Here is a 288,358-nt window from a genome sequence, read left to right as displayed (position 1 = left end):
TAACTTGACCTTTCTCCCTCTATGTAGCAAAAAAGGAGGGATATGCCCTTGGAGTTCTAGGCCACCACCTAGGACCTTCCTTTGCACCTGTAGCATATTTGTCAAAAAAACTAGACTTAACTGCCCAAGGATGGGCACCCTGCATACATCATTTAGCAGCTGCTGAGCTCCTCATTCATGAGTCAAAGAAACTAACCTTTGGATCACCCATCATTGTCTTCTCCCACCATAACCTGTGCCATCTCTTAACTTATAGAGGCTTACAAACTCTACCTTCTTCCCAAGTTCTTTCCCTCCAGGTGGAACTAATAGAAGATGCCACATGTACTTTCCAATCCTGCCCACCTTTTAATATCTCAAATCTCCTACCTCAACCTAATGCTAACTATTCCCCATCTCATTCCTGCATTGAAATCCTAGAGGTATTATTGCCCCATCCTTCACACATATGGGAGGGCACACTACCTCAGACCACCTATACCTGGTACACAGATGGCAGTTCCTTTTAACATGAGGAGAACCATAGAGCAGGATATGGCATAGTGTCAGATACCAGGATGGTGGGAGCACAGGCACTCCCTGTCCATACTACTAACCAGCAGGCTGAATTAATAGCCCTTACCCATGCCTTCCAACTAGCACAGGGACAAACCCTCAATGTTTACACAGACTCCAAATACGCCTTTCACATTCTTCTGTCCCATGCTGCTATCTGGAAAGAATGGGGGCTGCTTACTACAAAAGGAGAATCCATAACTAACTAAGGTCATATTATGGCCATGTCAAAGGCCTCCCACCTCCCCAAAGCTATAGGGATTATTCACTGCCGGTCTCATCAGACCGACAGCTCCAATATCTCTAAGGAAAACAACCAGGCTGAAGCAGCTAAAGATGCAGCCCTCAGAAACCCACACTGACCACACCCACCACAGGGAGTTCATATACTACAACCCACATCCAAAAAGTCACCTCCTGACACTCAACAAATCCTGTCCTATTTACACCAGCTCTTACATCCTAACAGCAACGGTCTGTCTCGTTTTATCCAGGCTCACCTCTAGACCTCTAGCCCACTCCTGAGAACTTACATTTCTTAAAAAAATATCACTGCCTCTTGTAAAATCTGCCATAGGTCAGACCCTAACTCCAGGTATCATAGCTTCCCTTTTCCTACCCACCAGGCCAGGGGCTCTCTCCCAGGGACTGACTTGCAACTTGACTTTACCCACATGCCCAGAGTCAGAAGGGTAAAATATCTGCTGGTATTGGTTGATACCTTCTCAGTCTGGGTAGAAGCTGTTCCAACTACTGACAAGAAAGCTCAGACAGTCTCTGACACCCTTCTCAGGGAAATCATTCCGTGGTTTGAAATTCCAGCTTCTCTTCAGCCAGACAATGGTCCTGAGTTCAGCTCTCAGATCTCACAAATCTTATCTAAAGCTCTCAACATCCCTTGGTGTTTACATATGCCCTGTCACCCCCAGTCCTTGGGAAGATAGAATGAAATAACTATTCTTTTAAAAATGTTATGGTTAAAATATCACAGGAACTTCGCCTTCACTGGGTAAAGCTCTTGCCTCTGGCTCTATTCAGGCTTAGGGCTCTCCCAAAAAGACCCCTTCTCATCTCACCCTTTGAACTTATGAACGGGCAGTCAGCTCTAACACCCGGTCTCTCAACTGAACTGTCACCTCTCCCTCACCACCTGCTTACACCTAACTTCATCATCTCCATTCCCTCCTATGGAACTTTACTGAGTACTCCCTGCCTCAACCATGCACCAACCACTCTACATCCACAATTAACATCAGGAACCAGGTCCTTCTCTCTCACCAAGAACAATAGGCCTCATTCTTTTCCCCTAAATGGCAGAATCCGGTCAAAGTAATTCTTGTCACTCCAAGCTTGAGGGCCTTTCCTACTGGATTCATTTATCCCACCTCAAACCCTTTACTTCTCCACCAAAAACTCATCCCTCAAATACAGCAACTACAATAGGACCCTATTCCTAAAGGTTCAGAGGACACCGAGATCAACTACACTACCTCCTATTATAAAAGATTAAGGATTCACTCATGTAACCTCTCCCTGCCAGATTGAGAACCTCATGCTTTCCTTCCTGTCCTCGGGATGACCTAAACTCTCCTACTTCAAAATATACCACACTCATCAATCCCCTCAATAACTCATTTAAAACTTATAATCTAATCAATTAGCTGTTACAGGAATGCCAGCCAAAAGCCAAGGATCTAGAGACACAAATCACCAAACACTTGTGCCTCCTAAATAAAGGTAATATTTCTAACATGAACATGCTGCTAATGTGTCTGATATTTATGTTTTCACAAACGTAAAGGATTCTTGTAAGTTCAAGGGAACTGAATTGGAACCACTTAAACAGGTCAGATTCACTCCAAATAATTATTACTCAACTTCTTCCTGGCCTTGGGATTTCCTACCCTTGTCTTGGGACCCCCTCTGTAGCCCCTCACCCATCTAGCAACTCTCCCTTTAAGTAACAGGACCTAAGAAAAAATTTTTTTTGGTAAATTTAACCATGTCCTCTGCTCTCGCCAACATCTTGCCAGGCCTCAAAAAGATACCAGAGTTCCATAGAGTCAGGACTGCAATGAAAAAACCAGCTACCAGGACGTGGCCTCCAATGATGATCTACACCCCCAAGTCGGCAGGAAGCAGTCTTGAGAACTCGACATCCTTATGCCCTATCCTGCCTTGATCAACCACCCACCTTTTTAAAAACAATAAGAGGTGGGAATGTTGGAATACAGCATTCTGCTGACCCCTATCGATGGGTGGGACATGAATGGCCATGTCATCTCTACATCAATTATTATGGTGCTGGGTAGGGGGCTCAGCATGTGCAAGTTTCCCTTTTAAAGTGAGCGCCACACAGCCCCACTCGCTCTCTCTCATACTTTTGAGAGCCACCAGCTACCCCCTTTATCTTCTCTATGCCAATAAACTCCACGTGGGTGGGCTGAGTCTCATGTTTGTTTCATTGGTGATAGCTACAGCAAGAGAACATTGAATCTAACCCTCATTCTAATGAGTCTAACCCTAACCCTGAGTCAAACCTAACCCTTAGTCTAAACTTGAGTCTAACCTTGAGTCTAACCCTGAGTCTAACGCTGAGGCTAAACCTGAGTCTAACCCTAACCCTGAGTCAAACCTAACCCTTAGTCTAAACCTGAGTCTAACTTGAGTCTAACTTGAGGCTAACCCTGAGCTAACCCTGAGGCTAACCCTGAGACTAAACCTGACCCTGAGGCTAACCTTGAATATAACACTGATTGTACCGGAGTCTAACCCTAACCCTGGTTTCTTACCTTGCCATTTTTGACATAATTTCTTCTCTTCAAGGCTGAGATCTTCAAAGACATTGCTGCAGAGGCAAGATTCAGGGAACTGTCCTCGTCTTCCTTGTGTGGTCTTCTGATTAAATACTTACAAGTCAGGTATTTCCCTCCTTCAGTGCCTTGGCATGTGTTCTACAAAGAAATGAAATTACAAAACTGAATGGAAATGATATGCACAGGAGGCAGGCCAAGCCCCTCTTTGACATGCTGAGCATGACTTTATTTGACGTGTCAGGTAGAACAAGTTGTGCATTAGCTGCTGTTGCACTAGCATGCACAGGTTTGGGGAAGACAGCAGAGGTGAAAAACTGAGTTCCATGTTCCCTGATCAAATACACCAGAGCAGAGGACTAGGAAGGGAAGAGCATGAGGAGGGGGAGGAGGCTCGCCATAGACAAGGGGCCAGAGGGAGAAGAGGAGCCAGGGAAAGCCTAGGAGGAAAGCAGACAGACAGCAGAAGGGAGTTGGGGTAAAGAAGGCAGGAGGAGTAAAGAAAGAGTGCCAGGTGGGGGGAGGGCAGGAAGGTGAGAATGGGATAAGACAAATTATCCACAACAGGGCATCAGTACATGTTAGTCCTACATACGAACAACAAATGCCAGTCAGCCAGCCAATTGAGAATTACCTGGCACAGACAACTTCATCTTTCAAATTAACTTAATGTTACAAACATACACTTAAAAGTGATGCTGAACCTCTGAGGAACAAGATCAGCCTGAGGGTGGTTGGAGGACCTCTCAGCACCCTTTACCCCTGGGTACACATGGGGTAAAAGTACACATGGCCTTGGTTCAGCCCAGAGTACCCACCATCCCAGGCAGGGCAAGGGACAGAAAACTGACTATTGTCACTTCTGATTATGGGGACCATGGCTGGTCAGCCTCTGAGGAAATAAATGAAGCCAAGACCTTCCCCACACCCCAAAGAGATGGCAGGCACCAGCACATCTCCTCACTGGCTGCTGAGGCCTTGGTTTCAGTAAAGACTCTCTGTCACACCGTCAGCATTTTAGTGGGGAAAGGTGGAAATATGCCACCAAGTTCCTGTCACATAAGACTTCAGAGGTGAAGTGAAAGCTTGATCCTTAAAGTTCCCAAAGAATAAACTAACAAAATACCAAGAAAAAGGCAGTATAAATGTATATACTATGTTGCTCTTTTCTTCAATGACAATTATAATTAGAATAGAAAATATTATACTAATGTAAAGTTTCTAAGCTTATCTAAGCACTAGTGAGCTGCCTCAAAAGGAAAAATGTCTATGGTATGCAACACTGGCAACCTGACCTTCATCGCCATATGGATAGGGCTAAAAGAAAACCCACAAAGTTTCTGTCCAGAACCAACATATCTGTTACCCATGCAAACCCATAATCACATCACTCACACACACACACCAGACATGTTTTTTAAAAACTAAATTTGTCTTTACATTACCTGGCATGTCTAGATAATTCCTTTGGGAGGCAATGCTTCAAGGTGAGTACAAAATGGATAAAACTGAAACATGAGGGGGGAAAAAAGCAGGATTGTTAATAACATATACATATCCATAATACAACAAAGTATGTTATGAGATACACAGTTCATTAATGATTTTTCTGTTTTATTATATCTCTAGCAGACAGATGTAAATGCTGTTTTGGATAAACACATGAAGTATTTAATGTGTCGTATATTCTCTTCTATTAAGCACTTTAATATTAACATTGTTAAAACAGGCTAACAAAGGAGCACACATCAGGGGTACATCAAATATCCTTGGTCTTGAACTAAGAAGGCTGAAACTTGAGATTTATGAGTTCAAATGTATCCATGAATAATTACTGACATCCAAGACAAGATGGATAACAAACAACATCATCTGAAGGGAATTTGTGACAATATGAAAAACAAAACCAGGACCAAGAACCCACCCACCACTGTTTCCCAGATACTTTTATGTGAAAAGTATGATAACAATCCCTAATATTTAAGTAAATAATGAACCAATTACATAATGGGCAACCCATTCTATACATTTCAGCAGAAAAAAAAAACAAAACTGCCCATCACTAAGTGAAAGCAAACAAAAGATGAACAGAATTCAAAGAAGGAATGTAGCAACCAGCAAATAAACATCAGTAAGTGGATTTGCCACATATACAGGACACCTCAATATCTACCATAAAACTTTCAAAATCAAACAGCACTGTGATCTCAACCATTCATACTTGAATGAATATAGTAAACAATATACTTGCTTCAAGGCAATAATGAAAGAGATAAAATAGATATTTTTCACTGAAACTGAAGTAAACTGTAATATGTAAAATCTTTATCATACTGTATATATGAATAGGATTTTTCTCATTCTCCTCTATTTCCTAATGTCAAGATGACATATACAGGGTTACAATACTATAGGGCTAGAGATATTGACAAGCAGTTAAAACTTCATTCCCAAGACAAAGGTCAGTTTTGAACTTCTTACTACAAAGGATCCAATGGTCTAAAATACTGAGAGGGATAAAGATGGGGCTGATCAGTTAGGACAAGTCCCTGACTAGGATCCAGGTGAGGTTTTTGACAACATTCTGTAATTCCTGTTAGAAATAAATACAGAAAGACTAAAGAGTTTACCTCTCTAAGCACATGACTGACACAACAAAATAAAAATTAACAAAAATCATTAAACATTTTCAATCATGACTTTTTTCCTTTTGTAAGCATTCATTCCTGTAACCCAGGTGTTGAGGCATATAAAGGCTTACCTACATTTTTCCAGAATCATGAACTGCATCTTTTTAACAGAAAGCAAGAGTATAGACTTGAACTCAGAGAAATCAATACTTTACAGTTGGTGATATCATCTAGGACGATGTAGGAAATGAAGCCATGCTGGAGGAAAAGTGTCACTGGGAGTATACTTTCATTATTTACATAGGCACACCATTTCCAGTACCCGCACTCTGGTTCATGCTGCAGGTTGAGGATGTGAGATCTTAGCATCCTCCTATAGCAGCCATGTCTGACACCTGTTGCCATGCCCCTTTCATGATGATCCTCTATCCCTCTGGATAAACTCTTTCATGAGTTGATGTAGACATTATCACAACAGAAAACACACAAATTAACATCCATAAGGGTTTATAAATGATTTATTTCATGTCACTGAAGAAGAAAACAAAAAGGGTTACTTTATGATTAAATTTGGAGGGCTTTGTGCATGAGTTTGCAAGTGCAAACAAAGTAAAGACCGGCATTTGTTGACACTGTCAGATTATTTTGTCTAGAATACTATTGTGCAACTAAAATGTGTTCGCAAAATATCTTATGAAATCCTTTTTAGCCAGACTTTCTTCTGTAGGAGGTTTTTTTTCAGGTACTCAAAGACTATTTGTGATATGAGCGTGCTTTAACAGAATGAGAAAACACTAAAAGTTTTACTCTTGTATAAAGAGTACACCAAAGTGGAAAACCATAACACACCGACTACATTTAGTTTCTCTACAATGAATTTTTTCTCATAATTTAAGACTACAATGATGTCCAGAGATTTTACCACATTACTTTCATAGTTTCTCTCCAATATGTGTTCTCTTATGCATTAAAATATTACTGTGATGTGAAAGGCTTTACCACATTAACTTCATTCACAGCATTTCTTTCTCTTATGCATGTATTGTTTTGGAGGCTGTCCTGTGAAATGGCTTTACCACATTGATTATGTTCATAGGGCTTCTTTCGAGTATGGGTTCTTTTAAGATTTTGGAGGACTCTTGTGAAAAGGTTTTCCCACATAGATTTCATTCATAGAGTTTCTCTCCAGTATGGGTTATTTTATGCACTAGAAGACTTACATTATATGCATAGGCTTTATCACATTGATTACATTCATAAGGTTTCTGTATAGTGTGGGTTGTTTTATGCATTAGAAGACTTATATACATAGGTTTTACTACGTTGATTATATTCATAGGGCTTCTCTCTAGTATAGGTTCAATTATGAAATTGGAGGATTCTTGTGAAAAGGCTTTACCGCATTGATTACATTCATAAGGTTTCTCTCTAGTATGGGTTATTTTATGCATTAGAAGATTTACATTATATACACAACATTTACTAACCCTGAAATGCCTATTAACAAACATAGAGAAGCAAACAGATCAATAGTACTCAGTGCACATCAGAGACATTGCATGAACAATTACTAACTGTAATAAAGATGGGTAAACTGGATATACTAGCTCATGCCTTTAACTGGTTCAAAAAAACAGCGAAAACTCTAGTACCTGATGAATCAAAAATTTGCAGTTGGCATCATATTTTTGGAAGCCTCATTCAAGTTGTTCTGAGCATATGGTAATCAACTCATTAAACTGTACATATTGAGAACAACAAAATACCAAGGGCATAGAGAAAGCATTTCAGTCCAATGAGGCTGGAGACACCTGCAGCTGTGAAAGGCTAAATTCATTATTAAAAGTGTATCTGAGTCTTTTTTACACAGACCCATGTGAACTCACACCCTAGCATAAACATCCACAAAAGACTACAATGACACCATGTGGAATAAACCAACTATGCATGATCTTAAAGACACATCTGTGCAAACTCTGAAAGAAGAAACTTCAGGAATTGTTTCATCTCCATGACGACACCTCAGGTCAGGAATATTGTATTCCTGATCCTTGGTTTGGCCCCATTTGATTACCATTTTAGCCATAACAGAGGGTGTTATGTGTGCTCCTCATAAACCAGACATGGATGTCTCTAGAGATTCAACAGAGTCCCTGTTGCTTTATATTTCTCATTTGTCTGTTAATAATGTTAACATTAAAAAAAAAAAAAAACCTAAGAAAAATATCTGATGCTAATTATTAAGATTACTGGACTCTCAGTTCTTTTCACTAAATAAAAAAATCAACACAAAAAAACAACACCTCTAACATGGCCCAGAACCACAGAACCACATTCTCCTACTTGATGCTGACCAGGTTAGGATGATGCTTTACAATGATTGTCCTAGCTTATAGTACTACAGATACAAACCTAATATGACCCTCTTTAAATATTTTTATTTGAAAGTGATAACATTTCCTTTTATTTGTAAATGTATTTTCAACTCAGTGCATACAAAACCTGGAGAAAATATAAATATCCTGTGATCTATATTGTTAGAACCATTTTGATTAATAATTATATGTTTTAATTCCTGCGATTTATTTTCCTGCTTTCTCCTTTTCTTGTTGTTGAAATTGCTGTTAAATTGTTAATTCTTATATGTGGTCCTCATTGGCACTATGTATGACTCAAGGACTAGGGAACCTTCCCACAATAATACTTCCCCTAAGCACTGTATGTATGCATGGAGTGTTTGTCCCTCACCTGCCATGGTTTGGGCCCACTTGCCGAGGTACCTCTCTCACAGTATTATAACTTAGGTGCATTTGTAGTTTGTTCTTTAATTTTCATTAAATCGATTCATTTATTTTACATGCTGACCAGTTTCCCCTACCTCCTCTCCTCCTGTTCCCCCCCCCTTCACCTCCCATGTAGCTACCATCCACTCTTTCTCCATCTCCTTAAAGAAAGGGGCAGGGCTCCCATGGGAGTCAGCAAATCATGGCATCAAGTTGAGGCAGGTTGAAACTCCTACCCCTGCATCAAAGCTGGAGGAGCCAAACCAGCATGGTTCCTGATCCCACTGCATAGAGCCCCCACAAACAGACCAAGCTACACAATTATCACACACATGAAGGCTCCCTAGCTCTCAGTCCCGAGTCCAGGAGCTTCCATGACCTTAGGGCAGCTGTCTCTGTGGGTTCCCCAGTTGGGACCTTGATTCCTCTGACTCCTGCATGCCTTCAACTGGACTCACAGAGCTCAAACCAGAGCTTGGCTGTGGATCTCAGCATCTGCTTTCATCAGTTATTGAATAAAAGCTCTCTGATGACAAGCAGGGTAGTCACCAATCTGATTATAGGAGATGGAAGTCTTAGCTGGAGTAATCCTTATGGATACCTGGGAATTTTCCTGGCACCAGGTTCCTCCCTAACCCCAAAATGGCCCCCACTAAGATATTTTTATTATTCTGCCCTTCCTTCCATCTCCAATCCAGCCAACCAGATCTCCGTTGTTCTAATCTTCCACAACCAGCCTAATTCCAATTTACCCAGAAAATCTCTTCTACTACACCCAGCCCTAAAGAAAGTACTAGAAGAACTTCCAAACCAAAGAAGTTAGCTGTACCAACAAAACCACAGGCAATATATAATCTCACACCAACAAAACACAAAGGAAACACAAAGAAACACACACACTACCACCACACACACTATGTCACCTTCACCACCAAAACCAAAAACAGCAAGAATTAAAACAGTAGCTTATGATCAATCTCTTAATATCAATTCACCAATAAAAACACACAGGTGAGAAGAATGGATATGAAAACAAGATCCATCCAGCATACAATAAACTCACATGAACTTGAAAGACAGACATTAACTCAAAATAAAGTCAGAAAGAGATTTTCCAAACAAATAGACCTGAGAAGCAAGCCAGTGTAGCTATCTTAATATCTAACAAAATATGCTTCAAACACAAACTAAGCAAAAGAGATGGAAGAAATTTCATATTCAAATGAAAAATCCATCAATATGAAGTCTCAATTCTTAACATTTATGCCCCAAATACAAGGGCACCCACATTTTTAAAAGAAAAATTAATAAATATTAAATTACAAATCAAAACCCACACATTAATAGTGGGAAACTTCAACATCTAACTCTCACCAGTGGACAGGTCTGCTAGACAGAAAATTAACCGAGAAATAAGAGAAATAATAGATGCTATGACTCAGACTTAACAAATATCTACAGAACATTTCACCAAAAAAATGAAAGAGCATATGTTCTTCTCAGTACATCATGGAACCTTCTTTAAACTGACCACATACTAGGTCACAAAACAATTCTCAACAGATACAAAAAAATTAGAATTGCACCATTAACCTTACAATATCAACATGGGTAAAAGTTAGGGTTCAAAATAGACACAAAGTACAGAAAGCCTACAATCTCATGGAAAATGGACAACTATCAATTAAATTACCACTGGATTGAAGAAGAAATAAAGATAGAAATTAAAGACTTACTAAAATTCAATGAAATGCATCCACAGCATATCCAAACATAAGGGACACTATGAAAGCAATGCTAAGTGGAAAGTTCATAGCACTAAGTGCTTAGTCTCACACTAACAACCTAACAGCATAACAGCATACCTAAGAGCTCTAGGGAAAAAAAGAAGCAAACTCACCCAGGAGTAGACAACAGGAAATAATCAAACTCAAGGCTGAAATCAGTAAAATATAAACAAAGAACAATAATAAGAATCAGTGATATCAACAAGCTATCCAAATTATCAAAGTCAGAAATAAAAAGGGGGACCTAATTAGACACTGTGGAAATTCAGCCAATCTTTAGGTCATACTTAAAAAACCTGTAATCAACAAAATTGGAAAATCTAGAAGAAACGGACAATTATCTTGGTAGGTAACTCATATCAAAATTAAATCAAGACCAGATTTTAAAAAACAAAAGAAAGAAAGAAAATTGGCAAACCAAATCTAAAAACACATGCCAAAAAAAAAAAATTAAATAAAATTAATTAAATTTAAAAAAAAAAAAAGTATCCACAAAGTAGGCTTCATCCCAAAGACACAGGAATGGTTCAACATAGGAAAATCTGTTATTGTATGATTTTGTCCCATGTGCAATGTTAGCTTCTGAGTGCTGTAAGCTGTCACATGGAGTTACAGCCAATGGCCTGTGTCTCAAACCTCTGAGCTGACCTAACTGTGTCAACCAAAATTGGACATATCAGCATAGGAGAGTTGGCTAATTGGAAAATGAATTTTTACTAGTTCAAGCTATCCTCCCTAAATTGTCCACCCACCAATTCTGTCTGTCTTCATAAACATGGAAGGAATTAATACATGAAGGAAAATTACAGTCACTCAACCTGCTCTATCAGGCAATTCTTTATGGAAACCCCTCTGCAGCTCACTGCCTTAGACTTCAGTCTGAGATCTACCCATTTCCACCTGCAGTGTACACAGGACACTGTATTGTCTACTCTGTTTCCCCTGCAGTGTACCAAGCACACTGTTCCTCCTCTTATGGTCTGAAAGAAGAAGCCAGGCTCCACACACAAATTCTTTTGCTGTTATTGCAATGGACTATTTGACTCCAAAATGGAAGTTGTAGAACTCTGTGGTTCTCCAGACCTGTAATGCAAGAACTTAGGGTGTTTAGTAAGGAGGATAACAAGGACAATGCACTGTGGGACTAAAGACAGGGTTCAAGTCCACCTCAATATGAGACATTTTCTCAAAACCATGTTTTAAAAAGATTGGAGAAGCCACTGTTCTAGAATTAATATATCTTTATGGCACACCAGGACTTAATGTTGGTTGTGAACCTGCAATGTCCCATTGAACAACATGTTAGAGGCCTTTGATGGGGAGGTGGACTTTATGGGTGTTTTTAAGTCAGTGTTGTCTCTTGTTATGGGAATATAAAGGCAGATTAATCCTGGTGAACAAACATTTACATCTTATCACACTAATCTCTAGCAGGTGTGGTAACCATGCTTATCACTGGGTTATTTGAGATACAACCCTCTCACCTAAATTCTACTTTGTGTGACTTAATGTCTCCTAAGAAGTGGTAAATCCTTACTTATACCATCAATTCTACTCCTCTACATTACAGGTTAGCTATGGCACAATACTCTACACAGGAGATTGTTGTGCTAATTCTAATTGGTCTTAATAATAAAAACCTGGAGTAAGATATAGGAGTTAATAGTGAAAGATCAGAGAAGCTGAGCAGCCAGCCCCTAGTTCTAACCTCTACTGAACCCTCAAATCAAAGAGGTGATCCTTTCCCTGTGAATCTTCAGAATGAACACAATGAGCTTCTGTCTCCTCACACCTTTAATTTTCTCTCTGCCCAGCAATATTACTACTGTCTCCACTACCAAGGTACTGGGATAAAGGTTTGAGCCACCACCATCTGTCTTAGTCTCTCTTTTAGACTGGATCAATCTAGTGTAGCTCAGAGTGGCCTTGAACTCACAAATATCCACCTGCTTCTGCCTCCCAAGAGTTGGGATTAAAGGTGTGCACCACCACAGCTTTATCTTCAGATAACTACTCCCTAGCTCCACACTCTGACCTTCAGGCAACTTTTCGTTTGTTTTTGTTTTGTTTTGTTCTTGGTATTTTGATTTTTTGAGGGTTTCTCTGTGTAGCTTTGGAGCCTGACCTAGAACTGGATCAAAGTCACAGATATCCACCTGCCTCTGCCTCTCAAGTGAAGACATATGCCACCTTTAAAGCACAAACAAAATGCCACGCTTGGATACTTCTAAAAAACAGTTACGCTGCCAAACCTCTGTATACACACAGCCCCGGGGGTGAAGTTACTCAGACGCTTCCATCCAGGCAACACTGAGCTACACAGAACCATGCTGGACAAGGCAGGGCCAGAAAGGAATGTGGTGAGCGGCTCCCACCCAGCCAAGGGAGAACCAAACACACTGGCTTATGAGCCTCAGCCGGACACTCCAACAATTCTGGGGACAGCGCCCACACTCACCATGAGCAGCCACTCAATCCCCACATGGGGACAGCAGCCCCGCAGTCACTGTGACTGGACACGCCGCCAAGCATGGAGACAGCAGTCCTCACTATAGCCAGCCATCCTCCCCACATGGGGGCAGCGGCCACTCTGTCACCTCAGTCCACCGCTCCTCCTCTGTGAAGGGCAGAATCTCACTGACCTAAGACCACCGCTCCTCCTCTGTGAAGAGAATCCCCTCACTCAGCTTGGTGAGGCTGCTGAGCTGACCAGGGATCTCCACAGAAGCAAAGGCACAAGTTCACCTGACTTCCTCAGGTGAAGCACTGAGGTGAAATCCTGGCTACCGGAAGAACCCTCCCATCTGACTGGCGGGTCAGATAGGGGAGCTGATTGGCTAGTGAAGCCTGAGAGACAGGACCAGGTGAGAAGGAGCTACAGGCCCTACCCTGGATTCACCTCAATCCAGGCTCCACCCTTAAAAAGCCCGCCATTTGAGGCTCCACCTCCAGAGGCGCTTAAAGCACCCACTTCTGAATACACCTGATTCCTAGTTTCCTGTTCTCATTGGGTCACACAGGAATACTTTGCTCAGATTAAACATGGATTCATTAATTCAGTCTAATTAAATTGCTGCATCACAAACCATGGGTTTCCTACACTATTCCACTAACCGGGATTTTTAAACATAATAGGGAGACTGTAGTCACTTTAAGTACCTGCTCATCATCTCTGCAGCTGTGGTATGGGGAGGACAGGAAGGCAGGGCCAGGACAAGCAAGGAGCTGGGCAGGCAGGAAAGGGGAAAGGGCGTGTGGTGCCTGACTGCTCTCAGGACCCACCTCCCCCCACCACACTGACCTCTGCTGCACAGGCGCAAAAGGCACTGCAAGCCACAGCCCTGGTCGTGCACACAGGCAGGGAGGCTCTGAACTACAGGTCCCAGCATTCACCCCTGTAAAGCCTGGTTGCACTGCAAGGTGGTGCTGGGAATTCAGCTGTGAGAACATGAGTTCACCTAAGGTTCCCATGCACAGCTGAAGATCAGTAGACATAGGCAATAAATCCCAAATGCCTCCAGTTGCACCTGCCCCCAAACAATTCTTTATTTCCCCTCACCCCTACCCAGAGCCATCTCTCCTGCTGGATTGAAATGAGATGATGAAATGAGTGGGGATACACACACACACACACACACACACACACACACACACACACACACACACACAGCACATAATTCCTGTTGCTCCCTGGACTCCTTGACCTCTCCATTTCATTCCATTCAAAAGAGACCAGCCCTTCAGCTCTGGGAAATGTATTCCCCTTGTGTTGTGGTTTCTGATGATTTTCCCACTTCCCTCTACAGCCACCCAACCTCTCCTGCCCTAAAAAGCAAACCACTCTGATGGTGCCTCCTCTCTCCAATTCTTTTCCACCAGTTCTTTCTGGAGCACACTCCCAGCCACTGCTGATGCACTTTATCAAAGTCCTCCTTGATCTTGGAGTGAGCAGCTGGATCCAATGATGGTTTCAGTGCTCATATCTCTCAGTTAGCAATAGGAGACCCAGCTGATTGCCTCTTGAGTAACACAGTGTATGCAGCCTCTTCTGCCACAGCAGTGACTGCTGTCACCTATTTTGAATGCACTTTAGCCTTTGACTTGGGATTATTTACACCTTGGAAAGATTAATCCCTAATTTTCTTTATTATAGATGCAATAGCTTAGTAGCCAATAACCGAATAGACATCACTGAATTTAAGCATTGGAAGAAAGCTGTAAAATGGATTTATGAAGTTCACATGTCTGTAGTGGAACATATTTCTCTTATTTATCAGCCTCTGTCAAAATGTAATTGCGAGTAAAAGAAGGGTGTGGGGGTTGGGCTCTTTGCCTGACTGACATCTAAACTGCTTACCAAAAGTATTAATTTTTTTTTAGTTCTTGTGATGATACCATGGCTGGTCTGGGAACTCCTGTTTATAAGGTAGCATGCTTTACTGTCTCAACCTTTGTGGTAGCTGAAGTTGCTGGATCATGGTTACAGGTACCCCACTACCCAATTTTAAAATGAACTTGTAAAGAAAGGATGATACTTGTTATATAATTATTAAGGTTAGCGATTGATTTTTTTCCAAACATTTTAGAGATTTATCTTACATCTGCTTTCGATGCTGTTTAAAGTTGCCTTTGCAACTTTTTTGACAGTCCGAAAATATTTCCAAAATTGAAATATTTAAAATCTTTTAGGTTATTACTTGCTAAGCTTTGTTGACTAAGTGTAGATATCAAAGATGATAAGGTTTTGATTTGTTATATTTTGGTGTGTAGTTTTTGTGTATGTCTGTCGGCTCCTTCCTTCCTTCCACAAGATTTCATGTAGTGCATGCTCATCTTGAGATCCCTATGTAGCACAAGAGGACCTTGCCTGTGTTTGGTTTTTTTTTTTATTGTTTATATTTTTTAAGGAAGAGTCATAGTATTTTGCCTAGACTGCCCTCAAACTCTGGCGATCTCCTTACATTAGCCTCCTGAGTCCTGGAGTTACAAGCTGTTAAATCTTGAGCTCCCAGCCCCACAGATGGCCAAGTTTTTAAACTAGGTGTCACAGAGGAAGTGTGGCAGTGACCTGCAGTCTAGCCAAAGACACTTAACCATTGCACTCTGGAGCTTTACTGAAGTTACTCAATTTGGGGATTTCTTTTTTATCAACAGGAAAGCAGATGCACTTAAAAAAAAGAATTTAGCCTGGCTGTGGTGGTTTAAGCCTTTAATCCCAGCACTCAGGAGACAGAGGCATGTGGATCTCTGAGTTGGAAGACAGCCACAGTTACAAAGACCCTGTTTCAAAAATTAGATATAGATGTAGATATACATAGATATATGTGTGTGTTTATTTATTTTAAATTATGTGTGTATATGTACATGAATATGCAAGTGACCTTGGATATCATGAGAAATTGTCATCTTTAGAAGCTGTAGAAAGCCAGCAGGTTTGGGAGCTAGAAATAGAACTATAGTCCTCTAGAAGAATAGGAAGTGCTTTTAACATGAGCTATCATGCTAGCCCAACAGATGCAGTATTATCAGTTATTCTGCAGATTATTTTTATAATTATTATTAGGCACTACTACCTTTCCTGTATGCTATTATTTCCTTTGTTACTTACAAAATATTTGAGCTATTAAAAGTTATAAAGAACACTAACTAACTGTGGAGGGGATGGCACAAGCCTTTAGTTCCAGCACTTGGGAGGCAGAGGCAGTTATTTGATTTTTGAGACCAGCTTGGTCTATAAAATGATCTCCAGGACAGTTTGGGAATCACAGAGAAACCCTGTCTTGAAAAGCAAACAAAAGACCCCTGTAACAAACATGTTTTTATTTATCCCCCTAAATGATAAATAAAACACTAAAGTGTCCTTATTGTCCTCCTACACTTCAAGCCTTGCATTAAGAGATTTCTTTCACAGACAGGGGTTGGTGGCACACACCTTTACTCCCAGCATTTGGGAGGCAGAGGCAGGTGGATCTCTGTGAGTTCGAGGCCAGCCTGGTCTACAGAGCTACTAGCTGTTCCAGGACATATCCAAAAACAATACAGAGAAACCCTGTCTGGAAAAACCAAAAGAAAAAAATAAATTCCTTTTAGATTTTTTACCAGTGAAAATTGTTTACATTGTGTCTGTCATGTCATAGCTACTTCACTCATACAGGGGCTAAATACGGGACTCAGTTATGCATGCGCAAGTTTCCCTTTGAAAGCAAGTGCTGCACACCCCCACTAACTCTCTCTCCTGCTTTCAGGTGGCCACCACCACCCCTTTCTCTTTTCTCCACCAATAAACTCCACCACGTGGGTGAACTGAGTCTCATGTTTGTGTTTCATTGGTGATAGCTGCAGCAAGAGAACAACATATTCGTGCCACAGAACTTGGTCAGGCACTCCTCGATGACTCAGTGGCCATCTGCTAGCAGATAGCCAGCCAGAGGCACTCGGGGACCCTGATTCTGAAGCAGCAGTCCACTTGCATTCACCCATTTGCTGGAAAGACCATCTCACACCGGCTACAATTCACTAAGGTACCCTTTATCATTGTAACTTGTTTCCTTAGGGTTTGGTGTACTTCCCACTAGTGAGTTAAAGTACTGGTACTGCCCTCCCTGGGCAGTATATCAGATTCTGGCTTCAAGCCTTTCTGCCTTCAGACTGCTGAGTCCTCAACTGCCTCAGATGCACCAGCAAAGTTTTTGAGCTGACAAGGATTGAATAATGCTCTGCAATACTAGCTCATCAGGCACCTTGCCCTTGGCAGAATTCTTGACCTGAGGATTTCCAAGACTTACCGGCCAGTTTTGCTTAACCCATGGGAAGTAAACCAACCAAGGAAATACTCCCATCCACTCCACTGGGATGCCTAGTAGAAAATTTAAAACCTTTTCGTTTAATACCAATTGTTAAGGCACCCAGACTCATTTACCTTTGTACTGAGAAATGGCCTAGATATCACCTAGAAAATAAGTCAAATTGGCTGCCTAATGGCCAATTGCAAAAAAATCCAAATATCTTATAAGATATTTCAAATTACTGCCAGCAAACTGGTAGATGGAAGCAGTTACCATATATCCAAGGTTTCCTCTATCTCTATGCTAAACACTCTCTTTCCTCTTCCTCCTCTCAACTTCATGCCCTTCTAGCCATGAGCGCTGAACCTGAAGAAACTGCCACTAACTTAGACCCTGCTGACAAACCTCCACAGCTCCATTCTCAACATCCAATTACCTCTTCTGCTTCTTCTCCCTCTTCAACAACTTCCTCTCCAATGCCAGGCCGCTCTAAAGGGCCAACTCTCACACCTACTTTCACACCCCCTGTTACCCGCTCTCACACCCTCATGTTCTCAACCCACCAAAACCAACCCAGCTTCAGTTCTCCCCTTCTGAGAAGTAGCCGGAGTGGATGGTCTGTTTAAAGTACATGTCCCCTTCTCCCTATCAGAACTTTCTCAAGTATAACATAGACTGGGTTCCTATACCTCTGACCCTACTACCTTTATAAAAATTTCAATATATCACACAATCCTACAGTATATATATATATATATATATATATATATATATATATATATATGATCTTAACCAACAACCTACTACGTGAGGAAGACAGAGGAGTTTGGGAGCAGGCCAAAGCCTACGCAGATGAAGTTCACCAGACTCTTTCAGCTCACCATGCTGGTTCAGAGGCTGTTCTAGATCAGGAGCATAATTGGGACTATAATACCCCAGGGGTAAATCTGGCTAGAGACCAGTTTATGACCTGCCTCATGGTTGGTCACAATAAGGATGCTCTAAAGCCAATACACTATCAAAAGATTCTAGAGGAAGTTCAGGACAAAACAGAAAATCCCTCAGTTCCAAGAACACCTTACACAGGCATTCTTACAGTATTGTAACCTAGACCTTGAGACGTCAGAGGGAAGGCAACTCCATATGACTTTTTTTTTTCATACCTACCCTGACATTAGGACTAAACTTAAAAGTTTGGAGCTGGGACCCCTAACCTCATAGGCAGAAGCTTTAAAAGTGGCCTTTAAGGTATACCATGGGAGAGATGACAAAGCCCTTAATACAAGTACTATATGATGGCCAAGGCCTTCACACTGGCCTCAGAGTCTTCCCGGGACCCTTGCCCTCAGGGGCTCGAGGACCACGGTGTCCATGTTTTAAGTGTGGACAAGAAGAACATTGGGCACGAACTTGCCCTATTACCCGTGTGCCACTCAAACCATGTCCAAAATGCCAGGAAGAGGGTCATTGAGCAACAGACTGCCCACATGCCCCTTTTGGGAAGAGGACATCAGATATGGACTGGTCTCTAACTGACTTCCTAACCCTGGCCATGGATGATTATGAATGAAGGGGCTGGGCACTGTTGACCCAACCACTGTCAAATCTGACAGGGAGCCACATATAAAAATTTAAGTATCAGGGTGATCATTCTCCTTCCTTTTGGACACTGGTGCCACGTACTGAGTCCTGAGGAAATTTTGGGAACCCACTTCTCATTCTCGTCTAACTATAATCGGGGTAGGGGGAGTCTTACCTACCTAATCATACCCCACCACTCAATTGTATTTTCAGGGGAATTCATATCACTCATTCATTTCTGGTTATACCTACCTGTCCTGTACCCTTACTGGGAAGGGATCTTTTAGCCAAGGTAGGAGCTTCTATTTCTTTTACTCCCACCATTCACCTAAACCTACACTCATCAGTGGCTCCTCTCCTCCTCCTAGCCACTCACCCTACTGGTTTAATATGTCATTTCCTCTGCCAGCCTCTGAGGGAGACACCCAAGTATGAGACACCAAAAACCATTCTGTGGATAGACATCATTCTCCCATTGTCATTCAGTTACAGAACTCCTCCCAGTACATCACTCAAACCCAGGACCCACTCCCACTCAAGAGCCTTAGGGGACTTAAACCTATCATCTCTGACCCCCTAAGCAAAAAGTTACTTTGTCCTACATTCTCTCCCTTTTACACACCTATACTGGCAGTTCAAAAACTTAATGGGACTTATCGCCTGGTTGAAGACCTCCGACTCATTAATTCTGCAGTGGTTACTTTCCATTCTGTGGTCCCTAATCCTTACACACTTCTTTCTACTATCCCCTTGGGGACTTGTCATTTCTCAGTTTTGGATCTTACACATGCCTTTTTCTCTATCACTCTTGATATTAAGTCTCAAAATATCTTTGCTTTCACTTGGACTGACACAGATACCCATGCCTCCTCACAGCTCACCTGGACTGTTATACCTCAGGCATTCCTGAACAACCCACACCTCTTTGGCCAAGCTCTGACTTCTGACCTGCTCTCTCTGTCTCTACCCAAATCCAAACTCATACAGTATATAGGTGATATCCTACTTTGCAGCCCATCCTTATAAGTTAGCCAGAATAACACTTCTGCTCTTCTAAATTTCCTGTCCAACAGGGGTTATAGAGTCTCACCTTCCAAGGGCCAACTGTCTACTCCTCAGGTCACCTACTGGGTACTATCCATAACTACAACTCACAAAACTATTAACTTAGACAGAAAAAACCTAATCCAGTCTCTTGCAGTTCCTTCTACTAAAGAAGAAACTTTATCTTTTCTAGGAATAGCTGGCTTCTTATGCTCCTGGATCTCCTCTCACTTGCTTGCCATCTATATGAGGCAACTCTTGGCTCTCTTTACAAACTTCTCCTTAACCCTGTTACTAAGCCCTTCCAGAAACTCAAACAGACTCTTCTCCAGGACCCAGCTCTTCATCTTCCAGACATAAATTGTCCTTTATCCCTCTATGTAGCAGAAAAGGAGGGATATGCCCTTGAAGTTCTAGGGCCACCAACTGGGACCATCCTTTGTATCGTAGCATATTTGTCAAAGAAACTAGACTTAACTACCCAAGGATGGGCAACCTGCATACGTGATTTAGCGGCTGCTGAGCTCCTCATTCGTGAGTCAAAGAAACTAACCTTTGGGTCACCCATCATTGTCTTCTACCACCATAACCTGTGCCATCTCTTAACTTATAGAGGCTTACAAACTCTACCTCCTTCCAAAGGTCTTTCCCTCCAGGTGGAACTAATAGAAGATGCCATACTTACTTTTCAATCCTGCACACCACTCAATATCTCAAATCTAACTCAAAATAATACTAACTATTCCTCAACTCATTCCTGCATTGAAACAATAGAGGAACTATTGCCCCAACCTTCACACATATGGGAGGGCACCTATACCTGGTACACAGATGGCAGTTCCTTTTAACATGAGGAGAACCATAGAGCAGGATATGGCATAGTGTCAGATACCAGGGTGGTGGAGCACAGGCACGCCCTGTCCATACTACTAACCAGAAGGCTGAATCAATAGCCCTCATCCATCCGTGCCTTCCAATTATCAAAGGGACAAACCCTCAATGTTTACACAGGCTCCAAATATGTCTTTCACATCCTTCTATCCCATGCTGCTATCTGGATAGAGTGGGGGCCTACTTACTACAAAAGGAGGATCCATAACTAACTGAGGTCACATTATCACCATGTTAAAGGCCTCCCAACTTCCCAAGGCTGTAGGGATTTTTCACTGCCAGTCTCATCAGACTGTCAATGCCATTATCTCTAAGTGAAACAACCAGGCTGATAAAGCAGCTAAAGGTGCAACCCTCAGAAACCCACCTCCTGACACTCGACACATTCTGTCTTATTTAACCAAGTTCTTTCATCTTAAGAGCAAGGATCTTTCTCATTTTATCGAGGCTCACCTCTAGCCCACTCCTGAGAACTTACATTTCTTAAAAAATATCACTGCCTCTTGGATAAGCTGTCAGATGTCAGACCCTAACTCCAGGTATAGTAGCTTCCCTTTTCCTACCCACCTGGCCAGGGGCTCTCCCCCAGGGTCTGATTGACAACTTGACTTTACCCATATGCCTACAGTAAGATGTGTCAAATATCTGCTGGTATTGGTTGATACCTTCTCAGGGTGGGTAGAAGCTGTTCCAACTACTAACAAGAAAGCCCAAACAGTCTCTGACACCCTTCTCAGTCATTCTGAGGTTTGGAATTCCAGCTTCTCTTCAGTCAGACAATGGTCCTGAGTTCACCTCTCACATCTAACAGGTCTTATCTAAAAGCTCTCACCATCCTTTGGTGTTTCTATATCCCCTATAACCCCCAGTCCTCAGGGAAATTAGTGCAAACAATTCTTTAAAAAATGTTCTTGTTAAAATGTCAAAGGAACTTCACCTTCACTGGGTAAAGCTCTTGCCTCTGGCTCTATTCAGGCTTAGGGCTCTTACCAAATGACCCCTTCTCATCTCACCCTTTGAACTTATGAACAGGAGGCCAGTTCTAACACCTGGTCTCTCAACCAAATTGGCACCTCTCCCTGACCTGTTTACACCCTTACTTCATCATCTCTGTTCCTTCCTATGGAACTTTACTGACTACACCCTGCCTCAACCATGCACCAACCCCCTGTATATCCACAATTAACATCAGGGACCAGGTCCTTCTCTCCCCCCAGACCAATGCCCCTCACCCCTTTCACCTAAATGGCAGGGCCCCTTCAAGGTAATTATGGTCACTCCAACAACTGCTAAGCTTGAGGGCCTTTCACACTGGATTCATTTATCCCACCTCAAACCCTTTACTTCTCCATCCAAAACTCATCCCTCATATACAACAACTACAATAGAAAACAGTTCCCTTAAGCTTCAAATGACATCAAGATCAACTGCACTGCCTCCTATTCTCGAAGATTAAAGATTCACTCCTGTAAACTTACCCTGCCTGTCCTCAGGCTGACATAAACTCTGCTACTTCTCAATATACCCCACTCATAAATCCCCTCTCTCTATATCCCTCAAAAACACATTCAAACTTCTAATCAAACCATTTAGCTGTTGTTACAGGAACGCCAGCAAAAAACCACAGATTTAGAGACACAAATAATCAAACACTTGTGCCTCCTAAGTAAAGGTAACATTTCTAACATGAGTATGCAGCTAATGTGCCTAATATTTGCTAATGTTTTCAGAAACCCAAAGGATTATTGTAACTTCCAGGGAGTCGAATTGAACCCACTTAAACAGGTCAGATTCACTCCAAATAAATATTACTCAACTTCTTCCTGGCCTTGGGACTTCCTTCCCTTGTCCTGGGACCCCCTTGGGAGCCCCTACCCCACCTTACAATTCTTTCATTATAAATACCAAGACCTAAGGAAGAAAAATTACCCCTGTCCCCTGCTCTGCTAACATCTTGCCAGGTCTCAAAGAGATGCCAAAGCTCCATACTGTCAGTACTAATATGAAACAACCAGCTACCAGGACAAGGCATCACCCCAGCTTTCTTGGATCACCCAAAGAAGATCAAAGCCAAGTCAGCAGGAAGCAGTCTTGAGAACTTGATGTTGTTTTTCCCTAACCTGCCGCACCCAACCCCCATTTTTTAAATAACAATAAGAGGTGGGAATGTTGGAAACCAGAAGTCTGCTGACCCTGCCCCCATAGATGGGCCAATGCTCCTGGCCACATCATCCCTATGTCTGGTGTGGGTTCTTGCATGAATTTGGCGATGACTGTTTTGAAAACACTTTACCATACTGATTACATTCATAGGGTTCTTTTCTAGTATGTGTTTGGAGAGCCCTGCTCTGTATAAAGACTTTACCACATTGACTACATTCATAGGGCTTCTCTCTGCTAGGGGTTCTTTTATGGAACAGGAGGACTCTAGTAAAAAGGTTTTCCAACGTAGATTTTATTCATAGGATTTCTCTCCAGTATGGTTAATTTTTAGCACTGGAAGATTTATATGCATAGGTTTTACATCATGGATTCTATTCATACAGTTTTTTTTTTTTCAATATGGGTTATTTTATGCACTGGGAAAGTAAGTTCCATGCATAGGCTATACCATATTGATTATATGCATAGAGTTTCTCTACAGTGAGGGTTTTTATATGTATTAGATGACATGCAATATATGCATAGGCTTTATTACAATAATAAAATTCACAAGACTTCTCTCTATTATGGGTTCTTTTACAAAATAGGTTGATTCTTGTGAAAAGGCTTTCCCCCACAGATTATATTCATAGGTTTTCTCTCCAGTGTGGGCTATTTTATGAATTGGAGGCCAGTGTGTGGAAATGGCATTCTGACACTGATTACATTCATAGGGTTTCTCTAAAGGGTGGGTTATTTTATAACTTAAAAAGATTACTATGATATGCAAAGGCTTTGCAACATTCATAAGGCTTCTCTCAGTGCTCTATCATGATTTGGAGACTACAGTCCTGGGAAAAGGTTTGCCACATTGATTACATTTTTAGGGTTTGTCTTTGGGGTGGGTTGTTGTATGAATTTGGAGATGACTGTTGAGAAAACACTTTACCACACTGATTACATTCATAGGATTTCTTACTAGTATGTATTTGGAGAGCACTGCTATGTATAAAGTCTTTACTACAATGAGTTTACAGTCATAGGAGTTGGAGCAGTCTTGTAAAAACATTTACCCATGTAGATTTAATTCATAGGGTTTTTCTCCAGCATATATTATTTTTTGTACTAAAGACTTATATTCATAGGCATTACCACATGGATTACATTCATAGGGGTTGTCTTCAGTATGCATATTTATGAACTGAAACACTTGTATGCCTAGGCTACACCACAATGATTATACTCACATGGCTTCTCTCCAGTGTGGGTTATTTTTTGCACTGGAAGAAATACCTTATATGCATAGGCTTTTTTAAAATGATAAATTTCAAACGAATTCGCTCTAGTATGGATTCCTCTACGAAATATGTTGATTCCTATGAAAAGGCTTTCAACACTGATTATATTAATAGGGTTTCCCTCCAGTGTGGGATAGTTATGAATTTGGAGATCAGTGTGTTGGATAATGGCTTTTTCACACTGATTACATTCATACAGTTTCCCTCCAGTGTGGGTTATTTTATACCTTAAAAAATTACCACGATATGCAAAGTCTTTCCCACATTGACTACATTCATAGGGTTTCTCTACAGAATGGGTTATTTTATAACTTAAAAAGATTACCATGATATGCAAAGGTTTTCTCACATTGAATACATTCATAAGGTTTTTAACAGTGTGGGTTATTTTATAACTTAAAAAGATGATTATGAAACACAAAAGATTTACCACATTGATTACATTCATACGTCTACTACTTAGATTTTTTTTTCCTATTATGGGTTTGGAGACTACTGTCCGATGAAAAGGTTTTACCACATTGATTGTATCTGTAGGGTTCCTCCCTGGGTGGGTTCTTTTATGAATTTGGGGATGAGTGTTGTAAAAACACTTTACCACACTGAATACATTCTTAGTGTTTCTTGCTAGTATGCGTTTGGCGAGCACTGCTATGTAAAGTCATTACACCAATGACTACTTTCATAGGGGTTCTGCCTAGTATGGGTTCTTTTTGAATTTGGAGGAATCTTGTGAAATGGTTTTACCATGTAGATTTCATGCATAAGGTTTCTCTCCAGCATGGGATATTTTGCACTGGAAGATGTATATGCATAGGCTTTACCACAAAGATTTCATGCCTAGGGTTTGTCTTCAGTATGGGCTATTTTATGCACTGGGATACTTCTATGCATAGGCTACACTACAATGATTATACTCAGAGTTTCTCTCCACTGTGCATTATGTTTTACATTACGAGAAATAAATTCTATGCATAGGCTTTATTACAAGGATACAGTTCACAAGACTTCTGTCTATTATGTGTTCTTAGTTGATTCTTATCAAAAGGCTTTCAGACACTAATTATATTAATGGGATTTCTCTCCAGTGTGGGCTATTTTATGAATATGGAGATCAGTGTGTTGGGTAATGGGTTTCTAAAACTGATTGCATTCATAGGGTTTCTCTCCAGTGTGGGAAATTTTATACATTAGAAGATTACTATGATATGCAAAGGCATTCCCACATTGACTATATTCATAGAATTTCTCTACAGTGTGGGATATTATATAACTTAAAAATGATTAAAAGATTATAATGATATGCAAAGGTTTTACCACATTATTTACATTTATATGGCTTCTCTCTGATGTAAGTTCTAAAATAGGTTTGGAAATGAGTGTTGTGAAAACACGTTACCACACTGATTACATTCATAGGATTTCTTTTTAGTATGTGTTTGGACAGCACTGCTATGTATAAAGTCTTTACCACAATGACTACATTAATAGGAGTTCTGCCTAGAATGGGTTCTTTAATGATTTTGGAGGACTCTAGTAAAAAAGGTTTTGCCACGTAGATTTCATTCATAGGGTTTCTGTCCATTATGGGTTATTTTATGTATTAGAAGATTAAATTATGTGCATAGGCTTTACTATATTGATTAAATTCTTTGGAATTCTCTCTAGTATGTGTTCTTTCATGAAATTGCTTGATTCTTATGAAAACTTAACAACACTGATTACATTCATAGGATTTCTCTCCAGCATGGGTTATTTTATGCACGGGGAGACTTAAATGCATAGGCTTTATCACAATGAATAAACTCATAGGGTTTTTTCTCTATTGTGGGTCATTTTATGCATTAGAAAACTTACAGTGTATGCATAGGCTTTATTACAATACATAAGACTGTTCTACAGTATGGGTTCTTTTATGTATTTAGTTGAATCTTCTGAAAAGGCTTTCCCACACTGATTATATTCATAGGAATTATCTTCAGTGTGGGCTGTTCTATAAATTTTGGGATCAGTGTGTTGGGAAATGGCTGTCTCACACTAAAAGCATTCATAGTGTTTCTCCACAGTGTGGGTCATATCATACTACTATATGCAAAGGCTTCCTCACATTGATTACATTATTAGGGTTTCTCTCCAGTATGAGTAATTTTTTGCACTGGAAGACTTATATGCATAGGCTTTACCACATTGATTACATTCGTAGAGTTTGTCTTAAGTATGGGTTATTTTATCCACTGGGAGACTTGTATGCATAGGCTACACTTCAATGATTATACTCAGGGTTTGTCTCCACTGTGGGTTATGTTTGACATTAGAAGAAATATATTTTATGCATAAGCTTTATTAGAATGATAAAATTCACAAGACTTCTCTCTGCTATGTGTTCTTTTACAACACACATTGATTCATATGAAAAGGCTTTCAGACACTGATTATATTAATGGGTTTTCTCTCCAGTGTGGGCTATTTCATGAATTTGGAGCTCAAAGTATTGGGTAATGGCTTTCTCACATTGATGACATTTATAAGGCTTCTCTCTGCTATGTGTTCTATTATGGGTTATGAGACTTCTGTCCAGTGATAAGGTTTTACCATATTGATTACAATAAGTGGGTTTCTTTTCAGCATGGGGTATTCTTTGCACTGGAAGACATATGCACAGCCTTTACTACATTGATTACATTCATAGGTTTTGTCTCCAGTATGGGTTATTTTATGCATGGGGAGACTTAAAGGCATAGGTGTTACCACAATGATTATACTCATAGAGTTTATCTTCACTGTAGGTTATATTATGCATAATAAGTAATACATTAAATACATAGGCTCTACTACAATGACAAAATACACAAGACTTCTGTCTACTGTGGGTTCTTTTGCAAAATGAGTTTTTTCTTGTGAAAAGGATTTCTCACATTGATTATATTCAGAGGATTTCTCTCCAGTGTGGGCTACTTTATGTATGAATTTGGAGATCAGTGACTTGGTTGATGGCTTTCTCACACTGAGTATATTCATACGGGTTTCTCTCCAGTGTGGGTTCTTTTATATCATACAAGAATACTACTTTAGGCAAAGAATTTCTCACATTGGTAATATTCATAGGGATTCTCTAAAGGATGGGTTATTACATAACTTAAAAGGATTATTATTATATGCAAAGGTTTTACCACATTATTTACATTTATAGGGTTTCTCTCTGATGTAAGTTCTAAAATAGAGTTGGAAATGAGTGTTGTAAAAACGTGTTACCAGGCTGATTACATTCATAGGTTTTCTTTCTAGTATGTGCTTGGAGAGCACTGCTATGTATTTGGAGAGCAGTGTGTTGGGAAATGGCTTTCCCACACTGACTACATTCATAGTGTTTTTCTGCAGTGCAGGTTATTTCATACCTTAGAAGATTACTATGATATGCAAAGGCTTTCTATAATTGATAGTAGTCATTGGGGTTCTCTAAAGGGTGGGTAGTTATATAACTTAAAAAGATTATTATGATACGCTAAAAGTTTCACGTTGATGTGACTTCTAAAATAGATTTGGAAATGAGTATTATGAAAACACGTTACCAAGCTTATTACATTCATAGGGTTTCTTTATAGTATATGTTTGGACAGTCCTTACCACAATGACTACATTAATAGATGTTCTGCATGGATGGGTTCTTTAATGATTTTGGAGGACTCTATTAAAAAAGGTTTTCCCACGTAAATGTCATTCATAGGGTTTCTGTCCATTATGGGTTATTTTATGAATTATAAGACTATATTATGTGCACAGGCTTTACTACATTGACTAAATTAGGACTTCCCTCTAGTATGTGTTCTTTTATAGAATTGGTTGATTCTTGTGAAAAGGCTTTCCCACATTGATTACATTCATAGTGATTCTCTGCAATGCAGGTTATTTTATCCCTTAGAGGATTACTATGATATGAAAAGGCTTTCTCACATTGGTTACATTCATAGAGTTTCTCTACATGGTGGGGTATTTTATAACTGAAAAAGATTACTATGATATGCAAAGGCTTTACCACATTGAGTACATTCATAAGGCTTCTCCTTAGAATGTGGTCTATTATGGGTTAGGAGACTACTGTACTTTGAAAAGGATATACAACATTGATTATATTGACAGGGTGTCTCTCTTGTGTGGGTTCTTGTATGAATTTGGAGATGACTGTTCTGAAAACACATAACCACACTGATTACAGTCACAGGGTTTTGCTCCAGCATGGGTTATTTTATGCACAGGGAGTCTTATATGCATAGGATTTACCACATTGGTTATACTCAAAGGATTTTTCTCTAGTGTGGGTTATTTTATGCTTTAGAAGACAGACAGTATATGCATAGGCTTTTACAGTGTTTAAATTCATAAGACTTCTCTCTAGAACAGGTTCTTTTATGAAATTGGTTGAGTTTTGTGAAAAGTCTTTCACAAATGAGTTATGTTCAAGGGATTTGTATCCAGTGAGGGCTATTTTAAGAATTTGGAGGGCAGTGTGTTAGGAAATACCTTTCCCACAATGAATACATTCATAGTGTTTTTCTGCAGTATGAGTTATTTTATACCTTAGAAGATTATTATGATATGCAAAGGCTTTCTCACATTGATTACATTCATAGGGTTACTCTACAGGGTGTTTTATTTAAAACTGAAAAAGATTCCTATGATATTTAAATGCTTTAACACATTCATTAAATTCTTAATGCTTCTCTCTACTATGTGTTATATTACAGGTTAGGAGACTACTGTCCTGTGATAAGGTATTACCATGTTGATTACACTGATAGGGTTTTTCTTCAGCATGGGATAGTTTTTGCACTGGAAGACTTATATGCTTACTACATTCATTGCATTCATAGGGTTTATCTCCAGTATGGGTTATTTTATACACGGTGAGACTTAAATGCATAGACTTTACCACACTGAATATACTCATAGGGGTTTTCCCTATTGTGGGTCATTTTATGCATTAGAAGACTTACATTGTATGCATAGACTTTATTATAATTCATAAGACCACTCTCCAGTATGGGTTCTTTTATGTATTAAGTTGATTTTGGTAAAAAGGCTTTCCCACATGTATTACATTCGTAGTGATTCTCTACAGTGCGGTTTATTTTATACTTTACAAGATTAGTGTTTCACTCTATTGTAGCTTATTTGGTGCATTAGAAGAAATACATTTTATGCATAGGCATTATAAAAATGATAAAATTCATAGAATGGGCTCTATTATCCAATAGGTTGACACTTGTGAAAAGGCTTTCCCACACTGATTTTATTCATAGGATTACTCTCCAGTGTGGGCTATTTTATGAATTTGGTGATCAGTGTGTTGGGTAATGGCTTTCTCACAATGATTACATACATAGGGTTTCTATCCAGTGTGGGTTATTTTATAACATAAAAAGATTACTATGATATGCAAAGGCTCTACCACATTGATTACATACTCTCTACTGTGTGTCCTATTATGTTTTAGGAGAGGACTGTACTGTGAAAAGGTTTTACTACATTGATTAGATTCTTAGGGTTGTTCCCTGGGGTGGGTACATGTTTGAATTTGGAGATGAGTGTTGTGAAAACACTTTACCACATGATTACATTCATGGGGTTTCTTGCTACTATGTATTTGCAGAGTACTGCTATGTATGAAGTTGTTACTGCAATCACTACATACATAGGGGTTCTGCCTAGTATGGGTTCTTTTATGAATTTACAGGAGTCTTGTAAAAACAGTTTTCTCACGAAGATTTCATTCATAGCTTTTCTCACCACACTGACCTATTTTAGAAATTAGGAGATCAGTGTGTTCGAAATAGCTGTCTCACATTGACTACATTGAATGTGTTTCTCTCCAGTGTGGTTTATTTTATTCCTTAGGAGAGTACTACGATATGCAAAGGCTTTCTCACATTGAAAACATTCATAGGGTTTCTCTAAAGGGTGAGTTATTATATAACTTAAAAAGATTATTATGATATGCAAAGGTTTTACACATTATTTACATGTATACAGGTTCTATCTGATGTGAGTTCTAAAATGAATTTGGAAATGAGAGTTGTGAAAACACTTCACAACACCGATTACATTCATCGGGCTTCTTTGTAGTATGTGTTTGGAGAACAGTGCTATGTATAAACTGTTTAACACAATGACTACATGAATAGGAGTTATGCCTAGAATGGCTTCTTTAATGATTTTGGAGGACTCTGTTAAATAGATTTCATTCATAGGGTTTCTGTCCCTTATGGGTTATTTTATGTATTGAGAGACTAAATTATCTGCATAGGTTTACTACATTGATTAAGTTCTTAGGACTTCGCTCTAGTATGTGTCCTTTTATGAAATTGGTTGTTTCTTGTGAAAAGGCTTTCCCACAATGATTACATTCATAGTGATACTCTGCAATGCGGGTCATTTTCTAACGCAGAAGATTACTATCATACGCAAAGGCTTTCTCACATTGATTACATACATACATTTTCTCTACAGGGTGGGTTCTTTTATAACTTAAAAAGATTACAATGATATGCAAAGGCTTTACCACATTGATTACATTTATACGGCTTCACTCTATTATGTGTTCTATTATAGGTTAGGAGACTACTTTGCTTTAATAAGGTTTTACCATGTTGATTACATTGATACGGTACCTTTTCAGCATGGGATATTTTTTGCACTGGAAGAAATACCTTATATGCATAGAATTTTTTACAAAGATAAATTTCAAACAAATTTGCTCTAGAAAGGGTTCCTCTATGAAATATGTTGATTCTTGTGAAAAGGCTTTTCACACTGATTATATGAATAGGGTTTCTCTCCAGTGTAGGCTATATTATGAATTTGGAGCTCAGTGGGTAGGGTAATGGCTTTTTCACCCTGAGTATATTAATAAAGTTTCCCACCAGTATAGGTTATATTATACCTTAGAAAATTACTACGATATGCAAAGGCTTTCCTACATTGACTACATTCATAGGGTTTCTCTACAGGATGGATTATTTTATAACTTAAATATTTACTATGATATGGAAAGGCTTTCTTACGTTGAATACATTCATAGGGTTTTAAACAGGGTGAGTTATTTTACAACATGCAAAGATTATTATTATATGCCAAGGCTTTACCACATAGATTACTTTCATAAGGCTTCACTCTAGTATTTGTTCTATTATGTTTTAGGAGACTACTGTCCTGTGAAAAGGTTTTACCACATTGATTAAATATTTAGGGTTTGTCCCTGGAGTGGGTTCTTGTATGAATTTGGAGATGATTGTACTAGAAACATTTTACCACTCTGATTACATTCATAGGGTTTTTCTCTCTAATATGAGTTTGGATAACACTGGTCACATTGATTACATTCATGGGCTTCAATCTACTATCGTTCTAGTATGAATGTGGAGAACACTTGATAAATTGTTTTACAAGGTAGATTTCGTTCATAGGGTTTCTCTCCAGCATGGGTTAGTTTTGCACTGAAGAGTTGTATGCATAGGCTTTACCACACTGATTCCATTCATAGGATTTGCATTCAGTATGGGTTATTTTATGAACTGGTAGACTTGAATGCATAGGCAATACCACAATGATTATAATCATATGGTTTCGCTCCGAGGGTTTTTTTTTTTTTTTTGGCATTATAAAAATTACATTATATGCATAAGTTTTTTACAATAACAAAGTTCACAAGACGTCACTCTAGTATGGGTTCTTTTAGGAAATAGGTGATTGTTGTGAAAAGGCTTTCCCACACTGATTATACTCAGGGGATTTCTCTCCTGTGTGGTCTATTTTATGAATTTGGAGATCAGTGTGTTGGGTAATGGCTTTCTCACAATGATTACACACATAGGGTTTCTATCCAGTGTGAGTTATTTTACAACATAAAAAGAATACTATGAGATGCAAAGGCTCTACTACATTGATTACATACATAAGGCTGCTTTCTACTGTGTGTTCTATTATGTTTATGTCTTGTGAAAAGGTTTTACCACATTGATTAGATTCTTATGGTTTTTCTCTGGGGTAGGTTCTTGTTTGAATTTGGAGATGAGTGTTTCTTGCTAGTATGTGTTTGCAGAACACTGCTATGTATGAAGTCGTTACTGCAATCACTACATTCATAGGGGTTCTGCCTAGTATGGGTTCTTTTATGAATTTAGAGGAATCTTGTAAAACGGTTTCCTCGTGAATATTTCATTCATAGGTTTTTCTCACCACTGTGAGATATTTAAGAAATTGGAAGATCAGTGTGTCCGAAATAGCTGTCTCGCATTGACTACATTGACTGTGTTTCTCTGCAGTGTGGGTTATTTTATACATTACATGATTACTAGGATATGCAAAGGCTTTCTCATATTAACAACATCCATAGGGTTTCTCTAAAGGGAGGGTTATTTTATAACTTAAAAAGATTACTATGATATGCAATGGCTTAACAGCATTGATTACATTCATATGACTTCTCTCTAGTATTTGTTCTACTATGTTTTAGGAGACTACTATCCTGTGAAAAGGTTTTCACCACATTGAGTCATTTTATAACTTTTCTCTGGTGTGGGTTCTAAAATGAATTTTCAAAAGTCTATTCTGAAAATGATTACATTCATTGGATTTCTTTCTATTATGTATTTGTTCACCACTGCTCTGTATAAAGACTTTACCATATTGACTATATTCCTATGGCTTTTCTCTATGATGAGTTCTTTTAGGAATTAGGAGAACTCTTGTAAAAAGATTTTCCCACTTAGATTTCATCCCTAGGTTTTCTCTCCACCATGGGTTATTTTTGCACTGGAAGACTTATATGCCTAGGCATTACCACATTGATTACATTCATAGGGTTCTCTTCAGTATGGCTTATTTTATGCACTGGTAGACTTGTATGCATAGGCTATACCTAATTGATTATATTCATAGGGTTTATCTACAGTGTGAGTTATTTTAGGGATTAGAAGACTTGCATTAAATGCATAAGCTTCATTCCAATGACAAAATTCATTAAACTTTTCCGTATTTTGGGTTCTTTTATGAAACTGGTTGAGTCTTTTGAAAAAGCTTTGGAACAATGATTATATTCATAGGGTTTCTCTCCAGTGTTGGCTATTTAAATGAGCTTGGAGAACAGCATGTTGGTACATGGCTTTAAAACTGATTACATTTATTGGGCTTCTCTCCTATATGGGTTATTTTATACCTTAGGAGATTACTACGATGTGCAAAGGTTTTCTCAAGTTAGTTACATTGATAGGGTTTCTCTAAAGGAGGGGTTATTTTACAACTTATAAAGATTACTATGATATGCTAAGGCTTTCCCTCTTTACATTCATAATGCTTACCTCTCCTATGTGTTCTATTATGTTTTGCAAGACTACTGTCCTGTGGAAAGGTTTTACCACATTGATTACATTTTTAGGTGTTTGTCCTGTATGATTTTGGAGGTGACTGTTGTGAAAACACTTTATCACACTGATTACATTCACAGCATTTCTTGCTAGTATGTGCTTGGAGAGCACTGCTATGTATACAGTCTTTTTTGCAATGACTCCATTCATAAGGATTCTACCTACAGTGGGTTCTATTATAAATTTAGAAGACTCATGTAAAACAATATTCCCACATAGACTTCTTTCATAGGGTTTTTCTCCACCATGGGTTATGGTTTTCACTGAGGACTTATATGCATAGGCTTTACCACATTGATTACATTCATAGGATTAGTCTTCAGTATGTTTATTTTATGCAATAGGAGACTTTTATGCATAGGCGTTACCACTATGATTATAGTCATATGTTTTCCCTCCCGTGTGGGTTATTTTATGCATAAGAGGTAATATATTACATGCATAGGCTTTATTATTATAAAATTCGTGAGATTTCTCACCACTATGGGTTCTTTTGTGAAATAGGTTGATTCTTGTGAAAAGGCTTTCTCACACTGATTATATTCATAGGATTTCCCTCCAGTGTGGGCTACTTTATGAATTTGGAGATCAATGTCTTGGGGAATGGCTTTCTCACGCTGATTACATTCATAGGTTTTCTCTGCAGTGTGGGTTATTTTATTCCAAGGAGAGTACTATGATGTGCAAAGGCTTTCTCACATTGATAACATTCATAGGTGTTCTCTAAAGGGTAAGTTATTATATAACGTTAAAAGATTATTATTATATGCAAGGTTTTACCACATTATTTACTTATACAGGTTCTCTGTGATTTGAGTTCTAAAATGAATTTGGAAATGAGAGTTGTGAAAACACTCTACCACACTGATTACATTCATAGGGCTTCTTTGTAGTATGTGTTTGGAGGGCAGTGCTATGTCTAAATTGTTTAACACAATGACTACATGAATAGGAGTTTTACCTAGAATGGGTTCTTTAATGATTTTGGAAGACTCTGTTAAAAAAGGTTTCCCCACATATATTTCATTCATAGGGTTTCTGTCCATTATGGGTTATTTTATGTATTAGAATAAATTATGTGCATAGGTTTACTACATTGATTAAATTCTTAGGACTTCTCTATAGTATGTGTTCTTTTAGGAAATTGGTCGTTTGTTCTGAAAAGGCATTCCCACATTATTACATCCATAGTGTTTCTCTGCAGTGTGGGTTATTTTATACCTTAGAAGAAGGTATCTATGATGTGCAAAGGCTTTCTCAATTGAGCACAACATAGGGTTTCTCTACAGGGTGAGTTATTTTACAACTTAAGATTACTAGGCTATGAAATGGATTTACCACATTGATTACATTCATAACTCTTCTCCTTAGAATGTATTCTATTAGGTTATGTATTCTATTGGGTTAGGAGACTACTGTCCTGTGAAAAGGATATACAACATTGATTATATTGATAGGATGCCTCTGTTGTGTGCATTCTTATGAATTTGGAGATGCCTAGTCTGAAAACACTTAACCACACTGATTATATTCATAGCATTTGTCTCAAGCATGGGTTATTTTAAACTCGACCAGGGAACATAAAAGATGGAGTCATTATTGGTTTGAAGAGAAAACTGAACCTAAAGAAATGTCTAGAGACCTACAAGACTGACTCCAACTAACAATTTGAGCAACAGTGGAAAGGCTACCATAAATGCCCTTCCCTGATAATGAGATCAACAACTAACTTATCCACCATCATGGAGCCCTCACCTAGTACTTATTGGAAACAGAAGCAAACACTCATAACTAAACACTGAGTCAAACTAGAACCCAGATGCAGAGAGAGGATGAGACCAGGTTGCAGAAACACATAGAGACAGCTGACCCGAACAAGGAGGACCTAACGGGACCCCAGACTGATAGCTGAGACTCCAGCATGGGACTGACTCAGACACTCTGAACATGGGTCTCAGCTAAAAGGACTCAGCTTACTAAGGGACCTCAGATAGTGGAACCAGCATGTATTCCTGGTGCACAAAAAGGACCTTGCGAACACATCCACCATGGAGGGATACTCCCTTTACATAGAGACAGAAGACAAGTCCTACTCCCTACTTCAAATGACTTGACAGATTTACATGACCCCACCTGGATGGCATAGCCCTACATGTGGAGTGCGGGGAATAGGGAGGTGGTTAGGGTACATGAGAGAAGGGACAGAGGGTGAGAAGGGCAGAAGGAGGAAGGGAAGAAAGGAAAGGGAACAGGGATTAACATGTAAAATAAAAAAGTTAATTAATTAATTAAAAAAATTTTAACGCATCCACAACGCCATTGAATATATCTGTATGAATTAATTTTACAATTTGGTCTAATCATAAAGAAGAATCAGATCTTAAGATTCTTATCACTGTTTACTCTCATATTGTTTCCCTTCACTATGGGTGGTTTTGGATCTTTGAATACAACTGTGATGATTAACATTTATAGCATCTGTTTCTCTATATGAGATTTTTCTCACATTTGAAGAGAACTAGAAAAACTCATGAATTTTTCTATAGTCTGAGTCATAATACGTTTATAAAATGAACCAGGACAAACAGAAGTACATATACATTTCAAGTATGCATAAGACTTTTCTGAAGTGTGACTTGGTTGCTGGAAAAGCAATTACTGGTAAACTTGCATCACATTCAACAAATCTATTCAAAGTGGGTGCTGTTTCACATATTCTAATTGTTCTGAGAGATGGAGGGGTATGTTGCTTCTTTTGATACCCTTATGTTCATATGGCTTATATCAAGAGTGACATATGATATACCTAATAAAGGAAGAATAACAGATAAAAGGTATCCACATTGCATAACCATGATTTAACTTTCTGTTCCTCGTAGACATATGACATAGAGAATAAAGTTTCTTGACAACAGTTGCCCTTTGCTCTTGACGCTAACTACCCCTCCTCTTACTTAACTTAGCAAAGGCACAAGTATATGAATAGCACAAGCTTTACTATAAATTATATGCTTACTAGAAAGTTTTGAACAGGTATTTAGCACTTATTCAAGGCGCATACCTTATGTAATATAAGTGGTATAAACTAAATGGATTACCAGATCTGCAGCAGAGCTATCATGGTGCTGTGATTGAAATGGTGATATCTCCTAAGGCATTGTTTCCTTGTCTACTCTCTTAAAATAATGCCTTACAAACAAAATTCACCTAATTGACACTGAGGTATATGGTTTTGTGAGAATTTATTAATCATCAATGCCCTTTAAGCACTTTAATTACATCGTGGCTGCCTTTAAAACTTACAGACACCTTAAAATTTATTGAGGCATATTTGGATTAGCATGCACATCAAAATTACCTTCTGTGTGGCTTAAAACATAGTACCAGAAAATGTCTGATACATGATTGGAAATTGTGCACAATTTAAGTTATTATCTTCAGTGAACCTTAGAACCATGCCTGATTTAGTCTCATCATCCTTCCTCAGTTTCAGATGTAATTACAGAGGAGCATTAATAACCAAGAAACAGTTGCCCCCTTATTTTAAATTGTGAAGAAAAATTCAGTCTTACCTTTAGCAGTGAGACTCGTAGTCTCCATCATCACACCTTTATAGAGATTCTCCTGGGAAGGATCCAGCAGAGCCTACTCTTACACAGTTAAGTCAACATAGACCATTACATTCTAAAATGTAACATAAATATATGAAAATAGAAGTGATACTAACAACACTGTAAATGTATATACTTCCTTAAAAATGTAATTATCATGCTTCCCACATTAAATGACACAAAAGTTCTAATGGAAGCGCCAAGTCACTTAAGAAGAAACTTGAATAGGAGGGTCACCTCTGTCATTTCTGAAATGACTATTAACAAACATACAAAGAGAAGCAAACAGATCAATGGTACTCAGTGCATATCAGAGACATCACATGAACAATTATTAACTACAAGAAAGATGAGCAAACTGGGTATAGTAGCTTATGTCTTTAACTGGTTCAGAAAACAGGGAAAAATCTGGTACCTGATGATTCAAGAATTTGCAGTTGGCAACAGGAAATAATCAAACTCCAGGCTGAAATCAGTAAAATGCAAATGAAGAACAGTAACAAGAATCAGTGATATCAACAAGCTATCCAAGCCAAATAAAAGGCAGAGAGAATTTCTAAGTTATCAAAATCAGAAATAAAAAGGGGAACCTAACAATAGACACTGAGGAAATTCAGGCAATCTTTAGGTCATACTTCAAAAACCTATACTCTACAAAATTAAAGAATATAGAAGAAATGGACAATTATCTTGGTCGGTAACATACACCAAAATTAAATCAAGACCAGATAAACAATTTAAATAGACCTATAATCCCTAAGGAAATAGAAGTCATTAAAAGTCTCCCAAACAAGAAAAGCCTAGAACCAAATGGTTTCAGTGTGGATTCTACCAGAATTTCAAAGAAGAGCTAGTACCAATGATCCTCAGATTGTCACACAGAATAGGAACAGAAGGAACATTGCCAAATTCTTCTTTTGGGGCTGAAGTTACCTCGATGCCCAAACCACACAAAGACTCAATTGAGAAAGAGAATTACAAACCAATCTCCCTATGAACATTGATGAAAAAATACTCAATAAAAAATCTAGCAAGCCAGCTAGGCAGTGGTGTCGTGTGCCTTTAATCCCAGCACTCGAGAGGCACAGGCAGGAGGATCTCTGAGTTTGAGACCACCCTGGTTCCAGGACAGTCTCCAAAACCATAGAGAAAACCTGTCTCAAAAAATAAAAAAAGAAAAAAAAAATTGGCAATCCAAATCCAAAAACACATGAAAAATAAAAATTATCCAACAAGCAGGCTTCATCCCAGAGACACAGAGACACAGGAATGGTACAACAAAGGCAAATCCATCAATGCAATCCACCATATAAACAAACTGAAAGAGAAAAAACATGGTCATCTCATTAGATGCTAAAAAACAGCTTTTAGACATGTAAAAACAGCTCTGTCATGAACCCTACTAAACCCAAAGCTGTATCTAATAACCAGAACTCAGTGATACCACTCAAGACATATAACCAGAGATGGTCCTAGAACAGTATCACATCCACTGGATAGTACATAAACAGAGACCAAAAACAATGTTCTACTCTTGACATATGAAGAGACATGACCTTGATCAGCCCTGGGTATAGATTATCTCCCCCAGGATCATGATCCCAGAATCAGAAACTTCTGTTAGAGAATGGACCTGATCATCAGCTAAGATACATTGCACAGTTGAGCAGCCCTGATAGGACTACAATTGGGAATTCAGAGTTTGAATGTTCTGTGATGACCCTTGGCATACTAAAATGCTTTACAATGAATATCTACCTTCTTGCTCACAAAGGTTAGGATCACTTTCCTATACCTGATTATTGCCTTAAATCTACATCAGTATAAGGAAAGGAAAACTTTTCCAAACCAGGTGCAAAGAACAGATTTTTAAAGAAATAATGTTTGATTTCTATTATACACCTAACACAACTTGTTTTGCTATGATTGATTTATGAGTCAAAAAAAATTGAAAATAAGTTTATCCCTGTTTTGTTTGGTTTCTTTTGTTTTGTTTTGTTTTTGGTTTTGTGTGTGTGTGTGTGTGTGTGTGTGTGTGTGTGTGTGTGTGTGTGTGTATTTATGTGTACATATAAGAGAATGTCTTCCATTTGTGTATAAGTGACACACCAGAAAAGAGCCGATCAGATCCACTGAAACTGGAGAGGCAGGTAGTTCTGAGCCTCCTAATTTGGATGCTGGGATCTCTAATCAAGTCATCACAAAGAAGAATATGTGCTGAGCGACCTGCCAAGCCCAATAATACTTTTTATTAAATAATCTAAATGTCTAGCACAGATTAAAAAAATTCACACGTGAACAAATAATAAGTATAAATGATCCCAGGGAACATGATACATCCATCAATAGGCAAAGACAATGCCCAACAATTTAATTTATAAGAAAAAACTTGATTGCAAAATTTCATGCAAAGTGGAAGCACTCAGAATGAACAATGCAATTATGAAAGAAAAAAGTATACTCATTGATACAATATGATTTCTATATTTACCATGAAAGCTACAATAATGAAGAATGTGCACAATATTTGTAAAATAGAGGATGGAAAGAAAAAGCCAAGAACAAAAGCAGGAAAATAAACCTTTAACCAAAAGCCCAAAGGAAACTCAGCCAAACACAGCTACCTATGAGTCTATGTGTACTGAAAGGAAAGAAACACAGATTTTTCAAAACTCAAAATAATAATAATAATAACTAAAAGTGACTTTAAACTGTTAATTTTCTGACCCTCCAGCAACAGATGTTTCTTGCAGAGAGGTACCATACTCTAGAACCTGCCCAGCAAATGTAAGTCATCTCCTGCAGAGCCTACTATGGCTCTAAAGTCCCTCGTGCCCCCTTGTAGTTTCAGGCAAACCCAGCCAATGTCCAACCTAAAAACAATGTGAAGAACAATATAATGTCTGCTTCCTGCCACAATGATTATGTCACAAGATGTGGCATCTTCCATATTCACCTGCAAAATACTTTGCTAACCTGAAATACCTCTACAGCTCAGAAACTCCTTTTGTGGCCTGGAACTGAACTCCACTGAATCACCTGATGGTGGCTGTCAGAAGCAGAAAGTTGAAAGCTTTCTAATAATGTATTGCTGAAGCATGATGCCCATCAGCTCCTTTCTATGTAAAGTATCTGTAACATTTGAAAGAAAAAGCTCAAAGTGGAATGTAATGTTCTGAACTTCTGGAACAAGACCTTCAGTTTTCCAATCTGTCTTCTCATTGCACAACAAAAGCAATGCAAGCAATGCCTGTGTGTGCACACTGGACAGTGATAGTACAAGCCCATAGACTCACATGCCAGGATGGCAGAGCCTCCCCTACCCCAGGGAATCCACACTCAACAAAGCTCGGAGGCCAAGGGCCACTGCCCAGGTCAACACGGGAGCCAACAGAACCTCAATCTGGCTCACGGTCCATCCCAGCCCAAGCAGTTCAGATTCTGAGAGCTCAGCCAACATGTTCTTTCTGGTCTGGGGACATTGGCCCCAAACTCAACATGGCACGGCTTATGGTCTTTCTTATAGCTTCCCACAGCAGAACAGGAGGAGACTCTGGAACGAATCTGTAAGGTACCTCCCACTGGTGCTCCTAATGACTTATCTTTCCCAAAGCCATCATTGCTGGTCTTCGGGACATCAGCAATTACCCTACTGGGTGAGCAGAGATCAAATGACTCAGCCCACACAGGCCCTCCCAGCTTTGTCCATCTACACTAAAGCCAGACAGGGTCCTAATCTGGGAAATTCACAGTTTAGTAAAATCCTCCAATCTCCCAGAACATTTCCTGTTTCTCTTCCAAGGCACAGGGTCCTATGTGTGCACATTCAATTACACACTAAATGTACAGCACAGCCTTCCCTTTGCTTCACACCTGGAAGGTCCTGTAACCAAACAGAAGGTCAAATCCAAACAGTCTCTGTTGTTAAACGAAGAGAACACAAGGAAGGGCCTATGGGAGACCTTAGGGCCTGAAAGAGACAATGGAAATAATGTAATTATAATTATAAACATTATGTTAAAAAGTTGAAACAGGCTTTATGGTCATGTGCTCCAGAGACTAGGAATTTGTATTAGAGCATAAGAAATGCTACTCACACCATGTCTCTCAGGGCTACCATCTTAAACCTGGAAAAAACAGTCATGTAGGCATAGCAACACCATTTCATCCAGTTCTCCTATTTATGTAGAAATGGTGTAACTACAGTAATTTTGTTTCATGGTAAGGTCTCTTCTTTATCTAGATTCTTGATTGCCTGATCCGCTCATCTAAGAAATAGCCAGTCAGGACATTTATGGAACATCTAAAATTGATTACCTGACTCCACATGGCTAATGTGAAGCAGTGTCACGGCAGCAAAGCTTTCTTACTTCTTCTTGCCCCTCACTTTCTGTGCTGTGTCTACACCTGCTTTACAGTTGGTGAATGAAATTCTTACAGGTTCCCACTTCACTTGAAAATTCACAATAAAAATCTAGAAAACTTGGAGGATATTTGTTTACTGGTTAGTTTTTCCTTCCCAGAGACTAGTCAAGGCCCAGCCTGGACAGGAGAAGCAGAATTAGGTATTAAAAGCAATTCTCAATTACATAGTTCTTAAACCAGGAAGCAATGGAAAACAGAGACAAAGGGATTATGGCAGTGATGCATTTAAAGAAAATGAAATTTTAAAAATGTTATCAATAACTGATTTTTTAAAGGAGATAAAAAATAACTGAAAGAACACTTAGCTACACTGACATTGAAATAGAGTAGACACTTCCTGGTAGGAAGAATACCAATAATAAAAAACTGTGAGGAATGTTAGCTTCTGAGTGCTGTAAGCTGACACATGGAGTTGTGTTACAGCCAATGGCCTGTGTCTCAAACCTCTGCACTGACTTAACTGTATAAACCAAGATTGCACATATCAGCATAGGACAGTTGGCAAATTGGAAAATTAATATTTAGTAGTTTAAGCTATCCTCCCTAAACTGTCCACCCACCAATTCTGTCTGTCTTCATACACATGGAAGGAATTAATTCATGCAGGAAAATTACAGTCACCAACCCTGCCCCTCTGCAGCTCACTGCCTTAGACTTCTTCACTCTGTGATCTACCCATTGTCTACTTTTTCCTCCTGCAGTGTACACAGGACACTGTATTGTCTACTCTGTTTCCTCTGAAGTGTGCCCAGCACACTGTTCCTCCTCGTATGGTCTGAAGACACACAAATCCTTTTCCAGTTAGTGCAATAGACAGCCCACTATGTGACTCCAAACTGGAGGTTGTAGAACCCTGTGGGGCTGCAGACCTGTAATGCAAGAATTTAGGGTGTTTAGTCAGGAGGAAAACAAAGGCAATGCACTGTGGGACTACAGACAGGGTTCAAGTCCTCTTCAATTAATATAGGAGACTTTTCTCAAAACCACATTTCAAAGATGGGAGAAGCCACTGTTCTAGAATTAATATAACTTTAGGGCACACCGGGACTTAATGTTGGTTGTCACCCTGCAATGTTCCCTTGAGCAGCACATTAGAGGCCTTTGATGGGGAGGTAGAACTTATGGGTGTTTGTAAATCAGGGTTGTCTCTTTTGTTATGGGAATGTAAAGGCAGATTAATCCTGGTGAACAAACATTTACATCCTGTCACAGTTATCATTGCTTATCATTGGGGAATTGGCCTCGAACTCACAGAGATCCACGTGCTTCTGCCTCCCAAGGGTTGGGATTGAAGGTGTGCAACACCACACCTTTATCTTCAGATAATCTACTTCCTAGCTCCACACTCTGATCTTCAGACAACTTTTATTTTTGTTTTTGCTTTGTTCTTGGTAGTTTGAATTTTTTGTGACAAGGGTTTCTCTGTGTAGCTTTGGAGCCTGACCTAGATCTGGATCCAAGTCACAGAGATCCACCTGCCTCTGCCTCTCAAGTGCTGTGATTAAAGGCATGTGCCACCTTTAAAGCACAAAATACCACCACACTTGGATATTTCTAAACACAGTCCTGGGGAGTGAAGTTGTTCAGAGGCTACGAACCTGGCCTATAGAATTGCTCTCATCACACATAACCAAGCTGGACAAGGCAGGACGAGGCAGGTGAACTCTATCTGGCCATTGGCTCCCACTCAGCCAAGGGAGAACTAAACACACTGGCTTCTGAGCCTCAGCCGGACACTCCACCTAGTCGGGGGACAGCGCCCTCCCTCACCATGAGCAGCCACTCGCCCCCAAATGGGGAGTGCAGGCCCATGGTCAGTGTGACGGGACACACCGCCAAGCATGGCGACAGCAGTCCCCACCCATCGCCAGCCACACTCCCCGCATGGGGGCAGCGCCACTCAGGCACCCAGGCCCACCGCTCCTTTGCTGTGAAGAGAGGCCTCGGCCCACAGCTCCTCCTCCTCTGAGAAGAGCAGAGGCCTCCTACTCTCCTTTCCCACAGCTCCTCCTCCTCTGAGAAGAGCAGAGGCCTCCTACTCTCCTTTCCCACAGCTCCTCCTCCTCTGTGAAGAGCAGCCTCAGCCCACCGCACCTCTGCCTCTGTGTGGAGAGGCCTCGGGCCACCGCTCCTTCTCCCCTGTGAAGAGAGGCCACAGCTCACCGCTGCTCCTCCTCCTCTGTGAAGAGCCCTCCGCTGCTCTCCAGTAAAGAGTGGCCCTTCGCTCACCTTGTCCCACCACTCCTCCCGCTCTGTGAAGGGCAGGCCCTCGCTCAGCATGGTGAGAGCACTGGAAGCAAAGGCACAACTGACTTCCTCAGGTGAAGAGTTGAGGTGAAAGCCTGGCTCCAGGAAGAACCCTCCCATCTGACTGGCAGGTCAGAGAGGGGCTCTGATTGGCTAGTGAAGCCTGAGAGACAGGACCAGGTGAAAAGAAGGGGCGGGCCCTCCCCTGGATTCCCCTCAATCCAGACTCCACCCTTAAAAAGCCCGCCACTTAAGGCTCCGCCCCCAGGGGCACTAAATCCCCGCTTCTGGACACGCCTTCTGTTTCCTAATTTCCTGTTCTCATTGGGACACCCCGGAATGCTTTACTCAGATTAAATATGGATTTGTTAATTCAGTCTAATTAAATTGCTGCATCACCAACCATGGGTTTCCATTATCCTTTCCACTAACTGGTATTTTTAAACATAATAAGGAGACTTTGCTGTAGGTTTTCCACAGCCACTTTCGCCACCTGCTCATCATCTCCGTGGCTATGGTACCGGGAGGACATGAAGACAGGGCCAGGACGAGCAAGGACCTGGGCAGGCGGGAAAAGGAAAAGGGCATGTGGCACCTCGCGGCTCTCAGGAACCCACACACACCCGCACTGGCTGCGGCTGCACAGGCGCACAAGGTGCTGCAACCCCCAGCCCTGGTCCTGCACACGGGGAGGGAGTACCATCTGGCAAATGTAAAGCCAGATTTATCTTTATAGTTGAAAAACCCAAAATAAATAAATTCATAAAATAAATGGAAGACAGACCATGGTTTTACAAAGAACTGAATACTAGGTAGTCCAATACAATAAGTGCTGAAACAAGGAAACCAGTACAGAAACCCTCCATTATTCAAGGCCTGAAATGAAGCATGTTTTGAGCTACTTGGAGGGGAGTGTCTATACGCAAACCTAATGATACAAGATTTGTGTTGAGAGTTCTCATTTATCACTTGTTGATCTCACTATTTAGCTGAATTCCTCATCCTTCTGCCTCCACTTCCCAAGTTTTGGAACTACAATTGTGTACCAGCTATCCCAGCATATAATCAAATTCAAATTTCGTTTCTTAGTACAAATAAAATTTGAAAGGTTTTATAGCACAATTTCATGCTCAAACTGAGTCTTTCACCATTATAAAAACACGACAATCATGTTACCTATTGACACAAACACACTTTAAAGGACCTTGTCTCAAAACAACACAAATAAAACACATACTTTAAAAAAAAAAAAAAAAAAACACACCAGTTTGAAGAAGATTTTAATGGACATGTTAATAATGCCTAATCCATTTTTCTCTTCTTAGATACTCTGAACTTACCTGAAAGAACCAGTTGGGTAAAGTTCAATATGGAATCACATGGCTACTACCTTGTTAATTACTCAGGATAAGGATGGGGCCAGTCGATAGGACAGCTAAACCAGAACCACTTATAATACCTAAGACAGAATAGCTCTGATTCATGAAACCTTCCAGCTGACATTGCAAAATGTCATCTGTTGTCATAAGAAACACCTATCTCATAATATGCTAGACTCCAAAATCAAATTTTCTACTTGGATCTTTCTTGTAAAGGCAAATCCTACTTACTTAACCATGAGATATTTTTAGGAAACATAGTGTTTATATAGACTTAACATTTTCAAATTTGTAGCACAATATATAAACTATAAGTTCTGGAGTATATCTAAACAACTACATTGGACAACTCTTGGTGTTTGTTCTCACCGCCCAACACAGACAAACATGTACTAGGCTAGCAGCCCTTCAGGCCAGGCCTGCAGCCTCCTAGTCACCGAAGTCACAATGCACAATGACCTGTCTTGCTCTCCTTGTAGTCATCTGACTTTGACCGAAAATTGAAGAAAAATAAAAAATAAAATCATGCTAGCAAGCTTTGTATCAAATAACCACCTAATCTAAGAGGAAAATATACAGTATTGTCATTTCTGAGTTTAAATAAGGTGTTAGCCTAGAGCATAAACCATTTGTTACTTTACTTAAAGTGGTAGAAAGTGGAGCAAAAACTGGTTGCTCATATTTATTACTCTTCATATTTTCTGGGAAAGAAAATGTTTTCTTCCAATTTTGCTTGGAATCATGAATAGAATAATATATAGAATAAATCAGGTTTCAAGATTTCTTAATGGGGGAAAATTGAAGCTGTAGTTGCACATCAAACACTATAAACTATTTCCATCTGAGAAGTACTGTAATGTACTCATTTTATTCAGAGTATTGTTTTGTTTCCTTTTAATGCTTATTTAGATCAAACAGAAAGAAGCTGGTAGGACATCTTTCAACTGACGTTACTCAGTGCAATAAGATTTCTTAGACAGAAATGAGAGAGGAGTGAATCTTCAGTTCCACAGATCCCAAAACTTTATGGTGTCACATGGAGCCTGAGATAAGGAACAAACACCATCTTACTTAACAGCAAATGGCTTGGTGGGCTGAGTGGGAAATTGGCTTGGTAGATTTAAATATTAAAACTTGGAAAAAAGGGAATATTGATAACTGTCAATGGAATCCAATTCTTCAAACAGTAGGAACGTTCCTCCTGTATTTTTATTTTAAAAGTATGTACAGTCTAAAATTATCAGAAAGATTATAGTTTTGAATGTTTTGTGAACAAATAGTCTATCCTTTATGAGGCAAATAGATTAAAATAATAAAAGTTTGGGATTAAAACAGAGGTGAATGCACTACCTTTTCTCTTATTGACTGAGCTTGGGAAAGTTATTGAACTATTTCATCTAAAAATCCAGTAATAATAATGCCTATCTGATAAAGTTGCTTGAAAGACAGCAAAGTGTTAGATAAAAGGGAACTTTTCTCTAACCTGTCCCATAAACATCAGATGATATTCTTATATGCATTAACTAATACAGAGTGTTGGAAGCATCATGTGCTGAAGAGAGTGGTAACAACATAGGAAAGGTCATTGTAGGTATTCAACTCCAATTAAATACTATTGTTTGATACAGAAATAGATCGCAGACTACACAATGTCATGCCATTCCTACTTTGAACTTGTAAAATCTTAAGGTGTTGTTAAAAAGAGAGAATGGAAGCCAGAAAGAAGTCAAAGAAAAAATGCTAAGTTGTATTGTGAACTTACTGTTAAGATAAAGCATGAGGGGAACCTTGGCAGTTTCCATGGCGAGCAAGGATGACTGAGGAGGGAGGGACAAACATGCCAGACAGACAGAGCTTAAGTGAGTTTGTAGAGGGAAGGGGATAGAAAGAGAAAAGAGGTAAAAACACAGAGACACACAGAGAGGACAGAAGAAGGACACATGGAAAGTCCTGTCTGCCCCAGGGGAACAGCCTGGTGGGGGTGGAGGAGAGGAAAATCTGGAAAGAGCATAAAGGGAGAGCAGAAAGTGAGAGGAGAAAAAAGTGTGTAAGTGAGCGGGGTCTTTCTTTTAAAGGGGTCCTTTGTACCTGGGCTGGCCAGGGTACTGCCTGAGTGCATTCTGCCAGGTGACATGGGCAGGCCCAGCATAATGCCTGAATCCTTACACTTACTGTTCTAAATCACAAGGACATACTGCTTTACAACAGACAGGGAAAGCTTCCCAAAATTTTTACCTGAAGACAGAGGGCTCAGCTGTATGTTCTGTGAGTTTGTGGTCAGCAATAGTTTTAAAGAAACAAATCCAAAATGTTATTTGAGAACCACTTCATAAGGAGACAATGCTTTATTTCCTCCACAAAGAGACACCACAGCATTCTTCTTATTAGAAGGAAATGTAAGGAGTACGGGTTTTTCCGCCCACAGCCACTAGTTTGGTCCCACAGCCGTGCCAGCCCCAAGTAATGCACAGAGACTCTGTATTTGATATTATACTGTTGACCAGGTCCTAGTTTCTTATCGGCTAGCTCTGCCTTAATTATTAACCCATTTCTATGTATTTCCACGTGGTCTCCTTACCGAGGAGTGAGGCAGGCGTCTGGTCACCCCAGTCTCTCCATGCTGACTCCTCCTTCCTACTTCCTATTTCCTCCTTGTCTCCTAGTCCCTCCTATCTTCCTTTCCTATTGGCCAACAGTGCTTTATTATTAACCAGTATGAGAAACATACAGAATGACATCTCCCATCATCTCCTCTTTTCTGTCTAAAATAAAAAGGGTTTTAACCTTAGCATAGCAAAATATATAACACAACAGTTATCAAATAAGAATCACAGTTAACACTATTTAGTCCATTAACATTTAGCAAGATTAAAAGAAACTATTCTATCATCTATCCTATATTTGTGAGTCTAAAGTCATATATGTAACTTACCTTTAAGCTTAACTAAGGAAAACTATAACCATAACTATCTGTCTTCAACTCCATCAAAGACCACAGAAGGATAATATATAAACTCTAGAAATGACAGAGACAACTCACTGCCTGGTCAACCGAAGTTCTTTTGTAATCTTCCATCTTCAGCCCATAGGCCATAGTGTGTCTGGCAGACTCTTCAGCAAAGCAGGAGACTTTAAACTGTCTTCTTGTATTGGCAGTTTGTCCGTCACTTTTTTCTGTGTCCTGCAGACTGTCTGGCAGACTCTTCCATGAAGCAGGATCTCTGTAGCAATGTCCATCTTGAATCAGAAGTCACTTTTCTGTGGGCCCTGCATGTCCAGTTTATACAGCATAAAGTCAAACAGTCCAGACAAGAGCAGTATCTTGTCTAAATGGCTAGTCTTGCCATATTGGAGGCAAACTCCATACGTGTTTCTTCAATGTCCATCTTCCTTTCTGACGCAGGTGGTGTTGCCAGGAACAATTATGTCTCATTGTCAAGAAAAACCCTAAACCATGTTAAATGCCATATTCTGTAGGTCTTCGAAAGGTTTGAAGAATGCCTATTCATCTCAAATACATCTCTGTATATCTAGAAAACCTAACTAACTTAACTATAAGTTTTGACTATCATAGGTAATTATCTATAATCTGTACTACATTATACATTTCTGAATGAACTATATAAACACAATACCTAAACAAAAGGAGAAATATACATATCACAAAATTGACCTTAAATTGTATCAATAAATGAAAATCCATTCCAAAACAAAGTATTCATATCTATACCATAATCCCCTTTTTACCTTTAAAAAGATATTGGTTGTGGACATTAACCATTTATAACCAAGTCCATTTAAATGAAAACAAACATTTATAAACAATATTTGGGAATTTGGGCGTCATTCTTTCCAAACTGCTTCCTGCTGATAGGGGGCGCTGTCATGGGGGATTCGAAGAAGACCCAGAAATCTTGGCTGTAGTCTGCAAGGCTGCCTTGTTCAAGCTGTTTTGAATGTTGGATCACCAGGAACTCTGTTTCAGGTGGTCTGGCTTGATCAAACCACATTAGTCTGAAAGGAATCCACAGCTTTTCATTTTCTGTGGAAACAAAAATAGAAATCTTTTTCCCCAGTAACTTGTCCTTAGACTTAAATTTTTGAGTCAAAGCATTTTTAATATATATATAAATTGAATTAATCCAGCAACATTTCCTTTATCAATTGTTATTTTCTCAGCAGTCAAACAATGCAGAGACAACACAATAGCATACAGTAACCAGATTCTCTCTGAGCTTTTCATCTTTACGTGGCTTTATTATTACTCTGTTTATTTTACTTTTATTTTTTCATTTCTTGAAACAGGGTTTCTCTGTGTAACTTTTATCTGTCCTGGAATTCATTCTGCATACCAGGTTTACTTTGCAAATCACAGAGATCTGCTTGCCTCTGTCTCTTGAGTGCTGGGATTAAAGGCATGTGCCACCACACGCAGCTCACCTCTGTCTTTTTAAAACCATTTTTTTCTCCAAGCCTATGTATATTTTTTTAAAACACACTGTAAACTTTTAGCGCTTTTTCTTCATGTGAATCTGTCTTTACTGTAAATCTTTATCTTTTTCTGGCCACAAGTCTTTTATCTGGTAAACAACAACATTGCTAAAATGAATGTCATAGTTGTTTTTGCTGCAGATTACCAAAGATGGCGGCGGATACTTTTACTGCCAGCAATGAAAGCTGTGGTTACTGCCATGGTCAACGCTGCCATCCAGCCACATGATGCCGGCTTGGAGATGTGGTCGCTGCCATTGCCATCTCTCATACACACCAATAAATTGTTTAGCAGTGCTTTTTTAAAGCCGTGCAGTTTTTTGCCGCTTATGCTGAGTCAGCAATCTTCCCTTAAAGGAGCCACGCGAATATCTGCTTGTCTCTCGCAAAGCAGATTCCAACTGAGAAAAATGACCAAGAAACCTTGCTTGTCTATGTTTTTTTGTTTGTAAAACCCTTTTTAAAGCTTTTGTTAAATTTTAAGTGTAAGTTCTTAGCCACGTGGGCGCCATCTGTAAGGCGTACGGTTTTTCCGCCTGCCGCTGCTGGTCTTGTCCTGCCGCCACGCCGCCAGCCCCAAATAATGCACAGAGACTCTGTATTAGATATTATACTGTTGGCCAGTTACTACTTTCTTATCGGCTAGCTCTGTCTTAAGTATTAACCCATTTGTGTTAATCTATGTATTTCCACGTGGTCTTCTTACCCGGAGCCGGCTGCCACATACTGCTCTCTCCAGACTCTCCATCTTGACTCCTCCTTACTACTTCCTATTTCCTCCTTGTCTCCTAGTCCCTCCTATCTTCCTTTCCTATTGGCCAACAGTGCTTTATTTATTAACCAGTATGAGAAACATATACAGAATGACATCTCCCATCAATGTAGAGACATTATAACTTTAGAATCTAAGTACTATGGGAAACTGTCTGTTTTGTCCTCAGTGATGATCACAGCTTTTTTAATAGATTTAAGTGTTTTGAGACAGAGATATATATTGAGCCAGTTTGAACCGGTCTAAACCAGTTTGAACCTGTTTGAACCAGTTTAAACCGGGTTAATTGGGCAAAAACTGGTTTGAACCAGATCCATCCAGTTTGAATCGGATTCAACCAGTTTGAGCAAGTTTGAACCGGTTTAATCGGGCAAAAACCGGTTTAATCCGGGCTACACCGGTTTGAACCGGAATCAACCGGTTTGAGCCAGTTTGAACCGGCATAAGCCGGTTTGAACCAGTCTAAACCGATTTGAACTGGTATAATTGGGCAAAAACCGGTTTGAGCTGGTCTAAGGTGGTTTGAACCGGATTCAAACGGTTCAAGCCAGTTTGAACCTGTCTAAACCGGTTTGAACTGGATTAATCGGGCAAAAACCGGTTTGAACCGGTCTACACCGGTTTGAACCAGATTCAACCGGTTTGAGCCAGTTTGAACCGGTTTAATCGGGCAAAACCAGATTTGAACCAGTGTAAGCTGGTTTGAACCGGATACAAACGGTTCAAGCCAGTTTGAACCTGTCTAAGCCGGTTTTTACTGGTTTGAACCAATCCAAACCGGTTTAATTGGGCAAAAACCGGTTTGAACCAGATCCATCCATTTTGAACTGGATTCAACCAGTTTGAGCCAGTTTGAACCAGTTTAATCGGGCAAAAACAGGTTTGAACCAGTGTAAGCTGGTTTGAACTGGATTCAACTGGTTTGAGCCAGTTGGAACCGGTGTAAGCCGGTTTGAGCCAGTTTGATCTGGTCTAAGCCGGTTTGAACTAGTTTGAACCAGTCTAAACCAGTTTAATCGGGCAAAAACCGGTTTGAAACAGATCCATCCATTTTGAACTGGATTCAACCAGTTTGAGTCAGTTTGAACTGGTTTAATCAGGCAAAAACCGGTTTGAACTGGTCTAAACCGGTTTGAACCGGATTCAACCGGTTTGAGCCAGTTTGAACCAGTTTAATCGGGCAAAAACAGGTTTGAACCAGTATAAGCCGGTTTGAACCGGATTCAACTGGTTCAAGCCAGTTTTAACCTGTCTAAACCGGTTTGAACCAATTTGAACCAGTTTAAACCGGTTTAATTGGGCAAAAACTGGTTTGAACTGGATCCTACCTGTTTGAACCGGATTCAACCGGTTTGAGCCAGTTGGAACCGGTTTAATCGGGCAAAAACTGGTTTGAACCGGTGTAAGCCGGTTTGAGTCGGATTCAACCGGTTTGAGCCAGTTGGAACCGGTGTAAGCCAGTTTGAGCCATATACAACCGGCTTGAGCCAGTTTGAACCTGTCTAAGCTGGTTTGAACTGGTTTTAACCAGTCTAAACCAGTTTAATCAGGCAAAAACCGGTTTGAACCAGATCCATCCAGATTGAATCGGATTCAACCAGTTTGAGCAAGTTTGAACCGGTTTAATAGGGCAAAAACTGGTTTAATCCGGGCTACACCGGTTTGAACCGGAATCAACCGGTTTGAGCCAGTTTGAACCGGCATAAGCCGGTTTGAACCAGTCTAAACCGGTTTGAACTGGTTTAATTGGGCAAAAACCGGTTTGAGCTGGTCTAAGGCGGTTTGAACCGGATTCAACTGGTTCAAGCCAGTTTGAACCTGTCTAAACCGGTTTGAGCACGTTTGAACCAGTCTAAACCGGTTTAGTCAGGCAAAAACCGGTTTGAACCGGATCCATCCAGTTTGAACCGGATTCAACCGGTTTGAGCCAGTTGGAACCAGTTTAATTGGGCAAAAACTGGTTTGAACCGGTGTAAGCCGATTTGAGCCAGTTGGAACCGGTGTAAGCCAGTTTGAACTGGATTCAACTGGTTTGAGCCAGTCTGAACCGATCTAAGCCGGTTTCAACTGGTTTGAACCAGTCTAAACCAGTTTAGTCGGGCAAAAACCGGTTTGAACCAGATCCATCCAGTTTGAACCGGATTCAACCGGTTTGAGCCAGTTGGAACCGGTTTAATTGGGCAAAAACTGGTTTGAACTGGTGTAAGCCGGTTTGAGTCGGATTCAACCAGTTTGAGCAAGTTTGAACCAGTCTAAACCGGTTTAGTCAGGCAAAAACCGGTTTGAACCGGATCCATCCAGTTTGAACCGGATTCAACTGGTTTGAGCCAGTTTCAACCGTTTAATCAGGCAAAAACCGGTTTGAACCGGTCTACATCGGTTTGAACCGGATCCAACCGGTTTGAGCCAGTTGGAACCGGTGTAAGCCAGTTTGAGCCGGATTCAACCGCTTGAGCCAGTTTGAACCGGTCTAAGCCGGTTTGAACTGGTTTGAACCAGTCTAAACCAGTTTAATCGGGCAAAAACCTGTTTGAACCAGATCCATCCAGTTTGAACCGGATGCAACCAGTTTGAGCAAGTTTGACCCGGTTTAATCGGGCAAAAACCGGTTTGATCCGGGCTAAACCGGTTTGAACTGGATTCAACCAATTTGAGCCAGTTTCAACCGGTTCAATCAGGCAAAAACCGGTTTGAACCGGTCTACATCGGTTTGAACCGGATTCAACTGGTTTGAGCCAGTTTGAACCAGTTTAATCGGGCAAAAACAGGTTTGAACCAGTATAAGCCGGTTTGAACCGGATTCAACAGGTTCAAGCCAGTTTTAACCTGTCTAAACCGGTTTGAACCAATTTGAACCAGTTTAAACCGGTTTAATTGGGCAAAAACTGGTTTGAACTGGATCCTACCTGTTTGAACGGGATTCAACCGGTTTGAGCCAGTTGGAACCGGTGTAAGCCAGTTTGAGCCGTATTCAACCGGCTTGAGCCAGTTTGAACCTGTCTAAGCCGGTTTGAACTGGTTTGAACCAGTCTAAACCAGTTTAATCAGGCAAAAACCGGTTTAATCCGGGCTACACCGGTTTGAACCGGAATCAACCGGTTTGAGCCAGTTTGAACCGGCATAAGCCGGTTTGAACCAGTCTAAACCGGTTTGAACTGGTTTAATTGGGCAAAAACCGGTTTGAGCTGGTCTAAGGCGGTTTGAACCGGATTCAACTGGTTCAAGCCAGTTTGAACCTGTCTAAACCGGTTTGAGCACGTTTGAACCAGTCTAAACCGGTTTAGTCAGGCAAAAAACGGTTTGAACCGGATCCATCCAGTTTGAACCGGATGCAACCAGTTTGAGCAAGTTTGACCCGGTTTAATCGGGCAAAAACCGGTTTGATCCGGGCTAAACCGGTTTGAACTGGATTCAACCAATTTGAGGCAGTTTCAACCGGTTTAATCAGGCAAAAACCGGTTTGAACCGGTCTACGTCGGTTTGAACCGGATTCAACTGGTTTGAGCCAGTTTGAACCAGTTTAATCGGGCAAAAACAGGTTTGAACCAGTATAAGCCGGTTTGAACCGGATTCAACCGGTTCAAGCCAGTTTTAACCTGTCTAAACCGGTTTGAACCAATTTGAACCAGTTTAAATCGGTTTAATTGGGCAAAAACTGGTTTGAACTGGATCCTACCTGTTTGAACGGGATTCAACCGGTTTGAGCCAGTTGGAACCGGTGTAAGCCAGTTTGAGCCGTATTCAACCGGCTTGAGCCAGTTTGAACCTGTCTAAGCCGGTTTGAACTGGTTTGAACCAGTCTAAACCAGTTTAATCAGGCAAAAACCGGTTTGAACCAGATCCATCCAGATTGAATCGGATTCAACCAGTTTGAGCAAGTTTGAACCGGTTTAATCGGGCAAAAACCGGTTTAATCCGGGCTACACCGGTTTGAACCGGAATCAACCGGTTTGAGCCAGTTTGAACCGGCATAAGCCAGTTTGAACCAGTCTAAACCGGTTTGAACTGGTTTAATTGGGCAAAAACCGGTTTGAGCTGGTCTAAGGCGGTTTGAACCGGATTCAACTGGTTCAAGCCAGTTTGAACCTGTCTAAACCGGTTTGAGCACGTTTGAACCAGTCTAAACCGGTTTAGTCAGGCAAAAACCGGTTTGAACCGGATCCATCCAGTTTGAACCGGATTCAACCGGTTTGAGCCAGTTGGAACCGGTTTAATTGGGCAATAACTGGTTTGAACTGGTGTAAGCCGGTTTGAGTCGGATTCAACCAGTTTGAGCAAGTTTGAACCAGTCTAAACCGGTTTAGTCAGGCAAAAACTGGTTTGAACCGGATCCATCCAGTTTGAACCGGATTCAACCGGTTTGAGCCAGTTTCAACCGTTTAATCAGGCAAAAACCGGTTTGAACCGGTCTACATCGGTTTGAACCGGATCCAACCGGTTTGAGCCAGTTGGAACCGGTGTAAGCCAGTTTGAGCCGGATTCAACCGGTTTGAGCCAGTTTGAACCGGTCTAAGCCGGTTTGAACTGGTTTGAACCAGTCTAAACCAGTTTAATCGGGCAAAAACCTGTTTGAACCAGATCCATCCAGTTTGAACCGGATGCAACCAGTTTGAGCAAGTTTGACCCGGTTTAATCGGGCAAAAACCGGTTTGATCCGGGCTAAACCGGTTTGAACTGGATTCAACCAATTTGAGCCAGTTTCAACCGGTTCAATCAGGCAAAAACCGGTTTGAACCGGTCTACATCGGTTTGAACCGGATTCAACTGGTTTGAGCCAGTTTGAACCAGTTTAATCGGGCAAAAACAGGTTTGAACCAGTATAAGCCGGTTTGAACCGGATTCAACCGGTTCAAGCCAGTTTTAACCTGTCTAAACTGGTTTGAACCAATTTGAACCAGTTTAAACCGGTTTAATTGGGCAAAAACTGGTTTGAACTGGATCCTACCTGTTTGAACCGGATTCAACCGGTTTGAGCCAGTTGGAACCGGTGTAAGCCAGTTTGAGCCGTATTCAACCGGCTTGAGCCAGTTTGAACCTGTCTAAGCCGGTTTGAACTGGTTTGAACCAGTCTAAACCAGTTTAATCAGGCAAAAACCGGTTTGAACCAGATCCATCCAGATTGAATCGGATTCAACCAGTTTGAGCAAGTTTGAACCGGTTTAATCGGGCAAAAACCGGTTTAATCCGGGCTACACCGGTTTGAACCGGAATCAACCGGTTTGAGCCAGTTTGAACCTGTCTAAACCGGTTTGAGCACGTTTGAACCAGTCTAAACCGGTTTAGTCAGGCAAAAACCGGTTTGAACCGGATCCATCCAGTTTGAACCGGATTCAACCGGTTTGAGCCAGTTGGAACCGGTTTAATTGGGCAAAAACTGGTTTGAACCGGTGTAAGCCGGTTTGAGCCAGTTGGAACCGGTGTAAGCCAGTTTGAACTGGATTCAACTGGTTTGAGCCAGTCTGAACCGATCTAAGCCGGTTTCAACTGGTTTGAACCAGTCTAAACCAGTTTAATCGGGCAAAAACCGGTTTGAACCAGATCCATCCATTTTGAACTGAATTCAACCGGTTTGAGCCAGTTTGAACCGGTTTAATCGGGCAAAAACTGGTTTGAACTGGTGTAAGCCGGTTTGAGTCGGATTCAACCAGTTTGAGCAAGTTTGAACCAGTCTAAACCGGTTTAGTCAGGCAAAAACCGGTTTGAACCGGATCCATCCAGTTTGAACCGGATTCAACCGGTTTGAGCCAGTTTCAACCGTTTAATCAGGCAAAAACCGGTTTGAACCGGTCTACATCGGTTTGAACCGGATCCAACCGGTTTGAGCCAGTTGGAACCGGTGTAAGCCAGTTTGAGCCGGATTCAACCGGTTTGAGCCAGTTTGAACCGGTCTAAGCCGGTTTGAACTGGTTTGAACCAGTCTAAACCAGTTTAATCGGGCAAAAACCTGTTTGAACCAGATCCATCCAGTTTGAACCGGATGCAACCAGTTTGAGCAAGTTTGACCCGGTTTAATCGGGCAAAAACCGGTTTGATCCGGGCTAAACCGGTTTGAACTGGATTCAACCAATTTGAGCCAGTTTCAACCGGTTTAATCAGGCAAAAACCGGTTTGAACCGGTCTACATCGGTTTGAACCGGATTCAACTGGTTTGAGCCAGTTTGAACCAGTTTAATCGGGCAAAAACAGGTTTGAACCAGTATAAGCCGGTTTGAACCGGATTCAACCGGTTCAAGCCAGTTTTAACCTGTCTAAACTGGTTTGAACCAATTTGAACCAGTTGGAACCGGTTTAATCGGGCAAAAACTGGTTTGAACTGGTGTAAGCCGGTTTGAGTCGGATTCAACCGGTTTGAGCCGTATTCAACCGGCTTGAGCCAGTTTGAACCTGTCTAAGCCGGTTTGAACTGGTTTGAACCAGTCTAAACCAGTTTAATCAGGCAAAAACCGGTTTGAACCAGATCCATCCAGATTGAATCGGATTCAACCAGTTTAGCAAGTTTGAACCGGTTTAATCGGGCAAAACCGGTTTAATCCGGGCTACACCGGTTTGAACCGGAATCAACCGGTTTGAGCAAGTTTTAACCTGTCTAAACCGGTTTGAACCAGTTTAAACCGGTTTAATTGGGCAAAAACTGGTTTGAACTGGATCCTACCTGTTTGAACCAGATTCAACCGGTTTGAGCCACTTGGAACCGGTTTAATCGGGCAAAAACTGTATCCTAGCACCCTAATCTCTAACAGGCCTGATTATCATACACTTATCTTTGTGGTGTTTTAGAGGCAGTCCTCCCTCAGCTAAATTCTACTTTGTGAGACTTACTATTTCCTAAGAATTGGTAAATCCTTTATTTCGCCAATTGTACTCTTCTACATCACGGAGTACTAGTGAACTGCTGCACAACACATGAGATGCCTTTTTCAACCTCAACAAAATTGACTATAAATGAAACTAACAAGTTAAATGCAAAGTGCTGACCATCTAGAAGATACTGAAGAAACTAGGCCTCTCAAGAGTTTGGCGACCTGCTTTCCATGAATGGACCAAAAGCATGTTGAAGTTGACTAGAAAGATGTTTCTACACACAGCTCCTTGCTCCCAATGCTCTGAGTAGATTCAGCCCACAAAGCAGTTATTCAAGGTCTGACCCCGGGTCCAATGAGTTTCAAGGACCAGATGGGACATCACAGAACAGGGAATCTGGCTGCAGGTTCCTACCCAGATCCAGCACCTCGACATCTGCTCCTCCCCATCTGGGGACATCAGCCCCTTGCTCACCATATAGTGGCTTCCCAGTTCCCTGCAGCACAACACACACACACACACACACACACACACACACACAAAGCAACAGCTCCAGCTACTCTTCAAAGCCAGTCCTGAAGCTGGTGGCCAGAAAGACCCTGCACCACTTCTGACTGGCAGGTCATCTGATGCCTGAGTAACAAGAGCACCTCCCTTAGGGTTACCCAGCACAATGTTTCCTAGCCATGCCTTCCCCCAGACACAGATCTTTTCCAGATCTGCAGAGATATTCATTTAAATATCACCTGGCCATGGATGCAATAGCTGACCCTGCTATTTTACTGCACTCCATAGGCCCCTCCCATTTTTCCTCCTGAACACAATGCAGTTAACTTACACAACCCAATACTCAATGTGGAGTGGAGTGCTTTTCCTGTCTAATGGGTGGATGGAGGACCAGAATATTAAAAATTAAAGAGAGCTTTTAAAATACAAAAGATATTTTTATGTAACTTCATGGTGAGGACAGGTAAACTGCTTGTCATTTTTAATCTGGTAGCTGCAGGGTCTTCAGACAACCATGAAAAAAGCAGGAACCAGATTACTAACAAGGTAATAGGTATTTCGACCCCCAGAAGGCTAGGTGATAGTTCCAGTGCTTTCGACTTTTTATTCCTGATGTTTAGATGAAATTCTTTTTTTCAAGGCAAACTAATAGCTTAATTATTTTATTTGTTTGCAACTAAACTTATTAACACTATATAATTAAAATGTACAAAGATGAACGTTGAAGTTTTTTTGTTAGATTTAAGTCAGAGACATGCATTAATAAGAAATCTTAAAATGTTAAATCAGATATCAACAACTGTCTTTTAATATATCCTTACGTTGGAAGGCAAACTTTTGAATTAAAACTAAGATTTTTTTTCCAAAATAAAGCTGTAATTAATAAAACTATTCTATATTCAAAATTTTAATAAAACTTTCCTTTCAAAAATTATAGTAAAGGAAACATGGCATTTGTAAAATGTGGTAATGAACAAGTCACAGTAAAAATAAATGTATACATAACTCCCACCCCCTTAAAACAGAGGCTGCTTTCTGCTCACAGCCTCAGGACTAAAGAAAGCAGCAAACAGCCAATAAGCAACTCAGGCTAGGGGTTGCCAAAACCAAAATCTAACAGTTGAACGTGGACACCTTACCAGAGCTTGGGGGAACCTGGACAAAAGATCCAGATTCTTTGTTGAAACTGATGAGAAGGTGAAGTGGCTGCTTCCAAGTAGCAGTGCTACAAGGCCTGGCCCTGCCCTGCACTAACCTGAGTTGCACTGAGCATATTCTGATGTCTGCTCCAGTGAAGATTTTGTTCCCCCATAGAAGTCCAGTGTCCAGGGAGCTCCTTGACTGCATGAATGAGGTGAGCTCAAACTCCACAGGGTATTTTAAGGCTTTTAAGATGTGGAGGTGGATAACACTAAATTGGAGTCAAAGTATTTTTCCAGCACAGCTAGGCAGAGTTCATGTGTCTCCAGTTTGTTCTAATTTCTCACCATGTGTTTACACTACTCAAATTCTGTGCCTGGAAACAGTTCCTGTATTTTATGATAATACTTACACATAAAACAATCCACTGTTACAACTTATATGGTCACCAAACAGTAATGATCTTCTGTAGACCAAAACAAACAAACATAAAACAAAACAAAAACAAAGAGAACTAGAGAAAGGATGGTTTAAAAATTGGTTCTCCATATCAACATGGTTAACTACATTGTTGCCTTCCCTTCTGGGACCCTTTATTGTGCTAATATTACTTCTCAGCTTTGGACCATGGGCATTTACCCGGCTTACAGCCTTTATTCGTCAGCAGGTCAACTCCCTGGCAGCTAAACCCATTAAGGTACATTATCACCTCCATGACCTTGAGGGCCGTGCGGTATAGAAGAGCCCACAAATTATCAGTGACAGTTAGGGACCTTCTGTATCAAGAGGAAGACCTGTAGGCTATGATCTGCCAATTGGAACATTTGATCCGCGAAAGGGAACTTTCTGCGATTTGGTAACCAGGCAGCGGGCTCCACTTGCTGAATCCCTGCCCTGCCTTAACCACTATATAAAGCCTATGAGAAAAATAAAAATTTGCAGCTTGATCAGAAATACTGTCTTGCTGTCTGTTTCTTGTGTATCTTGTCCTTTCATTCGAGGTCCTTTGGGGTTCGGGCCCTCATTGCTGCCCTGCTGGACAGAGCATGAATTAGTTGTAGACACAGATGGCACCGCCACCGCCCCCAGACTTTTGGGTCTTTTTTACTTTCTCACGGAGGCATTAGGAGCCGTAAATCTCCCTTATAATGTTTTCATTAGAGGTTTTGTTGGGCTGTTTTCATTTTAATTTAGTTCTAGGAATTTTTTTAAATTTCTTACTTTGGCCCAATTAAACAGCAATGAACTGTTTAATTTCAGTAAGTTTTTGTATTTAGACATCTGATTGCTGTCAATCTTAAGTTTTATTTTATTGTGTTCAAATGTGATTCAAGGAGGGATTTCAATCTTTTTTCAAATTTGTAAAAATTTGGTTTGTGTCCCAGCATGTGGTCTATTTAAGAATAATTTTCTTGAGGATCTGGTCTACAGAGTGAGTTCTAGGAAGGCTCCAAGGCTACACAGAGAAACCCTGTTCAAAACCCCACCCACTAAAAAAGAATAACTTTCATGCCCTGCTGAGTAGAATATGTACTTTGCTGTTTGGGTAGAATATTCTGACAATATTCTGATTCCCAGAGCAGCTGGTTTACTATCACTTATCGTACCCAGTAAAAGTGACCTCCCTTGTTTGATGACTGAGCTCTTTCCCAAGTAAAAGAAAAGAGGATTACCTCCAAATAAGAAAGCTTCATTATTCTTTCATTAAAACAGAAATACATTTCTACTTGAATTCAGCTAAGTGCATCTTCCTGCCAAGATACCCTTTAAGGAAATATTATGAGTAGAAAAAAGGGGGAAATACAGTTAATACACATCACTTAACAGGATTATGCAGAAATCTTAAGGCAAACCATTCTTTTTTTGTTTGTTTGTTTGTTTAAATAAGGTCTTATAGTGGATAAAAATATATATCATATAGAGGTTCCTATACTTTTTATTTGTTGTAAGTGTAAATGAAAATGGCATACAGAAAAATTTTTAAATAATAATTTAGCATTGATGAAATGAACAAAAGATAATCAGTTTATTTACTGTAAAAAGTTTTGCATTACAATATGGTCAGTTGTTAAGATAAACCAAGATTATTAGTATCCAGTTATTTCCTTAGCAATGGAATGCCTTCCACAACTACTGAGTGCATTATCAGATCACAGAAACAAGTATATGCCATATGGAGTCTCCTTTGTGAATTAACTTGGGTTATAAACAATAAAAAAGTAAAAAGAACATGAAACAAATTCATAAGAACTTTCTAAACTTGACACAAATGTATGTGTCTTTGGTAATGTCTCTGATTTTTGGATTTTTAAATAATTAGCAAGAAGGGCATTTCTTAAATTACTCTTTTAGTCATGTTTTCACATGTTATTATTATTATTAGATAGAAACATTTCACGTCATTTAAGCCCCAAAGGCATAATAATAAAGGTAGGAATAACTGAATCATCAGAAGAATAATTATACAGTATAGAAATTAGGTTTGACCACACACAACACAAATTTTAACATGGGAAAGAAATACATCAGAACCATGTCTTCATATATGCATAGCCATGCAAATAAAAACACTGAATATAATATGAAAATGTCATAAAATATTTTCAAAAAATTGTTTTGATTGACTCTAACAATCAAACCTTTGAGCTTAAAAATGCTGTGGCAATAACATTAAAAAGTATGTTCTCTTATTTGATGCACAATAATAGCTATGAATCCACAATGATTCCTTCTGTAGACTGGACTGGCCTCAGACTCAGAGATCTGTCTGCCTCTGCTTCCCAAGTGCTGCCATTAAAGGTGTGTGCCACCACTGTCCCAATAATTCTTTCTGTTTCTCCATTACAGAAATTTGTCAACAACATAGTGGTGTCATTGCCCTTAACTCGTAGCTTTCTGATATTTAAAATTACTTTTCATTTTACATAGCAACTCCAGTTCCCCCTCCCTCTTAAAATGAATTTTTAAATAAAAAACATACATTCACACTTAGAAGTATCAAATTTGCTTCTCAGTGGTCTTAGAGTTATGAGCAGTGACTGATAATGAAAGGTAGTTTAAATAAACATGAAATCCCAGCAAGCATTGCAGAGCAATTAAACTCCAATCTCAGAAATCATCTGTTTCAGCAAGTCATTAAACTTTAGTTCATATGTGGCAGATTATTGAACAACTACAGCTGAGGGATGTAAAAATACACTTGAAGGATAAAGCCATGCATTTCAGTATGGAAAGGAGACCCAATGCATGTAACAGCCTCCTTGCATTCCTAATGAAGCGATCACAATAGGAATAAGGTTCCTATGTAAAATCCATGTTATGGGTATGGTAAAGCTTACATGATGTGAAATATTTCATGCAAACATCTTATACTCTTGCCTTCCAATAACAGAGGTTAATTGCTTGTCCCTCCTCATAAACAGACTGTCAGTTCTGAAAATGTCCCAAATCAAAGAACATATTTTAATACAAATTATTTCTTTAATTTAAACCTTGAGTAACAAGATGAAAGAGGTGTCTAAGTTGAAGTCATTCAGGTATTTAAATAAAAGAACCAGGCTAAAATATATCAGGGTCAATGGTAGCTTAATGGCATTTACATAAAGATGAATTTAATTTCAGACAACTCATCTTGGGTTATTATTACAGAAAATGGAAACGTCACTTAGGAGCTAGGACACTGATTTTGAAGTACGTACTTATTTCTCAACATTGGCACTGGCCATACTGACTTGCATGACTTCAGTTCGGGCAGCTTTTTGCTTTATTTGAAAACAAATTCTGAAGCCTTCATGCAAACTATTATTTTAAATCAATCTGATTTATTAAAGAACAAAATTTTAAACACTGTAGACTTTAAAAATTTTACTGATATGTACAGTATCAATTCATTTGTGGCATCCTTGGGTTGAATGAACAGGATTCCATGTGGGGAAATCCATCAGTATTTTGTTGTGGGTTTTTTAGGGTTTGTTTGTTTTGCAGTACAGTGGATGCTACCAAGGGTCTCATACAGGTCCAGCAAACACTCCATTGCTGAACCACACTCTATTACTGTCCACTGATTTCTTCGTAAGAAATATTAAATATTTTTATTGACTAATACAATAAAAGTTAACATTTATCACAGTAGAAAATATATTTGATTTACTCATACCATTACTTGTAATCTGTGCTTGGTTACTGGAGAGGGTTTTATTCAATATTGTGTATGAGGAAATATCCACATTTTTAGCTAGTTTAATAGACCAATCGTTCATGCTTATTTAATAGAGAAGGACTTATCTGTACAATCACATGTTCTACAACATAGATAAAGTAAATGTTAAAGACAGAAAATCTTTGTAAGTAAATAAAATTTAAGAAGTATCTGTCTCCTTTAAGAGATTGCATACCTTCTACTTATGAAGCTTTCTTAAGGATATTTGCTTTTTAGACTGTGACATTGAAGTACTCTAAAGTGAAGTTGCTACAATCCAGACAACTTTGAAGAACTCCTACAAAATAATAAAACCTTAGAAAATTAAGGTTGTTATCCTAGTTCAAACATAAAAATATTTCATGACCAGTCAGTAAAAATTAAATATATTTTAGATTTTAAAACAAAAAATAAATAATAGAATTGTGGGCTACTAGAATAACATATTATTGCAAATTGTCTATACTTACAAGACTACCATTTTTAAACACAAATCCTTATAATCCAATGATTAATTTTCCACTATCAAAAATCTCTTTCCTACAAGTTATACTAACTCTTCACATTTAGTCTCATGGGATCTGCAGTTGCTCTCTGTCATTTGTTAAGTTCTCTTCATTGGACCTCATTACTGTACTTCCTATACTTTAAGCATATATAAAGTATAATTTCCAAATAAGTCTTTTATTCATACCTTAATAAATTTATATTTTCTGAAGTTTTGAAAATTCCTTTTACCTCCTTTCTTTTTCATCCAGAATTACATTTGCAAAAGATTTATGCATCCAAACTTTTTTTATGCTCCTAAACACAATGGCCAAACACAGTTTATTGCTTCTTTTATTTTACTATTATATGTTAATGAAAATCTCATATAGGAAACAATTTCTGCACTTATTATTCATTTTTGTAGTTGTGCTTACATTTTAAAAAATGTGGAGACCAGTAAGATGGCTCAGTAGATGAAGATGCCTTCCACTAGGCCTGATAATCTGACTTCAATCCTTGGGATGCAAATGGTTGTGGTAGAGAAGCAACTCCTGCAGGTTTTCCTCTGACTTTCCCACGCATGCTGTGGACATACATGTGTGTACATGCATGCATGTGCACACACACACACACACACACATTAAAATGTAATGAAAAATTTTACAATAGTTGGTTATTTTGCTAACCAATCTTGAATATAACCTCTCACCTTTGTTCAAAATGTTTGCAACAATTAGCATCTGTAGTGTTTCTATAGTTGATTTTTTAATATCAAATGCACCTTCAATTATTCTTACTAAGATTCATGGCTTTTGTTTCATTAGTTTTTCACTTTTTCAATTTCTTTTTACAACCCAATTTTATCTTTATGGGTACTCATTTTTACCAGCACTATGCATTTACTCATTGAAAAGGTCTGCAAATAAATATAGATATGGCTCAGTTTAAACTATACTAAATGATGTGGTACAACATAAATACATCTCCTACTGCTTAGAGATTACCACCTGCTTTTGAGTTGAAAATGAGAAATTGATTTCAAAGTTTATATATCTTCTGGGCAATGTTCTTTTAAAATGAATATTTTATAGAATATTTCAAAACAAACATTTCCTACTTTATTAAAATAAGCAACTAAAATAAAACTACTTATAACAGACTTATTGATAAATTTTATATTGGAAGTAATCAACTTCATACACAATCTCAATGCAGCTGTGTCAACAGTGGTTACACAGGGAAGCGATCCATTGTTGAGTTCACGATCCAAAGACACAACTCATTCTGTGGTATTTATTTAAAAGGCATGTTATCCCTTAGGTCAAAGTCAACTTAGCAACTATGACACATCTTCAGTTTTAACTTATGCTTAGGAAAAGGTAAAAGAAAAAAAAACAGAGTAAGTTTACTTTAACTGAACTCTAATGAAAATCTATGCTATGCAGATTTAACACCAATAAATGAGGAGAAATGTACAGGAACAACAAAGCAATACAGGCAGAAGCAACGACGTGGGTATTCTGATTGACTAGGACTCCCATCAGGGTCTGTTTTGTGTGTTGCTGCACTTTACCTGCATCCCTAGTTTGGCAACTATTTCAACTTTTACTCCAAATTGCGTAAGAAATGACACAAAAACATCATTCAGATAAGGAACACAAAAGTTTGGGGTTGCTTTGGTAACCTTGACTGTTATTCAACAGGAAAATAACATAAAAACAAAGTTCCTGCAATGTGCTTTGTGACTGACTGCTGGCTGACCTTTGATGGAGTGCTTCTTAAATGTGCCTCCCCTTCTGCTCCACAAGCTGGGCAGCTCCAAAATTTCTTCCTACAGTGCTAGTCATCTTTTTTTGCTAACAGTGAGGGCCAGTTTTGTTTGGAAGAGAATTTAAAGATACTGTTACATGAAAAAATAAAACCTTTATGGTTTTATGTAAGTTAAGGCTACCTGACAAAGACAAGGAGTCAGGGTTAGGCGCAATTATGTGGGCAGCACTTGAAAACTGAGGAATCCAAGTTAGACCTTACAGCTCAATTAGCTGTTGTCCTTGTTTTCTCAATAATGCAAAAACTAAATTTTTCTATGAAACTATATTGCCTTAAATAAAGTCATAAAAGTTACCTAGCAGAATCTGTAAATTAAATAAGAATATGTATTATCTCAATATAATATGACTGTAGGCACCTGAGTGTTTGTTGAAAGTACACAATGAGCTAAGGTTTATCTATTTTTTTTTTTTTTTTTTGGCAAGAAAGATTCATTGCGAAAGAAACAAAGGACAAAAACATACACTTTCTGCACAAATTAACACGCCAAGGCTACCTTACTGCTATATATGTATATTTTTGCATTTATTGTGATCCCTTTTAGTGGGAAACACATAGTAAGACCCAAAATTTGGAAAAAGTTTAAAAAATTTGTGGTCATTAAATAAGCACACCATTGCTTTCCTTCAAGTAATTTGCCCTTCTTTAACAAGACCACACATACACACATGCACACAATCACACAGGAGCAGCACCAATATATCTACTGAATTGCAATTTTAAGAAATTAAAGATACCATCAAAACATGATTAAGTCAATGAATCATATCTTTTCCTCTTTCTTAGATTTAATTAATAAATGCCCAGTGACGAACTCTACTTTTAAAAACTAGCAGTTAATGAGTTACTAATTAGAAAATAACTGCATAAAGAATATCCATGTAGCAGCAAAAACAGTTATTTTTAACATTCTGATGCACCTCATTTGTAATTTTCTGCAAGAACAAGGACCATAATCTTGCCAGCTCCAAATATTAAATTAAATTAAACTGAGCAAACTATGATTACTTAAAAATAAATGAATTCTGCTTACAGAAATTATAAACACAAACCATATATAAAATAAAATACAAAATAAATATCAATGAAAAATATTGAAATTACTTTCTATGGCTGACTTTGAAGTACAGGGAAAGATGATTTTATAACGTATCTATTTTACATTGTCTTGGATCTCTTTTATGGTGTGGAGATAAAGCCAGATATCTGAGATACATGTTTCATTTAAATTTCAAGTGAACTGTTATCATTTGATTGCAGGTCTTCTGTGACTCATAAATTGATCACACCAGGTTCAATGCATTTTTTCTATTCTTCTGTACTCTCTCCTCTTCAAAAATGATGGACTGTAATACATATGTACATCTAATCTCCAAGAAGATGACACCTGCTAGATCTCAGGCAGTGTCCTCAGTGTGGCTGCAAAACCTTCAGCCCAGATACTCATCCATGAGAGATGAAGACTAGAGGTAAGGAGGCTTGGTGAGACAATGGAGAGGAGCACACTGTGAGCTGGAATGTGGCTGCTCCTCAGGGAGGGCAATGTTCAGACTGAAAATGAGAAAGAAGGCAGTTAGCAAAAACATAATGGTAAACAATTACATACACTGTGATAATCAGACATTCTTGACTTATAGGTTAATAAATTATTTTAACATAAACATTTGACATGTTATTACTTAGGAAATAACATGAATTCAGTTTCCATTTTGATTGCTAAATATCTTTAGAAGACCAGTTGTTATTCACCCTTTACCATAAATAACTTTTCACTGGAAGAATGAGGTAATGAAAAGCCTAACAATTCATTACTAAGATTTTTAAGGTATTAAGCATATCTTGAGGATGTTTGACATATCTTCAAAAAGGTTATTAATTTTCTTTGTCTTTGTTAAAGTAAATATAACTTAATAGATGTGATAAATATTACATATTTTATATATTTAAATATTATGTCCAAGGCTATCACATCATTTCCCATTGCATCATTACACATAAAAATTTTTAATAACTTAGAATAGAATCAGCATGAAAATACTCCCAAAAATTAAATTATTTTTATTGAAACATGACACACTGTGCTCTTACCTTATATTTAAATATTATTTTGTGATATTTTCTATTTTCATGACTTGTATAGATTGTGGATGATACTCCAAATAAAAACTTTAATACCAAAAACCAAAGTATACAGTTGTTGGGTATGGTGACATAACTCCGCAATTAAAGCTTTTTGGGAAAGCTGGGGCAAGAGGATCGCTTGAAGCCCAGGAGTTCATGGAATTCATGATAAACCTAGGCAACATGGCAAGACTATGTCTTAAAACAAAAGAACAAAACTATGTATGGAAAAAATTCTACATTTTCAGTGTAAGAACACCATTAAGAAATCATATACCTTAAAAGTTATGTGAGTAGTACATGTGTACAGCTCTGAATTTGACTCCCAGAACTTAAAAAAAAAGTTACAGTTACAGTTATATAAATATATACATATAAACTGGAGGGAAATTTAAAAACTGTTTTTTTTTCTTTTTTCTATCTATCTATCTTTCTTTCTTTCTTTCTTTCTTTTTTTTTTTTTTTTTTTTTTTGAAAAACATAGTGATTTCACCTGATGTGAAATCACTCAACTTTCCTAGAAATTTTTCTTCTGTTTCACCGAATATCCACTTTTCAGTTCAAGGAGATTGAGTCAGCATAGGTAACTTAAAATAAGCTTTCTTTGTTCTGCCAACTCTAGGTAAAACGTCTGGCTCCTTATCTGAGGTGCAGCTATGCTCCATGGTGGACAGGGACGGGTGTTAAACCACTTGGTTCAGCTGTTCTGTCTGCCTAACCCTGATTTCTTCATTTAGAAGACTGTAATAGCTGCCTAGCATATAAGGGAATCACAATGGCTAACACACATAAAGAACTTATCTTAATCCGGTACCCAGTATGAGTTCTAATGTTGGTTGTCTATTGCCTTTCCTACCTAGAAGGAGAAAGAGGGCAATGCAGTACTGACTCAGATCTTTCTGTAGCAGAAGCCATTCTGAAGAGGAATCCTTCCAAATCTCTATGCATTAATCATTTCTCTGTGTGTACAATAGTGAGGAAGAGCAGAAACTAGGAATGTCTGTAAATATCACTAAAGTGCTTTTATTTCAGTAAATCACCCCTATGGAGACAGGAAGCACCAAAATTCAGTAACCTCAGAAGAGAAGGAATACATTTGCATTCATGTCCCATGACAATTCTTAAAGCAATACCATTCCAACTCTGCTCAAGCAAACTAGATTGGTCACAAAATATTTTGGTTAGGGATGGTAACACACAGAAGTATGAATTCTAACAGCAGACTGGGCAGACATACCAGATCCTTCATAACTGAATTCCCCCAATGTCTGTTTTCCCCCTTATCTCATAAGAAAAACACAGCCAGCAGAAACAGAATGCAAGAGGTAGGATTACAAGCCAAAAGTTTGACTCCAAAGCATCTGTACTGTGCTGGAACTACCTAAGAGTCCCAAACAAAGGAGGCTACTTTGTAGCATCTAAAGTATAGGTTAAGACCAGGTTTCCAAATCACTATACTATGGAATCCCTCTCAGATAAAACATGAACATTCACACTAATATTCAATTATTTATATAACTGAAATTATTTAGAAGTGACTATTGTTATAAATGCCATCAAAACATCAGTAAAGAACAGTTCTGAAGAGCTGGAGAGATGGTTCAGTAATTAAGACCATATGTTATTCTTGTAGAGGACCTGGGTTCAATTCCTGGCACACACATAGTGCTTCCAGAAAATCTAATGCCCTCTTCTAACCTCTCCAAGCACCAAGTGTACGTTCAGTGCACATACATATCTACATACATACATGCAAGCAAAACATTCACACATAAAATAAAATAATTAAATCTAAAAAAATAGAGAATATTTCTGAGATAAATGTATCATCAGTCTTCTAAGAGACATCAATCAGAAGACACTGTCTAGTGACTACTTAACAATGTACTTTGGGGGCTGTCAATGCAGCTCAGTAGTAGAGCCCTTAACACAGCATATGTGAGGCCCTAGGTTCAATCCACAATACTGGGGCCAATGTTCCACTTACATAGGCCACATCACACACTAGCTTTGGTCATATGGATTCCGTATCAGTGGCTAACCAACTACCTTAAGGCATGGCCACATATGTCTGCTGATAGCTACTTGTCTCAGACACACATATGGACATGTTTGGGCTGGTCCTTGCTTGAATCAAGCCTTCTTCTGGTAGGAGAACAAGGGATACATTACATATATTAATAAGCTGATTCTAAAACCCATAGCTAGACTCCAGAAGTTTAGTTCCAGCAGAAGCCAGATAAGTGAGGATGAATGACACGATGGAGAACAGAAGGTTCTGAAAGGATGCTGCTAGGCTGTGGGGAATCACTCAGGATAGAGGTGACTCATAACTGTCTTGGAGTACTTTAAACTGGAATACAAATTGTCAGCAAACTCTCCAGTTCAGTGTCTAGGGAGTCTACAAACATGCCTTTAAAAACTTCATTTCAGATAAGGAGAACATAATCACTACATTTTTTTTTTTTTTTTTTGAAATTCGGACTTGAATTTTTCTCTATCTCTTTCCCTCCTTTTTTTCTTTTTCTTCTTTATTTCTTTCTTCCTTCCTTTTTTGTTTTGTTTTTTTTTTTGTTGTTGTTGTTGTTTTGTTATTTTCAAGACAGGGTTTCTCTGTAGCCTTGGAGGCTGTCCTGGAACTAGCTCTTGTAGACCAGGCTGGTCTCAAACTCACAGAGACCTGCCACTGCCTCCCAAGTGCTGGGATTAATGGCATGCACCACCACTGCCCAGCCTCCCCTTTCTTTCTTGTAGTGGCTTCTTGCCTTGCCAGTGAACTTGTAGTAGTGGTTACACCTTTTGGGCATGGTTTCAGGTGCAGAAGTGACCCTTTTAAGGTAGGGGAGCTGCAGGCACATGCTCTCGAGTTGTGGAGAACATTGGGAGAGTAGACACTCCATCTTGTGGAGGAAAACCTTTGTGGTTTTTTACTCTTTTCTGTTCTAGTTCTTCCCTAATAAAACACCTATTTATCATTTATCTTGGGTCTGGTGAACTCATTTAAAACCCCATCGTCACTTTCTTTTATGAATTTTGGAGACAGTTTCATTTTTTACCACAAGCTGGCATTGAACTCATTATATAACACATGGTGGTCTCAAACTCAGTCTCTTATCTCAGCCTACAAAGTGTTGGGGTTGCAGATACATACAATATATCACAAATAGCATCCTATATCTTTCCAAATCAATTTTTAAAATGGGACTGAGTAGACAGAAAATGGAAACCCTTTTATAAAGTATCCTAAAATGGAAATTAGACATTTTTCATATCTAATTGCATATATTTTTGCTGTTTGCCCAAGATGTATGTTTGAGGGACCAAAAGATAAAAGTAGGTCAAATAGCTTAACAATTACAGGTTTGAGGACGGAACACTGGAATAACCCAAGTATTTGCTCACAAGGGGGAAATGAAGCAGCCTTTATTCTACCCACTAGTGGTTGATGACATAGCACTAACTCCTGTGCATGCTCATAGGGAATAGGGACTTCAAGTAACAAGGGTATAGTCATGTAGCCAATTCATGAAAAAACATGCAATAACATATAAAGATGCATAGGTAGTTATGGTCTTGGGAAGGGACCTGACATGCAGCTGGTGGGAGGAGGAAGGACCTGTGAATTTACCTGACAGCTGGGTAGTCTTGCCTCCCAGTTAGTTGTGAGCACTGTGGCGGTACGGAGGCAGCAGGCTGCTGACAATCTACAAGAAACTAATAAATTAGACATGTATACACAGAGATGACATAAAGGTGTTAGCAACAGTAATTAAATCAGCTGTCTGAGATTTAGTGAGGAATGTGCATTCAAAAACATCTAGATTAAATGTGTTGTGTGTGTGTTTTTCCTTGACCAATGACAATAGAAAAGAAATATTTTTTTCTTAATTGAATACAATATTAGAAAAACTTATTTTTAAAATACATTATATCCTATGGCCACTCATGCTTGGTGTTTTGATGCCTCTAAACTCAAAGAGTCTATTGGTATAAAAAAAATCTTCAACTTCTGAACTTGAACATGATGCTGATCACCTGATTAGCAGATAGATCTGCTGTTCTAAAATGGAATATATTCAGGTAACATATTTTATTGTAAGAGCACATAGTAATGTCAAACTCACATATATTTTGAGAAAGTTAAACAATACCTTATTAACAAGATATTAAACAAGAAAATTATCTTTACGGTTTTCTGAAACTTGATTGTATGTGTTGAAAATAATTGTTAGCAGAAATCTTAGATGGTTTATTACGTAAGAAAATTTTATGTAATGGATGAAGGAAGCCAATCTTATATGGAACTCATTTTTTAAAATTACTTTAAAGCCACACACCATAACTCATATTAACTAACTATATGTTATAAGTTGTCATTATGTTATTCATAAACCCCAAGAAAATAGGTATCTAAATCATCAAAAATCAGTCTACTCTTGGGCACTTGGTTCATAATATTAGAAATATGCAAAAGGCTAGTTGGAAATGCATATATAATATTTTTGCAAAAACTCTGAAGCAAAAATGGGAGTTCGACTTGAAAATTATTCTTGAAGCATTTTCTTTGGTGAACAGTTTAGACATGTAGAAAATATTAAAGCCAAGTCACCTCACATTCTGGATTTACAAGGATGAGTTAAGACTATTGAAATTTGTGTTTAAAATCTCATATCTAGGTTATTACTATTCTAAAACCACTACATTCTATGGAATAACAAATTGTATCAGCATTTGGTGATTCTAGAAAATAAAAATTCATAAAAATTATTTTATGTAAGACATTAGAAACACACAAACTTTCTAATGCAATGTAGAAAGCAACACAAGGTAAGCTTGATTTGAGTTCTCTATAGCTTAACTATTAAAGAGACTCTTTTACACAGTGATCTTTGTTGTAGCTTAACTATTTCTTATTAATAGGGATGAGGAAATCTGTGTTAACTGGTATTTAGACTGTCATGGTTTGACTTTCCATCCCTGTTTTCTCAGAAATTGAGGAGTCCCCTTTTTTGTTGTTTTCCCATTTTCAGTTTGACCAGCTCCAATGGTTCTCTTTTATAAAAATTCAAGTCTTTAGAAATTAGTTCCTTTTCTATTTGAAATCTCCACCTGCTCCTTTTGTCTCTTCCACAAACTATCTGTGTTACAATATGAACAATTTAGAGAGCTAACTGAATTTTAATTGGATCACCAGATATGTAATTTTTAAGTTAACTACTTAAAGTTAAGTAGTACTTGCTGCCCTCCATTAAGTAAGTACAATGGAAGAAAAAATGACCTGAACATATGTTCTATAAATTTTACACTTTATATTGTCAGCAAGGGATGAACTTCTAAAGCAGAGCCTTAGCTTCTGTTTAATAGCAATCTTAGAATAAACTGAACATCAAAATTCTTACTTTTCAGATCTGCTGTATATTAGAAATAATTGATTTGCAATGCAGTCATGGTTTATCATGCATTGAAAATACCCTTTCTGATACTATTTAGAAACAGATGATTAAGACCATAATGCACACCCTTAATAAGCTGCCTGATTTAGCAACTCTATACATTCATAGTGAACATGTTATCTTTCCTTTTTAAACATTTATGTATTTTTATCTTATGTGCATTAGTGTTAGCCTACAAGTATGTATATGTATCATGTGCATGCCTGGTAGCAACAGAGGTCAGAAGAGGGTGTCAGATACTCTGAAACTGTAATTACAAGCAGTTGTAAACCATGTGGATACAACTGAATTTAGGTAATTTCCAAGAGCAGCAAATTAAGAAACCACTGAGCTATCTCTCCAGCCCTGTATTCTCTTTCAATCATAAATTACTTTTCTGGGCATGGTGGTGTGTTTTTAATCTCAGCACTTGGGAAGCAGAGGAAGGCAGATCTCTGAGTTCAAGGTCATCCTGTTCTACATATTGAGTTCTAGGCCAGCCAAGACTATATAATGAGATTCTGTCTAAATAAGTAAATAAAAATAAGGATAGACCTCACTTCTGGTTATTGTTAATATTTTACACTTTAAGCCTTTAACTAAGTGCTACTCTTAAGAGCAAAAACAGCAGATTCCAAATGCACAAACATAATGTATTGATGTCAATAAAATGTTAAAACATTTATGACTCAACTGTCTCTAAACTCTCCCCTGAGCACCCTGGGTCCACATACCTCTAATTATGTCCACTTTGAGCCAAACTGAAACACAGTATTTTAGCATACATTCTGCAAAGCAAAGCAGGTGTGCTGGGAGATAGAAAAGATACCTCTCAGATTTAGTTCCTGGTCTTTCAGCTCTGACTATGATCTTGTAGCCCAGACAGACTCTTGAGGCAACTGTAACTGAATTTCATTACTTTTAATGCATGAAAGATCACAATTATGTGGCTTGCAGAGCAACCAGAACAGATGTTCTCATTTATTATCCAAGATATTCTTAATTACTCAATAATCAAATTACTAACTTAATGTTGGAGACTGTTGGACAGTGGGGACAAAAACACAAAGAAGATAAAATCTCTGCTTGATTGAGGAAGACAAATACATTCAGTGAGCACTTACAGTAACGTGGCATGGAGATGGTAAGGATGAGGGAGATGCTACATCGTCTGGAATTCATCCATTTCTTACCATGTTCTCTGGCTACTCTTAAATTTCTATCAGCTACCTCCAGAAAGTATTAGGGTTATATAGTGAAAGAATACCATCATACAGTTGAGACGCTGATTTGAAGAGAATAAAATACATCAAAAACAAAGCAAGATGTAGCATCCAAGAAAAGGAATAATGTTTTGTGTTGTTGTTATTCTTGGTTTGGTTTGTTTATTTGTTTGTTTTGGTGGCTGCAAATAGATTTCCCTGGCAGAGAGGAAGAAGTTTTGCTTTACAAGCTTTCCCTCAAGCTTCTATTGGTTTTTATCATTTTTGATATAATTTATAAAATTCATCAATATCCTAAAATCTAGTTCTTTAGGGAGTGCATGGGATAGATGATACTGCCTGAGTGGGACAATTGCAACACTAGGTTTTGGCTCATCCCTCAGACCACATGACAGCAGAGGGTCTCATATGGGATTATATGAGTAAAATCTGTATTGTAGAGTACACAATCTGCCAGAATAAGGTTTTCTTGGTTACCAGATACACTGTGAAAGTACAGAGCAGTTCTCAATGGCTCACAGTATTCTATAGCATGATTTGTTATAGCCTGCTTTCAAAGTGGACGATATAATGCACCCCTGACTCCTAGTGAAAATGTATCTTCAATACATACATATCTCCTTCCTTTGGCATCATGAGCCACATCCAGTGCTGCTCAATTTTCTATTAAAACTATCTATGTCCTAAATACAAAATAATTCAAGCTCTTCCTATGAGATAAGGTGGCAACTTTTCCTACTCTCCTCTCACATACCTTCCTAACTCTACTCTACAGGACATCGTCTAGTATAGAAACATGTTTCTAACCCTGAAATGTTTGAAAATTAAATCATATGTAGTCAGGTATGGCAAGAGAAAAATAGCACACAGACCTGTCTCATCTTAACTATCAAAATTCTACAAAAATAACAAAATTTATATGACATTTAAAGCAACCACATCCCACTGCTAATTCATGCCAATCTCTGTTTATTGATGGTGCTAACTAGTCATGTTTCTTCTATTTCATGCCTATGGATGTATGTTTAAAATGCCAATGAAATTTGGATATATATATTAATAAAATTAAGAGTATATATGTTCATAATTCCAGTGAAAAGTTTGTATAATCTATTGTGTTTTGAGACCTAAACCCAGGGCCATGTGCATGCTAGACTCTGAATTACAACTTCAGCTCCTAATTTTTAATGTTTTGTGTTTATCCCTAATACATTTCACCTTTTTCTACTCAAAGCACCCTTTGTGTTCTACTCTGTCATTTCATATATTAGTTCCTCTTCTATTTTTATGTATCAAGTTAAAAATATGATAATTTAACTTTGATATCTTCATTCCACATGGCAAAATAGGGCTAGGTAGAGACAGATTTCATAATTATTTTTGTTTGTTTTTTGATATAGGGTTTCTCTGTAGCTTTGGAGCCTATTCTGGAACTCCAGTAGACCAGGCTGGCCTCAAACTCACAGAGATCCGACCGTCTCTACTTCCCAAGTGCTGTGATTAAGTGTGTGCTATCACTGTCAGGCTAGATTTCATAAATTCTGATGGATGATTTTGACCCTTTTTAACCATTTATGGATGCAAAAATATTGTATGATTAATTCTCTATTTATTTTAATTTTTTTAAAGAGCTGGTGGTTGTTTGTCAAGATTCAGACATACCTCTTACCCTGGTTTAATGCATGAGAATGAAGCTTAGTCTAGCAGAAGTCATTCATAATGAGTTAGCCTTTAGCAGTAACCACTGTGTATTGAGCAGATGAACCCATCCATTTTCCAAAACTTGCCAAGGACCAGGCTCAAGTTTGTGAATTGAATTTAGAAAAACTTGTTTTCTTTGTATAAAAACTGTATTTCCACATTCTCTCTGACACATTTAGGTGTCTATCCTATTACTTTCGCTTTCTCTTTCTCCCTGGCACCTCTTTATTTATCTTGTATATGCCCAGGACTTTTTAGTGTCTTTCCTTCAGCAATGAAATTTAAACAGAAAAAACACAGATGTCTCTCTTCTTCACTGCTCTTCTCGCATTCATCCCACCGCTCTGTGGCCCATTTAGCCTCCACTCATGATCCATCTGTCTCAGCATCTCGAAGGCTAGAGTTACACATAATTGCCTTTACATCTGGCTTCTCTTTTCATGTTTTGAAAATAGCAATTCATAGTCTCAAAAATAGGAATTATAGAAAAATAAGCAAGAGAAATGGACAAACATGATTCAAATGCCTCCTAGTAAGACATTTGGTTATTATCTTTGTTAAACTGGTTTAATATTTTAAAGACCATTTTAATAATAACTTTAGTAAGTACATCTGAACAATTCCTATCATAGAATGACATTGTTGCAATTTCAAATAAACATAACTTTGCATCAAAATAATAAGAACTTTCAGCAAATGGTCAATATTCAGTAACAGGACTAAATTATAGTATAAAAAGTATAAAAACAAGAATATCTATGAAAGCTTCTTGATAAAAAGTTGATAGAGTTAGGGATTATTTTAATATTCCACAGCCAATAATCAAATCATAAGAGACTTCTTTTTCTTTTCTTTTTTCTGCAAACATGGACCTGATTTTGGCTGACAGACAAGAATAAAACACACAGAATGAAAGTAGAAAAACAAGGAAGATGATACATACTGGTGAGTTGTAATGTTTAGAAAGTGCTCTATAGACACAAACATGAACTAAATACCTTGCACACAAGGATATAGTATGCTTATAAAAAGTCAATCAAATAGTTTTTATTTCTTTTTATTTAACTTTTGAAACAGTTCCATGATGGTGTTAAGCTGGTATTTTCCTGACTCAGCCTCCCAACTAATATGATTACAAGTATGTACCACCACACTCAGATTTAATTTTATTTACAATAAGAAAGGCTTGGAAAGGTAGAAGAGTTTATGCCTGATCACTTTCTGTGTGACTTTTATAAAGAACAAAACATTGATTGTTTTTCTTTTTTCTGTTTGTTTGTTTTGTTTTCTGCTCAGAAAACTGTGAGCATAGGAAAGTTAAGTGACTTTCTTAGTGCCTGTCTCAGTTGGCATGTCTATTCCTGTGATAAAAGACCATGACCAAAAGCATATTTTGGGAGGAAAGTGTTTATTTCAATTTACAGCATGTAATCCATCATCCAAGGCAGTCAGGGCAGGAACCTGTATACAGAAACTGATGCAGAGGCTATGCAACTGCTTACTGACTTGCTCTCCATGGCTTGCTTATTCAGCCTAGTTTCTAATACTAACCCTAACCCTGGCACCACCTACTCAGGAGTGCTATCATACACCATGAGATGAGCCTTCCCATTAATAATTAAGAAAATGTCACAAAGGTTTGCCCACAGGCCAATCTGTTGGAAGCATTTTCTCAATTAAGTTTCCATCTTCCCAAATGACTCTAGTCTGTGTCAAGTTGCTGCTATAAAACTAGTCAGCACTTAAGACTAAGTTTCTGATTGTTTAAACATGTTCTTTCAGTGTAATGTCCATATGATGAATTGTGTCCTCCCAAAGTTAAAGCCTTAATCCAGCAACTCCACATAAGGTAGTACTTGGAGATGAGAGCTTCAGAGGGGTCATTCAGTTAAAATGATGCTATTGAGTTTTGACCTATTCCTATCTGATACATATCTTGTGCTGGGAAAAGATCAAATAGACACAAATATATATATATAACTCAGATGAAGGACCAGATAAGGATGTAGTAGATGCCTGTAGGCACCTTGACCTAGAATTTAAGTATTTTCTGTGGAAAATTGAATAAATACAATTTGGTGTTTAAGTTAGATGCTCGGTCTGTGGTATAACTGCAATCCCCAAAACTAAAACAGAGCTTTGATTATGTGTTCTAATGTAGATACAACAGTAACACCCACTTTCTGCCAAGAGTACTTCAGTCCAATAAAACCCCAAACAGCATGTGTGTGAGTCTGTGTGTGTGCACGTGCGTGCGTGCGTGTGTGTGTGTGTGTGTGTGTGTGTGTGTGTGTGTATTAGAAGCAAAGTCTACCAAACCAGCATTATTGGCAACTGAACTGAAGATAAGTTGTACAAATACAGGAGTTTGCTGAGGACTCTCCATGTCCTCAGTACAGACACTGTTCTGGACACACTCAGGTCCTCAGGGATAGTCATGCAGATCTACCATAACAGGTGATGAGCATTCTACCAGTTATTTCCTGCCTTGGTTCAATGACATCTCTTTATACTGCCTCCTCTCTCTTATGCTGCTCGAGTCTCGTTTTCAGCCTGGTATTCAGAGTCTATCAGAAAGAACTAAGCACTTGTGGTGTGGATGACAATATATCCCATAAGCTTATATATTTAAACTCTTAATCCCACATTTGCGGTGCTGCTTGGGGAATTATGGAAGTTTTTGGAAGTACATTGATGTGGGCAGGTTTTGAAACTTTATAGCTTAACCCTACTTCCTGTTGTCTTTTTCTCTCTCTCTCGCTTCCTGTGTTCTATTGAAAAATGATCAGCAAACTTCACCTCCTGCCATGCCTTTCTTATCATTATGGATGCTCCCTTTGGAATTGTAAACCAAAATAAACTCTTCTGTATGTTGCTTATGGTCATGGAATTGTATCACAGCAACTAATACAGCATGCATTTGTCTCTGGTGGGCCAAGGGTTAAACCTAGCTCTCAAACATGTTAAACCTGGGCTCTACTATGGAGCCACAAACTTACAGAGACATTTTATTTGGCTCCATTCTCTGTGGACCAGTAGCTAAGTGGCAAAAGAAGTAATTTAACTGTTCTGAGCATCAAATTTTAAGCCTTATTTACTAGATAAGTAGAGACATTAAACAAAATCTTGCATGATTTCCATGAAGATCAGGTGAGGGAATGTTTGTGAAAACATGCAACCCACAGCCCACTGATTGGACAACAGAACTGAGGTTTGCCACCTCAAGAAAGGAGAGGCTAAAGATAGTTAAGCAAGAAAGGTTAAAACAATCAATACAACCAATCTATTTTCATTCATCTGAAATGTTTCTTCCCTCTCAGACTGTTCAGAGCCACCCAGTTTGTGACTGCATTCCCAGCATCCCAGAAGGAGATGTCTGACTTCTTTAAGCTACATCAACACTCACCTCCATCAACATTTGTTGGAAACTTTCCTTGCAGAATGTCTAATCCTTTTCCAGCCAAAAGACACTGCCTTAGGTTACTTATTTCCCAAAGTAGTGTACAGAGGAAATTTTTCAATGTGATGCAAAATATTTGCTAATGACTCTACTTCCATTAAAGGATCTGTGAATTTTTCTTATGGGTACTTTGTAAATGTTTGACAGATTCACTTGAGGAAGAAAGAGTATGTGAACCAAGAATTCTTGCCAACAAAATATGTTTCTAACAAAAGGAATAAGGAATATTAACTAATAAAGGTATTAAAGTTAATGTAGTATTATTAATTTTTCTTTTGATAATTAGAAACCTTACATAAGGAAAATAATTTTTAAATTATCATTTCAGATGTATCAATAACAATAATAAATCATTCCTCACTAAATCTACAAGTTATTAATAGTGTATTCATGAACTAACAGAAAGAAACAACAAATACATTGCTTAAGTAGTCTTAAGGACTCCCAATACAACAACTGAAATACAAGGCAAACATGAAAAAACTTGAGATGGAAATATTATAGAAAGAAAAAATAAGAGGACGTGATAGAAACACATGTATACTATTTGTAGTCAGTAAAATAGTTTTTAAAAATCGAGTAATGAGTTCATGAAGCAGGTAGCTGTGACCAGCGTTTGATGTTTTATAATCAAACACATAGAGCTGGCTTTCTCATTCCTTTTTGTCAATTATATACATGTCCTAGAAACACTTCAGTTTCTCTGAAAGTAGCCACTGATAAAATGATTGCATAATTTCCAACTTCTCCGGGGTATAATTTGCTAATTTGTAACATCAGACATTCAATGTTCAACACAGCAAACTCCGTTATATCTTTATATTCTTGATTGTCTAAAACTTATTATGAATTAAAATTCTTCAAAGAAAAAAATTATAGAACTGTTGAAATATCCAAAAATTCTCATATAATTCAGGCAAAAATAACAAACTTTCTAAAAAGCATCTGGTTCTGCCTCACTAAATAACAATGGCATACAAGTTTACTACACTCTGATAAATATCAAAACTGTTTGCTAAATATAAAAGAATGTTTTCTGTTTACAGATTAGACAAAAACTTTCATGCTACTTGCCATATGATAGGATGTCATAGGGCTAGTCCATAAAACAAAACATTGTTTATAGAAAAATCCATTTTATGCAGCTCTTACAAAAGAGATAAATAAATCGTCTGCACCTTTTTGCTTCTGAACAATTTAGGAATAAATCATGAGAATGACAGAAATGGATGATAAATGAAGAGAAAGTAATTATTTACAGTGGCACCAAGAGGTAAAAGTACACTGTGTTGCCAGATTCGCATACCAATTAAGCACTTTTTCAAATATAACCCTTTGTTTAGAAATAACTTTCAAAAGAGCAATGCAAGCTAGCACAGTTAACTCAAGATAATTAGGCACTTAATCATTGGTAAGCAAAGTTAATTATCACGTATTAAATACAGAACATCACTTCATGTACTAATTCATCATTAATGACACAAAGAAAAATAAGTTAAAGAAATTATATCCAGGGATTCACTAAAAAGCTCAGTTATAAAGATAGATCTCAGATAAGAAAAATTCATGAGATACCACTCAATGAAATCTGTTTGATCTTCTTATTTAACAATTTCCTTCACTTTTAAATCATTGTAGAAAAGTCACACTGGAGAATGTTCTGAGAAGTTTGGACATCATCTTCTGCAATTCAGTGTATCTCAGAATTAAAGACTTTCCCAATATCAGCTGTTTCTTGGTTTGGTTTGTTGTGATGTTCTTTTGTTCTGTTTTTCTTTGTCTTATATTAAGAAAGGGATTATTATAATGTGTAATACACATTATCAGGCAAACAATAATCCAAACTAAAGGAAATGTTTCCAAATGTCCTAAGACTTAAACTTAAACTAAATCAAAATTTATAGGAACAGCAATATGCTTAAATAGATTTTATACTTATGTATTTTTAAAAAGATTTACAATGATAAGCTTCTTGGTGTAAAAGTATTGATTTGTGGAAATTTAAGTCAGGCAAAGATAGTCAGGAATAAATCTATTAAGGGAATTACTGTTCACCTACATGTTTATGACCAACTTACCTCTTTTTGCTTTTGATGTCAAGTAGTGCATAAAAAGAGAAAAAAATTATGTTTAACTGATTCTAATGTCATTGTGTATGGCTTATTTCATTAATACCTACCCAGGGTAAAGGACTATACTTTTTCTCAAAGAACCCTATGAATGGAGATAAAGAACAGACTGCTCAAACAGCCAGAAACAGGTATATAAGATGGACTAAACAGTGTACTTATTGGATACCTACACCAACAGCCTGAGGAACACAGGACTATAAGAAAATGGTACCTGTCCCTATTCTTTAGATCTAGTTTCAATCCTCATGACCAACCTGGCCAGGGACTGAATGTATTACTAGTAAGACATAATCTTAAATGAGATTAAACACCAGGGATCAGTTTAAACTTTAAAAATAGAAAAACGATGGGCAATAGAGAGCAAACAAGTCCTTAGAATGAAAAAAGCCCCTTTCAACTAAAAAAGCTAACACAATCTCTTCGATTTTAAACACTAAAAAACGAATTCAGTTAAAATGGCAGCCATTTTCTTGTTCACTATCCTACAAAATATATTTTGTACATATTTTCCATTAATATTTAAATGAAAATGTTTAATTACTGTTTGAGTAACAGAGAATCTAGCCCATTTTAAAAGATACTTGCTAAGTGATGTGATTACATGGGAACAACTCCAGAAGCAACCCATGGCAAGGGGTTCTGATTTATGAACTGGATTACTGAAATGGCATAAATTCAAAAATGAACAGGAAAATTTCTGGACTCCAGTAACAACTAAAGCCAAGACAAACTTGACATTTATGGGCACTTTTCACAAGATCATTACATTAAAAATCTGTGTATCACTGACATTATTTTTAGCTAAAAAAAAAAAAAGGACAATGACTTGATTATATCCCATCTTTATGACTTTGTGTGTTTGTACGGTGGGAGGGGGTAGTTTCCCTCACAGGACCTGAAGCTTAGGATTTGGCTAGGCTGGCTGCACAATTAGTGCCAAGGGTTAAGCTACCTGTCTCTACCCTTCTCCCATCCTGAGGCTGAAATCAAAGGTATATATGCACATGCCCTGCTCCAGAGGTCAAAATTCAGATCCCCATGCTTGCATAACAGATACTTTACCAACAGAGCAATTTCCCAAGACTAATTTTAAACCTTTTAAAGCCACCAAAGAAAGGAATAAAATCTATCAGTTGAAGTGTACTTTTCCTTTCATCTTATACATTTTAGACATAACACATTAAACCACAAAAATCTAAACAAGATCAATAGATGATTAAAGTGTGTGGAAGAGAAGCATATACCTATGCCAGAGGAATCCCACAGTGTTGCAGGGGTGCTACAAAGTTCTATAATTACTATTAACTATAGTACACTATGAATCTTTTCTAGTTGATTAGCTATACAAGTTGAAATCCTAGGTTACTTTAAGTATTCTAGCTAAAAATGTTATATAGCCATATTTTCACTGTATTATTGAAAATCAAAGAACAGAAAGTAGTCAGAACACAATTTGCACCATGTTCATACAAGAGCTAAGACTGTTCCTGTAGCCTCTACCAAACTCATTCTGAACTCAGAAGGGACCGTAAATCTAGAATTAGTATATAGAAAGGTCCATTACTCACTACAATGGTTCAGAAGACTCTGGGTGCATGCTGTGTTGATGAACACTAAAAAGCATTAATTAACTAGATTGTAACCTTGGCATAGTATTTTAAATGTAGTTACATTTTTAAATAAATGTCTTGAGAAAAATAAAAATCTAATACACTGAACGAATTCCTAGTGAATACAGGAGAACTGCTTTTTTTTTTTTTTTTTTTTTGGCCTGGGTATCCAGTTCATAATAAGCTAGTTTTTTGAAACAGAAACTTGCTATAACCTAGGCTTCATTCTAACGTACTATGTAGTCCAGGTTGGCCTTGAACTTGAATCCTCCCCCGTTTTCCCAAGTGCTGTAGTTACAGACACACATCACCATGCCTGGCCTACATCTTAAACTTTCAAAGAAAAAAAAAAAAAATAAAGGAGTTTGTTTTATATACTAGGAAATGGATGTTTTCCCTTTTCTGTTAAAAATATACATTTTCTTGGGAACCATGCTATAAAGTACTAAAATATTGAAGTATTTTACATATATTTTTAGAAACACGATGAGCTTAATTGGCAGAAAACTTGTCTAATATGCACAAAGTCTTGAATCTGATCCCTCGCACAGCATAAATGAGGCCTGGTTGCATACAGCAGTAATTCCATAATTAAGGAGGTGGAGGCAGGAGGATCAGAAGTTCAAGATCATCCTTCTTGTGATTTATAGTGATTTTGAGGTCAGCCTGGGCTATGTAAGACCCTAAAGAAAAGAGGAGAGGGGAAAGAAAATAAAAAAAAATATATAGTTTTTTTAATTATAAAGATCCAATAGTGGAGAAAATAACATAAAGTCACATAATAATAACCTCAACACTGATAGAGAATCTCTTTCATGTATATGGGCCTAGACAGACAGGGGAACATTCAGTTACCCTAGAGACTGACTTCCTTTGGTACCAACTATGGCTTTCTCTTAATGTTTTCTCAGATAGAAAAGGACTCTTTGTAAGGTACATGATAGAAAAATCTCAGTTAAAGGCATATAGCCTAAAGATTTGTTTCAATAAAAAGTGTTACAACATGACGTAAGAACAGACAGCAGACTACAAAGGACAAGTACCATCAGACTAAATTGAATAGTATACTACTAATATAATAGCACGGAAGATATGATGGCTGTTTCCCTATGAAATATAGTAGGGAATGGTACAGCTGGTTACCAGAACTCTTCTTTGCTTTCAGTCATTTGGAATAAAAACAATAACAAGGACAAGCCTTTGTAATGTCAACGCCCCACACCAGCACAAAAGATACCATAAAAACTAAAGGTCAAGAGCAGTTTAGGACAAAGACTGTTCTCGGACTTACAGCTGGTGAGCACAAACAGAAAAAAGGCAGTTGTATAAAATGTTTAATAGTTTCAAACTGTATTTGGGCTAGTTTATTATTATTAGATGGAGGAGGTCACTTTGGTAAATTTAAAACAGAATCTGTGACCTGGAACAAACTCTAGAAGTATCTCTTTGGGACTGGTTGATAGTTTTTTTTTTCTTTTTCAATGCATCAGAAAGTGGAGAAAAGAGTTATTGCCTGAGATTTTCTGAACCTTATATGTGTCACAGGATATCTGTTCTCCTAGATATTGTCCATCTAGACATAGTCTCATTCCAGAGGCCTTGATTTTTAGTATCATGTGGGTAGACTTTGGTGAACATAAGTACACCCTAATCACTCATTTGCTCTCTAATCATGAAGCAATTAAGAATATTTAATAAAATTATTTTATTATTAGTGAATAACTTTTACTTTTTTCTTTAATTATTTAAATAAGGAAAGTTTAGAATTCTCATGGTTTGGTGAAATTTTAGTACAATTTTAAATTGTAAACATTAAGTTTTAAATTGTATGGTAAAACTAAATAGCATAGAATCTTGATATGGAGTTAATTATCATATCAGTCTCTCCAATAACTAAGGAATTACATCCTTCTATCATAGCTCATTTCAATTATAAAGCTCATGTCCTGAATATGGAATATTTAAGAAAGTGCAAGCTCTGGACAGGGATATATTACACAAGTAGTAGTAACCAAAATAAATAAAATAAAATATCAACAGCGATAGAACTTTGGTCATCAGATGTTCCATCATTGCATCATTTGTTAACTGGATCCACTTTCTGGTAAAGAATGGTTTACTCAGTATTGTACCTAACTTTTCTTTCATTCTGGAAAGAAGGAACACACTAAGAACTCACCTTGAAAGAACTTGGTATACTTTCCGTTTATATATAGTGTACTTTGAACGTTTTCAAGTGGATCCCTGCCTAAAATAGGAAATACAGCCTTTCCACAATTTGATTATAACAATTTGATTATAACAATTTTTAAAAATCTATTTTAATATTCTAAAAATCATTAGGGAATACATATTTTTATCATTTATGTAAACATCAGGAATTAAGTTCCTATAATGTGCATGAGATTCAGTAACAAAAAAGGTAGAAAAGAATATGCAAACATTTAATGCACATAGCAGAGCATTACTAAAAACTAGGGAAAAACAATGAATCAATATGTAGCAGCAAATAACTGATTCAATAGTTCAAATTTAAAGAAAAATTATATACTATCTTAATTCTTATTTTAAAAATCAGATATTAAGCCAGGCAGTGATGATGCACACCTTTAATCCCAGCACTCAGAGGGAGAGACAGGCAGATCTCTGTGAGTTTGAGGCCAGCCTAGTCTACAAAGTGAGTTCCTGGACAGCCAGAGCTGTTACACAGAGAAACCATGTCTTGAAAAACCACACACACACACACACACACACACACACACACCAGATAGATATTCATTGCTACAATTAGCCAATCTGACAGCCAGAGCTGTTACACAGAGAAACCATGTCTTGAAAAACCACACACACACACACACACACACACACACACACACACACACACACACACATCAGATAGATATTCATTGCTACAATTAGCCAATCTTGGTGTTTCCAAGAGGTGTATCCAGAGGCATAGGCCTGCTGGATGTCTATGGGTTTGAAGCTAGCCTGGTATACATAGTAAGTTCTAAGCAAGCCAGGAAAACACACTGAAAAACAAAAGTTACATATACATTCAGAAGTTCTATTAATCAAAACTATTGGAAACAAAGTCACAAATTGTACAAAACAATACTAGAGAGTTGGTACATGGCTGGCTCAAACCAGGATATGCTGTAAGCACATAGAAGTCACTAAATGTCAAAGACTAAGAAACAAAAACAGTGAAATCTCCTATTGAGATACTATTATGGAAAATAAAAGAAACTGTTAAAGTGAAGATGAATTACTTTTTTTTTCTAATGTGCCTACTACAGAATTTAAAAGTATATGTGGTGCTAATATTGATAGCTCTTCTCTAAAGGTTACACAGTCTGACAGCTATAATTTTTGTCATTTTGGAAGAAATATTCCAGTATTAATTACACAGGGAAATATTTAAAGCTTTCTTCAAGATTTTTCTTCCCTTTGCTATTTTTCTATGGTTAAAAATAAACAAAAAGATGAGTTGATATGAAAGGAGATATAATATGAAAACAGTATGAATAGCCACGTTTATGGCTGCACCAATGCAGTTAATAGCACATATATAAATACACATTTGTATTTACATATGTAGATATTTATATGTAATTGCTTGCATATATATAGAATGCTTCTAGAAAGACACAAAAGTTGGGTGGGTACATTTATGGCAGCGAACTACTTCCTATATAAAGAAATTAAATTGGAAAATTGACAAATAACTTAATTAATCATCTATAGTTCAATACATCTGAAATACAGTATATTATATACCAGGAGAACTATATGTATAGCTAACAAACAGTAATAAATAATAAACTGATTATCTTGAGATAATGTACACAATTAATCCCCATGTTATTCAACACAGTGGGTACCTACTGAGTGACTCAGGGTACATGTGTAATCCTGAGTTTCAGGTACTTCAGGTATTTCTGGTGCCTGTGTAATCCTGAGATTCAAAGACCAAAGAGATTAGGACCCACAATGAGCAAAGAAGAGAAATCAGGCTGCAACGGGCACAAATGACAAAGCTACTGGTTCTGTCCAGTGATGATATCAGAAAAGACTTCATAATGTTTATTCTCATATATATGATGTAAAACTGAATCATATGATACACCTAGCTTACACCCTTTATGAGAAAATAAAGGTATAGAAATCTTAGATTTCAAAAATATTCTTTATTTATTGTGTGTGTGTGGTATTCATATATGTGCATGGGTACACTTGTAAATATACGGGTACGTGCAGGAGTTATGTTAGGTGTATGTCTTCATCAATCATGTTTCACATTTAAGGGGAAGAGAGGTGGATATATGTTCTCTCATTGAATCTGGAGCTCTCCATTTTTGCTAGGCTGTCTGGAAGCCAGTCCTCAGGATCCACCTGTCTCTGCCCTTCCCCATAACACTGAGGATACAGATGTGCATTACGATGCCTGCTTTTTACATGTGCTCTGCAGAATCCCAACTCAGGTCCTCATTCTTATACTGCAAGCACTTTGCTCACTGAGCCATTTCCCCAGCCCCAAAGTTTGAAAATATTCTTATGAAGTGAATTGTTAAAATCAGTGGGCTAAAGTTCAGGATATCAGATATTCATCTAAATATGAAAAATATAGAAATACCTATAAAAAACAAATTACTGTATTTTGTCAGTATTCAATTAGTTGTCTGCCATTAGAATGAGAAATAGAATCTGTCAGACAGTAATCTTATTTAATATTGTATATTCCAGTTCAAGATCATTCTATGCTAAAAAATTTCCTGTAGAAGCAAAATTCTCAAAGAAATACTAAAGAGACATTTGAAAGTATTATACTTTCCTACAACAAAATTTTCTCATCATTAGTCCTCAAAGTGGAAGAAAATATCATGTGCACCATTCATGATGATTCACTACAATTTAAAATCTGAAATAATATTTAATTGTGTACTATGTTGGGACAAGATGGAAAAAAATATGCTTTTACAAACATTGCTGGTAATTTTGTGGAGATAAAATCTGAAGCCTTGAGAATTCTAGGCAAGTGTTCTACAACTGTGCTATAGCATGAGTGAATTAGTATGTTGAATTAACTTTTGTTGGCAGATGCCAAACCATAGGCATGTGATGCCTAAGCCACCACCTACAAGAACTCTGTGCAAGCCAAAGGAAAACACAACCTAAAAAATCACAAGTTTCAGTTGTAGAGTATGTATTTTACAGGCCCAGAGTTCTCTCCTCCAGAAAGAAGATGAGGGAAAGACCACAAATTTAAATAGAATATTGTTCCCACTATGTCAAGGAAATTCAGACTGTGATATGAGAAGAGGAATAGACATAAATAGGAAATAATAATACATACCAATAGGAAAGGCTCTATAAAAAATGTACGAAGAACAAACTGCTGAGACTGTTAGTGGAGGAAATAGCTTTATGTAATGTTCACCAAGGTCTTTCCACAAGCAAAATAAAAAGGATGAAGGGCAGAGGCAATAAAAACAGGCTGTATGCACAAAGGACTGGCTAAATTTCACTTTTATATATCTCTAACACCTTGACCTCATATTTCATTTGTGACCTAACTTGTTTCTCACACATTCAACCAACCTGTTTGTCACCTAGATGACATCCTGATTGCTTTATATAACAAGTACCCAATCCTATTTTTAAAACTGTTAGCTGTGGTACTGGAGAGATGGCTCAGTGGCTAAGAGAACTGGTTGCTCTTCCAGGGGACCCAGGCTCAATTTCCAACACACACAAGATCACTCACAATTATCTGTAACTTTGCCCTAGGGAAGGCAAAGCCTCTGGCCTCTCTGCCGTGCACATAATTTCAGTTATATATGCAGGCAGAACACCTGCACTTATGAAATAAAACTAAAGGTTAAAAAATACTAAAAAAATAAAAATACGTCTATCAGCTGAAGCCAAGGCATATAGTCTGTTTGTACCCATCAGAACCTCTGTTTTCTGTTCACTACCAGTCTTTTTCCAGGATTTAAACTCCGAGGTTCCAAATGCTCAGGGCTTTGTACAGTTGATCACTATTGGTCCCCTTTCCATTCTCACTGATCCTCCGCACTCATGGCTACTCGCCGCCTACTGTCTCATTACCCACACCTGGACACCTACCTTCTCACTGCCCACATCTGGACCTACAACTTCTTGATATCTACATCTGCACCCCCATTTTCTCACTGCCCACATCTGCATTCTTTCCTTCTTGCTACTGCTTCCCTAGTCTCTCCTTATTAAAGTCTAGATGCTGTATATAGCCATGTAGTGTCTCTTGTGAGAAAATATCCCTAATGTTTCTAATTTTCTTTTTTATCACAAGAATATCTGTTAATATCATTAGTATTTGTTTGCCTGCCTGTCCCTCTTACCATATTTGATTTTCATGAAGAACAACTGTGGTGACTGTTTTAAATGCTACCATATATCAAAAGCCAAGAAAAACGCCTGATACATACCAAATAATTTTGTTACATTTTGAAGAATGAGTGAACAAATGACTAATAAAAGATATATGGTTTTGGCACGGGTTTAATAATATAAAGGTTTGTAACATAACAGAAAAATGGGCTAGCTGTTTGAATATAATGAAATGTAAAAGGCATTTTTTCACTGTAAAATGTGCATATGTTGACTACAGATCTAAAGCAGTGGCTACATGTCTATTGTAAAAAAGCAAACAAACTAAGGAAAAAAGTCTTCTATGGAAGACATGGTATAAGTACAAAACTGTTTAGGAATTATTCAAGAGTGCAGTGAAAATTGCTTTTTAAGTTTGAAATTTGTTATTCGTTTTGTAAAAGTAATGCAAAATCAGGTACTTAATGCAAAATATCTCTTACTTGTGAAATGCGTTAATTCTTCATATATTCTGGCAGGCTCGTTTTATCCAACAATTAAATGGTAAGATAGTTACTATTATTACTATTCATGCCTAATTAGTAGTTAATGCATCAATATGAAATTGAGAGGGCTGGGGGGTGGGCAGACCAGACAGGCTCCCTTAGTAGCCCTGACAGAGACCAGGCCTGAGTTTCCATTTCACCGGAATGGGACAGCTGAGCAAGCAGTTCTCAGGAAGCCACAACTTGGGAGCAAACAATCAGCAGGCACCTCACAGCCTTCTGCTTGCTCAGCAGGTACCCCATAGCCCCTTTGCTGGCTCAGCAGGCGCCCTCCAGCCTTCTGCTAGCTAAAGATAGTTTTCCCTGCCCTGCCACTGTAAAGTCTCTAACCACTAGGGACTCCCATAAATCAGCCCCCAGACAAATCTTTCCTCCACCAATAAGCCCCAGAGTAATCCCTCCTCCCTGGAATTCCCCTAGCTCCACTTAAAAGGAGCTTGTGATCTTCTTTGGGGTCACCATTTGCCACTCCAACATGTTGAAATAAAAATGCTCTTGGGGATTCTCTCAGACACTAATAGAAATAACTGGTAATTTATGGATAGCTACACCTGATGTCTGATTATAAATTCTTTCACAACACAATCCATTTTGATTCAATCTCATCTAAATTGAAACCACTTCTCAGCTTAGCTGGTAACAGAGGATGGGGTGGGGCTTGGGGGCACATGACAGTGTGTGCCAGGAGAGCCATAACACCAAGAACAAGAAGTTAAGGGGCTGGAAAGAAGGGATCAGCAGTCAATACTAGTTGCTGCTCTTGCAAAAGTATCTGGGGCTGTTTCCCAGCAATCATATGACATCTCACAATAGTCTGTAACTCCTATTTCAGAGGATCTGATACCCTATTCTGGCCTCAGGCACTGCATACAAATGGTGCACTTACATACATGCAAGCAAAACAGCTATACACATAAAATTAAAATAATTAAAAAAAAAAAAAAAAAAAAGAACAGAAAGTCAGCTGCCACTATGAGAAGCTATGAGATTTCAGGGGCTGATTCAGTAAAGGCTGAACCAGAATCACAGGCAAGGCCAGAGTTCTTCCCCAAAACTTTGGGGTATGTAGGGGGGGGGATTCCTCTCAAAAGGATGGGACCCAAAACTAAAGTCCAAGTGGGTCAAAGATCTCACCATAAAACCAGATACACTGAACCTGAGGGAAGAGAAAGTGGGGAAGTAGGGAATAACCTTGAACACATTGGCACAGGAGAAAACTTCCTGAATAGAACTCCAGTGGTGCAGGCACTAAGATCAACAAGTAATGAAAGGGACCTCATGAAACTGAAAATCTTCTGTAAGACAAAGGACACCGACAGAAGAACAAAACAGCTGCCTACAGAATGGGAAAACATGTTCATCAATACCACATTTGAGAGAGGACCGATTTCCAAAATATATAAAGAACTCAAGGAAATAGACATCAATAAATCAAATAATCCAAGGCATCTCAAGCAGCCAAGAAGCACTTAAAAGAAATGTTCAATATCCTCAGCCATCAGGGAAATGCAAATCGAAATGACTCTAAGATTCCATCTTATACCTGTCAGAATGGCTAAGATCAAAAGCACAAGTGGTGAGGATGTGAAAGAAGGGAACACTCTTCTATTGCTGGTGGGAGTACAAATTTGTACAGCCACTTTGGAAATCTATAAGGCCATTCCTCAGAAAATAGGGAATCAACCTACCTCAAGGCCCAGATATAATACTCCTGAGCATATACCCACAGCATACTCTACCACACCATCAGGACCTCTGTTCAATTATGTTAACCGCAGCTTTATTAATAGTAGCCAGAAATTGGAAACAACGTAGATGTCCATCAACTGAAGAATGGATAAAGAAAGTGTGGTACATTTACACAATGTCAGCTGTTAAAAACAATGACATGAAATTTGCCAGCAAATGAATGGACCTAGAAAATATCCTGAGTGAGGTAACCCAGGCCCAGAAAGACACACATGGTATGTACTCACTGATGGGTGGATGTTACCTAAAGGAAAGGATAATCATGCTACAATCCAAAGATCCAAAGAAGCTAAATAACAAGGAGGGCTCAAGAGGGGGACACATGAATCCCACTGTGAAGGGTAAACAGAAAAGACATCACAGGTGGATGCAGGGGTGGGCATAGGAACAGGAGGGATCTGTTGAGGGGAGGATGGAGTACCGGGAAAGACAATAGAATCTGGGGAATCTCTGGGATGAGCTATAAACCTAGGACAATGGAAACGCCTCAGAGTTTATGAGGGTGACCCTAGGTAAGACTTCTAGCAGTGAAGGATATGGAGCCTGAACCGGCCATCTCCTGTAACCAGGCAAGACTTCCAGTGTAGGAATTGGGACCCCCAACCCAGTCACTTAACCTTTGACCTACAATTTGCCCTGTCTACAAGATATGCTATGGTAAAGGTGGCACAGAAATTAAGGGGAGTGGACAACCAATGACTGATCCACCTTGAGACCACCCTGACACTGTCTGGGGGCCAGGACCCAGAAGCTGGACAGTCCAGAGACCTAGAATAGAATCAAACAGGACCGGCAAAAAAAAAAAAAAAAAAAAAGTCAATGAAATGATTTCTAGTGATAAGTGATATTCTGCTATACTCAGATGGGTGCCTAGCACAATAGTCATCAGAGAGGTTTCCCCCTGAAACTGATGGAAACAGATGAAGAGACCCACAACCAAACATTAGGTGTACCTCAGGGAATCCTATGGAAGAGGGAAGGAAGAATTGTGAGAGTTAGAGGGACCAAGAACCCCACAAGAACACCTAGTGAATCAATTAATGGGCTCATAGGGGACTCACAGAGACCGAACTGTCAACCAGAAAGCTTGCATGGGGCTGAACTAGGCCCCTCTGCACATATGTTACAGTTGTGCACTTTGGTCTTCTTGTGGGACCCCTAACAGTGGGGAGCAGGGCCTGACTCTTACTATTACCTGCTTTTGGAATTCTTTCTCCTACTGGATTGCCTTGTCCAGCCTTAATAGGAAAAAAGGTGCCTCATCTTAAAGCACAGTGATATTCCCTAACTGGCTGATATACATGGGAAGCCTGCCATTTTCTGAATAGAAAGGAGGAGAAGTAAATTGTGGGTGGGGGAAGAGGAGAGGTTAGAGGAGGGACTTGGAGAAGAGGAAAAAGGGAGAGGAAACTGTGATGGGCTGGAAAAATTAATTAATAATAAAAAAGAGGGTGGGATGGTATGCTGACAATCTCATAAAATGAACCTACTTAAGTGTGTTTTTATTTCTTTATTATAGAAGGCAAAAACATTTCATGTTCTCTATCATAAATTTTTAAGTGAGATATATCTATCAATTTCTCAACCTAAGGATAAAAAAGATTAATTTCACTTTTATTAATATAATTACATGAAGAACCAGCAATGGAAAAATAAATGTCCTTATTTGTTTATTAAAATAAAATGTTATATATGTATTTTACAAAGTAATTATCAAAAAATTCTAAAATAAGGAACTATCCCTTAAGAATAATTAATATATATTGTTATCTCAGAAATTTTTTAAAGTAGCCAATAATTTATATTAAAACTATGAATAAAAACTAAATAAATATGTCTCAATATTTCATGTTAATAAAGTTAATATATATTGTCAAAAAGTAGATATTTTTAGAAAATATTCTTGGTGTATGATTAGTTGATTTCTATAGTAGTTCCACTACTAGAATCCTTTAAAAAATATTTATTTAATAAGAATTTTATCAAGGCTTAAACTGGCTGATTTGGGGGATACGTAGATGGCTGATATAACATAGGATTAAGTTTTAATCCTCTGCATCCACATGGCAGCTCATAATTATCTATAACTCTAGTGACAGGGAATCTGGCCCTCTTTTCTAGCTCCAAAGTCTATATTAGGTATGCATGTAGTTAGTACACAGAAACATATGTAGGTGAAACACACATAAATAGGAATTATTAATAAATAAACAAATAAGATAATTGGTTTTATAATATGTAATACAAATTATTTCTTGGGTTATAACATTTTACTTTTTTTCCTCTATTATTATTTTAACTACAAATAAATGCCTAGATATACAAAGTTGATCAACATTCTAGGTTTTATGAAAGCAACTTTTAGACCTATTGATTCTGAATTCCATAGTAGTTATAGTTTTGATTTTGCATATACATATTACTCATATCTAATGATTTTTTTTCTAGTTTTTCAAACTAAAAAATTTAAGACAATGTAATGGTACGCTCACCCAAGTATGCTAATTATCTTAAAGATGAAGATATTATAGAGTATGTAAAGAATCAGAAATATTTAGAATGTGTGAAAAGTTTCATAGAGAAGTTAGTATAATAATACAACTGTTCTAAAGCAACACCAAAATAGACCAAAAACCATTAAAGACAGTAAACTCTTAACCCATCATTTTCTGAGCCCAAGAACAAAAAGATGAAAAGTTGAAAACATGAAGCTATGCCAAGTAGCTTCCTACTTATATACAAAATAATGGATAAGAATGGAAAGAATGATTGATGTGATGATAGCATATGAAATAAAAATAAAATACAAAGGAATGGAGAGATGGCTCAGCAGTTAAGAGTTCATACTGCTCTTTTGAAGTACCTAAGCTCAGTTCCCAGCATCCTCATTGGGAGACTCACAACCATCAGAAACTCCAGCTCCAGGGGATCCACTGCCCTCTTCTGACCTCCAAGGGCACCTATACCCATGTGCCCACACATATATACACATAATTTTAGAATAATAACAATAAATGTTGAAAGATACAACAATCTTAAAAGTAAACCTAGCAACATGAAAAAGTTTATGATATCAATAGCTTCTATAATGTAATGATAATGATATAAATACATATTCATGGAGATAAGGACCAAACAGACATAAAGTAATGAAAATAGTAACTGATAATATTCATTAACTTTTAATCTTATTAATGTTACCTTATATTTAAATACAAAAGAGTTACTTATGAATTATACAAGTTATTTTCTAAGAAGGCAGTACAACTAAATCCATTTTAAAAGCTAGACATATTTAATGAGTTTTACCTACAATGGGTACCCTGATAAGTCATCACCTCTTTAGTGGCTCACAGAATACTTCAGGTGCTTTCTTTTCTTTTCTTTTTTACTTTCTTAAAGGGTATAAAACAATAGGAAATGGGAAATACCCAGGAGATTAATTACTTATGTGTGTGTATAAATACTTGAGAATATGTGTTTGTGCATATATGTACATATGTGTGTATAATATGTATATATACATAGGTGTGTACATGTATATATGTGTTTATGCATGAATGCATGAATTCTAGCTATTACGCCATTTTAAATTATTAGTATTACTAGTTTCCTCAAAAACTTTTTAGAACAGTAAACATGTGGTGTACATTATAAGATCACTTTTTTTAAAATTTTGTATTAAATTCATTCATTTTATTTTTATGTATGATTTGCCTTCATATATGTATATGAACCATGTGCATGCTTGGTGTTCATGACGGTCAGAAGAGCATGTCTGATCCCATGAATCTCGAGTTACAGATGGTTAAAAACCAACAACTATGTGTGTACTGGGAAATGAACCCAGGTCCTCTGCAAGACTAGCAAGTGCTCTTACCACTAAACCATGTCTGCAGCCTCTTCTAACATATATTTTAATTCCAAACAGTATGCTGATAGCATATGACAGATAAGAAAATAGAGATCCAAAGGCTGGGGTTCCCAAAAAAGGAATTAAGACAAATTTGAAGTTTAAAATGTTTTAAAAATTAAACTGGGCAAAGGTGGCACTCTCAGAGGCTCGGTGAAAGAAAGAAGATGCAGGAACAAGTACAGAAAGCTAGGTACAATCAGTAGGAAGTGGTAGGGACTATGGAAAAGGGTAGAACCTACTCCATCTAACAGCACAGCTGAGTCATGAATACTGACCTAGCCTAGAGCTGCCACATACCCAAAAATCTTTCAAAAGGACAAAAATACAGATGATCTTGTGAAATTCCTGGTCTTGTAACTGCTAACAATACGTTATTTCATTTTAATTCTATATTCCCTGCAATAGACAGGTAAAGGCTGCACTTGTGCTTATTTTGTTTCATGGACTTGTTTTCTACCTCTGAACTATACATGGACTTCACAAGGAATAGTCTGTATTTACTGGATGAGGCATAAACCACATTTTTATTTAGACATTTTTGTAGTGGGTGGAAAGGTACAAAACAATGAAGTTAAAGTAAGCTGTGGAACACTGGTAACCATCAACCAAGTGTCACTGTGAGAACTTGATATGAAAAGCTGAATGATCCTAAGGGGAAGAACTGTCAAGGATTTGGACATTCTGAGTCACTACAAAAAGAAATTATCCTTAAAAGCTTGCCTCCTTTTGCTGAAATTACATTGGCAATGTTAAGAGAAAACAAAAACTAACCAAGATGGGACAGCCATGGAGTACAGAACTGTAGACAGGATGCACACATGTCCCGTGTTGTACCTACTGCTCACTTCTCTTTGCCTATCCTCCTCTCTCCTAGGCTAATGGAAAGAAACATGCCTGGTATCTAGCTGTGGAAAGAGAAAACAGGAAGCTAACTGTAAATGACCTTTCACTTCAGTGATGAAAGTCCCATGTCATCACAGTTCAACTTGCAAGGTGGGCTAAGTAAGAGGAGAGCTGTCTACTTAACTGTCATTTGCATCACATGCACCCAAGGAAAAAGTGTTTACCTGGTGGAGCCACGGTTAACCTTTTTCCCTTGCTGAGCCGATGCCCTTGGATGAGTTCACTCATGGAAGGGGAACCCTTCAGAAGAAATGATTCTGTGGAGGTGGGATCAGGGGGAACTCTTAATAAATTCTGTAGGTAGGAAGCCCCTGAAGTCCTGGGACGGCTCTGATCACAAAGGGAAGGTGAAAATTGTCTTGCAGGAGATCCAAGAAAAATACATATAGGAAACAAAAAAGTTTTACTTTAATTACCTTTCAACACCTCACCAGTGACAACATTATTCATATTGGCATTTAATTATCTTTCAAATATGAAAGTCAAGAATTTTTTTGTCATTTTTTTTTTAGTTTCCATATCAGGATACAACTCTTTTTGAAAACTACTCTGAATACTGGAATAGAAATGTATTATAGTTAGACAGTTTGAACTATAAATAGAAAATATATATATTATTTTTTATTCCTAAAGAAAAGCTCTTCAAACAAAAAAAAAACTTTAACTATATTAACTGAAAGCAGGGCAAATAACTCAACAACCAGAATTTGGTAAAATGTTACAAAATTAAGTCACTAAAATCTTTTAAAGTGGTTTCTCGGCAATATTAACACGACTAATAAAAAAGTCACAAAAACTTGCCTTTAAGAAAAGGATTATACATATTCTATTCCATCTTATCAAATACAGAAATTAGTCATCAGTTGTAGTCTTATGGACAATTGTTTCTCTTGGAGAACAAACTCATGTCTTTGCCCAATAACAGAAAAAAATGACATCATTTCTAGAATCATGACATTTAAAATTATAGCCCATGTTCACAGAGCTTCACTGTTAATATCCACCTTTATATACCCATTTTTAGGTTGTAGACTAAGGAAAGACATATTTATGTGCACAAACAGCAGCAAAAAAATGAACAGACACTTGAAAATCAAGTTATGGTTAATCAGTATGTGTGGATGGGGTCGCAGAAAGACCAGCATTAGCAAGGCCCATTAGTAACTTTCACTTTTTTCTTTTCTTTCCCTTTCTCCATCTTACATGACAAAATGCACATAAATTCTTGCAGTCAACTAAAACCTGTCACTGTACCACACTATGACAATAGCTGCATGCATACCTTTTCCTCTGAGTGCCACTGCTGACCCGAATGGTGGGTATCTGTGGGCCCTGACTATGCAGGAGGTAAGTGTCTATGGTAGGCACAGTGGCTGGCGCCTCCCCACTTACTTTAGGGCTGCCGATCTTGCTCTTCCCAAGTTTGCCTTTGCTTCGTCGGGACTGCTCATGGTCAAACTCTAAGTCCTCTAGCCGCTGTGTCAGGGCGAGCTTTTGCTGGATAGCCATTCGCAATAAAGTGTTTAGAGTCTTCTTCTCATCTTCTGCAGCTGCTAACTGTCTCTGCATCTCATCCAGCTGTGTGACATATTCATCACATCTGGAACCCAAGCAAAAAAGGGTGAGGAAACAATTCTAGTGAAGATAAACTGAAACTTAATTAGAAAGGTATTCCTGTCTTACCCTCAGCCCAAATATTGATGTCCACTGTAGTATCAAACTTTCATTATGCAATACTGTTAGAATGGATATATACCAATATTATATTTAAGAGTATAATCTAAGCTTCATTGGAGGCTACATATAAGGGAAACAAAGTAATCTATAGGGCTTGGTACTAGTGGTTTCAGGCATCCACTGGGGGTTCTGAGCTATATTCCCCCATAGATAAAAGGAACTAATATAATAAATTTAACTGGAATTTAGAGCACTGATCTTCCTATCAATAAAATGGATATATTCTATAATAATATGTTGCAGGATATTTGTTTACACTGTGTGAAGATACATCAATGTTTTGCCACCTGCCAAAGGCACCTGATTGGTTTAATAAAGAGCTGAAAGGCCAATATTGCTACGCAGGAAAATATGCAGGACTTCCAGGCAGAGAGAGGAACCCAGGGTAAAAATCTGATGCAGCCACATACTCCAGCAAGATTCACAGGAAGTCAGACATACAGAATGGTGGAGAGGTAAAAAGTCACATGGTAGAATGTAGATTAATAGAAGCAGGTTAAGTTATGAGTTAGTTGGAAACAAATCTAACTTAGAGGCCAAGCTTTTATAATTGATAGTAAGTTTTGGGGCTGGTGGTCCAAAGAAAGTCTAACAAGAAAGACTAGCTACAATAATAGACAATTGAAAACAGTGGACCATGTTCAGTAATTGGTGGTTCCATAAGGGAACATTCTAAATTAGCAACATAAACAGTTATTATGGAAGCTGCTTTGTGGTGATAATATAATTTCACATAATATCCACCACTACTTTAGGTATATTGCAATTGCTATGTCTAGTGTATAAAACTGTATCCTTTGCAAAAGTTTTTATATGCTATACCTATAGTAGCCAAAAGAATGATAATGTTAAAAAAAAGATCATTTCTTTCTTTATCTGTATTTACATGATTTATTTTAGATTACAGCAGACACTGTTTTCAATATGGCAGATTTCCCCAAATTAAAAAAAAAAAAAAATAAAGTTTCCATGAGTTCTCAGCCAAATAATAAAGTCATGAGTTGTCAAAAAAAGAGAAATATTTTTAAGTTTGATTCTGGTACAGCAGGCCACTGGGAACACCTTCATCCCACTTCATATTTATACTGAAGCAGAAAGACAAGCTCTGTGTTATATACTCAGTCAACCACATACATTTGGAAAAAGTAGGCTGAGAAAAAAAAATCTCACACTAGAGTTTTGCTGAGTTCATGATGGAGAAATCTATAGGGAAGGCTGAACCAAGCTTGTGAAAACTCATGAGGTCTAGACTAACAGCAGTGAAGCCTCTATGGAACTGAACTAGGCCCTCAGTATGTTCAAGACAGTTCTGAAGCTTGGACTATTGAGGGGACCCCAGCAGTAGGACCAGGACCTAACTCTGGTACATGAGCTAACTTGGAGCCCAATCTCTATGGTGGGATGCAATGTTTAGCCTTAATGCAGCAGGGAGGGGCTTGGTACTGCTACAATTTAATGTGTCAGACTTTGTTGACTCTTCATGGGAGTCCTTACTCCTTGGGAGGTGTGGATGAGGGGGTGGGCTGGGGGAGGGGAGACCAAAGGGGTGCAGGAGGAGGGATGTGAGGGAAAACTATGGTTGGAATATAAAATGAAATATAAATAAATAAATTCTTTTTAAAAGGTTAGTAACAGTTATTCTTCATGTACTAGCAGATAGCTAATAAGCTCATAAAATTTTCCAAAATATATTATACAAACTGAAACTATAATAACTCAGTTTGAGTTATTAAAACTCAGTTTGAGTTGTTATACAGGAAAGAAACAAACAAACCAGGAACTATGGCTAAAATATATTAGGTTCAAGGGGGTAGCCTTTAATGCCATGACTCTGGGGCTATGTAGATCATGATGAAAATTGGGGCTTAGTGAAAAACAAAAGGAATTCCAGGACTTTGGGTTAATTTTTAGGTAACTTGAGAATATTTTAAAAATATAAACTAAGGCAATTACTATACCTGAAAGAAACAAATGTCTGTGAAATGAACTGCAAGGGGGCAATAATTAAAATATGAGCCAAATTGAGCATTTGACTCTTTAAATTTTTAAAATTTCTTTCTCAAAGAGGAAATATATGTTCTCTTAATTCTGAATGTTATCCTGATTTCTTTCATCGAGAAATCAACCTTGCCTCCCTTCCCATTCTTTGTCCTGCCACCACAGTTACCAGAAATACACATATTCTAATGTTGTCCTCTCTTTTTTAATTGTTTCTGTCTTTTACACCATGTCTGTCCAAATCAGACTGCAATTCCATCACTATTAGCAGCAGTTAGGCCGCAAGAGCAGCAGCCTGAGGGAATTGTTACCTCAGGCACCAACTCTTTCACAGCTAAAACAGGAATTTATCTAAATCTCTGTCCCTTCAAAGAACTTAACATTCAAAGAGGCTGATTAACAAGCAGCCTCCCTTACTCTCCTCCATTCTCTCTAGAAGCCCTTGAGCTTATAACCCTCTTCCACCTGGCTCCTCCCTACCACTTCCTGTCAGCTAGTTGCTGACCCAGCCTCCTGACCACACACAGGTGAATTTTATTTAATCAAACACATCTTGGCATCATTAAACAAATGTTCCAGACCATAAACAAAAGTAACACACCTTAAAATAATAGTCTACAACAACAACAAAACAAACAAACAAAAAACATTGAATTATGTGAGAAATCCAGAAGCCAGTCCCTGCCAGAGCCTTTCTCTTTGCCATCTCCACAAGATTCAGTCACATGTAACCTTGAGCTCTATAAATATGTCAAATCTTAAATTTGTCAGTGTGGCATCTCATCATTTTCTTCATGAAAACCAAATACTTTCATTCCTAAATATTGACAGTGTTCTTCCCATGTGAAATACTCAAATTTAGGGAGAAAAAAGTTACCTTGTTGCAAACATTGCTCTTAGGGATGAGAAGGTTGCAGCATCTTCTTTCAAAGCCTTTAGTTCATTCCTCAGTTTTGTCATTGTTTCAGTCACCATTGCCTTTTCATTTTCATATTTGTTCTTCAAATTAGCTAGAGCCACTTCAGCTGTCTGAAGCATAAAATCACAGTGCTTACCAACTCACACCAGAAAAACCTGCCCCACACATTTCTTTATGCCAAATCTATTCTTTGCATTTATAAATGGAAACAGAAATTGATTCATTTGGATTTTTACAAAAGGACACACACACATACACACACTCACACACACACACACACACACACATGCTGAACACAGACATGGTTTTCTTTAATGTTAAATCATGCCATGATTCAATAACATTAAATTGTCCTTAAAGCCTGCTATGAGTCAGTCAGTATTAGAAATCAAGGTGATGACATTAGTTTAGTAAATACTTTATGCATGTTGTTGAAGGTGTATGATTTTCAGACATTTAGGCAACCAAAATAAAATCTTAAACTTAAAGGATGTTAAAAAGAAATTAATAATTTATTAATAATAAAGCCACTGATTCCAAATGAAATATGTGAGAAATCAAATACTTTATGTCACTGCTTTTTGTGGTTCTAAAACAGAATAAAAGATGAAAGCCACTGTAACTTATGATATGAATATATAATGAACTATATGTTCAAGTCAAAGAAGTTACAAAATACCAAGCATTTCCTACATTTTTAAATAAAACTTGTTCAAAACAATGAATTATCATCAAATTATTTGTGTATCTCTGTGTGTGAGAGAGACAGAGGGAAATATTGAACAAAATATTGAATGAATTAAAACAGTTTTTATTTGGGTTTGGGAGAATCTTTGAAGTTCTTTGAATGAACAGTGTTTTAACTCAAGAACTAGCCTAGCACAGGAGGAGATAAAAACCACATCAGACAAATGTTTAGAAACTGCCTGTTTGATGCACAGCACAAGATAGGCACACTGAAGTCAAGCAAGAGGCACTCCAGTTTTGTAAACTTTAAATATAGCCTTTCAGTATAAAAAAAAATCTAATACTAATAAAAAATTACTAATGGTATTTCCAGAACACTATAATGGTTTTTAATATGTCCTTTTATGCTTGAAATAAACATCAGTCAACTTAATTATGCAAAGTATTCAAATATTATTTTATATGTATGAGTGTTTTGCCAAGTACATGCAGCTTCCACAGACAGCAGATGAAGGTATCAGATTCCCTGGAACTGGATTTATAGACTGTCGTGAACCACTTATGTAGGTGCTAGGAATCAAATCTAGGAAGAACAGACAGTGCTCTTAACCATGGAGCCATCTCTCCAGTTCCACTTGTTAGTGACTGTTTTGAGTATAAAGTAATTTTCATTAGTTATGACTTCATTTAAATTTATATTAAATGAAAGATCATTCATAAGATATTTTTATTCTCTGCAGCATTAATTCTTAGTAGAATACTCAAGAACATTATAAATTCAGAAAATTATCAATAATGCATAAATTGGAAAATTTTTCAATTATTAAATTTTTTAAAGTTTAGACAAATGTTCGTTTAGAACAGAAAGTATTTTAAATTGTAAAAATTTAGATGTAACAAATTTGTAAGCATAAGGTCAGTATGTAAGAGGAGGATTGAGAAGGAGTAACAAGCACAACTAAATCTCAAAAAGAAGTACAAACTCATTTATTATTTGTGACAAATGTCCAGAACAACTCGAATTTGCTTATAAATTTATTTATCAATAGACTGAACAAAGCTTTTAAAAATATTAAACATCTAAAATCCATTAAGTTTATTGACATCTTTATTCACCACACTCCCCAAACACTCTAGGATTCACTTTCAAAAAAGACAAAAGAGAGCGAGAGACAACAAAAATCCTGCTAACCCTTATTTCCAACTACAGAGACCTTTGTAAGCATTTCCTAAATATAACATCCTGTTTCTACACTTTTGTCCCTCCTTAGATATGGTTCTTTTGTCCAAAATCATTTCTTCTCCCATGGGAGAATAACTTCTTATCCCTTAAGAACAATTTCAATTATATTTGATCTGAAAAGTTTTTGTTAATTCCTAAAGATGTCAGTTGTTTCACTGCAATATTCCCATAGCTTGAATGTAAAATATGCAACATTACACTAAAGTACCTGTGGGTCCCAAAACTTGTGAATCCCCTTCTGAAAGGTAAAGACCATATATTTGTTGAGGAATATTCACATCTGACATAAGTAAGTACATAACTGGTACTTTATAAAAACTATCTTATTCTATCAGAAGACATAATGCTTATGAGGGAAAATTCCAAATTATAGAACAAGATTCATAGAAAATAAATCATATTTATAAATGCTTCCCCTTTTCTCCTAAGCCACAGAATTTTCACATTAGCCTTAATAATTAACATTTCATAATGTCTATGTCTAACTGATACCATCTATTCATACTTGAAACTATTAATGGCACATAAGTACTACAATAATCTACAGCAACTGTTCAACATTATTTAAATGAGTACCAAACACATATCAAGAAATGTTTCCACACAATTTACCATGCCTTTACAAGTCAAGGCTCTAATGTAGTACACTGTTAAAATATAAACTCAGCTAGGAATGCTCTGTTCTCCTTTTAATTCTTATGGCTTTGTGTATAACAGTCTAAAATACTTTATATAGTCTGTGTTATAAGTACTTAAAGGAGTGTATTAAATGCATACTTGATTACTAGTAACTTACTTTTGTGTCCTATTTTGTACCCCACATGAATGCTTATTTACAAGTTAGGCCTTACCTTTTAAATTATGCATCTTTACTTAAAAAAAAAAAACCTATATTTCTATGTTGTTGAATTTTAACCTTCAGAAAGTTATCAAGAAAGCTATCTGAATGTCTTGGCTGAGAATACTCCAAAACATTATGTCCTTGAAAGAAGTTATATGAGTCAGGCTTAACATATAGGTTATCCATGACTATTCTATATTGTAAGGTCTTTGAAATACAGCAGTTACATCAGTAATTTTTTTTTACTAATTTCAAAGTTAAGTCAGATTTCTCTTAATTTCTTCATACATCCAAACATTTTCTACTTCTGTAAATTGATGATGCTAAAGAAAGTCCTATTTTAAGGGGGCAGACCAAACCATCCAGCTTCTGCCACCATTGGAGTCTTGGACCAACTTGCACCCACCAGGAGAGGTGAGTGCTGAACCTTCTCCTACCTACATCCCCACTTCTTTGGAGTCTCCTAACCAGGGCATGTAGTCACATCCTGCACACTGAATCCCGCAGAGACATGGGAGCAGACCAAACCATCTAGATTCTGCTACCATCAGAGCCTTAAACCCATACCCATCTGCACCCAGTAAGAGATGGGAAGACGACAGTATAAGAATACATTCAACAATAGAAAGACTACTATGATACCACCAGAGTCTAGGGACTCTACACAATCAAGACCTGAACATTCTAATGCAGATGAAGCAGAAGAGAATGACCTTAAAAACAACTTTATGAAGATGATAGAGGCCCTCAAAGATGAAATGAGAAAATCCTTTAAATAAATGGAAGAAAAACAAACAAAATGCAAGAAATGGGGGGAAGACAAACAAATGAATGCAAGAAATAAACAAATTTCTTAAAGAAAGCAAGAAAAGCCAAGAAAAAACAACCAAACAGGTGAAGGAAATAATTCAAACAATTCAAGACTTGAAAGTTGAAATAGAGACAATAAAGAAAACAGACTGAGGGAATGCTAGAAATAGAAAATCTGGGTAAATTATCAGGAGATACAGATGCAAGCATAACCAACAGAATACAAGAGATGGAGGAGAGAATTTCATCAACCAAAGTAGATTCATCAACCAAAGAAACCTTAAATCCAGCAAATCCTTAACACAAAATATCAGTCTACCTCAAGATCTAGCAATTCCACTCTTAGGGATAGCCCCAAAGGATGCAAAATCATCTGCAAGCACATCTGTCCAACTATGTTCATAGCAGCATTATTTGTAATAGACAGAACCGAAGCAACGTAGATGCCCCCCAACTGAAGAATGGATAAAGAAAATATGCAATGGAGTACTACTCAGTAGAAACAACAAAACAAAACAATTAAACCTTGAAATTTGCAGGCAAATGGACAGAACTAGAAGAAACCATACTGAGTGAGGTAACACAGACACAGAAATGCAAACATGGTATGTACTCACTCATACATGGATATCAGACATATAGCAAAGGATTATCAGCCTACAACCCACAAGACTAAAGAGGCTAGGAAACAAGGAGGACCCTAAGCGAGACATACAAGGTCCCCTGGTGAAGGGGAAAGGAACAAGATTTACTGAGCAAATTGGGAGCACTAGGGAGGGGGAAGGAGAACATAAGGGATCAGGAAGATCAAGTTGAAGGAAGAATAGAGAAGGAGAGCAAGAGAATAAGATACCTTAATAGAGGGAGCCATTATAGGGTTTTGTTTATTTGTTTTTTGTTTTTGTTTTGTTTTGGTGTTTTAAGACAGGGTTTCTTTGTGTTGCTTTGGAGCCTGTCCTGGAACTTGCTCTATAGACCAGGCTGGCCTCAAACTCACAGATATCCACCTGCCTCTGCCTCCTGAGTGCTGGGATTAAAGGCATAAAGCCATCAATGCCCAATGCCATTATAGCTTTAAAGAGAAATATGGCACTAGGAAAATGTTCAGGGATCCACAAGGATAACCACAACTAAGGATCTAAGCAATAGTGGAGAGGGTACCTTAAATGCCCTTCCCCTATAATAAGATTGATGACTACTTTAAATGCCATCACAGAGCCTTCATCCAGTAGCTGATGGAGGCAGAAGCAGAGATTCACAGCTAAACACAGAACTGAACTCTTGGAATCCAGTTACAGAGAGGTAGAGAGAGGGAGGAATGATGAGCAAAGTGGTAAAGACCAAGCTGGGGAAACCCACAGAAACAGCTGACTTTGAGCAAGTGGGAGCTCAGGTATCTCAGCCTGACAGCTGGGGAACCAATATAGTACTGAACCAGGACTCCTGAACGTGGGTGTCTGTTGGAAGGTCTGGGTAGTCTATGGGGCCTCTGGCAGTGGAACCAATATTCATGTTGAAACACCCTTCTTATTACAGAGGGATATGATCTATATTTAAGAAAAATTCTCTAATGCTTCATTTCTGACACAACTAAACAATTAACTATACATAAAGTTTAAATATGTGATCAGCCATACAACTAAGCTTTTAGGATTTGGGGGTGTTTCTCTCTCTCTCCTTCCTTTCCTCCCACTTCTGAATATGCATATCCCCATAGCTGTATTGTCCATCATCCCTGATGCCATTACCTGATCATTTGTTTATTAAGTCTTATTTGTTTAAGTCTGAAATGAAAGACAAGACGCCAAGTTTCTATCTTGTGATAGCCCTAGAAATTGTCTTGGAGTTGAATCTCCATCTCTAAAGTTGGGTCTAGCTATTGCCTGTCAGACCATTTTCATCATGTCTGTGCCTACCTCCCATTTGCAGACTCCCATTTGCAACCTCCCTCTCTCCCTAATTGGCATAAGCTGCTAGGCAAGTCACTTCCATGATCCTCCATGAGCTGTTTCCATATACTGGCCACCAGGCTTCTGCTTATCACAGCCTGTGTTTCTGGGATTCATCTGCAGCTGGATCGCTGTTACTGCTTTGCCCTCCTCAGCACCTGCACTGCCTAGCTGTGCACAACTGCTCTTCTATCCCATCTACTTCAAACTGTTATTTGTTTTATGTTATTTCATCTATCTGTTTTCTAATAGATTCAACAAAATTAAGGTAATAAATTGGTTAAGAAAACTTTCATTAGTATGCTTTCATCAGCAAAAGTGTATTACCTGCTTATTGGCTTTCAACACCGCCCTCAGTGTGGCAATCTGCTCCCGTTTGGTGCTCAGCAAGGACTTCAGCTTGAGAATCTCTTCCATTAAGGCTTCTTTGTCCTTATCGATCATGGGAGCCAACTCTCGGGCTGCTGCTCTTTGACGAGACAGCTGTAAGGATCTGTCCACTGCTTTCTGCAGATGCTTGATTTGGTCCCGGATTATGGCATTGAGATTGTAGATATTCATTGGCTCTTTGCGGATATCACTTGTATCCAAAACTGGAGATGATGGTGGGGCAGTAATAACAGGAGAGATTGTGGGAGTCTTAGTTGGACTTGGCTCTTTAATAGTCTCTGTGTTTTCTTTTGAAACTGGTTCAGATGATGTCCTTGATTCTACTGGGGATGGCATACCTCTCCTGGATAGTCTTGGAGACAAAAGCCCCCTGGGATCATCAGGCCCCTTGAGGCTGCCACTTCGGGTAACTCTGCTTTGCCTATAGTAGTCCAACATGACCCTGTTTGGAGTTTCATTATTACATAGACACACATGGTGGTAAAGCTGTGCTAGTTCCTCACTAAATGTCACCAATTCATCCTGGGCTGTATTGAGGGTGTTGTGGTTTTCATTGGCTATGTCAGTCATCTTTTGCAACTCCTTCTCCATGTGGGCCATCTTCTCGCCACTCTCCTTAGATGTCTTCTCAAGGTTTGTTACTTGCTCATCATACATTTGGATCTTACTCTCATATTTTGTCTTTTCTTCTGTATAATTTTCTACAGATTTATTATATTTCTCCTTTAAGGCCTTAATTTCTGCTTTCAAATCAATGACCTCAGTGACAGCCACTCTATATTTGCACTCAAGGATCTCTAAGCCATTGATGTCCACCTCATAGTCGTGGGCCTCCTCTGCTGAGTTCCGGCCCTTCTCACAATCTAGCTCAGCCTTGAGCTCCTTGCTGTTCTGCAGGCCCCTCATGGCATTGACATGCTCTGTGAGTCGGTGCACTCGCTCATGCTGCTCAGTCAGTGCCCCCTTGGTGTGTTCTAGCTGGGTTTGTGACTCCTGAAGGTTTGCCAGAAGAATGGCTTTTTCTCGCTCTACCTGAAATAGCAGAAGACAATGTCTGAGTAACTTCAGCACAAAGCCAATAATGAATTCAATGCAGTTAGACAGACATGTATACGTTTTAAATGCCTAGTACTTCAAATCCTAAATGGAATATACATTTTGAGTGTAGCTATTTTAAAGTCTATCTGTGTAGAATTGTGTTCTTCTGTAGTGACTAACAATAGCCATGGATTCTCTTCCTACTGTTTCATCTTTTGTTTGGAGTTTGGGATTTCATTTTTTCTTGAATGTTGCATTTATAAAATGTTTACTAAAAATATATTGTATATGATAACTATCAGTAATGTTGTATGCCATAGAATTTGTTATTTTGCTGATGTATTACTTTTAATGAATACATTTACATTTAAGGAAAACATATAACTCTTGTGTGAAAAAAACAAAGGGAAAATAATCAGAATTCTTATTAGGAGGGAGGCTGTCTCCTCAGCTTCTGGATTGCACACAAGTTCAAGTGTGATACAATGGCACCTACGGAATGATGCAGAGCCAGAATATGGAAGTACAAAGACACAGACACAGACACAACACATAGTGGTCTGGATGCCAAGAACAACCAGGGTGCCAAGGGCAGTTAGGGGGTCTCTGAGAAAGATGAGGGTGTCAGCTGTAGCTGAAAACTAGATGCTCAAATTCCTCTGCATTTCTCTTTGCCCCACCTTCTGCTACTGATGACTTCCCTCCTCTTCAAACCCTAGTTCATAAGCTATTTTTCAGACTATGACTATGCAGTCTTACAACTTGACAACTGATAGATGTACATATATTGAAAGGATAAATATATAACACCCTTTAAATCAGCCCTGATGATTTGGGGGTTCAATTGAAAAGACATGTTTGCAAGAATATTTGGTTGTCCAAATTCTCTCATACCTTTATATAGAAAATGGCTTAGATTAATCGCCCAGGAAAATACGTTCCACTCCTTTTTGCATCATTTAAGTTATACATGATAGGAAAAATTAAGAGCTGTGTAAATTATGTAAAATTTCCAATAAAGGCAGTAGTAAAAGTAATGGAAAATAAAAGAAATGTCTCAATGCCCCAATGGTAATGATGTAAAAAACAGAAACTGAAGTTAATTTGGATAAAGAAAAAAGACATAAGAACAACAACAAAAAATAAAACAAACAAAAACAAAGGAAACAGAAGAAGCATTGAAGATAAGGGATTGTGCATTTCACAGAATTAGCCAAACACTGATAAAAAGAGAGACCTGGGGTATCACAAGCATGATTTTCAGATGAGGACAATAATTTTAAGGAGGGTGAGAGAGAATATGGAGAAGGCAAGCAAAATATTATCATCTGAGCTCAAGAAATTAATGAGTGTCATGCTAATAGACAGATGGAAAACTATGAAGAAACTAAAACTGATTTGCTCAGACCCTACAAACTAAATTCACAAGAGGTTGATTTAAAAAGGACAGTTAAATTCTATGTAAGGTTTTTATGTAAAGTATCATTTTTTAGTTCAGGGTCTAAGAACACTTGGTGCTCTTTCAGAAGACCAGGGTTTGGTTCCCATTACACACATGGTGGTTTACATCTCTAGTTCCAGGACATCCAATGTCCTCTTTTGTTACCACAGACACAGCATGAATATGATGCAAACATACATGCAGGCGTACAAATAATATAAATAAAAAATCTTAAAACAAATAAAGTATTTTTTCTGATACTTTACTAACAGTTAATGCTGTTAAAGTAAAATTATAAGTCATTGCTGTATTCTGCAAGAGACATTATTTTGAGTTTAAAAAAATCTTTTACAAAACTAGCATAGACTAAGCTTCTTTAAAGCTGAACAATAAAAATAATTCATATTAGGATTCATTTTTTGAGATCTTGTTACCATATAGCCCAGGTTGACCTCAAATTAGTGATCCTCCTGCCTCAGCCTCTTGTGTGCTGGAATGAAAGGCATGCCTCAACATATTTTGTTTCATATTAGAACTTTGACTACAAAGAGTCAAGCTATTTTATTAGACATTGATTTCAATGTTAAGTTTAAAGTGCTGAAAGTATGAATTTATTATATGTAAATTATATCTAAATACGTATGTGTATTAATTAATTAATTAATTAAAACCTAAAGTTTCACTAGATTGCCAAGACTGGCCCCAAATTCCTGGGTTCAAATGATCCTCCTGCATCAGACTCCTGTGTTCTGTTAAGTTCAAATAAATCATGTTATTTTAAGAATTGTTAAATCATCTTATATATTTTGAGGGGTATGATGTGATGTTATGGAACATTTACACTAGTCCTTTAGTTTTAAGACTAAAACAAGACATTTAACATACCCATTACCTTATACAGTTATCCTGTCTTATTTGTTTCCCAAAACCCATGTGTTAAAAGCTTTGTCTCCAGCCTAAATAAGTACTGAGAGGGTATAAAATCTTCAAAAAGTAGGGCCTAGTAGGAGGAAGTTAGATCACTGTTAGGCCCTTGAAGAGGTACTGAAACTCTGGCTTTCATTTTCCTTCTTTTACTTCATGGATTTCATGGAGTAAGTAGATCTATTCCCCCATATGTCTCATTCTTTGTTACTTTTAGCACAAAGAATCAAAGCTATTTTATTACCTGTGCATCTCTATGTTTTGTTTTTAAATAAAATGCTTAAAAACCCAAGATGCTCTGCCCCAAATCAAGCCCAAAAGTGATGGAGTCAAGCAATTGTAAGCTTAAACTCTTAAAACAAACCCAAAATATACCTCTCCACCATACAAGTTGACTTATGTATTTGTCACTGCAATTTAAAAATTCACAACACATTTCTATTAATATAGTCACCACATTGCACAAGGTTTCTATATAATTTTTTCCTATATTACAACTGAAATTGTGGTTGCCTTCGCTTTCCCCATTGACCATATCTCACGTATTTTGTCTCTTCCGATATGCCCCTGTCCATAGGACATGTCTCTCTCTTTCTCCATTTTCACAGCATGGTAGTTCCCCTCTGCCTGGGACCATACCATGTGTGGTGGACCCGAGTTTTTTCTTCAGATCCTGGGGCACAGTGCTTCTGGTCCACATGTGGGTCTCTTTGCCCCTCCTAGTTTGTTACAGAAGTGGGCAGGACAATGTTTCCTTATTGCAAGAGATTATAATAGTACCCAACAACTTGGCACCTAACCCTGGTTGGTACAGAGTTGTTGCTGGAGTCCTCTTATGGGCTTGGCCTAGAAAGCCCAGGCTGTGTTTGCTCAAAATGATTTTTATATGTTTGGTTTTAACAACTACATGAAATGGATGGTCTTACTGTCTTCATTTTACTGATGGGGGAACTAAGGCACTGTTATGTCATTTGTCCAAAGTTAAAAATATAGTAAGAGGAATTGCTATATATATAGAGAGACAACTAAATATTATTTCTGGTTAACAAAGGCTAACAAAATATTTATGGGTGAAATTAGAACAAAATCCATCAGCTCACTAACTTTAAAAATTGAGGAGACATGCATTTTCTTTGTACAAAGTGGCAAACTTAAATGCTTGAATCATAAACTTTTACAAAATAAATATAAGCTAATGCATTTCTCACAGCTCTTGCTTTTCTACTACATGTAACTACACACAAGAAGAGTGTCTATAATCTCAAGAACTGGGAAGTAGGTTTTCTAAGAACAAATTAATAAGACATAATATATATCATGTAACCTGTTTATTTCATGTGATTTTAATATTTTCACAGATTTGAGTGCCTATGTCCAAAGTCAATTTGAAAACATTTTTATCATCTGTTAGAACTCCTGCAGCTTAGGGAGTTTCTCCTTCTCTATCTTACCAGTAAAAAATAAGTCCACAGGCTTCATTTCTCATTGTCCTGCAGGACATTATCCACAGGTCATAGCAGCTTGCAGCTGCAACTACAACAGGTAACTGCTTGCTGCTACTACAACACATGGAAGTACATATCCAGTATTGTTTTCTTATTTTTTAAAAAAATTCAATCAACAATGGTTGTGCATGCATATAATTCAATACTCCAATGGCAGAGGCAGGCAGCTCAAACAAATGGAAAACTACTTTCTAAGTGATTTTTAAGAATATAATGAACATGACTGAATAAATGTCCTTGTGGTAGAATGAGTGCCCTTTGGGTATATAGCCAAGATAAGTATAGCTAGGTCTTGCAGTAGATAGATTCCTAATTTCCTGAGGAACCAACACACTTATTTCTGAAGTAGCTATACAAGTTTACAATCCAATAGCAATGAATGATTGTCCCACTTGCTCCTCATGAGGAGTTAGCAATCTTGGCCATTCTGAAAGGTGTCACATGAAATCTGAGTCATTTTGACTTGCATTCCCTAATGGCTAAGGATGTTGAACATTTCTTTAAGTGTTTCTTGGCCATTTTAGATTCCTCTATTGAGAATTTTATGTTAGATTATGTCCCCCATTTTTAATTAGATTTTTTGATACCTAGTTTTTTGAGTTCTTTATGTTTTAGATATTAGTCCTCTATTGCTAAACAAGCCCTCTACTGTTGAGCTATCTCCAACTCATTTCCCAAGTGATGCAAACGAGACACTTCTTTTCAACATTCCTTCTGTCATGTCTTTCTAAAATACCACGCCCCCAAATTTTCTAGTTTAAGAATCAATATGTGAAAAAAATTAATCCAGACAGGGTGATGATGATGCACCCCTTTAATCCCAGCACTTGGGAGGCAGAGGCAGGAAGATCTCTGTGAGTTCAAACCAGCCTGGTGTAAAAGAGCTAGTTCCAGGACACCCTCCAACGCCACAGAGAAACCATGTCTCAAAAACAACAACAACAATAATAATAATAATAATAATAATAATAATAATAATAATAATCACCACCACGATCATCATCTGGAAGAAAAATCTGAGAATCAGAAGTCCCACAGCAAGCCACCAATGTGAAACTCATTCTTGTAGATTCAAATGAAACTCATACCTGCATGAGCTGCTGCTTCAATTTCTGAATTTCTGAAATGTTTAGCTCACTGAATAAGTCAGACACAGGGTGTAGGGATTCTCCTTTCCTTGTTGCAGGAGTACGATAGTCTCCATTCAGTTTCCCAAGAGGCCCATGGATATGTCCATTCATCTTGTCATCGTTGTTTGGCTCACTCCCATCCTCAGCAAACTTGAGCCCATCTACTGAGATGCTGATATGGTTATCACTAAGGTTGATGTACTGGGAGAGTTCCTTCCTCAGATTGTTTTTTTGCTCTCTTTCATTTTTCAGTGTCTCGAGGGCTTCTTCCAGCTGATGCTCAGCAATCTCTTTCAGTCGGATGGCATCTTCCAGTTGGCTGTTCAGTAGCACTGTTTCTTCTTCAAACCGCTTAATTTCATGCTTTAAGCCTTCATATTCAACCTAAATTAGATAAGTTAAAGAAGATTAATAAAAGTAAAATTTTGGCCTTACAAACACTCCCACTAACCACTGTAACGGACTTATTCATTTAAGTAACAGTCTACAAAAAAATGATAAATGTACATACTACATTCTTAAGGTAACACATAATAGTTAAATAGATATAGTCACACATACATATATATAACTATATCTTAAAGAATAAAAATATATAATTTAACACCTAGCAGAGATGAGAAGTTATCTACTACATTAGTACATTTTTAGGATCTAGTGAACAAAAGGATCCATTATTTATTAAGATCCATTGTTTTCCTAATAAACAACAATTAAATATTTTGGTAGTATTTTTTCAAATTTTTGAATATGTAGTAACCAAGAAAAAAATTTTACCACCAGTGTTTTATTTCATTAATAAAAATGCATTTTTAGTATTCATTTTAAAATATCACAAAAAGACCAATTTTTCAATAAAATATTTTTGAGAATAAGATAAAAAAACACAAAATAATGGATATCTATACTGTTAGTAATGTAATATTCTTTTTAATTATAATAAAGAGCCTGTTCAAGCAACTGTTAGTCATAAGAACCATAAATAACAGTCTCTCTGAGCTGGTATGCCTTCCTGGAGAGTCTTCCATGGTACTAACCATATGGCACTTTTTTAAAAAAATGTTACCTGGGGCACACATAGTGCTGTATGCCTTTAATCCCAGAACTCTGGAGACAGAGGCAAGCAGGAATCTGTGAGTTTGAAGCCAGCATAGACTACATAGTAAGTTTCCAGGCCAGTCAGGGTTACATATTGAGATTCCATTTCAATTAAAAAAAAAATTAAGTACCTTTTTATTCTTCTGGGTATCCCTTAGTAAGTCAATGTTCCTCCACAATGTTTAAAACCAAATTATACTCTTCAATAAGAATGTGCTTAATAAATAACTACTCCAAAAAAAAAGACTATAACAAGTAATAAACATTATCCTACCAAATACTAATATAAACTATACATTTAGTTTTATATTTATTTGTATTTTTATTGTTTAAATTGAAACAGGGATTCTAGGCTATTATGATTTTCATATATATTTTACTCTCCATTTTAATAATCTTAATGCAATTGTTTATTTTGAAAATGTTGAGGTACGAGTTTAATTGAGATGTAGATTTGCTTGAAATAAAGAAGACATAGTTGAAAATGCCTTAGTTAAGATAGAAGGACTTTAACCTGTGTAACAGAATGGGAATAGATAGCTAATGCAAAGTTGGAATCTGAGGTCTATGGGGTCCTCTGTGAAACAAACTTCTCTCTTGCTACATAACCTTCTACTACAGTCCACACAATCAAGGATTGTGTCCCCAGAAGAACAAGGAAAGAATACATCCTCTCCCTTTAAGGATAGTTCAAAGCTGCCAGTATTGCTTTTCCTCATATACATGTAACATCTTGCTGTAAGGGAAATGAAAAATGTAATCTCTAGTAGGGTTAGGCTTGTACAGTTGAAAATTGTGAATACAATGGAAGAAAGCAACAATAGCATTCAGTGTCATAGAAGGTCACTAGACCAATGGTACATGTAACACACTATGGAAAATCGTGAATAAAAGTGTTTCCTAAGGATATTAGTTACATATGGGAATGAGGAGAGTATTAATTCTTTACAGAATGTTGACAACCTTACAGCTTGTAATAAATTCTGTAAGCCACACGAATAAAAGATGTTTGTAAGAATGGTATTTATATACATGAATAAGGGGGGGTTAGGGTTAGTTATTTCAATAAAGAAATGTTTTCATTATAACATGAATAATAAAAGCCAAGAGACAGATATTGGGATTCAAGTTGAAGATCAGAGAAGTAAAGCAGCTGACCAGTAGAGATTTCTCACTTCTACCAATGCTCAGGCTGAAGGGGCGATTGTGCCCTCTGACTGCATTTCCAAACTTCACTGCTCTCCACCAAGTCAGAATTCTAGACTGCTCCCAACTTCACTGCTCCTCAGATTCACTCAGACTGCTATGCTCTCCTCAACATGGCTGGAGACTAATTGCCACATAAGACCCTTTGCTTCTTCCTTATATATCTCTCTAGTGCTGGAACTAAAGGCATGAGCTTCATTACTCTTTTAGACTAATTCACTCTTGTGTTGGCCTGGGTGGCCTTGAACTCAGAGAGATCCATCTGCTTCTGTCTCCTGAGTTCTGGGATTAAAGGTGTGTGCCACCACTACCCAGCTTCCACGGCTGTAGTATTGCTGGCTTTGCAATCTGATCTTTCAGGCAAGCTTTGTTAAATCATAAATAATATCTCACCACAGTTCACCACACCATGGTGCAGGGAATACATTATGGGAAAACACAGCATGGACACTTCTAAAGAAAAAAACAAAGGTCATTATAATTTCAACATTTCCAAAACAAAATCACTCAAAAGAGTCAAGTAGGAAGATGCATTGTCTTAGTTACTTTTCTGTTGCTGTGATAAGGTACCATGACCAAGAAAATATATAGAACAAAAGGATTTGTTGAAGGTTTACAATTTCAGAGAGTTAGAGTTCATGACTATTACAGCAGTGAGAATGGCAGGAAATAGGTAGGGATGGCACAGGAGCAGTGTCTGAGAGTTTGCATCTTTATCCACAAGCATGATGGGCAAAGAAAGAGCTACCTGGGAATGGTATGGGCTTTTGAAACCTCAAAGTCCAATCAGATGCCTTAAGCAGGCAAGGTAAAACAACAACACATCTTTATATAAATAAACAAATGAAACTAATCTTTACATAATTAAACAAATGCAATGTATCTTTGCATAGTTAAGCAAATTTTCTGCAACAGGTTTGAGAGAGAATGATTTCAATAAGTTCATATGATTGACTACTTGGTCCCTAGTTGGTAGAACTATTTGGGAAGGACTAGGAGTTATGGTTTTGTTGAAGCAAGCAAGTATACAACCAGAGGTGGACTTTGGATGCAAACTGCTCTGAACAATTTCAAGGAGGCCAGCTGAGATGATCCAGCCTCACAGACTACTCTAGCCAGGACTTCAGACAAGTACTCTGCTTTCCCAATATGCAGACACTGAACAAAAATGATACAGTTTAACAATTAACCCAAATTTTCTTTTCAGAATCCCCTAAAGAGGCTGCCACCCCCAAGATATCAGGAAATAACTTTAAGAACAAAATGCCCACATTCCAAAGAGGTGAGGTGGGTGGCTTGGGGTTATTCAATAGGTTATGGATATTTGTCATTGTTTATGGAGATTGGTTACAAATTGCTATTGGGAATGGTTAAAAAGGGATAAAATAAAAAGGCTAGATTATTGAATCTACTCTGAAAAGAAAAGATGGAGCATATAGATATAAGATGAAAAAAGTTAGATTATTGAATCTACTTTTTTAAAAAAAGCAACTACTAACTTTACATTGGATTGAACTTTTGTATATTGTATACAAACATTATATATTGCTACAAATTTGAAATTAATTGGTTAAAACATATTATGCATACCTTTCTAATAGTGTTCCAAGTATTATACCTATACAACTATTTATCAATGTAATATAATTTTCTGGTCTTTGAAAGTTATTATTACCAACTATATAGGATAAAAAGGAAATGTAGGTTAGTAATTAGTCAACTATTACAATAGAACTTATAGTCATATTAGGCATGTTTTCAAGGTCAAACAGAAACATATTTTAGAAAGACAGGTCATCTTCAAACACTTTAGAGATCTACAGAATATGGCATTTAATGTTTTAATGACATAGTTTTTTTTGTTTTGTTTTGTTTTGTTTTGTTTTTATGACAATGAGACATATATGTTCCTGGCAGCACCCATCTACTTCAGAGAAGATGATGGACATTGAAGAAACCATATGGAGTTTACCTTTTTGTAGCAAGTAGCCTTGCCTTTACTGCTGACAGTATGTTGTACAAATTGGAAAAGCAGGACACCAAAAACAGTGACTGCAAATCCTGCCAAGATAAGGCAGGACAGTCCTTCAGAAAGTCCTGCTTCCCAGAAAAGTCTTTCAGATATACTAGGCCTATAGGCCAAAAATGGATGTCCCAATGTTGCAGAAGAACCCTGAGTGACTGTCCAGGCAGCCAGCTGTTTTGTCATTTCTCACATATTTCTTGGAAGTCACTTGCTTGCACTTTCTGTTTACTCGGTTAATAACATTTACTTCTTGGGTCCTGAGAGAGTTGAAGACTAGATAGTATAGTTATAATTTTCCTTGTTTACCAGACTCAGAAATGAAACTCACTAAAGAAATGTAAAGTACATAAAATTGGGAGACATAAAAAGATAATTTGAAATGCAAATTATAATAGAAATAAGTTAGGTACAAGACTTTGGACTCACCAAGATAGAATACATAATGAAAATATTTTCTCTAAATTTGTTAACTGCAAGTGGACCAGACATTGTTGATGTAATTACTGCCTGTATACTTTGTATATACTTATTGTACTTATATTGTATATAGTTTTCCTTATGCTAGTTGTAGCCCCCTCTTTTTGTATTAAACAAAAAGGGGAAATTGTGGTGATATGTTGTTTATGCCACTGGAGAACAAAATAGCAAAGCAGCCACACTAGTTAGAAATAGAAGCCAAGCAGTGGTGGTACCCACTTTTAATTCCTGGAATTAGGAAACAAAGGCAGATGGCTCTCTCTGAGTTCAAGGCCACCCAGGGCTACATGAGATTGAATTTGTCTAAAACAGTAACAGAGTTCACCCCTATAATCCCAACACTTGGGAACCCACAGTATTAATCCCAACACTAGGGAAGTGGAGACAGGAGTGATATGACTGGGTGGAGAAAGGAATAAAAGGCAGAAGGAGACAGGAACTGAGAGTTTTTGCCTCTGAGAATTCATGGAGACAGGATTGCCATTTAAGCTTTATAGAGGTAAGAGCTACAGGCTTGGCTGCTTTGCTTCTCTGATCTTCAGCTTGAAGCTTGGACCCCAATATCTGTCTCTGGGTCTTTCTTTTATTTGTTGTGTTACAAGAAAATAAAAGCAATGTATAAATTTACCTTACAACTGAATTCCCATGCTTCAGTTAGCATCTGGGCTAATGAACACTCCCAGACATCTTGACAATCTTCCAAGGATACTTAACAGTTGCCTAATTAACCTCCTAGGCAAATCACATGCAGTTATAGACACTCCACACATGTATGTTCACTTATGCCTGTGCAGAAGATCAATAGGACTGCAGAAGTAGTGGAAGAACCACTTGAAACACATAATTTAAGTGAATTTGTCTCAAAGTTCTCTGTGTTTGTCATTACTGAACCTGCACACACACACACACACACACACACACACACACACACACACACACACACACACACAGAGAGAGAGAGAGAGAGAGAGAGAGAGACCTACAAATATATCCTTATATTTTGTAAGCATCTGGGGTCTCTATTTAGAAAGAATATATTTCTCAAATCTAAATTTCTCTACTAGGACTGACTTATTTCAGCCACATCAGATCTAAATGTCTGGGGGTCTGTCAGCCATTGCATAGGAAACTCAGTACATATAGTGGAGGGAATAAACAAATATACATTGGGTATCCTGGTAACACTTTTTCATGAGTTGATTAAACCCCTCCCCCCAACATTCCTATTTGACATCTTGTTCCTGCAACACTCCAAAACTGGAGGCAGGGAGAAAGGGAAAAGGGTAGACACTATGATCAGAAATCAATTTTCAGTTTTGTCAATCTGTGAATTTATTTTCCCTTTTGAGTTTTTCTATCCCCTCCCACCCTTAACCCTTATTTCTGTAAAAGTCAACAACATTTTAGGCTAGATACCAGCCTGAGAACAAGGGAAAAGAATGAGAAAGCATTGTTGGATGTTTCCAAATTTACCAAAGTCAAAAGTAACACCCTATAGATTCCCATATCTCTATAGCTTAATATGGTGTTTGGTACATGATTGATGAACAGGTCTAAGTGATTATAATAGATTTAAACAAGAATAGACCTAGACCTTGTTTTACAGCAAGCCCCTCTGAAGGAATTTGAACTTTTAGTTCACCTTCCTAAATTATTTGGCACAAATAATTGATTCATAAGTGAGTTGTTATATTACAGATTCAAGAATGCAACTAGCAATAATTATGAAAACTCAAAATGCAAACCAGTTAGGAAAACTAAACCATCTATTGTGGTTTGAAAGTGAAATATCCCCAGTAGGCTCACAAGTTTGAACACTTAGTCACCAGGTGGTGATGCTATTTGATAAGGTTATGGAATCTTTGGAAGATGGGGTCTCACTGGAAAAAGAGAGTTATGAAGGACAGACCTTCTTTATAACCTGGCCAGTGTCATATTCCTTCCTCTATGCCTTCTCAATCTGCAACAATGCCTTTCCCAATATGAGGAACTGTTACATAAAAGCATAAAAGGCAAAATGAACCTTTTCTCCATTAAATTGCTCTTTTTCCAGAGTATTTTAATAGCAGAAATAAGAAAGTAGCTAGGAAAGAAATTGGTATCAAGAAGTAATCATTATTCTAATAAACCTGACCATGAGGTTTTTGAGCATTGGGAGTAGAATGTGAAAGAATTTGGAACTTTGGGCTAGAAAAGATCTTGCATGGTGAAAAACAAAGTTTGATGGGTTGTTCTGATAGGATTTTGGAAAGTCAAATGAAGAGATAAATACAAATAGTGGTGGGTTGGCTCACGATAGTTCAGAGGGCAACAAAGAATAAGCAGGAGGCCATTCATATGATATTGTAGCAAAGCATCTAGCAGCATTCTGTCCATCTCTTGAGAATCTGTTTAAAGCTAAATTAAAATGTAATGGACTGGTGTACTTCTTGATGAAATATTCAGTATTCAGACAGGACAGAATTCTACATGTTTCATGGTTGTTACTATTTGTATGTAGGCCTGCAGTGATAAAGAGTAATAATTGGGGCAGAGGGGTGATCAAAATATATTTCTGTCAAACACAGAGAACCTAAAGCTCCAATGCCCATGTGATTTCCACCTCCTGGAAAGCAATTACTTAGGGAAATATTTCCCTAGGTTCAGCACATAAAACTTGATAACAACTATGATATGAGGGAACCAGGCTCCAACACAAGGTGGAAGCAGAACTTACTAGTATCTGCTAGTATGAAGCGGTACTGGTTTGGCAGGCATGAGAGTTGTAATACTGAGAGAATCATGAAGTCTTCTTCCACAGTTTCAAAGACTTTTGACACCAAGCAGCAAGTGACATAGATAAAGTTTCTGAAAGAAGGCCCTGAGAAACCACTGAGTGGTTATTAAAGCTTGCCTGAGGATTCAAAAAGCAAAGTCAGCCACAAGCTATAGAAGCCAGGCATACTCCTTTAATCCCAGGACTCAGGATTAAGAGGTAGGCAGATCTCTGATAGTTCAAGGCCACAATAACTACATGAAATTGATCCAGTGCTAAGAGAAATAGCTCACACAAACCTGACCTCAGTACTTGGTATCACATGCCTTAAATTCCAGCACTAGAGAGGTATAAAAGATAGGAGCAGGCTCTTCAGTAGGCTCAGTCTCAGGATTCTCTCCAGCCACACTGAGGAGAGGCAGCAGTCTGAGGTTTGGGAGAGCCCATGGATCAGCCCTTTCAGCCTGAAATAAAGAGCTACTGGCCAGCTGATTTTCTTTTCTGATCTTCCGCTTGAGGCTTGAACCCCAATATCAGTCTCTGGGTCTTCTATTTTTCATGCTACAATTGAGTGAAGCTGTGAAAGTGAATTCTAAGTTGTAGTAGAGAGTCAAAATACTGGAGATACCAGAATCTTGAGACCTTTGCCAAGGAAAGCTATCGGTATGGTATGAAGCCTACCTAACACAGAGGTTATATATACTGCAGGAGGCAGAGCTAGAGAAACAGAGCTCAGCCACTTTCATCACAAGCCCCAGATGGCAGACATGATGATGTAGGATTTAGACTAAATATATTTTGCACCAAGTAATGGCCCGAGCCTAGAGGGGCCAGAGGCAGAATGTAGTGGTTTGAATGTGAAATGTCCCTATAGGTTCACACATTTGAATACATGACTCCCATCTAGTGGTGATGTTTGGGAAGATTGTGGAATTTTATTTATTTATTTATTTTCTTTTGGTTTTTTGAGTCACGGTTTCTCTGTATTGCTTTGGAGCCTGTCCTGGAACTAGCTCTGTAGACCAGGCTGGACTGGAACTCACAGAGATCCGCCTGTCTCTGCTTCCCGAGTGCTGGGATTAGAGGTGTGTGCCACCAACACCCAGCAGGTTGTGGAAATTTTATGAGGAAATTTTAGAGTCTTGCTGGTGGAAGTTGGTGACTGGAGGTAGACCCATTACAGAGAAGAGATGAAAGAAAGGAAAAAAAATAAAGAACAAGAGGGAAGGAAAGGGAGGAAAGATGAAAAGAGATGGGGAAAAGGGTAGGGACAGAAAAGGACAGATAGGAAAGAAAGGGAAGAGAGGGAAAGGAAAGGGAAAGAAGGAATTGGGTAAAGGAAGGGCATGTGGGTAAGGAGGAGGAAAAGAAAGGAAAGGGAATGGAGGGGAGGGAAGGGAATGGAAGGGGGAGAAGGCAAGGTTTTTTTTTATAGGAAGATCTCAGGGATGCTATATAAAACAAGTTAGTACACATAGCAACAACAAAAACTTATTATAATTTATTATATTTGACGTAGTGCTAAAACAAATCATCTTACTTAATAAAACTGCATTGTAAACTATACTACTTACTTATATATTTTAACTGACATAAGAACAATAAGAAATTCCAGCTTACAAATTAAAGAAGTATAAAAATATCTGACAAGTTCTTTCTTAAGAGATAAAGTATAGGGCTGAAGAGATAATGCAGTACTTAAAGCACATGCACTGCTCATCCAGAGAACCTGGTTTCAATGCCAGCATCCATTTCAGGTGTCTCACAAGTACCTAGGGGGATCTGAGGCCTGTGGCCCCTGCAAGTACCTGCACTTCTGTATGTGCTCTTACACATGCATAAGATAGTAAAAATAAATACTTTTGGAAAAAGAGAAAAGTGAACCTTGTTTATTAGAAAATATAGATCCATCTGTGGTATAACTTTTTAAAAATAGTTTCTGAAGCCTCACCTGGTTCTGTTTTAATGTGGACACTAGTTTCTGCAACGTAATATTTTCTTCTTCCAGTTCCGTATAGTCCTGAAGGAGTCTGGTCTCCCGGAATTTATATTCTCGTATTTCATCTTTCATTCGTATTCTCTGTAGCTCCACCATCTCATTGTTCTGAAACAACAATATAAACAATCAGTTTAAAACTTCCCTAGTTTAGGTTTTAGAAAATGTAGGGGAAAAAAATGGTTGTTAAATAACAGAAAAGATTTCCTGGATGTAAATTGGCACTGCCTTTTTAAATGGCAATTTAATGATATCTATCAAAATTTCTGAAGCACAAATACCTTACCCAGCAATCTGACATTTAAAAATAATTCTGAAAATTATATTTACAAAGAAATAAATAAAAAGCTAAGCAAACTCATATTTATTCGCACACAGAATGGAAAATAGACTAAATTTTTGCTATTTGGAGTCACACATTGGAAAGAATTATTTTACTCTTTGAATTATAAAATTATCTAAAATGATAAGACATGTAATCAGAAGATGCTTTAATGTGTTAAAGTGGAAATATAGCTACAATGTATTATTAAATATAAAAAGCTGTAGACTTGTATGCAAGGTAGAATCTCATATGTGCTGAAATTAAGAGAGTGGGTTAGAGAGATGGCTTACTAGTTAAGAGCACTTGCTGTTCCTGCAGAAGACCTGGAATGGATTCCCAGGACCCACCCAGCAGCTTACAACCAACTATAACTCCAGTTCAACATATCCATTCCTTCTTTCATCTCCACAGGCACCAGGCATGCACTCAGTGCATTTAGAATACATACAGAGAAAATATTCACATAAAATAACTAATTAATATTTTTAAAGTAAAAAGTTCTATATAAATAAATAGTAAGTAAGTAAATAAATAAATAAATAAATAAATAAATAAATAAATAAATGGGACCTGGTGTTGTAATGCACCAGAACTTGGTAATGTTTCCAGAACTTGGAAGGTCGAGAAAGAATGATCAGGGGCTCACGGACAGATTGGGCTATGTAAGACCCTCTCTCAAAAACCAAAACAATAAAATTAAAGAAATACACGCATGTGTACACAGACACACAAACAAACTTCACTTTCATGTCATAAATATATTTGTGAAAATTCTCCCCAAACTGTCAATAGTGATTATTTAGCAGGGTTGGGTTAGGTAGATCATCATGATAAGGAGAGGACCTATTACTTTAATTTTATAACCTATGGGTAACTACAGGCCCTCTATAAAATTCTCCACCTTAAAAACCCATCCATATTGTTGACCTCCACTCCATGTATATTTACACTTTATTCCCTTTCCATCTCTGTAGAGAAAATGCACTAACTACTCGCCCATACTAATTTATGGCTGATATGACATCACTCTGAAGTATGAATGCAGGTGGTAATGATGGAGAAACACATCTTGATGCCCATAATTTGAGAGATAAACAGGAGTCCTCAAATAAAGAGGTTTAGGAAATGTTACGTTAAAGCACAGCATTTCTTTTTTCTTCCAGGCCTCTCAGAACCTTTAAAATGCCAATGTACATTGAGCTGGTTAGAGCAAAATACAGTATGTCCCACTTCCTTCGTGTATTTGACCATAAGACCTTTATCTTTTTCAGTGAATATTTTAAACTATCTATAGATCAAATCATTGGAAATGACAGTATCACATGGGCAGAGAAGCACGACTTCCAGCTAGTGAGCCTCTAAACAGAGGAGGCTGACAAGAACACACAGCTCCCTCCTACAATCCAGGGGTCAGAGGCAGCCAGATTATCATCACATCCCACACAGGTCAATATTAACTAGTTCCACAAATGACACATACCACATTTCACATATTAACTAGGCCTGCTCTTCTGTGAAATTCTCCATCTGAACATTTTTCTAAAAGTATACTCTGGACTTTCCAAGCACCTGTCTCCCAGCCCAAACCACAGGGCAAACAGTCTTTCAAACAAACTTGGTAATGCAAAGGAACCTTTTCTTATTCCATTGTGGTGTAGCACCTTTCTGCCCATCCTCCTAAGTAACCTTAAAAGAATAAAGCCTTGCCTTCTCGGGAAAGGGATGGTAAGGCATTGAGGCTTAACTATGGATTTCTGTCATGTTGGTGCTGTGAAGGAGAATTCCTGGAAAGAAACTGTGTTTGTAAAGACAGTCTGGTTAAAACTGCACTGATGTTGAGGGTTACCTGCTTGGAACCATTGAGTCCAGGCTACTTGGTATTATCTCCTCAGGTGGGCTATGAGTTGTTTCTGTGGCCCTTGGCCCTCTCTTGCTTTGGTCAACAGTGTACCTGTTTGTTTTTAGCTAGTAAATTAGAGATCCTAATGCGACATATACTTTTTTAGTATACTTTCAAAGTTTGTGGTTTAAAGTGTCTAGTTCATTTGTTCGCATTGAAAGCATTTTGCTTGCTTCTTTCAGATCTCTAAAGACATTTTGGATTTTGTTCAAAATTGGATCTTTAAAGGCTGTTTGTTTTCTGTTTTGTTTGTCTTGGTTTTCTTTGTCTTTAAAATATTTTTAATTTATTATCTTTTGGGCTTTGTCTCCTGACACTCCTACTCAACATAAAATTTGGGGTAACCTTTTGAGTGATGTATTATTTATGGTTTCATAAAACTTGCCTGAGGGTTCAGGAAGCAAAGCTAGCCACACTTGTTAGCTATAGAAGCTAGGCAGTGGTGGTACACAACCTTTAATCCCAAAATTTGGGATTAAGAGGCAGATGGATCTCTCTGAGTTCAAGGATACCCAGGGCTACATGAGATTGAATATGTCTAAAAGATTTTTAATCTCAGGATTCATGAGAATTATTTAAGACAAGAACAGAGCTGGCATTCATTCTCCAGCCACATTGAGTATAGGATAGCATTCTGAGATTGAGTCTTCAGCCATGTTGAGGAGAGGAGCAGTCTGGGATTGCACTCTGAGGTTTGGTGGAGGCAGGATCACCATTTTGGTCTGAGGTGGAGTAAGAACTAGTGGCCGGCTGCTTTGCTTTTCTGAACTTCAGCTTGAAATTTGAACCCCAATATCAGTCTTTGGGTCTTTTCTTTATCATGCTACAACCTTTATCTGTGTTACCAGGTCATGGCCACTCAAAATGGCTCCATAATAAATTATCTTTTATTCACTTGAAGGTGAGAGCTGTGGTTTTTTGTTTTTGCTTTTGTTTTGTGTGTTTGTTTGTTTGTCAATGAGGTTAATAAACCTCTTGCCTAAAGTGTCTTAGCAACTTAGCAGCTCTCTCTCCCTCCACACCCTCCTCTCCTTGACCGTCTTAAAAACAGGGTGGATGAAGTTAACCACAAAGCTAGCCATGATTTAAATAATGGCATAAAATTAAAAAGTAAAAGACTAAGTAAAATGTAAAAAGGTTAGACAAGATAATCAGGTCTCCTGTGAAAGAGTTTGAGACATTCAGTGTTGAATCTTACTAATTTTAAGCTGAAAGCACTGGAAAAACAGCAGATACAGGAAGAGCTTCCTGCCTTTCCCTCTGAACCTAAAGCTGGCCAGAAAAGTATTGTCCTTCTATACGGGAGAACAGTCATATCAACAGAGACAGATATCATGCTGAAATAGATTTAGACAAACTTACTAAGGAAAGTCTTATTTCCTATTACTTCCCCCAACAATTTACTAGGTCAGAATCTCTTCACTAGCTATTAATGGAGCCAGGAATACCTTTAGGGGCAAACTTTTGTGTTACTCACATTCAAAATATCCTTCCCTTTACTTAATCTAAAATTTCAAAACCTCAGCATAGGCAGAGGCAAAAGGGGCTCTGGGAGTCTGAGGCCAGCCTGGTCTACACAGCAAGTTCCAGGCCAGCCAGTGATACATAGTATGACCCAAAAAACAAAACCAACAACAACAACAAAAAAGTTAAGACTGGAATGTTTAGGTATTGCTAGCCCTCTATATCTAAAATGATAAATAATCTTTATATTTTTTTATATCTGGCTATAAAAAATATTGGCTTCCATGTTCTATTTTAGAAAATATCTATGAAAAGCCATTAATTTAATGTAGCACACATAAGAAAATTCAGAGACAGATAATGGAGTTCAAGCTGAAGATCAGAAACACAAAACAGCCAACCAGTAGCTCTTCCCTCTACCAAGGCTGAAATGGAGATTCTGTCCTCCCTGTGACTGGAAACTAAATCTCACATGAAACCCTTTACTTCTTCCTAATATACCTCTCTAGTACTGGAATTAAAGGCCTGAGCTCTGTTTCTCTTTTAGACTGATTCAATGTAGTATAGCCTAGGTTAGTCTTGAACTCACAGAGATCCATCTGCCTCTGTTTCCTGAGTCCTGGGTTTAAAGGTGTGCACTACCACTGCCTGGCTTATATGGCCAGATGTATCACAGTAGATACAGAAAACAACAAAACAGGACAGAAAGAGGCACAACAATGGACAAAAAAAAAAAAAAAAAAAAAAAAAAAAAACAAAAAAGACCAGAATATAAAATCATAACAGAATGAAGACAGAATGATGAAGCACTAAAAGTAAAAATTAGAACATAACAATAGATGTGAATTTCTATAATTTGAGAAGTGTCAAGGGAAAAAGACAGGGCAAAAAAGATACTCAACTTAAAACTGTTAAAATTTAGCCAATAGCAAAAAGCCAGTAATTTTTAAAAATCACCAAATCCTCAATGTGTCAAAAGGAAAACAAAGCCAACAAGCAAATGATAGGCAGAATAAAAAATACATACTAAAGGATTAAGAAAAATCCATTAGCATTTAGCATACACTAATAGTAGAACACTAAAACCTAACAACTGTGCAAATTTTAAGATATAAAATTTTTTTCTTGGGACTGGACAGATAATTCAGCAGTTAAGATCACTAGGACCCAGGTTAAATTCCCAGCACCTGCATAGCAGCTCATAACTGCCTATAACTCCAATTTCAGGGGATCAGGAATCTGGGTATTATTATATGCTAAGCTTTGTGCAAGGATGACCCAATAAAGTCTTACCACAATACCATTATTGGGCCAAACATGATGGTGCATGCCTCTAATCCCAGCATTCAGGAGACAGAATCAGGAGGATCAAGGATTCAAGCTACTTAGCCAGTTTAAGGCCAGTCCAAGCTAACATGAGACTTCATCTCCAAAAACAACAGTGCTGCTGTTTACTTACCAAGTAAGTAACCACAAAAATTATAAAGCTTAATACATGCCAGGTACTTTATTTGAACCTTATATGGCCTCTAATAGCTCCTGTATTGAGGGCTTTGGGAAGTGGTAAACTCTTTAGAAGACTCAAGAGGTTAGTTCACTTGGGCAAATCCTTTAGGAAATACTAGATTCTAGTCCCAATTCCTCTATTTTTCTTTGCCTCTCAGCTATCATGTGTCTGTCATAAATCCCTTATATTGGGCCACATAGGGCTTTGTAAAGTGGTAATTTTTTTTTTAAACACAGTCTCATGTACTCAGAATAGCCTCAAACTCACTATATAGTGAAGACAACATTCAGTGTCTTATCTCCTATTTCTACTTCCTAAAAGGTGGGATCACCATGGCCAACTTTCTTTTTATAGATTTTTCTTTTCTTTTTTAAAGATAGGATATCACTATGTAACCCAGGCTGGCCTCAAACTTGTCATCTTGCCTCAGCATCCCAAGTGCTGGGATTATAATCATGAACCATAGGCTGGCTGAAATGGAAAACTTTTCCTCTTACTAATAGGAACAAAGTGGTTTGATTATTTACAAAAAGCAATATAGCTTTCTACAGGTTTTCTTTTAAAAGTCTTTGTTCTGATATAGCAACTCTACTTCTAGAGTGATATCTTAAATAAAATCCTAAATAAATCTAATAAATGTGCATAAACAGCATTGAAATAATAATTATTAGCTCTGTAATAGTTACTATTCCAAGTGCTTCAAATGGAGTTATTTATTCAATACTCACAACAATTCCATAAATTATGTGTTGTCATTAGTCCCATATGCTAAATAGCAATACTGAGGCTCAAGAGGATAAACCATCTGCCTGAGGTCATTTAGCTAATATGTGATTATTAATGTTAATATGGAGGTGAACATACTTGTAAACTCTGCAATAATCTCATTTCAATTATTTGTAAAGTTTTAAGTAGGAAACTTATGAACAAGTTGTACTTAATATATTATTCCTATTTTGTGTGAAATGATATATTTCTAGCTTCAATAAAACTTCCTGATATTGTAGTTTAAGATAAATTATGGGTACCCTAGGCCAAGAATAGAACAAATAAGATTGGTTTTTTTTTTTAAACTGGTGCATGGCACAAGATTCATGGGATTGGCTCAAATATAGATTAATATAATTTTATTCAGCAAGAAATCACTTGCACGTGATGCAGATGACTGCCACAAGTCCCTGCTCCAAGGATCCACACTGGCTGCCCTCCAGGACCCTGTTTGGGCATGGTCAGTGTCACAGCTGCAGATGAGTGGATCTGTCATTACAATTTTTAGCTTGCAACTTAGTAGAATGTATTCAAGAAAATCCAAGTCTAACAGTAATTAAAGCAGAACATCAACACTCTACTTTTATTGCACAGACTCCTAGTTGAATTTAACTTCTATAAGAATTGTCGTCCCCTTTATACTATAACAGAATGCCTGGGAGTAGGTACTTTATAAAGGAAGGAAATGCATGACAAGCATTTGGTGAGGGCCTGTGAATGCATCATCATGTGGTAGATGGAAGGTATTACATGCAAATTTTGGTGTCTCTTACTAATATAAAGCAATTTAATCCATATGGGGGCCTCCACCCTCAAGATATCATCTAACCAATATTATTTCCCCCAAATCCTACTTCCAACAGTATTCAACATACAAATATGAGGATGAAATTTCCAACATATGAACCTTGGGAGAACCCATTCAAACCCTGAACTCTACTCATTTTGGACTGGAATACAATAAAGAATTGATCAATTGGTTATTAATAGAAAATTGATCAACATCAAAGCCACCTAAGATGTGTACTAGCATCAACATAATGAATTAAAGCTAGGATTAATGATAGATACCTATAATAGCAGCAATTAAAAAGCCAAAGCATGAGTATTGTAAGATCCAGAACAACCTGACTATGTATTATCAAAGTATGCTTAGGTTGAATACTGAGGCCCTGTCTCCAAATAACTTATATTCAGCTGGGGAAGTAAATGGTATATGTCTGGTATTTCCAACAGATCCCCCATTATGCTGTGACTTTAGAGTATACAAGCCATGTATTTTCTGCTCTGAATCAGAAACCTACACTGGAAGGAGCAGCCCATGAGGACAGAAGTGCCTTCTAGTATTAAAATTAATCATATACATAATTATGCCCTTTCCACAAACAATATTGTAGTATTTAATTTTGTGACAACTAGGAAAACTTAGGTAGAAATATCCAAAGGATACTTAAAGGGATAGGTTTCAAAACATTTTATTGGAAAGTACTATCAATGAAAGACTGATTCAAATATGATGCAACTGTATTTTATTCCATGAGCAGTATAATAAAGACACTGCCTTACAAATGATGTCTCTAGCACCATCTGGCACAGCATTTTCACAGAGTAGAAAGATCATTGAAAAGGTCACTGAAAGATCATTCTTGAAGGAGACATGCAAAAGTACAGCAGGGTCCCTTTTCCCTTTGCCACAGAGAGACAACTTGTGGTTACGTATGACTCTCTGCACGTACACATCGAAAGCATTTGCCAACTCAATGGTATTTCTCTCAATATGAAGCTTAATAGTGGATTTGCCCATCACAATAAGAGAGTAGTAACTCTGTCTGACCTTGGAGTGACTCATTGCCCTTATATGCTGACTGGTCCAGGCAGAAAACTGGGTAAAAAAACAACATGATGGACATCACTACTCTACTACTTTCATTCTGTCCATTTTAAGCATATCTTTGCTCTTTGTCTAATAGTTATTACAGACTGAGATGTTAAAAAATAATTGGTTAGTAACCAAAGTTATACACTTATTACTTTTTATTCTTTCTATTTCACTTTGTTATTGGTATATAACATGCAGTTATAATGGAAGAGATGGTGGTGACATAACTCTGTGGTAGGCTAAATCACAGCACCCAAATGTACAGGCATCGATCCCCAGAACCTGTGAAGCTGCCTAACATGGTGAGACAAACACTGACAATGGGATTAAGTTCAGGAATTAAGATGGAATGTTACTCTGGATAAGCTGGACAAACCCTAAGTGCAATCACACTGCCATACTAAAAAGAAGGCAGACACAAAGAGGAGATGAAGTGAGACACGGAAAACAGATGTCATGCTACTGCTGGCTCAGAAAGACGTAAGGAGGACCAAGTGCAAAGAAGGCTGCTCTGGTATGAGCATGTGCATGTTCCTATCACCTCCAGAGGCAGTTTCGTCTGTGACAGCTTGACTTTAACCCAGTAAATCATAGACTTCTGTACTCCACAACTGTAAGGAGATTGTTTTTTATTCCTATAAACCACAAAATATTGTGGTTTAAATTAATGCAGCAATACAAAATTAATACAAAAATTTCCAAGGATGGAGTGCAAAAGTTTATCCTTGAAGAAGTGAAAGAATCTTAGAAGCTGGGGAGCAGTAGCTTTAATGCCAGCACTTGGGAGGCAGAAGATGCAATTGGATCTCTGTGAGTTCAAGGCCAGCCTGGTCTACAGAGCTCCAGGACAACCAGTGCTACAAACAGAGAAGCCCTGTCTTGGAAAAAAGAAAAAAACAGAATCTTACATATTGCAATGGCTTATGGTCTTCTCAACCTATATCTCAGTGTTTAATTTAGTGACAATTAGAAAAGTTAGAAGAAAAGCCCAAAAAATGATGTATTACAAAAAATAAAAAAGAAATAGTTGTAAAACATTTCAATGGCAAGCATATTTTTATTACTTTCAGGGCCCAGTTTCATTATCATGAATTTCTAGGGACAAGAGATGAGTTGCTATCCTGATAAGCTCTTTTATAATCTACATTCTAACTACTGAAACAGCTATCCAAAAAAAGTTCTCTGGCTTCCATTTTGTACAGGTAGCAAATCTCCACCTCGTTTTAAACACTCTATTGTGTTTCCATTAAAACAAGAATATTTTGCCTAGAAATATTGTCAATCTATTAATATGTGTGTTTCAAAACAGTTGTGTGTGTGTGTAATTATATATATATGTGTGTGTGTGTGTATATACACACACACACATATATATATAATATCAAAAGAGAGGAAATATACTTAGCATATACTTCTACAATCTGATACTCTTGTTTATATTTTGAAGTGTTTGTGTGCTATGAAGGCCTCAAAAGAAAGCTTAGTTACAATTCTGCTTTTTAAAAAAAATACTGTTTCAGTAAAACTAAAGCTGTATCAGAAAACTATTAATTACTTTCAATAGTACTGTACAAATGATGACAGAAAGCAAAGTAGACAAGTATAATGCCATGCTTATGGAGTCCTCTATATTCTACTTCAATTCAAACTCAAAGTTTGGACCTATTCACACATCAGGTATGAGTCATCTGTGAAATATCTTCACTGGCTAGGTATTAAAAAGCATAGCTTGAGGCTGGGCATGGTGACTAATGATTTCAATCCCAAGACTCGGGAGGCAGATCTCTGTGTGTTCCAGGACAGCCTGGTGTATTTGTGCTTTTCTCCTCTTTGGGGGACCACCACCCAGCTCCCAAATAAAATACAGAGACGTATTCTTACTTACGAATGCCTGAACTTACCTTTGATTGTTTCTAGCAAGGTTTTCTTACTTAAATTATCTTGTTTAATTTATGGAAGGGGGGGTGATGAACGGAGGACAAAGAGCAAAAAGATGGGAGGAAGGGGTGGGAAGACAGGAAGGAAAGACAAGAGGGAGTTCTTACATACTAAGTGCACAGCATACCGGTTCTACATTTTAAATCACAGACTTTCACTCGCCATTTATTACTGTAAACTGAGAATAAATGACAAGGGATTAAAAAAAAATAGAATGACCTCAAGAGAAGTGAACACATGCAAGATTACTTTAAGAACTTATTTTTTTAAGCTTGTATCAATCTGCTCCAACTGCCATTTCTCTTATGTGTCCTGAGCAATGCTTTCTTGACATCTTTTAATTTAATAATGCCATTCCTGCAGTTTCCTACTTACTTTTCCACTTGGCACTGGTTTAACATTTTCTATAACACAGGAAATTGATGTCATTCTTGTATCAGGCCAGAATTTTGTACTCATCATGATCGAAAGCAGAAATAAAAGTCACTAACAATAAATAGCACAATCTTAATGTGTCTAAATAATGTCCAATGTTTGGATGTTAGGAGTACTTAAATATAAATAATTTCCTCCAAAAAAAAACTGTGGTTGTAAATATACAACTCCTTATCGTCTTCCAGTAATAACCTCAAAAATCCTAAAGATATATACACATATACATTATTAAATTATATGTATTACATATTTTGTATAATGACACAGGATCTCACAATGTAACCCTGGTTGGTATGAAACTTTTTTTTTTTTTGGTCAACAAAGAAGGCACAATGGTGTGTGTTTTATTTCTTTATTTGATAATTTCTTTTTAATTTAAATTTGCAACAAGCTTGTTTGACATGTCAACCACAGTTTCCTCATCCTCCTCTTTCCCCCTCCCAACCCCTGTCCCACCCCCTTTCTTCTCCCTAGGGAGGGTGGGCCTGGAACTTTTTATAATAGATCAGGCTGGTCTCCAACTCACACATATCCACCTTCCTCTGCCTCCCAAATGCTGGAATTAAAGGCATCTGCCATCAGAGTGGCCACTTAAAGATCAACTGATATTGAGAATTATTTTAAAGTTGTTATAGTGTTTATAAATGTCAGATATAATAACCCATGTTATTATATAGTTATTATATAGTTATTATATAGTGGAAAACATGCTTAACAATCCTTATCTAGAAAAACCAAATATATATGCTTCTTACAGTTGTATGCACTTTATGATCAATTGATATCCATTGATTCTTTGAGCATTGAAATGAACCCACAAATGTATAACACTTTCACAACTCACTCAACTCTCTCTCGAGGACAGTTTCCTCTGCAATCTGCTGAGGTGCTCTTATATTCCCATAGCCCATGGCTTCGTGGCTGTTCATAGACATTCTCCCTAATAACCTCGGGCTTTACATCTCAGTCATCAGATCATATAGTCCATATCTATACTGTCACTATTATCTACTAAATACCAACTAGTCTCTCCTTGTTTCTCTAAGACCTTTAGTTTATCATTCTTTGTCATCATCTCCAATCAATCATGAATTAAAACTTTGAAAACTGTAAGACAAAAATAAACTATCTCTCTGTTTCTGAAGAACAGGGGTTCAAGACAGAACTTCTTTGTGTTAACAGCCCTCAATATCTGGGAACTCACTCTGTAGACCAGAGTGGACTTGAACTCACAGAAATCTGCCTGCCTCTGCTGCCCGAGTGCTGGTTTTAAAGGTGTGTGTCACCACAACTACCTAGTGAACTTTCTGTCTTTATAAAATGATTACTGAATTCCTGCAATCCTTCTTGATACATTTTCTCCTACCACAGCCACTAGCTTCCTTGTTGATACCTTAGTGACCTACTTTTCTAGGTCACTATCTCCAAATCCCAGTGCCTCCCTCATCTTTTCTATCAGTCCTGAACTGGCTTCCCATTCTGAGGAACCTGAGGTGAAATGAAGATTCACACACATTCGTACTCACATCTACCCGAGGCCTAAGATTGAAATAAACATCATCTTCTTTTCAGGCATTACTATAGATAAAAGCCCATTTTTGACCCAGTTTCCATCCCTTTCTTGTTCATTCAAGGAAATCAATTGCTCATGTATTCTTCCCTTTTCCTCTTATCTCATTCAAATTTCCTTCTCTACTACATCATAGCCATCAGCATCCACAGATGCTGCTGTGTTCTTCCCTGTTTCTGTAGAGTAAGAACAAACTCACATGGGAACCCATTTCATACTCCTATCTACCACCTCATGTCTTGGATGCTCTGCAGAAGCTAACCACATAAAAATAACACCTCAATTCTATTCAATATCCTCTCCTGTATTTTCCCTCAAATCAATTCTTGCCAGGGTTTTGTTGTTGTTGTTATTATAGTTTTTGTTGTCGTTGTTTTCTACCATCCCACAGTAATCCTCCCATTATGGTAACCAATAGCAACATGTTACTAAATGCAATGGTTAATTCATTTTCTTCATCTTTTGTCCCATTAGTATCACTTGTACTACTGATCACTCTCTTCCTAAGAACCACTTTCTTCATTTGGCTCCAAGGAGCCATTCTCCTTTTGTTTTCTTTCTATCCCACTAATACTTTTAGTCCATTTCACTGATTCCCCTTCTCTTATCCAATCTCTCAATACTAAGGTGTTCCAAATCTCAGTGCTTGTGCTTCTGTTTTCTATCTATACCTTTGTCCTAAATGAGACCATCAATACCATGACCTTAAAAACCATCTACTATCCAATAACAGCAAGTATATTTCTCTACCATGGGCTCCTTTCCCTGCTTCTAGCCTCTCATCTCTATCTCACTATCTACTCTGTGTGTATATGGAGATCTAGTGGCAAATTAAATTTAATGTTTTCAAATTGAATTTCTTATGGAATACAACGTCACCACAATTGATGCTTATCCTATTTTCAAAGTTTGGTCAAACTAAAAATACTGAATTACAGATATTTTATTTTTCCCTACTTCTCAGTGGTGATGTAGATTAGTGGTAGAATACTTGTCTAGCATGTGCAGAGCCTTAGATTCAACCCCAGTACCACACACACACACATACACAAACACACAAAGGGGGGGGCAGAGGAAGGGAGGAAGGAAAGTTAGGTAGCTCCAACGTCAATATATATTGAAAATAGTCATTTTCACTACCTTCACTTGTTATCCTGATCTTATCACCATCTTCTCACATCTGAATAAGTTATTTATACCTTTAAACTTGAGTATTCACCACAAGTTTATGTCACTCTTTTGCATCACAGTGACTTTCCAGCTAATGCAAACACCTATACTCTAGCTCCATAGCATACAACATTCTCTTTTAAACTCCACAGGTACCTACACATACATGGTTTATATAATTCATGCAGGAATATAAGTAATTTAATAAAATAAACCTTTAAAAATGTTCTTAAACCTGACATCAAAAGCATTTTCTCTCTATCTCTCTGTCTCTGTCATCTATGTCTCTGTCTCTGTCTCTCTCTTTCCTCCTCTCCCTCTGAATTGAATCTAAGGTACTGTACATGCTAAGCAAGTGTTGCACCACTGAGCTCTACCCCTATACCCCATAATAAATGATTTTTTTATGCATTAGACTTCATCAAAATGAAAAATATTTTACTCTGTGATATAGTTTGGATATGGTTTGTTTCTCGAGGACATGTGTTGGGAGACTGGTCCTCCATGTGAAAGTTTGGGGAAGTGGGACATTTATGAGGTGGGCATAGTGGGATGCCCTTAGGTTAGTCAGAGGTATGACCTCAGAAGGCTCTGGCTTCCTGTTTGATGATGTGACCCCCTCTCTCTTACAGAAATTTGTGTCATTACCACAGGGTCCTTAACAGAACTGAGCTGATATGTCTTTGAGTCTCCATAATTAAATAAATTTCTTTTCTTTACAAAATAACTTATCTAGGGTGCTTCATCATAGTATTGAAAAACACAATATCTCATGCTGGCAAATAATTTATAAGTTACTTCTCCAGCTTGGCAACCTTCTTGCTGTGCTATCTAGACGGAAGGGATGCTGCTTTAATGTGGCTAAGGAGATTTAAAAGGCTTATCAAGTTCCTTTTATCCCATTTTTGAGCTCTTTTTACTTAGGACTTTAACATCTCTTCAACATTGTATCATCCTCTTGATACAATGACACTAATGATTAAGTTTTAATGTGAATTTGAGGGAGACATTCAGATTATAAAGCTATGGTATTATAATGGTTCATCTTGAACGTCAACTTATCAGAATTCTGAGTATCTTAAGAAAAAAGTCATGATGTTATATAGGGAAGATATTTCCAGAGAAGCTAAACTAAGTGGGAAGACCCACCCTGAATGTGGGTAACCGGATTCACAAATGAGTACCACCTCACCTCCACCTTCCTTACTATAGATACAATGTGGCCAGGCATATTGTCATAATGGATTGAACCTTCAAGCTCAAAGCCAAAATAAAGTCTCCCTTCCTTAAATTGATTTTGACAGGTATTTTGTTACAGCAACAAGAAAAGTAACTAATACAGAAAACTAGTACAAAGTAGTGTGGCTGTTGCTGTGCTAAATCTAACCATGTGATCAGAAATTGAAATGGTTTGTGAAAGAAATATGGAAGAGTTAGAAGAGGCAAACTAAAGAAGCCGTGACACTCATGTAAAGGTCAGAGGACAACTTTTCAGTCATTTCTCTTCTTCTAACTTTTACATAGTCCTGGGGATTGAACTCAGATTGTCAGGCATGTGCAGTAAGCACTTTTACACACTGAGACATCTTACCAGCCCAGAAATTTAATTATCTAATTTTATAGTTTAAGCAATGTAGAGTTGGGGTTAATTTAGTACAAAACAACTGCTCCATAATAATCACTAAATGAAATTCAAACTTATTTACTAATGCTCTACTTAGACACTACAGAAATCTACCCACTTTTTTTGTGTTTTTACCAAAGTGTGATGCTAGTCAAAAGAAACTGGCAATTTGCATTATATCACTCATTATGTAGTATTAACTCCAATTTAGTTAAGATTATTATCAAACTGGGCAGTGGCGGTGCACACCTTTAATTCCAGCACTCTGGAAGTAGAAGCAGATGGATCTCTATGAGTTTGAAGCCAGCTTGGTCTACAGCACAGGTTTCAGGACTGTTACACAAAGAAACCCTGTCTCAAAAAAACAAGACAACAAAAAAGATAATCTATTATCTGATTACTGGCTTCTTGATTTAATTGATACTGTTTTTCTTTATGTTCTCTATACTTTCAAAAAGCATTTTAAATAATTTAACATTAAAGATACATATATACTAAAGCTTGAAACTTGAAAACCTAAGTTTGACCCCTAGGTCACACACATGGTAGGAGATAACCTATTCCTGCAAGTTTCCTCTGACCTCCATTGTAGAACAAGTGTGTGCACACAAACACATGCACACACAACACATAAATAAATGTTTAAAACATCAGTAAAAATTAAAACTTATTTAAAATTAAAAGGGAATTATATGAAAATCATTTTTTACAGTTAAGCATAAAACAAAAGCTTCCTAAAGACCAAAGCAGAAATGGAAATATACTGTGATTCCTTCTGTCTACCTGAAATCACAACCAAAGGGTTTTCAAGGCGACAAACTGAAGCTATATACCTAATATTTTTTTCTTATTTTCTTGGTTTTTCATTTATTTGTAGTTTGTTTGTATATTTTGGTTTGCATTTGAGGCAAAGTCTTGCAACATAGCCCAGGCTAGACACAGCTATCACAGATGAACATCATCACACCTAGCAAACTAATATTTTTTAATGTAAGAATACAAACCTCTATAGGGATAATATCTTCAACAATATTTTATGAAGGATGCACAAAGTTATTAATGATAACAGCATTTGTTTATTATGGACCAGGAGTATAGCAATATAACTGTTAAAAAAACTAAAACATACCATGAATATAATACCAAAACTAGTAACATAGTTGAGACCAGAATACTGTTTTCCTAATACATAATTCAACTATTTTCCCACTATGCCACCCTACAATTACCACATATAAATGAAATTTTCAACACACATGTATGTGTACCTAAAGTCATGTAACACCTAAATACATATGCCTTTGCCAGTACCAGTAATGCTAAGAAAATAAGATTAATCATTTTATTGGATAAATATAATAATATTAATTAAATTGCTACATTTACGCAGCATCTATCAAACTAAGGACTTACCAAACTTAGTTTATCCTAACTGTAATGGTTGATTTTGATTGTTAACCTAATTGGATTAAAAACACCTAGTGGAATGTCTCTGCGGGGAAATTTTTAAAGACAATCAGATCCTGAAAGATGAATTGGCTTGTTTACCTCCTTCAGTTCCTGTACAACAGCTGTGAGCCTCTCGTTTTCTGCCTGGACATTTGTGACTACAGCCCGGCTCTGCTTCAGTTCATTCTGCATCTCCAAGATCTTATTTAGATAGTAAGCTTCCTTGGATGCAGACTCCTGCAAAAGTGTTTCCTCCCGAGTCTCTCCATCCTCAGCCACTTTACGGTGGATAGAGAAGGACTGTCCAAATGCCTGCAAAGAATTCAGAAAGAGTGCACAATGAAAAACACCTCAAGATTGTTGAACAGACTTAGGCAGATATTTTATTTGGTTTTGTGTACAAGGAAAGATATTCTGAAATATTTGTGGATGTAAACAAATAAAATAATAAATATACACACACAAATGTGTAACAGTCTGTCACTTCTAGTGCTTGAAATAATTCATACCCTGTCTGGGGAATGCTGGGGATTGAACCCAGGCCCTCACTTACACTAAATGCATGCTAAATCACTGTTACAACTCCAAACTCTTCATGTATAATCATAAGGGTAAAGAAAAAGTTTAAATATCTTGCAAACATATATGAGTCAAAGAAAACTTAAAAACATTGCTAGGTGCTTTATGTTACATTCTTCAGACACATTCTACAGCACAGTGTTAATGAGACCACCAAATTTTATGTTGTTGTTTTTGTCCTAGAAAACATCCACAAATATTTTTTAAGAACGAAAATAATAAGTGCATCAGTTCTTTAGTACATCGGCAATAATGCCAGACCAACTATGGATAATATCCTTAAGAGAAAAGAAAATGCACCAATCAGCATTCAAATTTCCTAGTATCACAGGAAAACATTAAATGTCATCTCTTATAATAAACATTTGCTTATTTTGTGCAAATACAGTTACAGAAATAATAAATCAAGTTAACAAAATTGAAAGCAAAACAGAGGACAGCAGAATGAGATGGAGTGAATGGGAATGAACCCTGATAGAAGAGGAAGGGAAAGTTTTGAGTATGCTGTTTTCATGTCACTCTGACACTTAAAACTACAATAACATTTCATATTCACCCCAAATAAACATTATTGAAAACCAACACATATTTAATAAAACAAGAACAAATGAATCTAGCTCTCTTACAAATGATCAATTCAGCCACTGAGAAAGGGGTGGGAAATAATAATTTTGAAAACAGAATTTTTACTAAACAGCCTCCCATACAATAGAATTCTAATATAAAAATGTAGTAGAAATGAATTACATTATGAAAGCACCAAGAAATAACTATTACAGGGGGAAAAATATCCATAAGCCTAGTCTTCGTGAACAAAAGTATAGGGAGAAATAGGGTATTTACACAATCTTTTGCTGTGGTTGGGGTTTTGTTTTTTGTTTGTTTGCTTTTCTTTTAAGACAGACCAAGTGAGCCTTGAGCTCTGGATCTGCCTCCCAAGTACCAGCTATTTGCATAATCTTAAGGAATCTTCTCTTCTAGTATTCAGTCCCTGGGAAAAATAGTGAAGAAACCTGGGAGATACCACCATATCTAAGTAACCAAAATAGCTTACAAAAATCAGCAGGAATGAGACACAGGTACCATGCGACACAGCCTTACTTCAGTGGCATTCTTGTCAATAGTACAGAAGCCAACTCTTGTAAGACTGGAAGAGCATTTTTAAAAAAATTACCCAGAATCCTAAGTATAAAGTTTATGAAAAAATAAAGATTTCTAAGACTAGATAAGATGAAGAAGATACATCAATTGAGTACTGTGTGGAATCCTGGGCTGGCTCCTAGAGCTATGGGGAAATGGGACCATAGGATATCTCCTTTGGATACATGAAAATCAGTGTAGTACTTTAGCAAGTTTCTCTGTATTTAAATAAATACATACATAAACTAGTAAACAAGTGAATACAGTCTCTTTACTAAAAGGAGTTGACAAATCTGGTAAAGTCCTAGCATACAGTTACTAAAGATGTGGGCATAAACACCAAAGAGATACTATATTCAATAAGAGAACGGCCATGATTGAGGAGTTTCTGTAATCTAATCACAGGGAAGTAATCTGCTGACTGTCTGTACATCTTTAATGTGTGATGTAATTGCTCCATGATGCATTCTATTTACCGACTCACATTTCAAATGCTTTTAATTATTTACCAATGTGAAAACTGAATTTATGCCAAATATCAAAAAGGAAAGTAGTAGTATACTGAATGTGCTCTTTTGATTGTGTGTGTGTGTGTGTGTGTGTGTGTGTGTGTGTGTGTGTGTGTGTGAGTGAGACACTTGATATGGATCCTTTTATAAGATTAAAATTTTATACATCTTACTATGGTGCTCATTTTTCAGCTACACTCTCAGACTCAAGGAATTTTCCTGCCTCAATTTTTGAGTAGGTGGAACTCTAGCTCTATGTTACTGTGTGTAAATTGTGTGGTAGTTTCTATTTATTTTTCTTATATATAAGTTTATATTCTGAGCAGATGATTCTTTTGTAAGGATGAGGCTCTTTGCAAGAAGTCCCCACTGTCTCTCAGTTAGGAGGCCTGGACAGACTATGGGACCTCTGACTGTGTATCCCTGGTGCATGAATGGACTTCAGGAGCCCATACCCCATGGAGGGATACTTCCTTAGCCTAGACACAGGGGTGTGGGGGATGGGGGTTTGGTGGGTGGGTTGTGGGAGGGGGGGTGGGCCTAGGCCCTACTCCAAATGACTTGGCAGATTTTGATGATCCCTCCTGGAAGGCTTCACCCTCCCTGGGGAGTGGATGGGGGATGAGATGGGGTTGGAGGGGGGCATGGGAGGATGGGAGGGAGAGGGAACTGGGATTGATATGTAAAATAAGAAAAAATCCTTTAAAAAAAAAGACAGAGAGTTAGTATTAGGGATATAACAGTGAGTCAAACCAGTATCTACCTTCAAGGAGCTTACAGCCCACATGAGGACACAATAAATGCAGGAAGTCACATAACATTATGGTAATTTGAGTTTGTAGGAATGCACAGGGACTGAATGACTATAGTACTTTCCCAGAACGTTGAGCTCAGGGATACTGATGAATTGAGCAAGCATACTGTTATTGACTAGGAGACATATTAAGGAATAAATGATTGACATTTGTATCTTGAAAAAAAAAATGAGACTCAAGTCTGGGCTTGGACAGTAATTAAGTAAAGCTCTACTGCTTTACCTAGTGTAAGAAGTTCTCCACTTTGAACGCGCCTCAGAACCAGGTGTGGAGGCACATGCCTGTTACCTCAGCAGTCGGGAAGCTGAGGTAGGAAGATAAAGAGTTAAGAGCACAGTGAGACTGTCTCAAAATAAATACTCTCCATCATATTCCAGAGATATTAATTACCTCACCCAATAGTATTGTCATTGTGAAAGTATTTTGCTTATCATCCCAATTTTAATAAAATTAACACACTAGGAAACAAGGAAGCAAAAATGTATTTTATCTAAGTATTCAACCTATCACATCACCAGATTTTAAGCACTAGGTAGAAAGAAAAACAGTTTACCTCAAAATGTACACTATTTTAAGAGGAAATCATTATATTTCTGTCAGCTTCAAATTTAGTTAATACTGAATCATAAATATATCAGTAACTCAAAGCTTCTACTTTGTAATGTGAAATTCATGTAGAAATTGATTTTGTAATTTATTTAAAATATTAGTATGATCTTGGAATTGTTTCTTGTGGAAGCGGCATCCAGGCTTGGTGTAAAGGGTTTCTCCACAGAACTGCTTTCTTGTTTGATACCTAGCCTAATTTCTACAGAGACGGGCAGATGGCTACAGTGGTTCCCTGCAGTCTTTACAGAAGGCAGGGAAAATATTCACAAAGAGACAAGAATGAAACTCAGCTCAGTCCAATTTTATTGGAACCAGCTCTGGGCCAGAATTTCTAGAGTCTGGCCCAGATCATTTTACTTCAGCCATATTTAAGCACAGCACAATTGCGGGGGGGGGGGCATTTATGATTACAATTAACTCAGTCCCAAGTGCACAACAATTTAGGACATGTTTACACTGGAATTCTTTATAAAGAACATGTGGCTTCCTTCACAAAGGTGGGTACTGTTAGCTCCTACATAGTGCCCAAGATTTAGGGTCTAGGGAGACTGAGATAAACATAAAGTCTGTGGATATCAGGATTGGTCTGGCCCTAAGACCACACAGAAGTCACTTAGGCTATTAGAGAAAGTACAAGTGACATCATTCATAAGGATGGGTTTAATGGCCTGGAAGCAATGCTCAAGATTTAGGTGGAAAGGGTCTGGAATAAGTAAAAAACAAATTTTGGGAGATATGGGCAGAGTCTGTCTCATCAGACAGCAGAAGATTATCTGGTTGTAAAACTATACCATTCCTGGCATTCCAGCAAGAACAAGAGAGCTACATGCCTCATTTCGTTAAAGGAATAAGCTGTGTGTTTAACTTCGTTGCTTTCTGCAGTGTTTACTCATGTGCACAAGGCCTTTTTGCTCTCTACAGATGGATTTACACAGAAAACTGCTAAGCAAAGTCTCTTCATTGCAGGGAACAAGGGGTCTAAAGAGAGTATATTCTTAAAGGCATATTTTAATGACCTTTACAAAACTATGGAAATCATGTGTCCTTTTTTGTTAATATTTTACATCTCCCAAATATGTCCTACATTACAAAGAAAAGAAAAAAGAAAAAAAGCTAGGTGTGATGGTACAGACCTTTAATCCCAGCACTCAGGAGACAGAAGCAGTTTGTGAGTTCAATGCCAGCATGGTCTAAGTATCAAGTCCCAGACTAACCAGGGCTACACAGTGAGAAAAGGGGGAGGGGGGAATGGAGGAAAAAAGAAAAGAAGCTACCCTCTATTGAAATAGAGAGTAAGAGAGGGCTAGCTAACACCAGACAAGTTTAAAAGCCATAAGAAACCTGCGATAAAAGAACTTAGAGTTATCTTATAGAGTACAATGCTCCTCCCTGAGCCATAAATTTCCAGATAAAAAGTCCTGTACTGCAGAAAATGAAAAGATGTGGATTCCTTCCAGACTAATGTGGGTTGATCAAGCCAGACCACCTGAAACAGAGTATCAGGTGATCCAACATTCAAAACAGCTGGACAAAGCAGCCTTGCAGACTACAGCCAGGATTTCTGCTTCTTCTTCGAATCCCCCATGACAGCGCCCCTTACCAGCAGGAAGTAGTTTGGAAAGAACAACGCCCAAATTCCCAAATATTGTCTATAAATGTTTGTTTTCATTTCAATGGACTTGGTTATATAAAATGAAAAAAAAAAAAGTCCTGTGCTGAATGTTGACTATCTCCTCCTCTCCTCCTCAAGTAGTTTGGGTGAGACCCGCAAAATAATATAGTCTATTCCTCCCCCTCTCCAAAAAAAAAAAAGAAAAGAAAAGAAAAGAAAAAGAAAAATCTTTAAGGCCCTATTGGGGAAGACACCACATACTTCAGACACAGGACATGGAGAAATCAAGTCAGTATTGACCAAAAAAATCTTCCCTCTGCTGGATAGCTTTCATAGTACCAGAAAATGCTATGCAAGATACTGGGTGAGAAAAATCATCAATATTCCTACCCAGCTATTAACTCTGTGAGATATAATAACAACCAGAGTGGAAAGATATGTGCATGAGTGCAATGGTGGCATAAATGTTTTAGCGTATCCCAAACATTTAGGTTCAAGGCCCACATCTGGTACACATCTGGTACTATAAATCTGCCCAAGAACTTTGACTGGAGTGCCCATTGGCCTATTATTTTACTAAATGAACATAACATCAAACTATCACTTAAATTAGTTTCTCCATAACCATAGATTAGGGTATCTCTCAGACCTCATCCGAGGAGTTTCTTTGTATAGTGGAGAGTGGTTACTGCAGAAACTCACACTAGACTAAGTAAAGAAGAATTCTGTGGAATACTCAGCCACAAATGGTACATGTATAAACACACATACACACACACATACACACACACACAAACAAACAAACAAAGGCTTAGGGACCATTAAAGAAGAAGGGACAGAAAGATTCTAAGAGCCAGAGGTTAGGAATAACTAGAGTGACACAGTAACTCTACACATGACAGAACCACCACACTCCTGAGGTCACAGCAGCTGCTGTGACAAGCACAAGATAAAGTATGGAGGGAATCGGTGCTCACAAGTACCAATTCCTAGCTAAGGAACTATTATTAATAGTTGATAGCTCTAGGGGAGAAAGGGTCAGTTTCCTTGAAGGGTATGGTTTCTAGTCAACCATGCTCCAGTGGATGGCTCAGCAGTCATGAATACATGGGCAATACAAATCAAACTTGGTGAGTATTTTTTAAAAGTACACAAAGCTGGGGGAGGAGGTAGAAGGTAGGTCCAGAAGAAATTAGGGGTAGGAGTGACTGGAAAATATGATCAAAATATATTACACACAAGTATGAAATTTTCAAAAAAATAAAAACATATTTTTTTAAAAAACTGGTCAATCTTGGTAGGAGGAGGATAAGTAAGAATAAAATATGATATATGAAATATAAAAAAAATGAGGGGCTGAGTGTAACAGGCCCTCAGATCCTAGTAGGCCACAGGCATTAGCACAATTGACACCATGATGGCATGAGCTACCACACCTGGCTCTGCTGTCTTAAGACTCCTACATCCTTACTACAAGATGTCTTATCTGATAGATGAACCAAAGATCTCACCCTGAATCAAACAAAGGAAACCAGTCTCAACCAGTCAAAGCCTAAATCAAGCACGTAAATTAGAAACTAATTTTCTGACCTAACAAATAAGTTGGTCCTCTTCAACACAGTTCCTGCCCTCCTTGGCTTTAACCACTTTCCTTGAGACTAGCTTAGACCTTAGCAACAATTGTGGTCATGCCTGCTTAGCTGCCACCAAAGGAGCTGAAGTCCAGCAGAGGAGACTCTGACTAGGGCTTCTCTTTTGGAGCACTCATGCCCTATCTCCTTAATGTTGTGCTGTATCTCTCTTCCGTACCAAGTCTAACGTGATCTCTGGGTATTATGAATCAGTAATAGTCTGTGTTCTAAAAGTAGCACATAGAATCTGAATAAGGAACTGCTATCCTTAATTATCCTTCCATCTAATTAAAAAGATGACCAAAGTTCATAAAATTATAGCTATCCCAAGAAAAATACAGTTTATTTGAAGGGAATGTAACTATGTTGCTTTCTTATACTGGTAGAAATAATTTCTTTTCTTTCCTCAATTAGGTTATAAAAAATAAAACAGCCTATAATCATAAAATCATGTTAATATAAAATAATCAATCTTGAGGTAAAAAGACTTGCTATCAAATTTTCAGTTAAAACACAGTCTAAACACGTATATCATTACCTTTAACAGCTGCAAATACTTCCATTAAACTCATCTTTATGTTGTTTCCAAATATTTCATCATTATAAATTTTTCAATAATTTTTATGCAAATATCTATACTCAGTTAATGTAATTTTTTGTTATATGCATTTCTTTATCCTTGCTTTTGTTTTTAATCTTTACTCTTCTGTATCTCCTTAGCCAGTCCCAAGTCACCAAACAGAGAAATAGTGTTTCAAATGGTCATCTTAGAGATGGGGATATAGCTCAATGGTAGAGATTTTATCCAATTGCATGTAATAAATGCAGTATAATAAAAAGTTAGGAAAAATGTATTTTTCTTATGCTAATAACAAGTAGAAATAAAATGTCTTCAATTTCATTGTCATAGAAACATTAGGAAATATGTATTTCTTATGTGAAAAAAAACATAAAACTCATATTTAAAAACAAGGGGCTGGAGAGATGACTCAGAGGTTAAGAGTACTGACTACTCTTCCAGAGGTCCTGAGTTCAATTCCCAGCAATCACATAGTGGCTCACAATCATCTATAATGAGATCGGGCAGCCTCTTCTGGCATGCAGATATATGTGCAGACAGAACACTGTATACATAATAAATAAACAAATCTTTAAAGGAACAAAAAACAAAACCTAAGAGCCAGCATGGCGGCACATGTCCTTAATCTGACAGAAGCATGTAGATAGATCTCTGTGAGTTCAAGGCCATCCTGATCTATATAGCTCCAGACTGGCCCAGTCTTAAAAAAAAAAAAAAGGAATATATAGAGAATTAGGTATTGAAATTAGATCCCATACTTTTGAATCAGAATATTCTATTCCATTTAGACTTTCAATAACAAATAATTTATAATTTCATATATTAAAAACAGAAATATGGGGGACTAGACAGCTCAATAGTTAAGAGTATTTGCTTTTCTTGCAAAGAACTTGTGTTCCACTGAGCCAAACTCCTGGAATCCAGTTGCAGAGAGGGAGGAGTGATAGGAAAAGGGGTCAAGACCAGGCTGCAGAAACCCACAGAGACAGCTGACCTGAACAAGGAGGAGTTCATGGACCCCAGACTGATAGCTAGGAAACCAGCATTAAACTGACTTAGACCCCCTGATGTGGGTCTCAGTTAGAAGGCCTGGGCAGTCAAAGGGACCTCAGGCAGTGGAACCAGGATGTATCCCTAGTGCATGAAAGGACTTTGGGAGCACATTCCCCATGGAGAAATACTCCCCTAACCTAGAGACAGAGGGGAGGGCCTAGTCCCTACTCCAAATGATTTGACAGATTTTGATGATCCCTCCTGGAAGGCATCACCCTCCCTGTGGAGTGGGGGGGGTTGAATAGGAGGGGCGTTAGGGGACATGGGAGAGAGGGAGGGAGAGGGAACTGGGATTGATATGTAAAATAAGAAAAAATAATTTATTTATATATATATATATATATATATATATATATATATATGAACTTGTGTCCAATTCCCAGAATCCACATGGTAGCTCACAGACCTCTATAACTCTAGTCCCAAGATATGTGACACCCTCTTCTGACCTCAGCAAGCACCAGGCATACATCCAATGCACATACATACATGCATACATACGTGCAAACAAAACACTCATAGAATAATAATTTACAAGTTAAAAAACAAAAATTGAAAATAAGTAGGTAATTAAATTATAGTTAGTATTTTCAAACATAATACTGTACTGTGAATAAATCAGTGGAGCAGAACAGAAAATCTAGGGAAGTGAATATAGACAGACATGGTAAATCATCATCAGATTTTAAAGAGTAGGATACTTAATTATGATACAGTTGGTTATCCAACTAGAAGAAAATAAAGCATAATTTATAATAAATTTAACTAAAAAATATAATTCAAGAGTTAACATTTAGTTTAGTTTTATTCCTGTTATAAAACAGTTATAGACTGGAAAACAAATATATTTGACTATATACACATCACACATTTTTATATGAAAATTTAAAAGTACAGAAGGCAAAGTTATTTTCAAGACAGACAATAGTCTCTTGTTGTGAGACAGGTTGTGAACTAAATAATTCCTGAAGAATTTACATTCATTTATCCAATCAATATTTATTGCAAGTAAATGTAAAACTATGCAAGTTCTCAGGAAATTTTAGGTAACTATATCTTGTGCCTATATACATCTAAATAATTTTTCTGAGAGGAAAATTACAGTGAAGTCCATAACAGACAAAGAACTTCTATGAAGGGATATGGGAAACAATGAACAACCAAAAGAAAAAAATGTGATGATGCATTTTCATTTATACCATAAACAAGATTAAACTATGTTCAGAATGTGAAGGCTCTGTGGGGAGTAGACTGGACTTTTGTTTTCTGTTTTCATATGAGAATATTATCTGGAAGTCTTGGTTAAGAGACCATTTGTAGAATAAATAATTCCTAGAGGATTCACATTCATTTATCCAATCAATATTTATTGCAAGTGAGTATGTAAAACTATGCAAGTTCTTAGGAAAATTTAGATAAATAAACCTGATAACTATATACATTTGAATAATTTTTCCAAGAGGAAAATTACAGTATAGTCCAAGTCTGATACTCCCTAAAAAGAGAAAGAAAACCGAGGTTGGGGTAAAGCTGTGCTATCTTTGGATATGTTTTCATCTGTCTTTGAGCTACTGTATTTATGGGAAAATAAGCAAAATTCAAGAAAAGTCAAACTTTATGTGAGCCAAACTAGCAGGGATTTTTTTCTTTCTTCCCTGTCTTAGTTCGGTTTTTATTGCTGTGAGGAACACCTCGGTCATGGCAACTCTTATAAAGGAAACATTTAATTGAGGTGGCTCACTTATAGTTTCAGAGGTTTAGTCGATTAGCATCATGTTGGGGAGCATGGTGGTGTGCAGGCAGACATGGTGCTGGAGCTGAAAATGCTTATATCTTGACTCAGAGGCAACAGAAAGTCAACTCACTCACTGGGCAGTATCCTGAGTATATGAAACCTCAAAGCCCACTCCCACAGTGACACACTTCCTCCAGTAGGTGTGGCCCAGATTAATGCTGATGAGAAACTGAATAGAAAATGGCTTTGCCTAAGGCACAGTATGGAATAGACATCAATGTAAATTATGTTGAGAATGTACCTCAAGAGCAAAGATGTCTTCTAGCCTATTTATAAGTAAACCCTGGTCCTGGAGCTGTACCTGGCACAGGGTAAGCACAAATTAAAAAAAGAAAGAAGGAAGAAGGAAGAAGGAGAAAAAGAAGAAGAAGAGGAAGAGGAAGAGGAAGAAGAAGAAGAAGAAGAAGAAGAAGAAGAAGAAGAAGAAGAAGAAGAAGAAGAAGAAGAATTGGTGATAACCACATCAGAGTCTTCTTCAAGCACCACCAATCATTAATCAAAGCCTTGGAAGATGAAGCCTGGGAAGATTTCCCAGAAAGAATCAGAGAAATTTGTTACACCAAGGAATAAAACGCTCACCCAACAAACACAAGAACTAGAATTACAATTTTCTCAATCACAGATGCCAAAAGCCAATGTAAAAAATACATTCACATCAATATCACTACAATAAAGCCTAGCAACCACACTACATCAAGCCTTGAATATTCCAACATAGCTGAAGCACAAGAAAAAGAGCTTAAAATAGCCTTTATGGGTATGATAGAGATCCTTAGAGAGGAAACTAGCAAATAGCTTTTAAAATCTATATAAAAACAGTGGAAGGAAATGAATAAAACTATTCAAGACCTGAAACTGGAAATAGAATCAATAAAGAAAACCCAAACTGAGAGAATTCTGGAGAAAAAAGAATATAGGAATTGGAACAGGAACCTCAGAGGCAAGCTTCACAAACAGAATGCAAGAGATGGAAGAGAGAATCTCAGGCATTGAAGACATGATAGAGGAAATGGATACACTGGCCAAAGAAAATGTTAAGCATAAAAAACTTCTGGCACAAGCATCCAGTAAATCTTGGGTACTATGAAAAGACCAATTCTAAGAATAATAGGAATACAAGAAGGAGAAGAAACCCAAGTCAAAGGCACAGGAAATATTTTCAACAAAACTATAGAAGAAAATTCCCATAATCTAAAGAAGAAAATGCCTATCAAAGTACAAGAAAGAATATCAAAAGCTGCAAGGGAAAGAGACCAAGTGACATATAAAGACAAATCTATTAGATAGAATTACACCTAACTTCACAGTGGATATTTTGGATATTATCTCCCTACTGGATGTGAAGTTGATGAAAATCTTTTCCCATTCTGTAGGCTGCCAAAGGGTAATCATACTACAATCCACAGACCCAGAGAAGTAAATAACAAGGAGGGTCCTAGGGGAAACACACAGATCTTCCTAGGAATGGGAAATAGATTTTGTGTGTGGACTTGGGACTTGTGGGTATGGGAATAGAAGGGATAAGTTGGGGGAGAGAGTACAGGAGACAACTGGAATAGACATTTAGGGGACAATATGGAAACCCAGTACAGTGGAATTTCCTGGAGGGAAATTACCTAGGAGGGTAGCAAGGACTCCTAGTAATGGAGTACGGAGCCTGAACCAGCCATCTTCTGTAGCCAGGCGAGGCTCCCAGTGGTGGGACTGGGACAGAAACCCAGCCAAAAAACCTTCCGACAACTGGTATTGCTTTTAAGATATGCTGGGACAATGGTGGCACAAAGCTTATGGGAGTGACCAACCAATGACTGGTCTAATTGAGGCCCAAGCCACAAGAGACAGTCCATACCTAACATTGCTTGGATGGCTCAGAGACCTAGGGTAGAACCAAGCATTGCTGACCAATAAATAAATACATATGCCAATGAAATAATTCCTAATGATAATCTGCTATTCTCATAGATCAGCCTACAGGCCTAGCTTATCTGACAGACTTTTCTGTGAAGCAAGATATTCTAAAGGACAGTTGAAGATAGATGTCCCAGTGTTTCAGAAGAACCTTGGTGACTGTGCAGGCAGCCAGATGTTTTTGTCATTTTTCACATTTTTTGGAAGTCACTTGCTCGCAGTTCCTGTTTACTCAGTTAACATTTACTTCTGGGGTCTCTGAGGGAGTTGAAGACTAGATAGTTATAGTTTTTCTTGTTTACCAGACTCAGAAAGGAAACTCACTAAAAATATGTAAAGTGTAAAAGAGACATTAAAAGATAATTTGATAATGCAAATTAAAATAAAAAGTAAATTAGCTACAAAACTATGGACTCACCAAGATAGGATAGATAATGGAGTATTTTCTCTGAATTTGTCAAATGCAAATGGACTAGACATTGTTGATGTAATTATTACCTGTATATATAGTATATACACTTATTGTACTTATTGTATATAGTTTTTCTTATGATAGTTGTAGCCTTCTTTTTGTCTGAGACAAAAAGGAGGAACTGTGGTGATATATTATTCATGATTTATTAAAGCTTGCCTGATGGTTGAGAATGCAAAACTAGCTACAAGCCATAGAGTCAGGCAGTGGTGATACACACCTTTGATCCCAGCAGCCATATTAGCTAGCAATAGAAGCCAGGGAAGACAGGCAGATGGATCTCTCTGAGTTCAAGACCACCTTGGTCTACACAAGAGTGTAGAGTAACAGAGCTCAAACCTTTGATCCCAGCACTTGGGATTACATGCCTGTAATCTCAGAACTAGGGAAGTATAAAAGGAAGAAGCAAAAGGTTTCATGTGGAGATTTAGTTTCCAGACAGGGACAGCATTTGTCTCTGAAAATTCATGGAGAGCACTGGCTCTTAGGATTCATGGAGCTAGCTGTATTACCCTTTCAGTCTGAGGTAGAGGCAAGAGCTAGTGACTGATTGCTTTGCTTATCTGACCCTCAGCTTGAACCCCAATATCTATCTCTGAATTTTGTGTGTGTTACAGAAATTAAAAAATTAATCATAAATATTCAATTTACTACTATATTTACAAGTCCAATATCTCTTAAATTTCTGACAGCTTTCATTTCACCTTAGTCCATGACCAGAAGAAACTATTCAGAATTTCTAAATTCATTCCTTACTGAATTCTTCGTACAGTGTATTGATTTTCTTCCTCAAACTAAAGTAACTCAGTATCAGAAGTTTAAGACGTCAAATCTTAAATGTACATTAAGACCAGTAATGATGACAATGCAAAATATCAAGATCTCTGGCCAGTTATCAGCCAATAATTACGGTAAGCACAACTATAAAGGAAAAAAATACAATCATGATGTCAGTGTTGAAAATAATTAATCATATTGACATACCACTGGAGCCTGTGTCTCTGGCTGAAACATATTGATTTCACTAATGTTCTTTCTTGTGTCAACTCCCTTTTATTTGTTATTACATTATGTCATATTCTGGCTAAGTGGGGTTAATGCTCAGCATTAATATATGTAAGGATTTGGAAAGGGGTTTTTCAGGTTTAAATCTTTCACATGGGTGAAAGATACATTAAAGATTGTGATTAGGTGAGTCTGCTAGCATAAATGACTTCAATTGCATTTTCTAGATATGAAAAGGCAATTGTGTTCGGTATTTTCTGATATCACAGCTGCCAGATGGAAGATAGCAATAACCTAGACCATAAAAAATATTTTCTAGAGGTGATGTCAGAGTCAATACTAGGCTGTTCTAAGATTTCCTTTGCTAACACAACTAATTCAAGAGTATTCATTTAGTCTCAGGCAGACTTTTGGAATGAAAACAAAACAGCCACATTCTTTGTCAAAATATCACAAGAACAATCTCTAGGCCATATACTAATATTCTTCTCCTCTGAAACCTCTAGCACCAGGCCCCCACAGTTCAGACCACTCTCAGTACTACTGTCTTCCACGATCCTACTAGTATGGCCCATTAAGCCCCACTTGAAGCATTCAGCTGCTTTTCTAAATCAAAGTCCACATTCCAGCAACATAAAAATCATGATCAGGCCCATCACAGAAAATTCCATTCTTGGTACCAACTTCTTTATCCTAGTTAGGATTTCTATTGTTATGAAGAGATACCATGACCATGGCAACTGTTATAAAGGAAAATGCATTCTGTAGATCATGCTGGCCTCAAACTCACAGTGATCTACCTGTTTCTACCTCCCAAGAGCTGGGATTAAAGGGATGAGGATGGCTTAGAGTTTCAGAAGTTTAGTGCATTTTCATCTCCTCGTGGTGGGAAGCATGGCTTCGTGTAAGCAGACATTTTGCTGAGAAGGAGCTAAGAGTTCTATGCCTAGATCCACAAGCAGTAGGGAGAGACTAAGGCTTGAGCATCTGAGACCTTAAAACCCATCCCCCAGTGGCATGCTTCTTCTAACAATGTCACACTACTCCAACAAGGCCATAACTCTTAATAGTGCCAATCCCTATGAGCCTATGGGACCATTTTCATTCAAATACTAAAAGACCTAAATTCAGTCTCTGAGATGGTGGAAGAAGAGAATCAACTCCCACAAGGTGTCCTCTGACCTCCAAAAGCTCACTGTCATACAATGTAAGATGTGGGGACTTGAGAAAAGAGATCTGGACCCACTCTCAGGTAAACCAAGACCACGTGGAAACATTTCAATTAATAGAAATGGGTTAATATTTGAGACAGAGCTAGTAACAGGCCAACAGCGTTATATCTAATACAGCGTCTCTGTGTGTTATATCGAGGGCTGCCGTGGCTCTGGGACCAGGCTGGCAGGAAAACTGCTCGTAACACTGAAATGAAACCAAAATAAAAAAAGAGCCTCCTTTAAGCACAGCACTTGGGAGGCCGAGGTAGGTGGATCTCAGTGAGTTCCAGGCCTGCTTGCTTTACAGACCGAGTTCCAGGACAGCCAGGGCTATTACACAGAGAACCCCTACCTCAAAAAACAAACCAAAAAAAAAAAAAAAAAAAAAAAAAACTGAAATGATCTTAGTGTCCAGTCTAAATTTTACCAAAGGTCTACACAATATCTCTCAGAATGCCTCAACTTAAACCAGTATAAACTGGCTATGTTCTACTCCAACTTCGATTCACACATCCTTGGATCTCAGTAACCTGATAGCTGGGAATCTGAGCCCCAGCTTTGACTGCCTTGGCTGTGTCTTCTTACTAATTTATCCAAGAGGGAGAACTGAACCACACTGAAAGCATGGAATACAACATTATGTTCTCCCCTGCCATTCAAAACGAGCTGCTTGACTATTGTTTCAATACTACATCCAAACCCACTGGAGGGGGTGATCATTTTAAGCACATTTTTGAAAAAGGCTTGAGTATAAGTCTACTATTGTCTTTTTCCAAGGGTCTGATAACCTGCTTCTGTCACAGATGGGAAGGAGCTGATATTTTATTTTTGGCCACTGGGACAGACCTCAAGAAAACAGTTTTCTCTTAAAGAGCAACAGCATAACTATTTCAAGACCTCATTACACTTTAAAAGTGTTATTTGTGCACTTGGACTTATAAATAATTATACATTATCCTTCTGAAGCCTGTGTTGTCTATAGGGCTGCTAGATATTTCTAGATGGGCTAGAATCACTGAGGAGTAACACGTCTTGCTAGGCAGTGTATATAAATGATGCTTCGAGGGTCTATGTCATAATGAAAGTAGAGAAATTTTTTAATGTTCATTTCAGTTAGAAAATAAACTTCACAAATTGAATAAATCTTAATATATCAATACACATTGCTCCCAGTACTGTTCAGTTTGTTCTAACGTAGCTGAGATGTTAAAATAAAACATTATTAAAGTTGGGAATAAAACTCAGTTGTATAATGCTTACTTAGCAAGCTCAAAACCTCTGGACTTGGCCCCAGGCTCTAGAAGAAAAGTTAAAACAAAGTATTACCATTTATCTCAGGGAATTTGAGAACCATGTAAATGTACACATAAACAAAACACACCACTGATTTGTGGTACTACAGCAACAACTATAAATTCCTGGCATTTTAGAATTCGTCTTTCCCTACAGTTTAATTTTTAACATATTATAGATAGTCCTTTAACTTCGAGATATTTTTATATTAATGGAGAAGAGGGCTATGTTTCTGTCTTCAAAATCCCCAAAAAAAAAATGAGTTCTTAAGCTAAATATCATGGTTCTTAAAATGATCTTAAACACTAAGCCTGTGAGGTTTCATTTTAATCTCCATTGCTGGACAGCTGAAATTCTCCTTGTTGCATATCAATTAGACTCAATCTCTCTACCTTATGGTGTTACTATTGCCAGATGGTTACTCTGGGGATGGATGCCTCTCAGTAACAGTTTGAAATGCCCCTGGGTAATGAAGAGTGTAAATGACGGCTGTGCCTTGGAAACAGTGCAGAGAAGCTGTCCTTGGCTGATGAAGCACAGCTGTGAACAAAGTGCACATTTGCTTTCAGGGCCTTATTTGTACTGTGGATTAATGAAAGTTTAAAGCACGCTGATTAACTTAAAAATGTGTCATTCGAGTTAGTGACTTTTTTTTCTTTTTCCTTAACAAATTATACCTTTTAAAATGTAGTAGTGTCAGAGACAGAAAAACAAAAACATTGACCTCACAAATGCTCATTTCTCTGCCTCATTGCAGAAATAATGTAGGGTAGAATATGTAAATAGGAAGAAAACTTGAAGCTGTCCAAAATAGTGTGGTTAAGTTTATTTGAAATATCAGACTATGCCGTAATATGAAGGTCACTCAAGTCTTTCCTACATTTTCATTTTGTTTTGTTTTGCTCTTCGAGATAGCATCTCACATTGATTAAATTGGCCTCAAACTCCCTATCCTGATTCTCCCTCCCCATCTCTCAAGTGCTAAAATTAAAGGTATATGCTACCATGCCCAGGTTTTCTTACACTCAATATACTGAAAAATCTACTCATGAAAAAATATTTAATTCTTATAAGATAATACGTAATCAATACCTTATATATGGCATAAAACCACTATTATGCATAATTAATAATGTTAATCAAAGCATTTTAAATAGTACATAATCAAGTACTAGAATATAACTCAAACAATATTAATAATAAGAGTAAAGAAATGTGAAGCAGAATGAACGTAAGCCACACATGTTGAAAATGTTTGAGAAAGTGGTTCTTGAGAAATGTTAAATAATACCTATTTTAATGAAACCAGCAAAATCACAAAATGAGCAAGAATGGCTGGGTATGTGTTGGGAGCATAGAGGAAGGTCCTTGAGACCACAGATCTCTGGAGAAACAAGGAATGTTTGGCATACAGGATTGTCTTGCCAATGGTAAAGATGAGAAACCTGTTCTTCCATCCAGAAATCTGAGAATTGGAAGTGGTTAAGAGCCTGGTGATCACTGACAGATTAAGATGGTCCCTCCTGGATGGCATCACCCTACATGTAGAGTGTGGGGGGGAGGGAGAGTGGTCAGGGGATATATGAAGGGAGGAGAGAGGGAAAAAGGGATGGAGGGAGGGAGAGGGAACAGGGATCGATATATGTTAAAAAAAAAAAAAAAAAAAAAAAAGCCTGGTGATCTGGTTATCTGTTGGGCCAGGCCACATTGTGGAATATTATTTTAAGGTTACATTTGTTTATGTTGTGGAACATTTGTTGTAATGATGTAAAGGTGGGTTGCTTTTGTTTATGATGCATTTGTTTAACTGTGAAGCTGTGATTCTTTGCTCGTCTGAAACACCTGATTGCCTGACAAAGCGAAAGGCTAGGTGAGACTGGCAGGCAGAGAGGATAAATAGGAGACAAAATCCGAGAAGAGGAAGGAGCAAGATAGAACAAGGAGAAGAGCACATCAGGGGTCAGTCACCCAGTCATACAGTCAGCCACGGGGTAAGAGTGAAAGTGAAAAAGAGAAAGGAAAGCACAGAAGCAAGAGGTAGACAGGGCAATTTAAGAAAAGCTAGCAGGAAACAAGCCAAGCTAAGGCTGGGCACAAATAAGTAAAAATAAACCTCTGTGTGATTTATTTAGGAGCTGGGTGGCAGGCCCCCCAAAGAGCCAAAAAAGCAAAGAGTAAAGGACAAATAACAACACTATATCAAGCTCTTAAAACCAAGGCCAGATGTGGCCAGTAACCTAAATAACCAGAGGCACCAAAGCTCCCACAACCAGGACCAAAAGTGGCTAATAGTCCAAAAACATCTATGCTAGCTGTATGACTGAGACCAGGGAAGACAGTCTTGGGCCCTTAAGCTAGTACAGGTATCATATCTCTAGAACCCATCTTCTTGGGGAAAAAAATGACATGTACCCTAAGTTGAGTTTCAATATAACTGCGCTTCCTTTTGCAACTGGGATTTTATTTACACCAGGAATTTTTTCTCCAAATTATACAGGGTTCAAATACATTGGGAATAAGTGGCCTTGCATTTCATGTGGTTAGCTTCCCTGTATGACACCCGCAGGGAGCCAATGGTGACATGCACCTTTAATCCTGGCACTTGGGAGGCAAATGAATCTCTTTGGGGGAGTTATAGGTAAGCCTGATCTACATAGTGCATTATAAGCCAACCAGGGCTACATAGGGAGAATCTGCCTTTAAAAGGTGTGTGGGGAAGGGAGGGGATGTTAAATAGCATGAATGTGGCACATAAAGGAAATACTGCTGTCAGGTCCCAAAGAAAAGCACTCAGTATCTGTGGCTCCTCTCAGCTCTTCTCGCCCCACCGCCAACCCTAAACCTCTCCAGTTCAGGGGCTTCACTTCCCTTCCCTCAGGTTCTCTCTCCTATATAACCTTGCTGTTTGAGCCATGTGGTCTCTTGCCTCTGCCCTTCACCCTTGGTCCTCTCTCTCACTCTGCTCTCTAGCTCTCTTGCTCTTACCCTGGGACCCCTTCCACCTCTACCAACCCCACCACCCACCCTGCCCCAATGGCCTGGTTCAGTCTGCTAACCATGTTCAGCTCTGGACTCTTCCAGATGCCTCTGGCTGTATTTTTCCTCATATTTATCTACAATAAAAACCTTCTCTTCAACCATACCAAGTCATGTGCTCATTTCATTCAACTGCCTGTCTAGTGTTAAGGGCTCACACAAAGGATCTGCCAATGAGAATGGGGCAGGTCTGCTGTGCAGGACAAGGTTTCTGGAAAACCAAGGATTTAAATACTATTTAAATAACTTACTATGATGGTTTGAATGAAAATGTCCCACATAGGCTCAGATGTTTGAATACCTGGTCCCCAGTTGTGAAACTGTTTGAGTAGATTTATGAGGTATGGCTTGTGAAGAAAGTATGTCACTGGAAATGGGTTCTAAGCTTTCAAAATCATGAAACTTTCCAAGTTCTCTCTCTGCTTTGTGCTTATGGTTCAAGATCTGAGCCCTCAGCTTCCTGCTCCTATCACCTGGCCTTCAACCTATCTACATCATGAACTCTAACTCTGGAACTATGAGCCCAAACAAACTGTTCTATAAATTGCCTTGGCCATGTGGGTTTTTTGTTTGTTTGCTTGCTTGTTTGTTTGTTCGGAAATAGAAAAGTAACTAACACAGAGATCTAATGATGATAAACTATACTAGGAACAATACCAGAGCAGTGATCCTTACATAAAAACATACCTCCTAATTACTAAGATCTGTTCTACAATAGACCTTGTTTTTATTCTTCAAGATTTCACACAATTGTAGAGATTCCAATTTTAATGGAACCTACAGCATTTATAATTATGGTGTGACTCCTGACTGTAAAGCACTGCATCCATGGCTTAAAAAACTACAATAAAACTCTCTGAATAGATTACTGAAGAAGCTATTCCTTTTAGAACCTGATACATATTCATGACAATAGGAAGAGAAAAAAAAATGTTTCTGGAATCTCCACAAAGAAAAACACCTTTCCACTTGGTCAGGGGCTCAGTAAAGAAAAAGTATCCAAGAGAAGCTCATTTTATCAATCTAAGGTACACAAAAAAGACTGCTGACACTACCAGTTTCATGGGAAGGTTACTCACTACAGGATGTTCAGTTATTAAGTTGGTGACTCTGGAAAAAACTATGAAATTAAGTATAAGTAAAAAACAGAGGTCAAGAGCCGGTCCTCAACCCCAGTGTACATCAGGGGGAAACAAGAGCAATCAGGAAATAAGAATAGCAATCAGGAGAATGAAGAAAACAGTATTACTGATTCCAGAGATGAATGAGTAATAATAATAATATATTTAAAGCAATAAGTGGGCCAAGAGGTGGCTCAGAAGACATAGGCATATGCAGCTAAGTCTGGCAAACTGAGTTCAATTCCTAGAACCCCGGTAGTGGATAGAGAGAACAAACTCCCAAAAGTTATACTCTTTCACACACACTGTGGTATGCACGCATGCGCACACGCAGGTGCACACAAAATAGTGCTCTGTAAGTTGGGGTGCCCTTAGTTACTCTCATATCTGACACTTTTCTTTCTGCTGTTTCTGCCACTAACGCTGGCACTTTGGATTTTATATTATCCTCTCCCTGGGTGTCTCACAAACCTGTCTTCACCAAATGTGAATCAACATATGCCCAATAGAAAACCTAGGGATATCTGGAAGCCTAACTTTTAATTCATCTAATCTCGTAATAAATGCTGTGCAATTTATTGTGCTTGGGATGTCATGCAAATACCTTCAAATTAATAAGAATGAAAAAGTAAGGACCTTAGACAAAGCTATGCCCTAATCCAATAGACTTATTCCACAAGTATTGAATGAGCTGCATATTGTGAGCAGCTGGGTACTCAGCTAGAGGCACTGAATAGCCAGAAAGGTTTTCAGGGCATAGATGATCCAAGTGCCTGTCTATTGGTGGCATCTACATGGGCTCCGTCACCAACATGCGGCTCTGTATGAGGGAACTGGAAACCTGAACTTAAGTCTGGGAACATGCATAGTCTCCCGCTTTACACTGTCATATAAATCTCAATACTCTTTGATATCAATGAAGTCCTATATTCAAGAAAATGTCTTCTATCCCCCTTTCCAACAACATTCATTTTGATGCTTACATAGAAGTCATAAAGCAGTAGATTCTATATTTTTTTCTTCTTTCTTTTTTGTTTTGTTTGTTTGTTTGTGTAGCCTTGGCTGTCTTGAAACTATCTCTTGTAGTCTAGGTTGGCCTCGAATTTACAGAGACCATCTGCCTCTGCCTCCTGAGTGCTGGGATTAAAAGCATACACCACCACTGCCCAACAGACCCTATATATTTTTTTTCAATTTTTGGCTAAAATACAAAGATTTGCCAGAATTGCTGAGAAGGGTTGTAAGTTTATATTAGGGTTACAAGGAATAACTGTAATGGAAATAACAATAAAATGCTCAGACAAAAGAATGTATAGGTTTGCCCTGTCTTGTAGGCCCTATGGGATTGGATAGGTTTAGAAGTTAAGAGTACTGGATGCTCTTCCAGAGAACCTAGATTCTATTTGCAGCACCCACGTAGTGGAACTCCAGTTACAGGAAATTCAGTGACCTCTTCTAGCCTTTGTAGGAACTATACACACAAGTGAAATATAGACATACATTTGGGCAAAACACCCACAACACAAAAAATAATAAAAATAAATAAAATAAATAAATTCTAATTTGCTATCCCATAACAAATGGTCAGCCCTAAAAACAAATACATAGAAGTAACACTAAACATACCCAACAGCTTATATTTTTATTCACACACACGGACATGTGTAATAATGAAAGAATAAGAGTCCATCTATTTGAAATAAAGTAGAGGAAGGAGAAGCATGGAGGTGGTTGGAGGGAGAAGGGGGGAAGCGATGTAACTATATTTTAATTTTAAGATAATATATAAATGAATAGATAAGTAGATAAATAAATAAATAAACTTAAGATACCTCACTGCATCCAATTTCTCAGTTCAAAATGCTCCTGTATCTTTACAGTGTACTTTTGCTTTCCCTCATTGCAATAAATCTGATTTTTTTGTGGTGTCTGTCTGTAGCCTCTACCCTCATGAACTAGATTAGTACTCTTACAAAGGAGGCTAGAAGGAAGCTGTCTAAATACTTCTACCATGTGAACATATCAAAAGAAAGCAGCAGCATAGAGTTTGAAAACAAGGCCTCATCAAGCAATGAATCTGGTTGTGCCTTGATCTTTGATAAAGCATACAAACTTAGCACCATGACACAATACATAATACATATGTTTTACCTTCGGATAGTTTTTCCTGCAATCATATAGAAACAGGAAAAGATAAGTTGGAATATTAAGCTTTCTAGCTTAGGTAATCTATTACAAGTCGAATAATTATGTTATATATAACATTCAAGAACATACAATTATACATGCTTATAATCCTAGCTGAAACAGGAGGATAACCTCAAGTCTGAGGCCAGCCTGAGCAATACAGTAAGACCTGGTCTACAAACAAAAGAATAAAAATCAGTTATATTAATATTATCATTCATAGTTTAGTTCATCACCACAGAAAAGCATCTTTATTGATAACTAACATTGGCTCCATATTATCCAACACATACATTTAGGAATATTCATGGGTCTTTGTGGGATTAAGCTATATAGAAATGGCCTATTCCTTAAACTTCACATCAACAGATCTAATAAAGTACAGAAATCATGAATACTTACAAATAACTAGTCCTCATTAAATAGCGACTGCTTCAACTTATTTTTTTTTTTTTTTTACCATTACAGGTTTCTTACCATATTAAATTTTATTTTTTTTTTTTAAGAAAAATAACAGTAACCTATAAAAGTTTCCAACGGACTGTCTTCTAGTCCCATGAGGTTGTTTCACCAAGACTGCTCTTATCAGTCTGCCCACCCAGGGACCTTAACATGAAGCATAAGCCGGCGCATTTGGTAGTATTCAAGTCATGATCCAGGGACTGGCACATAAAATCAGAATGCACTGAAAAACTGGTGAACAAGAGTCTGTTCACACCTCTTAGGATTATTTGAACCAGATCGAGTTTATAACTGGAGCAATTCAGGGTATCGATGGTCCCCCACTATTTTCTTGCTTTTTCTCTATCACTCCTGAGACTGAGAAGTGTACCTGAAATTACCTATTCAATATCTTCACTTCGAGTTTCATTCATTTTCATCAAATCTATATGGCTCAAATAGTTTTTAAAAGCAATCTCAAATCAACACTAAGAGTGTAAATTATTGAGACGGTGTTTGTGTAGCATACATAAAGACCCTAACTTACTCATGCTCATTCATGCCTTTATATCTCTCTCTGTCTCTTTCTCTCTCTCCCTCCATATACATATGTATGCATATATTTCTCTCAAATATTTTATTCTGTGACCTGTATTTGAGTTCATGGTATCACCCTCCACCTTGTGTTCCCACACTGATAATTTGGAAGCCAGGCTGGAGAAATGGCTCAGTGGTTAAGAGAACTGGCTGTTCTTCCAAAGGTCCTGAGTTCAATTCCCATCAACCACATAGTGGCTCACAATGATATCTGGCGCTCTCTTCTGGCATGCAGCCATACATACAGACAGAACACTGTATATATAATAAATAAACCTTAAAAGAATGAAAAGAAAATTTGGAAGCCATTATGAATATGAGGTATTTATACGAGTGATTATGTAACAGTCATTGTTAATAATGTACAAGAAAAATGTAAAGCTCATTATTAAGCCTGACAAGTAACTGTTAACTTACATTAGTGTCAGTGATATAATTAAGAAATAAAAGAACAAGAGAAAATGAATATATAAATTGAAGTTCTGATGCAGGGGAGAGGAGAAGAGTTCAAGGGGAAGGAATGGGAGAATATATTTGATCAAAACACATATATATGAATGTTTTACCACTGAATACTTTTAAAGGATTGTGTCAACACTAAAAATTATAAACTGGAGTTCCCTTTTGTAAAAACCCACACCTATGTTGAATATTCTAGAGACTGAATGATTTGAACTTCATAATTTTGGTCAGTGGGAATATTGCAGATCTACAGTGAAAATTATCTTGGGCTATCTTTGGTCCCCTTGATAGTCATTTACTGCCAATTTCTTTAACTAATTGAGCTGGTTAGGCTTTTGCTGTTGTTTTCTGCCAACTTAATGCAAGCTATCAATAAGTGGTGGAATCTTAAGAAGTATGGACTAATAAAGAGATTTCAGGCCACTGTGGTCACATCATCAAAGGGAACAGTGAGACTCTAGTCTTTCCTCTTTCCTCTCCTTTGCTTCCTGGCCATACACTGAGCAGTTCTGCTCTGCTACACACTCCATCCATGAAGTGTCCTTAGAGACCCAAAGCAATGAAGACATTGGTCTTAGATAGAAATCTTTAAAACTATAAGCCAAATTAAACCTTTTCTCCTCTTAAAGTTGATTATCTCAAATATTTGTTATAGTGATGGAAAGCAGACAAATACAATCACCTTGGAAACTAGAACAAGGTTGAGAACAAACATATTTTACACCATAGTGATTATATTCATATAAAATCATGAACATGTATACCAACCAGATCATATGTATGATATGTCCATAACACCACTATTCACAACTCTATAATGAAAACAATAGAAATCTCCATCAACCAAAGAAAGGATTGTGTTATAATCAGACAATATATTATGTAATAACAAAATGAAGTTACTATTATTATATGTGACAAACAGGAACATCTCACAAAAAAAAGAAGTCAGCCATGAAAAAATATAGAATATTATTCTACCATGTAATGTTTAAAAATAAATTTTAAAAAACTAAACTATGGATGAAAAAACTATGAAGAAAAATTATGACAAAAGTATGTGTAGTAAGTGCATAAAGGGTAAATTCTGAGGTACCCATTACTTTTCTTTCCTTCTCATAGATGATAATTTTATTTTATTTGATAAATTGTGCATTCATTTTTTTCTGTACTTTTTTCTGTAAGGATGGTATGTGAGATGTTTGTAGAAACATTACACAGACATATAAGTCTAGATACTCTGGAAACAGGACAGAAGAGGGACAAATAAGACCATAATTAGGAAGCAGTAAGTACTGTGAAGAAACGTAGAACAGGACAAAGGACAATGGCTTAAGAGAGAAAACAATTTGAAGCCTGTACACTCAGCATATCCACAGGTTCACAGAATGCTACAAAGGACACAGCAAAGCCAATGAAAATGGAATGTGCAATGTTCTACAAGCATAGAGTCCTCAAAATAACTCCAGTAACATCCAATGTCCCTAAAATATAATGCTGCTAGCAGTTGAAGAAATGAAAATAAGAGACTGTCTATAGTACAATTCCCTCAAATTCTGTGACAAAGTACTTTCTTAAAGGACTGAAAAATAATTATCTAATGTGGTTAGAGATCAGACATAAAATGAAGGCTATTATACAATGAGTCCTTTTAAATAGAAAAAGAAATCCATGCCACAAACAGCAAAAAAAAAAAAATCATAATATGAATAATTAATTAACTGATTTTTGGTTTGTTTTTTTTTTTTTTTTTTTTTTTTTCAAGACAGGATTTCTCTGTAGCATTGGAGGCTGTCCTGGAACTCTCTCTGTAGACAAGGCTGGCCTGAAACTCACAGAGATCCACCTGCCTCTGTCTCCGCCTCCCAAGTGCTGGGATTAAAGGCATGTGTCACCACTGTCCAGCTGTTATTTTTACCAATAAAATTTTATGTCTAGTCAGCACTTTTTTCCTACTTACTAGTCAACGTTAATCTTCATTCTAAGTTAATTCATTTTGCTTTGACTTTTTCTATATGTCGGCTGTTCTCACATAATAAAAATTTTCAAAATGGATTAAGCTTTATGCCCTCACATTACCCTAACTGCTTAATATGTTAGGATAAACTGTGTGGATTTTCCATTCTACTGTTTCTGAATTACAAAATGTAAAACACTGATGAAATGTATAGATGTACTAAATTATACTTAATTCAATAGGCATGGGTTGATATTTACGTTGCTATGCCCTAGATCAAGAAAAAAAAATCAAACAAGGATCCTGGCATTTGAAATTTACAAGAATGAATAAAAAAGGGAAGAAAACTAATATATGCAGAATACAGAGTTAAGTACAATTAAGAAAACATAATCAGAGCAGCTGCCTTTAAGTTAGATTTTTCATGGGTATTCAAAGTACAAGAATTCATTTTTGACACATTTTCATACTTTAGTAATAAAAAATACATTATCCAAAATCATACATCAGAATAAAAAATAAATTGTGAATAAGATAAAAAATAAAGTCTTAAATAATTTTATTATCATCATCTTAATATGGTATTTTATTTAGTGAGCATACAGCGGTAGTTAAACTAGTCTGGCTTCCATTTTAAACCTCCACAACAAACTGGCAGACGGAGCACCTTATGTTCACAGGAAGAAAGCCAACTGCCCAAAAAAGGTAACTACTCAGCCACAGGAAAGACAGAAAGTCAAAAGAAAGAGTTCTGAACTGAAAGGTTAGTAGATAACTGGCTTCTAGAAAATTATGAGTTCTCCAGGATGTTTTCCTGTCTGGGTAAACGAAACATGCATGTTCTGAGGATCGTTTCAATTATGTGGAAAGACTGTTTCTAATCACAGATTTAAAAGCATCTTATTTCCTCTGGCATATGTCAAGCTGTTGGTGTAGTTATTAATGTCTTAACTTCTGCTTCCCTAGATTTCCAAACTGCACAAACTTAACTAACATGAACAGTGTGAGAATGAGAAAATATGCATAACATCTTATTCACCCTAACCCTGGCCCTGAAACTAAAACCCAACATTCTGCTTTTTGTTTGTAGATAGTCCCATTCTTGTAAACATAAACTCAATTACTTAGAAAACAAAATCCTCTCATACTACAACACATTTTTCTGGTACCAGAGATGAACCTAGGACCTTTCAATAACTAGGCATATTTAAAAGATATAACATACTTTGTCATATTTATTTAATCAGAAAGACATTTTGAATTAAAAGGTAATAGATTTCTATATTCTGTATACAGGTCAACAATAATGAAGACTATAAGTAAATTCCAGCATTTTTCTTAATTTATCTTTCTTTTTATCTTATGTGTATGAATGTTTTGCCTGCATGTGTGTCTGTGCATCACATGCATGCCTGATGGTCCCAGAGGCTAGAAGATATGGATACCCTGAGAGTGGCATTACAGACAGCTGAGAGCTGCTGTGTGGGTGCTGGGAATTGAACTTGGTTGCCCTGGAAGAGCAACCAGTGCTCTTAACCATTGAGCCATCTCTCCAGTCCCTTAATTTACATTTCTAATCCTATGTTGTTTCTTATACATTCTAGAAGTAATAGCAGACTTCAAAAGGTCAGGTCTAAGAAGTGTGTCTCATGCTGACTTTAGCACAAGTAACACCTAAACAAGCAAAAGATGTATTCTAAAATATTTCACTTTTATAGTTTCTCTGCTATAGAAACAAAATCCATCTTTGTCAGACAAAGGAAGTTGGTAAAACAAGTCATTCATTTGAAGTATACTTGTGTTAGTATTGTTTTGAATATGAGGAAAGGAAAATATTTTATCTAAGATATTTTCATAATCTCAAGAAAGAATTCCTCCACCACTTGTTTTCAAGGAAACACAATACTTCCTGGAAGAAGCCCAGAGGATCAGTCTGTTAAATCCAGACTCATACAGGAAAATAATTACCCAGTCTACAATAACATGACCTATAATACAAAGCCAGCAACGCCAAATCCAGCAGGAAGAGGCCTCTTTCAATATAGGGACTTCTGTGGCTGACTTAATTACAGCACAGGGAAGGAATCTACTATAACAGCACATGCTCAAGGCTGCAGACATCCATCCTAGATATAGGCAGATGGCTCTGCAGCTTCATCTGCAGTATGACACCTTCCAGAAAAGTCTGAAAATAGACACATCCCAAGAAGTTTTTTGGTACCAGTATTTTTCTAAGCTCCATGGCATCACATGCTACTGTGAAAATAATCCTTACTGTGAGAGCCAATCATAAAGTATTTACTGAGCCTTAACTGAGCAAGGGACAAGAGAAAAGTTAAACTAGTCTGTCATCTAGGCTAGGGGCAGAAACTAAACTGATTTAAGGACTGTTGGAGTGTTTTTCAACATGTTACAGTGCCTTGAAATAAATAATAAAACCACTGCCTTGAAAATGCTCAGAAACAGTAACAAACAAACAAACAAACAAAAAAGCAAACCTGTATTTAAAAAAACAAAAACAAAAAACTGGCCTTAGACACAGGATTAGTACATTGAAATCTAATATACTAACAAAGGTGACTGAATCTTTTTAAAGCAGTTACTATAGCAACCACATTGACCACAGCACAAATGGATAATTACGATCCCAAATCCTAAAGTGATTATTAGATACTATGGGAAATTCCATCTTGCAAAACAATTTAAAGAAAATGAAGGCTGGATGTTGGCTCAGCTGTTAAAACTACTTGCTGTTCTTCCAGGGGACTATAGTTCCAACATGGAACCAAATCCATGACAACTTGTTCACAACTCCTTGTAATTCTAGTTCCAGAAGCTCCAATACGTGTGACCTCCATACGCAACCTTCACACAGGTATACAGAAATACACATATATACAGAATTTTGTTAGGGCCCAACACACCCACCCACCCAAAAAAACAATGCCACTGACTATGTCCCAAAATGACAGTCTGGACTCAGCTCAGGATGAACTCAGACAGGGTAAAAAAAAAATATTGCTGGCAGAGAGATAAAAGCCTACATGAAACATTCCTCAGAAATCCAGGTAAAGCCATCAGTTCTTATCTCTCCCTACAGCCAACTACTGCAAATGGGGAATTCAGTTCTCCATTAGCATGTAACCTATACTACCTATCAAAGACCCACATGAACCCCCAGGTTCATGTAATGTATATCAAAGCTACCAGAAAATCCCCTCCCCTCTACCCTAAACTTTCAGGCTGTTCCAGATTACACTCCCTCCCTTGCACAGCTATACCATTCTCTTTAAAAACACAGAAAGTCACCCACCCAGCTTCTCCCTGCTCCCATGACCCACCTCAAAGAAATTATTGTTGTTGGTGATGTTTTTATTGTCATCCTGGAAAAAAGCTGACAGATCTCTATGAGTTGCAGCCAGCCTGAATTATATAACCAATTCCAGGACAAGCCAGGGAGGACTAAATAGTGAGAGCCTGTCTCAAGGAAAAACAAACAAACAAACAAAAAACCCACCAAGTTTTGAAGTTACATTGCTTGGCTCAAATTTCATTTTCTCACTAACTAGACACACTGTATGATCTATCTATGCTTCAGTTTTTCCATCCATAAAATATAAAAATTAGCAATACCTACTTTAAGGCTGAATGTAGTGGTGTATGCCTTTAATCCCAACACTTGGGAAACAGGCAAGCAGACCTTTGTGAATTCAAGACCAACCTGTCCTATATAGTGAGTTTCAGGAAAGCCAGAGCTACACAGTTAGTCCCTGTCTTGGGGATTGAGGATAGGGAATAACAATACTTATTTTCATATGCTGCTAAGGATAGTGCCTTGGGACACAGTAAGTATTCAGCCCAATAGCTGATATGTGCAAAGTGAAGAACACAATTTAACTGTTTTTACAGTTTTGACGTTTGGCCTGTTCTCCTACCCAGTAGACAGGGAATTTGAACTAAAACCCAGATCTTATGAAAAATTTAGAGTACTTTGTATAGCTAGACTGAAAGGAAACACTAAAAAAAAATTAAGTCAGATGGCATCATAATACTCCACCCCAGTGCTTAAGAAGAAGCTAGGCTATATAGAAAGTTCTTAACTTAAAAGGGGGGGGGCATACAATCAACACATGCAACTATGTCTCATTTTATTGTTGTTGTTGATACATTAGAAGACCACATGCTAACACTGAACATCAAAGGCCTATGTACTACAGATAACAAGATCACATCTTGCAATAGAACATTTGTTATATTTGTGATTTATCTTGTTATTCCTTCTATTAGTTGGCTAATTTAGGGGCAAAGAGATTTTTCTTGTCACAGATATTTGTTTGTTTGAGGTAGGATATAGCTATGCAGCCCAGGCTGGCCTCAAATTCTTGATCCCCCTGCCTCTGTCTTTTGAATTCTACAATTACAAAATGAGCCACCCACAGCTATTCTATTCAGTCTGTCTACTTTCTTCTAGAAAAACTATGCTTTGAGTAGTGAATTGTGATAAGAAATAACTGAATATAGTTCTTTGAATTATAAAAACAGCCAGACAGTGGTGGTGTATATCTTTAATCCCAGCACTCTTGAGGCAGAAGAAAGCATATCTCTGAGTTCAAGACCAGCCTGGTCTACAAAGTAAGTTCTAGGACAGCCATGGCTACACAGGGAAATCCTGACTAAAAAGTAAGAAAGTAAATAAATAAAATATTAGTAATACTTTAAAACACAAAGTAGTCAGTGAAAACCAAATTCATGTTGACCCAATGTTTTAGCTCCAGGCATTACTTTCTGGAAATATAAATAGAGCTAATTAAACATTCCTGAAGAACTGGGTGCTTATCAAAGAACTACCTCCATATTTCTTAAAAAATGATCAGGCCTGATCCAAAAGTGATAAAGATGTCCTTCTAGACAGTCATATTGGGAGACTGAAGGAGGACCTGTGAAAAGAGAAGGCAGGAAATGCCCTTACATCTCCCTTTTCTCTCTTCGTCTAGCAATTCATTATTAATCAGGATGTTATGCTCATGCTGAATAATACAAAGTTGAATAGGACAAGAAAAACACATAAAATTCAACAATCACACACTCATAGAACATTACAATTGCTTTGGATTCCAAGGACACCACAGAGGGTCACCTGCTGTGATTTTTAATAGTCATGTCAACTTGACTAGATTTGTAATAACCTAGGAGACACATCTCTGGGCATGTCTGTGAAGTTGTTTCCAAAGAGGTTTAACTGAAGAGGGTTACCCACCCTGAATATATGGGCAACACAATCCCATGGGCTGGGAATCTGACTGTAATAAAAAAGAGGAAAAAGAGAAAATGGGATGAGCACCAGCATCATTTTTCTCTGTTTCCGACTGCAAATGCCATGTGACCAACTTCCTCACATTCCCACCTCTTTACTTTTCCTACCACAACGGGCTGTATCCCCTCAAAAAGCAAAACTCCTGCCTCTTCAAGTTGCTTCTGTCACAGCAACTAGAAAGGTAACTCAATACACTTCCTAAGCACCACTGCTTATAAAGTTTCTATATATACTTATTCAAAAATAATTCTCTGAGTTTGCTAGCTGCAAATGGACTAGACATTGTTGGGACAAAAATGATACAGCTTGACAGTTAACCCAAGTTTTTCTTTTCAGGATCTCCTATAGATGCCATCATCACAGACAGCAGGGAGAATATAAGATGCCCACATTCCCAAGAGATGGAGTGCGTGGGTTTTGGTCACTCATTCAGTTACGGATATTTGTTTAGGGAGATTGGTTACAAAATGCTGCTGTTTACAGTCAGGAAGAAAATTGGCAAAGGAGATTAGATTCAAGGTTTTTGTTTTGAAAAACAAAAGGACTACAAATATGATAGGATTAAAAGGTAAATTGTTGAATCTACTTTTAAAAAGCAACTACTACTTTTAAATATTTTACATTGGATTGGACTTCTGTATATTGTATACAAATATTATATATTGATATAAATTTGAGATTAATTTTATTAAATCATGCTGTGCATACATTTCTAATATTGTTCAAAGTATTGTTCCTATACAGCTCATTTAACAATGTAAAGCAAATTTCTAGTCCTTGAAATTTATGATTACCAAGTATATATGATTATAAGGAAATGTAAATTATTAATTAGTCACCTATTATAATTTAACTCATAGTCATATTAGGCATGTTATCAAAGTCAAACAGATATATCTTAGAAAGACAAGACATCTTCAAACACTTCAGAGATCTAAAGAATATGGAATGTAAGATGTTTTGATAACATAGGTTCTTTTTTATGACAATGAGTCATTTCTGCTCCTGGCAGCACCAATCTACTTCAGAGAAGATGATGGGTATAAAAGAAACTCCACATGGAGATACTTTCTTTGTGTCAAAGGTAGCCATTGGGGAAGAAAGTGCCTTTGCCTCAACTGCTGATGGTATGCTCTCCAAATTGGACAAGCAGTACACCAAAAAGAGTGACTACAAACCTTGACAAGACAGGGAGGATAGTCCTTTAAAATATCATGCTTCACAGAAAAATCTAGGCCTATAGGCCAAAGATGGATACCCTAGTGTTGCAGAAGAACCTTGAGTGACTGTCCAAGCAGCTGGTTGTTTCTGTCATTTCTCATATTTTTGGAAGTCACTTGCTAGTACTTCCTGAATACTCAATTAATACTAGTTCCTTCTCGGATCTCTGAGAGAGTTGGAGACTAGATAGCTATAGTTTTCCTTGCTTACCAGACTCAGAAAGGAAACTCACCAAAGAAATGTAAAGTATATAAAGTTGAGAGGAATAAAAAAGATAATTTGAGAATGCAAATTAGAATAGAAACTAAATTAGGTACAAGACTTTGAACTCACCAAGACAGATTGAATAATGAAGTATTTTCTCTGAAACTGTCAAATGCAAATAGACTAGATATTTTCTTTGAATCCATCAAATGCAAATGGACCAGACACTGTTGATGTAATTACTGCCTATGTATTGTATATACTCATTGTACTTATTGTATATATGTTACCTGTAGCCTTCTTCTTTTTGTATTAGACAAAAAAGGGGGAATTGTGGTGACATATATTACTTATGATTTAATAAAGCTTACCTGAGGGTTCAGGATGCAAAACCAGCCACACTAGTTAGCTATAGAAGCCAGGCAGTAGTGGTACACACCTTTAATTCCAGCACTAGGGAGGTGGAGACAGGATTGATATATATGGCTGGGCAGAGAAAGGAATAAAAGACAGGAGGAGACAGGGACTGAGAGCTTTTGCCTCTGAGGATTCATGAGGACAAGATTGCCATTTCAGCTTGATGAGGGTAAGATCTACTGGCTTGGCTGTTTTGTTTCTCTGATTTTCAACTTAAAGCTTGAACCCCAATATCTGCTCTTCTGGGTCTTTTTTTTTTTTTTTTTTTTTTTTTTTTTTTTGTCTCACACCTTTTTATTGTTCTTATTCAATACACAAAATAACAGAACTTTCAAGATACAAGAATAGAATAGTCCTGATCTTAATCCAGGGCCAGAGCTCTTTTCTTCCACACTTTCATCCTCAATCACTCTCCTTTCCTATTTCCCACTTTCCTTTCCCTTTAGTTTTCTTTCCAAAAATGATAAAAGAGTATCGGCATTAAAACTCGGTGTTGATGAGCTGAGGACATGGCTCATCAATACAGCACTTTTCTAGTATATGTGAGGCCCTTGAATTCAATCCTCAGTGCTACCAGAGAAGAAAAGAAGGAAAAAAGAAGAGGAGGGAAGTGATGGGGAAGAGAAGAAAAAGAAACATCAATAATAGACATGCTTAATGACAGTCATGGTGCTGAGAATAATTTAGACATCCTCTTCCAAAATCTATTAAGCTTCTGACTCACTTCCTTCACTCTTTAACAAGTAGCATTTTAACTTCTGTTTCAGTGTTCATGTCTACTAACTCACTCTGCTCTTCAGTCTCTATGGACAGCCCTCTATCCTTATATCTGCATCCCATTGGTCCCAGGATGAGAACACCAGAACATAATATTCCAGAAACAAAAAACCAACACTTATAAGACATTATAAACAGTGTTTCTGCTAATGAAAACAAATATTACATCAAGTAAGTCCTCACCCAGACCAAGATACCTGTCTCCTTAGCCTCTGAAGATTACCACATGCAATGCAAGCAAGTCATTAAGATCTTACCAAAGAAAAAAAAGAGTAAAGTATTCTTTTATTGTTGTTCTTTTGGTTTAGTTTGGTTTGGAGGGTTGTTTGTTTGTTTGTTTGTGAGGCAAGGTCTCTCTACTTAGCCCTTGCTGTACTGGAACTCATTATGTTAAACCAGTAACTGTCTATAGCTCCTCAGACATGGAAGGGGGCTTATGAACTCCTCTTCTATTCATGATGAAACGCTGATAGGTCCAGTCTTGTGCAGGTTGATGCTTATTTTTCTATCAAACTGATGAATCCTTTCTAAATTATGTGTGCTGGCAGACATTTTTAAAGTCCTTTTAAAAAACAAAGTATCAAAATTGGGATCCATTAAAAATCCAAATTCAAATAAGCATTCATTTTCTAATTGTAATTGAGATTACTTTATTCTTTCATTTTTAAATTGTTTGTTATAATTTTATTTTGTGTGTATGGTGTTTTGCCTGCATGTAAGTCTACATACAACATGCATGCCTGGTGTACAAGTGAGTGAGAAGAGGATGTCATATGCTCTAGAATAGGAGTTACAGAGTTGTGAACCACCGTGTGAGTACTAACAATCAAACCCTCTGAAAAAGCAGCCAGTACTCTTAATTACTGAGCAGTCTCTCCAGACCCTTAATCATTCATGTTTATAATTCCATTGTGATGTGATTACTTTCTTCTTAGTGCTGTATAAAGAAACCATCTTTTTGCAAATCCTACAGCCATCTTGAGTCATGGTTATTTCTCATCCCAAATATTGCTCTCCCAAATCTAAATCACCATCATCCCTTATCTGAACTACTCCAATAGCCCTCTACTTTGGATTATTCTTCCACAGTCTTTAACACTGTCCACTTAAAATAAAACTCAGATTTCTCAACAGGCATATACACCTTTAATCTCAGTACTGGGGAAACAGAGAGAGGCTGATCTTGTAAGCCCAAGTCCAGACTAACTACATAGTATGTTCTAAGCCAACTGAGGATACACAGTACGACCTTGTTATTCATATATATAAATTATATTGTGGATATATATATAATGGATAGATATATATTATGGTGAATTAGACTATATATATATACATATATATATGTATATATATATATATTTCACCATAATTTTCTTCCATATCCACACCTTCTACTCCAATCATACCTAGAGTCTTCTGAGGTTCTTAAAGAACAGCAGTACTGTTCCCTTAGAAGAACAGAAAAAGAATGTCTAGAGCATGTGACAATGTTTTATTATCATACTGACTTGGGAAAAGTGCTTCCATTGGTTGTTAGTAGGGAGGGGCAGGATCCTAATCATCCGATAGAAAACCAAATGCACAGTTCAATTCTATACTACACAGGGTCATTGCCTCTCAAATGCTAATAAAGCTATGCTATATACACAAACACAAAGCTTGTTCCCACCTAATAATTTCTACATTTTCTGGTACTTTCAGCCCAAGACAATCCCTTCCTGGCTTGTTAATTCTCATCACCTGGGACTGGGCTTAAATGTCATTCTTCGCAAAGGCTTTATCAGACTCTCATTTCTAGTGTTACCTCCTCTTCTAGCTCCTACTAGGCTTATTATTCCATAACCCTGCTTTGCTTTGTTTTTAGCACATATCCCTACACAAAATTATTTATTGCCTACTCTTTTGTTACTTTTTTCCTCTGTCAAAAATCAACTCTTCAAAAACAAGAAATAATGTACCCACAGTACCAACAGTATCTAGGATATAATGGTTAGTCATTAGGTGTGAAATGAATAAATATCAAGAATAATTTTTCTTATTTAAGATTAAGAAGATTTCTTTAATCTTAAAGTAACTATCATCTCTGGTTGCTTTTTCTTATATCAAGTTGCCATTTTTGCATTGGCATTACTTTAATGCAATGGCATTTAATTGTGATGGCTCACTCACATTTCTGAGTTTCAGTTCATTATCTTCATGGTAGGGCATGGTGGAACGCAGGAAGACATGGTGCTGGAGACATAGCTGACCATCCTACATCTTACAGGAAACAGGAAGACTATGGGTGGTATAGAGTTTATAGAAGACTTCTAAGCCTTTCTCCACAGTGACACACTTCCTCTAACAAGACCACACCTATTCCACAAGGCCATACCTCCTAATAGTGCCACTCCCTATGAGAGTATGAGGGCCAGTTACATTCAAACTACCACAGGGGAGATCCTCCTACTGCTGTAACCAGATCTGTTACCACTAAAGGAGCCTTCCTGTGGCCAACTTGCTTATAAATCAGCTCTGCTGAGGCATTAGCTAGTAAGGACTGACTGGTTAGGCCTTGACCATATGGCCCTAATCATCGCTCCAGTCCTATTTCTTACTCCATTTTTTTTTTTTTTTAATTCACTGCCACCTGCAACAGCACAGCCGGCCCCAGGTTCGCCCTTTATAGACTGTTTCCTCCTCCTCCTGAAAGACTTAACTCTTCTCTCAGAAAAACTCCTACTCACTCTTCAAAGCTACCAAGCTACCTCAAGACAGTTTCTCTGATTCCTTTAGGCTGACCTTTATCCTTTCAAGCCCATTTATTTTATTACCTTACCATAAATTATTATTGCCATCATATTCATCATTAACCAGGTGCTTTACATGGATTTTTCTTTACCACCCAGTTACTATCTTCCTACACTTGAGGATGGGGTAGATTCATGGAGTGTGAAGATTTACTGGGATCACACAGCTACTAAAGGGATTCAAACATAGTTTGCTGAGATGAAAAAGCTCCACAAATAAAAGGGCAGAAACTGGGTGCAAATTTAGGTACAAGGAACCAGACAAGCCAGGACAATGGCTTTCTAGTCAGTTGGTTTAATCTAGGAAAGTGGGTATTTTTAAATATACTTTTTAAAAATAACTTGCTATCTTTAAAAAGACTTCATTTATATAGTTTTCCCAGCCTAATTCAAAGCAATATCACAAATATTTACTAAACACTTGCATTGGGGATGAAAAGAAGAACAGAGCATACTTCATGGATTACTTACTGGCTTAACTAAAGCTCATTTTTAAAGCCAGGCATGATAGCCTGCTCTTGGGAAGTGAAGTGACTATAATCCACCTACTTGGGAGGCTGAGGCAAAAGATCACATAAGCTTAGTGGTTCAAGACTAACACAAGCAACATAGTGAGATTCCTGATTCGAAAATAATAGAAAAGAGAGAAAAGGAAGGAAGGAAGGAAGAAAGGGAGGAAGGGAGGAAGGAAAGGAGAGGGAGAGGGAAAAAAAAAAAAAACAAAGAAAAATCCAAATCCTTTTTCCAGAGGAGCTTATAATCTTGCTGAAATGTATATCAAGTTTGTTCCACTGGGGCAAATAAGAATGTGTAGAACAATGAAACTCTGGCCAAATCCTCCAAAAGTTCTCTGCCTCGCTCAGAACAAGAGCCAAAGTCCTAGTATCATACAACACTGCTACATAATTTGACCCTGATTCCCTTTCTGTCCTCATCTACCTTTTACCCCCTTTCTGCTTGCCATCCCTTTTCAAAGAGGTTTTCTCTGGCATAGCAGCATTGCCCACTATACACACCATCTTCTTGTTTTGTTATTTCTCTACAACATTAAGGCCATTTAACATATTGTCTATTTTTCTTGTTCATTTTTATTATTGTACTTTGTGGTGACCTGAAAGAAAACGGCCCCCAAAGGGAGTGGCACTGTAAGGAGGTGTGGCCTTGTTGGAGGAAGTGTGTCACAGTGTGGGAGGACTCGAAGGTCTCTTGCTAAACTTCCTTCAGTGTAGCTTTCAGTCTGTCTCCTGGTGCAGCACTGTGTAGGCCTGAATGCACCATGCTCCCCATCACGATAATGGATTAAAGCTCTGAAACTGTAACTGAGCCACCCAATTAAATGTTTTCATTTATAAAAGTTGCTGTGACCATGGTGTTACTTCACAGCAATAAAAACCCAAACTAAGATATCTTTCTATGCACTGAGAGTATAATGCTTCCTCTCTGTTCTATGCTGTATCTTCAACACCCAGATCTGTATCTCTCATGCAGCAGAGACACTAAATATATTAATGTCATTGCATGCATGAATGAACAAACTATCATTTATTTTTATGTAATAACCTACCTAATCAGAACACTTCTCTTATACCCATTTTTCAAATTTCTGAATCACATTAGCATCACATTTTTAAAAATGAGGAATTGGTTGATGATAACTAAAACAGTATCTGTCTAAATTTGCTTTTGCTTTCATTGCATTTTCCTGAAATAACTTACCATGACTGTTCTCTAAAAATCTAATTATAGTTTTGAGGCCTGTGGTGCTTTGAATGAAAATGAGTGCCACCCCCTCCTCCTCAATATGTTTGAATTCTTCATCCCCAGTTAGTGATGTTTGGGAAGGATTATCAGGTGTGGCCTTGTTGGAGGAGTTGTGTCACTGGTGGGGGCCAGACTCAGTCTTTCTCTGTCTCTTTCTCTTTCTTTGTATCTGTCTCTGTCTTTCTGTCTCTGTCTGTCTCTCTGTCTGTGTCTCTCCCTCCCCCCCCCATCTCCCCTACCTACTGTCCATGTATCAGGATGTAAGCTCTTAGTTATTGCTCCCTGCCAACCAAGATGCTCTCCACCATGATGATCACAGACTAACATTCTGAAACTATAAACAAGCTCCCAGCTAAATGCTCCCTTTTATATGTTGCCTGAGTCATAGTGTTTCATCACAGCGATAAAACAGCAATTAACACAAAGCCCTAGTCTAAACCTTAGTTGGGAAAAAAAATATCTCATTGAAAACACTTTAATGTAACTTGCAAAATAAATTATTCTCTTTTGCTACAATGAAAAAATCTTGATTATAAAACTAGATCAAAAATAACTACAGTGATTAAGGTAAAATACCTGAGGAGTCACTCAAGAAAGAGTTTTAGTTCTAAATCATTTTAAAATATTAACAAAAATGACCTTCTTATAGTTTGATCATTAGATCACTAAACCAGCTAATTTCTAATATCCCTCCGATATTAGGAATCTATGTCAACCTTAAAAAAAGAACCAGTAAATGACAATTTTCTTACAAGTGGTTCTGGAGAATAATCTCATATTCATATTCATTCTCTCCTTCCCACCCTTCTGTGAAGTCAGGTGCAGCTATTTCAATGATAACGAATTCCATTATTCGGTTCTAAAATAAAATGTGGAAGATAAGAAAAGTAAATTGAGTCAAGAAGGAACTGTGTATGGGCCAGGTGTTCACCATATAAGAACTATTAGTTACTTTAGAAAAATGGTCAGAGAAAGAGTACAAGTGATCAAACTGAAATATCATGGCTAGAACTGAATGCATAGAACTGAAATGGACAGGAAGAAAATCCAAAAAGTCTGAGTGAAAGTTAATGCAACTAAGTGAGATTATAAAAGGAATTTGAAAATAAAAATTTAGATAAAAAATAAGCAAACTGGGCTCTAAAACACAGCACGTCAGAAATTAATGCTGGTAAATATTTTGAGATTATCCATCACCTGAATTTTATAGACAAAGTAATTAGATCCCAGGAGGAAAACGTACAAATCATCATCCTTTTATTACGATGCCTGCTAACATTTGTTTTCTACTCTCTTCTCCCTATCTCCTATAAGATGCTGTAAAGATCTGAAGGGCTTTGTAAGATCCTAGTTGTCTACCTCAGAACTAAACTGTCAGAGAAAAAAATAAGGGGTAATGTACTAATGCCCAAGTGCCTGAATCATCCTGGCTTCACACCAAGATGCAGAGTGGACAGGATGTGGTCACACTGCAGGACTGGCTCCTCTAGCTGTGGAAAACAGCCAGGCACTATGCTGATGCACATATTCCCATCACTAGCCAAAGAGACAAGGAAGCAAATTCACCTACAAAACCATCCATCTAGTCCCTTGATATCAACACACATGGGGCCATCAAACAAATGCCCTCAGTTCCTTCCATACACAACTGTACTTCTTTCCTCTCTCACTACCATCCAAATTATCAGAATTTGGACCACCCTTATCCATTTTTACCAATTACTACTATATTCTTTATACTTGATTCCATAAAAACAAAACCCTACAGATAGATTCATATGTTCAAAGACATTTAAAATAAACACAAGAGAATATTTACCAGAGGAGCACTGATAGTGAGAATGGAGAACACATTTTAAAAAAAAAATGTACTATGTTGTTGGCCTAGTGTACTTTTTTGTTGCTGTGATAAACACCACAACAAAAGCAGTTTAGGGAAGAAATGATTTATTTGGCTTACAGGTTACATACAGTTCACCATCCAAGGAAGCCCAGGAGGGAACCTAGAGGCAGTAACTGAAGCAGAGACCATAGAGGAATGCTACTCACTGACTTGTTCAACCTCCTTTCCTATACAGCCCAGGGCCACCTACACAGGAGTGACACTGAACAGAGAGCTGGGCCCTCCCACATCAATCAAAAACAAAACAAAAAAGTCCCACAGATATGCCCAGAGGGCAATCTGATGAGGAGATTCCTCAGTCTAGGTTCCCTCTTTCTAGGTGACCCCAGTCAAGTTGACAAGAAAGAACCAACACTATTGTATTTAGTTTTATCCAAACCAAAAGTGAACAGTCAAGCTCATATGCTCAAAAAGGAAAAAGTACATTAGGGGACAGGCCCGTGTTCCCAGCGTGTTGGAGGTAGAGGGAAGAGGGTCACGTGTACAAGGCCAGCTTCACTTACATAGGTCCAACCCACCTTAGGCTACATGAGACTTTGTATCAAAAACAAATCATTGATGAATTCCAAGGATCATCAATAATGACCAGTTTTGTTGTTCCTACCCCTCATGGTCCTAAGAGGGCAGGAAGGGGCAGTTTTCCAGTTAGGATGATGGTCTCACTGTGTCCAATCAGATTTTGTTCCCATGTTTTATCATTTAAATTTCTTCTAATTCAAAATGCATATAACTAATAAAATACTATTAAATTGTTTGTTTTCCATATCCTAGATATTAGATTTAAATTAAATGATAACCAAATACACAAATCAAGTGTTGAATATCTAAATTTGTTATGCCACTAACACCCACTCACCAAATAACAAAGAAATTAATAAAACTCATGAAACGTGGGTAGAAACACAACCCTCTAAAATTGCTCTTCCCCACAGTACCTTTCTTTGTAAATGGAACCAACTTCCATTCATTCTAAGAGTATTCTCTTCTGCTCTCTTGCTTTAGTTAACATTGTATTCCTCCTACCTCCTAATAGCTGTCAGGTGTGTGTCAGGTCCAAAGGAAACTGCAATTCCCCAAACTCCAAACAACAGTCCAAATATACAGAAATGAGCTCAATCGGAATTAAAGGAGAATTTCTGGGTTAGAGAAAAGCCAACATCCCTCATGAGCTTGTAAAACCATCCAGTCTACCAAAAGGAGTCTTTTTCCTTACCTCTGGCAAAAGGGACAAAGGCTCTCCAATTAATGTATACCGGTGGCATCTATCACCACAATCAAGGCCCATGCTAGCCTCTAGGCTCTCTCTGTCCCTACTCCAGCTATTCTCACTATTCTAGGCTCCTGTTCCTGCTAGCCTCACTATGCTTTCTGTTTTCTCTAAAAGCCCTGCTGTTCGCCCTTCTCTCTCAGACAGTCCAGTCTGCTTGCAATCTTCAATCTACTTCTTTTCCTCTCTCTGCTCAAGACTCTTCCAGATGGTTCTGCTGTCCTCTCTTTCATATCTATAATAAAGCCGCCTCATATCATGGAGCAGGTCAGGTCAGTTTATACAGTGAGTCCCTGCCACCGTCTGCCTCGTTGTACGGCTCCAATCTACCTTCTATAACTACTACCACAGCCTTCTAAATTGCATGTTTGTCTCTAGCCAATACACTTTACCTCAAGAAAGTAGGTTTCTTTCTAAACTAGTTTGGTAGACTTCTAAAGGCCCTTAATCTAAGATCCAATTTGAGCAGTATCTGTCTTGTACACTACATGGATTGTTAAAAGAATTAGAAACAAGATGTGCAATGCACCCAACCCTAAATAGAGCTTTATACAGATCAATGCTTTATTTTTCTGTAGTTTCTTATTTGTAAAAATTAGCAAGAAGCCTCTAAATTACCGTGAAGATTAAATGAGATGTAAAACAGCATACATAATATTTCATTTCCTTTTAATGGTTCCCCATCCTATGACAAGATGTGGCTACTGCCTTTTTTTCTATTGTATCTCCTCCACATGACTTCATATATCTTCTCCTTCAAAATAATGAACTGACTTCATGTTATAGTATTGTTTTGGGGTTTGTTTTGTTTTGTTATGTTTTTGAATCAAGGTCTCTCTATGTAGTCCTGGCTGTCCTGGAACTCACTATGTAGGCCAGACTGACCTCAAACTCACAGAGATTCACCTGTCTATGTCTCCCAAATGCAAGCCCAATCATAAACTGCTTTAATATTAATTCTATCCTTTTACACCTCATCACACACTACATGTGTGAGAACGACCTTGATCACACATTTTAACACTCAAGCAATTATATTCTCAATCTTGAAATACAACATGTACAGATAATTTAAGGTACATTAGAGCAAAAAAATTATAATCAAGAAATTTGGAGATGAAAGTCCTCAAAAACTATGATTATGTGCATGGTTATAAAGCATAATATAATAAAATACAAAATCTTGTTTAAATAAAATCTGAGAAATTAGCTCTTCCAGAAATGAAATCTTGAGTTGAAATAAAAAGAAGAGCAGCTGCTTATTTGAGCAACTGTGTCAAAAGAAAAATGTAATTGAAAGTGACTGTTTTTAAGGTAATTTGTAAGCAATCTCAAGCAGCGATTTTTTTCTTTTGTGTGTGTGCAATATGTTTGTGTGTGGGCTTGTACATGTGTGTTGCTTCCCTATGTTATTGTCACACCAACACCTACAGAGTCCCATTGCTAAGCCAAAATATATGAATGCTGTACTTGCACTTAATACTGTACTTTTCTGTTGACATTCCCACCTCAGGTATTTGTTTAAACCATATTTGTTTAAAGACTCTAGAAATAAATCAAAGATATTTTTAACACTAGGTTTTATAAAGTCACGGTGCATTCGTTTTATTACATTTATTTATTATTCATTGTGTGTGGGTGTACATATGTATGTAGAGATCAAAGGACCACTTGCAGAAAATGTTTGTCTGCTTTCATCATGTGGGCCCTCAGGGTTGGTGAACATGCCTTTATCTACAGAGCAATCTTACCAGTAAAGCAATATTGCTTGCTATGTTTTCCTGATAATGAACAAAAAATTCCTTTTGAATAATTAGAACACTCAAAAAATAAATAAATTACATCATGTGTGTGTGAGTGTGGGGGGAGGGTGTGTATGTACTGTATATGGGTGTGTACTATGTGTGTGTATGTGTGTGTGTGTGTGTGTGTGTGTGGTGTGTGGTGTGTACTGTGGGAGGGGTGAGCACTCATGTGGAGAGAAGACAGCTTGCTAGAATGGGCTCTCTTCCTCCACCATGTAGGAGCAAAGTGAAGTGAGGATAACCAAACTCAGATTAAGAACAAAAACCCTTACCCTCTGAGCCATCTTGCCCCTTCCCCTAAAAATGTTTTAAATCAATGGCTTCCAGGGTTGGGAAATAGCTTAGTTGGTAAAAATACCTGCCATACAAGCCTTAGAACTTAAATTTGATGCTTTTAAAAAGCCTAGCATGGTGGTGAACACTTGTAACCTCAGCAATGAGGAGGCAAACACAGCTGGTTCCCTAGGGTTCACTGACCAGCCTACCTGGCATACTTGGTGAGCCTCAGGCCAGTGAGAGATACTGTCTCAAAAAGGAATAATATTTGGATGTCCTCTGACCTACACACACACTCTCTCTCTAAATGGCTTCTATATGACATCATCATTGGAATGTTTGGTTTGCACAATTATTTTTGTTTGCTTGTTTAGTTTTTCAACTGGTACAAAACAAAACTTGTACTTAAGACTGACAGTTCATTTAAGTAATACTCTCAACTAAAATAAAACATTTAAAAGATAAAAACAAGCCTTCTTATGTCCTTCTTAGTAAGAATCTTCATTGTTTTTTATACTTAATGTTAATCAAAATATATATGAAAATGAGTGCCATTCAATAAAAAAAGGAAGGTTTCTGATAATTTAAATTTTTTATTTTAACAAATACAATTGGCATTTGTATTATTGCATGTTAAGAAACTTCTTTCATTATTCCTATAAAACGTTTTCTCCTCTTTCTCTTTACTGTCAATGAGACTAATTTGGGTGGTCACTTCCTACACTCTTCAATTTTCTCAGTCTTTCTCTGACCCTAAGCAATATTGACTTCCAAACCCTTGATAAAGATGTAACTCCTAATACAAATTGATTTTTTTAAATATTTCTTTTTATGCCTACTATGTGCTAAACTCTGTCTTAAAGACTTTATATTATATTAAATAAGCCAGGAATAGAAAAATAATATTTCATTATCTCATTCATATAAGGAATCAAAGAAGTAAATGGTAGTTATTAGAGGTGTTGATTGCTTAAAAGGAGAGATGTTGATGAAAAGATGCATTTTCAAGGTTAGTCAGGAGGAATAAGTCTAAGAAATTCATTATGCAGCATTATGACTATAAGGTCAATATATTCACTTTTTAAAAATATAGAATGGATGTTTGGCTACCACAAAAACAACAATTATGTGAAGTAACATATTAGCTCAATAAAGTCATAACACATGTATACAACAAAGCACGATATTATACGTGATAAATACAATTTTATACATGATAAATTATATCTATCAATTTCAAATAAATAAATAAAAGTCAGGTTCATTCCCTTAAGAATTCATTGTCCACTAAAGACAAAAGACAACTGTATTAAGGTTTACTGTGCTGAGTACATACAACACAGAATTGGCCTTAAAAGTGTTTTTTTTAACTCAAGAAGAAATGTCTATTAGCAGTTGTATCTTAAATCATCAAATAAGCCCCCCTCTTTTATAAAGAAAATGATGACTTAACATTTGTTTGCATTTTTCTACCTTGGCAAAGCACAGTTGATAAATAAGATGTCATGGAAACATCTCTGAGATTACAACAATCATCTGTTTCCTTACTTCCCAAGGTTTAGCACCTCTACATTTGAACATATCAGCCTAAGACATCATGTAATTTAGAGTATATTAGTAAGCACAGATGTCATTAAAACCAAATATGAGTATGGCAAGAAAAGCATGAACTGATATACAAAAATTATATTTCTATCTATGGTTTTCAACCACTATCTATTTACATCATTTTTGGTATTTAAGCATCTGAATAAAAATAGCATAATTGAAGGTATAAGTCTGTATTATTTATGAATTGAAGACACAGGTTGATTAGGATGTCATAATTTATGCATTTTAATTGTAACAACAAAACAGAACCTACTCTTTCCTTAAAATAAGCTTAGATTATAAGAAAAGTATTTCTATTTATGTATTATGATATGCCTAAGATTTAAAATGTTTGTATGCAACTAAAAATAAAGATCTGACACACAGGTAAACAATGTATATGTACTTGCTACTCCCAGTGACTGCTTGGTTGGACATAAATACATATTCACTATTTTCTTTCAGTACATTAATATTTAAAAGAAGGAAAACAAAATAGAAATATGTTGTTCACAGAACATTGGGGATATTTTGATTTTGTAAATAGTCATTTCAACTACAAGGGCCATATTTGACCGGCTAGACACGGATATCCATACATTTTACTATACCCTTCTTTTCACCATTTGGAGGTGAGTTTAATTTTCCCCAGTCTCAGTATGCCTTCCATAAAACGTAAGCATAGCCCAGTCTGGCTCAGAGGTGAAATTAAGGGCAGCAAAACCACCTAGCAAAGTTGTTTTGCTCCTACAGCCCTATGATAAGAACTAAAGCCAATGTCACATGGGGTTAGTGAGTCCTAATAACCAGTCCTTATTTAGTTACTCAGCAGACAGCTGAGGTACCAAATTCTACCGTCCTGTAAATGGGGGTCCTCAGGCACAAAACTCCTCATCAGCTGGGTGGATTATGCAATGGTCATTGATACCTGGGTTTGAAATATCACCAGTCTGAGAAGTCTGATTTATGCATTTCAGCCCAGTTCAATGTCACCTGCCAGCGCGGATACTTGAAGATGTTTGTGGACAACCCTCCCCCCCCCAGTAAAGATATTCCCATTCTAGCTTATTCATTCATTTCTTGGGCAATATTTCTATCAGTGAAAACAATGAACTCTTTCAACATTCTCTTATCAACAAAGGGCTCTAAGATGAAATCTTTCTGGCTACATCCCTTCTGACTTCTCTACAATGATGCTTGGTGCTGAGAAATTCCAGACCGGGAGAGAGGAATAGGAGACAGGCAGCTCACCTCTTTGAGCTGCTCCAGCTCTTGTTTGAGGCCCTCATACTCGGCCTCCAGCTCGTCATACTGTTGCTTGAGGGTCAGTTTCTCCTCCAGCACCACCAGCCCGTACTCGGCAGCCTGGATCTTCTCGTGGGTGGTTTCTGTGAGCTCCTTGGTCAGCCTCTCTATTTCAGTCTTATAGTGGTCTACGGTTTGCAGCACCTCTTCTGCGGCCATAGCGGGGTGGCGGAGAGGCTGCAAAGCAGTGCGGGAAAGGAAAAGCAAATGGGGATGGAGGTAAAAATGGAAAGGGAGAGCGCCTGATGAATAAATAGGCAGAGTGCCCTGAGGCCCGGCCGGCAGCGGCTGCTACACGGCCGGAAGCCCCGAGGAGGGATACACCATGGAGACTGCAGAGTGGAGACCGCAGCGAGGGTCCTCGGGGCCACGCGCCCGGGCAGTCAGCAGCCAAGCTCGGGCAGCGGGAGGCTCTGCGGACTCAGAGGCGCGTGGCCGCCATGTCTCGGGCCTCGTCAGTCACTGCGGTCCACCGCCCAGTGCCCCGCGGGAGGCTGCGCTCCACCTGCTCGCTGGGCCCTGCGGCAGCCAGTGCACAGGGATGCGGACTCCAGCCGGCCGGCTCCCTCCCGGGCGCGCAGGAGGCGGGGAGGTGGGGAAGGGGAGGAGCAAATCCAAAGCCCCGCTGCGCCGCGCCCCGCAGAGGAGAGGCGAGGCCGGAGGAGCCCAGAAGCAGCTGAGGAAGGGCGGGGGACTAAGGAGGGCTGAGGAGCGGGCGAAGCCTGAAGAGAAGGACAGGCTTGAAGAGACCTGGAGACTGAGGAGAGGCCCGCAGGGAGGGCGGGGGGCGCAGCTGAGGAGAGGTGCTAGGCTGAGGAAGAGGGGCCAGACAGTTGAGGAGGGTGGAGCCTGACAGAGGAGAGCACTAGGAAGAGCTCCCTCCACCAGGCTGACTGCTGGAGTGCGGCCGGCCCAGAGAAACAGAGCTTGAGTTCTCAGCTCTCAATACCTGAAAGGAAAGTGCTCTTCCGAAGATTGATAGATGTACCTTAGGAGCCCTTCCATCTTTTCTTGGTCTCTTTCTAATTTGGTCTAGCCCACCTAACACCCCACCAAAGAACTTTACTGACCCCCCCTCAGTACAAACATCATAAAGGATTGCTTATCTCGGTCCAGGCTTCTGTGCGCTTAGTTCATTACAGGAGCTTTGTCTACTACTGTCGAGTATTCCTGAGGAGGATGTGAGCAAATACCAGATCACCCCAGAGGCCAAAATAAGTCTACCACCAAAGCCCAACTTGGTGAACCAATGGTTATTATTGAAATCATATTTACAGGAATTTGGGTGAGGGGTTATTTACAGGAACAGAAATGATTCAAAACTAGCTAAATCACCAAAAGGCCACCCCAGCAGTAGTGACAGCTCATCCACAGCAGAAAGCCTGGACAACACTGCACAACTTGCAGAAAGCTCAACGGATTGGACACTGTCTCTTTCAGATAACTCGGATGATCTGCATCTCTTCTAGCCAACTAAGCATGCCTGAACCATCTCTTTGCCAGGTTTACTGATTATATATGCTTTGGCAGGGAGTGAATTTGATCAGTTTCAGGGATTTCCAGAAACCTTTGAGTTGTTTACTTCCTGAGTTTAAGAGCTTCTGAGTAGGGACTGTTTTCCTTCTCTTTTAGGACATCCTGTGTCTTGAGCTTCTGTTAAGATGAACTATTTTATCTGAGAGAAAATTGCTATATGACACCTGAATGAGGGTAGCGGTTCTCAACCTGTGAGTCACGGGGGTCACATATCAGATTTCTCGAATATCATATTTAATTATTTAAATTATGATTAAATTTAATCATATTTAAATTATGATTCATAGCAGTAGCAAAATTACAGTTATGAAGTAGCAAACAAAAATAATTGTATGGTTGGGGGTCACCACAACATGAGGAACTATATTAGAGTCACAATATTTGGAAGGTTGAGAGCTACTTCTCTATGTACTGTATTTCTTCCAGATAATTCTACAAGGGCTTCACTATGTGGATTCTTCAGTAAAGGAAACAAGTCTGTAACTTCTTCTAGGAAGTATTAGGATATTCTACTAAGCAAGAATACACCCTGTGAGTAAGAGCAAAGTTCTTGAGGTTGTGAGTCATATATGTTACATACACCCTAACAACTCTGTTTTAGAAACCATTACTCCAGCTTATATGTGCTTAAAGAGGATTGCATCTCCAAAATCAGTGGCCAACATATTCTCTATCATTGCAGGGTTATTTCTTAGCCATAGACACATCCTTGCTGCCTCCCTACTTGGAAGGTACTATATTATCCAAGAACTCAATTTAAGTTAGGATTGCCTTTTTATTTTTATTTTGATTTTTTTTTTACTTTTTTATTAACATAACCATTGTATGTATTTATAGTACAGTGTGATATGGTACAGCATTTCCCCATTTTTTTTTTTTTTGTCTTTGATATATCAAAAAATTTTCCTATTTTTTTTTTCCTCTTCCTGTACAGAGAGACACCCTATATACAAAATTTTCTTCTTTATGGAAGCACGGTCATTCCTCATCACCTTCTCTTCTCTTCATATGAAGCAAAGTAAATAACTGCTCCCTACAGAGAGGTGGCAGCAGTCCTGGTTGGCCCAGTAAAAACACAGACTAAATGGGAAGACTTCAGTCCCAAGTCCCCAAAGTCAATTATCTGTCATGACTCTTCTTTAGAGTCAGGTACACTCTGTGGCAGGTAATGAACTCACAGAGATCTGCCTGCCTCTGCCTCCCGAGTGCTGGAATTAAAGGTGTGCACCACCAATGCCCGGTTACATTTTTTAATTTTTTCATACTGTGCCGTGGTAGTGTGAAGTATTTGGCCCCCATAATGTCATAGGGAGTGTCACTATTAGGAGGTATGGCCTTGTCAGAGGAAGTGCGTCACTGTGAGGGTGGGCTTTGAGGTTTCCTACGTTCAGGATACCAAACCTACCTATCAAGATGAACTCAGCTCCAGCACCACATCTGCCTGCACCCTGCAATGCTCCCCACCATGATGCTCACGGACTGAACCTCTGAAATTGCGGGCAAGCCGCCCTTAACAAGTAAATGTTTTACTTTTTAAGGGTTGCCATGGTCATGATGTCTTTTCACAGCAATAAAAACCTGAATTGATGCAAAAGTTGGTACCAGGGACTTGGGTATTGCTGTGTTGGGCCTGAAGATGCTTCTGATTAAAAGAATGTGGACCTTGGAACTGTGGGTTAGAAAAGCAGCTGAATGTGTTAAGTGCTGCTAAATGGGCCATACCAGTAGGAACATGGAAGACAGTGGCACAGAGTGTCATTTGATGAACTGTGGAATTGGTACCACAAGAGGTTTCAGAGAAGAAGTATTTTAATATGTTGCCTAGAGACCTTTCTTGTGATATTTTGGTGATGGAAGTGGCTGCTTTTTTTTTTTTTTTTTTTTTTTTTTTTTGTCCTTATCCCAAAAGTTTGCCTGAGGCTGAAGTGAAGAATTTTGGATTAATTCCATTGGCCATGTTCCAAGCCTAGCAAGCAGCAGAACTTGGTAGCTTTGGCCAGGTGGTTCTGGCATTAGAATTCAGAAGGGAAGAAACAGGTTATAGAAATTGCCTCCTTGCCAAAGGAATGCTGCTGAGGCATGTGACAGGAGTGTCCTTGAATGGAGGTCCAGTAGAGAGGCCATTTTGTGAAGCTGTAAAGTTAGATGCCCTGTGAAGCCTGAATTGCCTTGGAGAACCCAAGATGTTAGAGATGACAGAACTATGGGACACCTGCCAAGGAGATCTGCTAACCAGGAGAGGAACCAGCTTAAGAGAGACAAGTGTGATGCAGTCAACAAAGCTGAACAGAGTTTAAAAATTGCCCAGATGGTTTTCAGTATTTTTTTAGTCCAGTATTTCTTTTCTAGGCTCCCTTCCCTCACTTCTGGAATGGTTATGTATATCCTGTGCCATTATGTGTTGGAAGTATATGATTGGCTTTTGCTTTTGTTTTTGTAAGGCATTATAGCTAAGAGATTGCCATGAGTCTCAGAAGAGACTTAGAACTTCAGACTTTTAAATAACTTTGAGACTGTTATAGACTATGAGGTTTTTGACGTTGGACTAAATGCATTTTGTATTGTGATACAGCTATAAACATATGGGTGCCAGGGAGTACAATGCGGTAGTTTGAATGAAAACTGTCCCATAGGCTCGTAGGGACTGCCAATATTAGGAGGTATGGCCTTGTTGAAGAAGGTGTGGTGTTGTTGGAGGAAGTGTCACTGAGAATTGGAATTTGTCAGTTTTGGTTTTTTTTTTTTTTAAACTAGGAATAATTTGCCCTTGCCTCCCTATTCCTGGAGAAGACACTTGGCAATATCTACAGGTAAGTTTGGTAGTCACACTTGGGGGACTATCAGCATATAGTGTGTAGAGTCCATGAATGGCACATCCCAAAATACACAGGGAAAAATGTAAGACGTAAATAGTACTGAGATTTATTATCCCTGGATTAGTACAAATCAAATTTTAACCATGTGAGTGCATTTACATGTTTGTAAGTATACATATCTACATACACAGAGAAATACCGATATACTATGTTAGTGAATATAAAATATCTTAAATGTCTCTTGGAATGTAATAACTGACATCTTTGTTAATTACAATTATTATCTTCTTAAACCAAGGATCTGGTTCTCAAAGGCTTTAGACCAGTGGTTCTCAACCTGTGGGCCAGTACTGCTTTGGGGTTTGCATTTCAGATATCCTTCACATCAGATATTTACATCACAATTCATAAAAGTATCAATATTACATTTATGAAGTAGCAATGAAATAATTTTATGCTTAGGGGTCCCCACAGCATGAGGAACTGTATTGAAATGTTGTAGCATTAGGAAGGTTGAGAACCACTGCTTTAGACAATATCAAGTGGAGAAGAGAGGAACAAATAAAAAATTTTAAATAACATTTTCATATCACCAAGTACTTCCTAAGTATTACATGTAACAGTTGAATAATTGACCATTTCAAAGCTAAGCATAGTGATATACATGTAATACCAGCACTCAAGAAGCTGAGACAGGAGGATCACAAGTTGAAGGTTAGGCCAGGCTGAGCTACATAACTAAACTACAAAGTGAGATCCTGTCTCAAAAAGCAAACAACAGCAGCAACAACAACAGAAAAAAAAATTCAATATTTTTCTTATAGAGTTAATAAGGATTAAAAAGCAAAATGTATATAATAATAATAATAATAATCAGACCTATAGCTTGGTTGCCATTATGTACTTAAAATAAATTTTAAAGATTTAAGAATAAGCCATTGCAACCATTCTCCTATTATTGGAGTCTGCCCTTGTATAAAACTAACTCCAAGTAGAATTACTGGGTCAAAGAGCATGGATATATTGAAGGCTGTGGGCTAATTTCCATATCATTTGAAGTGGAAATGAGCTCTAGTTTAACCAGACCTTTTTTCAGGGTCAGCTGCTCTTACTTTTAAAACTCCTTGCTAATCTAATATGTAAGTAAGTATTGCCTTATTGTCACTGCTATATACATTCTATTGACAACTCATGAGATTGAGCCTCTTAACCAAAACCATTTACATTTATTTATTATTTCTATCTCCATATTTTATAAATGTGTCATTGAGGTCTTTGTGTCTTCCTTGAACTTATTTAAATAAGATGATGTCACCAATCTCCTGCTGAGAGGACTGAAGGTGCAGGAGTGTGACAGTAGTAATTGTCACAGGGAGCATTGGGGAAAGGGGCATCAGTAACACATAAACAGATGGCCAGGTCAGAGTATGGGTACCGCAGAATGAGCAGCCATCTAATTATATGTGAATGGATGTATTTTCCAAATGTAAAATACATTAGACCATCTCCTTAATCTGACACTCTCCTCCTTCTAAAACACATCAGTTCAAAACATGTTAATCCTTAATTAAAATAAAATTTCTTATAAACATTTGGGATTGAGGATTTAGCTCAGTAGTAGAGGGCTTGCCCAACAAACACAAGGCCCTAGGGTTCAGCTCCAGGGTGGTGGTTGGGGGGAGGGTAGGAATATAAACATTTATTCTCTTGTAAAGACTTTCACAAAAGACAATTATGTTTTTAACCATGGAAACAAAACAAATGCCATGACTACATAGCTAATTTACACTGATTATCTATAGAAAACCCAGTCAAAATAACCAGTTTATCTTAAGGTCAATTTTAGAATGCGTTTTCTCACTGCTGATGGTGGGAAAGTCAAATGCTTTGGCTGACTCAGGTATTAGCTTTTGTTTTTTTTTTTTTTATATTTTCTCTTCTTTTGTTATTTTTTTTAATTTAGTAATTATAAAGCACATGTCATAAAACCTCTTAAATTTCCCTTCTAATTTCTTCTCATAATACCCTAAGTACAGAAACTTATTTCTGAGAGGAGACAGTCCTCAAAGGTGTTCTTGCCAGTCCATACCCACATGCCATACACAGAACTACACAAACTTCATATTGACTTATTTAATGAGAAACTGGAGTCCTTGGGTAACTGAAGAGAATCTTGTTACAAGCTCCTGGTGTTTCATTTAATGAGCAGATTTAAAAATTTGGTTCACTGTGGTTGCTTCAACTTTCTTTTTTTTTTTCTTTCTTTCTTATTTTCTTCTTAATTATTTTTTTTTATACAGAATCTTGCTATATAGCCTATGATGGCCTTGACCTTGAAATCCTCTAAACAGACATCCAAGGCTCTGAAGATAATAATTGCTAAGATGAGGATAGGGTACCAATAAAGACACAAATCACATCACAATGTTTCCGACTACTGGGAAGGGAGGGGTTAATTGGTTGGTTGGATTTGTGTGTGTGTGTGTGTGTGTGTTAGTATAGATGTATGCTTGTGTACGTGCAGATTAGTGTGGAAGCACAAGATTGGCATTGACAGCCTTTTCTAAATAGCTTTCCGCCTTTATTTTTTGTCTCACTGAACCTCTCTGGTTCATCTAAACTGGCTGGCCAGTGAGCTTTAGCCCCAAAGCTACAGGAACACTAGCTTTTTACCTGGGTCTAGGAATCCAAACTCATGTACCCTTGTGCTTTCATGACAGGCAATTTACTGACAGAGCCATCTCTCCAGCCCCTGCTAATTTTAAAACCACTTTTCCACTTCAGGATCAGAGATTCTTTTACTCATTAATACAGAAATCCCAGCCTCCTTTGATTCTTTACAGGAATGTAAGGGATATACTCTGAGGGACTATGTTAGCCAGATTGGCTTCACATGTGACTGAAGTAAGGCTGGTCTTTCTTCATTTGTCTGACTGCATGAAAAGCACTCTCCTTAGCAAGAACTATTTGTTACACCCTTCAAATATGGCTGAGAACAGAGTTCCTTCCTTCTGCAAGGCCAAGGGTATATGCTAAGAATTCCTAATGAGAACAAAGAAAGTAGGTGGAAGAAATTTGAGTCACAAAGGTCAGTGTTAATACTGAGATTCACCAGAGAAAAACCAGTTCCACAATTCTGAGCCAATTTTGAAGCAAGCATTAATTAAATACTGGCCCGGATGGACTTTGACCAGGACCTCTCCCTGGAATTCCTAGCTGAGTGGCCCCAAGACAAGTGTTGCCCAGGCCTTTAAGGAAAAACCCCATACAGCCACCAAGTTAGCAGTAGACAGGTAGGGCTTACAGGTTAACTTTTAAGTCTTGTATCACTCTTTCAAGCTGCACTCACTTTTGACTTTTCCCTAAAGAAAACGGTTTCTTAGCAACCATTGACAAGGGATGTTGAGTAAGAACTGCTATTAATCTACCAAACAATGTCTAGTGCTACTACTTTGTACTACGGAGTTCATACTGCCCTTTCTGGCATCATATCATGACAGAATATATGGTAGAGCAAAAACACCTACCTCATGCCCAACAAAAAAGAAAGGACAAAAGATCACTGTCTCCTTCATGGGCACACCACCAATTAGCCAATACTCCCTCTAGTCCCCACTTCATAAAGTTTTAACCCCACATGCACCCAAAGTCCCTACTTCAGGGGCTGGAGAGATGGCTCAGCAGTTAAGAGCACTGCTCTTGCAAAGGACCTGGGTTCCATTTCCATCACACACGTGGCAACTCAGTAGTTGTAATTCCAGTTCCAGGAGACACAGCACCATCTTATGGCCGCAGAGGGTATTGCATGCATGTGGTACACAGATGTGCACAAGCAAAACACCCATACACACAAAAATAAGCAAATTTTTTAAAAATCCAAAATTGAAGCTGAAGAGATGGCTCAGAGGTTAAGAGCACTGGCTCTTCCAGAGGTCCTGAGTTCAATTCTCAGCAACCACATGATGGCTCACAACCATCCATAATGAGATCTGGTACACTCTTCTGGCCTGCAGGGATACATAGCAAATAAATAAATATTTTTTAAAAATCCAAATTAAATAGATGTTATATGGAAGAAGAAAGGAACAGAAATGTATCAAAATTTAAATTCAGAGCTTCTTACTGTAAAAGGCCAGGTAGTAAGTACTACAGGTTTTGAAAACCACATCATTTCACAAATACTCAATTCAGAGATTGTAGTATGGATACAACTGAAACAAATAGAGCAGCTTGTTCCAATAAAACTGTATGTGTGGACACTGGAATTTGAATCTTACACTTTCACTTGATATAAAAATATTAACTTTATTTTGTTTTTAAAGTTTTTCAAAACAGGGTTTTTCTGTTCCTGTTCCAGCTGTCCTGGAATTCATTCTGTAGACTAGGGTGCTCTGAAACTAAGCTGTGTGCTACCGTGCTAGGCAAAATATGAGTTTTCTTTTGGTCTTTATTTCAATCATTTAAAAATGTTAGAAGTTTAAAGACTTTTGACTCATTTGCTATATTGAAACAGGCATCAGGCCATATTTGATCAATTAATAAGTTTGTTGGTCCTTATTCTAAATAAACTCTGACTATAGCTATCTTTTGAGAAAACGTTCTTTTTTTTTTCTCGAGATAGGGTTTCTATGTAGCTTTGCAGACCAGGCTAGCCTCAAACTCACGTAGATCTGCCTGCCTCTGCCTCCTGAGTGCTGGTACTAAAGGCATGCACCACCACTGTCCAGCTGAGAGAACATTCTTATTATTCAGTCTTCTATAACTTTATTTTTTTCTTAGTGACTTGCCATCTTCTTTTACCTCATTGTTTTTCAATTTTGAGTTTGTTTGTTTGTTTTGTTTCAATTTGTTTTTTAAGATAGGCTTTTCCTATGTAGCATTGAACTTGTAAGTGTCTTGCCTCTCCGTCAAAAGGGTTGGTACTATATAGATGTACACCACCACACTCCACCTATTTATGTCATTTTTAATGTTAATTACTACATATTAACCACGATGAAATAAGACCTGGAAATAAGGGCTGGAGAATGCCTAGCTTTCCCCAGTACCACTCAAGGATAGTAAATATAAACTGTGCTGCTTTGAAAATTTACAAAAAAAAAAAAAAAACATTGGTTGGTGAATATTTCACAGCACATGGGGATTCAAGGTTAATTCATTTATTTTGGCAGTAGGAAATAAGAAAATAGTTTTAGAGGTAAATTTTAGTCACTTCTGGGTATGGCAGCAAACACCTGTAATTCTATCAGGAAGTTAAAGCAGAAGGATCACAAGTTCCATGTAAGCCTGAGCCAGATAAACAAGACCATGTCTCCATAGAACAAAATAAGAGGTTAGGAATGTTGCTAAGTGGCAGAGTACTTGCCTAGCATGTTCAACAGCCCTGATTTTGATCTCCAACATTACAAAACTGTCTCAATAATGGCATACAATCCTGTCTCAATAAACATTCACCTGGTCTATGGCCATACCACCCTGAACGTGCCTGATCTCACCTGATCTCGGAAACTAAGCAGGGTCGGGCCTGGTGAGTACTTGGATGGGAAACATTTACCTGTCATTCTGAAAGTAGTGAGGTCTGCAATACAAACAGAAATCTTTCTTTAAAAATGAACTAAATTGGTCAATAAATAGCAAAAACCATAATTCATAATTTTATTTTTATGTATTACTATTATTTTAATTGTATGCATCTTAAATTATGACTGGGTATGTATAAGTGCAGTGCCCTCAGAGTCCAGAAGAGGGCACTGGCTTCCCTTGTCACTGGAGTTATAGATCGTTGTTAAGTCTCTGCAAGAGCAGCAAGTGCTCTTAATGTCTGAGTCATCCCTCCAGACCCCAATGTGTAATTTTAAAAGAATTACCTAGTAACTAACCCTGTAATCTTTAGGCAGTATGATTTTTTTTGTTGTTAGAAGCAAATTTTAAGTCTAATAATTGAAATCCAGTTGCAGAGAAGGAGGAGTGATAAGCAAAGGGGTCAAGACCAGGGTACACAAACCCACAGAGACAGCTGACCTGAACAAGGGGAGCTCATGGACCCCAGACTGATAGCTGGGAAACCAGCATTGGACCGACTCAGACCCCCTGAACACCTGTCTCAATTAGAAGGCCTGGGCAGTTTAAGGGACCTCTGACAGTGGAACCAGGATGTATCCCTGGTGCACAAAGGGACTTTAGGAGCACATTCCCCATGGAGGGATACTCCCTTAACCTAGAGACAGGAGGGAGGGCCTAGCCTGAGCAATCATGAAGATGCATTTAGATTACCAAGAGCCTGGTTTATCAAGGCCATGAAATAAAATTCTAGCCAATACTTGGCATGATGGTATACATTTGTGACCCCAGAACTCAGTGAATAGAATCAGGAGAATATTTAGTTCAAGTACTATAAAGTAAGACCCTACTTCGTTGGGATTAAGCAAAAGGAACTTGCTCAAAGTGTTGCCCTTTTGTTTCCAGACTCCATTTTAAATTTGAGGTAAAGCAAAGATCAAGTTCCAAGTCATGGGTGAACTGGGACTTTCTACTATGTTGGACGAACTTCCTCCTTGGCACTAAAAGTTGCCTACTATTCATCTTTAGTTCCCCAAGACATACTTGCTGTTTCTAACCACAAAGAACAGATGTATTTGATTGGTTACATTGTAGGACTTGTATCCTGTATTGGTTGGCACAGATGTTTGTAGTTTTCTTGTTTAAAAGCCCTCCTGAATAAGTGTTCAGGGATGCAGTCAGTTCCTGAGTCTCTATTGTGATCCCTGACCAGTCAACCTTGCTGCCAATTCAATAAAAATTTTGCTTTGAGTGAACTTGTGTACCTGGATTGTTTCTGATCTATTCAGACCCTACAACAGCCTCAAAATACCACTCATTCATTAAGAATTGTGTGTGTGTGTGTGTGTGTATGAGAGAGAGAGAGAGAGAGAGAGAGAGAGTGCATGTGTGAGAGTATTCTATATAGGGACACATGTATGTACAAGTGTATGTGCACATGTGTGTACACATTTGTGGAGGGTAGAACACAATCTCAGATACCATTCTTCAAGGCCATACACCTTAAAAAAAAAAAAAAAGGCAGGATCTCTTATTGGTCTGGAAGTCATCAAGCATGGTTAGGCTGTTTCCTTCAGAGAAACAACTTCCTTTCAAAATAATTTATGAGTTGCCATGGTTTGATGTCTGTTCCTAACAATAGAAAATCTAACTAAGGCAGATAGAAATGAGTCACATGATAAAATTAACCAACTTCAGAATATGGTGAAGGACAACAATAAACTTAGTGATAAAAATGATCAGCTTAGGTATAACTGGTTGTCAACATATAGAAGAATGCACATAGAGCCATATCTATCACCATGCACAAAACTCAAGTCCAAATGGATGTAAGACCTCAATATAAATCCGTCTACACTGAACCACATAGAAGAGAAAGTGGGAAATATTCTTGAACACATAGGCACAGGAGAACACATCCTAAATAGAACACCAGCAGTACAGACACTGAAAGCAATAATTAATAAATGGGACCTCCTGAAACTGAGATGCTTCTGTAAAGCAAAGAATGTGGTCACTAAGGCAAAATGGCTCCCTACAGATGGGAAAAGATCTTCAGCAAGGGATGATCTCCAAAATATACAAAGAGCTGAAGAAACTAGAAATCAAACTACCAAATAATTCAATTTAAAAATGGGGTACAGATCTAAACAGAGCATTCTCAACAGAGGAATCTCGAATGGCCTAAAGACACTTAAAGAAATGTTCAACATCCTTAATCAGGGAAATGCAAATCAAAACCACTCTGAGATTCCATCTTACACCAATCAGAATGGCTAAGATCAAAACCACTAATGACAGCTTATACTGGAGAGGATGTAAAGAAAGGGGAATACCCCTCCATTGCTGGTGGGAGTACAAACTTATACAGCTACTGTGGAATTCAGTACAGCAATTTCTCTGAAAATTAGGGATCAACCTAGCTCAAGACACTGCAATACCACTGTTGGGCATATAGCCAAAGCAGTCACATTCACACCACAAAGACATTTGCTCAACTATGTTCAAAGCAGCATTATTTGTAAAAGCCAGATCTTGGAAACAACCTAGATACCGCTCAACTGAAGAATGGATAAAGAAAATGTGGTATATTTACACAATGGAGTACTACTTAGTGGTAAGAAACAATGACACCCTAAAATTTGCAGGCAAGTAGGCAGAACTAGAAAAAATCACCCTGAATGAAGTAACCCAAAACCAAAAATAGAAATATAGTATGTACTCAATCATAAGTGAATATCAGATATAAAGCAAAAGATACCCAGCCTATAATCCACAACCTCACGGAAGCTAGAACCCTCTTCCAGAAATAGATGGAAGTAGATGCAGAAATAATTGGGCCCTGAGGTCACAGGAACCAGGTGGCAACATTGAACTGCCAGAGGCAAAGTGATCAGAGTTATCATAATGGGAAATATAGACAAAACAATGTTCATATGTTCTAACTATAATAATGGTCAGCACAGGCAAGATGAATTTTATAGTGATATAACTCATAAGGACTTTTAGTACTGGCTAATCAATCATGGAGTTTCAGGCATGAAATAGATAAGAAGCCTACTGCATTTTTGTTTGGCCTATATAAATAGAAAATTTCTCAAACAAAGTCTACATTGAATTATGGAAAAAGGCAATCTTGGCCAGTGAATCAATTTCCAGACTTGAGCCAGTTTGTAGATTCAGAACTTCTTGAATGAAGGGGTGGCCCAGGTTCTCCTGAGGAAGGACCTTGATAAGACACTTAAAAATTTTACTGTTAGCCTTTCTCCAGTTCTTCCCCAGAGGGACCTATGACCTTTTAAAAGGGTAACTGTCCACTGAGGGGAAAGGAAACAATAAGGCTTTCTGGGGTCTGTTGGATAGTGGTTCTGATTCCAGGAGATCACAAGAAACATTGTGGTCCTCCAGTTAGAGTAGGGACTTATGGTTGCCAGGTGATTAATGGAGTTTTGACTGATGTCTGACTCATAGTAAGTCTAGCAGGTCCCCCAATTCATCCTGTGGTTATTTACAATGCTTTAGAATGTATAATTGAGATAGATATACTTAGAAATTGGCATAATTCTCACATTGGTTCCCTGACCCATTGAGTGAGGGCAATTATGGTTGGAATGGCTACATGGAAGCCTTTAAAGTTGCCTCTACCAAAGAAAGTAGTGAATCAAAAACAACATCACATCCCTGGAGGAACTGTGGAAATTAATGCTACCATCAAGAATGTGATATTGCAAGGGTGGTGGCTCCCACCACATCTCCCTTTAACTCTCCTATCTGCCCAGTGCAGAAGACAAATGGATCTTGGAGAATGACAGTTGACTATCAAAAATTCACTAAGGTAATAACTCTGATTGCAGCTGCTGTCCCAGATGTGGTGTCCTTACTTGAGCAAATTAATACATCTCTTAGCACACGCTTTGCAGGTATTGATTTAGCAAATACCTTTTTCTCAGTACTCAGTCCATAAAAACCAATTTGCTTTTAGTTGGCAAGACTAGCAGAATACCTTTGCAGTTTTGTCTCAGGGATATGTATTAACTCTTATCCTGTGTCATAACTTAGTTATAAGGGGTCTTGATCATCTGTCTCTTCCACAAAATATCACATTGGGGCACTATGTTGATCACATTATGATGATTGGACAAAATGAGCAGGATGTGGCAGCCACTTTGAACTCATTGGTAGTACATATGCTTATCAGAGGATGTGGGAAATAAATCCAACAAAGTTCAAGAACCTTCTACTTCTGTGAAATTCTTAGATCAGTGGTGTGAGGCATGCAGAGATACTCCTTCTAAGGGGAATGCATAACCCTCACCCTAACCCTAACCCTAACCCTAACCCTCCTATAACCAAGAAAGAAGCACAATGTTTAGGGGAACTATTTGGATTCTGGACACAGCATATTTCCCACTTGGGTGTGTTACTCTGGCGTATATACCAAGTGACCAAAAAGCTGCTAGCTTTGTGTGTGGCCTCTAGTAGGAGAAGGCTCTTCAACAGGTCCCAGCTGCTTGCAGGGTGCTCTACCACTTGGACCATATGGTCCAGCAAACTAAGTGTCAGTGGCAGATAGGGACAATGCTTGGCGCCTTTGGCAGACCCCTATAGTTGAATCACAGACAATACCTTTGGAGATTGGAGCAAGGCTCTACCATCATCTGCAGACAACTGTTCTCCCTTTGAAAGACAGCTCTTGGCCTTAGTAGAAACTGGATTTTGACAATGAGCCACATGACCTGAGCTTCCAATGACCTGAGTGGGGTGTTATTAGACCCACCAAGTCACAGAGTAGGACGTGCACAGAAGCTATTTATTATCAAATGGAAGTGGTATATATGTGATCGGGCCCAAGCAGGTCCTGAAGGCACAAGCAAGTTACATGAAGAAGCTGCCCAAGTATCTATTGTTTCTAGTCCTGTTACAATGTTGTCTGTTGCCAAATGTTCACATATAGCCTCATGGGATGTTCCTTATGATCAGCTGAATAAGGAAAAGAAGTTTGACAAAGATCCAGCAAAGCTGAGCCACATGATGGCTGCTGTGCCACCTTTGGCTTCCTCTCCACCTGTTGCATACTTGGGGAACTTTTACTATTTGTACAATTTGGAGATATTGAATTGATGGAAATTTTCTTTATTTTTATTTTATGTGAATGTGTGAATACCTGCGTGTACTATATATGCCACACATGTACCCGGTGCTCACAGATGCAGAAGAGGATGTCAGGTCCCCTGGACTTGGAATTACAGGGTGTTACATGTGGGTGCTAAAAAATGAATCCATGCCCTCTGTAAGATCATCAAGTACTCTTACCCACTGAGCCAACTGCAGCCCCAGTAAAATTTCTTATGAACCATTTATGCATTCTTCCAGGAATACCGCTTCTAAGATTCCCCCAGGAAAGTCCTGAACTACCACCCTTCCCACTTTTAGGGAGACACCCTTATCTACTTCAAGGTCTTCCTTGTGCCTTGAAGGTTGTGACATACATAAGAAGCCGGAGGTCTCTTTATGAAGCTATGAGATATTCTTGAAACATCTGTTCCTGTACTTACTCAGGACCAAGTTAATCAAAACCAAGTAAATTTAAAAATGTCAATAAGATTCAGTGGGCTTGACGAGTTGGCCACATATCAGACTGCAAGTCTCTTTTCACTATATACTCAGGTGATTAACATGATATATACAGCAACAAAGTTAGATTAGCTGAAGTTACCTCTGCCATACACAGAAACTCATATTGATGGACAAAGAATGATGTAAAAAGATGATGAAATAATGAGATGTCAGGACCTCCCTTTTTTAGAAAAGCTAGCACATGCAGAGACACTAGGTGTCATCTGACCAAGGAACAAAAGAATGCCAGGATTAGACAAATTTTATAAATATATACAATGTGAACATTGTATTATGCCAGAATTTCAATAATAACTGCAGTTGCTTTGGTCTGAGGATTTTTTCTTGGTCACTGTGGCCATTTAAAGTTAATAATACACTGTTTGTGACATGGCAACCTACAAGGGCTGACTTGGAGATTTCATTTTGGTCTAGTGTCCTTGTAGCCACAAAAGCTACTAGTCTAAGAACAGGCTGTTATATGCCTCTACATTCTTAAAAATTGGCTTATAGGATTGATGAGTAGAAATGGTTATAAAAGATAACTTTATCAATGATATTAAACTCGAGGGAAAATTATTATAAAAGATAACTCTGTTCTGTCATGGTTTATATATGATAACTAAATTTATGACCCCAGATATGTAAGAGAAAATGTTAAACACATATCCAAAACCAAAAATTATATGACCTATGTTTTGGAACAGCATGAATCTATCCCTGCTTACTGAGTTCTGTATAAATAAAGAAGCGAAGCACTCTGGCTGCTAGTCAGTCAGGCTGCAAGGTCCTCCCGACCATCACTCTGACCTTTGCCTACTCCTTTTTTTTTTTTTTTTATTTTATATAACCAAGTCCATTTAAATGAAAACAAACATTTATAGACAATATTTGGGAATTTGGGCGTCGTTCTTTCCAAACTACTTCTGCTGGTAAGGGGCGCTGTCATGGGGGATTCGAAGAAGATTCAGAAATCCTGGCTGTAGTCTGTAAGGCTGCTTTGTCCAGCTGTTTTGAATGTAGGATCTCCTAGTACTCTGTTTCAGGTGGTCTGCCTTTGCCTACTCCTTACATCCTCTTGGACCTTTACACTGCCAGGGCTGGCTCCCAGAAGCTTCTGACCAAGGAAATTGCTTCACAGCAAGAGAAATGTGACAGTAGGCTCACTATCATGGAGCCCACTGGCCTTACCATGTTTCCCACCATCCTGAAGCAGCTGGCCTGATAGAACAATGGAATTGCCTTTGAAGACACCATTACAGCACCAGTTCGGTGGCAACAGCCTGGAGGAAAAGGGCAGGGTTCTCCAGAAGGCATCCAATGTATGGTACCGTTTTTCCTATAGCCAGGATCTAGGGTCCAGGAATCAAGGGGTGGAAAAGGGAACAATTACAATCAATATATCACCCCTAGTCTTTCTTTAGAACACAAGCTCCTGAATAATGACACAGAGGCTTTTTATTTATTATGAAAGCTTGGGCTTAGCTTATGCTTGTCCCCAACTATCTCTTTAAACTTAAATTAACCCATTTTTATTGATTTATGTTCTGTCATGTGCTCATTACCTAGCTCAGTACCACTTCCTCAATGTCTGGCTGGTGGATCTCTGTCTCTCTGATTCTTTCCCCCAGTTCCTCTCTCTACCCAGAAGTTCCACCTTCCTCTCTTGCCTAACTCTTGATCATTCAGCTCTTTATTAAACCAATCAGAAGGTGCCTTGGAAAAGACATCTTCACAGTGTACAAAAACATTATCCCACAACATTTCCCCCTCATGTCTACATAAAAGGAAAGGTTTTAACTCTAGCACAGTAAAACTATATACAATAAGAACAATTATCAGGTAAGAATTACATTCACAATGATTAATCCATTTGTGTTTGACAAATTCAGAGAAAGTACTCTATTATCTATCCTATCTTGTTGAGTCCGAAGTTTTATACCTAAGCCACTTTCTATCATAACTTGTCTTATCAGCCTATAATATACTTTTAGCTCTTAAAACATTTTCTTAGATAAACAACAAAAGTTTTATGTCTGTCAACCTTTATAAAATTTATATCTTTTGAGTTTATTTTTTGAATTTGGTAATAAAGAAAATAATAAAGCTGTAACTATCTAGTCTTCAACCACATCAGAGACCTGAGAAGGATAAATATTAGCTGAGAAAACAGAAGTGCAGAGTAAGCAACTTCAAAAAGTATAAAAAGGACAGAGATAACTGTCTGGAAAATCACTCAAGGTTCCTCTACAATGTTGGAGCATCCATCTTTGGCCTACAGGCCTAGAATATCTCACAGATTTTTCTGTGAAGCATGAATTTTGAAGGACTGTCATACCTTGTCTTGGCAAGTTCCAGCTTGTCTAATTTGGATAGCATACTGTGGGCAGTTGAGGCAAAGGCAGTTTCTTGCCCAAATGACTAGTTATGCCACATTTAAAGTAAACTTCATATGGATGTTCTTCAATGCCCATCATCTCCTCTGCGGTAAAAGCCTTATGTTATTAAAACATTTTAAATGTTTTATTCTGCACATCTCTGAAGTGTTTGAAGACCAACTATCTAAACTATATGTTTAATCTCTAAACCATACGAGTAAGGTTTTCCCCGATGGTCTGGTCCCACCTCCGCGGCAGCCCCAATTAACACACACAGACTCTGTATTTGATATTATGCTGTTGGCCAGTTACTAGTTTCTTGCTGGCTAACTCTGTCTTAAATATTAACCCATTTCTATTAATCTAAGTATCTCCACGTTGTCTCATATTACCGGAGAGGGGGGCCGGCGTTCTTCTGTCTCCAGTCTCTCCATCCTGACTCCTCCCTACTACTTCCTGGAATCCTCTTTGTCGCCTAGTCCCGCCTATCTTCTTTCCTATTGGCCAACAGCGCTTTATTCATTAACCAATACGAGAAACATATTTACAGAATTGCCCCGACCTGTGGGACCAAGTTATTCATGGGTCGAGGTGGACAAGAACCTGAAAATAAATGGGTGAGAAAGAAGGAAGGAGACCAAGCAGTGGTTGTCGAGGTCTCACTTTATTAGGCACAAAGAAGGGTTTTTAAAGCAAAGCGGGGAGGAAGTAGGGAGCAGTAACTGTGCTGACTCTGGGGCTCTGGCAGTTGTTCCAGACCATTGTGGTTTTCCTTGGAAAATATCTGTTTATTTCAATTCCTGGCATCTGGTTATCTCAGTTCCTGGAGTAAGTGGAACAGACTGCCCTTTGAGCAGTTTTGTGTTTTGCCAAGATTAGGCTCAACTAGAGTTTAAGGCGTAAACAACTTTGCAAGAGGATGTGGCTCAAGGCCGGCTGTGACTCCAGGCTGGCTCCAAACACAGAATGACATCTCCCATCATACCATGACTACAAATTTGATTGTTATAGATGACTACCTATTAACCTGCATTTCTTAATTATCTTAAACAGTTGTAAAAATACCTTTCAAGGCCTAGAACTTTATATTACATTTTAAAATGAGCTGCACACATGCAATACGTTAAACAAGGGTAGAAACATATATACAATGTGTTATAACAAAATAACCTTAAATTTGTATTAATATACAAGAATCCATACCAATGCAAAACATTTGAGACTAGTAATTGCTTTTTAGTTTAAAAGTAGATGCAATAATCTACCCTTTTATCCTATTGTTCCTAAATACCCTCCCCCTCTGTCTGTCTCTCTCTCTCTGACTAGATAGGACAGAAAAAAGGATAGAGAACAAAAAAAGGAATCCCTTCATCTAAATCCCCTCATTTGCTTAATTTCTTCCCTGACCATGACCAATAACTACTTATAACTAACTCCTCTAAAAATGACAAACATCTGTAACCCACAGAATGACTAAAAACATCCACCCCACCTCATTGAATGTGGACATTATGTTATTAAAATTGCTTCCTGTTGTCTGGGGGTGATGGTGTCTTTAGGGGACCCTGAGAAAATTGGGATACTGGTCAAGTCATAGGAGAGCTAGCTGCATCATTTGTTGTCCAGTATCTGTATCTGTGTGATGGGAAAGTACAGGGCTTAACTGAAATTGTGACTGTGTAGTCTGTGAGCCTGCACCATCCCAACTAGCAGCTTTGAATTTGTTCTGGGTGCAAATTCCTTGAGGAAACCTCAACTGAAGCACTCTGAGAGGTCAAATCGCCTGGGTTACTTGTCCCACTTTCAACAGAAGGTGTGGCCCAGATTAAATGTGTGTCATCTAGCCTCAAAGTCTGGATGGATTAAAGGTTTGTGTCATCCAGCCTCCTCCAGTGAGACCACACTTCCTCCAACAAGGCCATGCTTCCTAACAGTGCCCACTCCCTGTGAGTTTATGGAAGCCAAATACATTCAAACTACCTCAGCGTTTTATCACATCAGTAGTTACCCTTACTAAGACAGGGGATTGCAGGGTCTCTTTGTCTCTCTTATGTAGTCATATTGAATAAAACTCTTTTTTCTGCTTTCTATTATTATTTTGATTCATTTAATTGACCTATTAAAGACAGATGACTGAATCTGTTTTGGGGCACAGGCTGTTGTCCCAAATTTGATAACAATATGAGGCTTCAACTTTTCCCTGAGAAGGTGATACAAAGCAGAGACCTATATATATTCAAGATGAAGAATTCTGAATACAGCTGATATATTCAACATCAGCACAATTTAAATTCTTAACCTTTTTTTTTTTATATAAAAATGAAAGGAAGTAGGAATTCTGGTGTTTTCTTCTGCAACTCCATGGTTTGTTTGTTTGTTGGGTGGTTGGTTGTTTGGTTGGGTTTTGTTTTGTTTATTTGTGACAGAGTCTCACTATGTAGCTGTGGCTGTACTAGAAATCACTATGTAGACCAGACTGGCCTCAGAAATCTAGCTGTGTCTAACTCCCAAGTGCTGGAATTAAAAGCATGAAATACAATACTTGGCCTGAATGGCTTTTTGTGCACACCTCTGAAGGGCACTTAGTCTCTAGAGCCTGACAAGGGGTTTGATTTTGTGGATCAAAAGTCATTCAGTACCACATGATGGCAGCAGTGTCCCACAGCTGAGAGATCCTCTGGGAAAAAGAATCCCTTTAATCATAATAGTAAGCATAGAGGCATGCAGATCCTAACACCTCCTGAGTCATGTTGACCCTTATTGAGCCCTGTCTTCATGGAAAACAACAACAAAAGATATCCCTATCAGCACCAATCTTTGTTATCTGAAATCCTCTATTTTTTTTTTCATTTTTTTATTTTTTTACTTCATTTTACATTCCAACCACAGTTCTCTCTCCCACCCCTCCTTCCATCCTCCTCCTCCTCCTCTCCTCCCCACTACCTCCAAAACCCTCTATTTTTTAACAGTTATGCATACTTATAAAGCACAGCATGGTACCTCTTTCTGGGTTCACATTCTGTACAGGTCCATCAGAGTTCTTAATATTTTTACTTGCTTATCACTTCTTTATGCTTATAGCCTTCTGTTATGGGAACTTTTTTGTACACTGTGAAGAAATGCCACTTGGATTGGTTTAATCAAAAGCTAAATGGTCAATAACTAGGCAGGATTTTTGGAGGGAAGAAAGTGTTGTGCCAAGTTTGCAAAGCTCCAGACCAACCCAAGGAGCCAGATAATTCTGATGCAAATGCAAAGGTTTCTCTTTATTGTTCAAGCTGGCCAGCTTGGATCTCACTCCATGATGGGAGAATGAGATGCCAACCAGCCACAAAGGGAAGCTTTTAAGGGGAAGACCATAAAGTTGAAGGACACAAATTCCAGAGTTTCTATGGTTATTTAAGGTCATACAAAGTACAGAATAAAGCACTAACTATAAATATATTAAGCAAGGTACATTTGAGTAAGATAAAACAGGGCATGGGATTGCAGGGTTACAGGGTCACAGGGTCTGTCAGTTATCCCCTGGGCTGAGGAATCTTTACAACCATCAGGGGACCTTTATGACCAGCAATTAGCAGACACAGGAATGTTTGACATAAGTGGTGGCCAGTCACCTCCCCTTCTCTGAGAGTGGGGCTCAGGCACCAGCCACAGCACTCCCTGATTTAAGGAGTTAAATTTTCCTTTACCATTAGAAGTTCCCTTTCTCTGTATAGATCTAGAACCCAAGTTTTTAAACTTTTACTAATTTTAATTTTTGGTCCTTCAAAAGAATGCTGGGAAAAAGGTAGAGTTGCAAGCTGACAAGAGAGAACAGACATGCAAGAAAAGAGGTAAAAGCCATGAGTCACGTGGCAACATGTAGCTAAATAGAAATGGGTTAATTTAAGTTCTAAGAGCTAGTTAGAAACAAACTTAAGCTCTCAGCCAAGCTTTCATAGTTAATAAAAAGTCTCCATGTGGTTTATTTGGAAATTGTCTAGTGGGACAGAAAATCTGCCTACAGCCTTCAAGATATTTTTCTACTGGTTTGTTTTAACACACATGATAAGTTATTAGGAAATACTGAAACTAAGCGTTATGAAAGTCCTTGTGAGAAATATATGGTAATTTTGTACTGGGAGTCTGGTAATCAGCAGTATCTCGTGCAATTTAGGTCTATTATAATGTGTAACTAGTTGTAAGACTAGCCCTAAGAAATTACATTTCTTGAGACTTACATAATTGCAATGTCTTAAGACTAGGTAACAAGTATTTATTATGGATCACTTGTGTGATCTAATGACTCTCATTCTAAAGAAGCCTATACCAGTCTGGGACACCCATCAGCTAGTTATGTAACCCACCCTCAAATCTGCCTTCCTACAAGGAAGACTTTGTAAGAAGGGCATGGTGGCACATGACTCTAATCTCAACACCTGAGAGAGTGAGGGCTTGCAGGTGTGCAATAGTGTGAAGTCCAGGGACTAAAGAGGTAGCTTAGTGGTGGGGAGCACTGGTTGCTCTTCCAGAGGACTCAGTTCAGAGTCACAGCACCCATATTGGGGCTCACAACTATCTGCAATTTGACTTACAGAGGCTCTGGTGTCCTTTTCTGGCCTCTGTGGGCACCAGGCTCACACATAGTACACAGACATGTGTTATGAGCATGTTTTTCCGTCCAGCCTGGTCTCATGGCTGCACCAGCCCCAAATAGCACGCAGAGACACTGTATTAGATATAAAGCTGATGGCCTGTTACTAGTGTTTCTTATTGGCTAGAGCTCTGTCTTAAATATTAAACCATTTCTATTCATCTAAGTATTTCCAGGTGGTCTTACCTCACCTAAGAGAGGGTCCAGAGTTCTTCTCTCTCCATCCTACATGTTGAATCTTCTTCTACCTCTCCCTGAAACATCCTTATCTTCTAGTCCTGCCTATCTTGTTTTCCTATTGGTTTACAGTGCTTTATTCATTAACCAATAAGAGAAACATAGTTACAGAATGAAAACTCCCATCATCTCCCATCAGACATGCATACAAGCAAACACTAATACCCATAAAATAACAAAATCTTAAAAGGAAAAAAAAATCAGTGTGAATGTCAGAGGACAACTTGCAGGAGTTGGTCTGTTAACCCTGAAATTTGAGAAAGATCGATTCCACAATTTTGAGCCAAATTTGAAGCAAACCTTACTGGCCAGGATGATGTGCTCTGGCCAGATCCTGGGTTCCCAGGAAATTGTCACTAGTCATGTGTTGCAGAGGCTTAAAAGCAAAAAACCACAAAGTCACTGTATTTCCCATCAGGTCAAATCAGGAGCAAGCATACATCCTGAAGTATTTCCTGCCTTTATAACTCCTGCCTACATCCAATCAAGCACTCCAGTGCAAACACATGGTTTGTTAATTCCTGAGAACCACAGCACCCAGCAATCCAGGAAGTTATCTGTCCTCAGGCAAGTGGGGCTCACAGAATCAACTTTGGCTCTTACAGGTTCTCTCCCTCTCCTATGTGGATTCATGGGATTATACTCAGGTCATTGGGCTTGTTTTGGCAGCAAGTACTTTTACCCACTGGACCACCTCATTGGCCCAGTTTTTCTAAATAAAATCACTTCCCTTGCCTCAACACTGCTTTTGACCTAATTGGCTTCTGATGTGGTAAGAAGCCACATATCAGTCTGATAATAGAAGTCACATCACTGTGCTATGGAATATTAGAACTTCTAGTCAGCTTCTGCCTCTAATCCCCTCCCCACCTTTCTCAATCTTAAGAAATCACTATTTCACATCCCCATTCACTTTTTAAAAGCTTATATCTATAAAAACAGATGTGAAGCATTTGTCTTTGGGAGTCTGACTTCTTTCACTATTATGGGATACCCTGAGAGGTCTGAATAAATGATATGGAGCCTTGCTTTGTTTTCTAATGGCAGGGCTATCCCATACAGAGTAGTGGGGAGCAACTCAACCTCCAATTTGCTTAAGCTTTTAAAGTCAAAAACTGCAGTTGAGTGATCTACTCAACTACAGAAAGGTATCTATGGTCATCTGTAGAAAGCAAGCAAGTGCTGTTTACAGAAGCAGAAAGATAGTAGTTAATTGGTCAGGCTGTTCTCATAACCTTGAGGTCAGGGACACATTGTATAGAAATTTATGGCTAGTCTATGTGATCATCGAACAGTTCAGCACTTAAAGTTTTTTTAAAAGAATACTTTAATAAGATGGTGTGACTATATTTTAGTAGCCTACTACATCATCAAGCCTCAAATAACAGAATTTTATTGTTTCTTATGTCTGAATAATAGTTCATTATCTACCTATACCACATTTCTTTATCCAACCATCTGTTGGTAGGCACCTGGGTCAATCACAAATTTTGGTTATATTGACTAGTGCTGTTAATAAATATGTATTGCTTTAATATATTGATTTTATTTCATTTCAATAGGTAGATAGATCCAGAGGTGGGAATAGCTGAGTCATATCACTTATTTTAAGTTGTTTGTGTAATCTCCATACTGTTCTCTGCAATGGCTATGATAATTTCTATTCCGTTTTATCAACATCCTTACCAGTGTGCTTTTGTTTTTGTTCTAATAACAGCTATTCTGCTGGGTGAGATGATGTCTCACTATGGTTTGGTTTGGTGTTAAGAACCAAGCCTAGGAATTGGAGAGATGGCTTAGTGGTTAAGAGCACTGACTCCTCTTCCAAAGGACCTGGGTTCAATTCCCAGGATCCATGAGGTAGCTCATAGATACCTGTAATTCCAGTTTCAGGGAACCTAACACCCATAGCAGAACACCAATGCACACAAAATAAAGATATGTATTTTTTTTTACAGTGACATAAAAGAACTGAACCTAGATCCTTACACTTGCTAAGCGTGTGTTCTACTACTGTGCCCATTGTGATTTTAATTTCTTGAATGCCTAATGGTGTTGAACATTTTCTCATATCTGTATTTCTTTTTTAAGATATTTTGTCCATTTTAAATTGGATTATTTATTTTTTGTTGCTGATTTTTTTAGTTCCTGACATATTCTAAATATTACCCTCTCTTAATAGTTTGTAAATATTTTCTCTCATTCTGAGTACTGTTGCTTCTCTCTGTCAATTATTTCCTTTGCTGTCCAAATACTTACTAATTTCATATAATGCTAGTTTTCCTGTTTTTGTCTTTGTCATTTGTGTCTTTGAGGTCTTATCAAAAAACATATTTCTTATACTGACATCCTGGAATGTTTCTCATGAGCATGTGGCTGCCCAGTAAGCCAGAAGAGGACATTAGATACTCTAGCAGGAGTTGTAGGCAGTTGTAAGTAATATGATTTGGATGCTGGGAACAGAAGTATACTCTGGAACCATCTCTCCAGCCCCTCCCCTACTCTTTTTCTGGTCTTTTGTGCTTCCATGTGAATTTAGTTAGGATTATTATTATTATTTTAATTCTATAAAGCATTGTTGTTACTGTGAATGGGATTGTATTGATGCTATAAATCCGATTAGGTCTCTCTCTCTGTGTGTGATCAATTCCTTTCTTCAGTGTATAATTTTCATTGTAAAGATCTTTCATTGTCCTAGTTAAATTTATTCTTTGATGTTTAATTTTTTGTAACAATTACAAATGGGTTTTATTAAAATTTCTCAGCAATCAAATTATTAGCGCATTAAAAATGTAACTAATCTAGCTGGGAATGTATCTATCTCATTTGGTATGAGCACTTGCCTAGCATATAGGAGGTGCTGAGTTCAGTCTCCAGCACTGCATAAACCAGCTATGTATCTCAGTAACCCTAGCCTTGAAGGATAGAGGCTGAAGGATTAGAAATTCAAGGTCATCTTCAGCTACAACATGTGCTAGAGATCCTATCTCAGGGAAAAACAAAAATAAAAACGAAAACAGAAAGAATAGGGGATGAGAGAAAAAGAGAACAAAACAGTGATTGTGAAATATAGGATTTGCATCTTACAACCTTGCTGAATTTCTCCTTCAATACTAATGGTCTTTTGATGGTGTGTTTATATTTATCTATATAGAAAATCATATTTATAAACAAGGAAATTTGACTTCCTGCCTTTTTTTCTATTGCTGTGCCTTTTATTTCTTTGTCCAAACTACTTGTTCTGGCTAAAACTTTCAGTACTGGGGCCACACCTCCTATACTGCCATTCCCTGTGGGTCAAGCATTTACACGGGAGTCCATGGGAGATGTTCCCTTTCAAACCACCACAGGCAGCCATGCTAGAGCAACATGGACTTTAATCTGATATTCTAATGTCCTCATAAGAAGCAGGGAAGAGACATAGACAGACATGTACAATGAGACAGCTATAGGATGATAATGTGTCACTGCGGTGCTGTGTTTAAAGCAAAGAAAAGCAAGACAACAGCATCAGAAGAGGAGGGATAAATATGGAGTAAATTCCACCCTAGTGCCTTCAGAAAGAAAGCATGGCCCTAAATAGGCAGGGCAGACGGGCAAGAAATTTTAGCCACTTTGCTGTGCACAGACTTTTACTTTCAATTCCATCTGTGAGAAAACTTCCATGAGCCACAAAATTAGTTGGTAAAGAGAAATTTATTCTACAAGGACACTTAATTAAGGTAAAGAAACAGAGTGGGAAGCTTAATTAAAACAAAGAAATAGAGTGGGAAGCCCTTAAGAGAGGGGACTTCTCCCGGGAATTTACCACTAGGTATTCTTCATACAGCACCAGAATACATAGGATATGTTTATCATGGGCACGAGTTTCATACAGCACCAGATTACTACATGGGAACATGCATCATCACTAGTAATCATCATGGGCACAAGCTTTCCATTCATCTGACTGCATGTTTCTCCTGGGTTGAAACAGCAGCAGTTAGAGCAACCCTTTAAGCCTGGAGAACAAAGGTGGCTCAAGCCCAGTCCTTGGCAATCATCCAAGTACATGTTCCAGTATGCACATCCACTCCCAGACATTGGCCAGATGTCCAGGTTTTGTGAAGTGAATCAACATGTCTATATATCAATTAAAAAAAAAAAAAAAACACTCCCAGTTCTCAATCCTGAGAACTGGCCAGGCTCTCAAAACAGAAAAGAGGGATCATCTACAATTAATGCCTTAGACTGTACAGAGCCTTAACACAAACTTCTCCATTTTGAAATTACTTTCCTAACACATGGTGATACACACCTGTAATCCCAGCTCTTGGGAAACAGGCAGGAGGATCAGGGATTCTAAGATATCTTTGGTTACATAACAAGTTCAAGGCCAACCTAGGCTACATGACAGCCTGTCTCAAAAGAATACAATAAAATATGCTCTAACAAATCATCAGACACAGGTCCAGAGTCAGCATGAAATTTCTCTACTTTCTCAAACTCACCAACCTTCCACTGCACAAAACCCTCTATGTGTTACTGACTGCAGTTTTTGGTGATTAAGTAACAATGATAAATACTTGTTAGCCAACAGGATAAGATACTTTACATTTACTAAATTTATACTCTAGATTTACTAAAATTATACTTAAGTATAATGTTGATTTTTATCCCCAGAACAGCAGCTGAACCTATTCTATCAATGCCTCATCTGCTGACTGAGCCTCCGAAGCCACCACCACCTCAGTGGCTGCTGAGGCCACTGCCCAGAGGAGCCTTTTCCTCCCACTAACCATCCATCACTTCAGTTACCTCCACATTGGGAGAAAATGTTGTTATAACCAAGTCTCTATCTTTTTAACTTATCAGTAAAGACTCAGAAGGCAGATGCTGAGGTAAAAAAACTGCTACCTCAGAGAGGCAGAGAAAGCATCCAATTGAGCTTCCTCCTCTGCTGTCTCAGAAAAGGGGCGCTCTCCTAAGCTGTCTGAAACAAAACTCTTACATCCGATCTCCCTCCTTTCTCTAACCCTTCACAGGATGTGCCTCTCTCTTCCACCTCTGGACTTCAACTCTCTAAGGTTACTTCCAGCCAACTGGTTGTTTGCTCTGCCTCTAGACCTATGTGTAGTGAGATATCCACTCCGCCCACACCTGTTACACTGACCACGCCCATTGGGGCATGGGGACAGATTCAGGGGTGACCTGGGAGGGACTAGGTTTGGGGTCCTGGACCCGAGCTCTCCCTCTTACTTCCTGGTCAGGGACAGAGAGCCTCCAGAGGCATCCTTGGAACCGGAACCTGCAGCAGTCATCTGTTTCTGGTGTAAGTGATTTCTCCCCGAATAAACATCTATCAGCCAATCGTTCCCCAGATTCTTATTTACCATGCTCTATCTATGGTTGATTGTATTTAAATAACACAATCTCAGGATTCACAGTGAGATCAAATATCACACAACCATAATATCATGCTTTAGGTGTCTGGGGTGGTTGGAAATAAAATGGCTCATAGGGAGTGGCACTATTAGAAAGTATGGCTTTGTTGGAGTAGGTGTGGTGTTAGAAGAAGTGTGTCTTAGTCACTTCCTGCTGCCTGCTGATTCAGATGTAGACCTCTCAGATACCACTCCAGTACTATTTCTGCCATGCTTCCTGCCATGACAATAATGGACTAAAATTCTAAACTGTAAGGCAGCCCCAATTAAATGCTTTCCTTTATAAGATTTACCAAGGTCATGGTGTCTCTTCACAGCAATAGAAACACTTACTAAGACAGTCTCTTTTAAGAAACTGGCGGATGGCTCAGCAGTTAAGAGCACTTGCTGCTTTTTCAGAACACCTGAGTTTGGTTCCTAGCAAACTCAGGTGATTTACAACCATATGTAACTTCATCTCCAGGAATATGATGCATCTGGTGTCCTAGGGTACGTGCACTCATGTGCACAAACCCACATGCACATATAACACACAAACGCACAGACATACCTACATACAATTAAGAATAAATCTTCAATGAAAATTTTAAAAAAGAATTGACTATGTACTTTGTATTGGCATGGTACAATTTTTATTGTTGAAAATTAAAACGAAAAATAAAATAAGATGAAAAAATAGGTTCAATATTAGCACTTTCATGCAGAACAAACAAATTTTCAGTCGTGGATCCTTTATTTCAAGATGATTACATTTTTAAACATGTCTTCCAAAGAGGATAAATAACAGTTTATTCTAAGGCAAAAATTAGTAACCATAGCCCAGGTTCTGAGATCCAAGTTACTCTGAATGAGATATTCCACCCTGGAAGAGGCTATGTGAACTATATATTCACTTTCACTTATAGACAAACATGTCTTTAAAAGGACAACTTCTCTAACAAGGTGGTTTAGGGGTTTTATTGCTGTGAAGAGACACCATGACTGTTAGGAACTAGCAGCCAGCTGACCCCTGCCCCGACGATGGGCGGGACACTCATGGCCTTGTCATCCCTACGTCAGCTTTACCTGGCGGCCAGAGGACTCAGTTACACATGCGCAAGCCTCTTTTAAAGCAAGCACGCCAAGTGTTTCTCTCTCTCTGCCTCTCTCTGCTCTCTCTGCTCTCTCTCTGCTCTCTCTCTGGTCCCTCTCTGTTTCCTCTCTCTGCTCTCCTGCTTTCGGTTGGCCACCAGCTACCTCCTCTTTCTCTCCCCTCTCTCAATAAACTCCACATGGGCGCTGAGTCTCGTGTTTGTGTTTCTTAGGCATTAGCTGCAGCAAAAGAACAACAATGACCAGGGCAACTCATAAAGAAAACATTTAATTGGGGTGGCTTGCTTACAGTTTCAGAGGTCCAGTCTGGCAGCATGCAGGTATACATGATGCTGATGAAGTAACTGACAGTCCTACATCTTTCAGGCAACAGGAAATTGACTGAGACAGTGGGCAGTATCATGAGCATAGGAAACCTCAAACCTTGCCCCCACAGTGACACACTTCCTCCAACAAAGCAATACCCACTCCAACAAAGCCACACCTCCTAACAGTGGCATTTCTGAGACTATGGGGGTCAGTTACATTCAAACTACCACATTCCGCTCTCTGGCCCCCATAAGCTTATAACAATATCATAATGCCACACCAGCCCCAGTGGGGACAGTGTAGCAATGGCTAAGAAGAATCTCGAATGGCTACCTGTCCAGAGGTTCGCCCCACACGCCTCCTGGGAAAAAGTGGCCAGGTCCCTGCAGGTGCTTGCTTAACTGGCTGATTGGAACGGGTGCTGGGATTTTGCGCTATAATAACAATAATGCTTTTGATCATGGGTGTTTTGGCTAACTAACAGTGTAGCTCCACTGTTAGTTCAGAGAAGCCTGGAGAACACTTAGATATAGTTTCAGGAACTGAAAGAGATGCAGACTAGCGATCAGCAGATGGATGTTGTCCTCTGTGCCCTCAATTACAAAACCCATGGTGCCGGTTGAGACTCCAGGTGTCAGCCCAAGGCTTGATAAATAATAGAGTTGAAGCTGTAGCAACTAGCCCGCAATGTGACCCTGCCTGAAAATAGCCCACCCGCAGTAAAGCTGCTGTGGGATTTACTACAAAACTCTAACTTGGGATCTTAGGGCCCCTAAAACAATGCTGTTAAAAGTTTACTGATCAGAGACAATGACTATTCTCTAAAATCAGTAAAACAGTACAAGAGTTCTTATCAATGCTGTTAAAAGTTTACTGATCAAAGACAATGACTATCCTCTAAAATCAGTAAAACAGTACAAGAGTTCTTATCAATGCTGTTAAAAGTTTACTGGTCAGAGACAATGACTTTTCTCTAAACTTAGTAAACCAAATCTCTGGTACGCTGACCACAGGCAGGCCAACATAAAAAGAGGTTTCCGGTTATCCACTTACTTAGATGTTTTTATGATCCCATGCTTCTAGGGAATTGCTGATATTTCTACAGAATATCTGTAAATTTTTAAACTGTGGCCAAAGATCTGTTCCTTGAACTTTCTGCATAAAAACCCAATACTCTAAAGTAAAAATTGCAGCAGTTGCAAACCTCCTCAAGTGTGTTTGTGTCTGTCTGTCACGCCGAAGCCACTCCTGACCCGGTCATCCGAGTTTTGGTCTCCACGCAGACCCAGTTGCCCACTGAGCAGTCTGCGGCATCATAATGCAAAATATATTTAGTTCAATTTCAAAAGTCCCCATAGTCTGTCACAGTCTCAACAATGTTTTAAAGTTCAAAGTCTCTTCTGAGACTCATGCATTCTTTTAATTATAATAACTTGTACAAATAAAAACAAAAAAGCAGATCACATACTTCCAACATTTATTACCATTCCAAAGAGCACAGGGAAGAAATGTTGGACCAAACCAAGACTGGAAACAAGCTGGGAAAACTCCAAACTCTGCATCTCTGAGTCTGATGTCAAAACACTCTTCAGATCTCCGACTACTTTCAGCTTTGCTGACTGCAACACACTTCTTTCCCATGGGCTGGCCCACTCCCTGTTAGCAGCTCTCCTCAGCAGGTATCCCACAACTCTGGCATCTCTAATATCTTGGGTTCTCCAAGGCAATCCAGGCTTCAACTTCACATCTTTATGCAATGGCCTCTCTACTAGACCTCCATTCAGGAACACCCCTGACACATACCTAGGCTCAGCAGCTTTAGTACATAACTCCTTTCTTCTATCCTTAACTCTAAATTTGCAGCCAAAGCTGCAAAATTCTGCTGCTTGCTATGGCTGGGCCATGGCCCCCTTGTTCAATTACATCTTCACCAGTTTTCTGCCCTGTACTGCTTAAGCTTGGCTGACCTGAAACTGGATCTCTAGACCAGGCTGGCCTCAAACTCAGAGATCTGCCAGCCTCTGTCTTCCCAGTGCTGGGATTAAAGCTGTGCCCCAGCATACTGGCTCCAAACTTTTCTTTAGTTCCTTTTCGCAAATTGGGAATTTAGTTGGGAGGGATCTTGTTCTGAGGTCACCATTCCCTTTATTCCATTTCTTAATCTGTTTATCTCCTTGAACACAGGATTTAGCTCCATTCCACTTTCTGGTGCTCATTTTCTCCTCAAATTTTACATATTGTAATTTAATCTTCTCATATTGCGTCTTTTCATTATAAATCTTCATTAGAGGTAGCACTAATATCCACACAACAGAGTATACTAAGTTATTTCTTCTGCCAACAGAACTAATCCAAAACTCTTCACTTTAGCCTCAGATAGACTCTTTAGACAAGAGAAAGGCAGACAGTTTCCTCACCAAAATATCACCAGGTAACATACTAAAATTCTTCTCTGAAACCTCTCGAGTAAACCCCTGGCAGTTCAAATAACTCTTAGTACCGCTGTCTTTCATGCTCCTACTAGTATGTATGGCCCATTAAGTGTGCTTAAAGCATTCCAGTGCTTTCCAAACACAGACTTCCAAAGTCCATATTCCTTCAGACAAAAGCATGGTCATGCCTATCACAGCAATACCCCATTTCCTGGTACCAACTTCTATCTTAGGGTTTGTTTTGTTTTGTTTTTTTGTTATGAAGAGACAACATGACCACAGCAGCTATTATAAAGGAAAACATTTAATTGGACTGGCTTGCTTACAGTTTTATAAGTTCAGTCCATGATCATCAAGGTCCATGCCCACTCCAACAAAGCCACACCTCCTAATAGTGCCACTCCCATTGAGATTATGGGAGCCAACTACATTCAAATTACCATACAAGGTGATTCAATATGTACCCGTTTTGTTCTGAATCCTGGGGAAAGGCTTATCTGTGGCTATGATAAACTATTATGACCAAAAGCAAGTTAGGAGAGAAAGGGTTTATTTTGGCTTATAGTTCCAGAGGGGAAACAGTCTATCATGGCATGGAATGTATGTCAGGAAGATCATAAGGCTATCATGGTAGTGAGGCAGCAGAGTGATCACATTTCACTAATACAGATCTATACACAGAAAATAAGGGAAGTAGAGGACAGGAAGAAGGGCAGGCAAACCCCCATCCTCTACCCCAGTGATGTTCCTCTTCCAACCAGGTTTCACCTCCTAGAGGTCCCATAACCTTTGCAAACAATGCCAGAAGCTGGGAAACATGTTCAAATACATGAGACTATAAGAGACATTTCATATTCAAACTATACCACATTTTGGGGGGCTTTTTGTTGCCGTATATTTGTTTGTTTGGGGATGTTGGGGTTTGAACCTAAGGCCTAAATCTGGCTAAGCATTCAGTCTACCACTGAGCTCCTTCTATCCCTCTCTCACTAAGATTTGGAGCTTCTGGATCATCAGTTCCATGACCATCAGCATTAACATCTGTAACTCCAGATTTAGGAGACCCAGCACCCTCTCTGGCCACCTCTGGCACCAGGCACTTACAGTCAGGCCAGCAAAACACTCATACACATACAAAGAAATCTTTTATTTTCTTTATGAGACTGGGTCTCAGTATATAGCTTTGTGGTCTGAAACTGAATATGAAGATTATATTGGCCTTGAACTCGAAGAGATCCATTTTCCTCTTCTGCCTCTGCCTTTGTCTCCCAAGTGCTGAATTAAAGGCAAGCACTTAAAGAGTTAAATTTCTCACCAGAATCTGTCCTGGCACCCATGTTTGTTAAAGGATTAATTGGATCTCCCTAAGTAATGCAGGAAATAAAACTTTTGTCTTAGGGATTGTAAAACATGGGGTTATAAAGCCTGTCACAGTGGGGTTGCAACCTTAGAGCTGGTAAAGCATGAGGCTGTAAAACCTGTCACAACCATGATTAACAAAGGATACCAAATGTATACTAACCTTAAAATTGTAAATGTGTTGCCTGTTCCATCCATTTCTGCTTTTGTGATTGTTTTTATTTTTTAATTTTTATTTTACATATCGATCCTAGTTCCCTCTCTCTTCCTCCCTCTTTCCCTCTCTCCCAGTCCCCCATGTCCCCACCACCACCCTCCCCTCCCATCCACATGTAGGGTGATGCCTTCCAGGAGGGGTCATCTAAATCTGGCAAGTCATTTGGAGTAGGGACTGGGCCCTCCCTCCTGCCTCTATGTTAAGGGAGTATCCCTCCATGGGGAATGTGCTCCCATAGTCCTTTTGTGCACCAGGGATACATCCTGGTTCCACTGTTTGAGGTCCCTTAGACTGTTCAGGCCTTCTAGCTGAGACCCATGTTCAGGGGGTCTGAGTCAGTCCCATGCTGGATTCCCAGCTATCAGTCTGGGGGCCCATTATCTCCTCCTTGTTCAGGTCAGCTGTCTCTATGTGTTTCTGTAGCCTGGTCTTGTCCTCCCTCTCTGCATCTGGATTCCAATTCAGTTCAGTGTTTAGTTCTGGGTGTCTGCTTCTAGATGAGGGCTCTATGATGGTGGATAAGTTAGTCCTCAATCTCATTATCAGAGAAGGACATATGTGGTGGCCTTTCCACTGTTGCTCAAATTGTTAGTTGGGGTCAGTCATGTAGGTCTCTGGACATTTCTTTAGGTTCAATTTTCTCTTCAAACCTATAATGGCTCCCTCTTTTATGGCCTCTCTCTCTCTCTCTCTCTCTCTCTCTCTCTCTCTCTCTCTCTCTCTCTCATTTCTCTCATCTATTCCTCCCCGACTCAATTTTCCTAGTCCCATGTGCTTTCCTCTCCTTCCCTTCTCTTTCTCCTACCTCCCTCTCCATTCACTGCCCCCCCATATGCTCAGGAGATCTTGTCCCTTTCCCCTTCTGTAAGGGACCTTGTATGAATCTCTTAGAATACTCCTTGTATCCTAGTTTCTCTGGTGGTGTGAATTATAGGCTGGTGATCCTTTGATCTATGTCTAAAATCTATATATGAATGATTACATACCATGTTCCTCTTTTTGTGACTGGGTTACCTCATTCAGGATGGTTGCTTCAAGTGCCATCCACTTGCCTTCAAAAATCAAGATTCCATTGTTTTGTTTTGTTTTCCCCCACAGAGTAGTATTCCATTGTGTAAATGTACCACGTCATCTTTCTCCATTCTTCAGTTGAGGGGCATCTGGGTTGCTTCCAGGTTCTTGATATTACAAATAATGCTGCTTACAAACATAGTTGAACACATGTCTTTGTTGCATGGATGTAGATCATTTGGGTATATATCTAAGAGGGGACTGTAGGGTCCTGTGGTAGACTGATTCCCATTTTCCTGAGGAACTGCCATACTGATCTCCAAAAAGGACTGTACTAGTTTGCACTCCCACCAGCAGTGGAGGAGTGTTCCACTTTCTCCACATCCTCTCCAGCATAATTTTAGCCATTCTGGCAGGGGTAAGATGGTATCTCAAAGTTGTTTTGATTTGCATTTCCCTGATAGCTAAGGATGTTGAGCACTTCCTTAAGTGTCTTTCAGCATTTTTGATTTCCTCTATTGAGAATTCTCTAATCAGTTCTGTACCCCATTCTTTAGTAGGGTTATTTGGTGTTTCGGTGACTAGTTTCTTGAGTTCTTTGTATATTTTGGAGATCAGCCCTCTGTCAGGTAGGATTGGTGAAGATCTTTTCCCAGTCTGTGGGCAGCCGTTTGATCTTGTCAACTGTGTCCTCTGTCTTACAGAAGCTTCTCAGTTTGAGGAGGTCTCATTTATTAATTGTTGATCTCAGTGTCTGTACTATTGGAGTTATGTTCAGGAAGCGGTCTCCTGTACCAATTTGTTCAACGGTACCTACCACTTTCTCTTTTAAGAGGTTCAGTGTGGCTGGATTTATGTTGAGATCTTTGATCCATTTGGACTTGAGTTTTGTGCGTGGCAATAGACAACAAAAGGAGTACAATATTGAAGAGATATGGAAAGAGAGGGCAGTCTTGTCTTGTTCCTGATTTTAGAGGAATTGTCTTAAGCTTCTCTCCATTCAGTTTGATGTTGGCTGTTGGTTTACTGTATATTGCTTTTATTATGTTTATGTATGTTCCTGTTATCCCTGATCTCTCCAAGACCTTTATGATGAAAAGGTGTTGAATTTTGTCGAAGGATTTTTCAGCATCTAGTGAGATGATCATGTGGTTTTTCTTTTTCCATTTGTTTATATGGTGGATCACATTGATAGATTTTTATGTTGAACCATCCCTGCAACCCAGGGATGAAGCCTGCTTGGTCATGATGGATGACTTCTCTGATGTGTTCTTGGATTCAGTTTGCCAGTATTTTATTGAGTACTTTTGAATCAATGTTTATGAGGGATATTGGTCTGTAGTTTTCTTTCTTAGTTGTGTCTTTGTGTGGCTTGGGTACCAAGGTAATTGTAGCCTCTTAAAAAGAATTTGGTAATGAACTTTCTGTTTCTATTGTGTGGAACAAATTGAGGAGTATTGGTATTAGCTCTTCTTTGAATTTCTGGTAGAATTCTGCACTGAAGCTATCCGGCCCTGGACTTTTTTTGGTTGGGAGGCTTTTGATGACTGCTTCTATTTTATTATGGGTTATAGGTCTATCTGTTCTTGATTTAATTTTGGTAAGTGATAGTTATCCAGAAATTTTTCCATTTTCTTTGAATTTTCAAATTTTGTGGAGTATAGGTTTTCAAAGTATGACCTGAAAATTGTCTGGATTTTCTCAGTGTCTGTTGTTATGTCCCCCTTTTCATTTCTGATTTTGTTAATTTCCATGTTCTCTCTTTGCTTTTTGGTTGTTGATTTTCTCGAAAAGCCAACTCTTTGTTGCACTGATTTTTTTATATTGTTTTCCTGGTTTCTATTTTATTGATTTCAGCCCTCAAATTGATTATTTCCTGGTGTCTACTCCTCCAGGGTGAGTTTGCTTCTTTTTGTTCTAAAGCTTTCAGTTGTGCTGTTAATTCCCCAATGTGACTATCCTCTGTTTTTTTTTTCATATGGGCACTTAGTGCAATGAACTTCCCTCATAACACTGCTTTCAAGATGTCCCATAAGTTCCGGTATGTTGTGTCCTCATTCTCGTTGAATTTTAAGAAGTCTTTAATTTCTTTCTTTATTTCTTCCTTGACCCAGGTATGGTGCAATTGAGCATTGTTCAGTTTCCATGAGTTTGCAGGGTTTCTGCAATTTGTGTTGTTGTTGAATTCCAACTCTAAAGCATGGTGGTCTGATAAGATACAGGGAACTATTCCAATTGTTTTGTTGTTGTTGTTGTTGTTGTTGTTGTTTGTTTGTTTGTTTGTTTTTTGTATCTCTTGAGGTTTATGTCGCCTAGTATGTGGTTGATTTTAGAGAAAGTTCTATGTGGAGCAGAGAGTGGGGTGTTGAAGTCTCCCACTATGAGTGTGTGAGGTTTTATGTGAGCTTTGAACTTTAGTAGCATTTCTTTTATGAATGTGGGTGCCTTTGTATTTGTGGCATAGATATTCAGAATTGAGACTTTGTGCTGATGGATTTCTCCTGTGATGAACACAAAATGACCATCTTCATCTCTTTTAATTGATTTTGGTTTGAAGTCTAACTTGTTAGATATTAGGATAGCCACACCTGCTTGCTTCTTGGGTCCATTTGATTGGAAGATCTTTTCCCAACCCTTTACCCTGAGGTAATGTCTGTCTTTGAAGCTTAGATGTGTTTCTTGTATGCAGCAGAAGGATGGATTCTGTCTTTGTATCCATTTTGTGTCTTTTTATAGGCAAGTTAAGACCATTAATATTGAGGGAAAATAAAGACCATTGATTGTTAATGCTTGTTTGTTTTAGATGTGTTGGTGGTGGTGGTATTGTAAATATATTTGCCCTGCTTTACCCTTGGGTTCTGGTGAAGTGGGATTATCTATTGGCTATGTCTTTGTGAGCATAGTTAACTTCCTTGGGTCTGACTTTGTCATTCAATATCTTGTTTTCTCCGTCTATAGTGATTGAGAGTTTTGCTGGGTACAGTAGCCTGGGCTGGCATCAGTGGACTCTTAGTACTTGTAGGACATCTATCCAGGACCTTCTGCTATGAGAGTCAAAGATCAGGCAGGCAGGGACTCAGGATGGTCCCTAGGGGATCACATTACAGACCTCCAGACCCTGGAGTCCCAGCTTGTTTGATTCTTAGTCTTTTCTGATAAAGAGACTGGGTGCCCTAAATTCTCCCACAGCTGACTTGGTAAAGTGCTAACCTCAGTTAACTCCCTGCTTTAACCTAAAAAAGCTATTAATTCCCTACACCTACCCTCACCTCAGTTTATCAATACAGGAATTTAAACTAAGAATGTAGTATCATGGGCCAATTCCCCTTCTCCCTTCTTAGAATTTAAAACAAACCTCCTAAGTCAGCTGTTTTGCCTCTTAGTGCTGCCCAGCCATCCTTCTAGCTGCACCTCATGAGGCCTCAAAGATGCTATCAGTGTCGCTCTCTCTACTTTTCGACCCTGAGAAATTCAAGCGCAGAGAATTGCCTTTGTTTGTGTGTGTTTATATAAGCTGGAAACTTTGCAGCACAAAGAAGGATGAGGAGGACAGGAAGAGAGAGGTAGAGATAGAGAGAGATAGGAAGAAAGAAAGGAGGAAGGGAGGGAGGGAGGAAGGAAGGAAGGAAAGAAGGAAGAAAGGAAGGAAAATAACTTGAACAGCATATGTGTGAACTCATTCTGTACACCTTACACTAGAAATTTTCTAAGTCCTTTTGGTATACTGAGGCAACTGACCTGAACCTTGGCAGGGAGTCAGTAGAGCTGGACTCTCCTGGCCTTCTATGGTTAAGTCCTTGCAAGTTAAGGTTTCTATTTGTAATTAAGAATAAGTTCCTGTTTCTTAGATCTGATGTAAACTTGTTGCAACCACATTCACATGATTTACATCCTCACTCTTGCCTTTCCCTTTCATTATATCTTTCTAACAATGTATAACAGCCAATTTCCTCACCCCTGTGAGCATCTTGTCTGTCCTATAAAAGGGACTTTCAAGAGGCCAGCAGGGGCTGCTTTCTCAAATCCTGACTTAAGGTAATAGCCAGCTGGCCAGTCCTGGGTACACCCCCAAAATATAACTTGCTTCAATTGGACAATCATGAATTTGGTCTTTCCTCCTCGTGGTTCTCAGAATTAACATTCAAACTTGTAAATTACGTTAAGCAAAATAATTTACAAAGCCACAGATGTAACATGAAAAATAAAAGACCCAGAGACTAATATTGGGGTTCAAGCTGAAGATCAGAGAAGCAAAGCAGCCAAGCCAATAGTTTGTGTGTGTGTGTGTGTGTGTGTGTATGTGTGTGTGTGTGTGTGTGTGTGTGTGTGTGTGTGTGTATGTGTGTGTGATTCTTTGTATGCACGCATGTATGTGTGTGATTCTTTGTTTTTCAAGACAGGTTTTCTCTGTGTATCTCTGGTTGCATTGGAGCTCACTATGTACGCCAGGCTGGCCTCAAACTCATAAATCTGCCTGCTTTTGCCTCTCATAATTAATTTTTAAAAAAGAACAAAGATGTAAAAGGAGCTGTTTCTAACTTCCGCCAGTACTTGTTAGGCTCATGAATTTGGCTATTAAGAAGATGGGTGTTTCTGGTATAATTTTTTGTCCTGCGATGTGAGAACTGGGATCAGAAGATACTCCTGGGATATTCCAGTACCCCCAGCCAGGTGGTACTGATGCATGACTTTAATTCCAGTACTCAGGAGGCAGAGGCAGGCAGATCTCTGAGTTTGAGGCCAGCCCCATCTACAGAGTGAGTTCAGTGCTACATAGAAAAATTCTGTCTCAAAAATAAACAAACAACAAAATAGCAACCCTAACTAGGACATTTCTGTTTACCAAATAATAATCTCTTTACCCTGTCAGAGTATTTTCTGTTAAAGATGTGATCACCAGAACTTCCATTTGGGGGGTCCAATTTGGACCTAACAGATGTGGGTCATAACCAAAGAGCAGCCATTGCCCCAATTTACTTGTGTGTGAGAGTATGTGTGTGCTGTGTATGTGCCATGTGGATGTGGGTGCTCCACTGAGTCCAGAAAAAGGCTTTGGATTCCCTGGGATTAAAACAGTTGTGATTCACCTGCCTTCCATGGGTCCTCTGGAGATCAGCAAGTGCTCTTAACCACTGAGCCTTACCATGGGGAGATGTGGCTTTGTTGGAGAAAGTGAGGAAGAGGGCTTTTATTTTGTTTAAGCTTTGGCCAGTGCCACAGCTGACTTCCTATTGCCTGCAAGACCTAGAACTCTCAGCTACTACTCTAGCACCACACCATGTCTGCCTTTATATACCACCATGCTCCCTGTCATGATGATAATAAACTGAACTTCTGAAACTGTAAGTGAACCACCCCAATTAAATGTTTTCTTTATAAGAGTTGCCCTGGTCATGGTGTCTTTTCCCAGTGATAGGAACCTTAGCTAAGACACTGGCTTTTCATTTTGTTTCTGGAACAAGCAACTCCAGATGACAGAGAAGCCCATTTAGAATAACTTAAAAGGGTTTGACAATAGTGTATGTTTGTTCTTTATCAGAAAGCTTCTGTTAGAAGGTAACTGTCTTAATTAGGGTTTCTATTGCTGTGAAGAGACACCATGGCCTTGGCAACTCTTATAAAGGAAAGCATTTCATTGGGGCTGGCTTACAGTTTCAGAAGTTTAGTCTGTTATCATCATGGTGGGAGGTATGGCAGTGTGCAGGTAGACATGGTGTTAGAGAAGGAGCTGAGAGATCTACATCCAGCCAGCCAGACAACAAACAGGAAGTGAATGCCACACTGGTTACTATTGTCATTTTAAAAAGTGGGGCTTGAGAGAAAGACACCATGTGACAGAGCTTGAGTGAAGGTTTTTTTTTAATTGGGGAAAGTAAATGGGAAAAGGGTGGAGGAGAGAGGGGAGACAAGCCCCTGGGGTCAAAAGTCACAGAAGAGAAGAGAGAGGCAGAGAGAGAAAGAGAGAGAGGGGGAAGAGATAGGCAGAGAAGCAGGGAGAAAGAAGGGGTGGGCAGAGCCCTTTTAAAAGGGAAAATAGTGAATGGGCGCAGGTGGTGCTCTTAGAGGCTGCACCCGAGGGTGTATCCTGTCAGAACCCCAAGGGCAGGCCAGTACCAATGCCTGAATATTAACAGGTATAGCTTGAGAATCTGAGACCTGAAAGCCCACTCCCTAGTGACATACCTACTCCACACATCCTAATAGTGCTACTTCTATGAACCTATGAGAGCCATTTTCCTTCCAACTACCATAGTAACTTTATGGTCCTTTGGGCAATTTAGAATGTCCAGAGATATTGTTTTAGAATTAATGTGCTCTCCCAGTGAGAAATTATTCCACATACTTAGAATAAAGGAAATATAAAATAAAGGATATAAATAATAAGGGGAATTCTCTTTAATACACCACCACGAATGTGGCTCTGGTTAAAGCCCAAAGAGGAGCCAGCCAGGAATACACTGCACTAACTTATATACATTGTACACTTACACATTTCACATAAGCTGTCATCTTTAAATCTCTTTCAGGTCCCAGCCCAGGTTACAGTGATCTTTTTGAACAGCCATTACCTGGGTTCATCTTGCCTGGAAAAATTATGCTTTTCTTGATAGGAGCATAGGGGACTTAAGGGCAGACTGGCACTTAACGGCTATGACCCTGTACTGTCTGTACTCTTGAGGGAACATTTAGAGAAATGTTCTGTGATATGAGGATGGGCCTAATGGCTAGTTATACATCAGGGTTATCTCCTTTGTTTTGGGAATGGAGCCTAATTGGAGGTCATTTTCTGTCTCTCTCTGTATCTCTCTGTCTCTATCTCTTCCTTACTTTTTTTTTTGAGACAGGGTTTCTCAGTAGATTTTGGAGCCTGTTCTGGAACTCACTCTGTAAACCAGGCTGACCTCAACTCACAGAGATCCACATGCCTCTGCTTCCTGAGTACTGGGATTAAAGGCATGCACCACCACTCCCCGGCCAGAGGTCATTCTTGATGAACAAACAGTGGAAGAAATTTTCTCAGCAATCCTAAACTTCAATTATAATACATAATTTTCACCCAATCCTTATTAACAAGCCTAGTTAGTACACTACTTACCTTGTTAATCCCAAAGGATGAGTATAAGACCAGTACCACAATTTTGGACCAGACTGAGCAAGCTACTACCTTGTCCAAAATGGTGTTAGAGAGAGCAAATTTGATTCTACTCTTTTGGGCCCTTTTAAGAAGGAATAAAACCACAAATAGTTGTCAGCATGTTTACAGAAGCAAGACAATGGGTGGTTAGGAAAGTACAGAAATTTTTGAAAAAAAAAAAAAACAATCATCATGAGTTGTGGTCATTGGTTAGAACAGGTCAGGGTGTTCTTAAAAACAGGTCCAGGAAACATAAACACAAAAACATGAACTCAGCTCTTATCGTAAATGGAAACTTACTTTTAACAAAAGTAAAATGGCTCCTGTCCTCAAAATGGAGTCGGGCAGTTTCCTCCTGTTCAGCCATATCAGAGACAGTATATCTTCAGCTAAATCCAACTTTAAATAACTTTAATAATTTCTAAACTTTGATTTGTTCCACTCTTCTTCCTCGGGATCATTGGCTGCCATCTTCAAGGCGACAGGAAGCCAAAACCAGTGAGCAGGGTCCCACGGCTGCTAAGTCCCAGAGACAGCCCTCTGGGAAGACATAAAAAGTGTCATAACTCTACTTTATTATAAGAAGAAAGAGGACTGTAAAGGCTGGGGACAGTGGCAGGGGCATCACCTAATTTGCATTAAGAGGCATGATCCTGTCATAAGGCTCCTATGTGCAGCAAGGAAGCCTTCCAGCAGGGATTTATGTCAGGGTTCATGCTAAAGTTAAGTTGGGCATCTGGTTTAGAGACAGTGTTCAGATACAGTCAGTTCTCTAGGCCCAGGGACATCCTCCAGATAAGACTTGGTAGAGCACAAGAAGCTTTGATGGGAAGGGAGGGAGTTTCCATATTATTGAGCTTAGAGAAAGCTACTTGATTTAATTTAGTAGTTCCCCCCCCCATTATCCAATGTTTCTCTGCAGCTGCTGTTCCTTTCTCATTAGCATTAAAAAATCCAAAGTTAATAAAGCACTATGCAATCTATTTTGGGTGTTTTTTTTTTTTTTAAATCCCTTTCTGTTTACTTAACATATAATTTAGAGTCTCATTTGATCTTTCCATAACTGCCTGCCCTGTAGGATTGTGTGGTATACCTGTAAAAGGCTTTATATTATAATATGCAAAAACCTGTTTCATTTTCTCAGAGACATATGCTGGAGCATTGTCTATCTTTATTTGTAGAGGTATAACCATGATGGGCTTGGCTTCTAGCAAATATATAATTACTGAATAAGCCTTTTCTGAACTCAAAGCAGTTGCCCATTGAAAACCTAAATAGATGTCAATGGTATGGTGTAAATATTTTAATTTTCCAAATTCTACAAAATGAAACACATCCATCTGCCAGATTTCATTTCTTTAAGTACCCTTTAAGTTACTTCCTGCAGAAGTTGGTTGTATAAAGAACAAGTAGGACATTTCCTTATAATTTCATTGGCTTGTTGTCAAGTGATAGAAGTCTCTTTTTCAAACCTTTGCTATTGACATGAGGTCTTTAGCACATAGTCTATCAATAGTTGATCAATTTCATCATTACCTTGTGCGAGAGGGCCTGGCAGCTCCATATGGTATCAGATGTGTGTGAGATATATATATATCTGATTCCTGTACCTGGTTATGTCTTGTAACTGAAATGAAGTCAATTCTGTATCATCTGGTATAGATTCAGTGGTTTCGTTTTCTTTTTTCTTTTCTTTTCTTTTCTTTCTTTTTCTTTTTTCTTTTTTCTTTTTTTCCAGACAGAGTTTCTCTGTATTGCTTTGAATCCTGTCCTGAAACTAGCTCTGTAGACCAGGCTGGCCTTGAACTCACAGAGATCCACCTGCCTCTGCCTTCCGGAGTGCTGGGATTAAAGGAGCGTGCCACCAACAGCCAGCAAACTCAGTGGTTCCAATATGTAAAACAACTCTTTCTGCATATTATGAATCAGTAACTATTATGATTCATTAACACCATGACTTTTGGACAGAATTATAAGGACTTAGATCTACTTTACTTAAATTTTCTGATTTGTAACCTGCCTTTCCTAATAGAATGTAGGGGCTCCAGTTATTGGTGTTTCCCTTACAATTCGAGGAAGGATCCAGTTAGTTTTCTTTATAAGTTGAATTCTCTTGCTTTTGGAATAATTGTTGTTGACCTCTCCCAAAAAATTACTACAAGCTCTTTGCCAGGGAGCACTTTCTACCCATAATTTTTCAATTACATCATTAGTAGAAGGTGCTATAATTTCTGCTGGATCTATTCCTGCCAATTGGCAAAGTCTCAATTTTCCTTTTAGAATCTACTCAGAGATCGTTTCCCTATAAGTTTTAATTTTTGTACTCAGTTTATATGGTAAAAAGATCCATACTATGACAGTATCTTCTCTCTGAATTAAAATTCCTGTAGGGGATGCTTAAAAGGTGATATGACCAGAACACAGTTAAGCTTTGATCCACATGATCCACATGTGCAGTCTGTAACTCGTTGTCCACTAATGCTAACTCTCTATCAGCTTTGGCCGTTTTGTTTAAATTGATCAGTTCATCAGATTATTCCAATAATACATGGTGGATAGGAAATGTCTCCTAACAATCTTTGAAAATCATTAAGAGTCTTCAGTTGATCTCTCCTAATTTGCACCTTTTGAGGTCTAAATTTTTTTGTAAACCGATTTTATAGCCTAAATAATTAATAAAATCTCTTCATATTTTTTTTTTCAGGAGCAATTTGAAATCCCCAACAAGGCAAAATTTTCTTTATTACTAAAAGACTTTAGTTTGCAGAACAAGGATGTAGGAAAGGGGCAGGAGAATAGTTCTTGCAAGCAGAATATAGAAAATCACAAAGAATGGACATTGATATGGGTGAAAAGATCAGAAATTATGAGAACAAGAAAGGTTACTATGGTGATGGGGCTAGTGGTTATATGCTAGGCTGACCTTGTTAAATAGGGCTAGTTACTGAATCATCAAATCTTTGTGGAATAACTGAAGGCTCTAAATGTACAGCCAAGAGAAAGCCAGAATATGAAAGACTTTAGTTTGCAAAGAAAAAAGGGATAAGAAGTTTCTCACAGGTCTTGGCCCACAACAAGGAAATAGGCCCCAACCCTGGAACAAATGATTCCAGATGACCAGCCCTGTCTGGGTCACACCTGGCCAATGGACAGTCTGGGGTCTTTCCAAGTCATTCTGTGGTTTTTCCTTTGAATAAGAACAGGTCATACCTGGGTAATCTCTCAAACACGAGATCATACTTTGTAATCAATCACCTTGTGCCCCATGCATGTATGCTGATGTGCAGCTTTCCCCGAGATTGCTGTCACCCCAGTGCACTCGTTCAATAAACACCTCTTGCCTGTTGCATCTCCTGGTTTTGGTGTTTGTGTCGCAGGGCTCTCCCATCGGCCCATCAGGACCCCAAAATTAGGGTCTTATACTACTTCAAACATTCTTTCTAAATTATCTACATCTGAATCAGATAATAAAATGTCATCCATATAATGGTAAACTATAGACTGAGGAAAAATTGCTTATGTATTATTTCCAACGGCTGCCTTACAAAATACTGGCACAGGGTGGAGCTATTTAACATTCCCTGTGGGAGAACCTTCCATTGATTTAGAGCTAGTGACTATCTGCTTTGCTTTTCTGATATTCAGCTTAAAGTCTGTAAGAATTCTCCATTTTCCTGATTTCTTTTTAATAACAAATTCAGGAGAATTCCAAGGGCTGGTAGAGTCTTGAATACGTTCAGCATTTAGCTGTTCCTGAACCAGCTGTTCTAGAGCTTCTAGCTTCTCTTAAGTAATACATAGGCCATTGTTCTACCCAGACAGGATTGTCAAGGAAGCATTTTAAGGGCAGGGCTTTTGGTTTTATGTATTGCCTTATAACATTTTCTATAAACATGAGTTGGTTTATGGTTCATTTTTTATTCTGGAGGAGTGTTAATCCTGGTATTCCATTGCTGCAACAGATCATGACCCCATAGATTTTCTAATATATTGGACACATATGGCCTCAGCATTCCTATTTGTCCTTCTGGCCCTATACATTCAACCCATCTTGTGCTTTGTTTTACCCGAGATAGGGTTCTAATCCCTAAAAATTGGACATCTACCTCCTGAAGAGGCAAATTTGGATGCCAAGATTCTGGAATTGGGACCGGTAATACTTTAAGGATAACATTATTTGTAGTCTTAGTTTTGGCCTATGGTCATTTATAGAAGTCTGCCAAGACACACTTTCTGTTTTCTTCTTACATTTTTGGTTCTGAAAGACCTGCAGAGGGCCTGGACCCTCATGCCCTGACTCAGGAAAGGTGCCCCCCCCCCAATCACTCACAAGAAGCAGTCTTGATGCAAAAGCATAAGGTCTTTTATATTCCAGTGTACAGGGTACAGCCCCACCCCCCCCGGGGGAAGGCCCCCCAACCCCCGGGGCGGGTTTAGGTAGCTTTTACAGGGTTACAACACAGCCTGCGCATTATAAACCAATCATCTCATAGCATCCTGTGTGGACCAATCAATTTGAACTATCCAAGCCCGAGCTTAGCCCAGGAAGTCTGCTTTCGTTAGGGCTTCTGGGTAGTGTGGCACGGCTCATTTCCTGTTCTCATTCACTCACAGGTGCTGTCCATAAACCACCCTGTTGTAAACAGTCAAGAATGACCTTTTGCCTACTCACTGCTAGGGGGCAGAGTCTAGGGAAAATAAGGCTAAATTTTTCCATCCTTACAGTTCATCTTCCAAAATTATTCTACCATCCAGAGCAGAATGATTTTTTTACAATAGGTACTAGATTGGAGAAGATTGTCCTCCACAGTGACTAGAAATGACTGGACCAATTTCTACATGGGTGCCTTCGAGAGGCTCCCCAAAGCATTTCCCCATGGTAAAGGGTTGTCTTTTCCACCTACATTTGTTGGTTCAGTGGTGGCCTTCTACATAATCCAGAAGGTTGGGGTACTCTATTTGGGTTATTCCCAGAAGAAGCATTATTTCTAGTAGTTCCTTGTCTACAATTTCTTCTCAGATGTCCTATTCTACCACAATTAAAACATTTAATATTTTGATGCCTCCTCATACCTTTGGAGATCGATTCTTCTACCCAAGCCACAGAGTTAAGTCAAAAGACTTAACATTGGCTGTGTGCTGGATCCATTCATCCATTGGTGTTGATTTGGCCCAAGCACCTTTTTGCATTCTAAATTAGCATTTTGAAAGCTAAAGGGTCAATGAATACTCCTCCTAGCTTCTGAATCTGCTGTCCCTATTTGTACAGCTTTAGTCAATCTTTGCAAAACGTTACTAAAGGGCCTTGTATGACCTTAGTATATGTCTAAATTCTCTTCCCTGGTTTTGAATCTTGTCCCAAGCATTCAAGGTTGCTGTACAGCATAAGGACAAGATGTGTTCATCGTTTGTAGCTTGAGTATCTGCATCAGCATAATGGCCCTCATGAAGAATTTGATCTTGAGAAGCCTCATATCCTTTGATTCTGCCTTGATGTTGAAGGTCCTTATCTTATTCCTGACAATATGATTTCCACTGCAGTTGTGGATCAAGTTCTAGAACAACTGAGACTAATTGAAACCAGTCATTTGGAGTTATTCTATTTCTTGTAGCCCACACCTTTACTAACTGCCTCACTTATGATGAATGCATGTCATAACAATCTACTGCTGCTGGCTGGAGAGAGGCTCAGTGGTTAAGAGCACTGCCTGCTCTTCCAAAGGTTCTGAGTTTAATTCCCAGCAACCATATGGTGGCTCATAACCATCTGTAATGAGATCTGGTGCCCTCTTCTGGCCTGCAGACATACATGCAGGCAGAACATTGCATACAATAATAAACAAATCTTTTAAAAAATATTTTAAAAAAGAGGATGTCCTGTATCTTAAAAAAAAAAAAAAAAAAACCCTACTGCTACTTTAATACCTTTTAATCTTTCAGATATATAGGCTCCCATTTGCATACTGTATATCATCTTGAGTGTTCGTTATTTGCTGGCTTTTGGGTAATAGTAACAGGATAAACCATAGTTGGTGGTGATGACTTAATTGACTCTGAAAGATACTGGCAATGCTAAGTTTGTTTTTATTTTCTTTAGTTTGTACCTTAACTCCTGGTGTATCGGTTTGTTTGGGGTTTTTCTGCAGGGGAGGGGAGTTGGGGTTTTTTTGCTTTTTTGTTTTCAAGATAGGGTTTCTCTATGTAACAGTCCTGGCTGTCCTAGAACTCACTTTGTAGACCAGGGTGGCCTTAAACTCACTGAGATCCACTTGCCTCTGCCTCCCAAGTGCTGGCATGAAACACCACCATCTGAACCTGATACATCAATTTTAAGAAGGTTTTCTATGCACCATCTGAACTGTTAAAAATTCCAATGATTTCATTAAATCAGTCAGTTTCTTGTTCTCATTATTTACATATTATTCCAAAGATTTAATAGTCTCACCCTTAGAGATTACTTGTATGGCATGCAGATTGCCTTCCAAAAGCAATTTTCTATCTGCGTGGAATGATTAGGGTTCATTACCAGCTGGGCATTGGTGGCGCATGCCTTTAATCCCAGTACTTGGGAGGCAGAGGCAGGTGGATCTGTGAGTTCGAGAACAATCTGGTCTACAAGAGCTAGTTCCAGGACAGCCTCCAAAGCCATAGAGAAACCTGTCTCAAAACAAAACAAAACAAAACAAAAACCCAACAACAAAAAAGTCCATTACCATGTTCCATTCTGTGAATTATTTGTCAAATTATCCTTTTTGCTAAGTTGTCATTACCAGTCTGTAGTCTATATAATTTCTATAAGTTCCTAGTTCTTAGCTCTATTATCAAACCATTTATTTAAGGATATATATTATATATACATATAATATATATATTTAAGGATATATATATAATATATATATATTACCAAGCTAATAACAATTATGGCTAAGAGTGTATATGTCCCAAATAGGTCATATACCTCTTTTAAAATTCCTTCCAATACAGAAGCAAAAATATGGTAATATCTGCCATTGTTGTAGCAGAAGTTAACAAATTGTAAGAAAAAATTGTTAATTTATTTATTAGCTTAAAATGCAAAAATATCCAGTAATTTACCTCAAATTCAATTCTTAGAAAAGTTGTTCATGCCTCTTACAGTCATAACTTTAAGTTGCAATGATGATGTTTGGCCAGCAGGTGTCGTAGGTGTACCTCCAAAGCAAGTCCGAGGACACTGAAACTGTGATCTGACTTGTTCCAAAATTGTCCAACCTTTGGGTTCTAAATAAAAACTCAAACAACTCACACCTAACAGATTTTTGTTAAAGAGAAGTGGGGGGGGGGGGGGAGAAGCAACCTGTGATCAGAATGCAGCAGGCTGGAACCATGAGCAGCAGGTATGCATCAAATTGGATGTGCTGGCTCTGAAGGTCTGGGGTGTGTCCCTTAGTCTAAATTAAAGCTGTATAAAACCACCCAATTCAAAGCAAAAGGTTCTAGGGATAGTATAACCCAATGGCACTGGGTGGAGGGGAGTTCCAGGGAGTCAAGCTTGGCCCGCTGGACTGAGCGAGCCCATAGCAGCTGGCGGCTTTTTCAGGGCCGGCCTGCGACCCTGGTGGGGCAGTTTGCCTGTTCTGGGGTAAATGTTCTGGCCACATTGGGCAACACAACGTAAATGGAGATCTTAATTGGTTTAGATAATTAAAAACCCAGAGTCAGATATAGAGGGAAATGTTGATCAGAGAGAATAAGGAGCAAGCCACCAACATACCTCACCTCCTAAGCGACTCAGCATGCAAGAGCAAGTTCCTGTTTCTCCCTGCTTACACCCTGTTTCCACGCAGGTATCTCACTTCCTGTCTGTACAGACCTCCAGACCTCTATAGCCAGCGGTAAACTCCATTCTCTGACCTTCAGACAGGCTTTAGTTTTACAAGCAATATATCACCGCACACAACCCTTTTTTGTATCCTTGACTAAAGCCTCAAGGCTAAAGCTGACAAGTTTTGTTACTTGTCAGGGCTGGAACATGCTGCCTTACTCAATTACATCTTCACCAGCATTCTGGCTTTGATGGTTTCCTTCACTGCCTAAGCTTGGCTGTCCTTTTATTATATTTAACATCAGGCTTTATTCCATTTAATATCACAATTAAGTCATGTGTTCAAGAAGATAAACAGATCAAGAAATGAGCTGGGGGGGGGGTAGGCACACACCGTTAGGCCCAGCACTAGCAGAAGCAAGTAGATCTCTGACCAGCCTGGTCTACAGAGAAAGTTCCAAAACAGCCACATAGAAACTGTGGCTCAAAATAAGAATTTTTTAAAATAAAATGTGGGTACCCATAAGATGGCTACACTGCATCTTGGCACAAGGACAGAGTTCAAAGCAGTCAACAAGTCACAAGACCTAAAGGTCAGAGGTGTGGTGGCTACAGTAGGATGTTTGGTTGTCTTAGTCTAAATAACAACAGACCTAAATCTGAGGTGTGGCTACTCCTGACTCTCAACGCTAGGGAAGAAGTTGGATCTGAGGTGTGGCTACTCCTCACCTCAAGGCTAGGGAACAAGAAGTTGGAGCTAATGTGTGGTTACTGAACGCTTAAAATAAGTGAGAAAGTCTGTTCGTTCCCTATACATGATACTGTGTTCCCCTTTTTGGTTAAGGTATATAAGAATGGTGAAAAATAATTTCGTGGCATTTCAGTTTTGACTGATCTGGCCTCCTGACCTGTATTCTGTCTCTGTCTTTTCTTCATCATCTATAGCTAGCCTTTCCCTTATGCACATTCCCCCACTCAGGTATTGACTTGAGGCTGCTAGGCTGGATCCAATTGCAGCCCCAAGTCAATACTTGGATTGCAGTTAAGAGATTGCATGAATCTGAGAAGACTTCAAACTTTAGACTTTTGGAAATTGTTGAGACTGTGGTGGATTGTAGGGACTTTTGAAGGTGGCCTAAATGTGTTTGGCATTGTTATGGCTACAAGCCTACAGGGGCCAGGGAGTGGAATATGATGGTTTGAACAGAAATGGCCGCCATATGGTTGGCCCATAGGGGATGCTGGAGTAGGTGTGGCTTTGTTGGAGGTGTGGCTGTGGAGGTGGGCTTTGAGGTCACATGTATGCTCAAGTCATGCTCAGTGTAAACTTACTTCCTGTGGGTCAAGATGTAGAACTCTCAGCTCTTTCTCCAGTACCATGGCTGTCTACACAGTGACATGTCCCATCATGGTAATGGATGAAATCTCTGAACTGTAAGGCCCCACCTCAATTAAACATTTTCTAAGTTGCTATGATAGTGGTGTCTCTTCACAGCAATAGAAACCCTAAGGCAAATTTACTGTGAAGAAAATCTGACTTCATATAAATGTACCTTTTCTTTTGATCAAGACGGTATCTTGCTATCTAGTCCAAACTATTTTTGAATCAGCAGCAATCTTTTCCATTCAGTGTTTTTTTCTTTCATGGAAAAAAGTGCAAAAGCATTTTCAAATAATCATGTGTATTCCTTGATATTGTATAGAAAGCTGGTAAGTGGGCGTTCCCTACAAGATTTAGTGGCAATATGGAAGCTGAATGTACAAGGAACTCTTTGCATAACAATGTATTTTCAATGTTTATATATACAACAGTAGGGCTTTAAAAAGAAACAGGGGTGTAGTTAAGTGGCAGAGCACTTAACGGTGCACGAGGTCTAGAATTCCATTTCCATCACTGAAAGAGGGAAGAACTTTCTAAAAATAACCAATGCTTTCCTAGAAGTAAACATTCTGTGTCCTCTATAGCAAAGGCTGCCTTAGCTTCCCTGAGGGTTGTGCCACCATGCCCAACTTATCTAAATGTGTCTATTAGTGAGGGTAAGAAAACAAAGAGAAATGGAACCATGAAGACTTTGACTGTAGTTCTTTTAAAAATAAATGTTTATTTCAAGTATGAAAAGTAATGTCAAGACATCTTCCAAAAACTCCATTCAGTTTAACAAAAGTATAAAACAAGACTTCTGAAAAAAACCTATACAATAAAGTACAAAATACTTAGGAATATAATTTGACATCCACAGTGGACATTTTCTGAAAAATAAGTTTTGCTAATGTGCTTAGAAATAAAAATATATTTACAGCCCCAGACAAAACAAGTCCCCAGTTGCCCCAGACAAAACAAGTCCCCAGTTGATGAATAGTTAGTTACATCAGGATGACAGCATTTCGGAATAAGATTTGTGTAGGTCAACTTCCTGTTCTTTTTGGTTGTTTTGTTTTGGAGAGGTTCTCATGTAGCCTAAACTGGCCTTAATGCTGCTGAAGCCATTACTGATCCTCTTGTCTCCATCTGTCGAATGGCTAGGATCATAGCTTTGCACCACTATGTCAGCAAGACTTAAAACAGTAAACATGGTTTTAACAATGTAGAAGGTCACACATTGTGTAGTTTCCAGACAAATGCAATCTATTTCTTTGCCTGCTCATCAGCAGCTAATCCAACATTTCAGTTACCACAGTATCTATGAAAAACACAAGCTGTAACTAAACACCTTGGCTGAGAATTCCAAATGTGAAAGTCCTGAGTTATTTCCAGCAAGGGAGCCTGAAAAGAAAGTTAGGGATTTCCTGGCGGTAGAAGCACAGCTACCATATACTGTGACTACTTCACTGGACTGCTCCCAAGGCTTCTGCTTCTCTTCTCCAGGTACATTTTTTTATAGGTCCGGAACATGACATTTGAGTCTTTTACTGGATTTTGTAGCATTTCAAATTCATCTGCACTGAAGCTTCTCTTAGCAAGTCTTGAATCAGTCCGATCTGAGAAAATAAAACTGATACTTAATGTTCCATATGACAAACACAATGGAAAATAAGATGGAAAATGTACAGTTATCTGTGGGGGCAGAAAAATGAGCTAGATAGCTGAAATGACAGCAAATGCCTATAATCACAGATTCTCAAGGCTGAGGCAGGAGGATCTTCAGCTCAAGGCTATCTGAGTTTCACAGCAAGAACTTGCCTCAAAAACCAAAGGAAGAAGTGGGGATGATTTAGTGGTGGCTGCTTTTAGCTCCAACACTTGGGAGGCATAGGCAGGTAGACCTCTGAGAAGAGGCCAGCTTCTGCAAAGAGAGTTCCAGCCCAATCAAGGCAACATATAATGAAAACTTGTCTGGGGAGGGGTGGGGGCAAGAGTTAGACAAGTTTGATTCCCCGCACCTGCATGGTTAGGGTTTACAACTGCATATATAAACGAAGGGGATCCAATGTCCTTTTCTGGACTCTGAGGGCACTGCACCCACATGCACATAATACCCTCCCCCCACAAAACAAAACAAAAAACAGAATGGAGAAAATACAGAAAGGTATCCAGATACATGATGCAATCCCACTAAGAAGGTGGAGATAGGGTGACCAAGGTCAGTATCAACAAACTACACACAAGGTTCAAGGCCAGAATGGGCAATATTAAAGGCCAGAATGGACAATATTAAGATACCACCTTAAGAGAAGGAAGGATAGGAGGGGCAAAGGGAGGGAGGGACAAATGGAGGGAGAGAGGGAGGGAGGGAGGGAGGGAGAGAGGGAGGGACGGAGAGAGGAAGGAACTTGGTCAGTTCCAAACAATGAATGGAAAATGGGTAACTTTATTATTCTACTATGGCCATGATAGACTCACAGCCTCAGAAAACCCTGTGCCTTCCCTTTTCATTTACCCCTTTAGTTCAATGTTTCATGGGCCTTGTTTCCCCTGATTCTAGGCATTTAGAGCTGCTCTCTCAGTTCAGGGTCCCTTCCCCTCTTCACTATACCTAACACTTTTCATCCTGCTTTAACTATTCCTCTAATGGGCTGGTACTGAGTGTCAAATACAGAGCCTCATGAATGCAAGGCAAGCATTCAACCTATTGAGCTATCTATCCCCAGCCCAATTTTTTGTACCTTCTTTGAGACAGTACTTTGTTTTGTAACCCAGGCTGGTCTCCAGTTCTCTATAATCGTCCTGCCTCATGCCCTCAAGTACTGGGGCTATACAGAGAAAACTTTTTTTTTTTTTTTTTTTTTTTGTCCAAGGTTTCTCTGTGTTAACAACTCTGGCTGTCATGGAACTCAATGTGTAGAACAAGCAGGCTTTGAACTCACAGGGCTCCACCTGCCTCTGTTTTCCATGTACTGGGATTAAAAATGTGTGTCACCACCACTTAGCTATCTTTGCAGATCTAAGCAAAACTAAGACATAACTCCTCAGCTCTACTCTCTGAAATATATTTATTCCATTGTAAATGAAACAGATAATGAGGATCCAGATAATAAGTTCTTGCCTTCCACATGTGCAGAGCCCTGGATTCTGCTCTTAGCAGCACATAAACCTTCAGCATGTGAGAGGATCAGAAGTTCATGGTGAGTACTAGTCTTTTGTCCTTTAAAATATTTGCTCCACTATTCTCAATGAGCTTTGAAGAGAGAGGGACCGGGTTCAAGTCCCTAATCTAGCAATGTAGTAAGCCACATGACAAATGGGAATGTCCTTGACTACCTTGCTTAGGGAACTGAATAAATGAGCCTGCAAATCACCAAATGGAAGTTGGCAGACATTACTGGAGGCCAATCCAGTCTGCCACAGATCTTAGTTAAGAGTTTAATGGAAATCACACAATATTCTTATTTATATATCATTTGATATAATGTCAAAATTGAGGTCAGCTCAGAACCAGAAAATTCAATACCTTATGTTCTAACCCTACGCAGGTCAATAATACAAATAGTATCATTTTTCTGTTAAAGGGAACTAGATCCTGGTCTCCCACTCCATCCTGACAGAGAAAACAGAACTCTTTCTTACCTTCAGAAACAAACACCAAGTGACTAAAAAAGAATACAAATAAAATCATGCATTGTGATAATACTATAATTATAATATCAATGTTACAGATAAACTGGTAAATCAAAAACAAAACAAAAGGAAACAGATGGTGTTTTACCTATTTCTTCACTTGATTCGGGCATCTTTGTCCTTGTAGGGATACATTTTAACCAATCTTCTTTTGTAGTTTTTATTCCTGAAACTGTTTAAATACTTGTTTTCAGAAATATAATCTTTACTCCTCTATTTTAGCATAATGAAAAAAAATCCACCTAAGTCTTTATAATACATCACAGGGTTATCTTATGATATATTATACCTAAATACCATATGAAACATAGCATTTTAAAGGCTGGTGCAGCGCGTTTACTATGTAAACCAAGCTAGTCTCAAATTCAGAGATCCACCTGACTCTGCCTTCCAGTGTTGAAATTAAAGGTGTGTGACATCATGTTTTGAAGTCAGCCATTTTAAACAAAATTATTTTTGTGTTCTGTACCTATCACCATACACACACACACACATTGTTTATACTATTGCTTCATCACACCAACAGGTACAATCATCGGGAGAAAATCAACAACAACAACAACAAAAAAAAAATCACAGACAAAACTAAAAAAACATTAACTAAAATCCTATACTTTTCGAACACAATGTGTTAGCTGTAATATCCACAATTTCAAAACCTCCTATGATCACAACTATTCATTCATTTTCTCCCTGTAATTCTTTACTTCATGGAAGTGACTCATGATTTCTATTCTGTTTTTTTAGTTTTTGAGATGACGCCTTATAGCTAAGGCTGGCCTAAAACTCTTTGGATTCTTCTGCCTCCAGCATTCCACATGCATCACTCTGCCAATCACCATTTAGACTTTGTGCCTAACTTGAGATTAATTTGTTTCAAACAACTACAGCTTCTACAGGTCTTTTAACTTATAAATAGACTAGATATTACCATTTTAGCTTTGGGGATAACATCTTCATCTTTCATTTCAAAGATGGCAACAAGCTGACCCCCTATTAACAAGGTATATTACATCCCAGTATTTAGAACAAAGTTTCACATACACACTGCTTTGAAATTACCGTTACAAAAAGAAACTAAAACCAAGACACTGGCTGTGGCTGCAGTTCAGTGGTATAGTACTAGTGGTTTGACCACGAATACCACAAATCCAAATCTCCTTGAAGCAAAAGTACACGTGATACTTTTAGAACTGCTTTTCACAGGGCAGGTTCTTAGGGACTTAATAAAATATCCGTGTTCAGGAAATGTTTGAAAAATTTGCCAGTGCTAATCTACTAGAATTTAAAATAAGGAGCAACAAACACACAACAAATGCTGGTCAATGAACACGGACTCACTGTCACCCCGACTCTAGCCCATCCCACTCACCCACTCCTAGGACTACACCTCTACTGTGCCTCACACAAAAGCATTCATTGGGCCCTGTGGTTTCTACCTGTATATTTCTACCACATGGGAGACAAGAGGATCAGAGTTAAAAGGCCAACCTTGATGATACAGCAATTTAACACCAGCCTGAACTGTGTGAAACTGTCTCCTCCAACCCCACCCCCGTCCCCCCAAAAAAGAAAATTATACTGAACCTCGCACAGATGCTTGCTCCTTCTCAGGACCAGGCCTTGGATCATCCTGTTTGTCAATGGAGCATGTATTCTTCAGTAACACATCTGGACATAACTTAAACTCCAACATGGGCTTGTCTGTATCATCGTTTGTCACTGTACATGCCCTATTCTTCTCTTTCTCTTTCCTAAGCTTCTTGGATGCACTGTCCAATTTGGTGAGACAAATGCTTTCCCGCTCTGTACATTTGAATGCAACTCGATTCAGGTACTGTTTCCTTCGTTCCTTTACTTGGGGAGATATCTGGCTGGACTTATTACTCATACTGGTCAATCTTTCCAATTTGGTTTTATCAATACAGGCTATGTCCGGCTGCTTCCCATCAAATCTTCCTTTACTATTATTTCTTGACATACTGTATGTCTTAGCCTCCTCAGAATGATGGGTCTTGAGATTTTGGCCATGGCTGGTGGAATTATGTTCTGTTTCTTTTTTAGTCTCTGCACTGACACTCTGTGATACAGAATTCTTACTGAACTTCATGTGTTCTGAGTCACAAGGCACATTTTCTACACCTATGTTTTTGGAGGCATCATTCCCATGTACAAGCCTGTCTTTTTGCCGCTGTAAATATTCCTGCACAGTTATAACTCTATTACTCTTAGAGGAGCTTCCCTTTGAGTCTGAGGGCTCAGAATTTGTCACCTTTTCTTTAGCACAGGCTCTTTCATTTGGTTCTGTCAGAGTGCTGTACAATTTTAGTGTGCCTCCAGCATTTTTGTTCTGCTCTTGTTTTTCATATTTCTTCTTTTTTATTTCCACATCTGAGATAAGCACATGGTCAGTTTTCCTTTTTTCAAAATATTTCAGTTTGGAGCTACCTGCTTTGAACTTAAATATTTTCTTTTCTGGTGACACTGACTGTACCAAATTTTTTTTCCTCCTGCATGGATCTTTATTTGGCAGAAGTCCTGCATGTGCTTTTACCGGATCTGAGTCTTGAAATGTGTGTTTCTTCTGAAGGCTCTTCTGAGAATCTTGTTTAGAAAATGCTGGCATATTTTTATCAGAGTTGGAAGTTACCACATGAAATGCTTCAGGGGTTGGTTTTTTATTACTTTTGAAGGGATCTGGTTTGTCACACTTAGAAGAAAGACTTGCTTTTTGCTCTATTTTCAGTGAGCTATTCTGTTTCGTTTCGGATTTATCTTTATCTTTCTGGTGACATCTCATTGAAAAATTACCAGTTAATTCCTGTTCCACCCTTGATGAGCTGCTGTCTTTTGTTTCAGATGTTTTTATCTTTTCAACATGTTTATCAGAAAAATGGCCTTCCTCAGCTTCTTGGGTCAGAGGACTTTTTGGGTTACCAGAAATAGGATTAATTTCAAAAATAGTGATCCCACTGTTACAGGCCTGCTCTCCTTGTTTGCAATTGGTGACCTCCAAAGAACACAGGTTTTTCTCTGCCGTGGTGCTGCACTGACACTGTGGCACACCTTCATAAACCATTGAGAGCCAGCCCAAGGCACAGCAATGGATTTTGTCTTTCTCTAGATCCAACATTCCAGGGTTGTGACTTTCTTCTCTGGGGACCTGTGAACCACACAGGCTCTTTATTTCTGCACTGTCTTTTGTGTTCTTGAGTTCTGCCAATCTGTCTAAGTCACGTAGCTGATCCTCTTCAGGAAATAATTCTTTGATTTGTTCTGAGTTTAATACTGTAATTTTTATTTGGTCTGCGTTTTCCCCAGATACATTACCAGTTTTACTACCAGTTTGATTTTCTACGATTTCATGTGTCTTTTGTTGTCTCACATAAACTTCAGGCCTGGCAATAGTCTCAATGCCATAAGGGAACTCTTTTAGAAGTTCTGACAGCTGGTCATGTAGGTATGAGACAGGTTCACTTTCATCATTAATCTCATTTACTACAGGAAGACTGTCTCCTGACTTACTGATGGCCATACCAGTTTCCTGAGGTTGAGGATCTTGCTGAACAACAGCAGGTGAACACATGTTCTTAGTTGTCTCTTTTTCACCAGTATTTTCCTTACTGCTTTCCTCTAGGGTTTCTCTGTTTGCTTTAACATACTCACTAGATGCTGCCTCTGAAGGCTGTAGTGGCTCCGGCTGCTCAGTGACTTCATGAGGAACATCTGTACATGGCATACATTTATCTTCCTGGAAACTACAGTCTTTATTTTCAGCAATGTCATCTACTTGTTCTTCTTGTTGACTATTAATTGCCTGCTGATTAGGTGAAAGTTTCAGGTGCTCATTTTGTACAGAGTTGAATATCTCTGCTATCTGGGAATTGTAAGATGCATCTCCTTCTGCAAGAGAACAGATACTTTCAATCTGTAACATAGGCCCACTCACAGTGTTGCTGTCCTTAGGGTTAGGCAAAGCGTCAGCGCCCAGGGGAGAGTGTTTCCCTAGGCCACTATCAACTACGGCTAGATCACTCTGTGTTGGTTTGTGCTGCTTTACCTCATGCACAGGCAGGGACAGCTCAGTGGATTCAGGATTACTTGCTACTGCTCCTGTAATATCACAGGGCAAAGCAGCAGTTACTGTTGAATTTTCTTCCTGCTGGTTTTGTAAGCTACAAACACTGCCTTCCTTAACAACTGGGTACACAGTTTCAGGTACAACTTCAGGTGCCACCTCTTTCCCAGGTATGGTATTGATATCTGAAAGAATTAAAGGTGAAACCACAGCAATCTGAAGCTCTGTTCCTTTTCCAACAGCTACATCTGAAGACTCGTAAATCGGTGTGAGAACTGACAGGACTGTTTGTGATGACGTGGTCATTTTCTGAGGATTTCTAACACCTGAACAAAAATTCTTCACGTGAACTTCATTCGTGGGATTTGAACATCCAATTGCTGTTGTACTGGTTCTCGATACACTATATTGTTTTTCTTCTAAAGGCTTTGGAACATTTTCTTCTGTGGTTTTTGGAGGTTGGTTTTTCCAAAGAGAAAGACATGTTGCTAGCAATTCCATGGAACACCTACTGTCCCTTTTAGCAGACATTTCTTTTGCTGAAAATTCAGAATGCCGAGTTGGTTCAGTATAAGTATTAGCTGTTTTACTGCAACCATTTGCCATCAAAATATCTTTATTGATTTTAATTTTTCTTGCAAGTTCTGAAAACTTCTTTTTAATTTCTACTAGTGATTTAATATCCCTCACCAGCTTTTCTTTTGTGACATTTGTGTCTATTATTTGATTTGTACTTGGATTGCAGGAATACTTTCTTTCTTCTTGATTATTTTGAACAAGAGTCTGAACACCATCCCCAGAAGAGCCAGCAGAGTCATTGTAAGACTGTTTTGTATTTATTTTCAACTCACAGAATTTTCCAATTGTATTGAAATTTCTACTAGTGTTCTGCCACTGCTGTTCAAACACTTTGTAAGCATCTTTCTTTTTCTCAGATGAGTGCATTTCTGTACTCTGAGGAACTTCCACAGGCAAGTGTCTAGAAACAGACTGAGAATTTTGCACATTTTGGCTTCCATATCTACAGCTGTAAGGAGAGGCAGGGAGTCTTTTGTTGGTTTCTGCAGCACACTGATATGACGACACAGGTACAGGATGCTTTGATGGTAAGGTCTGTGTAGAAGGTGGAAGCTGATGATTTTTAACTTGTAATGATGTAGATGATACAAAGTTTTGTTTCTGAACTGAAGTGTCTTGCACAAAGCTTTGTGGTAAATAAGGATATTGCTTTGGAGGTGGCCTGTAATCTGGATAAGTAAGTTCATTGGATGAGCATTGTGTCCAGCCAACAAGCTCATCTGGTATTGAGTGGTTAAGTCCCTGATTTCCTTGGTAAGTTACAGGAACTCTTACAGAATTTGAAGGAGTCGTTTGTAGTTGCACAGAATAGGTATCTGATGTGATAAGCTGACTCTGTGGTACATGTATATAAGGCATATTAGTACCTCCATCAGGTTTATGAGATACAGTTGCCTCTGTATGAGAAGGCATAAAATTCCTCATTGTTGAATTCATCCAGGCATTTTGCATAACTCCTGAAGACACTGTTTGCAAACTGTAGTTTGGTTGTTGGGCTCCTTTAACATTTGTATATGTGACTCTTTCTACTGAAGTCTGTGAGGCCACAACTGTCCTATTATGCATATTAGAAACAGAGATCTGAGGAGTTATGTAACTCCTGACATTCACAAGTGGCTGTGAAACTGAATTTGAATTAGTGGGATACAGGCATGCTTCCTGGTTATGTGGGAGACAGCTGAAAGAACTTTGAGAACTTGTGGAAGGCATTAAAAACTGCTGTAAAAGAGATGACTGGCCTTTAGGATATGGTGGTGGTTTGGGGGCAGCATTCTCTGGTTTTCCATTCCAATTCATATTTGATCTGGTTTAGTAGTAGTGTTGTATATATCTGTGGTTTTTAATGTCACAAATCTGCAAGAAATACAAATAAAGATCTTTTATTAAAAAATTTCCCCCCATCCCCATGACTTTTTTTTTTTTTTTTTTTTTTGGAGACAGTCTTTCTAGCCTAGAACTAGACCAGATTGACTTCAAATCTGTGGTTATCACTTTGCTTAGACAGACTTTCGAAGAACAATAGAAGCAAATTATGTCTATGGTAACTAATAAGCTGTACCTAGATAGAAGTAATGGAAGCTATACCAAGAATTGAGCCAATTGTCAAGATCAATGAAATGTGTAAAGATTCACTCCACACCAAGCAGCTGTCACCTGTTAAAGCGGCACTTTACTGCTTTTACTTGAGGTGAAGGTGATGGACTTAAAGAGAAGTATGCTAAGCATTCACTCTACCCCTTAACTCTGTGTGTGTGTAATCTCCATGGCCTGTTACTCCTAATTTTAATACTTTATTCTTACTGTACACTCCCAACTTATAATTCTATTGGTATATACAATATTATCTTGTTTTTTTTTTCATAAAATTTCTAAGCATAAACACTATAGGGTTTTGCTCTGTGCTCAACTACTCAAGAGGCTAAACAGTATTGTGACAATATCTAGAAAATAGAGACCCTATCTGAAGAATGAAACAAAATCTAAAACATCTTTTGAGACAAACACAATCTACTGTTTGTCTGTTTTTCCTTATCATACATAGACGGGTTATTGCATTTCACTAAAAATGGTCTATCTGCATAGCATTTAACTTTATGGCTATATCACTTGTGACATTCTAATAAATTTATCTGAGTTAGGCCTGGCTGTGCATGTCTATAATCCCAGCACTTAAACAGCGGAAGCAGGAAGACATCAAGTCCAAGACCTAGTTAGGCTATAGAGTAAGTTCAAAGCCTACCTAGGCTGCAGTTTAGTGAAGCCTATCTCAAAATACAAAGTTAAAACTATGAGGATCCAGAGGGTCTACAGTTCCTTTCTCAAGCACAAATCCTGACTGAGCATGCTACATGAATTCAGAAAAGCTACAGGCATAAGATAATATCTAAGTCTAAGGAAAAATGTCTCCAGTACACATTAACAGAGAAGTATGGAAGAGGAACTCAGGGAATGGGACAAGGTAGACTTGCATTCAATTCTATCTTTAGTAGATACCTAAAGCTGTGGAAAAACAAAACTTACTCATTCTTGAAAAGTGAAGCCAGACTCATAGTCCTATGTCTCTGTCTACCACACCATTGCCCTCCTTTCCAGGACCCTGTGTTGTCTATGGCTGTGCTAGCCTAGCCATAAGAACAAAAAAGAAAAAAATAGTATTTGACCTTTGTGCCTGGTAGAAAATAAATAAATAAATTACAAAGTCACTTGCAGTTTCTTGAGTGACAGAAGTACCTTCTTTTACTTTCTTTTTGTTCACATCTGAGTATATACTAAGAGGAAGAACTCAGTGCCATCTCAGGAAACACTCAATGCCAATGGCACACAATTTTCAACACCACCTATAGCTTTAGACACCATGGACAACCAGAGTTTAACACTGCAAGAAACAGTACTGAGATTTGATACAAGTGCTCAGAGGGTAGTACACTGCCTAGAAATGGAAACCCCACCCAACCCTTAAAAAAAGCTGGCTATATCCACCGCATCCTTTTTTGGATTTTAATGAGAAGGGATTGTTACAAGATACCCCTTAAATTTGCCATTAGTCACCAGAAGTGTAGGACTCTGGAATGGGAACTGGGACAGTCTTGTGGAACTCAGCCCTTCAACTAGTAGAATGGGAGAGCAGGATAGCCAGAAGGCACAAAATTAGAGAATAAGTTGGCAGGGGGACAATTCCCTGCTGTCACAAGTGTTGTGTAAATGTAAAAATACAGCATTAAAATCAGGTGGGTTATGGGAGAAGACATACTAGAGTTGGTGGCACACCAAAATATCTTGCAAGGAATAGGCCATGGAGACAAACTTTGAGAGAAGTTTAATTCTGGACCTCCAGGCTATAAAGATGAGAACACTGGCTGAGCACGTCACTATGTCATCCAGTATAGTAAAAAATGTATCACTGCTTTCCTACTACCCCAGTTCTGGACAGAGGTCCCCAAATACCCAGAGACTTGAGACAGGGTCTCACTATATACTCTTATCTAACCTTAAACTAGCAGTGATCCTCTTGCCTCTCTACTTCTCAAGGGTTATAATTCAACCATAACCAACTAAAAACATAGCTATATATGTTGATAACCCCATATTTGAGGTTGGAGAATGGAGACCACTGGGCCTAGGAATTCTATGGCCAGCTAACCTATCTGAAATGGTCATGCCCTTGTTCCATCCCCAGGACCACATAACAAGCCAGTAATCTCTGCAGAAGGATCAGATGCTCGAGGCTTTCCTTCCCTCCTCTTATGTTTTTGGTTGTGAGCCTAACCTTTAACGGCCCTCCTTCCCTCCTTATTATCAAGTTGGAGGCCAGCCTTGGAAACATTAAGCTCCTATCTACAAAACAAAAATAAAAACAAAACACTTATAACCAGGTATGATAGTTTGCACTTGGGAATTGAAAGGCTGAGGTAAGAGGACCACTCAAAACTCAAGGATGAGACCACTCTGGGCAACAAAGTGAGACAGTCTCTCAAATAAAACAAAACTTAGAACCTTTAAGTAGACAAAGTCTACCATTTATTTTTCCAAGGCGTTGACTCTTACATGGCATTAGTCTGTTGGTAGTAATTTCCTATGAGAAATCTGAGAAGATGCTTAGGGGGTGGGGGGTGGGGGTTATAAATAGCAAGCTGAGTTAAAGGAGGCTGAAGAGAGAATGAAGTGAACAGGAAAGGATTTTTCACTTGAAATTTTTATGAAGATCTTACTACGCTGTTTCAACAATCAACTCGATACAAGCTAGAATCCATTACTTGAGAAGAGAGAAATAAGGGATCTCTAGATCAAACTGACCTATGGGGATGTCCCTGGGGGACTATCTTGATTATGTTGAGTCTGAGTTCCATACTGCCTAAGAAAGCAACTGAGCACAGGCACACACGTACTCATTCTCTGCTCCTGACTGGGTAGGATCAGCTGCTTCAAATTCCTGCTTCAGCTTCTCTACAGTAACAGACTGTAATCTGGAAGTGAGCCTTATAAACTCTCGCTTCCTTAAAGCTCCTTGTGTTGAGCTGTTTTATTTATTGTGGGGACTTGATAGTTAGCGCTATGGCACTGTTTTTGCCTGCACAGAAATGAACTGCTCCATCCAAGTCACTAGAGTGCTCAGACTCGAGTGATAATTTACACAGGTTCCCTGTGGTGATTAAAGAAATTTAATATGGAGCCAGGAATCATCCCGTAACGGCTGTTGACCTTTTGCTCTGGAATAAATGGGAGATCCTAGTCTCCTGCAGGTGAGATAAGAATAAAATAATGAGCTGTTAGGTATTAACCACTGCCTTTACTTCTGTAAAACTTGAAATTGCAATGGGAAAGGGATAAAATGGTCTTTTTTATTACTATATAGCGGGAAAGTAAGAACAACTGAGAGACATAAAATAGTTTTCCTGCCCAGCTGTGGATTCCACTGGTAGCTATGAATCATACCTTTCCCATGCTTGCCTTTAAAAATCCCACTTCACCCCACCTCCAAATAGCTTGCTGTGTTGGTTCTAAGGCTGCCATCCATCTGCCAGCACTAAGAATAAATTCATTTAATCTAAATTTGGATCGAATCTAAGTATTTGGTCCTTCCAGTAGATTTGATCACCATAACATTATCACAGCAATAGAAAGAAAACTAGGGCAGGTACTATTAATAGTCAAACGAAAGGCACAGAAGTTCTAACTTGGGAAGCCCAAACTATACATGAGCCACTGTCCAGAAGACATCAATGTTTACTGAGTGAATATTATCAGAAATCTCTGAACACCAAGAAAAACCATTTTTAAAAGGATAATAAATTTAGTCAACATTTTATGTGACAGAAGAAACCAGAAATGAAGATTCAGAGAAAGTATCCCTTTTATGCTTAGATTTAAAGAATGAACAGTTATTTAGACACGTGCTAGAAAGAGCTGGAGAGATAGTTCAGCAGTTAAAGAGCATTATGTGATCTTCCAGAAGACCCAAGTTCAAATTCCCAGCACCCATACGGTGGCTCACAACCATCTGTACCTCCAGTCCTGATGCACTCTTCCAGCACCTAAGGCTACTAGGTATACACATGGTGCAGACATACATGTGAACAAAACACTCAAATGCATAAGAGTAAATTAATTTAATTTAAAAAATAAGGTAAAAAAGGTAATGCCCAATGGACTTACGAAAAACTCAGCCAAGTCAGTCCAGCTAACTTCTACTTGGCCTCCTATGGCATTCTTTCCTATTGGGTTTGGGGTAGGAACCCCTGAATGAAGACTGATATTCTATTGTCCTATTAGGTCAGAGAAACTCCTTGCAAACTCCTTACAAAGAAGATAGAATGGGATTTCCAGGTTCTGTGACTGGCTTCATGGAAGAGGGGTTTAGAGACAGGAAGATAACAGTGGATAGAGATCCATCAGGTCTTTGTCTCTTTTTGTCCAATGGATTCAGCAGGCCAATGAGCTTTGGGTCCTGAGTCACCAGGAATATTGACAGTCTAATTTCACAGGTATTCTAATTGTCAGTAATTTTGTTTTCATTCCTTATCTGAGTCCTAGAACAAATCCAGAATTCTTACAGTGGAATTCAGTGAGCCTTGCACATACCCCCTTAAAACCTACCCTAGAACATTAAGCTTTCCCTGAATATACCACATTTTCTGACTTGCCAGCCTCTGATCACTAACAAGGTAACACATTACAAAATGTGAAGTATGTACAAACAATACACTGATATGGTTAAAATGAAAGCCAGTTATTCCATTAACACGCTAATTGTCAATAAAAACACCAGGGGGGGGGGGGATAGGTTTTTCCAATAAAAATCAGCAAATTTACAAATGCCCCAACAATCCAAGATTGTCACTTTTCAGTAATTCCAAAAGTATTATGATTTAGTCAGTCTATAGTATCTCTAGCCTTTTATAGCCTCAACCACAGAAGAAAGTCAGTCTAATCAATGCTTCTTCTGGTAGTTTTTGTATAGTCAATTTTCCTGAATTTTATGTTATAATATAAATCTAGTCTATAATAAATAGTCAATCTTTCAGACTTTTATATGTACTATTTAGAGGGTCACAGCTCTGAGGACAACTTTGCCTGCGCTTCACGATCTTGTCATGGAAAACAACTGAATAAAGGAACAAGAGAATTGTGAACACTTTAACTATAGCATCTTATTTAATACATTAACAAAGGTAAGCAGTTCCCACTGGCAGTGAGTTGCACACAGTTAATGTGGCTAGAATGGGTCTCTACATTAACTTGATCTTAATTAGACAAAATACAATCATATACAAACTGCAAATTTAACTAAAAATTAAAAGCAAGAGAAATTGTATTGGTACTGATTCTGTCATGCTTCTAGTCCCTAAACACTACAGTACAACAACCATCTACATAGCACTTACTTTGTATTAGGCATTTTAAATTACTTAGAAATGATGTTAAGTACACAAGAGGCTAATGCAGAACTTATACACAAAAAACAAATACAAGCATCCTCTGGTTTTAGTACCTCAAGGGGTCTTAGACCCAAAGCTGAGAATGGAGCTCAATGGCAGAACACAAAAGGCATGGTTTCACAACAGTCCAGGAAAAGGGTAAAGAACCAATCAGTTAAAACACTGGCTACTGCAAAGCCAATTTGGAAGTGGGATGGAGGGGGGGGTTGTAAAATTCTGTCAAAAGAGCTAGGAAGAAGAACAATCTGTGGATGTCTCTTCAAGTCTTACTCTTGTGGTACTAACAGAGTTCAGTACCCTCACAATCCACAGAAGGTATGCAAGAAGTGATCTAAGTTGAGTTGATCAATGACAGCAAATCATTACACATTATGGCCACTGTTATCACACAAAGAAATTTTAATGAATCCACACAAATTCCATTCAGAAGCATGGGACACTCAATCAGAGAACTTAATGTCACAGACCAGACAACTTCTCAGTTAACAATAGACCACATATGTACCTGGCTATGTAGTTTTACTCAATGTTGAACCCATTGTGGCTGTATTAGTATCCTACCATTGGTATTAAATATTACAGAGAACACATTAAGTAAGATATAATTCTTAGAATTTTGTTCAGGGTCTTGTTTTGATATTTATCCCAAGTAATATGATCCACTAGATAAGTAAAGACCTTTTAAAAAGATATTTATTATTTGTGTTTGTATCTATGCAATGCATGTGCAGGTGCCCTCCGGTCAGAGGATGGGGTGAAATCCCAAACAACTGAAGTTGCAGGAGCTTGCAAAGCTGACCAATATGGATGCTGGGAACTAAACTCAGGTCTTCCGGAAGAGCAACAACTCCCTTAACTGCTGAGCTAATTCTCCAGCCTGAGAACTTTTTTCTTTTGAAAAAGGGTCTCATTCTGTAGTTAAGGTTGACCTCAAACTCAAAGAAACCCTCTTGTCTCTTGTCTAAGTGCTGGAGTCCTTCCTAGAGTACAAGGATCAAAGACATGCATCACCATGCCTAATAAGCTGGTGGCCTTAAATATCTATAAAGTCTTAGCAACTACCTATAAGTATACATAGGTTACTGTGTGGTAGGGAAATATAAGCCTTCAGAGACAACACTCCTGCCACTTGAAGACAGGCAGAAATGGCCAAGGCCACCTTGAGTTACCATTTCTCAAAAATAGAAAGAGACAGAGTTGGGTTCATAGTCAACTTACTTTTTTTGGAATACAAACTGAGTTGGACATACAAAAATTTTAAGTTATCACTCCTTACAAGGACAAGCTAATTGTACCTCGCCTTGTGCACAACTGGATTCCTATTGAATAGGCCCAAACGATTTCAAAGACACATCTGATGGAATTGTTTTTCCTGTTATTTGTAAGTCACTACAGTTCCCACTCTAGGGTCTAACCAGTTTATTCAGAACCTGTTCAGGTAGCTGGTTACAAGAACTTCAGCAGAGGCTTTTGAAGCCTACATAACAAACTGAAGGGTGGCGTTAATGATGGAAAGGGACTTAAAGTATCTTGATGGTCCCATCAACCAGAGTCCACCTTCTTGTCAGCATAGTAAAAAGGTGTAACAGACTCAGTCATCTGTTCCAAGTCACAGCTGTAGTCCAGAAGTCATATAGGGTACTTCTGCTTTGTTGGCACCAGGAAACCATGGAAAACCATGACTAACAAAGCAAAGTTGATATTTCCATTCATTACTATGTTACAAAGGGTTTGGCAATCAGCAAGAACTTGAAGCAGCTAATGAATGACAAGATTAGCCCCCCAGGATTTCCATTTTTCACTTTTTAAGATTTGCAGAGCTGTGTTCAGCAAAACGTCTCAGGAGGAAAATGAGTTTGCTGCCAATCAGGGAGGATGACATTGAGTTCACTCTCAAGGGCAGACATGGGGGCTGGGGACCAACTCTGACCTGTGAATACTCAATTCAGGTATTCAGGTGTGCACCGCACCTCTATATATAAAATATAAATACAGGTAAAAAAATGTCTTAAGATGATTTGCAGAATTAAGCTAGGGCTAGTGGTACTACTGCCTATTTGCAATCCCAGCATTTGAAAGGCTGAGGCAAGAGCTTTACAAGTTTGAGATCACCCTAGCTACATAGTAATTTTCAGGCCACCTAAGTCACCCCATGACTAGCTAATTAGGATTAGATGGGCAGCACCCACATCTGTATGTGAAAACAACCAATGTGGGAACGCCTTATATAAATTGCCCTAACAAACTTCTCAGCAAGACAAATTTTGTGACTATCTTAGTCACTATTTTGCTGTGAAGAGACACCATGACCATGGAAACTTAGAAAAGAAAGTATTTAACGGAGGCTTAATTACAGTTTCAGAGGGTCAGTACATATCATGATGTCAGGGAATATGGCGGCAAGCATGGTGCTACCACAGAAGCTGAGAGCTACACCCTGATCCACTAGAGGGAGGGAGGGGGAAGGGAGGAAGAGGGAAGGGGAAAGAGGGGAGGAAGAAGGGGGAAAGGGGAGGGAATGAGGGAGAGGCAAGGAGGGAGGGATGGAAGGAAGTAAGGAGAGGAGGAGAGAGGCAGACACTGAAGGGACTTGGCCCTGCACTTCTGAAACCTCAAAGCCCCTCCCCTATAAGTGACATCTCCTCCAACAAGGCTACACCTCCTAATCCTTCTCAAATAGTGCCACTCCTTGGTGTCTATGCATCAAATCAATGAGCCTATGGGAACCACTCTTATTTAAAACACCACTGTGACAGAGTTGTCCATCTTCTCATTGGACTATCTTTCTGAATAGTCACATTTTGCCAAAACACCTTGCCTCTTAATTTAATTGGCCTGTCCTGGGGTAGAAAAATAGAAAAAAAAAAAAAAAAATACCAGTCACTCAAGGATATTTAGGTTTTCCAAGACAGGGTTTCTCTGTAGCAGCTCTGCCTGACCTGGAACTCACTTTGTAAACCAGGCTGGCCTCAAACTCACAGGTCTGCCTGCCTCTGCCTTCCGAGTGCTGGGATTAAAGGCATGCACCACCAACTATGGCCCTATTTTGTTACCTTCTGCTATCAAACTCTCTAAGTAAGAATACAGAAATAGAAAAAGCAACAGAACCATAAGATAGTTCTCAGAAAAGATCAAGACTGATGCCTTTATTGGCCTGACCATGAAAATATTTCAATGGTAAAAGCAAAAACAAAATAGGAAGATTACCAACCTTACAATCAAGGGAATATAAACTAATGACAGTATGACCAAAACTGATTCAGTAGTAAATCCTAATGAACCATAAAGACTTCAATTAATTCAGCACTGAGGAAGCTGAAGCAAGTAGATCTCTGCGAGTTGAAGGTCAACTTGTTTTACACAGCAAGTTCCAAGCCAGGAAAGGAAATGTTTATCTTGGTTCATGGTTTCCAGAGGAACAGTTCGTGATTGACAGGCTCCACTGTTTGGGCTTACAGTGAAGCATATCACAACAGCTCAAACTCAAAATACAAATAGGAATCAGAAAGGAATGTGGAAAGGGGTCAAGTCACAGCTCCTAAAGACACACCCCAATGACTCAGTACCTCAAGTGTGTCCCACTTCCTCAAGATTCCAGCATTTCAGACTTCTGGTGGTGGCATCCACCTTTAATCCCAGCATTCAGGAGATAGAGGCAAATAGAACTCTGGGGATTCAATACCAATCTGGTCTACAGAGTAAGTTCCAGAACAGCCAGGACTAAACAGAGTAATACTGTCTCAAAAAACAAGACTCCAGCACCTCCCAACACAACAGTACCAGTGGGGAGAAAAGGTTTAAAATCAATTTTATATGGAAGACAGGGAAAAAACAAAACAAAACTGGTACCTATACCCCTGTTGTTACCACAATCAAAAACCTATATATAGTCAGTGTGAGAAATGCTAAAAATACCTAATTCTATTGCTATATTTAATGTTCTAAGAGTGACACAGAGAGAGAGGATGACCAGCTTTGTCACTTCTATTCAACACTTACTAGGTATCCTGACCAGAGCAGTTATGAGTAATTAAACACCCAGAGCAGAAAGTTAACTTTCAGTTTCCAGGTAAAAGAAAAGTTACCTATTTGAAAAATCGAAAGAAATCTGTTCTAAAAATTAAATTAAAAACTAAGTTTGAAGGCAAGCATGATGGCACATGTCTGTAATTCTACCACTTGGAAGGTAGAAGCAAGGAGGATCATCCTAGACTAGTAAGTTTAAGGCCAGCCCAAGATATGACACTTTATCTCAAAAAAAAAAAAAAAAAAAAAAAAATAAGTTTGACTAGGTCACAAATACAACATCAATCATAAAACCATCCAGGTAGAGTAGAATATGCCTATATTCTTAACACTCTAAACAGAGAATCAAAAAGTTCATGAACTTGAGGGCTAAACAAGACATTATGTCCAGAAAAGAAATTAAAGAAAAAAATGCATTTCTACTAATTAAGCCAAAAGTAAAAAAGTTGTTCTATTTACAGTAGCACTGAAGACAATTTAAGGAACGGTGGCACATACCTTTAATCCCATCACTCAGGAGGCAGGCAGTTGTCTGTGAGTTAGAGGACAGAGAATTCCATCTCAAAGGAAGGAAGGGAGAAAACTACTAACAAATCCTGCTGAAGACTCAAGTTCCTAACACCCATATCAGGCAGCTCATCATAATGCCACCTCCAGGGGATCTGACAGCCTCTTCTGGACTCCAAGGGCACCTGCACACAAGTGCACACACCCCTCATATCACATTTTTAAAGCCTTATCTTAATTGCTGAAAACCAATCACATTGACCTAAGTGTACAGACAGCTTGCATTAATTTAAATTCATTCTAAATAACTAGCAAGACCAATCAAAATTGCTCAAAACAAGTTATTTCACCTTGCTATTCCTCTTTAAATAAACAAACAATCAAGCAAACAGGGGCTGGAGAGATGGCTCAGAGGTTAAGAGCAGTGATTCTGAAGGTCCTGAGTTCAATTCCTCACAACCATCTGTAATCAGATCTGGTGCCCTCTTCTGGCCTGCAGGAATTCGTGCACTCAGAATACTGTATTCTTAATTAACAAATACATCTTAAGAAAAATAAACAAGTCCTTGAAGCAACATGTTTGATTTCTAACTGAACCTGTTTCCCTCAATTTATACATTTCATATGAAAATAAAAACCTAACTTTAGCCTCCTTTGTGATTTCTTGGTGCAAGACTGGGTAAGAGCCCAAGGCAGAGACTAGCAGAGCTCAAATACTCTATTTGAGTAGTCACTTAGATATCTGCTAGATAGTTCTAATCTCACTTGAGATACTTATCTCACTAGGCCAGCTCTAACTACCTTTCATTTACAACTTCATTTAGCATACAAGGAATTTTAAGCACTGTGCAGCTGCCTCTAAAAGAAAAAAAAAAAAAAAAAAAATCAGAGGGTCTTTAGGTTTTTTTTAGTTTGCATTTAGTTTGCATTTCTATAGCCAGGGTTGGTACAAATTCTTGCTTTTACCTCAAACTGCTTCCTACTGGCTTTGCAGGGATTAGTTTCCTAAGAAATGGGAAGAGAAGCTTGCTAAAACAAAAACGCTTTAAATTCGCCATTACTAAACTTTAACAAGATTATAATTCCCTAAACAGCTAATGAACGAGCGTGGACCTTCACACTCCCACACAGGAAAGGCAACTCCCCCGAATCACTCACAAGAAGCGGTCTTGATGCAAATAGCATGAGGAGTTTTTATTCCAAGTGCACTGGGGTCCACAGTCATACACCACACAGGGGTAGAGGACTGAGGACCTCGAGGGCAGAATTGAGATAGCTTTTATAGGATTTACATCAAAGCTAACAAGGCCTGTTATTTTCATTAGGACTAAAAGCAAGGTCATGGAATTTTCTTTCTTAGGAACCAGTGGGCTCAGTGGCCTTGTCCTTGAGCGGTTGGGAGAATGTACTTTCCAGTCAGGGAGTTATCTGTATCTATTGGCAGAGGCTCTTTGTCTTTCCTTTTTTGCTATGAGTCCCATCTTTTCGTTATTAATTTTCTTTGTGGACAGGATAACCCATAACAGTTCCCAGACTGTGTTGCGGATAACAACATTCTTCAGAAACTAGGTGATTAATAATAATAATAATATCCAGAAACCAGTCATCGTGATCAATCTGTTTCATGTGTTTTTCTTTTTTTTCTGAGCTTTGCATGCATCCAGAGTGATTTTCAAATGCATGCTGATAGACTTTTTAAAAATTTCTAACTTTTAGTGGTCATTAGAGAGTTAAGCTCTACTTTCATCCTTTCATTAATTTCCTAAAAATCATGGCGCTGACAATATAAAAGAGAAAGGACTAACCAAAAAAAAAAAAAAAAAAAAAAAAAAAAAAAAAAAACTAGGACAAGATTACTGTACTCAAGGAATTCAAGAGATGAAGGTCATCCCCAGCTAGACAGCAAGTTCAAGGCCAGCCTAGGCTACAAGACATGGGTTTAATATACACAAAGTCCATTCAGCATTCTGAATTTAAATTAGCAAACTGAACTGCCTATAAAACAATTCCATGATGTAGGCACTACTGTTATCCCATTTTACAGATGAGGAACCTGAAGCAGGGAAGTAAAATTCTTCGGAGATTTTACAGTGTGAGTGGTGGAGCCAAGTGGTGGTGGCACCAACACCACAACACAAATAACACACTGTTAACATATAACTACAGAAACCACAGCCCACCAGCGGAAAAGGCTAACTAACTAGCTGTATGGTCACTGCATAGAACCCCCTCCCCCAAATCACTGAGTGTAAGGGCTGAAAGACATGACTCAACAGGTAAGAGAACTTGCAGCCCTAGAAGAGGACCTGGTGGATTCATGTCCCAACACCCACACGGTAGATGGGTAGATACACAACTGCCTGTAATATTAGTTCCAGGGGAACCATGCCCTGTTCTAGCCTCCACACAACAAGTACTCTTACATGTGGGCAAAACACTTACGCTCATAAAAAAAAAAAAAGAAAGAAGGAAAGAAAGAAAGGAAGGAAGGAAGGAAGAGAGAGAGAGAGAGAGAGAGAGAGAGAGAGAGAAAGAAAGAAGGAAGGAAGGAAGGAAGGAAGGAAGGAAGGAAGGAAGAAAGAAAGAGAAAGAAAGAAAGAGAGAAAGAAAGAAAGGAAGGAAGGAAGGAAGAGAGAAAGAAAGAAAGAGAGAAAGAAAGGAAGGAAGGAAGGAAGGAAGGAAGGAAGGAAGGAAGGAAAAAAGAAAGAAAAAAGAAAGTTAGTTCCTGGTACTACATTCCAACCACATTAAGAGCTGGCCCTTGCCTAGGTAACTTTAATTCACCCACTAATATAACCTCTCCCAAGGTAGCAATCATGCCCAGAGTTCCATCTCCAACACTGCCCCGCCATCATCTCTCCTCCATTTTACTAAGGCATGCATAAAAAATAAGTAACAAGTAAGTGATGTTAGGCACCATGCCAACAATATTATTTCTTAAGCTTTGTCATCAAATCCACTGTGTCCCACTGGTTCTGTATGGGTTTCATTTGGGGGGGAAGTTTAATCTTTTTGTTTGTTTGTTTGTTAGATTTTTGCAGACAGGGTTTCTCTGTAGCTCTGGCTAGATCTGCAGATGAGGCTGGCCTCGAACTCAGAGATCTGCATGCCTTGGCCTCCCAAATGCTGAATTGAAGGCATGCATACCATGCCAGGCCAAGTTCTGTAGGTTTAACCAGTGTTTATTCAACATTTTATTCCAAAATAAATTACTTCACGGTAAAATGTGAAGTTATCCAGTAGGACCAAGACAGGCTTTTTAAAGTGCAGACTTACCTGCAAATCTGTAAATACAATTTTACCTTTTAGTCTCTTCCACAAGGAGTATGTTCACACCTTTGATCCTAGGAAAAGCAAAAAACGTTTTTAAGGATAAAGGGCAAATCTTCCTTAAAGTGATACTTAGAGCATACTAAGTTTACTGAATTGGTATTAGTTACGCTAAAAAACAAAACCACTAAACTAGGGTAATCTCAAAATAATCCCTGCCACCAGAATTTAAGTGCGCTTCTCCAAGTCCACTATTGTCCTATATAATTCCAAAGCAAAAGTGCTTCGTTAGTAATTTTCTTTATTGGGTTGGTAAAAGAGAACCCAGCTGGGGCTTTAGGGAAGCAGTTACTAACACCTTACCATGTCAACAACAAACAAACTTAAGATTCCCCGTAAACGTAACACATTTAGCAATTTAAATGCCCACGCAAGTTCTGCTGCTGGCCTATTGGAATGCACGCCAAGCTCACACACTTCACCTGCTTTTTCATTTTTCTAGGAAGACACTCAAAAGTACCACAAATGCAAACTGCTTCCGAGATGCTGCGGGCCGCCGAGAAGCTCACCCAGGCCTGGGCGGAGCGCAATGCAATGCCTCTGGGTCGCAAGGGCGGGGGCGGTGTTGGTGCACGGACGGCAAGCCAGAAAGAAACCGAAAAACAAAACAAAGCTCTGCTTCTCCTCCCGAGACAGGAAGGAACGTGAAGCTGCAACACGACCGCCCGCTACGTCAGGCCAACAACCGCAGACCGCGCGCCCGCCCCGTTCCGCGACCCCAGCGGGCTGCTGCTTTCCAGCGTCCCCTCGGCGGAGACGGAGGTGATCAAGACCCAGCCTGAGCCCCGAGCGGAGAACAAAACCAGCTCCGCCGCAGACCTGCCGCCCCTCCGGCTGCTCACTCGCGTTTAGCACGGACGGAGGCCTCCAACAAGCGCGCGCGCGCGCCGCTCCGAGCTTTGGTGGCGGCCTCCGTTTGGGCGGATCCAGCTGGCTCCGCGCTCCGCCCCCGAGCGTCTGCCCAGGGCCGTGGTCCTAGTGCCGGGCAGATACGCCTTCTGCACTCGGAGGGGCGAGAGAAGCCTTGCTTTGCACCTGGAATTTGCACCAGAATCACCTGGAGGGCTTCTGAAACAAAACTGCGAGCGCGGGCGGAAACAACCGATTCAGTCGTTTGGGACGGGACTGAAACTGCATTTCCGACAAGTTGTGATTCTGTGAAGACAAGCTGCTGATGATCTCATAAGCAATGATCTTCAGATGGAATGGCATCATCTTCTATGAAGTACGGGAAAGAAAATGCACCCTCTGCTGGGCTTAGTGGAGCATGCCTTTAAATCCAGCATTTGAGAAGAGGGGCAATCTTTGTTGAGTGAATGAGCCCAGGCTGGCTAGAACTGTAGGAACAGAACAAACTCCATTTTAAGAAAAAGCCACCATATTCACATGTGGCCCAGCTCTGGCCAAGGAGGTATAAACAGTTCTAAGAAAAACCACTAACTGTGCCCCAGTCAAAGCGACCATACCGGGTGGTCAGCCAGTGACTACATCTGCTGGTCCCATATGTCCTTGCCAGCAACTGTTAGGAACAATGTTAGAATTCCCTTAGACCCCAGCCAATTAATTTAAAGGTCACGCTCCTACCCATTCCTGAAATGCCAAAGCGTATACCCTGCTTGCGGTTTTTCCCTTTAAAAATGCCTTACCCTAAGAGCTTGGAGCAGTTCTCCATCACCCACTGTGTGGAAGTGTTGGTTGACAGTCCACGCTCGAGCTTGTAATCAATGAACCCCTGTGTGTTTGCATCGGTTACCGGCTCTCTGGTAACCAGCTGAGATGATAGATAGATAGATAGATAGATAGATAGATAGATAGATAGATAGATGATAGAAGATAGATGATTCATAGATTGATAATGCTGAAGGGCTCTAACAAGCCAACACAAGGCAAACATGTCACCAGTCCTGGGCCCTCCCCTTTTTGTTAAATGCCTACTCATTTGGCCACTCCCTCATGCCTGACTCATTCCTGGGACTGACCACCAAGGTCCAGCTGTCAAAACTTTTATTTGGCTAGACATGACCAATCAGAACTTATCAACTCATCCTACCATGGACTTCCCCATTTTTCTCCTTAAAAGCTGCTCCTGATGAGCCACCTGCTGCTGTTTCTGCCTGATTCAGGTTCAACTTAAAGAAGGGAAGGGAAGTTGGAGCCAGGCGGTGGTGACGCAGCCTTTAGTCCCAGCGCCCAGGCCAGTGCCAGGATAGCCTCCAAAGCCACACAGAGAAACCCAGTCAAAAGAAAGAAAGAAGGAAAGAAAGGAAGGGAGGGAAGGTGAGGGAGGGGAGGGAGAGGAGGGAGGGAAGAAAGGAAGGAAAGAAAGGAAGGAAAGGAATTGAAATTTGGGTCTTGCCTATGCTGCTCATTAAACATACAACGGAAATCACTTTACTGTTACACCCAAAATCTGGATCCTACCACCAGATCAAATCTGATGCAAAAGCAAATGGTCTTTATTCCAAAGTAACTTGGGTCCCTGAGCAGTGTGGGGAGGGGTTTTATATGGAAGAAAATTTAGGGAATTCCAACCCTAAAGTTTTGTAATTGATTGTCACCGCCATGGCGCGAGAGAAATTACAAGTCTATAGGCTTGGGATGGCTGCCTCTCTGGGCTAAGGTCCAGAAAAGGTCATGGTACATATCTAGGGGTTACTACTTCTGTAGTCTTAATATCTATGGAGAGTTGTATCTCTAGACTATGTCCCTTGGGCAGGAAAAGTCATGCCTCTAGACTAGAAGTTAATACTTCCGTACTCAGGGATTGGTTTTAGGGATCTGTTTTAGGGCTAAAGTGTGTTTGTTTCTCTGGTTCTTTTTAGGTTTTAGGCTCCAATTTTAGGGCCAGGGTGAATTTCTTTAACAGGTTCTAATTCTAAGGGCAAGGTATGTTGTTTTGGATCTGTTTTCAGAGTTAAGTTGTTTTCACTGGTTCAGGTCCCAAATATACGGTGTGTTTCTTTCACTGGCTCTGGGAAAAGGGCCAACTAAAGAAACACACCCTAAGCAGAGCCAAAGAAACACACTTTGCCCTGGAATCAGAGCCAGTGAAACAAATACACCTTGGCCCTAAAATTAGAGCCAAAAGGCTAAAAAGGACCAGTGAAAGAAACACACTTTGGCCCTGAAACCAGAGCCAAATCAGACTCTAAATCTGTGCAGAAAACCAACCAATCCCTGAGGAAGATATCTAGCCAGTCTGAGCTCAAGGATTGAAACCTGACCAATCCCACCTTGGAAATCCCCTGGGAAAACTTCGCGCCCTAAGAAGTCCTAGATAAACCCTATGTGTTTCGTTTATGGCTGTTTGGGTTGCCTGGCTGTCCTCTGCCACTGTGGCAGAGAGCAGCCACTCTCCTGGATTTTTCCTTTCTAATAAGTCTCTTGAATGAGGTTTGAGTGAGACCTTCTTTTGCCGGATCAGAGACATAGAGATGACCCTGAGTGGAGCAGAGCAGGGCTGTAACAATTTTCACCATGAAAAATTTCCCTTGGCAAAGCAAAGTTGTTATACTCCACTCTTGATTTGGGGGGTGGGGGGCGAACTGTAACAACTTTGCAGGAAAACCCTCTCCTACCGGAGCAGAGCTGATAAACTGCAGAAACCTTTCCCTGAAACTGGGCTATAAACTGCTATGCTTACTGTGACCTGTATTCCTTGGCTCCTGAGTGCCTGAATCCCTGTCTATCCTAGCTGAGCCATCAAAATGCTTATAACCCAGGGTGCTCAGGAATTGTGTTAAGGCTACAAATCACAGAACTGCTAGGACCTGGGTTTTTCATTACAAGATTGTGAGTTAGACACATGAATTAAATACATATGCCTCTTTTGAACCAGCTGCTGCCCACTAGCTGGAGATTTAACTGCAAGGTAAAATAGCCAGGAAAAAACACCCTGTCCCTGACTTGATCCTAAGTGCAAGACAAAGGCCAAAGGAAGAACACCCTGGCCCAAGTTTGGCCTGGAGCTCAGAGACTTGGAAATCTCCACCCTCACCCCTATGACTCAGCTTTAATGTTTTTATCTTACACCTTTCCACTAATCTCACAGCGCATGTTCCAAAAAAACCATATAAAGGTCTTCCCCTCCATCTAGCCCTTTGTGGTCTCTCCTATCCAGAGGCAGTGCCCATTCTGTTCTTCGCCCCAAGAAATCTCTTGTGTGAGGTTTCATAGTTTGATTAGATGGTATTCCTTGGCTCCTAATTGCCAAGATGCCTTTGTGCCAGAAAACCCATACATTGCTGTTATGAAACTGATAGGCTCTCCTATCAAGATCTGAGCTACGCTAGGACTCTCTCTCTCTTCTCCAGTCTGCCCACACAAACACCCCTTCCAACTCACCATATCTGAGGACCTCATCCACCAGGGGTATTCGGTAAGTTTCCCTTTATTCGGTTCCTGAGTCGGAGGAAGTGACTACTGAGCATCAAGCACCTGTCTGGTACTCTTGGAGATGGATGTACCCCTAGCCACAGTCTTTACAGCTATGGATGGCACACTTCATAGACCCCATTCCCCCATCCTTAGAACAGCAATCCTGCGGCTTCCTTAGTCATAACTGTGCTATTGTGACCCTTTACTGTCTTCCTCATTTTCTGCCTCCCCATCGGAGCTGCCTGTAATCCCACAGCTTCTCTATGCCCTCATGGCTTTTAGGATGATTGTATTAGTGATGGTTCTCCTATTGTCCTTAAGACATGAGCTTACTGGCTACTGGGCCTGGATGGTGAATGGCTCCTATCTAAATAACAATAGATTTGGGTCCAGATGGGTTTATACTCACCCTGAAGGCAAAGAGTATGTGCAGTTATGAAAAACCTTTAGGATTAGGGGAAGTAATTGCTATTTTCCCTTTATACATAATAATAGAAGTCCCCTGCCATTGTCCCCAACTTTGGTTAACTAATTAAGTTTGGTATAAGAATAAAATGGTGCATTCAGTATGGACTGAACCTGCTTTCCTGATATCATATTATGTCTCTGTCTTCCTTTCATAGAGAGATAGTCTTTCCCTCGTCCACACTCCCTAACTCAGGAACAGACCCGGGGGCCAATAGGCTGGTTCCCATTGAAGCCCTACAAACTCCAATCTGCGACACTTAAATAAGTTCTGAGGTTCTAATGAAAGGGTCAAAATTCAAGCAGGCCTCAGCAAAAGGCTAAAACTAGACACACCAAGAACAAACATAACCCTCCTCTGAACCTTCTAGGTACTTGATTCCTGGAAACTGAAATTAATAGACCACCTACAGGAAAAACAAGTGAGGTCACAGTAAACACAGGATGTCCCTGAGAGACCACAGAATGTCCCTTTTCCAAGCCAACCAATGAAAATAATCAGTAAACAAATAGTACTGCCAAAAATGTAATTCCCTTAGCCTTGTTCAAACGTCAACCAATCAGAAGCCAACCATACTTCCCCCACCCACCCACCCACTGATGTAACTTAGTGGGTTTTTTGCCTTTAAAAAGCTTGGCAGTGTGCTCTAAGGCATCTCTCCTGGTGGCTGCTGAGTCAGTTTGCCAGTTGAGGTCCTGCCTTGGCTTATATACAATAAAGAAACTTTGCCTTTTGCAGTTAGGGAGTCTTTCATCCAGTGGGCTATGGGGGTCTTTGTAATCTGGGCATAACACTAAGAAAGTATCTGAGGATGTGAATGTTAGTATTTTAAGGTATGTAAATGCAAGTTGTAAAGATATAAAAGAATAATCTAAGGTAATAAAAACTGTTTCCGATTTCTTTCTTACTCTTTTTTTGAAGGTTCAGAGTTTTAATATCAATCAAGAGCATTCTGATAAGCTGATAAAATACTAATATTATCAGTCACAAGCTCAAGATTTTAAATTTCTTCTAGTTCTCTTCTAAGCATAGATATAAAGGTGCTTTCTTATCATGCTAAAGACATCTCTGTCCAGTTTATATATGTCTAGCCTCTCTGGACAGAGAAAAATCAGCAAGAGCTTTTGGTTAAAACGCATGAACAAAGATGCAAAGACATGACATTTTTTTGGCTGTTTTTTCTACAATATGGATTTTAATACAGATTACAAATATCGGTAATGCTAATACATCTAAAACTTTTATCTCTTCTTATAAACAAAAATTCAGATAAACTTCACAGAGTTGAGGGAGTCATAAGACTTGGGTAGTGGGTTTCATTCAATGGGAATGAAAAAACAAGGTTTATTAACCAGTTTAAGAAACATTAAAAATGGGCTCAGAGGTTAAAAGCACTGACTGCTCTTCCAGAGGTCCTGAGTTTAATTCCCAGCAACCCCATGGTGACTCATAACCATCTATAATGAGATCTTGTGCCCTCTTCTGGCCTGCAGGAACACATGCAGACAGAACACTATATACATAATAAATAAATACATCTTAAAAAAAAAAAAAAGAAAGAAAGAAAGAAACATTACTTGTCTTTTCTCTGAAATACTATAAAACAAACCTTGTACTTGCCCCTTTCCCCAACTACTGAACTCAGGCTCTGAGTGTAGTTTTAGTGAGAGGTTAATCTGTTCTATATGCTGCCGTGCCTGCATGGCCTGAGACCAAGAACTTGTGACCAAGAACTTGTGGAGGGTGTCGGGATTAACAACACAGGACTCTGACTTGATGTTAAGAAGGCTCCTTATTTTGCTCGGAGGGCTGGCTTTTATACCCCTGCACCAGATGGAAGAGGAGGAAGTGGAGGAGGGTTTTAGTCATTTCAGGGTTCAAGGAACAGTCAGGGCGTTCTCAGGGGCCGTCCCAGTATTCCTGGAACAGTAAACATGTTTTTCTCTGTGGTTACAGCTGCCTGTCCTGAGGGCAACAAGGGGAAGTGAATTCTTAGCCAAGATCTTCAATTCTCACAATATGCCTAATTCCCTTCATGTTCAGCCAGATATACCTGTTACAGAGTTCTGATTAGAGAAGACCAATCAAACACAATCCATGAGCCAATCGAAAATCTTTATTCCAGACATCTGATGACAACAGCTGGGGATTCAGGACCCAAGTGCAATGCTACGCCTTTATCAAAGTCCATATTTAATCAAGAAAACCACATCCTGGCTGGAAAGAACCCAAAGTTTCTGTATTAGTCAGAGTTCTCTAGAATACCATAACTTAAAGAATATATATATATATATATATATATATATATATATATATATATATATTACTAGAATGACTTACAGGCTGAGGTACAGCTAATCCAGCAATGGCTGGCTGTGAATAGAAACTTCAAGAATTCAGTAGTTGTTCAGTCCATGAGGCTGTATGTCTCAGCTGGTCTTCAATATATGCTGGACTCCTGAAGAAGTAGGGAAAGGGGGCATCATTATCTTAAGATTACTCCCTCCTGAAATGGGACAATGACGACTCCATGGGATTCTGTAGGAAAAAAAAAATTTAGCAACAAACTTTCTCTAGGGAACTAGCTGTAACATCTGTAGCTAGTCTCTGTGTGGCAGAAAATGCTTGGCTGAAGTTCTATCTGAAACTCTGGCCAGGGTGTAATAAGAAGGTGCACAATTTTACCTAACTAGTTTGGAGTTGTCTCGAGCATTATAGTCCTAAACTGTTTTTAGGGTGATGTTTGTAGTTCAGGTGCATCAGGATGAATCAAGTGGAAATGATAGAGTGGGGGCCATCTTCTTTCCTGTTGCCTTCTGATCAAGAGGTAGCCAGCACTATGTCTGCCTGCATTCCACAACATTCCCTGCCATGATGATAATGGACTGAGCCTCTGAACTGTGAGCTGCCACATGAGTTAAATGTTTTTACAGGTAAGAGTTGGCACGGTCATGGTGTCTCTTCACAGCAATAGAAACCCTAACTAATACAATGGGCATGAGTCAAGGGGGATTATATTGTCCTCTTAGGACTAAGAGTTTTACTAAACCGATTTCTTGATTTTTTTTTTTCTAAAACTGCTAGCCATACTATTAAGGATACAAAGGTCAACTGTTAGGATCAAGAGGAAGAGGACTAAGAGGCCAGTAATGGCAAAGACCAGGATGGTCAGCCGGGTAATCAGGAAAATGTGGATTGATAACAATTATTGGAACCAATATTGTAGTGGGATAATCTTTTTGTACACTGTGAAGATGTGTCACCCCAATTGGTTTAATAAAAATCTGAACAGCCAATAGCTAGGGAAGATTTCCAGGCACAAAGGACCCTGGGAGGAAGAAGGGCAGAAACACCAGGAGACATGGAGGATACAGAAAAGCAGGATGGATAGTATATAGATGAGGTAAACAAACCTTGGGACAGCACATAAATTAATAGAAATAGACTAAGTTATAAGAGCTAGCTAAAAACAAGCCTAACCTATCAGCCAAGCTTTCATAATCAATGATAAGTCTTTATGTCTTGATTTGGGATCTGGCTTGTAGGACAAGAGAAAGACTTCCCTCTCCTTTAGATTATTTCTGACCATTGCTTTGTTTCCCCTGATGTTTCCGGACTGATTAGCAAAGAAACAACAAGTTTCTCTAAGGCCATGCAATGACCCCCTTGTTTCATAAAAAAATCTAGCCCGCTTTGGTTTTTTTAAAACTACCTCTGTGAAACAGTCAACCCAGCTTTCTAGCCTGGGAATACAATTCTTCAAATGTCTTAGGTTTAAGTCAGTCTGGGAAATGAGTCCCTAAAGTTTTGGTTCCAATGATCAATGCTGAGGTGCCTCTGGCAGTTTTGCGGTAACTATTCCTGTCCCTTCTCAGATAAGGACAAAAATTGGGACTTATTTAACCCTTGTTTAACATTGAGTCAAGGCCAATATGAGGCCTCCCCTCACCTTCATTATAGACATATAATGTTTGTAACAGAGGATAACATATCTTGGGAATAACATAGACCAGTATACATAGAGTGGGGGGGGATGACTTTCCAGTGAGTTGGAGGAGGCAAACCATTAGTATAAGAAGGCCAGGTAGACTCAGGGGGTGGGCATTAAGGAATATGCTGTCTTCTAGGCTAGCATTTGTTAAAATTTGAGAAAACCTTATTATAAGATGAGGAAACAAGATTATAATGTGAAGATATGGTATAGGTGTCTTCTTGCAGAGTAATAAAGTAATTTTAGATTTTTCTGTTCACAACTGGTAGAGTCCTCTACTGGATATTGCGTTTGGTTTGGACCCTACTCCTATATAGAAAGATGGCCTTGGATCCAGACATAGCCAGAAGTTTTGTCCTAATTCTGGGTCATAGGTGTTTTTAAAACAATAGACCTGTTATTACATGTCTAACATGGAAGGAAGGACTTTGATTAAAACAGGGTGTGAATGTAGGCTCTCTGGTAGCCAAGGCAAGCATGGGAAGTAGACCTTTGGTCCTCCATTAGGATTGGGATTAGGAGGAACATACCAGAATTGGGCCCAGTGAGAGTCACCCTCTTGGGTGTATACTTTTCCTGACTCGTAAATGAATCCCCTGGGTTCTTTCCAGCGGCACAGATCCAAATTGGCCATGTTCTCCCTGTGACCCAATAGTGGGTGCCTACCCAAATCCAGGCCTTTACCTTAATGATCATGGGACTACATCTTCCAATATTAAAGGCAGAAGGGGGTTTTCCTTTCTATCTGGATATGGAGGTACTTGTGTCCCCAGGAGCTGGTGATTGTTCTCCATGACCTCCTTCAGTTGGGAGTGATGCATTCAAGGGATGACCAGCTACTTTGACAGTGGTTGGTGTGGTGATAGTAACTGGGTAGAGTCCCTTCCAGATAGGTTCTGAACTCTGGGCAGGGATTATCTTTATACAGACAAAGTTTCCTGGTTGGAACAGTATCCCAGGGTTTGGGATTCCTTTGCCTGCCTACATTTCTCCTGAGTGGTAGAAGCTATGAGGAGATCATCTACATACTGTAGCTGGATACTTTTTGGATACTGTATCTAAATCCCAACAGATCTCTTTCCTCTCTCTCCCCCCTCTTCCCTCTCTCCTCTCTCCTGCTGCTCCTGACTCTGGAGGCTGGTCTCTGCCCTTCCCTTTCCCCTTTTTATGATCAATTTCCCTAATTTAAAAAAAATAAAACAAACAAACAAACAAAAAAACAAACCTTTGATTGAACCCTGTCACACAAATGATGTCATTCTGTAAACATGTTTCTTTTATTGGTTAATGAATAAAGCACTGTTGACAATAGGAAAACAAGATAGGCAGGACTAGAAGACAAGGTGGAGAGAGGAAGAAGTAGGGGAGGAGATTCAACATGGAGGACAGACAGAGTAGAATGCCGGGCTGGTAAGATAAGACCACATGGAAATATTTAGATTAATAGAAATGGGTTAATATTTAAGACAGAGCTAGCCAATAAGTAATGCTAGTAACAGGCCAACAGCTTTATATCTAATACAGCGTCTCTGTGTGTTATTTAGGCCTGGTGTGGCTGAGGGTCCAGGCTGGCCAGGAAAAACTATTCATAACACACAGCGTCTTTCTCATACATGCCTCTTTTCAATAGCAAAGATACTAAGATCAACACTCATTAATAAATGAGACCTCATGAAACTGGAAAATTTCTGAAGGTAAAGGATACCGTCAACAGGACAAAATGACAGCCTACAAAATGGGAAAAGATCTTCACTAACCCTACATCCAACAGAGGATTGATTTTCAAGATATGTAAACAAAAACAAACAAACAAACAAAAATCTAGACATCAACAAATGAAATAATCCAATTTAAAAAAAAATGGGGTGCAGATCTAAACAGAGAATTCTCAACAGAATTTCAAACATACAAGAAACACTTAAGGAGATATACATTACCCTTCCTTAGTCATCACGAAAATGTAAGCCAAAACAACATTGAGATTCCATCTTATACTTGTCAAAATGGCTGAGATCAAAAACACCAATGACAGCTTATGCTGGAGACAACATGGAGAAAGAGAAGCACTCTTCTGCTGCTGGTAAGAATGCAAACTTTGGAGATCAGTGTGATAATTTCTCAGAAATCTGGGAATTAATCTACCACAAGACCTAGCTACACCACCCTTAAACATGTACCCAAAGGATGCTCGAGCATACCACAAGAACAGTTGCTCAACTACATTCATAGTGGCTTTATTTGTAATAGCCAGAACCTGGAAAGAACCTAGATGGCCCTCAACCAAGGAATGGATAAAGAAAATGTAGTACATTTACACAATAGAGTATTACTCAGCTGTTAAAAACAATGACATCAGGAAATTTGAAGGCAAATGAATAGAACTAGAAAAAAAAAAAAACATCCTGAGTGAGGTAGCCCAGACTGAGAAAGACATACATGGTATGTACTCACTCATAAGTGAGTGATATTAGCTATAAAATAAAGGATAAACTGTGCTACAATTCACAAACCCAGAGAGATGAGATAACAAGGAGAATTCGGGGGGGGGGGGGGGGATGGATGCCCAGATGCACGGCCTGGGACAGAGAATCTGTGGAGGGTGTCAGGATTAACAACACAGGACTCTTGCTTGATGTTAAGAAGGCTCTTTATTTTGCTCCGGGGGCTGGCTTTTATACCCCTGCACCAGATGGAAGAGAGGAAGCAGAGGAAGGCAGTTAGTCATCTCATTTTCAAGGAACAGTCAGGGCGTTCTCAGGGGCCGTCCAGTATTCTGGGGAACCAAAGGAACATATTGCTTCAGTAAACATGTTTTTCTCTGTGGTTACAGCTGCCTGCCCTGAGGGCAGCAGGGGGAAGTGAATTCTTAGCCAAGGTCTTAATTCCCACATAGATCTCTCTGGGACAGGGAAATAGAAGAGATTTCATGAGTGGACTGCAGGCAAGGGGCATAGGAACATGAGCTATGGGGTTGGGGAGAGTACTGGAAGAGACTACTGGAAACGGGGGACATTTCAGGGTCAGGTAAAAACCTGGCTCAAGGAAATATCTCAGGGTTCTACAAGGATGACCCCAGCTTGCTGCACCTGCGCAGCCTGGGTTCGAGCCACGCAGAGGGTGTCAAGATTGAGGACACACAGCAGTCAAGATCAGAAGGTTCTTTATTAAAGCGTCTTGCAGGCTTACATACCCTGGACTCAAGAAGGGAGGGGGAGACAGCCAGGCAGTTCCTCATGTCACATGCCTGGGTTCATGGCCTGGCCATCATGTTCCCGGAAAGGACTTTGTCTAAAACAGTTCCAGGAACCCGGGTGGAACACAGAACATCTTATCTTGCACAAACATTTGCTTGACTAATGGCTGTTTCTCAGCCATCTGTGTGTGTGGGGGGGGGGTTGTGTACCGAGGTCTCTTGGTTCCCACACCAGCTAGGACTCCCATCAATAGCGGATACACAACCTGAACTGGACATCTCCTACACCAGGCAAGACTGCAAGCGGAGGGAGTGAGAAACCAACCCAGCCACAACCTTCAACCTATAATTTGCCCTGCCTATGAGATGTGCTGGGGAATGGGTGGCATAGCCATTGAAGGAGTGGCCAACCAATGACCAGTCTTGCCTAAAACACATGCCAGGAGAGTAAGCCAACCTCTGACACTGCCTGGAGCACTGGATGACCCACAGACGTAGGATAGAATCGACCAAACACAAATGCAGACCCACAGCCGAACATTAGGCAGAGCTCAGGGAATCCTGCAGGAGAGAGGAATGGAGGAGCGAGAGGGGTCAAGGATACCACAAGAAAACTGGTAGAATCAACTAACCTGGGCTCATAGATGCTCACAGAGACTGAACTGATAACCAGAGAGCTTGCATGGGACTGACCTAGGCTGTCTGCCTATATGTTACATTTGTATAGCTTGGTTTTCTTGTAAGATTCCTAACAGTTTAACTGGCTTTTGGGACCTCTACTCCTCATACTTGGTTGCCTTGCCTAGCCTAGCCTTAATACATGGGGAGGTATTTAGTCTTAATGCAACTTGATATGCCATGTTTTGTTGATATTCATAGGAGACCTGCCTATGAGCTGGAGGAGAAGTATTACTCATAGAGTTCAAGTCTCTGCAAAGTCAATGACCTGCCTCTGTGTGACACTTACTGAAGGTTAGACCGCGACACAAATTCTGCTGATGGCCTCAGCCCCTCTTCTGGCATCCCCAGAGACTGGTGCTGGTCCCCTGCAGTCTGCAGCCCTACGCCTACTCCCATGGTGGTGACCCTGGTCCCACAGAACATACCTGAGCCTCTCAGGGGAACACTCTCAGGGTAGCTCTCCCCGGGGTCCTAGCTTATCAGAAAGGAAGTCCTGTGGATGCCCATCAGAGCCCAGCTTTTTTAAGTCTTACCTCTCACTTGAGGACTTCATGATCAGTATTCCCTGTAGCCTCAGGAACATGGCCAGGCCAAGGCCAGTTCCTTGTGATAATTGGGGATTGATGTTCGGTTATTTACATTCAGGTGGCCCTTCTTCTCTAGTGGCTACTTTCCTGACTGCCAGATAGAACCTTAAGTAGGAAGGGGGCTGGTGATAAGAAGACAGCCTCGTTTTTTGTTGTTTTAGAACTGGAAGGTGCTCAGTGGACCTTAGCCAAATCCAGCTACCCATCCTTGCTCAGGCTCCTGTGTAGAGAGCCCTATCCACTGCCTAGTGCCTAGAGCTTAATTGTCTGTGCCATAGTTGACAGTTGTAGCACCCATGCTATGATCTGCTCCATGAATTGGGCAAAGGCCTTGAGGTTGAAATAAAGAGACAAGACAGCAGGCCATTCATTCAATGGCTATGTCGGAATGCTGAATGCCATTTATTGAGGGGATGGGACCGGCTTAAATACTGACTTACAGCACAGTGGAAAATAACAAGATTTTTAGGCTTAGCTCCTCCCCACAAGGTGTGTGTTATCACAAAGGTGTGTGTGTTATACAAATAGGAAGAGTACCAATAACAGCTTTGGGGCAAGGAGTTCCAGCCAACAGCTTCAGGCTTGCTCAAGGTGCCTCGGGGAGGTGGGGGTGTCCATGCAGGGCCCTACAGAAAGTCCTAGAAAGACCGTGAGAGGCAGCTAGCCAGGGCATCTACCTGTATTCTGCCACCATTTCTAGTGTGCTACTTTTGTGGTGAAACAGTGAATAAAACATTACCTTTTTTAAAAAAAAATTGAAAATCGTATTAACCCTTTAAATTTGTATTCCTCATTTTAAAATTAAAGATTTTGTTAAATACTTCAGATAACTTAACACTGACTTCTGCTATTTTATGCACCTGTAAAATATTTAAAAACTAACAATGCTTCTACATTTTGGGCCCAAGTCTAGAAGATCCCCAAAGGCCACCAAGGAGACAGACTCACCCATACAAACACACAAGGTTTATTGTTCTATCCTACCACAGGAGGGACTTCATCTAATAAACTGATCCAGCAGCCTCCCAAAGGAGTGAGTTCCTTGTCTACTGCTAGGATTTTTAAAGGACAAGACTGCAGGGCTACATTAGCAAGAGGAGAGAGGTACTGGTGGATTCCTGATTGGTTGACATTTAGGGGACATTTTCAAAGTCAGTGCAGGGAGGGAACATTCTGTGATTTCTATGGCTTTGTCTTGTTACTTGCAGGTGACCTGCTGTACATAGATACTAATAGTTTTCAGGAACTAAGTATCCTGGAGACTAAAAGGGGAGGGTTTGGTCTCTCCTGGAGTTTCTTTGTGGCCAGACACAGTTTCCAGGAACTAAGTATCCAGGAGGTGAATGGGTCTGAAGTTTCTTTGTGTTTAGTTTTGGCCCTAGGCCTGTTACATACACCACAGTCTCTAGGAACTAAGCCTCCTAGAGGCTGGGGGGAAGGTTTTGGTCTTAACTACAAACATTTCCAGGCCTTCTTGAAAGAAATGAAAGACTTTAATTTGTAGAGCAAGGATATAGGAAAGGGGCAGAAGAATAATTCTTGCAAGCAGAATATAGAAAATCACAGAGAATGGATGTTGACATGGGTGGAAAGATCAGGAATTATGAGAACAAGAAAGATTACTATGGTGATGGGGCTAGTGGTTATATGCTAGGCTGATCCTATTAAATAGGGCTAGTTACTGAATCATCAGACCTTTATGAAATAACTGAAGTTTCTCCCAGGTCGTGGCCCACATCAAGGAAATAGGCCCCAACCCTGGAACAAATAGTTCCAGATGAACGGACCTGTCTGGGTCACACCTGGCCAACAATCTAGGGACTTTCCAGGGTACATTCTGTAGTTTTTCCTTTTTCCTTGGAAGAAGAACAGGTCACACCTGGGTGATCTCTCAAACATGAGATCATACTTTGTAACCAATCACCTTGTGTCTCATGCATGTATGCTGATTTGCGGTCTTTCTCTATAAAAAAGGGCCTGAACCCTTTGAGGGGTGTGTAGCTTTCCCCACGATTGCTGACACCCAAGTGTGTACTCGCTTAATAAGCGCCTCTCTTGCTTATTGCATCTCCTGGTTTGGTGATTGTGTCTCAGAGCTCTCCCAACGGCCCATCAGGGCCCCGGAATTAGGATCTTACATTTTCAGGAATTTGCCAACAGTTTGTGTAGCGCCAGCTCTGTTCCACAAATAGGGCGAAGGCCTAGAGACTGAAATAAGAGAAAGAAAATTTGTTTAACAGCAATGTCAGAATGCCGAATGCCGTTTATTGAGGGGATGGAGTGAGCTTATATACTGACCTCCAGCACAGTGGAAAATAACAGGGTTTTCAGGCTTAGCTCCTCCCCACCAGGTGTGTGTTTGCAAAACAGGAAGAGTACCAACGGGAGGGGGGTGGAGAAGCTTACTCAAGGTGCCTCTGGAGCCCATGGAGGGCCGTACAGGTCCCCCTTTCTTTTAATATAAACTAACACCTGTCTTAGGCAGCAGAGAACACCATCATAATTCCTTACCCATCACTGGAGAGGTCACCCAGGCCCATAACCTTCCTGTCTTAGGTTGGCTATTTGCCCCTATCTGTCTTACCCATCTCTAGTGATTAGTTTGTCTGTAAATTCAGCCATACTTGGGCAGAGACATTTTCTCTTGAGCCAAAGATAGTAGATTCTGCCTTGTTTGAAAGTTGGCCTGGGCCTGTCTAATGCTGTGGTGGTGTCAGCAGATCAGGCAGATAGCACCAAGGGCAAGGGCTATGAGCCCCAGTGAGAGAGAGTTTGCCCATTCTCGAATTAATCTGCCGGCAAGTTGAAGTCCTTGCAGAAGGTCTTCTGCACTGGCAGCTGGTACTCAGGTTTTATTGATACTAATGATCTGCATGGCTAAAGCATGTGTATAATTTAAAAACTGATCATTCCAGGATCCCTGGAGAAAAGTAACTACAACTGATGCATTCTTAGCTTTAGCGGGTGTAACACAGATACACGAGAGAGAGAACAAGAAGCCGTATGAGCCTCCCACAATAAATCCTATTGTTCCTATAGGAGGCTAGTTTGTAGTTTGGTTTTAAAATGCCAATTTGTACTAGATAATCAAGTGTATTCTGGGTGGCTAAGGCTTCAGCCAATTCACCTGATAGATGAGCCGCTGTGTTTGTAGTGTTGTCGGACTGGGAGAAGACTTTCCTTGAAACTGTTTTTGCAGTGGTGGAGGAGGCACTGGCATCTGTGATCCCAAAATCTCCTTTCCTCTATGCAGCACAAATTGGTCATCTGTACCACCTGGCATAGGTACCACCTGGGGTATGTGGCCCACAACAACTGTTACTTCATATGTCCAGCAGCTAACCAGTCAGCAAACCTGCTGAGCACAATTGAGACTTCCTCCAATATTAATAGCATTAGTTACAACCAAAAAAGAAGGGAGCCAGAACACAAGTGCCTGAAATGAAGGTGAAATTCTTATCCTTTGGACCAAAGTGTAATTTTATAGCTGCTTTCCCCAAACTATAAATAGTGGTCAGGAAAAGGGGCCACACAGGGCTACTCAGACCCACAGCCATCAGAATGGGTGGACACTTGATGAAGGCCCATGGGACCTTCTGGGTGGCTGCTATATTCAAAGTCCCTCCCCATATGGCAAACCAGATGCTCAGGCACCTAAACAGGGTTATTTGCATCTTGTGAAAAGACCCAAACCGACCCTCAGGCCCACACTAGGACTGGGTCAGGGCCACACATTGTCCAGTAGTGACATTCTTCCAAATAACTGAGCCACAGTCAGATGACTGAGGGCACCACAGATCAAGCAGCACCATCAATAATTTAAAAATTTAAAATATAAAGGGCAAATGAAAGGTGATCATGAGGAGACCCTGTAAATTCCCCCCCTTTTTTGTTTTATGAAGATAGTCTTTAATTGTGTGCTCCACCATGGCCTGACCTTGAGGATTATAAGGGATGCCCGGCTTATGTGAGATAATTTTTTTTTTTCAAAAAGAGTTGAAACCCTGACTAGTATAAGCAGGGCCATTATCAGTTTTTAATTGCCTGGGCACCCCCATATAAGCAAAGGCTTGTAAGCAATGGCTCTTAACATCCTTAAGCCTTTCTCCGATATGGACAGAGGCAAATATGAGATGAGAATGGGTATTCACAGATACATGAACAAATTGTAGTCAGCCAAAGGAAGGAACATGAATAACATCCATCTGCCAGATATCATTAGGTGTGACACCATGGGGGTTAACTCCAAGGTGTGGAACAGGTAAGAACTCTGTACATAGGGGACAATTCTTAACTATATCAATATCTTGGTCTCTAGTAATTTAAAATGGAATTTAAGCGACCCTGCATTAAGGTGGAATGTTGTATGAAGGGTTAATTGTACTGCAGCTAGTTCCAAAAATTGTGCAGATTTCACTTTTCATGTAGAATGTTAGGTAATAGGAAAGGAAACAACAACTGCACAACCATTTGAGGAGCCGTCTATAAATACATTCCGGGCCCCCTTCATCAAAGGATTTTTGGGAATAATTCTGGGGAAACATACAGTGTGATTTTTCCAAAAAAATGAGCTAATTTATTGGAAGGAAAATTACTATCAAAGTGGCAGGGTGTGGAACACATGAAGTGTGTCCAATCCTCATCAAACTGTTGAAGCCATTGTATCTGTTGTTGAGTATAAGGAGTGACAGTTATATCCATGATCTTGCCAAAAACTTGAAGACTCATTTTGTAAGCCTTTTGAATAATGGAAAGCATTGCCTGGGAATAAGATTTAACTATTTTCCCTGGGGATGCATGTTCATGCACCCATAATATAGGACCAGTTTGCCAAAACACCCCAGTAGGGGAATATGCTGAAGCAAAAACTAATAACATCAAGCTTTGAGAATAGTCAATATAGTTGAAGTGTGCTGATTGGAGGCATTCTTGCACAAGTTATATGCATTCTCACGCAGCAGGCGTTAAGGTGCACGGAGAAGTGGGATCAGAATCTCCTTGTAAAATATCAAATAATGGTCTAAGCTGTCCAGTGGTTAGGGCCAAACTAGATCGAACCCAATTTATATCTCCCAATAATTTTTGAAAATCATTAAGGGTGGTCAGTCTATCCAGCCTTAAAGTAATCTTTTGATGATAGATACCAGACTATAAAATTGATGACCCAGGTATTGATAGGGAAATTCTTGTACCTTTTCTGGGGCTATTCTTAAGCCAGCTAGTTAAAGATTATGTTGCAATTCCCCAAAAGCTTCTTTAGGATCTGGGCCAGCTAAAAGAATATCATCCGTATAATGTATAATATACAAGGATTGAAATTTCTACCTAAATTGGACAATGGGCGAAGATACATAAACTTGACAAATAGTGGGACTATTGGCAATTCCTTGAGGCAACACCACCCATTGATATCTCTTATAGGGCTCTTTTAAATTAACAGAAGGTATGCTAAATGCAAATTGTTCACTATCCTGAGGATGCACTATCATGAGGAATGGTAAAGAAGCAATCTTTTAGGTCTATAACTAATAAATTATAGCCTTGAGGAATACCTACCGAGGAAGGCAAGCCAGGTTGTGTGGCTCCCATAATTTGCATACAATCATTAACAGCTCAGAGATCTTGTAGGAGTCTCCATTTTCCAGACTTTTTCTTTATAACAAAAATCGCCATATTCCATGGGGAAGTGGAAGGAATAATACGTCCTGCTTCTAATTCCTATACAAGTTGATGTGCAGTCTGTAATTTCTCAATAGATAAGGGCCATTGCTCCACCCATACTGGGTTATCAGTTTTCCAGGTGATAGGAATCGGCAAAGGCTGTGCAGCAATAGCCCCTAAGGAAAATTTCCCAGCCCAGAGCAATCTCCAACTCTTTTGATAACTGAATTTTTGGATGTAACAGACTGAGGGTCACCTTGGAGGAACTTACTCAGTCCTCTTCCTTGTACATAACCTTGGTCAGCTAGCATACTTTTAACAGCCTCAGTAGTAAGGACTGCTCCCATGGCCTGAAGCACATTTCTTCCCCAAAGATTAACAGGGATATGACTTAACACAACAGGCTGAAAAAGACCTGTATGTCCTTCATCATCTGACCATTTAAGAAGCTAAGTGTACCCACTCTTCTGCTAACGGCTATAGAACCATCCATACAGATTCCTTTGGCTCCCAGGCCATGCTGGCTTTGGCCATTTCCTGCCGACCCACTCTGGAGGCCAGCTGTGGGAAGTGCAGATTGCCAACCCTTCCAATTAAGACACTGACCTGATGTATTTCTTGACTATATCCCAAGCAATTCAAATAGTACCTTTTGTTAGAATTCACACATAATCACACTTCATACACATGTTTGTGTGGCCATACCATACATACAGAACATACATACATACATACATACATACATACATACATACACATCTCTTTCAGCCCTCCTTTTCTATAGGTCAAGATTAGTTTGTTGAAATAAAACATCCTTAATTGAAATCTCTTTGTAATGCAGCTGCTATAGCTAACACTTGAGTTATGAGCATCTAAAATCTGACCAAATCCCAATAAATTCAACTATATCACTTTTTTTCTATAAGGTCTTAAAACAGTTTCTGACAGGTTGCATTAATTTTTCCATATATTTGGCTGGGGAAACAGTTATGTGCGTGCCACTTTAACAATGGTACCTCTTGCCGTAAGACAGAAGTTGGATTATGCTGTGGGAAGCACATAAGCCTCCAATGGTTATGCACGGTCAAAATACAGCATATCTGCTGATGTAGAACTAGTCTACCCTCTTCAGTTACCTGTCTAGTTAAATTGGGATCACTATCTCCTTTCAGAATATTGCTTAAAGTTTTCAAATCACCAGTAGGTGCATTTTTAAAAGAACATAACCATTGAATATTTCCCAACTACTTCTGAAAATCACAAGCTTGATAGGAGATGCCATTCTGTAACTATGTTTTTCGTATTAGTTAATGAATAAAGCACTGTTGGCCAATAGGAAAACAAGATAGATGGGACTAGGAGACAAGGAGGATTCGGGGAGAGGTAGGAGGAGATTCAACATGTAGGACTGAGAAAGAAGAACCCCAGCCCCTCTCTCTGGTAAGATGAGACCATGAGGAAAGACTTAGATTAATAGAAATGGGTTAATATTTAAGACAGAGCTAGCCAATAAGAAATGCTAGTAATAGGCCAACAGCTTTATATCTAATACAGTGTCAATCCTGGGATGCACTCCCCAGACTGTAAATCCCAATCTGGATTATACTCCCCCAGAAGTTGTAAATCCTGAAATACACTCTCCTGAACACCTAATCTTAACATTGTAAAAATTCCTTTGCCTACATATGGGTGTTTTGTTTTTGTTTTGCTATAAAAAGAAAGCTTCTGGCCTTTTCTTGGGTTTACAGTACGGGACCGGAACTGTCTGTGTCCCTAAAGAGTTAAAAGTTATGGTACCCCACAGTGATGGAAAAAAGTTGCTTCTGCTCATCTAACTTTGGTGTCCTTGTCTTCACTATTTGTAAGATTCCCAGATGTGGAGACACAGAGCTGGCTTAAAGTGCAGGCTCCTCTTGGGTCAAATGAGGCGAGAGTTGAGACATAAACACTTGGTATACCAAGCATACTTCCTCTATTTATTCAGTGTTCTGCCAGAATTTGGTCTTCAAGATAAGGAAGTGGCTCTTGAGTTCAGTGAACTGCTCCACTGTTCCATTTACTGAGGAAGTGTTTGTGGCTCCATTCTTTAAATATAACAGAGACATTGTCTAATACTGAGGAGACATCTGATGATTCTTTGTGCGGTCTGAGGGTGAGGAGATAGTGAGATAACCTTGTATATAAAGGTTCTGCTGCTGCCAAACCCTTCCTGTCACCAAATCCCACAGAGAGACCTAGAGATAGAAAAAAGCATCCAGCATCGGCAGCCCTGCCTGTCTTGCCCCTCCGCCCTCCAGTAGAGAGGTAAGTACTGGGGGGCTCCTCCAGCCTCCCTCTTCCTCTTCTGGTCCTCTGACTTGCTGTTGACAGACCCTTCCTGCCACTGAATCCCCCAGAGGGATCTGAAGGCGGAACAAAGCACCCTGCACCCTCTGGGAGAGAAGAGAGGATAGAGCATTGAACCCATACCCACCAGGAGAGGGAGAGACGCTACCTGTACCCACTGGAAGAAGAAATGGGAAGATGACAGTATAAGAACACATCCAACAACAGAAAGATTTATATGATCATCCCAACACATATGAAGCAAAAGAGAATGACCTTAAAAACAACTTCATGAAAATGATAGAGGCCCTTGAAGAGGATATGAGAAAATCCCTTAAAGAAATGGAAAAAGAAACAAACCAAAAAAATGCAAGAAATGTGCAAATCTCTGAAAGAAATCAAGGAAACCCAAGAAAAAACAAACAGATGAAAAAAATAATTCAAACAGTTCAAGACATGAAAACTGAAATAGAGACAATAAAGAAAAACCAAACTGAAGGAATGCTGGAAACAGAAAAGCTAAGTAAATGATCAGGAACTACAGATGCAAGAAAACCAACAGAATATAAGAGATGGAAGAGAGACTCTCAGGTGTTGAAACTAAAAGAAATAGATTTATCAACCAAAGAAAATCTTAAATACAATGAATCCTTAACATAAAATATCCAGGAAATGTAAGACACTGTGAGAAGACCAAATCTAAGAATACTAGGTTTAGAAGAAGGCAAAGAAGCCCAGCTCAAAGGTGCAGAAAACATATTTAACAAAATCACAGAAGAAAACTTTCCCAACCTAAAGAAGACATGCCCATGAAAATACAGGAAGTTTACTGAACACCAAAGAGACTGGATGACAAAAAAGCCCCCTTGCCACATAATAATCAAAACAACAAACGGAATAAAGAATAAAGAAATACAGAATAAAGAACAAATATTAAGAGCAGCAAAGGAAAGAGGCCAAGTAACATATAAAGGCACACTTATCAGAATTACACCTGATTTCTCCATGGAAATTCTGAAAGCCAAAAGGTCTCGGTTAGATGTTCTAGAAACACTAAGAGACAACAGATGCCAGCCCAGATAACTATACCCAGGAAAACTCTAAATCACTATAAATGGAAAAAACAAGATATTCCATGGCAAAAACAGATTTACATAATACACAACCACAAATCCAGCCCTACAAAAATTTCTGGAAGGAAAACTCCTACCCAACGAAGTTAACTATACTCACAAAAACATAGGCTATCCCACTTTACAAAAGCCAGATAAAGGGGAAAAATTTACATACACTACCACCACCAAAAACAAATCCAAAACAACAAACCAACAATCAATATCATTAATATTCCTCAATATCAATGGTCTTAAAAAGACACTGGCTAACAGGATGGATGAGAAGACAGAATCCATTCTTCTGCTGCATACAAGTAACACACCTCAAGTTCAAAGACAGATGTTACCTCAAAGTTAAGGGTTGGGAAAAGATTTTCCAATCAAATAGCCCTAAGAAGCAAGCTGGTGTAGTTGTCCTAATATCTAACAAATTAGATTTCAACCTAAAATTAATCAAAAGAGATGAAGAAGGTCATTTCATATTCATCACAGGAAAAATCCATCAAGGTGAAGTCTCAATTCTGAACATCTATGTACCTAATACAAAGGACCCACATTCATAAATGAAACATTACTGAAACTCAAGTCACACATTGAACCCCACATTTATAGTGAGAGACTTCAACACCCACTCTCACCATGAGACAGGACTACTAACAGAAACTTAACAAAGAAACAAAGCAACTAACAGAACTTATGACCCAATTGGGCTTAACAGACGCCTATAGAACATTCCATCCAAACACAAAAGAATATACCTTCTTCTCAGCACCACATAGAACCTTCTCTAAAATCTACTACATATACTTGTCAATAAAGAAAACCTTAACAGATTCAAAAAGAAAAAAAAATGGAATAAACCCTTGTATCTTATCGTACCACTATGCCTTAAAATTAGAATTCAGCAACAACACAAATTGCAGAAACCGTACAAACTAATGGAAATTGAACAATGCTCAACTGCACTACTCCTGAGTAAAGGACGAAATAAAGAAAGCAAAGACTTCCTAAAATTCAATGAAAATGAAGGTACAACATACCCAAACCTATGGGACACTCTAGAAGCAGTGCTAATAGCAAAGCCTACATGAAGAAACTGGAGAATAGCCTCACTAGAGAATTAGCAGAATACCTGAAAGCTCTAGAACAAAAAGAAACAAACTCATCCAGGAGGAGTAGATGCCAGGAAATAATCAAATTGAGAGCTGAAATCAATAAAGAAGAAACAAAGAATCAATGAAACAATAAGATAGACAAACCTTTATCCAACCTAACCAAAAGTCAGAGAGAATATGCAAAATAACAAAATCAGAAATGAAAAGGAAGACATAACAACAGACACTGAGAAAATCCAAAGAACCATCAGGTCATACTTTGAAAATCTGTACTCTATACAAAACTGGAAAATTTAAAGGAAATGGAAAATTTTCTAGATAGGTATCACTTACCAAAATTAAATCAAAAACAGATATACAATTTAAATAGACCTATAACCCCTAACAAAATAGAAGCAGTCATCAAAAGTCTCCCAACTAAAATAAAGCCCAGGGCCAGATGGTTTCAGTGCAGAATTCTACCAGAAATTCAAAGAGTACTACCAATACTCTTCAAATTGTTCCACACAATAGAAGCAGGATTATTGCCAAATCTTGGTACCCAAACCACACAAAGACACAACCAAGATAGAGAACTACAGACCAATCTCCCTCATGAACATTGGTGCAAAAATACTCAATAAAATACTGGCAAATCGAATCCAAGAACACATCAGAGAAATCATCCACTATGATCAAGTAGGCTTCATCCCAGAGATGCAGGGATAATTCAACACATGAAAATCCATCAATGTAATCCACCATAAAAACAAACTGAAAAAGAAAATCCACATGATCATCTCACTAGATGCTGAAAAAAAACCTTCGACAAAATTAAACACCCCTTCATGATAATGGTCTTGAAGAAATAAGGGATAACAGGAAAATACCTAAACATAATAAAGACAATATACAACAAACCAACAGCCAACATCAAACTAAATGGAGAGAAATTCAATGTGATTCTTCTAAAATCAGAAACAAGACAAGGTTGTTCACTTCATATCTCTTCAATATTGTACTTGAAGTTCTTGCTAGAGCAATAAGACAACAAAAGGAGATCAGAAAAGAAGTCAAACTTTCACTATTTGCAGATTATATGATAGTTTATATAAGTAATACAAAGAATTATACCAGGGAATGCTTACAGCTTATAAACACCTTCAGCAAATTGGCAGGATACAAGATTAACTTAAAAAAAAATAGTAGCACTACTATATATAGACAATAAAAGGAGTGAGAAAGAAATCAGAGAAACATCACCCTTTACATTAGTCACAAACAACATAAAATATCTTGGGGTAACTCTAACCAAATAACAAACAGGTGAAAGACCTGTATGACAAGAACTTTGAGTTATTAAAGAAAGAAATTAAAAAAGATACCAGAAAATGGAAAGATCTCCCATGCTCTTGGCTGGGGAGGATCAACATAGTAAAAATGGCAATATTGCCAAAAGCAATCTACAAATTCAATGCAATCCCCATCAAAATCCCAGCACAATTCTTCACAGACCGTGAAAGGACACTACTCAACTTTATATGGAAAAGCAAAAAAAAAAAAAAAAAAAAAAAACTAGGATAGCCAAAACAACCCTATACAATAAAGGAACTTCTGGAGGCATCACCATCCTTGACTTCAAGCTCTACTATAGAACTATAGTAATGAAAACAGCTTGGTATTGGCACAAAAACAGACAGGTAGACCAATGGAATCAAATTGAAGTCCCTGATATTAACCCACACACATACAAACACCTGATTTTTGATAAAGAAGCTAAAACTATACAATGGAACAAAAAAAGCATCTACAATAAATGGTGCTGGCATAACTGGATGCAGACATGTAGACAATTATAGATATATCCATATCTATCGCCATGTACAAAACTTTATTTTTGGTTGTGAGCCTAGCCTTTAACGGCTAAGTCATCTCTCCAGCCCCATGTACAAGACTTAAGTCAAATGGATCAAAGACCTCAACATAAATCCAGCCACACTGAATCTCTTAGAAGAGAAAGTGGTGTACCCTTGAATGAATTGGTATAGGAGACTACTTCCTGAATATAATGCCATTAGCATAGACACTAAGATTGACAAAAATGAATCGGACCTTATGTAAGGTTGAAAGACCCTCAGAGCGAAGACCTTCATGTTCCAAATCAGAAAAGGCGACACCCCAAATCACTCACAAGAAGCAGTCTTGATGCAAACTGCATGAGGACTTTTTTATTTCAAGTTCACTGGGGTCCACAGTCATATGCCATGCAGGGGCAGAGGACTGAGGACCCCAAGTGCAGAATTGAGACAGCTTTTATAGGGTTTACGGCAAAGCCCATGCATCGCAAACCAATCATCCCAAGTATCAAGAGCCCACGCGGTGCAGGACAATTAATTTAGACTAATCATTTTAAATCATCCAAGCCTGCACTTTATAGACCAATCAGTTTTCTATAGCCCCGGAGGTCTGCATTTGCCCAGGCTCCTGGGTGGGTTGACAAATGGCAGTTAGGATAGGTCACTGGGGCGGGGGAATTCACAAGCAGTTTACTGACATCAGATAAGCAATCAGTCAGCTCATTTCCTGTTATCTTACTAGGCCAGGATCACGTACTCAAGGGCGTGTCTGTCATAAGCCGCAAGGAATGTGACCTTTCACCTATTTACTGGCAGAGGACAGGGTCTGGAATTTGAGGTTTTTAGGGCTTTTTAGACAGTATTTCTAAACTTCTAGCTTCCTGGGGTCATTGAAGAGTTAGGCTGAATTTTCTATCCTTTTAAAGCAAAAGACACAGTCAAGCCGGGTGTTGGTAGCACATGCCTTTAATCCCAGCACTCGGGAGGCAGAGGCAGGAGAATACCTGTGAGTTCGAGACCGGACTGGTCCTCAGAGCTAGTTCCAGGACAGGCTCAAAAAACAATATAGAGAAGCCCTGTCTCAAAAAACAAAACAAAACAGCAAAAAGAAGAAGAAGCAGAAGCAGGAGGAGGGAGAAGGAGGAGGAGGAAAAAAGACAGTCAACAAGACAAAATGGCAGCCCACAGAATGAAAAAATATCTTCACCAACCTCACATCTGACAGATATGAATTCCAAAATATACAAACTCAAGAAGCTAGTCACCAAAACACCAAATAATTCAATTAAAAATTGTGGTACAGAACAGAATTCTCAATAGAGGAAAATAAAATGGCTGAAAGACACTTAAGAAATTGATTAACATCCTTAGCCATCAAGGAAATGCAAGGCAATGGAATCTTGAAATTCAAAGGCAAATGGATAGAACTAGAAGAAACTATCCTGAGTGAGGTAACCCAGTCACAGAAAGACAAACATGGTATGTACTCACTCATATATGGATATTAGACACAGAGCAAAGGTTTACCAGACTACAATCCACACCTCCGGAGAAGCTAGGAAACAAGGAGGACCATAAGACAGACATATTCAGTTCCCTGGTGAAGGGGAAACAGACAAGAGCCCTTGAACAAATTGGAAGCATGGGGGTAGGAGGTATGTGTGTAGGAAAAAGAGGAGGGAGAAGAGGAGGGAAGGAAAACATTAGGGATCAGGAAGATTGAATAGGGAGATGAATTGCTGTGCTTGTGTAACTAGAGTACCGAGCTGGCAGAGTGTGTCAGGATTGAAGCACTCAACAGACCACCATGAAGAGTGAAGAAGAAGCTCTTTATTACTGAGAGTAATGGATGGACTTATATATCCAAGTCAGGGAATGGGCTAAGCATAGGAGAAAGTCATGGGCCACTCACACCCGGGTCAAGGTACAGGCACTGTGTACCTTGTTTGTTCAACCTTGAGAGCATGGAAGTTCTACAGCGGAGTGGGGGAGGAAGAGATCTGTAAGGAACAAGTACATAAATTTCCCAACAGTTCCTCCCTTTTTTTTTTTTTTTTTTTTTTTTAAATGAAGCGATACCTGTCTTCAGTCACCTTACCAGTCATGGGGAAATGCTCTCATCATTCCCTGACTTAGGCACCATTGATCCCGCTAAGAGTTGCCCTGCGTTGGATGTCACATCTCCAGCATCTGCAGCCTTACTTGGGTTGATTCAGGCTGCACTGCCAAAGCCATGAATGGCTTGGGACCTCTGGCAGTGGAACCAGGATGTATCCCTAAGTGCACGAACGAACTTCAGGAGTCCATTTCCCAAGAAGGGTTACTCCCTTAGCCTAAAGACACAGAGGAGGACCTAAGCCCTACCCAAAAAGCCCCACTAGACAGATTTTGATCATCCCTCATGGAAAGCCTTACCCTTCCAAAGCTCTTATTTCTACCTAATGAAAGTCCAAACCAGAGCCGTCCTAGAAAAGGGACCGGAAACAGCACTATGTGAGAGTCTGGTCCCAAGACCCGTGCAGATAGAAGGTTTATACCTTTCCCCCCAGAAATGCTTACAGGCAGGAAGGGGAGATAACAACAAACTTCCCTAACAAGCTAGAAGGGGAGGTAATTTCAGATGGCCCCAACAGGCTGGAAGGGGAGAAAAGCGGCCCTGACCCCAGGGGGCAACCAACCAGAAAAGATAAAATAGCTTTTATGGGCACCAATGATACAAGAGATAAACCCCCAAGGAAAGTCTCCAATCCCCCTGGACTCTGCAGCCAATCAGCTTTGAACCTGTACCCCTGACCCTATTCTGTGATTTGCCTTTATAACCCCTTGCTTATGAGACTGGGGTCTCATCCTGCAACTGCTGTGCCCGTCTATAGGATGAGGTCCCTGCCTAGGTTTGAATTTAATACTTCTGTATTAAATTCTGTATTAAAGTTTCTACTTTGTGTGCTTGCATTCGGGGAGTTGTCTCCTTGGTGGTCTCTCTGGAGGTCTTGTGGACCGGGTGTAACACTAATTGGAAACATTCTTGCTATAGGTATTCCCACACAGTTAAAAACTGATAATGAATGTTGGGCAGTGGTGGCAAAGCCTTTAATGTTTTGAGGGGGGAAAAAACCTGCTAAAGATTTGATAACTTCTACTTTTACTGGTCGGAATTTTTAAAAATCCTGTTATGAATGACTAATTCAACACACCACTAGAATTCCTTATAACCCACAGGGTCAAACATTTGTAGAATGTACACATTCCACCTTAAAAAAAACAACTTTCAAAAATGAAAGCGGGGGAACTACTACTTGAGATATTCTACTC

The 288,358-nt window shown here is 38.7% G+C and overlaps 2 protein-coding genes across 7 annotated transcripts; both read right to left on the bottom strand.

Annotated features, from left to right (window-relative positions):
• Nucleotides 1-65,619: 65,619 nt before the first annotated feature.
• Bicd1 (BICD cargo adaptor 1) lies at nucleotides 65,620-185,789 on the bottom strand. Of its 6 annotated transcripts, none has more exons than XM_051173430.1 (10): nucleotides 185,576-185,789; nucleotides 139,081-139,293; nucleotides 122,908-123,060; nucleotides 113,353-113,778; nucleotides 107,294-108,388; nucleotides 101,395-101,546; nucleotides 98,065-98,382; nucleotides 96,947-97,140; nucleotides 71,368-71,443; nucleotides 65,620-67,169 (listed from the first exon to the last, which is right to left on the bottom strand). In XM_051173430.1, exons 1-10 carry the CDS (start codon nucleotides 185,786-185,788, stop codon nucleotides 67,082-67,084), a joined length of 2,928 nt encoding a protein of 975 aa, XP_051029387.1. In that variant the 5' UTR covers nucleotide 185,789; the 3' UTR covers nucleotides 65,620-67,081. The 6 variants fall into 6 exon arrangements, with proteins under 6 accessions (XP_051029387.1, XP_051029389.1, XP_051029390.1 ...); XM_051173432.1 differs by having other exon boundaries at nucleotides 96,947-97,112; nucleotides 98,175-98,382; XM_051173433.1 differs by lacking the exon at nucleotides 96,947-97,140 and having other exon boundaries at nucleotides 71,368-71,453; nucleotides 98,175-98,382.
• Nucleotides 185,790-237,274: 51,485 nt separating this feature from the next.
• On the bottom strand, nucleotides 237,275-246,266 carry LOC127213154 (retroelement silencing factor 1). The gene is made up of 3 exons (XM_051173429.1): nucleotides 241,833-246,266; nucleotides 240,334-240,417; nucleotides 237,275-238,168 (listed from the first exon to the last, which is right to left on the bottom strand). Exons 1-3 carry the CDS (start codon nucleotides 246,196-246,198, stop codon nucleotides 238,011-238,013), a joined length of 4,608 nt encoding a protein of 1,535 aa, XP_051029386.1. The 5' UTR covers nucleotides 246,199-246,266; the 3' UTR covers nucleotides 237,275-238,010.
• Between the last annotated feature and the right edge of the window lie 42,092 nt (nucleotides 246,267-288,358).

This window comes from Phodopus roborovskii, unplaced genomic scaffold (genome assembly GCF_943737965.1).
Source record: "Phodopus roborovskii unplaced genomic scaffold, PHOROB, whole genome shotgun sequence".
NCBI lineage: Eukaryota > Metazoa > Chordata > Mammalia > Rodentia > Cricetidae > Phodopus > Phodopus roborovskii.
Note: the sequence above shows the minus strand (reverse complement) of the source record. Positions and strands in the feature narration are given on the sequence as shown.

Bases quoted from the DNA above. Each gene is read 5' to 3' on its own strand.
- Bicd1 (XM_051173430.1), bottom strand. From the start codon at position 185,788: ATGGCCGCAGAAGAGGTGCTGCAAACCGTAGACCACTATAAGACTGAA. The intron at 139,294-185,575 runs GTGAGCTGCCTG...AATTCTTTGCAG, and splicing joins AGCTGGAGCAGCTCAAAGAG to GCATTTGGACAGTCCTTCTC. The intron at 101,547-107,293 runs GTAATACACTTT...TTTATGCTTCAG, and splicing joins TGTTGAAAGCCAATAAGCAG to ACAGCTGAAGTGGCTCTAGC.
- LOC127213154 (XM_051173429.1), bottom strand. From the start codon at position 246,198: ATGAATTGGAATGGAAAACCAGAGAATGCTGCCCCCAAACCACCACCA. The intron at 240,418-241,832 runs GTTCAGTATAAT...GTATTTAAACAG, and splicing joins GGAGCAAGCATCTGTGCGAG to TTTCAGGAATAAAAACTACA. The intron at 238,169-240,333 runs GTAAAACACCAT...TTATTTTCTCAG, and splicing joins CGAATCAAGTGAAGAAATAG to ATCGGACTGATTCAAGACTT.